We start from the raw sequence: 236,165 nt of genomic DNA, 5'->3' as shown, positions 1-236,165 counted from the left end.
TGTTCAGTTGCTCAGTCGTGTCCATCTCTTTCCCACCCCATGGACTGCAGCACACCAGGCTTCTCTGCTCTTCACTGTCTCCCAGAGTTTGCTCAAACTCATCTTTATCCTCTCCCTTTCTATGCCTTCCTTCTTATACACACTGCCATGACAAGATACCATAGACTGGGTGGCTTAAACCAGAGACTTTTTTTTTTCTCACAGTTCTGGAGGCTGAAAACATGAGATCAAGGGGCTAGCTTGGTCAAGCTCTGGTGAAGACCCTCTTCCTGGCTTGCAGATTGGCCAATTTCTCATTATGTGCCCGAGGCCTTTCTCCACGTATTCACATGGAGAGAGAGCAAGCAAGCTTGGCCTGGGTCTCTTCCTTTTCTAAATAAAGGCATTAATCCCATGACAAGGATCCCACTGGCAAGATCTTATCTAAATCTAATCACCTGTCAGAGACCTGGCCCTTACTACCAACACATCGAGGGTTGGGACTTCAATGTAAGAACCTGGTGGGCGACACAAACATCCAATCCATAGCAAATACTTGTGTGTTTTTCTTTAGCGGTGGAAGTTAAAACCGACCTGCCATCTGAAAGCACCAACTGGTCTTTCCCTGTATTGATGTGTTGCGTGCGTGTTCAGTCATGTCCGACTCTTTGAGACCCCATGGACTGTACCAGGCTCCTCTGTTCGTGGAATTTTCCTGGTAAGAATACTAGAGTGGGTTGCCATTTCCTACTCCAGGGGATCTTCCTGACCCAGGTATCAAACCCAAGTTGCCTGCAACTCCTGCATTGCAGGTGGATTCTTCACTGCTGAGCCGCCACATACTGTTAAACCTACTAATTTGAAAATACTCTTTGAACAACATATTGGTTGATTTCACTCTTCTACTTCTCGTTACTTTCATCTCTGGCACCTCCTTCTCCTCCACTGCCACAGGGCAGACCCTTTTTCATGCGATGAATGAGCATGCCTCTTGGAAACACCGGAGCTTTTTTTAAATAAAGATTTTAAAGTTTATTTTTAATTGAAAGATAAATGCTTTACAGAATTGTGCTGGTTTCTTTCTGCCAAACATCAACATGAATCAGCCATAGGTATACATATGTCCCCTCCCTCTTGAACCTCCTTCCCATCCCACCCCTCTAGGTCTTTCGAGAGCCTGGTTTGAGTTCCCTGAGTCAAACTGCAAATACCCATTGGCTATCTGTTTTACACATGGTAATGTATGTTTCCCAGTTACTCTCTACGTACATCCCACCCTCTCTTCTTCCCCGTGTCCATAAATCTGTTCTCTATGTCTATGTCTAAGTACAGGAGCTTTTTATTATTTATTTTTAATTATTATTATTATTTTTTGGCTACACTATGCAGCTTGCAGGATCTTTAGTTCCCTGACCAGGGACTGAACCAGGGCCCACGGCAGTGGAAGCATGGAGTCTTAACCATCGGACCGCCAGGGAATTCTGTGGAGCTTTTTAGAGCACAAGGTGACTGCCAGTCCTTGTGGGTCAGCCCACACTAGTTGAGGGACTCTCATCACCACTGTGTAATTTTAAGGAAGATGTAGGATGTCCCTCAACCTGGGTTTTCCCACTTCTCAAAGCTGGGGGGGGTTGAGGCCTGGCCACTCGCTGGGGTCCTCCTTGGCCCAGGGGAATTAGTACTGACCAAGAGAGAATGGCAACGACCAGACTCTTGTCCCCAGAAGCTGCTCCCCAGAAGAGGAGGCCACATCACCTTCCCCAGGAGCTGGGGGCAGGTGTGACTTCCCTGGGCCGTCACACCAGTGTCACTCTCACTTCTGGAGAAGAGGGCAGCCTTATGCGATGAATAATGAGAGGGCTTTAGAGGAACCAGGACTTGACTCTTTTCCAGCTGTGTGGCTTTGGGCAGGTCCCCTCACCTCTCGGGACTCAGAGTTCCCTGTTCTGTGAAAAGAGGGGATTTACTCTCTACTTCACATCAGAAAGGACTGGATCAGATAATGCTGCTAAAGCCCCTGCTGCAGTACAGAATGGGGGCACAGCGAATGCAAGTCCCTCCCTCTGTGCCTCTAGCGTGGCAGAGAGAGCCGAGGAGCCCACAGGGTCTGCCAGTGCAGCCTGCACACGGCAGTGTCCCCACTCACACAGCGGCACCATTGTTCCAGCCAGAGAGGCTGGACGTGAACGTGACTCTTGGGAGTGGGGAGGGGCAGGGCAGAGGCACAGAAGGGCTGTGAGCAGAAGAGTGCCACAGAAAGGTCTGCTCCTTACACAGGGCCTTGTGGCCTGTCAGCATCCTGAAAATCCCCACTCCGGTCAGGGCTGTGCCATCAACTCGAAAGTGTTCTTGGTAGAAAGGAATATTCCTCATGATGGAGTCCATCACCCAGTTTGTTTGTTTGTTTTGTAATTTGTATTATTATTTTTGGCTGTACCATGTGGCGTGCAGGATCTTCGTTTCCCCTACAGTGGAGGTGTAGAGTCTGAGCCACTGGACTGCCAGGGAAGTTCCCATCATCCAGCTCTGACATAGCCTCTTCTGTGGTCTCTGGGCTTCCCGGGGGGCTCAGTGGTAAAGAATCTGCCTGCCAATGCAAGAGACTCAGGTTCGGTCCCTGGGTAGGGAAGAGGCCCTGGAGAAGGAAATGGCAATCTGCTCCAGGATTCTTGCCTGAAAAATTCCATGGACAGAGGAGCCTGGTGGGCTACAGTCCATGCGGTCGCAGAGTCGGACATGAACTGAGCACACATGCACGCTTCCGGGGTCTCTATGTTTCCTTCCTATAGGGCAGCTTGAGCTCTCACCACCGCCTCCTTCTATTATTGCCCTCACACTTTGTGAAGTGCCTGGGGAAAAAAAGAAATCCAAGGACGCATCTCTATCAGTTTGCTAAAGCTGCTGTAACAAAGTACTATAGACGGAGCGGCTTAAACAACAGAAATTCATTTTCTCACAATTCTGAAGGCTAGAAGTTTAAGGTCAAGATGTCAGCAGGGCTGGTTTCTTTTTCTTCTTCTTCTTTTTGGTTATGCCACATGTGGCTTTTGGGATCTTAGTTCCTTGACCAGAAATGGAACGTGGGCCCTCACAGTGAAAGTGTAGAGTCCTAACCACTGGACTGCCAGGGAGTCCCCAGGGCTAGTTTCTTCTAAGACTTCTCTCCTTGACTCGCAGATGGCACCTTCTTCCTGGGTCTTCACGCCGTCTTCCCTCTGTGTGTGTCGGCGTCCACATTCCCTCTTCTTATAAGGACACCAGTGATTTGGATTAGGGCCCACCGTGATGACCTCATTTTTCCATAATTACCTCTTGTATCTCCAAATACAGTCCCTTTCTGAGATCCTGGGGAATAGGACTTCCTCTAATGATCTCCACTTCTCTGAGGAGGAAACTGAGTCACTCAGCGGTGAAGTCTCTTCTTGAAGCTAGAAGGTGCTGGAGGGGGGCAGTTTGGTTCCTAAGCAGGTTCTTATCACTGCACACCACTGCCTAGAAGTGGGTCAGCCTGGTCTTGTCCTTTCCCCATGAAGCCTTAACCAGTTTCCTTCCCCAGTGGGCCCTGCTCCCTGCCCTACCATGCCAGGAACTGCTGGGCTCAGGGAGAGGGTGACCAGGCCAGATTCTCTGCCACTGTCATTTCATCAATGATCACATTTCAATTTTCCCTCCGTCTCCAGCATGTCTTACCCTAGGGAGTGCTTCTCAGACCCCCTCTGCAATGAGAGAGAGGAAGGGGAGGAGAGAATGGGACTGACCCAGATCCCACCCCCATGGCCCGGCTTCCACATGGCTGAGCAGGAACTCCGGAGCAGTCACACACAAAGGAGGGCTTTGAGGGAGCTCTAGCCAGGCCCAGGCTGAGCCCCTCTCCCCCTTGGTGCGTCACTTGCCCCAATCTGGGCCTCCCTGTGAGCCTGATTTAAACGGAAACTGTGGGCCCTGAGAAGTTCCTTGTGACCCAGTAATCCCAGCCTGCTGACTGGACCACGCCCCCGGCAGAGGCAACCTCCAGGCTCCCGGAGGACACAGGCACCAGGTGTCCCAAGGAGGAGCTGCTAACTTGTCAGGTAAGTCAGTAGCAGGGGCCTGGCTGGGCCAGGAAGCTCAGGATTAGGGTGAGGAGTTTGTGGTGGGGAGACCACATTCCAGGTTGCCCCCAAAACTGAAACCAACTGGCCATTCTTCAGGTTGAGTCCGACCAACCTGATGGCAGATTTAGCAAATAAAAATACAGGATCCCAGTTAAATGTGAATTTCAGATGAACCACAAATACTTTTTTAGTGTAAGTGTTTGTGTTGTCAATCTTTGTAACCCCATGGACCATAGTCTGCCAGGTTCCTCTATCCATGGAATTTTTCAGACAAGAATACTGAAGTGGGTTGCCATTTCCTACTCCAGGGGACCTTTTCAACCCAGGGATTGAACCAGAGTCTCTTGCATCTCATGCATTGGCAGGTGGATTCTTTACCACTGTGCCACCTGGGAAGCCCTTTTTAGTATAAGTATGTCCCAAATATTGTACGGCACATACTTAAAACACTTCAGAACTTTTTTGTTCATCTGAAATTCATGTGTAATTGGACATTCTATATTTTATCTGGCAAGCCTAGATGGCAGGGAATAGCTTTGACATGAAGTGAGGGGTGGGTTTTTTTTTTTCCATGTATACAACTCATAAATCAATAGTTTAAAATCACAGTTACTAGTTTAGACATATTTTATTTTTAATTTTTTGACCATGCACAGCATGTCAGATCTTAGTTCCCCAACCAGAGATCAAACCCACATCCCCTTCATTGACAGCGCAGAGTCTTAATCACAGGACCATCAGAGAAGTCCCCTGGGCATATTTTATTTTATTTTTTAAAAACCTTTTTATTTTGTATTGGGGCATAGTCAACTAACAATGTTGTGATAGTTTTAGTTGAACAGGGAAGGAACTCAGCTATACATATACTCGTATCCATTCTCCCCCCAATTCCGCCCCCATCCCTGGGCATATGTTAAAAAGAGTTGCTGTACTGACTTTAACCCTTCATTTCTAAGACCCTTGATCTTGTGATGATCTGCTTAACTCTCTGGGGGTGTCTAGCTTCTGTCTCTCCCATCTGAGCCTCTCGCTCAGGGAGTTCTATTGGCCTTGCCATTTCTGTTCCAGGAAAACCGAAGTGAGAGCACAGTCGCACTTCAGTCTATCTTATATATCTTCCTGCATATTTGGAAGTCTATATCTCAGAAAGTTGACTTCGATTTTATTCCTGTTGGTGGATTACAGCCCCCCAGAACTTCCCTGTTCTGCTGGGGCTGTGGAGTGGGACAGGCAGGAGATGGAAGATCCTCAGATACTCCCTGGAATCTTCTAAGCCTCTCTCTGCAAGCTGGGGTAATGATCAGGGTGGTGCTAAGAAAGAGAAGGGGAACTATGTTTCAGAGCAAAACACTGTGCTAGGTACCCTACAGAACTTATATGATCTTCATTACTACTCTGTTTGGTAGGTGTGGCTATTATCCCTAATTTGCAGATGAGAAAACGGAGGCTCCAAAAGGTTTTATTTGCCTAAAGTTACATGGGTGATAAATAACAAAGGCTGATTCAAACCTGGGTCTCTCTGACTCTAAAGTGTGGTTTTCTGTGACACCTGCTGTCCTAAGAGTTTGCCTGGAGATGTCTTGGCTCTAGGTGTCAAAAAAAAGTCTTGGTGTCAGGCAGACATAGGTTCAAGTCCCACCTCTGCCACTAGTCAACAGTGAACAGGTGACAGAACTGACCGACGGGAACCTGGTCGGAGGCAGGAGTGGAATGGTGATGGGCCTGGGGATGTTTAGGTAGGAGAGGGGAAAATGTGAAAATAGAATTGTCTCCAAAAATACTCAACAGGATGTCATGTGGGCAAAGGATGAAATTTTTTCTGCTGGCCTCCCACTGCTTCTGTGTACATTATTTAATAAAATCTTCATAACCTTCCACCTCCCCTTTATAGGGGACAACCCCGATTCAGGTTAGATCACATCACTCGCAAGTGGAAGGACAGAATTTGAACCCAGATCTGACTTCTGCCACAACAGGCTGCCTCTTGGTGCTGATGGAAAGTAACAGCTTGGTCTTGAGTCCTGATCCCTGGCTATATCTGGCTGTGTGACCTTGGACAAATCACCTACTCTCCTGGGCCTGTTTCCTCTTATGTAAAATGGATATAATAATGCTGGCTCCCAGACAATGGATTTGAAAAGTGCACCAGAAGGCACTGAACACACATCCAGTTATGGTTATATAACTAGCTATCATCCCTTCAGAGAGTGAATTCACTGGAATGAGGCCATTCACTAGGATGGGGAGTTTCTCAGGTGCCCCCTGGGACTGGAAAAAGAGGGACACAAATGGGAAGAGGGATTGCCTTATCCCTCAGTGACCATGTAACCAAGAATGGAAGCCTATTCTAGTTTCTCCCTGGCTGGGCCATCTCATTTTAAGCACTGAAGTTTGAGGTATAGAGGGGTGTTTCCCAAAGTGTAGCTGAAGAACCACCTTATTCAGGGCCACTGGGGGTGCTGCTTTGTTTTTTTTGACTGTGCCACATGGCAGGTGGGATCTTTGTTTCCCAACCAAGGATTGAACCCGGGTCCCCTGAACTGGAAGCGTGAAGTCTTAACCACTGGATCATGAGGGAAGTCCCTGGGGCACTGCTTTAAAAAACAGATGTCTGGTCCCCAATTCAGAGTCAGGCACACGGCCGAGGCATCTGTATGCTCAGCAAATGCCTCATGTTACTCTGATGTACTCACAAGTCTGAGATTCATTGTTCTGAGACAATAACAGAAGAACTTCTCCATGTCTCCCCTAGAAAGAAGGCTGTCTTGAGAGGCCAGGACGGACGAAGTGGGCTCCTTCTTTGTCTGCAGCACTCCCAGTCTTCCAGAGACAGCATGTCAGAGGGGGTGAGTACCCCCGTGGCCCTGGGGCTCCCCTCTGTCCACCTTCCCTCCTTCCTTCTCTTCCTCCCTGTTTCTCCATTGTCTGCTCTCCTCAGGGTTATGGGCAGTCACCCCTCAAACCTCTCGGTGGTCCCTGACCCCCCCTGCAGGGAGGAAGTTCAACAGTGACCTTGGGCAAAAGCGCTAGCTTCGGGTCTGAGCAGACCCATTTGGCTGGCTTGCTCAGGCTGATAGGGGCTTCTCCCTCCTCAGGCAGGCACATTCCGCATGGTCCCTGAAGAGGAACAGGAGCTCCGTGCCCAGTTGGAGAGGCTTACTACCAAAGACCATGGACCTGTCTTTGGCCCATGCAGCCAGCTGCCCCGCCACACATTGCAGAAGGTGAGGAGGCCTGGGGGTGTGTGAAGGGACAGGTAGGGAGGCAACAAGGGGGAATATATTGATTTATTTATTTGGCTGTGCCAGGTTGGTTGTAGTGTGTGGGATCTTTAGTTGTGGTATGCAGGAGTTGTTAGTCATGGTATGTGAGATCCAGTGCCCTGACCAGGGATCGAACCTGGGTTCCTCTCATTGGGAGGACCAAGTCTCAGCCACTGGACCATCATGGTAGTCCCAACATAAGGGAATAGTGATAACATCCTCTCTCCTGTAGAAGGGGTCCAGTACCAGCCCTCCGGGTCATTCTGGACCTAAAGGAGTGACTTGTTCTAGGGGCTATTCTGAAAGTCAGGGCCATGGCAGCAATTGGGTCGACCAGATATCCAGGCCACCCTATTCTAAGACTATGGCATCTATAGCATTCCTTGAAACCAAGGCTGGGACATAAGGCTTCTGGACCAGGGATCATCCTGGACTTGGACGTGAGGAACCCTGATTTGCAATGGCCTTAGAGAGCATGGACACAACTGCTGCCCCCAACTGAATAGGAAAGGGCCCAAGTCCTAATATCACAATGACTTCCAACTTGTTGTGTGATCTTGAGCAAACTGCTTTACCTCTTTGGGTCTTGTCTTTGGTATCTATGAAAGAAGGTTGTCGGACCAGTTCAGAGATGATCAGACTGTGGCAGAGCTGGCCTGGGGTTGAGCTGGCCCTGGGCTCCTGGCTTCCATCTCTGCTCCCTAGGCATCTCAAGGGAAAGTTGCTTCGAGTTCCCCCAGACCTACATTCGCCCCTCATGCCATCCAAGGAAAGAACAGCCCCTGGCATGCTAAGGATTTCTCCAGGCTCATCCAAGGGGAGGAATGTGAGGGAGAGGGCAGGCTGCCATCTGACTGGTATCTTTAATTGTTTTTGTTAATTAATGGTATCTTTAATTTTGAGAAGATCAGAAATGAACCTGGGACGCAGCACAGTGAAGCAATTAACAGTTCAACCTGATCAGGAGTTTCAACTTCAACTCTTTTTACCTGGGTGATCTTGGGCAAGAATATCTTGACCTCTATGAGCTTCAATCTGCTCACCCTGAGAAATGAGGGATAAGAATACAACCTTCCTGTGATGGACTGTGGCCAAGATTTAAAAACATCATGTATTGGACTTCGGGGTCATCCAGGGGCTAAGACTGCCCTCCCAGTGCAGAGGAACGAGTTCTATTCCTGGTCAAGGGAACTAGGATTTCAGATGCCCCAGCTAGGAGTTCGAATGTGTGTGTGTCAGTCTCTCAGTCATGTCCAACTCTCTGCAACCCCATGGCTCCTGAGGGCTGCAACTAAGACCCAGAGCAGACAAATCAATACATTAAAAAAAAAAAAAAAAAGTATCTACAGGACTTCAGTTCAGTTCAGTCGCTCAGTCGTGTCCGACTCTTTGTGACCCCATGAATCGCAGCACGCCAGGCCTCCCTGTTCATCACCAATTCCTGGAGTTCACTCAAACTCGTGTCCATCGAGTCAGTGATGCCATCCAGCCATCTCATCCTCTGTCGTCCCCTTCTCCTCCTGCCCCCAATCCCTCCCACCATCAGAGTCTTTTCCAATGAGTCAACTCTTCGCATGAGGTGGCCAAAGTACTGGAGTTTCAGCTTTAGCATCATTCCTTCCAAAGAACACCCGGGACTTAGCAGTGTGCTAATTCAGGGCTCCAGTAAGCATAGGCTATTGTGGTTAGAAACATTTAGACCTTTGGCTGTCTCCTGCAAACAAACCCAGGATGAGCAGTTTGACCTAATTTTCTCCAAATCTAACGGGCAGTCTGAGGGGCTGCCAGTGCTGATGCTCTCGTGGGCAGAGGAGCGATGGCACTACCTGCCGTGCCCTCTGCCCGTCAGCCGGTCTGGCACCGGAAGGAGACTCCCAAACCGCGCCTACCTGACTGTGCCTGCGCCCCGCCCCTGCTCCAGGCCAAGGATGAGCTGAATGAGAAGGAGGAGACCCGGGAGGAGGCAGTGCGGGAGCTACAGGAGCTGGTGCAGGCGGAGGCGGCCTCGGGGCAGGAGCTGGCCGTGGCTGTGGCGGAGAGGGTGCAGGGAAAAGACAGCGCCTTCTTCCTGCGCTTCATCCGCGCGCGCAAGTTCGACGTGGGGCGCGCCTACGAGCTGCTCAGAGGTGAGGCCCCAGGAAGGTTGTGGGGGTTGGGGAGTGGGAGGGGAAGGTCATGAGGGTGGCATGGACCCTCATCCAGGCACTGAGGAGACTGGCCACTCCACCTCCCTCCCATGCTCTATGAAGTGACTGTATCTGAGCCTCCTTCTCCTCATCTGTAAAATGGGTTTGTGAACTGAATAGTCTCGAGATCCTTTTCAGTTCAGACAAATGCGTGAGTCTGGCAGGACCAGATTCCTGGAGATCCGGCCCCTCTTTCCACTCTCAAAGAGCAGAACTTAGCCACCCAAACTGGGAGCCCAAGATGCGAGAGCTTCCTCTCCAACCCCTGCTCCCTCCTCGTCCCCACCGGCCCCTCCTAGGCTTTGGCTCTGGAGTGCTGCATGGAAGGTGGGTATGGGCCTGATTCCTCGCAGGTACTCAAACCTCGCAAAGAGTGGAATCGAAGATGGTGCCTGCCCTGGGAGTGAGCCTGGAGGAGGGAACCTCCCTGGCCAGGACAGTGTCCTAAGGGAATCAAGTCTTTGGTGCTGTTGGAGGGAACGGTGTCTGAGCAGGCGCTCAGCAGCCTAATGATTCTCCTTCTTCTTAAAAAAAATTTTTTTCACTATTCCTTTTGGGTTTTTTTTGGCTGTGGGATCTTAGTCCCCCCCCCCCCCCCCCGCCCCCTAGATATCCACCAGTGCCCCCCTGCAGTGGGAGCCTAGAATCTTAACCACTGGACTGCCAGGAAAGTCCTCCTAACTCCTTCCTTCCTTCTACAAATGTTAATTCACTGCTGCTCTGTGCCAACGGCTGTTTCAGGCCAAAGGATGCAGCCGAGAGCAAGGCAGACAAGAACTGTCCGCCCTCGTGGGCCTGATAGTCTACTGGTAGAAATAACAAACCAGACGAACAAAAATACACAGAGAAAAACAAGAGGTGGATATAAAGGATTGAGGGGTCGAAGTTTCAGGTGAAATGATTAGGAAGGCTCTAGTGCAAAGGAAACTTTCAAAGAAAAACTAGAAAGAAGTGCGAAGCCCGAGGAGAGAGCAATAAGGCAGAGGGTACAGCAAGGACAAACACTAGGTGGTGGGTGCCTGGGGTGTTGGAGGAACAGCAAGGAGGTCAGTGGCTTTCCCTTGGCAAATGCCTCCCAAACTCCTCTCTGGGCCTGGCACCTCCAGGGTCTGGTGGAGGAGACAACCGCAGAGAAGAAGGCACCCACTCAGGATGGCTCAGGATGGGGTTGGTGGAAGTTCCGCTGAAATTAGAAGGGACCTCTGTGTCCTGCCTGGGGTTTGGATTTTATCTGGGGGTCATTTCCCAACCCCTGCTCAGCTAACCCTGTGCCCAACTGAAACACCCGTGCTTCTACTCGTGGGAAAGAGAAAAATAACCAGTAGCAGCTGTCCTATGATTTAGGATTATACCTTACGTTTGTACAGTTTACTAATGGCATTCTTACCTGGAAAAATTCATGCATTTTTTCTCACTTTTTATTTTGTATTAGGATATACCCAATTAACAGCATTGTGATAGTTTCAGGTGGTCAGCAGAGCAACTCAGCCATCCTTCCCCCCGAGCTCCTCTCCCATCCAGGCTGCCACACAACTTTGAGTACAGTTCCCTGTACTAGACTGTAGTGTACCTGGAATCTTGTTTGATTACCACAGCAACTTGGAGAGATAGGCTAGTATTATCCTCCTATCTTTTGGAGGGGAAACTTGGGGCACAGAGAGGTTGAGTACCCTGCCGGGTTATACATAGCATGTGGATGAGGAGCCAGGCAGAAGCCCGGGTCTTTGCATGCCCACCATGTGCCACCCCGGGAGGGGCTGGCTCCCTGAGGGGCCTCCTCTGCTCCCCCTCTGCCAGGCTACGTGAACTTCCGGCTGCAGTACCCAGAGCTCTTCGACAGCCTGTCCCTGGAGGCCATCCGCTGCACCGTTGAGGCTGGCTACCCTGGTGTCCTCTCCACTCGGGACAAGTATGGCCGAGTAGTCATGCTCTTCAATATCGAGAACTGGGACTCCGAAGAAATCACCTTTGATGAGGTCAGTGGGGGCTCGCCTGGTTCCCTGCCACCCTCTGGGTTGGGTTCCCTTCTCTAGATCTGGTCTCCATTGGAACCTCATTCCTGGCTCCCAAGGAGGCAAGGTTTGTGAGGGAATGTCTGGTAAACTCATGGCACCAAGCCCTTTCCAGGCAGGAAGAGAAGTCCGTGGATGTGCCGTGGCAGCTAGAAAACCCAGCAGCTTTGCAGGCAGGGCCCACTGGCCAGTACATGGCTGCCCCTGCATCCCTACCGAATGGGAGTGACAGTTGTGGGCCATGGGCTGGGACCAACCCTGCCAAATGCTGAAAGCTGAGAGCAACACAGAGAATAGGGCTTAGTGGACTGTGGATGGGAGAGATTCTGGAAAGCATGGGTTCCAATCTGTTAAGCGCCTGAGTTCTTTGCATTTGTGTATGTGTGTGATTTCACTTGCCAAGCCCTTAAGAGAGCTGTCATAGTTGGGGATATAGGGTTCATCTGGGGAGGATGTTGGCATGTGCCACCAAGCCTTAAAGAAAATGTACAAACTTATTTTAGAAAATGCCATCTAGTTGTCACAACAACATGTATTTAAAAGTTCATCTTTCCCCCCAGTGACTTGAGATGCCATCTTTATCATATTCTGCATCTTCATAGGTACTTGGATCTAATTCTGGACTTTCTACTCTGTACCATCGGTCTGTCTTTTCATGCTCCACACTACTTTAATTATATAGACAGTATCAGCTCAGTTTAGTTCAGTCACTCAGTCATGTCCAACTCTTTGTGACCCCATGGACTGCAGCATGCCAGGCCTCTCTGTCCATCACCAGCTCCAGGAGTTTGCTCAAACTCATGTCCATTGAGTCAGTGATGCCATCCAACCATCTTATCCTCTGTCGCCCCCTTCTTCTCCTGCCTTCAATTTTTCCCAGCATCAGGGTCTTTTCAAATGAGTCAGTTCTTCACATCAGGTGGCCAAAGTATTGGAGTTTCAGCTTCAACATCAGTCCTTTCAAAGAATATTTCGGACTGATTTCCTTTAGGATGGACTGGTTGGATCTCCTTGCAGTCCAAGAAACTCTCAAGAGTCTTCTCCAACACCATAGTTCAAAAGCATCAATTCTTTGGTGCTCAGCTTCTTTTTATAGTCCAACTTTCACATCCATACATGATTACTGGAAAAACCATAGCTTTGACTAGACAGACCTTTGTTGGCAAAGTAATGTCCCTGCTTTTAATATGCTGTCTAGGTTGGTCATAACTTTTCTTCCAAGAAGCAAGCATCTTTTAATTTCATGCCTGCAGTCATCATCTGCAGTGATTTTGGAGCCCCCCAAAATAAAGTCTGTCACTGTTTCCACTGTTTCCCCATCTATTTGCCATGAAGTGATGGGACCAGTGGATGAAGCACAAGCTGGAATCAAGATTCTGGGAGAAATATCAATAACTTCAGATATGCAGATGAAAGAGCCTCTTGATGAAAGTGAAAGAGGAGAGTGAAAAAGTTGGCTTGAAGTTCAACATTCAGAAAACTAAGATCATGGCATCTGGTCCCATCCCTTCATGGCAAATAGATGGGAAAACAGTGGAAACAGTGGCTGACTTTATTTTTTGGGGCTCCAAAATCACTGCAGATGGTGACTGCAGCCATGAAATTAAAAGACGCTTACTCCTTGGAAGAAAAGTTATGACCAACCTAGACAGCATATTAAAAAGCAAAGACATTACCTTACCAACAAAGATCCATCTAGTCAAGGCTATGGTTTTTCTAGTAGTCATGTATGGATGTGAAAGTTGGACTATAAAGAAAGCTGAGCACCAAAGAACTGATGCATTTGAGCTGTGGTGTTGGAGAAGACTCTTGAGAGTCCCTTGGACTGCAAGGAGATCCAATCAGTCCATCCTAAAGGAGATCAGTCCTGAATGTTCATTGGAAGGACTGATGTTGAAGCTGAAACTCCAATACTTTAGCCACCTGATGCAAAGAACTGACTCATTTGAAAAGACCCTGATGCTAGGAAGGATTGAAGGCAGGAGGAGAAGGGGATGACAGAGGATAAGATGGTTGGATGGCATCACTGACTCAATGGACGTGAGTTTGGGTAAACCCCGGGAGTTGGTTATGGACAGGGAGGCCTGGCATGCTGCAGTCCATGGGGTCACAAAGAGTTGGACACAACTGAGTGACTGAACTGAACTGAACTGAACTGATGGGACCAGATGCCATGATCTTAGTTTTCTGAATGTTGAGTTTTAAGCTAGCTTGTTCACTCTCCTCTTTCACGTTCGTCAAGAGGTTCTTTAATTCTTCTTCGCTTTCTGCCATAAGGGTGGTGTCATCTGCATATCTGAGGTTATTGATATTTCTCCTGGCAATCTTGATTCCAGCTTGTGCTTCATGCAGCCCAGCATTTCTCATGATGTATTCTGCATATAAGTTAAGTAAGAAGGGTGACAATATACAGCCTTGATGTACTCCTTTCCCTATTTGGAACCAGTCTGTTATTCCATGTCCAGTATGGAATGTTTAATATCTGTTGGGATTAGGTCTGTCCTTAATGCTTCTCTTTTTCAGGTCTTTTCTAGCTATTCTTGCATGTTTACCCTCCCTAAAACAATTAGAATTAACTTGTTTAGCTCTAGGAGAAATGTCAGGAGATTTTTATTGGAGTAACATTAACATAACAAACGAGGAGAATCAGTGTCAGTATGAAAGCAACATCCATGGCCAGTGGCACCATCCACAAAAAGGGGGTGCCTTCCCTTCTATGAATACATTTTGAGCTTCCAGAAGTTTTTCAGTTTTCAATCCTTACGCACATTTGTCGTTAAAGTATTTATTTTATTGTTTTTGCTATTAGTTGAACTTTCTCTGCCATTATATCTCCTAATTGGTTATTTTTTGCATCTATGAAGATTATTGCTTTTGTCTCTTAGTTTCATATCCTAGTATTTTTACTGAATTTTCCTGTTATTTATGTTAGTCATACACAGATTTCCTAAGAATGTTATCATAATATCTGTAATTAGAGGACATTTTTCTTTTCCTTTTCTAGTTCTTATGCCCCTGAATAAAACAAAAACAAAACAAACCAACAACAAAAAAACTTGAACGCATTGGTCAATACTTCTTTGGTGGGGGAAGTAAGCATGCTTATTGTGTTCCTGATCCTACTAGGAATGCCTGTAGTGTCTGCTACTGAATAAGATATTGGTTTTAGGACTGAAGCATACATGTATCTGTTAAGGAAGAGACTTACAAATATTTTTTTCTGATTACATAAGTGATACCACTCATTTTAGAAAATACAAAAAAAAAAAAAAATCACAAATTTAAAATCATCCAGAATTCTACCATCCAGAGATTTCTACCACTGACATTCTTCCAAGTCTATTTTTTGGAGAAACCTAGAAACATACATGCATGCAAATGCATACAGACGTACACATTTTTTCTTATAAACATGGATCGTATTCTACAATAATATACCATGAATGGATATCTTTCTGTATCATTAGTCTTATATATCACTGTTCCAGAATACCCCATGGTGTGAATATACCATAATTTCACCAGTCCCTTATTGCTGGACATGTAGGTTGTTCCACTGTTACAATGGTATAAGGATAGACACTGTGGCATCTAACCATGGATATGATGCTGAAGATTATTTGATTATTTTCTTGGGATACATTCAGAGAGGTGGACTGTCCCAGCTCCAAGCCTGTGACAGATTACCTCTAATTTGCTCACTGGTATAGCTCTCCCCTTAAGACCGCTCTTAAACTTTTCTTTCTTTTGGCTGGGCTGGGTCTTCATGGCTGTGCAGGCTTTTCTCTAGTTGCGGGGAGCGGGGGCTACTTTCCAGCTGCAGCGTGCAGGCCTCTCAGTGCAGGGGCTTCTCTTGCTGTGGAGCACGGGGTCTAGGCGCATGGGCTTCAGCAGTGTGGCTCCCGGGCTCTAGCGCTCAGCCTTAGTGGTCATGGCGCAAGAGCTTAGTTGCTTTGTGGCAAGTGGGATCTTCCCAGACCAGGGATCAAACCCGAGTCTCCTGCACTGGCAGATGGATTCTTTACCACTGAACCACTAGGGAAGCCCTCCTCTTAGGACCTTGAGTCTTAGCTGTCCTTATGGCTTGGACCTTACAGCCCATTCACTTTGTGCCCAAGATCTTGCAGGCATACTGCTTCATCCTGGAGAAGCTACTAGAGAATGAGGAGACTCAAATTAATGGCTTTTGCATCATTGAGAACTTCAAGGGCTTCACCATGCAGCAGGCTGCCGGACTTCGGCCTTCCGATCTCAGAAAGATGGTGGACATGCTCCAGGTGAGGCCTCAGAACTCTGTCCTGCAGGAGCCTGTCACGGGTCGGGAGACTGAGGCAGGGCCCGGTCTTCTGGTTTAATGGTGCTGGATAATCACAACCCCAACCACAAACACTTCACGGTGATCCACAGTTTGCCACGTATCCACATTCATCAGTTCATTTACTCTTTAAAAACATTCTCTCCCTGTTTCGCTGCTTCATTTTACAAACCTGGAAACCTAGGCTCAGAGATTTGAGTGACTTCTCAAGGTCACACAGCTATCAAGGGCAGAGGTGGGACTTGAACTACACCTTCTGACCTGGAATCCCATTCTCTGTCCCCTTTTGTCAGGCTGTCTCCCTCTGCATGTGACTTTATCCTGAGAAAGAGATAGCACTAATGCCCCATGACAACTCACTCCTATATACTGTTGTATCTGAAATCCTTTTTTAGAATGAAAACATTGACAGACTTTATTTTCTTGGGCTCCAAAATTGCTGCAGATGGTTACTGCAGCCATGAAATTAAAAGACGCTTGCCTCTTGGAAGAAAAGCTATGACCAACCTAGACAGCATATTAAACAGCAGAGACATTACTTTGCCAACAAAGGTCCATCTAGTCAAAGCTATGTTTTTTCCAATAATCATGTATGGATGTGAAAGTTTGACTGTGAAGAAAGCTGAGCACTGAAGAATTGATGCATTTGAACTGTGGTGCTGGAGAAGACTCTTGAGAGTTTCTTGGACTGCAAGGAGATCTAACCAGTCAATCCTAAAGGAAATTCATTGGAAGGACTGATGCTAAAGCTGAAGCTCCAATACTTTCGCCACCTGATGTGAAGAACTGACTTATTGGAAAAGACCCTGATACTGGGAAAGATTAAAGGCAAGAAGGGAAGGGGACGACAGAGGATGAGGTGGTTGGATGGCATCACCGACTTGATGGACACGAGTTTGAGCAAGCTCCAGGAGTTGGTGATGGACAGACAGGGAGGCCTGGCGTGCTGCAGTCCATGGGGTTGCAAAGAGTTGGACACGACTGAGTGACTGAACTGAACTAAACTGAATCTAATCTTAAATCTGCTTTGCCTTGGAAAGGAGAGATGGGAGGTAAGGGTCACGGGAGGGGATGGAGGACAATTGTTGTTCAGTCACTTAGTCATGTCCAGCTCTTTGTGACCCCATGGACTGCAGCTCACCAGGCCTCCCTGCTCCTCACCATCTCCCCGAGATCATCCAAACTCATGTCCATCGAGTCAGCGACACCATCCAGCTATCTCATCCTCTGTTGTCCCCTTCTCCTCCTGCCTTCAATCTCTCCCAGCATCAGGGTCTTTTCCAATGAGTCGGCTCTGCGCATCAGGGCAATAAGGCACGACAGACAATAGCGTCCCTCTGGTCTATCACAGCTTGTAGTCTACTCAGCAGGCAGGTGGATTTGAAAAAAACTCGGTCACCTAAAAGCCAAGCAAGGCTACCTTTCCATTTCCACTCCACCTAATGACAGAGTCTTGTGCATCAGCAGGAAGAGGGTTGGGCTGCTTCTGGGGCATCCTTCTGTCCTGTGTCATGGGGAAGGGGCAGTGTAGTGGGAAAGTGAGTGGGAACCTTTGAGGTCATGGGGCTGTGTGGTGGGGGTGCTGTCTGTCCCTGCAGGATTCCTTCCCAGCTCGGTTCAAAGCCATCCACTTCATCTACCAGCCCTGGTATTTCACCACCACCTACAACGTCGTCAAGCCCTTCTTGAAGAGCAAATTGCTCCAGAGGGTGAGTGCATAGCTGCACAGGGAAGGTGCCCACTGATCGTCTGGTGTGTGGGTGAGTGAGTGAATGGGCTTGTAGCAGGAAAGGGTTCAGGAGACAAGAGGGATGAGGGTGGGGGAGGAGGGAACCCCACCTCCTCGGGCTCTGTATGAAGATTTGGAACTAAGTGGATCCCATGGACAGCACAGCAAGGAGGACTTTTGAGAAGGACATCACCAGGCAGAGATGGCACGCGTGCCTTTGGCCTCCTGTTCCTCTTCTCCCCCAGCCTCATCCTAGCGTACCCCCTTGCTCAGACCCATTTCCTCTGCTTCCTTGCAGGTATTTGTCCATGGAGAAGACCTCTCCGGCTTCTACCAGGAGTTTGACGAGGACATCCTGCCCTCCGACTTTGGGGGTACACTGCCCAAGTATGATGGCAAAGCCGTAGCTGAGCAGCTCTTTGGTCCTCGGGACCAAACTGAGAACACAGCCTTCTGAGAACATCTCCTGCCATCTGACCTGTAGTTAGCATCCTTAGGCCTCTCCTCAACTGCCCTGGACCCAGAATGCTGTGAAAAGGGCTTCCTGGGGTGACTGTGGTTTCTCTGAACCTTCCTAAGTTTGGGCGAACTCAGATGTCATTCTCCTCCCAAGCTGGGGGCCAATAAAAAAAGCAGGGGAATTTCCTGAACATGAAAAAGTGAGGATAGTTCTATTTCTACTGCCCCTGAAGCTTTAGGACAGACTTGGTATGGGGTTGAGTTTCAAAGACTCTAATCAAGCTTCTGAATGATTTCCTTTGTAATAAGAGTTTTACTGTTTAGGATCTGTGAAAATAGGCAAGGAGTCTGGTTTTAAAGGTCTCTTCCTCCCTAAAAATACAAAAAAATAAAAGATAAAAGAGGAGTAAAGTAAAAGTGTTAGTTACTCAGCCCAAATGAGGAGGGATATGAGTCCAGAGGACCTGGCAAGTATAGTGACCTTAGTGGCTGGTAGGCAGGTGAAAGGTTTTCCGTGCTGAATTATGCGGTGGAAGCACCCTTGACGTGGCTCCATTTTGGGGTGGTTGGGTCCTCCTCCTCTGATGTATGCAGTGATGGTCAGGAGCTTGGACCTCCTTCCAGGGCGGCAGTTGTGTCCCCCTCCTTCTCTCTGTGGAGTCCCTCCACCAAAGCTGTCTGTTCCAGATCCCTTGCCTCCACGGATGGTTTTGCTTAGATTTACAGATAGTGTCTTCTCTGAGCACTCTCCAAGTCCTCAAGTTATATGGTGAAAGCTCTTCTTTGTCTGCAGTCTCACCCTACAGCAGTGAGCTTCTACTTTCAAGCTTTGCATATTTAGACAAGCATAAATGCTTTTCTTTCTGTGGAGCTGGCTTTCCTCAAAGCGTCTGGTGACTTCTGAGTGTGTGCTGGGCATGTTGCACCCTCCTGGGGGAAGTCTGGCTTCTTCTGGGCATGGGGCTCAGAGGCACTGACTGATTCTTCTCCCAAGGTCCTGCACTGACCTTCCCACTCAGACAGACCCTTGTTCCTGTTATCCAGCTTGTGGTGACGGGTGAGGGTCGACTGGCCTGGCTGTTCTCACTGAGGTGCCTCAGTGCTCATCCCAAGACTGCACTGCTCCTACTCCTTCTGAGCACGAAACACCCTGGTGTTGTGCACACTGTTTGGTGCAGAACCGTCACCTGTGGGTTCAATCCAGTGCCCTCTGCTTTCATGCCTTTGGAAATTCCTCTGAAGCCACTGAATTCTCTTTCTTGTTTTCCAGTGTGGCTATGTACATGTACACCTATATGTGACTGTGTGTATATATGCATTCATTCCTTGTATCTTTTCTTTCATTTCTGGGGTTTGTAGTGTATACTCATCACCCGAGTAACTTTCTCCTTTATCACTTTCACAGTCAACAATCTCTATTTTCTTAAATGATATACATATAACCTCAGAGCTGGAGGAAGAATCACAGGAAGTTATTATGGGTGGCTGACCAGTGAAGAGGGTTCCCTGGTGGTTCAGCGGTAAAGAATCTACCTGCAATGCAGGAGACCTAGATTTGATCCCTGGGTTGGGAGGATCCCCTGGAGAAGGGCATGGCAACCCACTCCAGTTTTCTTGCCTGGAGAATCCCATGAACAGAGGAGCCTTGGTGGGATACAGTCCCTGGGACTGCAAAGAGTCAGATATGACTGAAGTGACTGAGCAAGCATACACGACCAGTGAGGATTTCTCCCAAACCTTTCTTCAAATCCTTTAAAACCTGAAGCCTTTCCAAATCAAACTTTACATGGAACTCTAGTATTAAGCCTGAAAAGAGTGGAGCTGCGCTGATTGAAGAGGGCTCTGCAGCTTCATCCCCAAGAGATCTCGAATATCTGGAGCTAAGAAGGCTGTGTCCAGGGTGAGGACAGAAGCATACTGCGGGGGGCAAGTGATAGAATGGGGCTTGTATTTGCCAAGATAGAGGGCACTGGTGAGTCGACAGTACAGGTGTTGGTAGAGGCGGGGAGAGGATGAGGCTGAGCTGAAAAGATTAAAGGAATGAGCTTAGTTAAAGCTTTCAAGCTAAACTTATAACAATTGTTTTGCAGAAGACTTGTGTCCCAGATTTGAGGAAAACCCTGGCTGATTCCTCTTGGATGACTCCCTTCTTTCCCCTGGTCCCTTATTGCCAGAAGCCCTCCTCGCCCCACCCTAATTGTGGGCACTCTAACTTACAAAGGAGATCAGGATATGGAAACACTGCAGGCAGAGGTTCTTGGGGGCAGCTTTGGTTCTTCAGTTTAGTTCAGTTCAGTCGTTCAGCCGTGTCCGACTCTTTGTGATCCCATGGACTGCAGCACGCTAGCCTTCCCTGTCCATCACCAACTCCCGGAGCTTGTTCAAACTCATGTCCATCGAGTTGGTGATGCCATCCAACCACCTCATCCTTTGTCGTCCCCTTCTCCTCCTGCTTTCAGTCTTTCCCAGCATCAGGGTCTTTTCAAATGAGTCAGTTCCTCACATCAGGTGGCCAAAGTATTGGAGTTTCAGCTTCAGCATCAGCCTTTCCAATGAATATTCAGGACTGATTTCCTTTAGGATTGACTGGTTAGATCTCCTTGCAGTCCAAGGGAGTCTCAAGAGTCCTCCACAACACAGTTCAAAAGCATCAATTCTTCAATGCTCAGCTTTCTTTATGATGCAACTCTCCATACATGACATTTGTTTCTCACATCCATACATTTGGTTCTTACTCAAATCCAAATGGGATGCTGGAGTCCCTGCTAAAGTCAGCAGGGCTAGAGACTTAGCTTAAGAATGGTTTGACAAAAAAGCCGCTGGGGTTTTCTGAGGAAGTCGGTTCTGACTGTGGGCTGCCGCCGCCCCCTGCTGGCCGTGCCCTGATACTGCTCCTCCATGTCCATGGCTGTCCATGGCAGTCCTGGGCAGGGGCAGGCTGAGCCAGACCTTGCCAGGAAGGTGGTGCTGCCTTTGGGAGCAGGTGCCTGAAGACCATGAATGTTAATGTTAAAATCTGATGTGCTCAGTTTCCCAAAATCTGAGCTGCTGATTCCTACAAGTGACTACCACCCCCCTCATTCATGAGAAAATTAGAGGGACAATAAAATACTCTTGAAAGCCACCAAATATGGGAAAGGGGATAACAAAACCTGACTTTCATGACAACCATTTGCTGCTCAGAACACCTTCCTTCCGAGACATCTGGGATGAGGCAGGGATTCTGCACATGAAAGTAATTTGAGCCAAGCAAAAGTTGGGAGGGCTTCCCAGGTGGCTCAGTAGGTAAAGAATCCACCTGCCAATGCAGGAGTTGCAGGAAACTACAGGCTCCATCCCTGGGTCAGGAAGATCCTGTGGAGGAGGAAATGGCAACCCACCCCAGTATTCTTGCCTGGAGAATCCCATGGACAGAAGAGCCTGGCGGGCTACAGTCCACAGGGTCGCAAAGAGTTGGACGTGGCTGAACACAGCAAGACAGCGAAGTCGGGAGCTCACAGTGACGCATCATGTGGCCTTTTGGGGAAAGGCCTTTTTGCAGATGGAAGCATTTGTTAAGGTGAGGGTGGAGGTCTCAGTAATGAAATGGGCCATCAGCTTCAAAGAATCTCTGAGCAAGACCAGCCACTTCTTAGAGTCTCAGGTTTACCTAAGGGATGCTGCAGGAGGCTAATGCTGCCGGGTGTCCTGGCAAAGTCTTCCTGGAAGAGGGATGCCTGGCTCTTACGTTAACCTGGGAAAGCTGAGTCACCTTCAGGGTGAATTGGACCACCTTTTATACTTTCCATTGTGGGTGTGGCTCTGGTGTTGAGGTAGCTTAGCAGTACAGGGAGGGGAAGCTCACAGGATACCTGGGAGCCTTCCTGCTCAAAGTGCAGTCCCAGGAGGGGATGTTTGTTCCACTTGGGAGCTTGCTAGTGATGCAGAATCTTAGTTCCCCCCACCCCACATCTGTTGGATCACTGTCTGCATTTTAATAAGATCCTTAGGGGAATGCACATAACCAATCAGAGCTTCCAAGGCAGGGGTTTGCAACCTCCTTGCTGATTGATTCTCCTGGGAAGCTTGATAACTTGCTCAGTTGTGTCCAACTCTTTGCAACCCCATGGGTTGCATGGGCTGTAGCCCGCCAGGATCCTCTGTCCGTGAGCATTCTTGGATCTTGCTGATGTATGTCCCCCAAAACCAACTCTCCTCTCCCTACTTAGTTTGTCAAAGGTTTTGCAAGACCAAGGAAGGAAGAAGATTAAGTGCAAGGTCCTTGGGGTGGGGGAGCATGGACCACCACAACTCTCCTGGCTGGGCCAGTACTTGGCCCTGGGAGACCCTTAGCTTCGACTCAGACAGATATAAAGAAGAAAACACCACTATTATTCAACCAACCCAATATCATCTTAATTTAGGTCATGTTCACCTGGTCTTTTCAAAGAACACTATTAGAAAAGCTTGTGAATCATGTGTGACAACTATCACTTTGACATCTCTTCCTACATTCTGTCTACATGGTTCACTTTATAGAGCAAGTGTTTAAAATGCTGATTATCTCACTCTTCCCAGGCCTTGGCTGTCTTCCCAGACAGGATGGGCTTGTAAAGACACCTGTGGGCTGGTCATTTCTTTGGTATTTGCAAGGCCGGGTTAAAGTCAATTGTGATGAGAATTTGGTATTTTGCCCACTTCTTTCAGGCTCGTGCTTTGGTGAAGACATGGGAATAATCCTTTTATTTATTTTTTTAAAAAATTTATTTTAATGAATTAATTAGGCTGTGCCAGGTCTTCGTTGCAGCATGCAGGGTCTTCTAGTTGCAGTGTGTGGGAGCTAGTTCCCTGACCAGGGACTGAACCTGGGCCCCCTGCATAGGTAGCGTTGAGTCTTAGCCCACTGAACCACCAGGCAAGCCCAAGAAGAATCCTTTTATTCACAGATAGAAAATCTCCACTACAAATGACTGCACGGCCAGGTCACATTTTTAGTCTTTTATTTTTTTTTTTAAGTAAAGAAATTCCATTGAATCAAAGATAACAAAATTACAGCTTTTGTTTGTAATGATCTTTGTTTACCACCACACAGAATCAAAACAGAACCAAAAGTAATTTATGAGAACATAAAATGATCAAGGACACCACTGTTTAGTATAATTTCTTAATAAAGGTAAATAGCCTCATATTTAGAAAAAATTGCATTGCTAGTTGCAAATCTTAAACACCTCAGTGCTGGAGGATCCTATATCCTGCCCCCACCCCCACCCCCAAATCCAGCAGCACAGAGGCCTTCAGAACACAAACTCAAAAATACATTATTTTCAGGGCAGCATTTGAAGTTTCAGAAAATTAACAACAACAACAACAACAAAACAAACCAAGAAACCAAAATCAAACAAAACAGAAATTTAGGAATGTGTAAGTGATGGTTCTCAAAAATCAACCTGGAAGCACATCTTGCCAACAGAAAGTGGTTCATGGGAGTCTAACCAGGAAAGGGGGGAGATGCACACTGGCTCCCCCACCCCCACACCCCCCCAGCCCCTGGTGTCACTAAGGCAGCTGCAGTGGCAGAAATCAGAAGCTCAGGTACAGTGAAGGTCTTCCTGAGGCGGTGGGCAAGACCCAGATCGTCTGAGACCGGTGTGGAGGAGAGGGGACAGGAGTCTACAAGGACTTGTGCTTTAGGAAGACTAAAGAGGCCCCAAACAAAAACCAAAGGAAACCTAACTCCCATGCCTGCCCAGGAACTCGGTCCACCCCCCACAAACAGCCTGGGGAGGAGGTGACTGGCACTGGGACTGGGGCACAGCCGTCGTGCTAGGGGACTGTTGGCCGCGGCACGTGGGTGGCCTGGAAGGAGAATGCCCCACGGCAGTGAAGGGCATTTCTGCAGGTGCTATATAGGTGGTCGGTCCCTAACTTGCGGCAATGGATTTCTTGGCTAATGGGGACACCAGGAGGGAGGGAAGGCAAGTTATAGGCTTCGTTACTAATTGACAGGAGTTGACTTAAAAAGACAATCCAGCGGTTCAAAATTAACTTCAGCTTATTCATTAGAGATAGATGAATGTTTTATCCACATACATGCTGGGAAAAACATGGTTCAGAAAACATGATGTGTTGGGAAGGAGGGGCTGGCTCCTTCAAAAGGGGCAGCTGTCCACTGTCCTGGGGTCTGAGAACCGCCGCTGAGCCGGGCTCTGCAGCCAGCCTCTGAGGGCCACTTGCGCGGCAGGGGGTGCTTGGGGTACAGCGGCCGAGGCAGCAGCAGCAGAGAACACGCAAGAGGAAGCAGCTTTAGTTTTGGACAGCATTCCAGTTCTCACTGCCTGCTCCCCTTCAAATACAATTTGGCAAAAGCTATCTTAGTATATGAAGGGGGTTGGTGGTGGCTATTTTCTTCTGTATTTTTTTGGCCATGCTTGCAGTATGCAGGGTCTTAGCTCTCTGACCAGGAACTGAACCTTGCCCCTTGCACTGGGAGTGTGGAGTCTTGACGTGGACCACCAGGGAAGTTGTGGGGGTGCGGTGGGGTGGGGGACACTTTCCTCTGCTTTGATAACATGGGGAGAACACCTTTCCCTCAATTGCTTGGCCGCTAAATGCCACACACAGGCTTTTGCCACTTTTCATGGCTTTTGGAAGCATCCAACTAATCTTTGAACTACAGAGTGAGGCCAAGAAGGAAGAAAGACATCAGAGACCAGGTGTGTGGCCAGTTCCAGACTGCTCTTAATTGTCAAGGGGTGGGAGATGCCTAATGTAACATTCTCTGGTTTTGCTGTGGCTTTGATGCAGACTAATCTAGCAGGAGAATTTCAATTCTGCAGCCAAATAGCATTGTCCTACCAGGGGATATTCTAGAGGCAAGTTAAGGCTTTCTGGGCAAAGAAAAATGATTCCAGCTGATATTGTGAGCAGACGCTGCAGCAAAATGCTTAATATGATAACTGTCCTGTCCTACCTCGGAGGACAAAGACCAGAGTTCTTTGAACTCAAGGTGATGTTTCAGTGATCTTCAGCGCTAAGTCAGAATCAGTGCCATGGGAAAAGAAAAGCCCTTCAGAGCTCAGACATCTGCTAGCCTGGCAAACACAAACAAGAACACATGTATTGTTTCCTGGGCACTGGCAAAATGGATCATGAGCCACACAGTGACAAAGAGAGCTCTCATTCAGATGCCAGGCAGACAAACTCAACTATCCAGAAGTCTCAGCTCTAATGAAGGCTGCAGTTTGAGAATGGAAGTCTGAGCAGGAAGGATTCCTACCCTGGGAACGCTCGATGCTTGCCCAAGTCTCACAGAATGACGGGGATATTCTCTTTGTTCCAACGGTCGGCACCTGTCCCTGTCATAAGACCGCCCTCGGGACAGAAAGGCTACTGGGAGGACAATGGAGGCTCTGAAGAGAAGCCAGTTGGGGACACGGGGCTTTGGGCAAAATCAAGGTTCTTCACCAGTAAAGGCTGAATGCAGTAGCTCATCTCTCTCTCCAAGTCTCCTCAAGACAGGCCCGAAGCCTTGACTTATCTGTGTCCACTTACAAGGGCTGTAGAAGGCCAGTTGGGAATGTTCTGGCAAAGGACGTGTAAACAGATGAAGTGGACTTAGAGATGGTCTAAGGTAAGGTAACCGAGGCTTAGAGAGGGGAAGAGATGGCCCACAGACCAGTGTGAATTAGAGACAGGAGAAGAATCCAAGTGTCAGGACCCTGGTTACATTAACACCAAGTCAGGAAAGGATGCTCCTCTGGCAAGTATATTCCCATTCTAAGGTATGTGGGAAATGCTTGCAGGAGGTTCAAGGAATACAGTGACAACAAATAACTTTCTGTCTTCATTCTGCCCTGGAATCATTGGTACAGACTCACATCAGAGAAGGTAAGAGGTTTTCTTTAAGACTGTTAAACTCGCTACTGATATAAGTGCATCAGGAAGACCTGAGACCATTTTTCAAGTCAGATAATCCTAACTTGGTCTTCCCAGGTGGCTCAGTGGTAGAGACTTCACCTGCCAACGCAAGAGACACAGAAGACGGGGTTTTGATCCCGTGGAGGAGGAAATGGCAACCCACTCCAGTATTCTTGCCTGGGAAATCCCATGGACAGAGGGGCCTGGCAGGCTACAGTCCATGGGGTCGCAAAGAGTCAGACAGGACTGAGTGACTGAACATGCACAATCCTAACTTGACTGGGATGAGTTACTCACTGTTGTCTTCAAAACTGTTTACACAGGCAGGGAGAAAAACTTGGAAAAATGCTGCTAGAAGCCTGCTTGGTTTTTTAACATGTTCTTCCAGCAACAGAATTGTCTAGGCCATTGCAATTTATGTCCTTAACCTGATTTTAAAACATAATATTCAAACACTCTGAAAATTCAGCCTTGTGTTAGCCCCAAGAGGACCTCAGGAGCAAGAAGAGCTGCCACATTATCATCAGAAATGAACAGAAAAGCCAGGCAAGCGGGAGGGAGGAAAAAGCTGACCGACATATAAAGCGCTACTCCCTTGTTTATCAGGCTTGAATGCCTCTGTGCTCCCATTCAGGAACAAACAAGAATTTTCCTGTAAGACGGCCACAGTTACACTCTCATTTCCATGCATGAGAGCCTGAAGCTCGAACAAAAGGCCTCAGTTGATTTCATGTGAGCTAAAAAGTGCCATTCAGAGTCACACGCTAAAAAGACTTCAGCTGTGCATGGCCCCCCACGGTCGTGTGGGGTAAAATCCGGTTGTCCGGCAACAAAGGGAATGCTCTGAGCCCTGCCTCTCCTGCGTGGGTCAACAGAACTGCCGGGCACACCAGGCTCCAGGGACTCCTGTCCCTGTCTCTGCCAAGTGTGTGACAACCGGACTGTTTTATCCTCCTGAATGGAGCTGGTACCTGGCTGCTATATAGTTGGAACAGATTGAGGGGTGTGTCCTAAGGCAAACGAAAAGGAGACTCTTGCTTCCTGGGATGGTGGTTCAGCCCCGTTAGGTTATTGTTTCGTTTATCTGATTTCACAACAAGTCTTGAGTCAGGAAGGTAGGAGCGGGAAACGCGACTGTGAATTTTCTAGATTACAGCTGCGGTTGAGGGTTGGAGGGAAAAGTAATAGAGGGGAAGAGACGAGCTTCCAAATCGAGGGGCAGAAGATAACGCGCCGATCTGTGCTAAAAGCACGTGAATGAGACATGCACTTGAAAAATAACAACCTGGGGGGAAAGTCAAGACGATGAATCTGTGTGTGTGTGAGACAGAAACCGAAGCCAAGTCGAGACCAGAGAAGCCTCAGTCTCTTCAGATAACAGCGGTCTTTGATGTTACCGTTTAGGATCACCTGGTGATGGTCAGAAAACGAAACACGACTGTCACGTGACTAGGACCGATGCCCAAACTACAACCACCTGTGACCAAGAGGGTCCACACCCAGGCCCTCATATGGCTCCATTTACCCCTTAAATATCCACACAAAAATCCACTATTAATATTCCTGTCTGTCCTAGAGCAAAGTAGAGGAAGCAGGGGGGAAAATAATTTTTTTTTAAAGTATCTAGGTCATTTCAGTCATAATTCTGTTTAGTTTCAGATAGCAACGGCTGATTATTTCAAAGTGCAGGGGTTTTAGCTATTCAAGTACCGCAGGATTGAAGGAAAGGAGTACTTGAAACACAGTGTGAGCTTTTCATTTGAGAAGACACACTCTGGAAAGACCTATCCAATAGGCTACAGACATAAGTTATTCAATTAAAAATCTGGTTTCCAAAATCACACCCTCTTCAGTTGAAAAGTGATTTCTCCAAACTCAGATCCAACCTTTGAACTGTTTGGTATCAAAAGCCAGAGTTGGAGAGAACTGGGTTAAAAAAAAATAAAATGAGTACTTTAAAAAACAAAACCAAACCACTTTATATGAAATAAGGGACAGGAAAAAGAAAAAAAAAAAGAAGGCAAATGATGATATTGACATGCTTAGAATAGCTCCTGGGCTCCCCTGGAGAGGAGTTCTCTCAAACATCAGTAAACTGAGTTTGTCATTGAACTTTAGAACTGGTAGTGATCTCGGCAACCTGCCTGGTCCAGCCGCTCCTGCATTTTACAGGTAAAGAAAGAAAAGTTCAAAGGGACTTGTCCAGGGTCATACAGCCAGTGAGAGGCAGAGGCAGGCCTGAAGTCTCCACCACCAGCCCAGGCCCTCGCTGAAACTGCTCATGGCTATCACATCAGGGCAGGTGCACTGCTTCAGAGGCTCCGGGGAGCTACGAGATACCATGAGCTACCAAGACGTTTCTAATTTAGAGGTTCTGCACCACTGGGTTTCTCGGATTTGCCTGGTGATAAGGATCACCTGGGGCACTTGTCAAAAATTAAAATCCCAGGCCCCTTCCCAGCCCCACAGAAACACCTCCAAGGAGAGGGACGTGGGAGGCTGAATTTGTAATAAGCGCCTCAGGTAACTCTCATCGTTAGGAATGCGTAAGGGAGAAACTTGGCCTCTGACTCAACGGAATTTTGTCATGTAAGAGACCACACTCGGCAGGGGGCCTGCCCCCAAGCAGAACTGTAGCTACAGCATTGGCTCTATTTAGGGTCTAAGTCCAGGACACATACAACTGCCACAGCGTAACATCCATCCTTCCCTGCTCTTGGGGAAAATTTGATTGGCAAAGCAAAACTGCTGTTCAGACACGCTTTTTAATAGGGAAACTAGATGTAATTGGCTTGAAAGCAATCCGATGCTGACACCGGACAGCAGGGTGAGAACCCTGTCGCTTGTCACCATGGCTAACCAATGCAATGGACAAAACCAGTAACTAAGCACAAAAACAGCTTCAGGTTGCATGTGTGCCTGGCGGGTGGTCCCCGCTGATGGTGTGAGGTCAGATCCAGGTCGCTGAGGGAGATGGGAGACCTGAAAACAGCCGGTGAGGGATGAGAGTTCCAGAGGAGGGCGGCTGGAGCACGCCAGAGTCCGGGGGTTGCCTCACTCCAGGTCGGCCTCCACCAGCTCCGTGTCGGAGCATTGCGACTTGTTGCGTTCCCACTGGCAAATGGCATTGGCGTACTCCACCACCAGCTTATCCATCCACGTCAGGGGCTCAGGGAACAGCACCGACCCCTCAAAGAAGCCCAGGTGGCCCCCATGCAGGGGCAGCACAAACATGACGTTCTCCCGTTTCTCTGCAGGAGAAAGGTGGCTGAGTGAGTCACTGCGCTCTGACTGGCTCCGGGGCTGGAGGTGGGAGGGTGAGCTGGCCAGGGTGGCCCAGGCTTGCCCCAAGGGCGCAGGTGTCCCCCTCTAAGTGGGCATCTCCACCCCCTCCGCCTCGTTCACCAGCGGTAGGGGCGGGTGCTGACTTGGTGGGGGCAGGCAAGATGGCGAGATCAAGCAGGTTTGGGAATAGCAGCTTAGCTCTGCGGTAGAACGGGTACTGGCTTAGGTTTAGTTGCTCAGTTGTGTCCGACTCTTAGTGACCCCATGGACCATAGCCCAGCAGGCTCCTCTGTCCATGGGATTCTCCAGGCAAGAATACTGGAGTGGGTTGCCATCTAGGACATCCTTAGAACTCTAAGTGGTTCTCAAACTTGGCTGCCTATTAGAATCACCTAAATTTTTTTTTTTTTAATAAAGGTCCCTAGGTTGCACTCAGACCAGTGAGATTCTGATGTGAGGGCAGGGGTGGGATGGAACTGGGGGTTGGTAGGTGAAAGAGGGAGGACCCAGGCACTGGTGTTGCTAAAACTCCCAGGTGACTCAACTGTACAGCCAAGTATTGGGGTGGCCAAAAAATTTCATTCGGATTTTTCTGCACCAGCTTGAAAATCTGAACAAACTTTTTGGCCACCCCAAATCACCCAGGCAGTTGACTTAAAATGCAGGTTTGGCTTTAACAGGCCTGGATTTAAGGAGCTGAGACTCTGCGGTTCTCACAAGCTCCCAGGTGATGCTGATGCTACTGGTGGGGCCCAGACTTTGAGAACAGATTCCTAACACACTCTTATTGACCGAAGAACCAGATGAATTCAATGGAGCCAATGATTTTCCACTACAGAACTTTATCTTGCAAGACTAAAACATACAGCTTCAAGTTGTATTAAAAGCTGCCCAGGCTCTCAACCTCACGTGACAAATGGTCATCTGAGAATTACAAACCTGGAGCTTGACTTTATGAGTCCATGTTTAAGCTAGTCCCACAAGGGCTAGTAAAGCCATTGCTGAAGACGTGCAAAAACGGGCAGCCGGGTGCATTCAGGTACCACAAAGAGCATCCGTCTTCCCAGGGGGACGAGTGACAAGGGGCCCCTTGCTGGCTGCTCCAGGCCTCTGAGGCGCTTCCTGGCACCTGCATTTCTGGCTCTGCAGGGCTCTTTTCCTGTCTGATCCCTTTATTCTTCCCTTTTGGCTGCTGTTTCATCAGTTTCTGTATGACAGCACGAGTGCTGTGGGTGTTACTTTAGATGTGCAAAAGGAAGCCTGTGTCCTCCTGCTGCTGCCAACATGGCTGTTTTTGTGCAGGGAGCCTGTGGGTTTGACAGGCGGTCGACAGGCAACAGCTTCTATCACACAACATGCCTGCGACACATGCATTCGGTCTGAGTGGAGAACAGAGCTCTGTCCAGACATTGGTCCTTTGTCTGCTGCATTATCTACTCTTTAACTGGGGGTCATGAGAGAAGCAGATGTACCCCTTTCCCTCTGGTTAACACTGACATTTGTAAGAGGAAACAATCACAGAGGATGGGGCAGGGAGGTCTGGTCCGAGGGATCTGAATGACAGTGCACAGTAACTGTGGTTTGTGACCTATGTATTTCCTCTGCTTCCCTCTTTCTAGTTCTTTCTGTCACTCCTACCTAGCAAGACATGAGGTCGTGCCAGCCTGAAACACGATGGCATTCCCATGAGTGACCTTCTCTACTTTTTCAATGGCTTATATTTTTATCCTCAAAGTGGACAGGGAGGCTGTCTGTCACAAGAGGCAGCAGAACTGACTTTTTTTTTTTCCTTTTCAGGTCAAAGTTTTAAGTATAAATATCTCTTTAAGTCAAACTCTCAAACCTAATGGAGTCACATCCCTGAGGCAATAATTTCATAGGATACCAGGGGACTCCCCCAAACTCTGGGTTGTGGTTATAAATGAGGATCCTGTCTCTTGCACCAGGACAGAACATGAAAGGCTCAACACAGGCTCTACCACAGCCCCAGGCCTATCAGGCTAGACTAAATAAAAATACTGCCATAAGATGCTCTGGTATCCAGGAGATGTCAGCATGGTGAAGGTGATGTACTGTGGTAATTTGCTATGTGGTTGAGAGAGTGGCGGGAAGAAACACTTACCTGAAAGAGATTTTGGAATGGCTAGAAGACTTTCGTGCACTAAGGGGTCATCGGCTGCATTCACCAGCATGAGAGGTACGTAAATCTGAAACAAGGAAATAAAAGCAGGATTAAATGATCAATTCTCTTTTTTTAGTTCCCGTTGATCCAAGGCTGAAATATACTACTGGACATGTTTCTGAAGCAAAGGGAAGAGGGTCTGCTGAAGGATGGACTAAGGATGCCTGGTGCTCCCTGGCAGTGGCCGCTGGACTGCAGCCCTGGCAGGCACGCACAGGAGCCATGCGTGGTGTCCTAGGTGACCCACATGCTCTGATGGAGCATGGCTCAAGACTCTACAGGACTCGCCAGCAGGCAACATATTTCTGATCCTCTTCACAGTGTCTCAGGTTAGCCATATCTTTCAGAAAAACAACTTTACAGAGTTATGTACATGGTCATCCAATTTATGTTGTGGGGAGAAAGAAAGGAGTCTGCTTCACTGCAGACAAAGGAGCCTTTCTAGAAGAATCTAAGGTAGGAAAACAGGAGCAGGCTGGTAGATCTTGGGAGGCTCTTGGCAGCTGTGCGTTCAACATCCACTTTAGCAAAACACCCAGTAGTGTCCTTTTTCTTCTTAGCGGAGATGGTGCTGATGGGGGTGCTCAGATATTACTGAACAGCCATGCTCAGGAACTCTAACGACTGGCTGCCTCACCTGGAGGCCCCTGACATTGGCTCTGGACAGTTCCTCGTTTCCGTAATGGCTTAAATGAAGACGTGAAAAGCCTAGATGATGATGCTAAAGTATGCGGGGTGGCTGACATGACACGATGGCAGAGCTGCCGTTCACAATGGGCTGCTTTAGCTGGGGGAGTGGTGGGCCAGACTAACAGGTGGACATTGACAGGCATAGATGGGAAGTCCTGTGTTTGAGTAAAAAGAGCAGTTGATCAAAGACAGAAAGGGAGACACTGGTTTGGTGGTGATTCAGGTTAAAAAAGCATAGTGGTTATGATCGGCCACAAGCTTGATTTAATACAAAGTGTGTCGTTGCTGCTGACAACTCCGTTAATATAAACCAATCCACTTTGACCAAAGACATGCTTCTCTACCATTTGGATACAGAAAGACATCTGTTTTGCTCTGTGCTTGCCAGATCAGGGCAGGAATTTTGAGTTCAGTTCTGGGCACCACACTAATGAAAGACACAATGACCCAAAAGAGTCTAGGATTGTAAGAAATCTACATGGGCTTCCTATGAGGAACCACAGTAGGAACCAGGCTGGATGACACTATCAAAGGAGGACATATGGAAAAAAATGTATGTGGCAGTGACTATAAGGGCTTTCACACAGACTGGGGAGCAGCCTGGGCTAAGGGACCACTCTGGGGTTACTACTCAGAGGCCACAGAGGGGCAGGGCTTTGTTCGATAATAAACTCAAGTCAACAACTAGAGCGGATGGAGCCAGATGCCAGCTGAGCTTCCACCAGGGAAGCGGAGGAGGGAGGCTTGTTATACAGCGAGTGGAGCTGGGTGGAGTGATGCGAATTCTGAGATGCTGCTCTCTGAGTTGCGGCCACTCACCCTGTGCAGGTATCTCATGCAGCTTTCTTCCTCGTAATATTCCTTCAGGGAGTTGTAGCCGTGAAACTTCCTGGAACACACACACACATACAAGAAAAAGACAAAACAACACTTGGAATAAGACTGGAATGCTGAGTTGATATGTTACTGTGCCGGTTCCCACACTAACACATCATATCAGTAGGATACACACAGGTACCAGAGTTAGGGGTTAAGAACACCCAGCTATGGCATCTAGGTTCAAGTTCTGGTTCTGTCACTTACTATGTGACCTTACACAAAGGGCTTAACCTCTCTGAGCTTCTCTGTAAGTGAAAGTTGCTTAGTCATGTCTGACTCTCTTCGACCTCATGGACTGTATAGCCCATGGAATTCTCCAGGCCAGAATACTGGAGTGGGTAGCCTTTCCCTTCTCCAAGGGCTCTTCCCAACCCAGGGATCGAACCCAGGTCTCCTGCATTGGTTCTTTACCAGCTGAGCCACAAGGGAAGCCCTCTCCTCTGTAAAACGGAGCTAAAGAGAGCAGCTTCTCCCTAAACACTCTCTTTTGGACTTAAATTTAGAAGATGAATGAAATTTATGTAATATTTTTTTCCCTCATTAGTATAGTGTCTGAAAAGTAAAGTGTTAGTTCCTTAGACGTGTCCAACTTCTTGCGGCCCCAAAGACTGTAGCCTGCTAGGCTCCTCTGTCCATGGGATTCTCTAGGCAAGAATACTGAAGTGGGTAGCCATTCTCTTCTCCAGGAGATCTTACCAACTGAGGGATTAAACCCCAGTCTCCTGCATTGCAGGCATGTTCTTCACTGTCCGGGCCACAGCAGAAGCCCCAGCATAGCGTCTACACCACGGTAAAGCCGTGCACACCATGGTAAGTGAGCGTGGGTATAATTCATTCTTGTCTGTTGAAGATACCAGCAACTTCCATTTCCTCTGAGTAACTGGGCATATTCATGGGTATATTTCAAAGTTACTTGGTGTAAGAAGGCTACTAAAACCTCATAAGGAAGGTAAGTACAGAACCCATACCCTCAGGTTAATATCTAATTTGGATGAACTTTAGGCCACATCTGAAGGCATCAAATGATCATTAAACAAAAAGGATGATGTATTTAAAAGAGAATGATGAGGTCAGAGATCAGCTTTACCCTTCCAGGTGAGGCTAACCTCCCTCAATCAGAAACCACTGGTGCCGGGAAAGAAGACACTGTCAAAGGGGTGACCTCAGGTGCCTGGAGAGGGTGGGGCAGGGAAAGGGTCCCTGAGCGAAGTGGGTGAGGTTTGGTTTTACACTCAGAGAGAAGTGTCTTCATGCCCCTAAAGGAAGAGGCTCTGTCCATTTTTCTTGCAACACCCAGCTCTCTTGGTTTACTTCTGGTTTTTCTGCTTTGGATAGAGACATGGGCAGGTACAGGTACAGGAAATATTTCCATCTCCTTTTACTCCATTGCCACATGCCATTTATGTGACATCTGATCTCCATCCCAGAGTTGAGGGCTACGGACAACTAGGGCGCACACACCCCAGCTCTCCTGTTTACGCTCAGCTGGGCAAGGCAGGAATGCAGAATGAGTGCTCAGAGCATCTTCCTATTTTTTAAGAGACATTAGAAATTTGGATTTCTCTGTGAAATCTTCAGGGTGTTTTTTTTTGTTTTTTTTTTTTAAACTTTTTGGCTATGCTGCATGGCATGTGAGATCTTAGTTCCCTGAACAGGAATCAAACCCAAGGGGCCCCCTGTAGTGTAAGCCAGAATATTAACCCTGGACCATCAGTGAAGTCCTGAAATCTTCAGTTTTTAAACAGTGGGCATTAAAAAAAAAACAAACAACCTTAACACCAAAGTGTGCAGAGGAAACCCCTGGCGCCGGGCAGTGCTGGCCCGCCACCTCTCGCCTGGCACCCCACCCCGGGCCATGGGCACACCTCATCACGTTGTCATCAATCTGCATCAGAGATGTGGCTGTGTAGAGGCGGCTCAAGTCCGTGTCCTCCAGGCTCTGGGGTTTCTTCACATGGTCTCCAAAAAGAGCTTGCCTAGAAGGAGACGAACGGAATGAGAAGTAGATGTTAAATCAGCACGCTGTACGATGAAATAACTTACCGTTTTGTCACTTATACCTCTGTAAAGCTGAAAAGAAAGATGTTTTTTAAAGCACATGATAAGCAGCCACAGCTGAGCCTGCTTCCTGGCCCAGACGGAAGTCAGGAGAGAGTCTGTGACAAAGCGGACGTGGATAACTTACAAATAAATCCCTTCAGCCGTCGGAATGTCCCAGAGGATGAGCTTATTGACTTTTGAAGACCCGGAGAACAATGAATATCAAGACCTTATTTTCCTTGTGAGGGGCAGTTAGACAAACTAAGGACTAGGCTTCAGCCTAGATGACTATTTCAAAATTGGCCCTGCAGAGAGATCTCAGGATGGGCTCTGCAGCCTGGGGTGGGCTGTCAGCCAACCAAAGGCAGGGGTGGGGGGACCCCCAACTTTACACTGGTGTTGCCACTGCTCCCTTTGGCAGAACCCCTTTCCCTTTGTGAGCTCTTGGTGTCACTTAACAAGGAAGATAATGGTTAACCCATTCAGCACTTGGGCAAATCAACCACTTTCCAATGTGTTTTAGCTAAAAAGTGAATGTAGGGACTTCCCTGGTGGTCCAGTGGCCAAGACTCCACACTCCCAGTGGCAGGGGCCCAGATTCGATCCCTGGTCAGGGAATTAGATCCCATAGGCCAAAATGAGAAGATCCTGCATGCCGCAACTAAGACCCAGTGCAGCCAAATAAGTAAACAAGAATAAATATTAAATAATTTCCCCGTCAAACATTCATCTCAGTTTGTTTTTTATATAAAAAGCTAATGTATACTCTGAAGTGGAGGACAGAGGAACCTGGCGTGCTGCAGTCCATGAGGTGCAGAGAGTATGACATGACTTAGCGACTGAACAACAACGTATCAGAAGACTAATCATTTCTAGTTAAGAAAATGATCCATCTAGAGAGGATGAGCATAAAGATGAGCAGAGTGAGCACATTTCGATGTCCATTCCCAGCGAAAGCTGTCACTCACACAGCTAAAGGAAGACTGATTGAGTTTGTTTGGAGGTTTGGCTCCACAGTGGGAAAAATTCATTATAGAAACTAAATGTTCTGGTAGCCAGTCACCACCTCTTCCCAAGGAAAGGAACCAACTTCTTAAAAAAAAATTTTTTTTTTTAAAAAACAGTATTAGGAAGATCATATACTTAAAGGATAGAATTCCCAATTTAAAGTGTGTCCTGATAAAACTAGAAAAAAATTTTGAGAAAGGAAAGATGATGCTGGTGGGGAGAACAAAAATTCTAATGAAGGGTCCTGAAAATTTCGAGATGTTTGACTTTCTGTGGTAAGTTTTAAAAAAAATTTAAATACACTGAGAGCACATCCAAAGGACTCTCCCAATTTGTTAAGAATTACACGATGGCCTTTCTGGACTCATTAATTAATGGCAAGACTGGGCCGGCTGCAAAACAAATGTTCCCTGGGAGGAGCTCACCTTCCACCCCAGAGGCGTGGGAAGCCAGACAGAGGCCTTGGACTTGGGCTCTGATGGCCTGCTTTCACCCCTTGTGGATCCTCAGCAAACCCCTGGACCCATCCAAACCTCAACCGAGCCACACCTGACTCAGCCCGGCACACAACTGATGCTCACACACCAAGAGCTGAGCGGAAGGCCAGCCTGGGGCACGTGCGTGTCTGAGGGTCCCCGCCCACCCAGCACCACAGCCTGGGGACACACCTGGCTGCCCGGCTGCCCAGGGGCCTGTAAGCACTACCTAGCCCAGGCGCCATGGGAACCCCACCCACAGGAAGCCCAGTGGGGTGCCTGGCTGGCTGGACAGCACAGCATTTTCTTTTAACTGCTGAGAAAAAGAGAATAAGAAATTGATCATTCAGACAGATTGCTTTTCCTAGGATGGCCTCAGAACCCCCCTAAGATGGTACTCTTTGAGTGCCCATTTGTGTACCAGGCTCTGAGCGAATCAAAACATGCCCGAGCCCTCCCGTGCTTTCCTGTTTGATTCATGGATGCAGGATTCACACTGGGGGAGAAACAACAGAAAAACAACTAGTGGGAAGGAGCCGGCTTCACGGAGGCAGAGACCAGAGATGGACCTCAAAGGTGTGCGCTGGTTTGGACAAGCAGAGGTGATGGGAAGAGGGTCGGGAGAGGGCTGGGGGCACGGGGGGTCTCTGAGTGGCCCACTCCAGCTGGAGGGGGAGGGAGGCATGTGGGGGAAGGGGGAGAACCCATATGAATAAGGATAGTCAAAGTGATGAAATCATCACTAATATTCCTTGAGTGCTACTGCCAGCCAGGGGCTGCTCTTAGCACTTGTCAGGGGCTAACCCATCAAAGCACTCTGAGCAGGAGATGGGCAGGCAGGGTGTGGAGAATGTGGACACCATGCTTGGCCCCAGTGGTGGGATCCCTGTCCCACTTGTGCTTGATCAGAACCCCAGAGCCAGCAGAGAACGATTCTGGGTTCCCCCAAGCACAAAAGTCTCCTAAAGAGAAACATTCCTCCACAGTGACAAGCCACCCTCAGGATGGCCCTCATTTTTTTAAATAATTAACTTTGCATCTTTAAAATTAAAAATTAATTGGGGGGCTGCATGTGGAATCTTAGCTCCCTGACCAGGGATTGAACTGTGTCCCCAGCATCGGAAGCTCGATGGCTTAACCACTGGACCATCAGGGAAGTCCCAGGATGGCTCTCATTTGGGAAAGAATGGTATGGAAATTGTTTCTCTTCCTTCTTGAATTTTTTGAAAAATATGGAGCTTCCATGGTTAATTTGGGAGCTTGGGACGAATTTGTTTCTAACCAAATCACGAAGCAGCCAGCAGAGAATCTGTACCACCTCTGCCTTTTTTTTTTTCCCCCTAGAGAAAGAGGAATTTTGGTGTTTAGTGAAATAAGCTCAGAAAGGCACTGTCTGGGGGACTTCCCTGGTGGTCCAGTGGCTAAGACTCCACGTTCCCAATGCAGGGGGCCTGGGGTTCGATTCCCTGGTCAAGGAACTAGATCCCAAATGCTGCAACTAAAGATCCTGCAGGCTGCAACGAAGACCTGCTGCAGCCAAAAAAAACCCCACAAAGGTACTGTCTGTCTCCCGAGGGAGGGGAAGTTGCCTCACCGGTGCGAGAGAATGATCTTCTTCATGTTGTCAGCCATGAGGAAGTTGTAGAAACGCCGGCACTGGTCCCACTGCATGAAGGTCTCCTGGGCCCTGGAAGAGCCACAAGGGAAGAGTGAGAGGCTGGGGTTGCCGGGGGCAGGAGCCCCCCTGGAGGGGGCTGGCTCCCTCGGCGGGAACCTGGGCTTGAGCACGTGGTCCTCAGACTAAGGGCAGAGTTGCCCGAACACTAAGTAAATGAACGCTGCTCAGCGAGAGGCCCCAGCCCAAGTGGTCTCTGGGGCCACGGGCTTTGCTGGTGACACTCCTGACTCCCTCTTCCATCTCTTAGGTCTTTGTCATACACAGGACCTGCTTTGATTGTCATTTGAACAGTTTCTCTCCTTGGCTTTCTACCCTGCAAGCAAGTTCTTCTGGCTTAATAACAGGACTGTGCGTAGGGACGGGGTGTGTGGAGCAGGTAAGTGCGTGGCAAAACCTAAAAATGCTTCATTTTATCACTTTTGTGTAGAATATATAAGAATACAATAAACTAGCAAATAAAACTAAAAAAAGCAGACTCACAGAATAAACGAGTGGTTATCCGTGGGAGAGGGAAGGGGAATGGGCAATATGGGTGGAAGGCTTATTATGGGATTATACGAAATCGTGTGTGAAACTTTTAAAATTTATTTTTACTGCATATAGTTGCTTTACAATGTTGTGTTAGTTTCTGCAGTACAACAAGGTGAATCGGCTGTATGTACATATACATGCACAATTTTTTAGATTTCCTTCACATTTAGGTCACCACAAGAGCACTGAGTAGAGTTTCCTGTGCTATTAGAGTAGGTTCTCATTAGTTACCTGTTTTATACATAGTAGTGTGTATGTGTCAATTTCAATCTCCCAGTTCCTCCCACTGCCCCTTCCTCTTTCGGTGTCTGTAAGTTTGGATCTCTACATCTGTATCTCTATTTCTGCTTTGCAAATAAGGCCATCTCTACCACTTTCGTAGATTTCTACGAATAGGTGATATTCTATGATATTTGTTTTTCTCTTTCTGACTTACTTCAGTCTGTATGACAGTCTCTAGGTCCATCCACATCTCTGCAAATGGCACTTGAAATTTTTTAAATTGTAAAGCACTAGAGAATTTAAAGAATCATTCAACACAATTTTTAAAAAATGGAAAGGGAAAAAACCCCCCACTTCTTTTGTTGCCATTTGCAAGGCAAAGGAAAATCATATAAGTTGAGCTTGCTTTTGATTAGTCTTAGAATATTTAAGGGGCAAGGAATGGAGGGAGAAGTATCGAGGCCCTATGCCCCCTCTAGGCACGGCTGCGGGGGTGGTCTTGAGTCTTTCTGCCTCCAGAGCTAGTGTGTGGTCGGCAAAGCAAGGCCTTCTGATGTGGGGTGGGGGGATTGCTGCTGCTGCTGCTGCTGCTAACTCGCTTCAGTCGTGTCCGACTCTGTGCGACCCCATAGATGGCAGCCCACCAGGCTCCTCCGTCCCTGGGATTCTCCAGGCAAGAATACTGGAGTGGGTTGCCATTTCCTTCTCCAATGCATGCATGCATGCTAAGTCGCTTCAGTCGTGTCTGACTCTGTGCGACCCTATGGACTGTAGCCCACCAGGTTCCTCCGACCATAGGATTCTCTAGGCAAGAATACTGGAGTGGGTTGCCATTTCTTTCTCCAGGGGGGGTCGCTAGAAAGGTAATATCCCCACTTTCAGATCAGGAGACCAGGGACTCAGAGAGGTCCCACCAGAGCAGTCAGGTATGGCTGAGTGTGACCCAGGCTGGCGTGGCTCAAGTGTCCCTGCTCAGATCACCAACCTGTGTGGTGGGAGGAGACCGCAGGGCCAGCCTCCTGTGCTCGCCTCTGTGGCCAGGTTTCCCTGCCCACATGTCAGGTGAACAAACACCAAGGTGGTGACTCCCAGGCTGCCAGTCAGCCCTCCCCACTCTGGGCTTTCTTCCCTTGGGTGTGAACCCATACACAGCTGCCATGGCGTCCTTGCTAACCTCCATTCTGCAGATTTCTGGTCTCAAGGCCTGATTCCACCCTGGGAATGAATCTGGGTGTCACTATGCCCACAATAGTCTCATTTCCCAGATGGCCAGAGAGAGGACTCCTGAGAGAAAGGATGGTTCATAGGTATTAAAAAAACAAAAACAAGGATCATGTTGATGTATGACAGAAGCCAACGCGATGTTGTAAAGCAATTATCCTCTAATTAAAAATAAATAAATTTAATAAAAGCAAAAATATTGGTAATGGCATGACTAAAACAATTTACAAAAGAAGCTATGATTAAAATAAAAAATGTAATCAAAGAAATACAAATAAAACATTTTCAAATATATATATACATATATATGTGTGTGTGTGTGTAAATATATATATATAAACTCAGGAAGTTATGAAAGTTATTTCCCAAAAGCTGTCACACTTCAGTTCTGGCATAGCAAACACTCCCCATAACATCACAGTTGAAAAATAAGAGCTAGTGGGAAGTTAAAAGTGAAAGGGTTTGTGGGTTTAATGGCCTGTGACGTGCTCATAAAACACGGGCTAAAGCACACAGTGAAGACTAACATTGCTTTCAAAAGCCAAAAGGTCACTCCATAAACCCACGGGGGGCTGGAGGCGGCCCCTCGAACACTTCATGAGTAGAAAGGATGGGCCAGATCACCTCAGGCAGGACCCAAGCTACGGCAGGGCTGTGGGCACCTGCTTCTTGGTCTGTGAGGGTGTCACAGAAGGGTGTCACCCAGTCTGTGAACTGCAGCCTGCTGCCAGGGGGGGTCCCCCTTCTCTGACGTTGGACCCAAACAGCCCCTTCCTCAGAAAGCCAATAGTCTAGAAGTGAAGAAACAGTCTTGCCCTCGTCCCTTTCTCCCTTTGCTGACCTTCCAACTGTTTTTGTTAGTATTACTTCATATTAGAGGGACGACAGACATGGGGAAGGGAGGGGGCACTGATCATAAACCTGGGCTATGAGAAGATGCTTCAGTTCTGTGGGTTTCTCAGTTGAATAACCCCGGAGGTTCAGTTCAGTTCAGTTCAGTCGCTCAGCTGTGTCCAAGTCTTTGCAACTCCATGGACTGCAGCATGCCAGGCTTCCCTGTCCATAACTAACTCCTGGCGCTTGCTCAAACTCATGTCCATCGAGTTGGTGATGCCACCCAACCATCTCATCCCAACCCGAGAAACCACTCACTGAAAGGCTCTGGGGACTCATGGGGGCCTGGGGCTCAAGGAGGGACTGGAATAAAGATGCTGGGACCAATGCGTCACTCAGTGAACACTGGCCAACAGTGATTCTTGTATCTTTGGTTTATCATTCAGTATGTTTAAGGGATAACCTTTGAGTATAAAATTAAGGGACTGAACTTAATTTTTTATTAGTTTAATAAAGCATGCTGCTGCTGCTGCTAAGTCGCTTCAGTCGTGTCTGACTCTGTGTGACCCCATAGACGGCGGCCCACCAGGCTCCCCCATCCCTGGGATTCTCCAGGCAAGAACACTGGAGTGGGTGGCCATTTCCTTCTCCAATGCATGAAAGTGAAAAGTGAAAGTGAAGTCGCTCAGTCGTGTCCGACTCTTCGCGACCCCATGGACTGCAGCCCACCAGGCTCCTCCGTCCATGGGATTTTCCAGGCAAGAGCACTGGAGTGGGGTGCCATCGCCTTCTCCATAATAAAGCATAATCGAGATCAATGTATTACTAAAAAAAAAAACAAAACCCATTCATTTCATCTCTTTAAAAAAAGACCTGACTTCTTCAATACCAGCACCAACAACAAACTGAGACGAAATGAAAGAGAGGGGAACCTATAGACTAAAAGAGACTGAAGAGACAAATCGATAGATGCAGCGTGTGGACATAATGGGGATTCTGATTCAAAGAAACTGTTAAAAAACTTCTGTGAGACAGTCAAGGAGATCTGAACACTGACTACAAACAGGATGACATTAATATTCAGAATTAATCTTTTGGTGTGATGACGGTATTGTGATTATGTTTAAGAAAACGTTCTTCAAGAGAAAAATATTGTATATCAATGCATATATATGGAATCTAGAAAAATGATACTGATGAACCTATCTGCAAGACAGAAATAAGAGACGCAGACATAGGAAACAGGCTTGTGGACACAGCAGGGAAGAAGAGGGGCGGGGCGAATTGAGGGAGTAGCACTGAAACATACATGATCACACGCAAAACGGAGAGCTAGTGGGAAGCTGCCGGGCAGCTCAATCCGGTGCTCTAGAGGGGTGGTAGGAGGGAGGTTCAAGAGGGAAGGGACGTAGGTACACTTATGACTCTACCAGGTTTAGCTGTATGGCAGAAACCAACACAACCTTGTAAAGCAATTACACTCCAATTAAAAGTAAAAAGTTCTTAAGAGTCTTTTTAGTGCTACCAAGTGAAAGATTTACAAATGATATGACATAATGTCTGGGATTTGCTTCAAAATAATCCAGCTTACAGGGGAGTGATGTGTGGATGAGGTGCAGAGGAAATAAGAGTAGCCAAAAGTTAAGCACGCTTGAAGCTGGTAGTGGATATATACAGGGGTCCAATACCCCATCATTTTTATTTTGTATATATGTAAAATGTTCCATAATAATGAAGAAGGGGAAAGAGAAGAAGTCAGAAAATATAAAATCTTTTGGATTATGATCTCCTGAAAATTATCTACCCTGTGGAGGAGAGCTGAAGATTAAAGTCAGTTTTAACCATTAACCATGAAACTCATCAACTCTTTCTTAGGGTTGAGGAAAGATCAGCAGTGGTCTGGAACCACTACACACATGGCCCAACAAGAACCTCACTGGGAACTTCAGCTCCCACTGAAGCCAAGCTCCAATTTATATGCTATGTTTCTGCAGTGAGAGAAGGGAGGGGGCAGAACCAGGCTCCAGGGAATGGGGCTGGTGATGGGATGAAGGTCTAACAAGATGTCCAGGCCTCCCGGTGGGCATGAGTTAGCACAGAGACTTGGAACTATGGCCCATCTGACCCCACTGGGTAGTTCACCAAACTCTGCGGAAGCCACTTCACCTCTCCAAGCCTCCGTGTCCTTATCTGTCAAATTAGGAGGTTGAATTAGAGAAGCAATGTTCACACCAAGATTGTTCTATAGGTGAGGTATGTAGGCAGTTCCATCTCAGGCCTGACAGAGGTCGCCCTGGGAGCTTTGGTGGTGTTTTCATTGCTTCTGCTAGTGGTTGAAATTTGGCAGACAAGGGTGCATGTAGTGAGTGGAGAGCTGGCCAACTGGTGGTGTTAAGAATGGGTCTGAATTCTGGCCTCAGCTGAAGAGGTCTGGGGGATGGGCAGGCTCCTGGGCATGCATCTCATGAAGATAGAGAATGTCAGCCTGGGAAGCAGATGGCTCCAAGAAGTGCTTTACCCATCCATATATCTACCTATCTCAACCAATAAAGTTCTTTCAAGATGCCCCAATTTCTAATCAGGGGTTTCCCAGGTGGTTCAGTGGTAATGAATCTGCCTGGCAATGCAGGAGACATAAGAGACGTGGGTTCGATCCAGGGGTCAGGAATATCCCCTGGAGAAGGAAATGGCAACCTACTCCAGTATCCTTGCCTGGAAAATCCCATGGATAGAGGAACCTGGCGGGCTACAGTCCATGGAGTTGCAAAGAGTTGTACATGACTGAACAACAGGGCACGCAGCATATCTTCTTAACAGCGTTAAACCCGAGAGTCAGGTTGAGTCTGAACACACACATTTCCAGGGCTAGTTGGCAGCTGTTTGTGCTGAGGGAACGAGCTAGGTCTGCTGGATACAATGTAGTTTGGGGACATCTGTCATCCTCCTTTGCTGGTTCAGCACCTCATCAAGCGTGAGCTAGTTTAGCAGCAGCTAGACTCTGCTAACTACAGCAAGCGGGGGCTGGCTTCTGAGCCTAGAACAGGCTCTAGCTAGTGGGGAGGTGCGTTACGGGATGAGAAGCCAGAGGGAGAGGACGGATCACTGACGAGCAGTTCTGGAGACTCAACTAGGGGAGGGATTTACCAGAAGCATGAACTCCTGTGTGGCCCCTGCAGCAGCAGATGGGCCCTCCCCGCTTCACCTCCGTGTAAAGGAAGCATGGCTGCCATCATTCCAGTGTGGAAAAGGCTCACTGCCCGCAAGCCTCGGCAGGAAAAAAAAGGTTACGCTGGTTGAAAGTAAGGCACTGTCTCCTGGCGAGTAGATCTCATTAAAATGTTGAGCGGACCTGAGCCTGAGCGGCCCCAGCACACACAGGACGACCGTGTCTCTTTGATCTGCCTCCAGTTTTCCTGTGCGTAGGGTGTAGGATCTTAGCCTGGATCTCTTTGCTCCAGAGGATAAAGTTGCCTGTTTCTCTCCTCTTTGCAGATGACTGATGTGAAAATGATTATGAATATGAAGATCTCTAAGGCCTCAAAGAGAAGTGGTGTGGACCACGTCTGCAAGGTGCATAGAGCACCTCACAGATGTTGATTAGCTTCCTAGCTTAAACCCACACCTGGGATCCTCAATTGTGCGAGTCGTGTGCGTGGCCAACAGCAGATGGCGCTGTTGCAGTAAAATGAAACAAGGCTGTTAATTGACGATTCTGCGCGTTAAAAAACGGGGAAAACAAGGCTGTCCTACACTCTCCTTCCTGTCAAACCCAGTGCTCTCTGAACACGAAGTCAGTGTTCTAGTCACTTGACAACGCTTGGTTTAGGAAGGGACTCTGATTTTTACATACACTAGAAGCCTGGCCAAAAACTGGACCGCTAGTCAGACGAGAGTTGGTCTCCCCGGGATCCTGGGGCGGGCCCTCTGCTCATTGCTCTAAGATCCCAGTTACTGGCAAGGATGGGGCTTTGGGTAACTCTGGTTACATCATGGCTGAGAATCGGGAGTTGGGTATTTCTAGCCAAGTCAACACAAAGGAACATGTCCCGGTTCAAACCAGAGTGTAGAGGGGAATTTAAAGGGAGGATTCCCAACAGGAGGATGAGGAGACTAACCTAGCCTGCAATAGAGTTGGAGAGACCACTAAGGTCCCTGGGCCCAACGAGTGCTAAACGTGGCTAACACCTCAGGAGTCACCCGTGAAATGTGTCCAAAAGCAGATTCCTGGCCCCATACCCCAGACTCACGAATCAGGATCTCCAGGGCTGGGGCCTGAGAAAATGAATTTATTTTTATCATGCTCCTCCAAGTGATTAGTTCTCTAGACTGGTCTTTGTGATCCACTGATGTAGCTCACTTCTCATTTTACAATGCATAATGGCGATAATTGGTAGTTACTGACAACTTTCTACGTGCCTGGTACTGTTCCAAGTAGTTCATTCTCATGAACTCATTTGACCCTCACCAAGGCACCACAGGGTAGGTTCCAACTATTATCAGCCCCATACTGCAGGGGAGGATAACTGGGACCCAGGCCTCACCCCCAGAACTCAGCAAACGTTCCAGCAGGGCAGTGTTTCCTGTCTATTTTGGGGTACACTTAAATTCTCCATTTTGGCCAAGCTTTAAGGCTTGGGCAGAGGCTGAATTCTGAGCCAGCATTTGCCCTTTGGATTTGTTGATTTCAAATTCCAGTAATAGATATTTTTAGAAATAGTCCCTTATCCATTAGAAAATGACAAAATAGGTTTAAACGATACCGAGAGACACAGATGAGGCAGTAAGTAAGGATTATCTACAAGGACTGTGGTATTAGACTGAATCAATCGGGGCAGGGAGTTTGTTTTTTATTTTTTTGTGTGTGATTTTAGATTTCTTCATGAACCATTTATAATATAAAAGACATTATCATGAAGAGTGAGTATAGGAAAATATATGAACGCATTTAAAGAGTGTGGAGAGATGTGTGTGTATGTGAGTGTGTATGTGTGTGAGTGTATGTGTGTGGGTGTGTATATATGAATGTGCATGTTTGTGAGTGTGTATGTGTATGGGTGTGTGTACATGAATGTGTATGTATGTGTATGTGTGTGTGTGTATGTGTGAATGTGTGTGCGTGGTGACTCTGCAGTGATCGAGGACAACACTGATCTGGGCGGGGAGGTCAGAGCAGACAACAGTGTCCCCCAGGACTCATCCTGCGGGGCTCTGCTGTCGGGACTAAGGGGAGAAGTAAACCCCTACCCAGCAGGTCATCTCGTGTGATCCTGCGATGCTGAGAGAGATGACTATTTGACTGTGAGGGCACGGATTAAACAGTTTCTACAGATCCCTTCCAGATGCCATCTGAGACTCAACTCTTTGGCACGTAGGAGAGGTTGGGGTCATAAGGTGGTCCAGCTCTCAGACTCTGGTTTGCCAAGTCTCCTGTGTTTGCATAAACCCACAGTCCTACAAAACTCCTGGAACATGAAGAACGTAAGTCATCTCAGAGACTCCAAAGGGAAACAGCAGCTATTAGAGGAGGGAGCTTTGGCTTACTCTGTTACAGATGTGACCCCCAAATACAGCTGCATATCCCAGGCTGAAGGGGTCTGACAGGACTGCTCCAGTATACGATGTGGAAGCAAAGCAAGGTGAAACCAAGACCCAGAAACTTCTGCTTAGTCTGCCCTAGCATTTCCCCAGGTCTTCACGGGCCAGAGTCTGGTGTGCTGGGGACATCTCAATGAATGAAAGCTAACTGGAGGACCAGTGGCAGGAGGAGGTGGGAACACGTGGCCAGGATCACTCACCTCAGTGCACTGTAGCCCTGGCACACGCTGACGCAGCACAGAACCTTTTCTTGGTTGGCCTGGGTCTCCCCCAAGTATTTACACACGATGTTACCGCCCAAGCTGAAGCCCACGACCACCAGCTGGGTTAGGGGATATGTCTTCTTGATGTAGTTTACCATGGCTCCAAATTCCCAGGTGCAGCCTGTGGACAGAGAGGGAAGAGGACTTGGTTATTTCAGACGCAATAAAGTTTGGAGAAAATGTGAGCTGGGAGGGTTACTTAAGTGGGTGACAAGGCATTAAGAGAGAGAGACAGACAGACAGAAATGTAAGTATACAGCCCATCCTCTGTATTTGTGGGTTCTACACCTGCAGATTCAACCAAACACAGATCGAAAATATTGGGGAAAAAAATGCCAGAGTTCTAAAAAGCAAAACTTAAATTGGCCATATGTAAGCATAGCATTTACATGGTATTATCAGGTATTATAAGAGATACCAAGGGAACATTTCATGCAAAGATGGGCTCGATCAAGGAAAGAAATGGTATGGACCTAACAGAAGATATTAAGAAGAGGTGGCAAGAATACACAGAAGAACTGTACAAAAAAGATCTTCATGACCCAGATAATCGTGATGGTGTGATCACTCACCTAGAGCCAGACATCCTGGAATGTGAAGTCAAGTGGGCCTTAGAAAGCATCACTACGAACAAAGCTAGTGGAGGTGATGGAATTCCAGTTGACCTATTTCAAATCCTGAAAGATGATGCTGTGAAAGTGCTGCACTCAATATGCCAGCAAATTTGGAAAACTCAACAGTGGCCACAGGACTGGAAAAGGTCAGTTTTCATTCCAGTCCCAAAGAAAGGCAATGCCAAAGAATGCTCAAACTACCGCACAATTGCACTCATCTCACATGCTAGTAAAGTAATGCTCAAAATTTTCCAAGCCAGGCTTCAGCAATACGTGAACCGTGAACTCCCTGATGTTCAAGCTGCATTTAGATAAGGCAGAGGAACCAGAGATCAAATTGCCAACATCCACTGGATCATCGAAAAAGCAAGAGAGTTCCAAAAATAAACATCTATTTCTGCTCTACTGAATATGCCAAAGCCTTTGACTGTGTGATCACAATAAACTGTGGAAAATTCTGAAAGAGATGGGAATACCAGACCACCTGACCTGCCTCTTGAGAAACCTATATGCAGGTCAGGAAGCAGCAGTTAGAACTGGACATGGAACAACAGACTGGTTCCAAACAGGAAAAGGAGTATGTCAAGGCTGTATATTGTCACCCTGCTTATTTAACTTCTATGCAGAGTACATCATGAGAAACGCTGGACTGGAAGAAACACAAGCTGGAATCAAGATTGCCAGGAGAAATATCAATAACCTCAGATATGCAGATGACACCACCCTGACGGCAGAAAGTGAAGAGGAACTAAAAAGCCTCTTGATGAAAGTGAAAGAGGAGAGTGAAAAAGTTGGCTTAAAGCTCAACATTCAGAAAACGAAGATCATGGCATCTGGTCCCATCACTTCATGGGAAATAGATGGGGAAACAGTGGAAACAGTGTCAGACTTTATATTTTTGGGCTCCAAAATCACTGCAGATGGTGACTGCAGCCATGAGATTAAAAGACCCTTACTCCTTGGAAGAAAAGTTATGACCAACCTAGATAGCATATTCAAAAGCAGAGATATTACTTTGCCAACAAAGGTCCGTCTAGTCAAGGCTATGGTTTTTCCAGTATGGATGTGAGAGTTGGGCTGTGAAGAAAGCTGAGCGCCGAAGAATTGATGCTTTTGAACTGTGGTGTTGGAGAAGACTCTTGAGAGTCCCTTGGACTGCAAGGAGATCCAACCAGTCCATTCTAAAGGAGATCAGTCCTGGGTGTTCTTTGGAAAGAATGATGCTAAAGCTGAAACTCCAGTACTTTGGCCACCTCATGCGAAGAGTTGACTCATTGGAAAAGACCCTGATGCTGGGAGGGATTGGGGGCAGGAGGAGAAGGGGACGACAGAGGATGAGTTTGAGTGAACTCCAGGATATGGTGATGGACAGGGAGGCCTCAGTTCAGTTCAGTTGCTCAGTCATGTCCGACTCTTTGCAACTCCATGAATCGCAGCACGCCAGGCCTCCTTGTCCATCACCAACTCCTGGAAACCAGTCCCTAGTGACAAAAAGGTTGGGAACCACTGTTTTAAAGTACACAGGAGGATGTGCCTAGGTTTTATGCAAATACTATGCCATTTTATATAAGGAGCTTGAGCATCCGTGGATTTTGGTGTCCAAGAGGGTCCTGGAACCAGTTCCCTGACGATGCTTAGGGACGGCAGGTTTTTCGGGTGTGTGTGTAGACAGAGAAGCCAGACTTCTCTTTGGCTACTTGCAGAGAAGCCCGAGTGCCAAAGAATTGATGTTTTTGAACTGTGGTGCTGGAGGAGACTCTTGAGAGTCGCTTGGACAACAAGGAGATCAAACCAGTCAATCCTAGATGAAATCAGCCCTGAATATTCACTGGAAGGACTGATGCTGAAGCTGAAACTCTAATACTTTGCATACCTGATGCAAAGAGCTGAGTCATTGGAAAAGACCCTGATGCTGGGAAAGATGGAGAGCAAGAGGAGAAGGGGGCGACAGAGGATGAGATGGTTGGATGGCATCATAGATTCAATGGACATGAGTTTGAGCAAACTCCAGGAAGATAGTGAAGGACAGGGAAGCCTGGCGTGCTGCAGTTCATGGGGCTGCAAAGAGTCGAACATGACTTAGCAACTGAACAACAAGAGAAGCTCCCAGAGGCCCCTCAGTATGAGGAAACACAGCATAAGTAGCGCCCATGAGGGAAGGGACAATTTACCAAACGCACGTGCCATGCTCCTTCAGAGGTGGGCGCTGAGAAGCCCCTCCCATACTCACTGAAATCAAAACATACATTCAAGGTGTGCATGAGCACCTCGGTTCGCACACAGAGGAAAACAAAAGCAAGAGCAATACTCTTAGGGATCAGTGTCTTAGGCTACAAAACAGGATGCTATGCCCACGTGTACAATGATTCATGGTGTTAAGAAAAGTACCAAGTAGATGTTATTTACAGGATCGCCTTGCCAGCGGGGAGAAGGAAAGACAAACTTCAGTCCAGAGGAACGGCCAACATGTTCTGTGGGATCAGGGTAAAATGTTCTTGGTGACGTGGGGACAGCTGTCAAGGGAGGCAGACCCATTCAGAAACACAGAGGAGACTTCTGAATGGAGAGGGCACTTGGGCCCAGTGTGCCCAGGAGGGATGATACCAGCTGGTGGCCCCTAGAGAAGCTGGTGAAGTCAGGACTAAGTAAGATGATATAGGTAAAGGGCTTAGACAGGGTATTCTGTTAATTCTTTTTTCTTTTTGAAATATCATTTAAGGACACCCATGTTCATGACAGATTTATTCACAACCGCCAAAAGGTGGAAGCAACAAAAGTGTCCATCAACAGATGAATGAATAAACCAGATGTTATACATGTATTTGGTGGAAGATTATTCAGTCTTAAAAAGCAAGGAATGCACGGGGATGATCCAGAGAGATGATATGGGGTGGGAGGTGGGAGGGGGGTTCAGGATTGGGAACTCATGTACACTCGTGGCTGATTCATGTCAATCTATGGCAAAACCAATACAGTATTGTAAAGCAAAATAAAGTAAAAATAAAAATTTTTTTTAAAAAAGCAAGGAAATCATGACACATGTTGTGACAAAGACAAACCTTGAGGACGTTATGCTGAATGAAATACTGTTGTTTAGTCGCTCAGTTGTGTCCGACTGTTTTATGACCCCATAGATTGTAGCCTGCCAGGCTTCTCTGTCCATGGCATTTCCCAGGCAAGAATACTGGAGTGGGTTGCCATTTCCTCCTCCAGGGGATCTTCCAGGCCCAGGGATCAAACCCAAGTGTCCTGCATCAGCAGACAGATTCTGAGGAGCAGTTACAGCTAATTGTGTAGGTGCTTTAGGAGCTGCTGCTGCTGCTGCTAAGTCGCTTCAGTCGTGTCCGACTCTGTGCGACCCCAGAGACGGCAGCCCACCAGGCTCCCCCGTCCCTGGGATTCTCCTGGCAAGAACACTGGAGGGGGTTGCCATTTCCTTCTCCAATGCATGAAAGTGAAGTCGCTCAGTCGTGTCCGACTCTTCGCGACCCCACGGACTGCAGCCTACCAGGCTCCTCCATCCGTGGGATTTTCCAGGCAAGAGTACTGGAGTGGGTTGCCATTGCCTTCTCCATTTAGGAGCTGCGAGTTCATTTAATCCAAGCACTTCTGATGTGGATAAAAGGCCAGGCCTGCGTAATCCTGGACAAGCTGCTGGGTGTTTGTGCAGGGCTGCTCTCTCTCCCAGGCAGGGGAAAGGCAAAGGCACGGTGTCTGCCCACCTCCAGGATCAGCGTTTGGGTAGACACTAGGTCCTCCCAAGATCTCCACCCGATGTCAGTTACCAAACACCCTCAGTTCCTCAGTGTCTGGGAACCCCTTCCTGGGTGCGTTTACTGGACTGGCTGGAAAATTCGTTTGGGTTTTTCTGTAACAGCTTATGGAAAAACTTGATCGAACTTTTTGGCCAACCTGGTGTTAAGAGCAGCAATCTGTTTTTTGATACTAGGAAGATTTTAATGCGGTTCTACATATTTAATCCTTAAGGGATTAGCACCAATAACAAGATTGAGGTCTCTAATCTTGCTGCAATTTTAAGACACAGTGAAATATGAGACACTACTCTGGCCTTAGGACTTCCCTGTAGCTCAATTGTAAAGAATCTGCGTGCAATGCAGGAAACCCAGGTTCGATCTCTGGGTTAGGAAGATCCCCTGGAGGAGGGCATGGCCACTTCAGAATTCTTGCCTGGAGAACCCCATGGACAGAAGATCCTGGCGGGCTACAGTCTGTGGGGGTCACAGAGTCAGACACAACTGAGTGACTACCATTACCACTACCACCCTGGCCTTAGAGAGATGAGTCCCACAGGCCCATCTTTGAAAGGCCAACTGTGGAGGACAGGAAAGACCCTTTTCTTATACCTCCCACCCCTAAACAGAGACAAGGCTAAGACAGTCTGAATGCTACTATTTCGAAGCCATATTCCCCCAAAATGGACGGACATGACTCAGTAGGCTGGAATACAAGAACCAGACTTGGTGTTCTTTGTGGATGGAGACGTTGAGTCATCTGTGAACTCCATGCTAGGCACGTAGTGGGTGTGCCACAATGTGAACTGGGTAAGGAGGAAGTCTGAATCATTTGGAATGAGAGCACACAATAACACCTGGTGTGACTGTACGGGGGATCGGGGGAAAAAGAACCTAAATATCCTTCCCCCTAAATTTAACCCCCGAGTATGATCTGGTTAACCAGCAACACGGCCCTGCTGGCAGGCAGCTAGGAGCCTCGCAGTCCCTAGCATTTTCCTAGTGAAGGTGTGTGAGTCATTTCTTTGAGTTGTGGGCAAGCTACTGCCAAGTTGAGTCAGCCGGAGAAGAAAACAGCTGTAGAAATAAAGCGAGAGCCCTTTTGGCCCACCATGTTAACTGGCCTTGTCTTTATCTCTGAAACAAAGATTTTCGCGCATGAATGCTCTTGGCTTTGTTTCCTTGGGTACAGGGTGCTGAATACGGCCCTCTTCCAGCTGAAGGTTAAATATTTAGATCTCATCCTGAAAGTGCAAATGGGAAGCCCCCGAACACATCCCAAACTCTGGCCCCTCCCTGGGAGCTCTCCTGATGCTCGAGTCCTCTCAGCAGATGGTCTTGTCAGATGTTTTACTGAGATGCTTGACTTTCTGCATATTCACTGCCTTCGCTTCCTCATCCTCTGTCTCTCTTCACCCCGCCACCCCATGGCATCCTCCTGCAATTATTATACACAACTGTACCACAGGCAAAACAGCTCTGGGTTATCATCTGGAATGATGAATACGATTGAGAACAGTCTGCAGCAATTGAAACGGCAGGTAGGAGGAACTTATGGAAAAGTAGAAGTTTCTTAAAAATCACTATCTGCAGGCTCCTCTGCTGGTCCAGTGGTTAAGAGTTCGCCTGCCAATGCAGGGGACATGGGTTCAATCCCTGGTTCGGTAAAATCCCACATGCCCCAGGACAACTAAGCCCTTGTACCACAATGAAGAGTAGCCCCTGCTCACTGCAACAAGAGAAAGCCTGAGTGCAGTAACAAAGACCTAGCACAGTCAAGAATGAATAGATAAATCAATAACAATTTAAAAATATAACAGGAAATCACTGATCTGCAAGTCTTGGTGGCAAGGTGCATTGGATCATGGGTGATCTCTACAGCTTGCTGTATAGCAGGGTTTGCCTGAGAGAGACCTCAGAGTTTGTCTGTTATTCTGATGCAGTTATGAGGAAAGTTCTCTTTCACTCTCAAAAATGACCCAGTTGGGATGCTAAATTATACGGTCGCCCGAGGTACAGGGCCTCCCTCCCTTCTAAGATGGAAATACTGTACTCTAAGTAAGGCACAGCTTTCTGATCTTACATTGAGATTACAAAAGATAGTTTTAAGTACAAAAACAATTCCAGTATTAAACCCAAATGGACATTAATGAGCTCCTTCTCCGAGCAATAAAAAATGATGCTGTGATTTTAGCCACCTCTGCTCACCTTGATGCTAATGCAAGAAAGCCAAGTGTTTAGAAATAAGGGAAGAGCCCACTTCACTGTTAAAACTCACAGGAAAAGGCAATGTAAATAGTTTGAGACCATTTTCAACGCCAAAATGTCCTAGGTCGGTGTTTGGTCATAAGTTCTTAGGAGGTTCATGATTGTAAGAGACTTGGTCACCTTATGAGGGTTATTATTTTGATTCTCTTCATACGATATAGAAAAGACTGTTTTAAAAAAAAATCCCCTTTTTTTTTTTTTCTCTAATCAAGATCAAACTCATGGATCCTTTGTTGCTTGGCTCTTAACTTTCTGGTCATAACATTTCCAGGGTCAGTCTTAGAAATGGAGGTCAGAATAACCACAACTGGATCATTTTGGTTTTCAGTTTGTTTCCTTGGCTGGTGGACTTGATCCAGCTGTACTCTGCTCTGAATGTGAACACTGGACTATTGGGATACGGCCTTCAGCCAATGACAGAAGGATGGAGCAGAATACCTCCTGAATTTACTGGTCCCTTGCAGTGTCGCTGACAAAATTACTTATATTCCAAACACTGTCCAGGTTAGAAAACTAGTTGAGTCAATAAAGAGCAACCCCACATGTCCACGACTGCTGTGTTCCAATGAAAGACTAGGCTCTGTATGATAAACACACTTCAAAAAATATTCACGACTTCTAGGTGTTCCTTGATTTTCAAGTGTTAATCACTGATCTCATTCAGATGATAGGGTTATGAACCCAGTCTGATCCAGTCCTATTTAAATAAGAAATTTAAAAGATTGATAAATTTTACCCCTGTGGATTCTACTACTCATCCTAATGGCCTCACATTTTGTCTTTGGTCAGATCAGATAATGTCACTGAATTTAATTCTTCAAAAGGGAAATTCTGCTGGTTAAAAAAAAAAAAAATCTATGAACTATTCTGAGGCAAGGGATGAGGAATTATTTTTAAAGAATGAAAATAAATTTTAGAAAGTTAAAATATAGCTAAATAAACATACTCTACAATTGGGGCTTCCCAGGTGGAGTTAGTGATAAAGAACCCACCTGCCAATGCAGGAGACACAAGAGACTCGGGTTCAATCCCCAAGGTGGGAAGATCCCCTGGAAGAGGAAACGGCAACCCACTTCAGTATTCTTGCCTGAGAATCCCATGGACAGAGAGCCTGGCAGGCTCTCGTCCATAGGGTCACAAAGAGTTGGACATGACTGAAGTGACCTAGCAAGCACGCACTGCATGTACTACAGAACAAGCCAGTAACATGGAGGTGTGTGACTCCCTCATCCACCACCACCCCCTCCACCCCCCATCCCCAGCCCTGGCCCACCAGATTGGGCAAGGAGCCAATTCTGAAGTTTACGCCACTGGAGAAAGCAAGCACTGCATGCTTCAAAATAACCACTGGGGCCTTGCCATCCCCACATGTAGAAAGAGTCAGAATTCAGGCCAAATTCAAAACAGAAATTTATGCTCCGTAAGCACAGCTTCTCAAATTGGCCCTTGTGAGCATTCACAGGCGGTCAGCTGACCTAGAGGCTAGGCCTTTTAAAGGTTCCAGTGAACTTCCACCTTTTCTCCTCTACGAGGGCTCACAGAACACACAAACTTAGAGTGAAAGGCGGAAAAAGGCAGTAACATGGCCATGTAGTGGTATTTGCTGGACCCCACGCTGTGTGCCTTTATATTACTGCTGGCCTCTGCAACTGGGGAATGCAGACTCTGAAACACTGCCTTCTTCCGCAGGCCTCTCCTGAGCATCTCTGAGTGATCCACTAGGTGCGGGAGATTAACACAGCATGAAAATTAAACACAGAAGTCTGGCTCCCATCCTTAAAAAGTGTGCGGTTTGGTAAATGTTCTTTTTGGAAAAGCCCAGCCAGCAAGTGCAGCCCGACTGGGACTGTCTCCCAACCTCTTCCCTCGACGCTGAGCTGTTACTCACTAGACGGGGAGCTTCAGGAAAGCAGGGGGCTTAGACTACCATCTGTATTCTCATCTCGGGGTCTGGCCTCATGAAATGTCTGTAGGATGTGAGATTAAAAAAAAAAAATGGAGCTCAAACCCACCAGGCCTATTTCTGTGACTCCGAGAAGCTCTCGCTGTTCTTTTGCTTTAAATCTAAAATACATCCGACTGGAACTATTTCCTTACTCCTTAGAAGTATCGGCAGGATGTAGTTCCTTACACAGAAAGGCTGTGTGGGGAATTCCCTGGTGGTCCAGTGGTCCAGTGGTTAAGAATCCGCCTTCCAATGCAGGGAACGCAGGTTCGATCCCTGGTTGGGGAACTTAGATCCCACACGCCATGGAGCAACTGAGGCCTCTCACTCAGGAATCTGAGCGCCACAACTAGAGAGAAGCCCGCAGGCTGCAAGGAAGAGTCCATGTGCCACAGCTAAGACCTGACACAGCCAAAAATGAAATATATAAACAATTTTTTTTTTTTTAAAGAAAGGCTGTTTAGCCTGTTGTTCAAAAGCATGAACTCCAAGGGACTTCCCTGGCCGTCCTGTAGTTAAGACTTTGCCTTTCAATGTTCAGTTCAGGGGGTGCAGGTTTCCTGGTTGGGGAACTAAGATCCCACATGCCTTGTGGCCAAAAAATCAAAACATAAAACAGAAGCAATGTTGTAACAAACAAACAAAAAATATTTTAAAAAACCAAACACATAATGAAGCATAAAGCTTAAAAAAAAAAAGGCATGGACTCCAGGACTAGACAGCTTGAGTGGGAATCTTGGGTCACCCATTCACCAGTTTTGTGACCTGGAGCAAGTCACTCAACTTTGTTTTTTAAATTTTTATTGGAGTATCATTGATTTACCATGCTGTGTTAGTTTCTGCTGCACAGCAAGGTGAATGAGTTATATATATACACATATATCCACTCCTTTTTAGATTCTGTTCACATATAGGTCATTGCAGAGTACTGAGTAGAGTTCCCTGTCTCCTGAATTGCAGGCAGACTCTTTACCGTCTGAGCCACCTGGGAAGCCCCTCACTCTAATAAGCAGCGTCTCAAATAGGAAATGAACACTATGACAGAGGTGGCACTGAGCTGAGGTTAAGAACCACACAGTTTGAAGGCGGGTCCTGCCACTTTCTGCTTGTGTGACCCCAGGGAAGGTACTTAACCTCCTTTAGCCTGGCACGTGGGGAAACTAATGCCAACCTCCAAGGCGTCAGGAAGATCAAGGGAAGTAGCACCCGTGGATGCTCAGCGCGTGCCTGGCACTGTTAATGAGAGATAAATGATAACTGCTTCATGAGGGATTTTCCTTTAATGAATTTATGTTTTCAAAGGCAGCAGGAAGGATTCCTGTGATTCTAAGTCACAAGAACATACGGTTATCCATTTAGGAAATTCTGTTAGAGAGATCTAGGGCCAACAATTTCTAATCACATCAGCAAGGATGCCCAATAACAAGGGAATAGTGCTTATGTGGTTTCGAACAAAGTTGGTAGGTAAGCAGGAAAAGGCTTTTTGCAATTTTCTCAGAGAGATCTGAGGTGGGTGGGACACAGGAAAAAAAGAAGGGCTTATTGTTAATGCCCTCTTTAGTTTGTCTCTGGCTGAACTCACAATTTCGAAAGGCCAGAAGGGGATCTCCGTGACAGGAGGGCCTGCCATCTGCTCCAGAGTGACATGGTTTGCACAAGGGCAGGTCACACAACCACAAGACACACCTGTTTGAGACGTGCCCATCTGCACCTCACCTTCCATCCAGAAAAACTGTCATTTCACATTCCACCCCTCAGCCCTCACCCAGGCGATACGGACCTAGTGAGCACTTTCTAGGGGCCAGGCAGAGGCACCGGGGAGCCACAGCAGGAGAACAAAGACCTCTGGTGCTTGTGGAGGGGGACGGGGGACGGAGAGACAGGAAACAAACAGGCAGACAAGTACACGGTCTCACCAAATCATAAGGGCCTTGGCAGACGTGAACAGGGGGGTTAGATGAGAACGGTGGGTCGAGGGCAGTCTCGGAAGGGCTCTCCAGGAAGGTGCCATCTAGGTGGAGGCCTGAATGACAAGGAGCAACCCGGCGAGGGCTAGGGAAGGGCCTTCCGCACAGGACATGGGCAGCCTGAGGTCAGCGGGGCCCTTGGGCCAGTGCCCGGTGCCCGTATATGTTCTGGGTGGGCTGTGGCATGTCTCAGAGATCAGGCGCCTCCTTCACATCACATCCAGTCACCCCACACGGAGGAGGCTGACGTGAGTGGAAGCCAAATACAAGTGGAGGGAAGGAGATTTGAAAGAGGTTTAAGGAACCTTTCAGCCTGCTGCAGTGTATGGGACCCGATTCCGATCCTGAACTGAGCAAAATTATAATTAAAAAGGAAAAACAAAAACAAAGACATCAGCTGGGGAAACTGAACGGCTGTGAAGGATACTGTTTCAGGTGTGATGGTGGTTTACGTTTATGGCATGGACTGATTTGCGTCCCCCCCAAATTCCTATATAGAAGTCCTAGGCCCCAGGACCTCAGAATGTTTCTGTTTGGAGACAGAGCTTCTAGACAGAGGTAGTCAAGTAAAACTGGGGTCTTTTGGGTTAGCCCTAGCCCAACACGGTGGTGGCAGTGGTTCAGTTGCTCAGTCGTGTCTGTCTCTCTGTGACCCCACGGACTGTAGCTTGCCAGGCCCCTCTGTCCATCGAATTTTCCAGGCAAGAATACTAGAGTGGGTTGCTATTTCCCCCTCCAGCGGATCTTCCTGACACAGGGATCAAACCAGAGTCTCTTGCGTCTCCTGCACTAGCAGGCGGATTCTTCACCACTAGCGCCACTTGGGAAGCCCAGCTCGATCTGACTGGTATCCTGATAAGAAGAGGTTAGGATGCAGACAGAGATTTGGACACACAGAGAGAGAGAGAGCCATCTCTAAACCAAGGAGAGAGGCCTTGGCAAACCTGCCCACAGCTTGAACTTGGACTTCTACCTTCAGAACCACGGGAAAGTACGTTTCTGTAGTTAAGCCACCGGACGGTGGTGTTTTGTTTTGGTAGCCCTAGCAGATTAAAACAAAGAGTGCGTGAGCCTTAGCATCACACACTGAAACAGTCATAGATGATGTGATAGGCTGCCTGGGATTTGCTCCAAAATAATCTTTGAAGGGGGACACAGGAAGGGGTGGTTAACAGATGGAATAAGATTGGCCCAAAGCTAAGAAATTGTTGAGATTGAGTGATGGGTTTATCCTGAGTTCATCTTACTATGCTCTCTACTTTTCTATAGTTTGAACAACTGTATAATAAAATGTTGAAAGGAAAAGCTGAACAGGAAACAAGCAATGTGAAAGAGCTACATCTATGGCTCTCCACCCTGGGCGGCCTTGCATTCTTGGGGCCTGGCCCCTGGTGTTGGTATCTTTTAGAAGTTCCCCAGGGGAATTCTAATCTAGATAACCATGGACCTACACTAAGAGCCAGAAGTTCTTCATGGGAAAAATAAAGAAAGACTTCAAGGGAAGTCCCACATGCCTGGAAGAGAAAGTACTATGACAACAAACTTGTTAATTTATACAATAAAATTCCTATTCCAAAACTGTGATACAGGGGCTTCCCTGGGGGTCCAGTGGTTAAGACTCCATGCTTGCAGTGCAGGGGGTATGCGTTCGATCCCTGGTCGGGGAGCTGGGATCCCACGTGCCTCATGGCCAAAAAAAAAAACCAAACAGAAAACAGAAGCGATATTGTAACAAATTCAAAAAGACTTAAAAATGTGGTCCATATCAAAAAGCCTTTAAAAAAAATTGTAATACGGTATGCTAGAATTCATCAAAATCTACTTTCCCTCTCTGGGGGGAATGCACCTCCCCCACCATGCGAAGTCAGGCTTGCCCACGTGGTGTGCTTTGGGTGTCGCTTGGGCTGGAAGCTGCTCGGTGAACCTGGGCCATTGAGTGAGGACGCGGACGGGACACAGGACCCCTCAGCCAGCCCAGGATGGATTTGTTGTCTGAGGAGGAAATAAATCTTTGTTTTTAAACCACTGAGATTTGGGGGTTGTTTCCAAGCATAATCTCGTCCATCTGGACTGGAACAGAAATTCAACACAGAACTTGACAAAATAATTCTAAAGTTCAATGGAAAAAAAAATTAATAAACAAGCAGGAAAGTCTAAAGCACACACTGAAGTGATGAGTCAGGGTGAATCTTATCAGAAATTAAGTGATATCACAGAGCAACAGTAATTAAAAATGAATAATATTAGGTGTAGAGGGATTTTCCTGGTGGTCCAGTGGTTAAGACTCCCTGCTTATTCCTGTCCCACTCTATGCGACCGCATGGACTGTAGTCAGCCAGGCTCTGTTCAGGAATTCTCTAGGCAAGAATACTGGAGAAGAGTCTTGCCATTCCCTTCTCTAAGGGATCTTTCCGACCCAGGGATCAAACCTGGATCTCCTCCACTGCAGGCAGATTCTTTACCATCTGAGCCACCAGAGAAAAGCTAAAGTCGTATCAATAGCACTTTGTCGTTCAGTCGCTAAGCGTGTCTGACACTTTGCCACCCCATGGAGTGCAGCACGCCAGGCCTCCTGTCCTCCACTGTCTCCCGGAATGAACAGCGCCTATGGAAGCACTAATGGTTTCTCAAAGCCACCAAAGATGTTTCTGTTTGGATTTCAACAAAGCACTGGGGTTCTTGATTTTTGACCTAAGGTCACATTTGTTTGACCTTATTAACTGATGGTTAAACAATGCATCTGAACAGGTCAAAGATGTACCGATGAACAAAAGAACTAAATGACACAGCTAGAAAAATCGCCCATGTCTTCTAGGTCACCTGCCTTTCTGAAATACCACTAAGATACAATACACTACAGGAATTTACTTCTAAAATTCTGACGAAGCAAACAGTGACAACAGCAGAGAAGGAAACAGTTGAATTTTTATGAAAAATGTGGGGGCTGAGTTGGCCCTACAAGGACTCATCTAATCCCATGGCTCTTCCTTTCTGATGGCCCGCCTAGGTGTGTCATGCTCTTAAAAGCAGCTGTACCAGTAGCAGCTGTACTACTACTGGTTTGATTCCTGGGTTGGGAAGATCCCCTAGAGAGGGGAATGGCAAAACCCTCCTCCAGGATTCTTGCCTAGAGAATTCCACGAACAGAGCCTGGTGGACTACAGTCCATGCGGTCGCGTAGAGTTACTGTATGTTAGGCACATGCTGTTAACTGTATGTTAGGCACTCTAATCCCATGGCTCTTCCTTTTTGATGGCCACCCTAGGTGTGAAATGCTTGTAAAAGCAGCGGTACTACTGTTTCCCCTACAGCTCTTCCCTCTATGAGCTGCAACCATCCTCACCATTTTTTAAAAATATTTATTTATTTGGCTGTGCCACATCTTTAGTGGCCGAACGTGGGATCTAGCTCCCTGACCAGGGACTGAAACTGGGCCCCCTGCATTGGGAGCATGGAGTCTTAACCACTGGACCACCAGGGAAATCCCCCATCCTCACTTTGAGGAGCCAGTTCAAATGCTTTTTCTGGGAGAACACTTCCTTCCACGAATGACTCCTTGCCTACAGAAAAAGAGGCTGGTTTCCCCACACTGTGGTGGTGTGCCCACCAGACCCTCTCTAGTGGTTTACTCATCATACTGTACTGTAATTATTATTGATACTCCCATCTGCCCCTGGAGAACTTATTTATCTAGGCCACACAGAGCACTGCTAATCTCTCACTAGCATTAATGGATCTTCAAGTATCTGAGTAAGTCGAACATTTAATAAGCGGTTACTGTATGTTATGCACTCAATTGCCGGCTAAGTCCTTGGTAACCCACATTTAATTGTAAAATTGTAATCTTCACTTTGCCGGTGAAGAACCTGGAGTTGAGGTTAAGCAAACTCAAGGACACATGGCCAGCCAGTGGCAGGGCCGGGGTGGCCGCTCTGTGACCACATCCCACACTGAGCATCTCTTCTCTTCTCCTTTAACCACTAGACTTCCGGATATGGGTGTGAATGCCCCTAAGCTAATCTCCTGTCCCTGTGGCTCAGCACGCTGTGGGGCAGGGGCCTGGACCACACACACCCAGCTCTCCTCCGAGGATTCTGGAGGCTGGGGCGGCCAGATCCAGGCTCTTATCTTGCCTGTTTTACTTACTGCCTCTCTCTCTCTGCCTGAATTACCTAGCCTCTCTGGGCTTCAGTCTTTCCATCACAGTCTTACTAGCCGCCTCAAGGGCTGCTGCAGAAGTGGGAGGGATTCTGTCCAAGGGAAATGGATGGTTCCCTGTGTTGGGCACGTGATCAGCGTTCTCGCGGTATTTCTTGTCTTCTTGGCACTTCATGCTTTTAGCACTTCATGCTCCCATCCCAGATCCTATGGCCAAGCAAGCCATACATCCCCATTCTTTACTCATGAAGTTGAATTTGTATATTCAAGTACAAGATCTTATTTTTTTTTAAGATTTTTTTTTTTGGATGTGGTCCAGTTTTAAAGTCTTTATTGAATTTGTTATAATATTGTTTCTGTTTTATGTTTTGGCTTTTTGGCTGCAAGGCATGTAGGATCTTGGTTCCGTGACCAGGGACTGAAACTGCACCCCTGCATTGAAAGGTGAAGTATTAACCACTGGACCACCAGGGAAGTCCCAGACCTTATCATCATTCCCCACTGTTTTCATTTTTGTTAGATTCTGTTTCTATCTTTTGGACCCAAACCTGTCTCCCACTTACTCACTATTCCCCATGTGCCTGTTGTTCAGTTGCTAAGTCGTGTCCAATGCTGTGACCCCATGAACTGCAGCAGGCCAGGCTTCCCTGCCCTTCACTATCTCCCAGAGTTTGCTCACGTTCCTTGAGTCAGTGATGCAGCCATCTCATCCTCTGTCACCCCCTCTTCTGCTCCTGCCCTCAATCTTTCCCAGCATCAGGGTCCCATGTTCCTGTCTTATGTGTAAATCTGGGGTTTCACCTATATCTTCAAGCCACTAAACAAACTGTTGTACAGAAGAGAGTATGTAAAATGGGTGTCTTTAGGTGGGAGTGCACACCAAGGAGGAGCGGGATGGGGAGCCCCTAGGCAGGCACAGAGCAAGTGAACCTGCTCATGCTTCCCTACCTGCCCTTACATGCCACCAAATGCAGAATAAACTGGAAAAACCTTGCTGGAGGACAATCTGACAATATGTATAAACATGCATAAGAAATGCTGACTCCAAAATTCTACTCCTGGAAATTTACTCCCAAGAGGTCATTAAAGAGAAGAAAAAGATTCTATGTAAAAGTATTCATTGCTTCGTTATTTAAAAGGCTGAAAAACTTTAAATAACCTAAACGACTATAAAGAGGAATGGTTAAATAAACTATAACGGGGTAATCACAGCAAGGTGGCTCTTTAAAAAGATTAAATGACTATGCATCTTTATGTTAGTGAATATAAAATTATTTAAATTAAGTCACCATAGATATACACCCTATCACTGCACTCAAAAACTGTACACGTAGATCAAAGAATGGGAGGATGAAGAAACAGAAAATTAGTTATGGTGAGATTATAGATATAATTTTCATTTGTTTCCCATGAAAACACATTAAATTGATTTACTTATGAATACCCCACAGGTTGGTACATATATACAGACACATATTTTAAGAGTTTATTATTTATGAGTGTCACAGTTAATCTGAAGGGAGAGTTAAGTAAGATTCAAGAATGAGCAGTCTATAACACAGAGCCTTACCTAACATAGGACTTCAATTAAAGGCAAGAAGCATGTATCTAAATATGAGATTTAATTCCTGTCCTCAAGCAGCCTGAAAGCCACTGGGTTGTTAAGCTACCAGATTCCCTTCCCACTGGCATCCACCAGCCTCATCACAATGCTTGCCCGCCAGTCACAGGAGTCCTGAGGGATGAGTGAAGGGCATTAACTTACCAGCAGGGGGCGCTGTGCAAGACCTTCGCCTGTGAGTTTTAGCTCCTGCCCCTGAGATGGGATGAGAGGAGGGTGGTTCCAGGGCCCCCCTGAGCTGCTGTTGGGAGGCATAGCTTCTTAAATGCCCTGCTGTTACAACTGTGTGCCTCACCAGCTCTTGCACATGGGCACAAACTCTAAACTCAGAAAAGTAAGGCAGAGGCAGACGCAGCCCTACGCTTGCAGTGGGAACAGAAAAAATAAAAGGTTGGGGGGACTCCGCTTGGCCGTGGCCCCCGCTTACCGTAGGTGAACATGCGTGGCGAGGTCAGTTCAATGTTGGGTAAGGCGCCCAGGTGGTTCAGCACAGCGCACCGATAGCCGTTTTTCTGGGCATAGTCGACAAAGGTGCGGATGTACTGCTTCTCGCTGTGATTGGCAATTCCAGGGCAGATGACCATGGTAATGTCATCTGCAGGGTGGAGAAGGAGATTCCGAGACAGCCAATAAATACTGACGTGGTAAATGGACACAATTACATTTCACTGGCTTAGAAAACAGTAGGAGAGAATTTAACATTCATCTTTTCACTCTACTCTCTGAGACAGAGTAACTTTCCCTTCTGGCTGGAACTGTCTACTTCAGTGCTTCTCAAATTATTTATGGTGAAGGGTTAGTTTTTTAAAAGTTCCAATCCATAAGGGCAGATGCTTTTGAAAAATAAAATACAATAAAAATTAATTACTAGAAAAATAAAATGAAAAAATACAAATCTCAATTTTTTAGTACTAGACTCAACAGATATGAAATTCCTCTATCAAACCACTATACAAATTTCTGAGCATCACTCTTAGTTTCTATATGAAATTCTGTATGAATGAATCAATGAACAGAAAAAATAAAAAACTGTGTTTGCACAGACTTCTTTGATCCAACAATTTTACTTTCAGGTATTAATTCTACAAATATATGGTACATACACAAAGCAGTACATCTGCAGTAACGGCAGAAATCTGAACATAATGTATATGTCCAGAAACAGGGGTCTGGTTAAATAAGTTTTTGCATATCCAAATGAAGAAATATTATGTAGTCCTTAAAAATAATGAGACATTTTAATATACACTGCTAAGGCAAGCTCTCCAATAAGTATTAAGTGGAAAAGAGCAAGATGCAAAAACAGGCTATGCTATGCTACTATCATTTAGGGGTGGGGGAAGACATCTATATTTATAAATGCATCCACTAGCTCTGGAATCATACACATGAGTCCTAACAGTTGGTACCACTGGGGTGTGAGGGTGGGTGGGAGAGAAATTTACACGTTTACTGTATGTCCTTTAGTAACTTTTGAATTTTCTACCATGAGTTATGAACTACCTACTTGAAAATATGAAGACATATTTTTCTTTAAAAGAAAAGTGGTATTTAGGTCATTAAATTTAATCATAAATTTTCCTTTTAAAAGTTGAGACAATTTTTAAATTCTTATGCAATAATGTATAAAGAACATTAAAATTTTTAATAAATCTTGAAATTCCAATTTTTGGAATCCTGCCTTAAATTTTATGAATAAGTATGCTTATCAAAGGATTACTTAAGAATAACAAAATTATAAGCAAGCTAAATGTTCAAAAATAGAATGATTAAATTATGTCATGACCACATGGCAGACTATTAAGCAATCATTAAACTTTTGTTATTAAAGACATTTTAGACTTTTAATGATATGGAAATATACCTATAATGTGTAGTAACTGAAATTTTTCAGTTCTATTTTACATAGAACTGAAGGTAAATGGAACAAAATATTAACAATGGTATGCAGGGTGTAGGATTATTCATGATTATTTTCTCATTTTAAAAAAAGTTTCTAAACAATGGTATGCAGGGTGTAGGATTATTGATGATTATTTTCTCATTTTAAAAAAAGTTTCTATGTTATCTACATTTTTTAAAGTGAGTATTTATTCCTTTTGTTGTCAGAAAAAAAATCAAAAAAGGGGGGGAAAAAGGGTTGCTTTCCTTAAAGCATTTCTTGGATGCAAATACTGCTTTCCAGAACTACCTTCATCAATTCTTTCTGGGCACAGGGGTGATAGAAAGACAGAGACAAGTTGGAAAAAAAAAAACATAAAAGTTTTGTCTTTTTCAGCTTTCCACCTCTGTCCTAGAAGAGCAGACTGGTTAAATTAAATTTTGTGCTTCAACAGTAGAAGAAGTCAGAGCATTAGATACAAGGGGAAAAAATACTTAACTGGGTTTGGTAGAGAAGTAAATATTTAAAAGCTCAGCTACAAGACCATAAACACACTGTGAACGCCCAACTTATTCTTATTCATTCCTTCTGTGACTGTTTATTGGACTCTGGAGGATTCCAACAATCTAGCAGACAGATAATAAACAACTACACAAATAAGTTTAGAGATTGGCAGGTACCATGAAGAACCTGAGCAAGAAGCTGTGATGGATTTCCCGGGAAGGATCAGAGACCATCCCTATGAGGAGGTGACATTGGAGCGCAGAGCTAAGTGACAAGGAAGCAGTCATGTGAAAGTCTGGGACAAGTATTCCTGTCAGAGGGAACATAAGCTACGTTGTCACTAGCTACTCAGCAGTTCTAAGTGCTTTAAATAACTGAGAGCTATAATAATATACTTACTGGAATTTACCCCTAAATATTTACTGAGCTCCTATTAAAAAAAAAAAAACCAGGTGCATTTGAATACTATAGAAATCAAAATATTGTTCTCTTCTGGTAGAAACAACATTCAGAGGATGCTGCCATGTAACTCCACTTCCTCAAAAGTCCTCATTGTGAAGCTTTTTAATGCCTGTTTATTGTGCAGCCTGGACGGAACAATGAGAGTTTTATCAGCAGTAGAAACTGCGGTTTCTGAGAAATAGGTGTCCCAGACCCCTGAAAACCTGAGCAGAGGGTACCTGAGAGCCTTTGTTACCTGCTGTTGTCCAACAAAGACTAACTACACTGCATCTATAAGCTTTGGTTTCCTCATCAGTAAAGTAGGGATAATAAGGCACTGACTCTTCAGGGTGGTTGTGAAGATTAAATGAGATAATAGTATTTATGAAACACTGAGACTAGGCCAGCTTCTGTTGCCATTATCAAACCAGAGATCTGATCCTGGGCTCCAAGTTCTTACACAAACCTTTCTATTTCACAAGAGGACTAAAAAACTGTATTCAACAATGCTCTCTGCAGAGCCCTACAAGGCACTCGGCCAGCCTATGCTGGAGCCAGTCCTTGCAGGCGGTAGCTAAGTGAAGCACCTCAGCTGCTGTCCTGTGGGCCCCCTGGATGCGATGGTGACAGTCAGTGGCTTGAGCATTCATACCGAGCTCCCTCAGGGATTAATGTTCACTCCCTGAGTGCTGGCCCAATCCCACAACCTGAACTAGCTCACCTCCCACACAGTGCTCAGCCAAGGGCTCGAAGAGGTCAAAGGTCGAAGTGGCTCCATCAGACATGGTGATGAACTTCCGGTGCCCATATGGGTGTGGCGACCTCACCCTTCCCATCTTCCCATACAAGGCTGTTTGGATGTGTCCACTTTTCCCCCAGATCAATGGTGGGATGTATCTGAGAAAGAAGGAGAGGAGAGGTCAATTTTCCCACACTCTTGGAATAACGCTCTAAAAAACTCTTTCCCCTACCCCCAGCAAATTCTGTCCACTAAGCACAAACAGGATATTTTTTTCAACCTTACATCCAGGCCATGATTTACTCCTTTTCCCACTGATGCATCAGATTAGCTTTAGAAATCAACCAGGACATGCTTATATAGACAGGATTTCAAATTGAAGGTGTTAATTAATTCAACATGGGTTATTTCCATAATGTAGAACAGAAAGAAAGCAACTAGTACATTTTGAACACATGCTACTTGACAGGGTTAGCCTCGTTATCAACTGAGCTAATGTATATAAAATAGCTAGCAGGCGCCTACGCACACTAAATGCTCACTTCTTTGCCTTCCCCTAATAAGGCAGTCACAGCTGCAGGGGTGACCCCATGAACACAAACCTGCTGCCTTTATTAAACCGGCAAGGGCTGCAAAGCTCCTGAGAGTCTGTCGAGTGCCTTGTGCGTGTCTGTGTGTGTTGGGGGGGCAGCATTGTATGCTCCGGAGAATGTGCTGGAAGGGCAGAGCAATGTAAATATTTGTTGGATTAATGAAGGATAAAGTCTTGTTAGCACAAGCAAGGCACGACACCACCCTAACAACTGTCCTTCGTGAAAACACAGAGTGACTCTGGTCGTCAGAGGGGAAGTGCAAAAACCACAAACTAGTTAATTACTGGGAAAAACAAGGTGCTCCAAGTTACAATTAAGAAATGATTACAGTTCACAATCACAGTTTGCAAGATGATCCCATCTCCTGAAACTGCTATCTGTTTCTCTTCTTCGGCTTTGAGCCCCAGCTTGATGGTCAAGCAGGATTTGGTACTGACGTCAATCATCTCCGTAGCGTATCACAGTGGTGAGCACTTTGTTAAGAATTTACCTTAATGTTTGCCGATTCGAGACCACCTTTTTTATCAGACCAGATAATCTTAGATCCTCTCCTTAAACCAGATTTACTCTTTTATTTTTTCCTGGTAATTCATTAACTGTTAATTAATTCATCACAAGGTTTAAGAGAAGGGAAGTTATCACCTTAAGCAAGCCAGTTCCCAGACATGCTTCTTTTGTGGGGGCAGGGAGGACAAGAAAGAGTATTTTAAGACCTAAGGACATGAAATCACTTGCCAATGGCACACCACAGGTGCAAATCTCAGTGCAGAGGGCATGGCCTTTGGAAAGCAGGCAGAAGCATTTATAAGAGATGAGTGGATTATAACAGCACAGAAACCAAGCCTATAAAAATAATGTCAATTGGACAGTTGAATACTATACAAGATTTAGATAATAGAATTTATGAAGGGTTTCAGACTACTTAGGGGCTTCCCAGGTGACTCGGTGGTAAAGCATCCACCTGCAATGCAGGACACCTGGGTTCAAACCCTGGGCTGGGAAGATCACCTGAAGTAGGAAATAGCAACCCATTCCAGTATTCTTGCCTAGGAGAGAGATCCCGTGGACAGAGGAGACTGGCAGGGAGTTGCTAAATAGTCAGACATGACTAAGCAGCTAAACAATAAAAACCATAAGCAGCTAAACAATAAAAACCCTGTTGAAAAATGATGAGGATGACCGTCAGACTACTAAATTGGACGATAAATTGTGCATCGGGGTGGGAGAGTGGTCCAAGAAACTAAACTTCCAATTGCTCCTGGAGGAAAAGTTGGGAGAAAATTTTGTTTATAATGTAAATTAAAAATGGAAATGTTCTGAGGTTAAAAATGTCAGAAGAATAGGTTAAATTTCATCCACTTATTTTCTGATCTTGTTTGGAATAAAAAATCTTCTGATTTTGTTTGGAATACAATATAATCTTAGAGAAGATGACAAAAGAATAGAGTTTCCATTTGGCTAGTCACAGATTTCCTGTATAATCACGACACATGTGATGACCCTGAGGCCATGCTCCAGATTCGAGGTCCTGTCAGCACCTCTGAATCTTGGCATCTGCCTCCCTCAAGTGGCCTCTTGGCTTCTAGTCTTGTTCCCACGACTCTGGCATCCCCCGACCAGTGGAGTGATAACGAACACATAACCCTGGCCACAGTCCTCCATTGCGTGAGCCCCAGCAGCTTGGCTTAGGAGGCCCGCCACACTCTGGTGCCTGCCCACCTTTTCTGCCTAAGCTCCAAAAAACCTGAACCGCCAGCCCAGCTCCACCCAGGAGCTATTTTTATCCCAACTACCTTTGCTCAGGCTGATTCTTCTGCCTGGAATGCTCTCTCCTTCTCTCTTTTAAATAATTATTCATTTAAAAAATTTTATTTATTTATTTTTGGCTGCATTGGGTCTCAGTCGCCCCAAGCAGGCTCTTTGTCGCGGTGTTTGGGCTTCTCTCTAGTTGTGGTTTTTGTAGTAGTTGTGGCACGCGGGCTTAGCCGCCCTGTGGCGTGTGGGATCTTAGTTCCCTGACCAGGGATTGAACCCGCGTCTCCTGCATTGGAAATACCTCCTCTCTTTTTACATCCAGTTTTTTTCTCCTGCCCAGCTACTACCTGTCTCTCAAGAGTCACTTCCAATCAGATTGTTGGGGGAGGTGCCTCTTCTCTGTGCCCCCTGGCAAAGCACCCCGCGACATAACTCCATTCCGGCACTCCTGAGGCTTCATTAAAATACACTCTTTTCAAGAACACTCCTGCCTGCCACCTGCAGGAGCCAGGCTCATTCTCCCCTGTGTCTGTCCTCACGGCACTACACACACACTAAACATGTAGCGAGGACCTGCGGATGAAGAGTACAGACCCACTGGTGTGAAAACTGAAAGTCGCTCAGTCGTGTCCGACTCTTTGCAACCCCCTGGACTATACAGTCCATGGAATTCTCTAGGCCAGAATACTGCAGTGAGTAGCCTTTCCCTTCTCCAGGGGAATCTTCCCAACCCAGGAATCAAACCGGGGTCTCCTGCATTACAGGTGGATTCTTTACCAGCTAAGCCACAAGGGAAGCCCTCTGAAAAGATAAATATACGATTAAAATATCATATACATCATAATAACGTGAACTTGGCTGTGGCATGATTGGTTTGGCTGCTGATCTCTTTCAAGGCTACTTAGCACTGTTCTCAGACTGGGCTGGGATGAAATTCTCAAGTCGTGTGTGCGTATGTGCACGCGTGTGTGTGTATGAGAATAAGCGACTGCCTCAGGGTCATCTGGAATCTTCAGTGTAAAGTCAATTGTGCACAGAGGAGGTTTCATAATCTATCATTTTATGACACTACCACCTACTGATGAAACACTGTCTTTAATTAACTTCACGGTAACACAACACGAGGGCTTACAAAATTGAGTTTCTGCATAGCATTTACTGTAGTGGAGCTTTACTGTGTGTTTCCGTTTGTTTATATAACCAATCCACAGATCATAAGAAAAACATTAAGAAATGAAAAGCTAGAATAGGTGCCTCGTTACATGGTTTAGCTCAGTGAAGAAATCTGGACCGAAACAACGAACATTTGAAATGTGTATGAATATGGAAACATTTAAGAAATGCTGCTGAAATAATACATGGAGGAATATGTTTTACTCTAACTACCTATGGGACAGTTCATCCGAAAATACGGCTGCCAATAATTCTACCTATTCCTGTCCCCGAAAGCCACTCTTCCCATTAGGAGCTAGAAACATCTGCACACGCTGTGAGTCCAGGCAGGCCTGTGATTTGTTTGGACCGGTAAGATGTGATGGGAGGCCTGCTGCCCAGATCTGGGCCTGGCCCTTAAGGAATCTGGCAGCTGCTTCTTGTACCTCCTTGGAAGCCTGGTGCTATGTAATAAAGAGGGGCTTCCCTGGTGGCTCAGACAGTAAAGAATTCACCTGCAATTCAGGAGACACAGGTTCGATCCCTGGGTCAGGAGGGTCCCTGGAAGAAGGGAATGGCAACCCACTCCAGCATTCTTGGAGAATTCCATGGACGGAGGAGCCTGGCAGGCTACAGCCCACGGGGTCACAAAGAGTCAGATGTAACTAAGCGACTAAGCACAGCATATGCAATAAAGAAGCTTGGGCCTTGACTACACAGTGATGTGGGGAAATACGGAGGGGGCCGAAAGGATGAGAAATAAAACCTAGAGCTTGGGACTTCCCTGGTGGTCCAGTGGCTAAGAATCAACTTTCCAATGCAGTGGCCTTGGGTTCGATCCTCGGTTGGGCAACAGACATACCACGAGCCACAGGGCAACTAAGCCTGAGAGCCACAACTAGGATCCATGGAAGCCAGAAATAAATAAATATTTTAAAACACACACACACACACAAGAGCTGTGTGCATTTTAAATGTTACTGTATCACCAAACTGCCTCCCCAAAAAGAGAGACAAATTTACATTCCCATCAATTGTGTATGAAAGTACCTGTCGTCTTCACTCTCATCAATAATTGGTGTTCTCAATCTTTCATTTTGGCTACTCTGATGGGCAAAAAATGGATATTTCACTTCAATTTGTGTTTCTTAAGGTTGATCCAATCTATGGCCAAAAGTTTCTTATTTGAATTTGCATTTCCTTGATTCATATGCTTATTAGCAATTTGTATTTCTTTTCTGGGAACTGTCTATTCATATCCTTCATCCATTTTCTATCATACTTTTTTCATTTTTATCATCCCTACATTAAGTCATTATATATATTATATTTTGCAATGGTTTTCTCCCAGTCTATCCCATTTATATGTGTGTGTGTGTGAATTAACTTCACAAGCATGTGCTCAGCACCTACTGCAGTCATCATGAGGTGACTCTCACAGCCATGGCTTGGGATGAGCAGAGGCAGAAAGGAGAGCTGTAAGGCCCAAGCCCCACCATCCCCACCCACCGCCCCGCCCTTTATGGAGGGGGAGGAGAGCTAGTGTGGAAGTGGGAAAGGACTAGTCTGGGATCTTAACACCTGAAAACATCTCCTTTTTTCTTTTAACTACCATGTACTGTATTGCATATTTTAATTTTGTCTTTCACCTTATATAAATTTTGTGTGTTGTGGTTAAATCTGTTAATTTTCTCTGTTAAAACCTTTGTGTTTTGCATTTTGTTTAGAAAGAAACTATTCCAACACCCAATTATAAGTATATTCCCAATACTTCTTTCTGTTATTCCTATAGTTTTAAAAAATATATTACTCTTTTAAATCCACTTATTTTTGAAAATGATGTGAAGATTTCATTTTTTTTTTCCAGACAGTTAGCTAATTGTCTTTACACCATAAATGGCCCATCCTTTCCCTACTGTTTTTGACTGTCATTTTATATATATACCAAGTTCTCAATGAAATATTTGGATTTGTTTCTGCATTTTCTATTCTGGTTCATCGATTTCTTTGTCTATTCTTGTGCCAATATGGTATCCCTTTAATTATCATAGCTTTATGGAGTATTTGGAGAGTTGATAGTACAGGCCTACCTCACTCAACATTTTCTTGGCAGACTTTTGGCATTTTAGTTTCCAGATGAACTATAGGATTAGCTTGCTCTATGAAAAATTTAGGATTTTTAAATTGAAGACACACCAAACACATACTACTTTGGGAAGAATTGACATCTTTACAGTTTGACTTGCCTCATTCAAAAACACGGTGTATCTCTCCATTATTCAGGTATTTATTGTCTTATAGTAAAACTTTTACAGCTTGCTTCATGTTTCAATACTGAGTTTTCACTATACAAATTTGCATTCATATCTACATTTTTAAAAGTTACTGTCAAGAGTTAGCATCTGGGCATGTTTTCCTCCTGACTCCCAGGAAGCTGAAGTGATGTCTTCTACTTCTTAACTTATCTAGATGGTATTTTGTCCAATGTCGTGCTGTGGTCAGTGGTTAATGAATCCTGTTACTAAGAAAGAAGTTGGAAGACCACAATAAAATCTAGAGGCCAGTATGTCTTTATCTTCTGAACATACTTATAATCAACATCTGGCTATACTAACAGAATTGCCCAAAGGAAAAGCACTCAAGGGACAATTTAGACCTCCCTCCCACCCACATCCCTCCTGACAGGCACACACACAAACACACCACCTTTGGGCTGATGGAGTTCACACGAACAAGGACAGATGGTTGCTGGGCTGTTTATAAGACAGCTGGAAAAAAAGCTGACTAATGCTCATCTTTGCCCTAAATCTGTGGGTGACCGATTCTTCCTTATGGGACTTGGGTCCCTTGGATGCATTAATAGATCAAACCACTTTATAGCTATGGGACCTAGACTTAGCTATTATTCCCTTTGATTCTCTCCAGCACCTCTCTACCAAGTTGGCTCCAGGCTTGGCACACAATAGATGTTCAGGATATGTTGTCTGAGATTAACTCCCCCACCAAGTCTTTCCCAGTGAAACAAATGCCCATTAGCAGTTACTTCTTGGCATTTTATTTTTGTATCAAACAGGATACTTTGGTTAAAGCAACAACCCAGCCCCGACTAACTTAACTCCTCTTATGTTAGAGGGATGCTGGGATGTTCCCCCAAATGGACGAGAGGCCGGAGCAGGCTTGAAGAGTGCAGATCCAGGAAGGAAACCAGGGGGCTGCTCAAGCGATGTGCTTTTTACACAGTCAGCAGTATCACTCCCTGCAAAGAGCCGATGTCCCAGGAGGGAGATGCCTAGAAGCACGGAATTTCAGAATGGGTGGGCAGGGCACCTTGAATTACTACTTACGTGCATTGTGAGAGAAGAAAGTCCCCCAAAGGAAATGTGTGTGCCCTTGGAGAGGAGGAATGGACGCTGGGCGGCAGAAAAGTGACAAACATCATTTTCAAGGCTTTTAGCTGGACTTGTCTTTGCTTCAGGAGCTTTTTTTCAGGGACTTCCCTGGTGGTCAAGTGGTTAAGACTTTGCTTTCCAATGTAGGGGACATAGGTTCCATCCCTGGTTGGGGAACTAAGATCCCACATGCCATGGGGCAACTAAGCCCATGCGCCCCAACTACTTAGCCTGCCTGCTCTGGAGCCCACACACCACAAGAGATACAATCAAATAAATAATATTAAAAAGGAGGCTTTTTCAGTGCCCCTGACACCCCACAGCCCCCATCAAACCACAATGCTTCTTCTAGTTCTCCCAAAGTCTCCTCTTTCTTTTTGTTCCTGTTCCCCAAACCCGGTCCCAACTCAGTATTTTCCCATTATTTTCAAATGTATCTACTTTGAAGTATCTGCTTCACTTATGACATAGCATAGCTCAGAAACAGGCAACTTGCTCAAGTGTGTTTTTTCCCACACACACCTGTCTTTATAAAAGCAAGTATCATATATATATAAAGTTTGTGTTGTTTTCTTTAAAGGAGACATCAAGTAGAGTTTTTATGACTCCTGGTCAGTGATTTCACTGACCTTAAATTAATACATGTTACATAACCCGTCATTTTGCCCCCACTATCTTTTGCCGGGATTCCCTAGTAGCTCAGCTGGTAAAGAATCTGCCTGCAATGCAGGAGACCCCGGTTCAATTCCTGGGTGGGGAAGATATGTTGGAGAAGGGATAGGCTATCCACTCCAGTATTCTTGGGCTTCCCTTGTGATTCAGCTGGTAAAGAATCTGCCTGCAGTGCGGAAGACCTGGGTTCAATCCCTGGGTGGGGAAAATCCTCTGGAGAAAGGAATGGCTACCCACTCCAGTATTGTGGCTTAGAGAATTCCATGGACTGTATAGTCCATGGGGTCCCAAAGAGTTGGACACAACTGAGCGACTTTCACTTTCATCTTTTTGACATAAAATTCACACAACATAGGATTAAACATCTCAAAGTCTATAATTCAGTGGCATTCAGTACATTCACAACATTGTGGAATTATCACCTTTACCTAGTTTCAGAACATTTCACCATTCCATAAGGAAATGCTACACCCATTACATAATCACTTCCTCCCCTCCCCCTGCCCCTGGCAACCACTTATCTATCTGCTTTCTGTCCCTATGGATTTGTATAGTCTGGATATTTCACATAAATGGAACCATACAATATGTGATTTTTTGTCTTGTGACTTTTCACCTACATTATGTTTTCGAGGCTAATTCATGTTGTAGTATGTGTCAGCACTTCATTCTTTTTATGGCTAAATAGTATTTCATTGCATGGATATATCACACTTTGCTTATCCATTCATCTGTTGATGTATACTTGGATTATTTCCACCTTGTGTCTATCATGAACAGTGCTGATATGAATATTTGTGTACCAGTTTTTGACTGAATACCTGTTTCTAATTCTTTGGGGAAAAACCAAGGAGTGGTATTTCTGGGTCATCTGGTAATTGCATGCTTAACTTTCTGAGGAACCTCCAAACTGTTTTCCATGGCAACTAAAACACTTTTACATTCCCATCAGCAACATACAAGGGTTCCAATTTCTCCACATCCTTGCCAACACCTGTTATTTTCCATGAGAAAAATTATTACAGCCACCCTAGTGGGTATGAAGTGGCATCTCCTGTGGTCTGATTTGCATTTCCCTAATGATTAATGGCACTGAAAAGCCCTACCATTTTGACTCCAGGCTATTTCCTTCCACTCCATCTCTGCTTCTATCTCTATCTCTAATATTAATCATAATTTGGCTACTACCAGTAGAAAGAATCAAATCAGAGTAAAATTGGTAACAGTTAAAATGGCATGTGGTATAATTTAGTATTATGTTGGATACTACATTATGCTGAAGCTGAAACTCGAATACTTTGGCCACCTGATGTGAAGAGCTGACTCACTGGAAAAGATTCTGATGCTGGGAAAGACTGAGGGTAGGAGGGGGTGAAAGAGGATGAGATGGTTAGATAGCATCACCTACTCAATGGACATTAATTTGAGCAAACTCTGGGAGACAGTGGAGGACACAGAAGCCTGATGTGCTGTAGTTCACGGAGTCGCAGAGTGGGACATGACTTAGTGACTAAACAACAACAATTATTTCGCATTGTCTAAATTTTGACAAAAGAACCCATTTTCATAAAAGCATTTAGACTTGCAAAATTTAACCTAGAGAATTGGTCTTGATGAAAAGCCACAAGAGAGCTTTCTATAGAGGAAGCTATGGTCAGTAACACATAATATGAACAAAAAACTGAATCCAAGCTTTGTAGTAAAAGTTAAATGGAAAATAAACCTGACGGAGATAAAATTCAATTGTATTATATTTTTAAAAATCAACATGAAACCAAACTGGTTCAGTAGAATTTGTTCCTTAAGATAGTTTCTCTAAAATTCTTTCATGGTAACATAACTCTGATGAAAGTACTTGCATTTAAAATGTCCTTGCGTTCAACCACTGCTGAGTCTTCTCCCTGCGGGAGTACAGGTGGTTAGAACCCAACTAGAGGTCCTTCTTGCCAGCTCGATCCAGACAAGACCAGAACCACCAAAGTAGATGATATGAACTGAAAAGTAAGGAGGCAGTGAAGACAAGATCCCCAATGCAGGGTCCACTTGGGGGCCGTGGAGATCCATGGGAGTCATGGGAGAAGTCTTGCTTCTCCGCCGTCATAAGGAAGTAGGCGGGTCAGCGATTTCACAGAGAAAAAGGAAGCGGGAGGGAAGAGTCACCAGACTCTAATTATCTGCAAGAATGAGATACCTGTGGAGACAGAGGTCTGGAAGCTTACTAGAGCAAAGAAACATCACCAGGACTGAAACCCTCCATGACTTTAGGCACATTAAGGATCCTCCCCCCCAAGGCTTTTCCAAAGGAGTCAGGAATATCTGTGATTCCATCACCACATTTATTTCCTGCTTTCAACGCAGAACATTTCATTTACTTACAGCACTTCACAATTTGTCAAAATCTTTTCTGTACAGGATTTCACTTGCCTTTTAAAATTTTATTCTTAGGAATAATTGTAACTGTTTTTTTATTTATGTTATCACAGGGCTGTTTGTTATTTAAAAAAAAAGTTTTTTGTTTTTTTTTTTGGTCATGCGGTATGTGGGATTTTTTCTTCCCTGACCAGGGACTGAACACATGCCCCTTGCATTGAAAGCACCACAAGACTGCCAGGGAAGTCCCAAATGAAATAATTTTTAAAAATTAAAGTATAGTTGATTTACAATGTTGTGTTAGTTTCTGCTGTACAGCCAAGTGATTCAGTTACACACATATATATGTATTATTTTTCATATTGCTTTCCATTATGCTTTATTACAGGATATTGAATAGAGTTCCCTGTGCTGCACAGTCCGATCTTGTTTTCATTTGCCTTTGATACCAAGTTTGTGCAGTGGGTCGCTGTTGTCAACCATGGGGACCCTGATGTCCAGAGTTTAGCCATGGTCACTGTGCTAATCAAGGGCAGAGTCAGGACTTCGACTGAGACCTTGATCCACTGTGTCTAGTGCTGATCTGGATGATAAAACAGGCATGATGATGAAAAAGAGATATTTTCATTCCAGATACTCCTATGATTCTTTTAGTCATCCTTTAAAAATACTACAGTTATCGAGAACTAGTGCAAATGAACCTTAACATATCTTAGTCAACAGGCACTCTCTAGCTTTAAAAATACATCAAATTAGCATATGCGTATTCCAGAGTTGTCGGGTTTTAAGGCTATGGCCAATCAGGGGCTTCTTAGCAACATGGGGAGCCCTGGTAGCTACTCCTGATATAAATCCACTTATTGAGTCAGAAGCTGGCGACACCCAGGAGAAAGGACAAAGGCTCGGACCACATGCTGGGTCTTCGGAGAGTGCAAGTCATGGCAAAGGGGTCATTCCGAAGTGATCCCTCCTGTTTCAACTTTGCTCTCTCCTCCGCAGGCCATTCTGTTAGTGTAGTGGGGTCACATCTCACCAGTAGTCTGATTTTCAAATTAAACGTTCAAAGCACCAGCTAAAGTCAAATCACCTTCTGAATACCCTACAGGCAGGAAGACCCTGCTTGTCCATGAAGTCCAAGCAGCTCTCGTCCAGTGCCGGGTGGGTGGCTGGGACGGCATTAACTCAGATGGCCCTGGTGACCTGAGGTTAGGGTTGTGTTGTGAAACCAGGAAATCCCAAATGTTTAAACGCAAGGACATAGCACGATGCTCCTCCCTTGCAGGAGAAGCACACAGGCCCTGCCACTGCTGGTGGGGCTGTGAGGCTCCCAACCTACACAAGACGGGGCTGAGTGCGTCTGAGTAAAGATGTCTGCGGGACCAGCACAAAGGAAGAATGTGTGTGTGTGTGTATGTGTGTGTGTGTGTGTGTAAGTGTCTGTCGTTCTTGATATACAGAGCTGAATCTACACAAGTTGAGTTATTGGACTGGCCAAAAAGTTCGTTCAGTTTTAAGTAAAAATAAAGTACTTACTTTTTCATGTACACCAAGAACTGTATTGAACAACATATTCACTATCTGAATGAATTTTTTGGCCAACCCAATATATATGATACAGCTCCAACTGAAGAATAGAAAGCATATTGGAGTAATAATTTACATATTGCAAACAACATTTTTTTTTTAAAGTAGTAATTCTGTTTGAGCACACTCAGTTGCTAGGTCATGTCTGACTCTGTCAGCCCATGGACTGTAGCCTGCCAGGGGGCTACACTGTCCATGGGGTTCTCCAGGCAAGAATACTGGAGTGGGTTTCCATTTCTTCCTCCAGGGGATCTTCCCGACCCGGGGATAGAACCTGTATCTCCTGTATTGCAGGCAGATTCTCTACCACTGAGCCACCTGGGAAGCAGTAACTTAGTTTACTCCCTGCCTAAGTTCCAGACACTGAGCAGATCTGTCTGCAGGATTCTCCCAGGCATTCACGGTCACCTCGGGGATTCACCTAGAACTTGCTCTTTAGGTTTAAAGGGTCATCTGTGATGACCTAGAGGGGTGGGATGGGATGGGGGTAGGTGGGAGGTAGCTCAAGAGGGAAGGGATTATATGTATACATAAAGCTGATTCATTTTATTGTACAGCAGAAACTAGCACAGCATTTTAAAGCAATTATACTCCAATTAAAAAAAGAAAGGTCATTTGGTAAAATGAACGACACCTTCTCAAGGGTTGGTGACTTTTGAATGTCAGCATCTGTGAACACAGCACTTGGCTGGAGGCCCAACCCGTCCACGGCCCTGACTGCGTTCCCAACCCAGCAACTCACTCCACAGACTCCAGTCTGCCCTCAGCTTCGCTCTCCTTCTGCAGAGCCCAATCCCGGGGAATGCCTCAGTGGCAGGGGCAGAAAGGGAGGGGTCATGGTGCCTTGGGAGACCCTCCCAAGGGATGAGCTCCCCTCACATCAGGCCCACAGGGCACTGCCTCACAGCTGCTCCTGTTTCTCTCTTGGGAACCTCTCATTCGAGTGGCTGATAATGTCCTTCCTTGGTCCTGAGCCGAGATGCCAGCCAGGGGTTGGGGCAGGTGCTGGGGCCCTTCGCTCAGCCTCTGCAGAGAGTGCTCTTTTCAACAGGCCCTCAGAGCACAGCCTCAGGTAAAGAAAAACAAATTTTCCATTTCAGCAAAAATATTTGACCACTGAGAAGAGAGATGACCTTTACTCTGACCAGGAGATTTGTTTGGAGAGTGAGCACATGGACCAGAAATGGCTCTAGGAGCGCGTGGCTGGTACTTGGGACCCAACCAGAGACGTCATCGAAACTGAGCCAGCCGCGCCCTACTTTTTTTTTTTTTGGCTCTTACATGTTGAGTCAATACAGTTCAGAGATTAGCGAGACACAGTGCCTGACCTTAGAAAGCTCACATCCCGGGGGTGGAAGCACATGAGGGAAACATAGACAACTACTCACAGAGAGGAGGCGTGGGCACCGGGGTCAGAAAGGCAGGATGGGGGATGTTTGGGCAGACTGAGTCACATGACTGAGAAGTACCAATTTAACTCAGTACCTGATGGGGAGTGTTAAGGACTGAATGTTTGTGTCCCCCTCCCCCGCAACATTCACATACTGAAGCCCTACCTGGCTCTCCTACCACCTGTGTTGGTATTTGGAAGTGGAATGTTTGGGATGTAACTGGGCTTAGACAAAGTCATGAGGGTGGAGCCCCTATGATGGGATTGGTGTCCTTATAAGCAGAGGATGAGAGACCAGAGCTTGCTCTCTTTCTCTCTGCCATGCAAAGACACAGTAAGAAGGGGTCACCTGCAAGCCAGGAAGAGAGCCCTGGAAACAAACCAGGAAACAAACCTGCTGGCACCTTGATCACAAGCCTTCCAGCCCCTAGAACTTTGAAAAGTAACTATCTGTTGTTAAAGCATCCAAGTCTATGGTATTATGTTACAGCAGCCTGAACTAAGACATGGAGTCTGTTTCCAGAGAGTGGGCAAGTTTCTGAGCTTCCAACCGCTGGTCAAGGACTGGGCTGGTCATGTCTTGCAGTGTTTACAACATCTCTGAGTGATGGTATCGCCCCCGCTTTACAGATGAGAAAAATAGAGTCTTGACCTGCTTGGCATCAGGAAGTCAGGATTAGAGCACAGACCTCTGCCTTCTGTCCAGAGCTGTTCTTACCATGCCACACTGCAGACGCATCAACTCCCCCAGTTCAGTTCAGTTCAGTTCAGTTGCTCAGTTGTGTCCGACTCTTTGCAACCCCATAAATCACAGCACGCTAGGCCTCCCTGTCCATCACCAACTCCCAGAGTTCACCCAGACTCATGTGCATCGAGTCAGTGATGCCATCCAACCATCTCATTCTCTGTTATCCCCTTTTCCTCCTGCCCCCAATCCCTCCCAGCATCAGGGCCTTTTCCAATGAGTCAACTCTTCGCATGAGGTGGCCAAAGTACTGGAGTTTCAGCCTCAGCATCAGTCCTTCCAATGAACACCCAGGACTGATCTCCTTTAGAATGGACTGGTTGGATCTCCTTGCAGTCCAAGGGACTCTCAAGAGTCTTCTCCAACACCACAGTTCAAAAGCATCAATTCTTCAGCGCTCAGCTTTCTTCACAGCCCAACTCTCACATTCATACATGACCACAGGAAAAACCATAGCCTTGACTAGACAAACCTTTGTTGGCAAAGTAATGTCTCTGCTTTTGAATATGCTATCTAGGTTGGTCATAACCTTCCTTCCAAGGAGAAAGCGTCTTTTAATTTCATGGCTGCAATCTGCAGTGATTTTGGAGCCCAAAAATATAACGTCTGACACTGTTTCCACTGTTTCCCCATCTATTTCCCATGAAGTGATGGGACCAGATGCCATGATCTTCGTTTTCTGAATGTTGAGCTTTCTCAACTCCCTCAACTACGAGTTAAAACACCAAACAGTTTTGTGTCAGCTCTTTTCTCTCTGATCAACTGGCAGAATGTTAGGTTAAATCATGTTTTTCCAATCTGATAATTGAATTTGTTGGGACTTCTCTTTGGTGTTCTAAGCACACATTAAACAAAAGAAATTTCTTTGATTTTACATGTTTTTCACAACTGTAACCAACTACGTCAGGTTAGTGAAGCTTTTATTTTTTTTCCTGCAGGAGATTCATCTGTGGGGTAATTAACTTGAATACTTACATGGATTATTTCAAGATGGGGCCAGAGTGTTAATAAACTCATACTGAATATCTCCCCGAAGATAGTGAGACCCAGGAGAGGGATGGTAGAGCAAGAGGCTGGAGGTACTTCTGGAAAGGTGAGAGGTGTCTGGTTTGGGCAATCATTTTTACCTGCTTTAATTGAGTGAGGATAAATTAATCAAGACAAGGATCACTGGGGCAGGTGTGGGTGGGGTGGGGGGAGGACATGGGGAGTGAAGATTGTGGCAGCTCCAGATGTCAGAACATTGACGTCAGACCTTTGTGTGTAAGCGCCTGTGTGTGTGCACAAGCCTGTGTCCACACAGAGGAGGGGGGAAGGGGCAGAGCCCTTTAGAGTTTAGGGGAACATCCTACAGACACTTGCTCTGGATCCTGAACTACCAGAGCCTCTCCTTCACAGACCCTGAACACAGAACTGCTGCTGCTCCTACCGCAGAGCCCTTGGGTCCCCCCTCTCTTTCTGCATCCAGCCTGGCTGGCCCAAAGCCAGCAGGTCTTCTGTGCTCTCCCCACACTGGACCTCACCCTTTTCTGCTAGGACACAGCCCCGTGGAGGGCCCTTCTTTGCAGGAGGCCCAGACGTGGAGGAGACCCTGCCCCATGTGACACCAGTCCTGCTGGGGACGCGAGGCTGAGGCTGGGAAGGGACTTCATCACTGGCTTTGGAAATCAACATCTTGGGCGTTTTATCCCAAAATGGCACATTCAGCTTCCCCAAGCCCCATTAATAGGCTCATCAGCAGTATGCTTGGAACACAGCATTTTCCCCCACTGGAAGCGAATTCCTCTTCACAGCTGTCACACGCTACATTTTTGAAACGGTTGTTGCTCTGTTCCTGAATTACAGGATGGTGCGCAGAAAAATTTCAGTGCAGAGAGGGCTGTTTTTGCCTGAAGTGACCAAAAGTGGCTGAAGAAAACAGAGAAATCGGCTTCCGTTCCTAGGCCTGGTTTCTAAATATATACAGGACCTTGGCACATCTCTGGACCATTATGTACCTTGTGCAAGCCACGAGGAACGCATGTTAGCAGGAAGGAGCACACGAGTGACAATGTGTGTGCATGTCCGCTCAGTCGCTCAGTCTTGTCCAGCTCTTCGCGACCCCATGGACCGTAGCCCACCAGGTTCCTCTGTTCACGGGATTTTCTAGGCAAGAACACTGGAGTGGGTTGCCATTTCCTCCTCCAGGGACTCTTCCCAACCCAGGGATTGAACCCGAGTCTCTGCGTTGCAGATGGATTCTTTACCACCGGGCCACTGGGGAAGCTCATGAGTGACCAAAAAACCACTTAAAAAGAAACCACCCATTTTTTTACTCTGAGGAAAAATAAACTCAATTTTAAAGTCCAAATAAAACCAATTAAAACCCCTCTGAACTGTACTCACATGTTAAATGTCTCTGGTCCCATTATCTTCCTGCACATTTAGCTCTGGTCACCAGCCTCTGTACATAGAAGGGAGGAAGCTCAGCCCTCTCTCCTCATGTATATCTCGACCTGGTTTGGACACTGTGCTCTAAGTGGGCTTGTAGTTTATCAGGAGGCTTGGGGGTTCCACCAACAAATATCACCTATTAAATAACTAGTCCTGCAAAGACCTAGTCAAATATTAGTTACTTTCCTGGTGGCTCAAATGGAAAAGAATCTGCCTGCAATGCAGGAGACCTGGGTTCAATCCCTAGGTTGGGAAGATCCCCTAGAGGAGGGCATGGCAACCTATTCCAGTATTCTTTCCTGGAGAATCCCATGGACAGACAAGCCTGGCGGGCTACAGTCCACGGGGCCGCAAAGAGTCGGACACGACTGAGCAACTAACACTTCCACTTTTCTGCTGGGAGACTACATCACAGCTCCTGGAGTCTGGCACCCAAGATGCTAAACTGTTCCCCCACCTCACCTTTCTTATTACTAAATCGTGGATTTGAAAAAAACTGCCTCTGGGAATTCCCTGGCGATCCAGTGGTTAGGACTCCACACTTTCACTACTGAGGGCCCAGGTTCAACCTCTGGTGGGGGAACTAAGATCACATAACCCATGTGACGTGGCCAAAAGGGAAAAATGAATAAATAGCTCTGGAAAAGCCGCCTCTGCTGACCACACTGGACCTGTAGTGACACGCAGCACACGGAACACTTTCCTTTTTCCCCTGACTTCCCCGGTCACCCGTCATCTGTCTGAAGGACAGGCACAGAGACAGCAATAGTCTGCTCTTCGCCCAACCTCTTTGTTCACATCTCAGGCCAAGGTCACCTCAAAATTTACGCCAGGGCTAGACAGGAAGGAAGATAAGAGCTGAAATGTCACATTATATCTGCTACTATTCCTAGTGTGGGGGGAACTGGAATACCGAAACGTGAGATTCCTGGATTATCTACATGGAGTGCCCTTTTAGGAGCACTTTAATCAAGAGATTACTGTAAGAATTAAAAGTATCAGCATTCAACACAGCATGTATTTTGCCTTTCCTTGATATGTAGAAAATAATTCAAAAAATGGCAAACTGACATTAGAAGAAGACAGGTTCTTAAACTAGTTAATTAAAAATATGCTTTTTTTTTGGTCAGCAATATACATATATCACTGTTACTACCCTACACTCAAAATCTGGCTCCGTTCTTGTTCCCAGGAAGTTCACAGACATGAAAAGGAGATAATAAGGAAAGTGTATGAAGCTCTTTAGGGCTTTAGGAAACAAGAACAAATGCGCTTGCATGGGAAAGCTCAGCATCACAAATATGCCAGTTCTCCCTAAACTATCTATAAATGTCATAGACACACAGTAAAAATAGCAGGATTTGTATATTTGGAATTAAGCATTCTAAAGTTCATATGGGAAGAAAGAACCAGCTGTAATAGTCAAGGTGACAAGGCACTAGTACCAACCCCTCTGCCACAGCAAAACGTATCTAAAAGCTACAAATCTGCTAATGATGTATATTCAGGATTATCAACAGAGTGGAACAGACTGGAAATATGCCTAAATGCATCCAGGAAATTTAGTAGGAGAGGAAGGTGGCACTTCAACAAATGGGGTAAAGATGGCTTGTTCAATAAGTGGCTATGGGCAAAGGGTAGCCATCTAGAAAAAAATTAAGTTGGAGTCACCCTTCATATCAGGACAAATCCCAGAGAGATCAAACACTTTAAAATAGGAAATGAAAGAATACATGTGCCCAAAGAAAGATTAGTGAAAGAAAAGAAACTGTTAGTTTCTCAGTCATGTCCAACTCTTTGCAACCCCCCAGACTGTAGCCCACCAGGTTCCTCTGTTCATGGGATTTCCCAGGCAAGAATACTGGAGTGGGTTGCCCATGCCTTTCTCCAAGGGATCTTCCTGACCCAGGGATCAAACTCGGGTCTCCTGCATTGCAGGCAGATGCCTTATCATCTGAGCCACCAGGGAAACCCCAGAGAAAGTTTGGCAGTTTTTAAAATCATCACAATGAAGAAGATCTTTCAAAGGAAAACAGAAATCCCAGAAGCCAAAAGAAACGATCCAAAGATTTGACTATGCAAATATTAAGAAAAAAAATCTGCATGGCAAATACCACCATGGGCAAAGTCACAAAAACAAATGGCAGACTGAGAACAAATATTTGCAGCCCATACCACAAAGGGCTAATCTCCATCATACATAAAGGATCCATTACAGAACTAGGTTCCATTACCCCACCCAAAGATCTCTGGGCTAAAGTAATACAGAGAAAACTAACAGGAGTTAAAAAATATACTTTAAGTGATATTATAGGAGACAGAGGTGTCCCTTCCCCTCAGAAATAAAAGGATGCATGGTTAGACTACAGAAGGAAAACATTTATACATTCTAAAAGAAAAGGAAGAAAAAATATATTTTTTCAAAACAGGAGCCTGTCTAGGAGATTTGATAATTGAAAAAGGTATGATCATCAACTGTCTTCTAGATTGAGGAATTTATACCAAAGGTAACTACAATCACACGTTAAGAACTTGTTTCCACTGTTTTGTATTCTATTTGCAGATTTTTTTAAATGTTATAAGTACCATTGGTATAACCATTATTGGTATCACCAATAATTTGAAAATAAAAATCTTGCCCAAGTAAAAACAAAACAAAAATCATCTTTTCAGATGATTCTGAAGAAACCAATGACCACTGGAAGACTGGGCAGTGGCTACCAATAGAAGGTCAACAGGAAAGGAAATAAAAATAGTTCTTAGATGTAAAAAAAATGCACAGCCTCTTTGACAGGAGGAATACAAATTAAAACACACAGTGAGAAAACACTTTTTGACTCATCAGATTGGCAGTACTAATGGAACACTGAGCAGCTGAGACCTACACGGAGGAAGTTCTTCCTACATTCATATGGAAGAAGCTCTCGGTGGTATTTCATGAAGAAAAACCAAGTGTAGAAGCGTATATAGCGTACTACTAGTTGTGCAATAAGAGGAAAAGAAGTGTGTGTCTGTGTAACTGTTTTTGCATAAAATATGTCTGGATGAATTGAGCAAGTATTACTGACATATATACAGTACCGTGTGTAAGCAGAGAGCTAGAGGGGAGTGCCATAGAGCCCAGGGAATGCAGCTTGGTGTTTTCTGTGATGACCTAGAGGGGTGGGCATCAGGGGTTGGGAAGGAGGCACAAGAGGGAGGGGATATATGAATGCTTAGAGCTGATCCACATTGCTGTGCAGCAGAAACTATTACTAATATAACATTGTAAAGCAACTATGCTCCAATTTAAAAATAAATTTTAAAAATATGTCTGGAAAAACAGTCAAGAAACTGGAAACATCGGTTGAAGGTAACTGGATGATGTCTGTGGGAGTCTCTTCATGGGGATGTAACCTGTCTTTTAAAAACAAATATACGCTACCCAGGAGTTAACGATGTTTATGATGCGTGTGACTATTATAAATTTACCCTGATGAACCTCAGAGCCTACCGATGGCCAGGCAAACACTGAAGGACAGAGCGAGGTCATGGACGCTCCTGGGTGATGAGAGAACGACCGGGAAATGCAGACACTGCTTCTTGAGCAGAAATGTAAAAGGAAGGAAATGATGCAGCTGCCCTGGAGCTTTCTGTAAGAGGAACGCGGTTCCAAAAAGCTGAAAGAGGCCACTGTTGAGGGCTGTGGTTTAGCCCTGATGAAATGGCAGCTCTTTCCTATGACATGAGAACAGAAAAATATTTCCTCAGCTAGTCAACAACTCCACCCTTGTGAAAACTCACGGCAACTTAGGCACTGAACCTTCATTCTTGCCCGCGTGACAAGAGAGCATCACAAAACTGTACAGATAAGCATATTATAGAAAGTTCTGCTAAAGCAAAGCACATCTCTCTTTACACATGAAGGACAGATTCAAAAGACAGTGGCTGGCATCACTGCCTATCCTTATTATTAGCAAATGAACTACAAACGACTTTCAAAACTATGGAGGATGAAATGTATACTCACAGTCCCTTCATTTTATTTTCATATCAATTTGAAACAGAAGAAACCAAAAGTTAAAAAAAAATCTATATCCTCACAACCCTTACAGAACAAGAACTATTTCTATTTTTTTCATTTCCTTTCTACCTGTATCTGTTTGAAGAGTATTTATATAATTATAATATTGGTCTCTTGATATATAATTTTATTAATATCTTCTGCTTTCTTCACTTAATCCCTGTTTGTACATATAGTTATAACACTAAGTTTTGAATGGCTGCATACAGTTTTAATCTGTTTATTAGCTGTAGTTTAGGGAGCAAACATTTATCTTGTACCTTCTATGGGCATATTTACATAATACAATTTATCCTTCACAGCAACATTTATTATCAGGACCTCTCCTTGTAGTCCAGGAAACAGGGTCCAAAGATACAGTAGGCAGCAGACCTTGCATTTGAACTCTATGTCTCTTAACCTGATACCCCACGTTCTTAACCGTGCATTATAGTGCTTCTGCTTCCACTGGGGATGCCTTTTAAAAAACTATTTATTTATTTGGCTACGTCAGGTCTTAGTTGCAGTATGGCGGGGGTAGGGGGGTTGTCTTTGATCTTCATTGTCGCATGTGGGATCTAGTTCCCTGACCACTGGACAAAGATATCAGGCATCACCAGTGTTGCTTTATCCTGGAGACACTGTTCAAGGAGCTCTCTGCCCCCACACCCCTTTGAAAGGGCCTCCATCCTGTGAGGCCTCTTGGCCTCTTTCCTGCAGTAGGGATGCGATGGCTACTCTGCCTTCGTATACTTCCTTCTTTTGGTGGAGGTCAGCTTCTACTAACAGCTTCTATTAACCTAGTCAACCCTAAAGGAAATCAACCCTGAATATTCAGTGGAAGGACTGATGCTGAAGCTCCAATACTTTGGCTACCTGATACAAAGAGCCAACTCACTGGAAAAGACCTTGATGCTGGGAAAGACTGAGGGCAGGAAGAGAAGGGGGCGACAGAGGATGAGATGGTTGGATGGCATCACCGATTCAATGGATGTGAGTTTGAGCAAATTCCAGGAGACAGTTGAGGACAGGGTAGCTGGCGTCTGTAGTCCATCAGGTCAAAAAGAGTTGGATGCAATTTAGAGACTGAACAACAATAGCTTTGACTAGTTTCTTGCAAAAAAGTAAGTTGGGGAGAAAAAAAAAAACCTTTTGAGACCAACTCACCATATCTGAAAATGACTTAAAAAAAAAAAATTATTTGACTGTGCTGGGTCTTAGTTGCAGCGTGTGGGATCTAGTTTCCTGACCAGGGATTGAACCTGGGCCCTTTGCTTTGGCAGCACAGGGTCTTAGCCGCAGGACCACCAGGGAAGTCCCTGAAAATGTCTTATCTTCACCTTCACAGTAGGTTTAGTTTGGCAGGTATGGAAGTCTAAGTTAAAAGCCATTTTATTAACACCTCAGGAGTTTGAAGCCTCGATCCTCTGTCCTCTAGCTTCTGATCCGCCACTGAGAGCTGGCATCATGCTGATGCCTGGTCCTTACGTGCGTCCTGTTTCTTTTGTCGTTGCTCAGTCGCTCAGTCATTTCTGACTCTTTGTGACCCCATGGACTGCAGCACGCCAGGCTGCCCTGTCCTTCACTGTCTCCCAGAGTTTGTTCAAACTCATGTCCACTGAGTCGATGATGCCATCCAACCATCTCATTCTCTGTCGCCCCCTTCTCCTCCTGTCCTCAATCTTTCCCAGCATCAGAGTCTTTTCCAATGAGTGGGCTCTTTGAATCAGGAGGCCAAAGTATCTAATTCTTTACTCTCTGCAAATTTTGGGGATCTTGCTTTAGTGGTTCAAAATTTTACAAAGAACCTTGATTAGGTCTGTTTCTCTGAGCTAGAATTTTAGAGGTTCTTTCAATTAAGAGTTTTTAGGTCCTTCCCTGGCAGCTCAGATGGTAAAGCATCTGCCTACAATGCAGGTAGACCCAGGTTCGATCCCTGGGTCAGGAAGATTCCTCGGAGAAGGAAACGGCAACCCACTCCAGTATTCATGCCTGGAAAATCCCATGGATTTTGGGAGCCTGGTGGGCTACAACCATGGGGTCGCAAAGAGTCGGACACAACTGAGTGACTTCACTTCATACTTATAGGATATTGGGATATTTCTTTGATAATTTCTTCCCCTCCACTTTCTCTCGCCTCTTTCTGGAACTACTATTATTTGGATATTAGATTTCTTGGACTGATCCTCTAATATCTCTTCCACTTTCCATCTTTTGTCTTCTTATTCTACCTTCTGGGAGAGATCTTCCTTTAATCTTCCCTAATTCCTTTATTAATCTTCATTTGTGCTCCCAAAGCTCTTCCTGTTCCCTGATGTTGCAATTCTTCCTGCCACAAGGATGTACATTTTCTCTTCCCTCTGCGTATGCTCATTACAGGTTTTCTCAAGTTTACTTTGGTTCCTTCCCATTGTGTTTCCTCCCTAGCCTTTCATCTGCTTGCTTTATATCTTTGGCTTTCATGTTCAAGATTTTCTTCGAATGTCCAGGGACTCTTGGTTGTGTCTGCTCCTGTGGCAGGAAAACTGATGCCCAGCTATCTCTTTACTTAAGCAGGGCCTGTCAATCTGTGGGTGCCAGCTCCTTTGTTAGAGGACCCCCAGATAAAGGTCTTTTGGACTTATCTCTTGGGCAGGTCAGTTTCCCCAGAGGGCAGTCCTCCCAACTCCTTGGGGAACCTAGGCACGGCTGGGACTTTCTGTGGGCAGACGCTATGACCTGGCACCTCACTCCCGCTCTCAGTCTGCCAGTCTCCCAACAGGCAGAGGCAGGGTGCTCACTTGGTTGCGTGGGATAGGAGGAGATTGGGGGACTCTCCATCAGTCTTCGTGGTTTCAGACATATTTCACACCCCAACCTCAGAGGTGCCTCTAGTTCCTGAGCTTTCAAATCAGCCTGACTCTTGTGGAGTTCCCAGTCTGCAGGCTTGGGCTTCAGCTTTCTCTGCTTCTCTGACTTAGTGTCCACCACTGGTCTGTCTCCTTTCCACTCATCTGCCCCCATCCCACCTCCTAGTCTTTACGTTCTTAAAAATTCGTGCCGTGTTTTCCTTTGCTGTCATTTTAGTGGGGATTCGAGAAGAGGTGAAGGTAAATATGTGTTCAATCTGCCACTTTTAATCAAGCCTTTCAGCATTTCTCTTTGTTTATCTTATTTTTAAATATTTATTTGGCTGTGTTGGGTCTTAGTTGTGGCAGGTGGGACAGGTGGGCTCAGTTGCCCTGAGGCATGGGGGAATCTTAGTTCTCAGGCCAGGGATGGAACCCACGTCCCTTGCATTGAAAGGTAGACTCTTAATCACTGGACCACCAGGGAAGTTCTCTCTTTGTTTAAATGATTTCTTTGTGTTAGATTCATAGCAGTGAAATTAATATTTTTGCTCCTTTATTTGTGATCTGTGTATTCTTGTTTTCACTCAGTAAATATTTGTGGAGCACCTACTATGTGTTGGACACAATACTGGGCAGTCATGACACATGGCAGAGAGAAAACAACAAGAACCAGGTTGTCAGAGAGGGTCCAATCTCATTCCTGATAGCTCCGCAACTTTGCTCAAGTCAATTACCTTGTTGAGTTGCACTTACTTATGAGTTAAAAATTGGAGGACAGAGGTAGAGAATAACAACACTCACAGCAATATATGCTTATTGACTTCTTACACATGCTAAACAGACTATAAACCATTTCACATGCTGTTTCTCATACTGAACCTATGAGACAAGTGCTAGTTAACAAATGAGGAAACAGAGATTCAGCAAGGGGAAGTGGCCCAGCCAGGCGGGGGAAGAGCTGGCATGAGAACCCAGGTGGTCTTGCCACAGAGCTGGGCTCCAGAGCTCCATGAGCAATAGCTGTTAACTTCTCCCTCTGCCTGGCACCGCAGCACCCACCTTCCTGATCTTGGGGAAGACCTTCATCCAGTTTGGCTTTCTCCTCTAGCTTCCCAGGATTAACCTAGTGGCTCAGATGGTAAAGAATGTGCCTGCAATGTGGGAGACCCAGGCTCAGTACCTGGATGGGGAAGATCCCCTGACACAGGAAATGGCAACCCACTCCAGTATTCTTGCCTGGAGAATCCCATGGACAGAGGAGCCTGGTGGGCTGCAGTCCATGGGGTCGAAAAGAGTCGGAGACAACTCTTTTCACTTTTTAGCTTTCACTTGAAAGCTAAAAAGTGAAAGAGTGACTTTACTTTCACTTTTAGCTTCCTATTTCCCCCTTCCTCTCTCAGCTTTGGTTACCACACTTGTTTTGTTGTTGTTGTTTCTCCTGCAGTTTCTATGAACTGACTTCATTTCTGACTCTACTACTGAAAACTCAGCCTCGCGCTATGTGGCCTGTTCTAAATGGGAAGGAAACCCAAAACAGAGGAGATATATGTGTATGTATAGCTGACTCACCTTGCTGTGCACCAGAAACCAACACAACATTGTAAAGCACCTATGTTGTTCAGTCGCTAAATCCTGTACGACTCTTTTGGGACCCCATGGACTGTAGCCTGCTAGGCTCCTCTGCCCATGGGATTTCCCAGGCAAGGATACTGGAGTGGGTTGCCATTTCCTCTTCCAGGTCAATTCCAGACCCAGGAATTGAACCTGAATCTCCTGCATTGGCAGGCAGATTCTTTACTGCTGAGCCACCAGGGAAACCCAAAAGCAACTATACTCCAATTAAAAACAAACAAACAAAAAAAACCAACCCCAAAGAAAGAAAACTCATCCTCAAATCTCCCTGCTTCTTTCTGGCTGAGCCCCAAGGTCTTTGGTCAGCCCTCCCTTTTCCTGCCTTTTTGTGGCTTCTGACATGGTCTGCTTCAAAGTCTTCCTTCTCTGGCTTCTATGACACCTGGGGCTCCCGGTTCTCCTCAAGAACTGCCCATCTCTGGTTCATTCACTGGCTCTTCCTCCCACCCTCACCTGCCACACCCATCAGTCCTCAGCTCTCTCCCCATCTGCCTTTCTCTCCCCATCTGCCTTTCTCTCCCCATCTGCCTTTCTCTCCCCTGTTGATAGCTGCTCTGAACTTTGCATGCCTGGCCTTAAAGTGTTAGTTGCTTAGTCGTGTCCGACTCTTTAAGACCCCATGGAGTGTAGCCCGCCAAGTTTCTCTGTCCATGGGATTCTCCAGGCAAGAATACTGGAGTGGGTTGCCATTCCCTTCTCCAGAGGATCTTTCCAACCCAGAGATCGAACCCACATCTCCAGCACTGCAGGTGGACACTTAACCATCTGAACCACTTGGCCTTAAGCTCACACCTAAATTTCATTGCCCAGGCATGTCGCATAGACTGTCCCAAACTAAACGACCTTCCCTGAGAAAGCAGCTTCCCCATTGGACTCCTTTATTTCTGTCAATGGCTCTATTCTTCTCTCAACTGCTCAGTAATCTTGGCATTTTCTGTTACTCAGCCCTTCCCTCCAACCACTCAAGGCTATTCCATGATCTACCAGCACCTATTGATTCTACCTTGAAAGGCCTCTGGAGCTTGTCCCATCCTTCCCTTTGCTCCCTCCACTAGCGCTCATGGGATCAAGTACAAACACTTCCTTTCTGGGAATCTGAGACTCCTTTCTCCCCTGGTGACCTGGGGCTGTCTGCTGTAATCAGACAGCTCTCGTCACACTGGATCATGGCATAGGGATCCAGCAAGGAGCTTGCCAGGAAGCAGATATGGAGATAAGGCCAGTGACGGGGCCAAAGCACATTAGCAAACAAAATCCAGGGCACAGAGAACAAAGGGCAGAGACAGCAGCAGGTCCAAATGCTAAACAAAGAGCATCAAAGAAATGTTTGCGAATCGCAAGACAGATGGTCCAAGTCTAGCCAAATAAAGATCCTGGAACATGGGCAACAGGAGAAGAGAGGCTGTGGGGGCAGGGCAAAAGTGACAATGAGGAAACAGGCCAAGTCGGTGGCGCATCCATCATCTCCTTACACGGGCAGGCTGGCTGGAAGGCCAACAGGACCAAGGAACAAATGTGGGTGGGTGAAGAGCGTTGGCCTGGGGAGCAAAGGCAGTCTTCTACCGGAAGTACCTGCTTAAATGATGGATTTCACTGGCTCATGATCATGCCCACCGCTCTGTCTTCTTTCCAAACCAACTCGTGTTTCAGGATCCCACAAAACTTCATCCAACCCGCCACAGCACCATCTCCTTCTTCCTCTACACTCCTTAATCACTTATCTGAATTACTCATTCTGACCCTTAATCACCTGGGTTCCTACCAAAACGACCTATACGTGTCAGAGTGCACTGACTCTATGCAAAGCAGTGGCCATAGAGAATACCGAAAATGTTAAGATGGCTTCTGCCCTTAAGCCTCTCAGAACACAGCTGAGGGTGAAGAGAGATACACACAGGAAAAGATATCATTTATAGTCCTGCTGATAAGTAGGAGCCAAAGAGACAGAAGAAGGGTAAAGGTTAGAGAATGCTGGAAGAGCCAGGATGTGAGGAGGCCCTGAGAGATGAAGAGGATTTTGATAGACAGAGGAGACAGAAATACAAGCAGAAGGATTCTGCGTGTAAGGGAAGGGGTGAGTGTGGTGTGCACGCAAAAGAACAGACTGGAAGAGCATGTTATTCTATATTAATTGACTAACTTAAAAAATATATACATATATATATAAATCTTTGTGTATCCACTGAGAAGAAGAATTGTCCTTTATGGAAATACTAAGGAAGGAAAAGTCTGCATTGTTATGGCTTGGTGGATTTCAAGTTTAAAATATTCCCGGGTGGTCCAGTCATTAAGACTCAGCTCTTTCACTTCTGGGCACTAAGGTCCATCCCTGGTCAGGGAACTAAGATCCCACTTGCCTTGGAGCAACTAAGTCCAGGAGCTGCAACTACTTAAGCCCACACGCCCTACAGCCCGTGCTCCACAGCAGGAGAGGCCGGAGTGCCACAACTGGAGAGCAGCCCCTGCTCGCCACAGCTAGAGAAAGCCGACACAGCAACGAAGACCCAGGGCAGCCAAAAATAAATCAATCAATAAAACTGTTTTTAAAATCTTAAAAAAAAAAAAGGAATTACTGTCCAAGCTTTTGCTATCTGGCTGAAAATGCCAGTGTTGGAGAATTTGGTACCACCGTTCAACAAGGAAGTGGGGTTGGTTGGCAATGGCTTTAGTATCCAGTGCAAAAGATGGAAAACACACAACCTGCCACCTCTCATGGACCTCTCCCTTCCTGGGAGGGATCAACTGCTGACCTCCGGGTGAGAAGGTTTCCCAAATGCTCCGGCTTACAGACTCTTACCGGCCACGTCACAAGTTAAGCCGTCCAACTTGCACCCACGCAGACTGGGTCCTCACTCTATGATTAGAGACGGCACAGGGTGGAGACTTAGGCTGGTTCACAAGCTGCCAGGAGGGCTGACTCATTTCCGAGGCTCATGGGGACATGGTACCACTGGGAGTCACCTTGGGCAGAGGACGCACTCCCAGAAGGACATGGCCCTTGGGCGATGGCGCCGCTCAGTCTGGCAGACCGTCACTTGGGAGTGGTGACAGGGTTGCCATCTTATCCAACCATCTGAAACATCGATTAGTCAAGGACTACAGTTTTCTGTAGGAGTAAAAGCTTCACTTTCCAGAATTTCACAGAGGGATAGGTTTCCTTAAAAACCCTGGAAGATGGTTACCTTGAATTAATATTATACCACTTAGCAGATTCTGATCCTAAAACCCCGTCCCCCCAACAGACTCCATTTGCACAGAAGGCATCCTCGAGGTGGCTGAAGAGGACTGGGCTTCCAAAATTGGTTGCTTCACTTGCTGCTGCTTTGTATGAAGATGAAGTAAAATGGCAGTCAGTTCTTTACCCTCCACACCATTGAATGTTGATGAGGGCAGTTAGAGTTTAGAAACCATATTTATTAACCCTCCAGAGGAGGCTTCCCTGGAGGTGGCTCAGATAGTAAAGAAACTGCCTGCAATAAGGACACCCTGGTTCGATCCCTAACTTGAACCCTCTAGAACATGTTTTTAAGATTTTTTAAAGTCTTTATTTAATTTGTTACAATATTGCTTCTGTTTTATGTCTTGGTTTTTGGGCCACAAGGCATGTGGCATCTTAGCTCTCCAACCAGGGATCGAACCCACACCCCTTGCATTGGAAGGTGAAGTCTTAACCACTGGACCACCAGGGAAGTCCCTAGAACACACGTTCAAAATCAAGTTGCTGTCTTAATTATACTTTATTAATAAAGCGTACGTAGTATCGAGTGCACTGTCGCAGTGAGGGGAGCTGTGCCAGGGAACTGGCAGAGAAAAGGAATAGTTTGAGATCAAAATTCGTAAGCAATAAATTTACAGGATCAATAGAACAAGAAAAACTGACAAAAGTTGGCTACGCTTGGAAATTTCACAGTTTCTACAAAATGAAGCCTGTTCCTGCTCCTGATGTTGGACCTGTTTTCAGTCAACTATATATTGAGAAGGACCACAAAAGTGGATCTAATCCCAGGCAAATCCTATAGAGGAAATTAGGTTTAAAGTAGTTTAAATAAAATTAAGGCTGACTGATGGACAAAGATTGACCCTGGAGCCTAGTCTGGGAAAAAACTGAAAGAGAAAGTGACTTGGCAATGCAGCCAGCCTTGCACAAAGCAGAGGCCCACCAGCCCATCCAGATGTGCTGGGTCTGACACCATGTGATAGAATCAGCTGTAGCATGTGCTTCTTTTCCCTTTTTGAAGGCATGGTAGGGCCCCGAAGGATAAACTCAAGCATGATGAACAGGGGAACAGGTAGGTAATACATTCTTAGAAACTGAAAATGAATGCTTTTAGGGAGTGGATGGCACATAGATGTTCTTTCCATCTGAACCAAATCAAGAGTTTCAAATATTCTAGATTCTGAACCTTTTAGAGCTTTCAGCAATTCCTCCACGAAGGCACAGAGTCTCTAACAAGAGGCTACAACCTGTCCCGAGGTTAGAGGAAGGCAGACGAATCTCTCCACGGTCTCACAGTTTTCTCGTCTTAAGTCAACACAAGAGGCCTCGGAGGCGGCAGCACTTTCCTCCTGGTCTCTTGGATAACTGAGCTGCTAGGGCAGAGACAGTACAGGTGGGCAACATCCAAGGGTTAAATTACACCTGACCTCTGGCTAACTAAACACTTACCCCTAATCACACCCACTTACGAAAACCTCACTATCTGGTCACAGAAGACAGTGACAAACAGATAGTGACCGACGCATCCCTGTTTATCTGGTACTTTCCCAGGTTTTAGTGGGAAAGTTCCATACTCTGGGAACCCTATCAAGTCCCAGGAAAATCGGGATGTTTGGTCAGCCTAATGACAGGACAGTAACCCAGCTTTAGCAATTCAACTTTCTCACCTTGACAGCTTGGGTTTGAGCCACTGTCATCAAAAACACAAGCCATTTTAAGATGAAGGCCCCTGAAAAGGCGACCTCACGGGAGCTAACCACCAATTATCAGTCTCAACAGAGATGTTTTCTGAGTCTTTCATCTTTCAAGGACTCTCTTGCAATGTAAGTTTCTCAACAAATGTGCTCTGAAGGTCTGGTGCGTACATAATAAGCTCATCATAGCACGCCAGATCCACTTATCAATTGTTAATGGTTTACCACAAGCATCTAAGGAAATATTTGCACAGTTCTTAAAATGGGTAAAATCAGGTCAATAGAATTAAGGCTCCTGGCAATTAGGAGATTATCCTATAAAAAGGACAAAGCTTGAGTGTGCAGCCAAGAAGGAAAGGATCTAAATCTGATTTGGAATGTCTCTGTGAACAAGAAGGAATTAAGAATTTAAGTCCAAGATAATGAAATTCTTTTCATCTTTAACTCACTATAAATAAGCCATGCTGGCTCCGGAATTTCTACCCAGGAGGGGCCCAGGGATGGCAATGTGACCGGAAGGGAACGTGTGGAGCTGCTTTTGCATGATTTCCTTTAAGACTGAGAAAACACCAATTGTTCACATCCAAGATTCTTGTCCTAGCTTCCCCTGTGACACCACCACTAAGAAGAGACGGTAAAATAAAACGGAGGCAAGGCAGGAGATGGAAAGGGGAGTAGGAGTTTACACACTGAGTCCTTTGCTCTTTAGATCTGGAAAATAATTTCGTATATTGCAATATCAGACTGATCTGAATTTAGTGCTTTTCTGTTGAGTACTTGTAACTTTTTACTATGTCCTTGGTATACTAGGAGAGATATATATACACACACAGATATATACATGTGTGAATGGCTTCCTTGGTGGTTCAGTGGTAAAGAATCCATCTGAGAAAAAAAAAAAAAGAATCCATCTGACAATGCAGGATGCAGGTTCAATCCCTAGGTTGGGAAGATCCCCTGGAGTGGGAAATGGCAACCCACTCCAGTTCTTGCCTGGAGAATCCCATGGATGGCTACAGTCCACGTGGTCGAAAAAGAGTTGAACATGACTTATCAACTAAACAACAGCAACTATATATATATATAATATATATATATGGTATTTTTATGTATAGAAAAAGGCCTTTATTGGGGATAAATAAAAGAAAAGTGAGTATTACTGATAGAAAGGGAGTGTGAATGCCTGCATAGAGAAGGAACTGGTATTGCTTCTGAGAAGAAATAATTAAGCACAGGTGTGCAGAAACCAATAAAATTTTTTGTTTCTGTTTTCTGGCCATACCATGTGTCATATGGGATTTTAGTTCCTAGACCAGGGATGCAACCCATGCCCTGCAGGAAGAACAGAGTCTTAACTACTGGACTGCCAGGAAAGTCCCTAAAAATTTTTTTTCCCCACAATGAAATGGCTTTAAAATAAATGATCTTTTGAAAATACCTCCCAACAACAGAGCCTCAGAGAAGTAAATCTTCCGATGTTCATTAACCCAGACTAATGAATGACCACTGGCAGGAAACTAAAGGTAGGGGCTAATTACGGTGAGAACAACATTTCCATGGGATTCTTGTTTGGAGTCTACTCTCGTGAATGAGGAGAGAAATAGAAAAGAAAAAAAAAAAAACACAGAAGACGAACCCACTACAATCCATGGAAAGGTCACAGGGTTTCTGCTGTTGTTAGATGAGTGTCTGAAGCAGCTTCAAAGAGGAAGTGCTCAGAAAGGGCACCACTGGCAGAGATGAGTCAGCTAGTATTTTTGGCTTGGTGCTGGAATGGGTGTGACCCTCTACTCCAAGTTTCAGGTGTCTCTCAAACCCATGGAGAGTAATAAAATCCAGATTTTATTAATACAGGCAGCAGTGGGTTACAGAAGGAAGCTATTACCTTTTCTGCCTCTGGGGAAGAAAGGACCCACAAGCATATGGTTGATTATTTGACCTCCCTGTGTCCCTTCACTGGACTGTGCAGGGCTTCACAGATGCCTCTTGCATCTCATAAAAACACCTTGGTCATCTGTTTTTAGGCTTGTCTACTAGCTAAGTGCTCCATCACAGTCTTCTTAGGAGCCTTCATCTTCAGCTCTACCACGATCCATACTGACGAGCCCACTAATGAGTGAAAAAGTAGAAGCCTGGATTCTCAGAGGGAATGTATGCATTTTAATAACAGCTTACAGAGACAGGGCGCCTGCTTCCTGTCTTCACTTTCTAAACCAGGGCTGGTGATGGGAACTACAAGGCGAGGGCGGAGGCTGCAAACCGCCTTTCTGGATATACCTGGGTGTGCCCTGACTTAAGACCAAACAACCAATCCATCCTCTTTCAGAGACAGCACAGTGACTTCCTAATAAGCAAAACTTGGTCAGAGCTGAGAAAGTGTTAGTCACTTAGTCGTGCCCAACTCTGCAACCCCATGGACTGCAGCCCACCAGGTTCCTCTGTCCAGGGGATTTTCCAGGCTAGGATACTGGAGCGGGTTGCCACTTCCTTCTCCAGGGGATCTGCCCAACCCAGGGACTGAACCTGGGTCTCCTGCACTGCAGGCAGATTCTTTACTGACTGAACTACGAGAGAAGCCCTAAGCTCGGAGCTGAAGGTACACCTGATTCCCTGAAGCGCCCCTGAGCAGCACTGATTACTTAAGCTGGAGTGGGAAACCAAACCAAACCAAAATGGGAACATCCCTCAACTACACCTGTCTATGGAAAACAAGTGGCAAGGTCAACAAGCAGCATTATATTTAAGACTTGGAATGGCTTGGAATCCTGTTCTGTCTGGTCAAGAATATGGATCCTGATTTGGGGTACATATATTCCACTGGTAAAGAAAAGAGACAGGTACGAACCTCTACAGAACAAGACTGTTGTTGTTTATCACTAAGTCATGTCCAACCCATTGCCCATTTCTTTTTCGACCCCATGGACCGTAGCCCACCAGGCTCCTCTGTCCATGGGATTCTCCAGGCAAGAATACTGGAGTGGGTTGCCATTCCCTTCTCCAGGGGATCTTCCTCTACCCATGGATCAAACTCACATCTCCTGCATTGGCAGGCAGATTCTTTCCCTCTGAGCCACCAGGGAAGCCCTACAGAAAAAGACGAAATATGCTGAATGGACACAGAAGCTACATGCTGGGGAAACTCGGGCAGGAAGAAGCAAAGGAGGTGTCTGGAGTGTACTCTCTCCTCATTCACGAGAGTAGACTCCAAACAAGAATCCCATGGAAAAGTTGTTCTCATTCTGACTGAAGAGGAGCTGGGGGTAGTCAGGCAAAGTTTCTCAGAATAGAAGCTATTTAAGTTTTTTCTTTTTTTCTGACATACTCAAAAAATAAAAATGTATTTATTTGGTTGCACCAGTTCTTAGTTGCAGCGTGTGGGATCTAGTTCCCCAAACAGGGAATTTGGCCCCCTGAATTTGGAGCTCAGAGTCTTAGCCACTGGACCACCAGGGAAGTCATGCTAGTTAAGTTTTTCTTGCAGGGTAAGAAGGCATCTTGGTGGAGAGAAAGAAGAGATTTGGGGGAGCCAGGGACGAGTGCCTAAGGGGCAGGCACTTAATGGGCAATGCAAAATGCCATGGGTGGTGAGGCTGGGATAGGCTAGGGTCACAGTGTTGCACTCTGGGTGCTGGCCTGCTTAAAGAACCCAACTCAAGTGGTAGAGTGACAAAGTGGGTCAGAGGCAAGAGGTGACTTGGGACATTCCTGTAAAGCACAGGGGAGTGGCAGTTACCTAGGTAAATATATATGCAAAAGGCCCTGAGCTGTATACTTAGGGTTTGTGTATTTTACTATACGTAAATGATAGCTCAACAAAGTCCTTAAAAAAGCAAAGGTCCAAGGGGTCCAGCGTCCCCTTGTCCTAGAGCAAAGGGGGTGAGAATGGTTAGGAGTGGGCAGATACACAAGAAAACCCTTCTCTTTGGGTTCCTGTCCTTACCTGGTCGCTAGGGCTCCCAACCCAGGGTCCTTCTAAGAAACTCTTTCAATGCTTGGTGATGACGCAGTGGTCCCAGACTCAGAGGATGTTGGTGTTGAAAGGGTACCGCAGGAGAACGGCCAGTTTCATTTTACTCATTTATTTTTACTTATCTTTTTGGCTTAACTAACAGAAATTATTTCTCACAATTTTAGATGATGAAAGACCAGGATCAAGGTGTCAGCCAATTTGATTCCTGGTGAGAGCGCCTTTCCTGGCCTATGGAAGGCCGCATTCTTGCTGTGTCTTTATATGATACGGACAGACCACTGGTGCTCTTCCTTTTCCTATAAGGGCACTAATCTTATCATAAAAGTCCCACCCATACAACCTTATCTAGACCATATTGTCTCCAAATATGATCATATAAGGAGTTAGGTCCTCAATATATGAATTTTGGGGGGACACAATTCAGTCCATAGCACAACTCATTTTCCAAGCCACACTGGGATGCTTCAATCCGAGTTAGGATGGGAGAAAGGGCAGGAAACACAGCTAGAATGATGGGGTCAATTGGCCCTGTTTTTTCTCATGCATTACAATTAAAGAACTACCATCAGAAACATTCAGCCTTTTCTTCACAGCTTAAAACTAGAGATATATGTAAAGCAGAACTCTAGAATGTTTATCTCTTCACACCCTCTGTGACTTCTAGTCATTGAGTCATTCACCCCAACAAAGAGCTGGGGCATTAGAAGTCTATGTAGTGTGTGCCACATGTATAAATTTTAAAAAAATTGATGCTTTCTTGGATAGTACTGTCTGGTCATACCTTCATGATGAGAAGGGGCTTTGTAAGACTGCTTCATTTCACACACAAGGAAACCAAGGACCAGAGGGCCTGTCACGTGGTCCAGGGGTCCACCTTGTTTAGAAGAAGATCTCAGTTTGCATCCTAATCCACATTTCAGATGAAGGCTTTTTCTCTGCACCACTGTGGCCAATAGCCATTAGGAAACTTGAACAGTTGACAGAATTCTGAAGCTGCTAAAAATCAAATGTTAGAAGATATGTAGTAGTGTGGATAAATGTCCATGGCATACTGTTTTGTTTTTTGTTTGTTTTTAAATTTTTGGGCCGCGCCATGTGGCCTATGGAATCTAAGTTCTCCTGCCGGGGATCGAACCCTCGGCTCCTGTGTTGGAAGGGCAGATTCTTAACCACTGGACCGCCAGAGAAGTCCCCATGGTATGCTAAGTGTTAAAGCAGGTTACCAAATGCTACATATGCCCCTGATTTTGTTGGGGGAAATGATCTGCAGCAGCAGAAACCCAGCAGGCGTGATGACCAACGGAGTAGTGATGTATATCCCCAAGGAGGAGACTCACAGATGATTTTTGTGTTTCACCTTATTCTCTGTTTAAAAAAAAACAAACATGCTTTAAATTTTTGATTTGAGAAAAAAATGGAGATCTGTATCACCATCTAAATTTTCTCATAATCCTGATTCGAGCTTTTTAGTCTGCCTGTTTCACTGAAATCGAACACTTTTTGAGAACAAAAATTGAACCACTAGGTAAATATTGACCTGTTGCTAAGTGAACAAGAAACTTATCACCTCACCTTAGAAAAGTTTCCCTCGAGACATTGAAAAATTCATTTCTGATGTATCTTTGGGTAGGTGATCTCAAGATAGACTTAAAAACTGACTGTAATGCTGAAAAGAGGGGGGAAAAAAATCCCTGTTCTCCTAACATGTTTTCACTGTTCACCTTTCACCGACTTTTTTTTTTCCTGTACCAGAACATCAAAAGGCTATGTCCGTGATTTCACACGTAAGTCATGATTAACTGGCTGCTTTCCGTCAGGGTTACTGAATAACCCCATCAGCTTGTTTTAAATCAGTTAAGTGAAATTTTTAGCCGAGACAGTTGTTTGTGAAGGCCGTAGACAGGCTTCCTGTAGGAAAAAAAAATCTTCAAAGTCCTGGGAGAAGCACTTTTACCCATAACAGATAAGCTTCCTGAGCTCGGCTTCAAATACACGGAAGGCTGTTGCCAGAAAGGCCACACAGAGAAAAAACATCAAGGCCACCAGCTTCCGACAATGATTAAAATAGCAAGAGGGTCATGCAGAAATCGGAAGGCCACTCCAGGGCTAGCCCAGCTAAAGACTTTTGTCTCAGACTGGCCCCTTACTGCTCTCTGCTTCCCGTCCCTCGCCTGCACCCCGAGAAAGGTCACTGTTCCCCCTCCCTGTGGACAAGAAAGGAGCCAGCTCTGGGGTCACAGACTGGGGCCCAGGCTCCCCCTCTACTGCTCCTCATCTCCCCATCCTTAAAACGAGAGGAAAACAAGTCCAATCTTGAAGTTCGATAGGTTCATCAAGAAAGTGTACAGGAAGAAGAAAAAGCAAAGAGAAACTGTTGGACTTATGTCTCCAGGCTGTATTTCAAAGGAAACCAAGAAACCAGGTTAGGAAAAACCTTGCCAAAAATCAGTTTGTTTTTTTTTTAATGCTTTGAACAATTAGTGTGAAATCAAACCTAGGAGACTCAGGAGACTCGGATTTGATCCCTGGCTCGAGAAGATCCCCTGGAGTAGGAAATGGCTACCCACTCCAGTGCTCTTGCCTCATGGACAGAGGAGCCTGGTGGGCTAGAGTCCATGGGGTTTTAAAAGCGTCAGACACGACTGAGCGACTGACTAGCTGAAACTTTACGTGATGTTTTCCAAAGAGCCTAGAGGGGAGAAGCTTTCCCAGGGCTTCCTCTAATTACTCAGGAACTGATGCTGGGTGGAAATTTGTACTCATCAGCCTATAATCTCGTAGGGCTTTTAACACCTTGGTTTTTCAAAAGCTCTCTACAAACAGAGACCCAGGAACTGGATCCAGCTGCATCCCACCCCATCTGAAAGTAGGGGGTGCAAATGTTCCTTGCCAGTTCAGATGAGTGAATTATCTAAATTAAACATGGAAGAAAAACGCTGGATGATTTTGAAAACACACCAATGCTGTGCACACTCCTCAGAGAGGAGAGTTTCCATGGCAAACACTGCTTACTAAGAACACCACGCCCTTGATCATAGTTGTGGAGCCCACTATGACGTGGAATCCCCTCAGCAGGGACGGGTCCAAGTTCACCGCGATTTATATTGTACATGGCAGGTCACAAGTGTTAGGCAATATAACTGAGCTATAAGTCTCTTTCAACTTGATTACAGCTTTTTAAGGTCACGGCATTACGACTAACAAGCAAACTGTACACAGACACCCAAAATACCCATAGCCCACAGCTCTTTACTCTTGGCTGTGGAAATGAACTAGACTACCGAAGGGGACAAAGCAAGAGCCCAGACTCTCAGGTGTCTCTGCTGCCCATCTGCTCTTTGAAGAGAATCATTCAGGAACGTCCCTGGTGGTCCAGTGGCTAAGACTCCGTGCTCCCAATACAGAGGGCCCAGGTTTGATTCCTGGTCAGGGAACTAGATTCCACGTGCCTCAATGAAGATCCTGTCAAATCCGTCTCCTGGAAATAAATAGCATGTGTGGTGTAGAACAGAGATTCTGTCTCTTTCACAACTACTGTTTCACTTCTGTCAGAAGCTGTGCTCACCCCTGTCACCTCCAAAACACAGAGCTGGGGCTTCTTCAGGGAAATCTGGTTCACTTGGAATGAAAAGACGCTTACTCCTTGGAAGGAAAGTTATGACCAACCTAGACAGCATATTAAAAAGCAGAAACATTACTTTGTCAATAAAGGTCCATCTAGTCAAGGTTATGGTTTTTCCAGTGGTCATGTATGGATGTGAGAGTTGGACTATAAAGAAAGCTGAACACCGAAGAATTGATGCTTTTGAACTGTGGTGTTGGAGAAGACTCTTGAGAATCCCTTGGACTGCAAGGAGATCCAACCAGTCTATCCTAAAGGAGATCAGTCCTGGGTGTTCATTGGAAGGACTGATGTTGAAGCTGAAACTCCAATACTTTGGCCACCTGATGCAAAGAGCTGACTCATTGGAAAAGACCCTGATGCTGGGAAAGATAGAGAGCAGGAGGAGAAGGGGACGACAGAGGATGAGATGGTTGGATGGCATCACCGACTCAATGGACATGGGTTTGGGTGGACTCCGGGAGTTGGTGATGGACAGGGAGGCCTGGAGTGCTGCAGTTCATGGGGTCGTAAAGAGTCGGACACGACTGAGAGACTGAACTGAACTGAACTGGAATGAAAACCTTCTCTTAGAGTGGATTCTCTTAGCTAATGTATATTTTTCAATAGGGTAGACCAAAGGTACCCAAGAAACCTATGCTTTTTTTTTCTCATTAATTATTTGGGGTCAGGAAGACTTCCATCTTAGAACTGGCCTCAGGTGGTAAAGAATCTGCCTGTAATGCAGGAGACCCGGGTTCGATTTCTGGGTTGGGAAGATCCCCTGGAGAAGGAAGGGGCAACACACTCCAGTATTCTTGCCTGGAAAATTCCACAGACAGAGGACCCTAGTGGGCTACAGTCAATGGGGTCACACAGAGTCGGACATGACTGAGTCCGCACACACGCAAAATACTGTCCAAGTTTTCTGCATCCACCTAAAAACGACAACAGTTTTCTGCAAAGTCCTTGACATGGTTGATGACACCACACTGTGGAAGAAAGGATGACTTCGGGCAACAAAGATCTGAGTCGTCCCCTACCCACCAGGATTCAAGCGCCAGACTCCTACAGAGATGGTGGCTATTTTACCATCAGTGACACTACTTCACATAGATGCCTTGAGGACCCATGGGGAGAAGGTTCTTCTTTGAACAGTGTAATGACAGACAGATCAGCAGGCAGGGGTACAGGTGGGTTTGAGGGCTACTCACTCTTTGGTCAGGAGAGGACAGGACTTGAGCAGGAAGCGCGAGAGCCCCGAGTCCTGGAAGTAGAGGTCGGGCGGAGCTGTGGGGCTCTTCAGGTTCAAACACCGGACAATCACGTACAGCACGGCAGCCACCGCGGCCAGCTTCACCCCGTCAAATACAGCCGGGAGCTCGGAGGTCTCCATCATGGCGTTCATCTTGATCTGGGGAGCAGGGGCACAGGTGGGTTTAGAAGCATGTGTAGAGGGAAGACCTCACCACACAGAGACAAAGTCAGTGGGGGAACGGCGACAATCCAGAAGGGCCCACAGAACCCACCCTGACTGACTCCTATCAGTGCCCTTATAGCCGCTAATGAACTGGCAACAACCCAGGTCACAAAAATCCTGAGCACTGATAAACTGGGCTGGATGTTGGCTTTCAAACTGTGGTGCCAAAGAAGACTCTTGAGAGTTCCGTGGACTACAAGGAAATCAAACCAGTCAATCCTAAAGGAAATCAACCCTGAATGTTCATTGGAAGGACTGATGCTAAAGCTGAAGCTCCAATTCTTTGGCTGACTCACTGAAAAAGACCCTGATGCTGGGAAAGATTGAGGGCAGGAGGAGAAGGGGGTGACAGAGGATGAAATGGTTGGATGGTGTCACAGACTCAATGGACATGAGTTTGAGCAAACTCTGGGAGATAGTGAAGGATAGGGAAGCCTGGGTTCTGCAGTCCATGGGGTCGCAAAGAGTCAGACACAACTTAGCAACTGAAAACAACAAATGAACATTTATTTCTGAGATGGGCAAACTGGAAAATCCTGAGAATAGCGTCCTGCTGAGTGTAGGAGAGGACTTCCCTGGTGGCCCAGTGGTTAGGAATCCACCTTCCAACATAGGCAGTGCAGGTCTGACCTCCCTGGTCTAGGAACTAGGATCCCACATGCAGTGTGGCAGGACCAAAAGTTTAAAAAAGAAATAAATAAAACCTGATGAGAGCAGGAGAAAGAAGTCCAGCTGGAAAGGCACAAGAGGGACCAGGAGACTAGCTCTGATTTCTGTTACCAGGCAGCTTTGACTTTCCTCAGACTTCACCTGCACCTGGTGCCCCGGCCGTGCATCAGGTGTCGTGTTTACAGCCTTGGACAGATGTGAGATGGGACTGCGTGGCCACCAGGTGTGGCTGTCATGCCTGTGGGCCCCACCTTTGTTTTCAGAGCAGGAAGAACCTGATTCAGCCACCTGCTCCCTTGAAGGCAGTCCTGGCGCTGGAGTCAAGTTCAGACTAAGCTGAGCTCCCAGAGGTCTTTACTCCTGGGAGGCGCAGGCGGTATGAAATAGAACTCGGTCACCTTTTCCCCCTACTGAAGGCAACTGCCTACAGTCATTAGTCTCCAAAACTGGGCTAAAAGTGGACCACCATTCAACTGCTAGACCAAAATTAAAAACTGGAGTATGGAAAATATACACTCATATCTAGTTTTTCATCTTTCCAGGTAGCTTTATCTTATACACAAAACACATACACACACACTCACATATATCCCTCCAAACTTTAAAAAAAACAAACATCAACAACAATAACAAAAATCCAGTCTTTTCCTCGCTGCACTGCAGGAAATCAGAACATCAGCTGTTACCTTCAAAATCAGGGAAAACCACAAGCTAACAAAAAGAAGAAAATGGTAACTCCTGGCAGCCAAGGTCGCTATGGCAACAGCTTCCCCTGGAATGGTTTCAAGTAGCCTCTGCTGAAAACACCAGGACAAGCCCAGTGGCCAGCAGTACAGAGAAAAGAGGCAGGACGAAACGATCTCTCAAAAATGCGTTTGGGGCAGAACCAAACGAACTCATCTGAGACCCATGGTCAGGCCAGAGAGGTCTTGGAAGCCCTTTGCTAAAATGAAGGCGATTGTGGCAAATACAGGGCAGACCATCTCTGGCAGGGGCTTCCAACTGAGTGAGGAAAGGCAATCAAAGATCCCACAAATATCTTATGATATCACTCATATGTGGGATCTAATTTTTTAAAAGAAACAGATAAACTTATTTACAAAACAGAAGCAGACTTACAGATACTGAAAACAAACTGATGGTTACCAAAGGGGAAATGTGAGTGGGGGAGGGATAAATCAGGAACTTGGGATACACACACACACACACACACACACACACACACACACACACACACTACTATATATAAGATAACCAACAAGGATCTACTTTATAGCTCAGGGAACACGACTCAACATTCTGTGACAACCTATATGAGAAAAGAATCTAAAAAATAATGAATGTATGTATATGTATAATGGAATCACTTTGCTGTACACGGGAAACCAACACAATGCTGTAAATCAACTATAGTCCAGTTGGAAAAAAAAAAAAAAAAGAACCCAGTTCCTTAACTCACCATCAGGGCAAGAAAATAATTTTTTTTAATTTATTTGGCATGGTTTAGAATCAAGGCTGAACCTCAGAATATACTTTTCAGCTGCATCAACCTTTGACCTTTTATGAGCTGACGGTTTCCTTAAAACTTAACTTCTGGGGTCATGTCTCTCAAAGGCTGTTCCCCAAACCTTTAAAACAAGGATTCTTTTAACTTGGGATCCGTAGGTCCCCTATGGGTTTCTGGGAACTTCCTGAAATTATGTGTGAAAGTGTGTGTGTTTGTACAGTTTTCTGGGAAGAGGGCTTGCAGATATGATCAGATTCTCCAGGAGGCCTGTGACCTAAGCAAGCACACAGCACCACACTCAAAGATGCTCTAGTGGTCCCACCTGTGTCCTTGTCCTCATATGTCCAAAACCCGGCCACCTGCCAGTTGAACCAACTCGAAACAAATATCCAAGATGACACAGCTTGCTATTTACTGAAGTACAGTTGATTGAAATAGTGTTGTCTTAATTTTCATAGAGACTTTTAAGTGTAGTGATTAGGGGGCTGAAACCAAAACCTAGGAGGATTTCTAGTTTTTCTGGCAGGATGCTGGTGATATGAAACTGAAATAGACATCCTCCTTGTCCTCTTAATTGCAAAGAAAGGAGAAGGCGCACTGAGTGGCTTGACCAGTTTTCTGGCTGATCTAGAGTAGACACATTGAATTAAAAACATAAAATAAGTCCCTCCACCCCCACTTTCACTCACCACTTATGAATGTTGGGAAGGTAGGGAGAAGAAGCAAAAATAAGAGTTTCGCCAATACGTACCTACGTCACCAGTTCTTCTCTGCTGCGAATACAAATTGATCTTGAAGAAGAGTTGAACAGCTGGGCTGGTCAGGTCAGATGTCTTATTCGATTTAACCTAAAAGCTGAAAAGATTGGATAGTGACATTTTACAGGTTGAGAAAGAAGCAATTTAATTGAAATATAAGCATAGTCTAAGTTTTTTGCATTTAAATTCGTTAGAAAAAAAAACCCAAAACGATTTCTTTAATTAACATATGTGACGCACTCTTGGCCAGACCTGCTGGGGGAAATCTTGGTGAACCCACAGACCGGCGGGCTCTGTGGTTTCCAGGACGAGTTATCTGCTGCGTTCACAACTCTGGCTAATGTAAACTCATGCTGCTTTTGTCCTTTATCTCATAACATCATTTCCAGAGATACCCAACGACGACAAGGATCATCTCTGTGTGACTGATGAAATAACTTAGCCGGGTTTAGGTCGAGATAGCAGGCAGCTGACTTGTTTCATCTCTTCCAAATATACAGAAATGACAGAAAAAATAGGAGCTGAGAAAAGTAAAAGGGCACAGATGGGCTCAAAAATGCAGTTCCAGAAATGGAACAGAACTGAAAGTAATGAGTGGGGAGCCATAGCACCTGCCAGATCTGGGGCTTACTGCGGGCTGGAGGCTGGCTGTGCTGGGCCATTCAGGGCTGAAAGCGCTCACTGTGAGATGGGGAACCAGAGCTGGGCCCTCTGGGCTAAAGACCCATGGCTTCCAAAGCAGCAGAGGAAACAAAAAGAGAAACGGGGAGGGGGAGAGACAGCAGTGTTTACAGAGCTCCCCTTATATTTCATGTAAAACGCGTCCTGATGCTTTTAAGAGTACCTCTGAGGTAGGTACTATTATTATTCCATTTTACAGATGAGAGGACTCTTGAGAGTCCCTTGGACTGCAAGGAGATCCAATCAGTCAATCCTAAAGGAAATCAACCCTGAATATTCATTGGAAGACTGATGCTGAAGCTGAAGCTCCAATACTTTGGCCACCTGATGGGAAGAGCTGACTCACTGGAAAAGACCCTGATGCTGGGAAAGACTGAAGGCAGGAGGAGAAGGGGGCAACAGAGGAGGAGATGGTTGGGTGGCTTCACCGACTCAATGGACATGAGTTTGAGCAAGCTCTGGGAGATGGTAAAAGACAGGGAAGCCTGGCGTGCCACAGTCCATGAGGTTACAGAGTCGGACATGACTGAGCGACTGAACAACGACAACCGATGAGGAAACTGAGCCATGGAAAACTTGAGTGACTTGCTCAAGGTCACACAGGTAGCAGGTAGAGAAACTAAGATACATATCAGGCTTCAAAGAGCGTGTTTTCAACCACCACGCTGTGCTACTTGAAAAGAGGAAAAGTAAAAAAAAGAGAAACAAGAACGAAAGTGGATGGTAGAGGAAAACACAAATGAGACACTAAGCTTGCAAAAAATCATGAAGCTGTAACATAGTAGAGCTGGGATTCAAGCCCAGTTTTTTTCTGATTCCATCAAACCGAAATGATTTAAAAAGAAAATGAAAGCCAGTTGGAGGGGAGATTCAATTAACCTTCACAGTAGCCTTGCTCAAATTCAAATATTTATTATTTTTTCCTATTCTGAGACAAATTAGACACAGAGGACCAGGCTTTGTTGGGGGGGCAGGGGCAGGGTACTAAGGAGCATGTCTCCAGCCACATCACAAGCCACCTGACCTTTCCAGGGCTTGGCTGTCCACTAAAAAACAAGGGATGTGCCAGATCAGAGACCTTAAACTGGCAACCCATGGGATGGCACTGCATTTGGTTGGCATGTTTTTTTAATTGAATTTATTAGCTGCTAAGTTGGTCCCATCACTTCATGGGAAATAGATGGGGAAACAGTGGAAGCAGTGTCATACTTTATTTTGGGGGGCTCTAAAATCACTGCAGATGGTGACTGCAGCCATGAAATTAAAAGACGCTTACTCCTTGGAAGAAAAGTTATGACCAACCCAGATAGCATATTCAAAAGCAGAAACATTACTTTGCCAACAAAGGTCCGTCTAGTCAAGGCTATGGTTTTTCCAGTGGTCATGTATGGATGTGAGAGTTGGACTGTGAAGAAGGCAGAACACTGAAGAATTGGTGCTTCTGAACTGTGGTGCTGGAGAAGACTCTTGAGAGTCCCTTGGACTGCAAGGAGATCCAATCAGTCCATCCTAAAGGAGATCAGCCCTGGGTGTTCTTTGGAAGGAATGATGCTAAAGTTGAAACTCCAGTACTTTGGCCACCTCATGCAAAGAGTTGACTCATTGGAAAAGACTCTGATGCTAGGAGGGATTGGGGGCAGGAGGAGAAGGGTACAACAGAGGATGAGATGGCTGGATGGCATCACAGACTCGGTGGATGTGAGTTTGAGTGAACTTTGGGAGTTGGTGATGGACAGGGAGGCCTGGCGTGCTGCGATTCATGGGGTCACTAAGAGTCGGATACGACTAAGCGACTGAACTGAACTGAACAAAGTTATAAACACCATGAGTTTGCAGATAAAAATCTGAATCTCTGGTTTCTCTTGAGAAGAAAAAAAAAAATCCAAAGGTTTGGGAAACTGATGCAGCATTCTCACATGGCAGCAATGAGTGGAGTTGAGTGGGGCTGACCCTCTAGACAGAGTGTGCTCTCTCCAGGTGGCCACCGTTCCCACATGGTCCTCAACAATGATCTTTGACCTCCTTAATCACTGATGGTACCTGAATGGTTGCTATAGGCATCCGAATATGCAACCCTTGAGGAAAGGGTTGTTGTTGTTTAGTAACTGAGTCATGTCCAGTTCTTTGCGATGCTAAGGACTGTAGCCCTCACCAGGCTCCTCTGTCCATGGGATTCTCTAGGCAAGAATATTGGAGTAGGTTGCCATTTCCTTCTCCAGGAGATCTTCCTCATCCAAGGATTAAACTCTCATTTCTTGCACTAGCAGGCAGATTCTTTATCATTGAGCCACCAGGGAAGACCAAGGTCCCTACTAGCCCTGAATAAGTCTATGTTGATTGAATATTCAAAACATACACTATCAGTATATGTATAAATGATAAGTTAATACAAAAGAATTATGGAAAGGCATATTTTTTTTAATTTATTTATTTGGCTGTACTGGGTTTTAGTTGTGGCATGTGTTTTTGTTTTTTTTTTTAATGTAGGATCTTTAGTTAAGACAAAAGAACACTTAGCTGGGACAAGTGAACTGTTAGTTGTAGTATGTGGGATCTAGTTCCCTTATCGGGGATTGAACCCGAGCCTCCTGCATCAGGAGCACAGAGTCTTAAGTCGTTTGACCACCAGGGAAGCCTCCTGCAGTTTTACTCTTTCCACAAAGTATTTGAGATAGCTTCAAATGAATACTGGATGCACGTGCACAGAGAAAGATTCAGAAATGCAGTTAACTGCTGAGTGCTTCCCAGTAAGTCCCAGGACTTCCCTGTCATGTCAGTCCAGTGGTTAAGACTCCATGCTTCTAAAGCAGGGGACATAGGTTCAATCCCTGGTCAGGGAACTAAGATCCCATATGCCCTGTGGAGTGCCCGGAAGAAAAAAGAACAAAAGAAGTCTCTGCTTTCTTCGGAACAGAAACCTAGAAAATGTGCCTAGCTAGAAAAAAACAATTACAGATTCCAACTTATGTTGTAGGTAGGAGAGTCCAGGTGACTAAATGTGGGCCTGTTCTGAAGGGGCTGGTCTGCTTTCTGGGGAGATGCCTAGAAAGGCAGGACATTTACTGTTCTGCCTTTTTCCCTCCCTGCCTCCCTGGAATGCAGGCAAGAGGGCTGCAACTCCGACAGCCATCCTGGGCCATGAAGGGACCATGAGGTCACTCCAGGAGCCACACTGAGAGGACAGCAGAGGAGAAAGACAGAGGCCGGGGTCCCTGATGATTCCATGGAGCCACCACATCAGACTTAGACTGCCTACCTCAGGATTTCTTTTCTGTGAGAAAATAAACCCTTGCACGTTTCAACCACTGTTATTTCTAGACTCTCTCAGTCTGTAATTTCTAATTGCACAGGAGGAATTACTGTCTCCCTAAATCTTCATGGATGTTACCCTGGCTGGGTTATTATTAAAACATAGGCAAACTTTTCTCTCTCTTTTCCAAAATTCATAATGACTACAATTTCTTTTATTACCAAAAATAGCTTCAAAATGGCAATGAACAAAATCTAAAAAGAAAAGAAATCCTGAACAAGGAAAATACCTACGTCAAGATATATAAAACTGAGCATGTGACTAAGTCTAGACTGTATCTGAGCTTTCTGACTGCCAGGGGGAAAAGGGAAACCTAGCTAGACTTGAGAGTCTCCAAAATGCACATATGTTACACTCTTATCTCCCAGGAAGACACTCAGAGAAAAGAGGGATTTTTCTGGCACAAATTTATTAAAAAAAAAAAAAATTCTTCAAGACTTTACATAAGGGGACCTTGAGTAATGTGACAGGCAATGCCCTCCTACAAGATTTTTTAATAGCAAATGCAGTAGAGAATTAATTTCCTCAACCCTTGAAAAACACCAAGGGTTTAAAATTGGATTTAATTTCTGAAGGCAATCCTATGAGAGGTTTCTAATTATTATGGTCCAAATGCGGAGCCTTGAGCTGAAGCTCTGAGAACCAGGGTGGTTCTACTGTACATGGCTAGGGCCACCTTCCTTGAACTTCAGTGGACTTAAAGACCTGAGGACCTACGTACGGTGTGCCTGGAACTGTGCTAAGCATTGTGTAGAACCACAATCAAATAGAATTCTCATTTTAGCTGGGGGGTAAAGAAGTCTGCATTTGGGCTACACTGACTTTAGAAACTTGGGGACAAGAATAAGTAGTCCAGGAAAAAAAAAATACGTGGGGAAAGGACTTATGGCGCAGCTAGAATTAGAACTGGGCCTTAGTGAAGTGTAGATTTAGAAGAAGTGTGTGTGTAAGTCTGTGTGAGGGAGATTCTTTATGTGTGTGCATACGTACATGTGCACTGTATACATTAAACCAGGAATTAACTGGCAGTTGTGGACTAACTCTTTGATATTCATGTTCATTTCTCTCACTGCATTTTATTTTATGGTCTTCTTTCTAAGTTCGACCTGCCACTAAAAATTAATATTCTGCACTTGTCTCAGCCATATCAAACTTAGCTTCTAGTGAACTTTTGGTGGCTTCCCCGATGGCTCAGGGGGTAAAGAATTGGTCCGCAATGCAGCAGACACAGGAGACACGGGTTCGATCTCTGGGTTGGGAGAATCCCCTGGAGGAGGAAATGGCAACCTACTCCAGTATTCTTGCCTGGGAAATCCCATGGACAGAGGAGCCTGGTGGGCTGCAGCCCATGGGCTCGCAAAGAGTAGGACACGACTAAACACATACGTACTTTTTGTGTGTCCCCTGTCCCTTTCTGGGCAAGTGAAATTCAGTTACCATGGACCTCTGGCAGCCTAGGGCTGAGTAAGCATTAGACGGAAAGCAGACATTTTCCCTTCCCCACCCCACCTACGGGTGCACCTGATCAGTGCTCCCTTCACTCCAAGCCCCACATTTCTCTGCTCCCACCACAGTCTTTTTTTTTTTTTTTTCTATTTTTTTTTGGCTGCGCCACACATCATCTGGGATCTTAGTTTCTTGACCAGGGATGGAGCCCATGCCCCCTGCAGTGGAAGCTTGGTGTCCTAACCACTGGACTGTTAGGGAGGTCCCCTAACACAGTCTTTTTATGAGTGGGATTTTGGTGCTGTAAATGATAGTTAAAATTCCATCTGTCGTCTTGACATTTAAAAAGTAATCCAAGGTGTTGCCGAAGGCTCAACAGGAAAAGAACTTTCAGTATCGTCTTTGGTCTCTAAGACACGCTGGGGCACCTCCATCACCACCGGTGCGAGGGCCTCTGCTTCTCACTGCTCCCCCATGACGAAGGGCGTTATTTTCAGATGGAGGCACAGATTCCAGGAGAGATGTCCCAGTCTGGGACCTGGGTCTTTGTGCTTGCTCTGCCCCTTCTTCTTAGCTGGTGACCTTGAAGAAGTCACTTAACCTTGCTGGGCCCTAAAGAACTCATTTGTAAAAGGAGAGGACTAGATTAGAAGTTGATGATGCCAACAGTCTCTCTCAGCTCAAAATTTCTGAGATTCTGAGGGACAGAGTCGCAGTCCTTGGCTTCAGAGCACAGGAAACACTCTCTCTGTGCTCGGTAACAGGAGACAGCCCTGTTTTCAGTCTACTTTGTGGACCATTAAACAATGAAACTCATAAGAACTAACAACCCTCAGGGCCTCTGTTCTTCCTGCAAAAAAGTTAAACAGTAATATATTTTCAGCTGTGCCATTTACGCCAATAATTCCATCCTATTCATTCCAACTCCATGAGTGGGGTTTCAGCCTTGGAATACTAACGTTTACTGAAAACCTAAAACTTACACTGAAGAAAAGGAGAAAAGCACCAAGCAGAGACCGCACACGTAGAAGACTCAATGGCTGGTAATAATGGGGTGAACACCGTTGCCCCAAAATCCACAGCCACCAGGAAACTGTGAATGCGACCTTATTTGAATATAGGGTCTTTGCAGATATGATCAAGTTAAGGTGCAGTCACACTGGTTCAAGTGACCCTTAACCCCACAACTGGTGTCCATGAAAGAAGAGTGGCATCTGGACACAGGACACAGAGGACAGGCCACGTGAATGAAGATGGATGTAGACACGAGGGTCATGCCTCTCTGAACCAAGGACACCAAGGATTGCCAGCAATCCCCAGAGGCTAGGGGAGGGGCAGAGGGAACAGATTTCTCTCAGAGCTCTCAAGAAAAACCTGGCCGGCTCTCAGAACCTTGCAACAGGGAAGTGGTTGTCCAGTGGTTAGGGCTCCATGCTTCCAATGCAGTGGCCACAGGTTCGATTCCTGGTCAGGGAACTAAGATCCCACTTGCTGCATGGGGCTAAAAAAATAAAAACTCATTTAAAAAAAGAACCTTGCTGACACCTGATTTAAGACATCAAACCCCCAGAACTGTGACAGAACAGGTCCAAAGCACCTCTCATGACTCAGCTGTTCCACACCCTTGTCCTGAAGAGGTGGACGAGAACCATTGCCACATTCTTTCCAAAGTCACCCAGACAAGTTCTAACTGATACAAACCATAATAAAAACACGATACTCCCAGGCTACTTGCATAACACACGACAAATTGTACTCTGGGCCCAAGTGTTCACTGGCTTGGCCTCATTGCCTCTGAGATTCAGCTGTTAGGACCATCCTTTCCTCTTCTGTTCTAGGGAAGTGAAGTGAGGGAGCCCAGAGACGAAATATCACAGGCTGGGAATGGAGGGCTCCCTTTTCCTTGCCATCCAAAGGACCTGATGAGCAAACTTCAACACAGACATGGGTCCCGCGTCAAATACACCTCAAGGAGAACGAAACCAAACTCTTAAAGGATTTCTCTCTTTCAAATCCAGTCTGGTTGAAGCAGATAATGCTTAGGTTCATTCCCTGGAGTAAGGTGACCCAGTGTCAAACCCTGACCCTCCCAGGTCTGGTGTTTGTCTTTGGGCCACATTTCTTCCCTCCTGTGGGCCTTGTCTGCAAACCAAAGCTGTTAATTTTAAATCAGTCCCTGACACACAGTAAGTTAAGTGTCAGTCGTGTCCAACTCTTTGCAACCTCATGGACTGTAGCCCACCAGGCTCCTCTGTCCATGGGATTTCCCAAGCAAGAATACTGGAGTGAGTTGCCATTTCCTTCTCCAGGGGATTTTGCAGACCCAGGGATTGAACCTGGGTCTCCTGCATGGGCAGGTAGATTCTGAACTACCAAATGAACCACCAGGAAAGTCAGTATACAGTAAATGAACCCCAAATATTAGCTACCCCATCACCACCATTAAACTCTCCTCTATCTCGCCTTAGTAAATGCTAATCTGACAGGTAGCAAGTACCACGAAAGATGCTCTTTTCCCAACTGACACAGAGGCCTCATCAACAATGAAATAACTAGTGGATCCACTGCCTGGGCTCTTCCAACAAGTTTCAAATTAATCCCAGGACACAATTTCAATTCTTCTAAGGCAGAATCGTGTTACACATTTAATAAATCGCTGGATAGTAAATGTTCATCACCAAGGTTCATGAACAGTTCCAAGGTGCATTTTCATTTATGCTGAAAGGGTCTAGCAGTCCACAGCCTGGACCTCTGCTTCTGACACATACGCCCTCTCTCCTGCCAAGGGACCTCTCCTTTCCCACAGAGACCATTCCTCCAACTGCACCTCCTTCCTGCCTGTAAATCTACTCTTGCTCGGCTTTCATAGCAAACCTCTTCAACGCCTTGAAATAAAACCCCACGCCAGCACAGTAAGCCTGGGGCAGGCTTGCTTCCTCCAAAAGGCCCTGTGAGTAGTATATGAGAAGGCAAGGGCCATATCACATGGTGGTCAGGTCATTCTAATCTGTCCACCTTTTGGTGACAACTTAGAAAAAAGTTGTTCAGTCGCTATGTTCAGTCCAACTCTTTGTGACCCCAAGGACTGGAGCCCGCCAGGCTCCTCTGTCCATGGGATTTCCCAGGCAAGAATAGTGGAGTGCATTGCCATTTCCTTCTCCAGGGGATCTTCCTGGATCAGGGATTAAACTGTGTCTCCTGCATTGGCAGGCAGATTCTTTACCACTGAGCCACCTGGGAAGCCCTTAGATAAAAGTAGTCAACTCTAAATGGAGGCAATATGACATATTTGAGGAAAAAGCAGGGAGGAAAAGGGCCAGTTTCTCCCTACTTTATCTGCCATTTAACTAAGGAAATTGGGGCTGTTGTACACACCACACACAATCACACAGAAGGGGGGAAACATGCGCAGAGCAGATTTGCTGGGACAAAGCCTGGCCACCCCTTGGGAGCTGTTTCTCTGCACTTGTTAAGTGCTCAGTGACTCAGGCCTGAGACGGAAGGTTCTGAAGTGTGTCCTAGTCAACCCAGAGGTGTGCACGCTTGATAACCCGAGCTGCTTTCGGCCCCATTCTGATCTCACAGTGAGATTTCAATTCTCTGGGTCAGTGCCTCGGCCAGCAGCTCAGAGAATTGCCTCTCAGCACAGCCAGGCTGTTCCAATCCTGTGTGTCCTCCTCCCAGGGAGAGTTCTGTGGGCTGAGTCTTCAGGGTAACCCGGTTTTGAAATTCCGCCTCTCACCACTGCCACCACCTCAAGCCTCAAATTGATGGAGAACCCTGGCAATGACAGGGGTAACTGTATTTTCCAGATATGCCAAGACGCATTGATTAATTAATTGATTGATTTCTGAACACTAAGCATTGAGTACCCAGGCCCTTTCCTTCAGCATATCAAACCAGGGACCAGCTCTGGCGGCCTGGGACCAGGTTATGGTGCTGGGGTGTGGGTGGTGGCAGGAAGATCCAATTGCTAGTTCCTCACAAATCAGGTCCTATGAGGGGAAGGGAATGCTCTGAGTCACATGCAATTTGGCAAAGAGAAGGGGATTTCCAAATGATTAAATACATTTAGGCTAACCTCACTCTCAGTTGCGTTCAAAATGGAGAGCTTGAAATTGCCTTTTTGTGAAAACTCACCCAAAGTGATGTTTCGTTTAACCATATACTTCCACAAAGTCATAAGCTCATGCATTCATCCTGCTGCAATTTCAGAAGGTGTCCTACAAGTGTCTAGTAAGAGCAAAGTCATCCTATGAGAGAAAGTGTGAACCTTGTGCTTAAGTATCAGGAGTGACTACTAACCCATAGGTTTCACAAAAGAAAGTACGTCAAGGCTGTATATTGTCACCCTGTTTATTTAACTTCTATGCAGAGTACATCATGAGAAACGCTGGACTGGAAGAAGCACAAGCTGGAATCAAGATTGCCGGGAGAAATATCAATAACCTCAGATATGCAGATGACACCACCCTTATGGCAGAAAGTGAAGAGGAACTAAAAAGTCTCTTGATCAAAGTGAAAGAGGAGAGTGAAAAAGTTGGCTTAAAACTCAACATTCAGAAAACAAAGATCACGGCATCCGGTCCCATCACTTCATGGGAAATAGATGGGGAAACAGTGGAAACAGTGTCAGACTTTATTCTGGGGGGCTCCAAAATCACTGCAGATGGTGACTGCAGCCATGAAATTAAAAGACGCTTACTCCTTGGAAGAAAAGTTATGACCAACCCAGATAGCATATTCAAAAGCTGAGACATTACTTTGCCAACAAAGGTCCATCTAGTCAAGGCTATGGTTTTTCCAGTGGTCATGTATGGATGTGAGCTTTGGACTGTGAAGAAGGCAGAACACTGAAGAATTGGTGCTTCTGAACTGTGGTGCTGGAGAAGACTCTTGAGAGTCCCTTGGACTGCAAGGAGATCCAACCAGTCCATTCTGAAGGAGATCAGCCCTGGGATTTCTTTGGAAGGAATGATGCTAAAGCTGAAACTCCAGTACTGTGGCCACCTCATGCGAAGAGTTGACTCATTGGAAAAGACTTTGATGCTGGGAGGGATTGGGGGCAGGAGGAAAAGGGGACGATAGAGGATGAGATGGCTGGATGGCATCACTGACTCAGTGGACGTGAATCTGAGTGAACTCAGGTAGTTGGTGATGGACAGGGAGGCCTGGTGTACTGCGATTCATGGGGTCGCAAAGAGTCGGACATGACTGAGCGACTGAACTGAACTGAACTGAACTGAAACCAAAAATAGCTGGAGACTGTGTCACCAGTTAAGCAGGCACATTGATTAGAGCCCTTTTACATGCATTTACTAAAGTACCGAAAGGGAGCTGGCCTCTCCCATTAGCAAATAGCCTTCCTCAAAGAGTAGAACTTTCTATTGGAAGACAATGAGTAAAGCACTTAATGAAATTACAGAAAAATTGTTTTCTCTACAGTCAAGAAATCATTCAATGCCAACCTGAGGACAAACCCAAAATTCAAACCCAGGGGTCTCCTCTACGGAGATCCAATAGTTTTCTAATATGACAGGCATTTTAATGGAGAGATTTGGTAACTCCAACACTGTATTTAAAAACATATACTGTGGGACATCATTGGTGGTCCAGTGGTTAAGAATCTCCCTGCCAATGCAAGGGACACAGGTTCGATCCCTGGTCCAGGAAGATCCCTCATGCCATGGGGCAACTAAGCCCATATGCCACAACAACTAAAGCCCAAGAGTCTTAGAGACCGTGACAAGAGAAGTCACTGCAATGAGAAGCCTCACATTGCAACTAGAGAAAACCCATGCACAGCAACATAGAGCCAGTGCAGTTTAAATAAATAAATAATTTTTAAAACACTTAAAAAAAAAACAACATATACCGTAATTCAAGTCTGTAATATCAAAAGAAAACCTCAGTTTATCAGAAACCAACAAACCCAACTGCCTAGTACACTGGAATTTTTTTAAAGATTTTTTTGAAGTGAACCATTTTTAAAGTCTTTATTGCATTTGTTGTAACACTGCTTTTATTTTATGTTTTGGCCAGGAAGCATGTAGGATCTTAGCTCCCTGACCTGGGATCGACCCCTGCTTTGGAGGGTGAAGTCTTAACCACTGGACCACCAGGGAAGTCCCTGGAATTTTTAAGAGATAGGTGCAACTGAAGAGAAGGGCATCTCCAGATTTATTAAACAGAAGAAACTTCCATGGCATGTGATGGGAACGGCAAAGATCCCACCCAGCAAACAAGCTTCTAGATGGAGGAAACTAGGGATGGGGTGGGAGGGCAAGACCTAGTGCCTGGCAAAGCCCTTGGCTGAACAGTGACTGACCCTGGGGCTTCCCTGGTGGTCCAGTGGTTAAGAATCTGCCCCTGCAATGCAGGGAACGTGGGTTTGTTCCCTGGTCAGGGGACTAAGACCCCACATGCTACGGAACAGGTAAACCTGCATGCCACAATTGGAGAACCTGTGTGCTGCCAAAGAAAGATCCCACATGCTGCAACTAAGACCCAACGCAGCCAAATAAATAAATATTTATTTAAAAAGAAACTCTAGGTTCTAACTTATTTAAAAAAAGAAGAAGAAGAATCATTGACCCCAGGGAACTCACTAAAACAGAGAAGAAAGTTTCACCCAGGCCTGCAATACAAAGCACTTACAGCCACCTTCAGTTAATGAGAAAATAAAAATAATCGGGAGTCCCCATTCCTGAGCATTCTGTCCCAAAGGCCCCAGAGCCAGATTGGTGCACAGTACTTGGCTAAGACACACACTTTGAACCTGTAATAGGAACATGACGACACCGTGCGGCCCTTTATAATCCTCACGCTTGCCTGTCACCACGCAGGCAGCAAGAAGTAGGTCTGTGAGGAGAACCAACCCACAGGTCAAGCCCCTTGCCCCTCCCCTAGGATGAGACACTTCTGCCCACTCGCATGGCCACAGGGCCAGGCTGGGCTCATCCACTCCTGGCCTCTCCCAGCTCTGGGCTCTGATGATGAATTCTGCCCATTGTTGTTGCTCAGTCGCTCAGTCTTTGCGACTCCAAGGACTGCAGCACGCCAGGCTTCCCCGTCCTTCACCATCTCCCAGAGTTTGCTCAAACTCATGTCCATTGAGTTGGTGATGCCATCCAACCATGTCACCCTTGATCGCCCCTTCTCCTCCTGCCCTCAATCTTTCCCAGCATCAGGGTATTTTCCAATGAGTCACTTCTTCGCATTAGCTGGCCAAAGTACTGGAGCTTCAGCTTCAGCATCAGTCCTTCCAATGAATATTCAGGGTTGATTTCCTTTAGGATTGACTGGTTTGATCTCCTTGCTGTCCAAGGGACTCTCAAGAGTCTTCTCCAACACCACAGTTCAAAAGCATCAATTCTTTGGTGCTCAGCTTTCTGCCAGTAGTGAGAACAGTAGCTCCCCCCAGGGCTTGGCCTAGAAAGCAAGAAAGGTTCTGGGCTCCCTGTCCTTCCAAGAGGGAGAGAAGGTTCTAGGGGCAAGGGTATGCAGTATAAGGCATGCTTTACTTACTTCTGTTTTATTAATATATACCTCGGCCTCTGGGACTAGACACAGGATCTCCTGCAGGCTTGGAGCAGTATGCTTAAAGATCACATGGATTCCACAGAGACAAGTGCCCAAGTCCCTGAAGACAAAATCCACCAGCTAAATGGAGACCCATAGGAAGCACTGACTCACACTCAGGCCTTTAGGCTAAAAATGAAGGACAGGGTATCTCGAGACAGTCACCCTTCTGGGGCTGCACAAGCCTCCAGGGAGCCCCTACCCAGCCTCTGCCATCGGTTCTGCTGTTTCTGAGAGCTAAATAGAGCTTCGGCCCCAGAGTCCAGGTCACAGCTCAAGTGGAAGGACCCAGATGTGCTGGATTCTGGCTCTCAGAAGAGGAAGGGGATCCCATCCCATTGGCGTCTCCAAATGACAAAAGATTTTTTTTCCCTTCCATTTATTCTTTATTGAGATATATTGGACATATAGCACTGCGTACGTTTAAGGTGTACAGCATAATGACTTGATTTACATCATGAAATGATGATTGCGATAAGTTCAGTGAAGCTCCATCACCTCATACAGAAACAAAAATTAAGAAATAGGAAAAAAAAAAAAAAAAAAACTTTTTCTTTGTGATGAGAACTTTTAGAATTTACTCCCTGAACAACTTTCATATATCATGTTGTATATTACACCCCTAGTGTTTTTAATCTTATGACCTTTGTTTGTACCTTTGCCTTTCTTCAGTCAATTTCCCCTCCTCCTGCCACCTGCCTCTGGTAAGCACACATCTGATCTCTTTTTCCACGAGTCTGCCCATACATTCTTGAAGTAAAACTGACCTGTAACACTATATCACTTCCTGTTATACAACCAAGTGATTCAATATGTCCATACTTTAAAAAAATGATCACCTTAAATCTAGTTATGATATACCACCACATGAGATATTAAACAGTCATTCACTAGGTTCCCCACATCGTACATTTCACACCAGTGATTCATTTATCTTGCAACTGGAAGTTGGTACTCTTAAATCTCCCTCACCCATTTCTTTCTTCCTCCCACCCGCCTCCCTTCTAGCAACCACCTGTTTGTTCTCTTTATCTCTGTTTCTGTTTTGTTTCTTCATTTATTTTGTTTTTTAGATTCCACATGTGAGTGAAATCATATAGTGTTTTGTTTTTGGCTGACTTATTTCACTTAGCATATTTCACCCCTCTGGGTCCATCCATGTTGTTGCAAATGGCAAGATTTCATTTTTTTATTATGGCTGAGTAATATTCCACTGTGCATATATACTATATCTTCTTAATCCATTCATCTATTGGTGGGCACTTAGACTACATCCATATTTTTGTTGTTTAGTCACTAAGTTGTGTCTGACTCTTGTGACCCCATGGACTGTAGCCTGCCAGGCTCCTCTGTCCACGGGATTTCCCAGGCAAGAATACTGGAGTGGGTTGCCATTTCCTTCTCCACGGGATCTTCTTGACCCAGAGACTGAACTTGAGTCTCCTGCATTGGCAGCTGGATTCTTCACCACTGAGCCAGCAGGGAAATCCAATTGTAAATAATGCTGCAAGGAACATCGGTGTGCATATATCTTTTCTAATTAGTGTTTTTGTTTTCCTCTGATATATACCCAGAAATGGAAATGCTGGATCATATGGTAGGTCTATTTGTAGTTTTTTGAGGCAACTCCAACTGTTTTCCACAGTGGCTGCACCAGTTCACACTCCCACCAACAGGGCGTGAGGATCCCCCTTTCTCCACATCCTCCCCAACATTTATTTGTTCTCTTTTTGATAACAGCCATTTTGACAGGTGCGAGGTGATGTCTCATTGGGATTCTGATTTGCATATATCTGATGATTAGCAATGCTGAGTGTCTTTTCATGTGCTTGTTGGCCATCTGCATATCTTCTTCGAAAAAAACATCTATTCAGAACCTTTGTCCAGTCTAAAAAATTCAGTTCAAATGACACAGATTTTAGAGTCATAGGCCTTGGGTTTGAGTTTAGGTTGTTCCAAGTGACTTTGAGTGAACTGCTTACATTTCATGAAAGTTCACTTTTTCTTCTATCAAGTAGGGGAGGGGAGATTACCTTACAGACTATGGAGGGAGAGAAGCTGGTGAAATTATGTTGGTTAAGAAAATGCTTTGTAGTTATAAAATACCGATACTCTCAAGACATGGTTCGCAAAATGCTTAGAGCTTTTTACAGGAAATCGGCCTTATTATATATTTCAAGATTATAAGAATGTAAAGAAACAGCTCGAGGACTTTCGTGGTGGCACAGTGGATAAGACTCCGCCTGCCAATGTAAGGGATACAGGTTCGATCCCTGGTCTGGGAAGATTTCATATGCTGTGCAGCAGCTAAACCCGGGCACCACAACTACTGAAGCCCATGCTCCTAGAGCCTGTGCCCTGCAACGAGAAGCCACCACAAAGGGAAGCCCACGCAAGGAGGGGCGCCACTGTCAAAAATAAATAAATACAATTGTTTAAAGAAAGAAAGAGCTAGGGAGTTCTCAACATATGAGGAACAGGCGAGTTGGTCCCTAGGCAGTCTTCAGCTTGACTTCGTCAGATCTTTCTACCAAGGACACTGAAAATCTAGAAGAATAAAAATTCAGAGGTTCTGACATGAAAAGGGCAGCTCTCTGGGTTGATATATTTTGGGGTCTTAGCTAAACAGAAACAGGAGGCTCACATCCTCAAAAGTTCCTGTCCCCTCGTCCATCCAGCACAAACATCCCACTGTTGTTCTGCACTTTCCTCCCAGTCCTCCCACTAAGCAAGTGAGAGTTCTCTGCCTTCTTTAAAGCCTGAAGGCAAGTCTCCACTGTTATTCCTAGTCGCCCAGCAGCCTTCCTCCTTCGGGTTTTGGTTGAAGTTTGCCTGTTCAGGCAGGCATTTGATCTGAGTCCATCTCCACCTCCACCCAAGGCAGGTGAGCCTCCCAGGGAGCAGAGACTCAGCCACGAGCTCGGTTTACAGGCAGTTTTCCTCTGCTGGGCTTTCCCTGTGCCTGTGTGATGCCAAACATTAGTTTCCTGGAAGGTAAGTTAGATTTCACTGGAAATGAGGGAAATGTTTCTCCATTATTGGGAAAGTGATCCCATTTCCCCAAAATTGATTTACTTGTATAAGCTGGATACACCCTCAAGGATAAAGCAGTGGTTTGTAAAAGTAGGGGCTTCCTGGGTGGCTCAGACGGTAAAGAATCTGCCTGCAATGCAGGAGACCAGGCTTCAATCCCTGGGCCGGGGAGATCCTCCTGGAGAATGGAATGGCAACCCACTCCAGTATTCTTGTCTGAGAAGTCCCACGGATAGAAGAGACTGGCAGGCTACAGTCCGTGGGGTTGCAAAGAGTTGGACACTACTGAGCGACTAACAATTTCACTTTTCACTTTGTAAAAAGTAGGGGACAGACACCCCACCCCCACCACCCAAAGGGTCAATATCACTGGGGGAGCTATTTGCAAAACTACATCCCACTTCTGACATTACACTCTGCTCCCCACAGGTACCAAAGGCATCAGCTTCATTCTAAGCCCTATGGGGACTATGAAAGAAGTACCAATACATGGCATCCAGGAAATAATGAGCAAACAGTGCAAACCCATATATAATGAAGAATGAAATCCTAAAGTTCCAACTATGAATACTGGAGGAACTCAAAGGAGGCAAGAAGAAGGAGGAGGGGGACTCAGATGGAGAGAGCCATCCAGGGAAGGGAGGGGACAGAAAAGAGGGAAAGGAGGGGTGGGTGCAGACCTCAAGCTGGGCTCAGGAGTGGAGCCAAGGCCTGAACACGCTGGACAACCAGGAAATTGGCAGGCAGGGCAGGAGGAATGGGGCTGGGAGCAGTGGGAGTGGGTCACTGTGGAAGAAGCTTCAGGGCTTTACTTCCAGGGGGAGTTCCAGACAACAGCTTGGAAGATGGTACCCTGGTGGAGCCCAGTGGGCTGGCCCACTGGGGGACGGATGTGCCTCGGTAGATATGAGAAGCCCTTGTTTGGGTGGGTGTAACCCGACCCGTAGGATGTTGGACAAGCATTGTCATTCACCTCATGTACATCACCCCAAGCTGCCGTGACATCGCAGTAGTTTTTGGACAATCTGCTGAAGTATACAGGAGTCTTCAGTTGAGGACCATCCCTCCAGGCCCTCAAAAACGCCCCATTTCCTACCTTTGTGTTTTGCACATACTTCTTCATGACTAGAAAATCAGCAAGCCTCACTGTCACATAAAAGTGATGATTCATGTCCCTTTGATCTCTGCTGGGGATTCTGGTCCATGCCCTGCTAATTCAATCCTCAGTGTACAATTCTATACAAGTTTCAATTCAGAGTGTGGAGCATGGGAGCGAGGGAGGGGGCAGCACTCTGTAAATATTTATTAATGGATTGAACCTGGGGAAAAGGGCTAATGCATCACCTTTCTGGTCCTTGAGCAGAATTTTTCCATGAGATTATTACGTTAGGTTGAGATATAGGCCAGTATGAGTAACTTCCATACCACAGGGGCTTCCCTAGTGGTTCGGTGGTAAAGAATCTGCCTGCAGTGAGGAGACATGGGTTCCATCCCTTGGTGGGGAAGATCCCTTGAAGAAGGGAATGGCAACTATTCCAGTGTTCTTGCCTGGGAAATCCCATGGACAGAGAAGCCTGGTGGGCTACAGTCCATGGGGTCGCAACGAGTCAGACAGGACTTCACTGCTGGGCACACAGGCATGCACGCCATGCTACAGTGGGTCAAGGGAAAAAGCTCAGTGTGATGTGGGCTGTCAGGAGCTTTTGGATATTTGAAAGAACACACTTAAGTTCAGGCAAATAATTATCCATTTAAGTGAAAGTTTTCCATTTTCGTCACTCAGACATGCTAATGTCCAACGCCATGCTTCTCTTTATGTTTATCCCTGTTTATCTAAAGGTTCAGAGAATTATAAATCTACTTCAGAAACTGCTCATAAATAAGGAAAAAAAGAGAACTCAAAGCAAAACAAACAAACAGGCTGTTCTTTGTAGCAGAAGAAAGGAAAGATGCCCAAAGAGAAGGTAGGCAGAAAATTACTCATTAATTGTTGGCATTCAGATAAATACTGAAATACCGTTAGAAGACTCATGGCTCCTGTTTCTTACTCCAAAACATCCAATGCGACAAAACTGTCTATGTCTTTTGCCAACTGACATAAGCTTATTTGAGCTAGAAAATTTAAATCTGAATACAATTAATCCTAAGGTTAATTCCATTCCTACACTGAGAGGTTAATGGAATTTTAAAAAATAGGGATCTTTTTTTCTTTAGGCTGTTCCCTACGGCATGTGGGATCTTAGTTCTCTGACCAGGAATCTCTGACCACTCCCCCTGCATTAGGAGTGCATGGTCTTAACCGCTGGACCACCAGGGAAGTCCCCAAGATCATTTTTAATACCTAAGAAAAATGGAAAAATGCTTCCTTAAACATCTGTGACATTCGGAACAGGTTTGTGTAAATAGGTCAGAATAAGTCCTGTTACAAAGATTTCTGCTTCATGGAGATGCTCCCATAGGTGTGTAGGGGTGGCGGGGTAGTGAGGCTGCTCACAGTAGGGTGACAGGCTTTGGGGGCAGACGGATTTGTCCAGAATCACAGTCCTACCACTAACTGGTTGTATGACTTTGGGCAAGTTTCTTAACCTCTTTGCACCTCAGTTTCCTTACCCATTAAAATGGGGGTGATAGAGTGTCCTGCTGTTACCACAAAAACGTTAGATGCAAACACGATGACTTGGCAATGGTGTGTCCACCAGATGTGGCAAAAGAGGGAATCGATTTACCCAACTGGACTAGAGGGTCCCAGGGCAGAGCCCAAAGTGTGGGTCTCTTCAAGCTTGATTAGTCCAGGTCCTGAACTTGCCTGTGGGTAATCACCAGCAACCCCAATTTAACCATCTCATGCAGGTGATGAGCAGATCACAGACATTCTACACATTCCCACACCCATTCCTGACCAGTAGCTTGTCTATCAGCTCCCCCAGAGAGTTTATAAAGTTTATGATTCACAGATTAGGGGTCGAAGACCCTCACTCTGAAATCCAGTAAGTACTCTCTGGCTAATTCTAACTAACAAGTCACTGTCTCTTCAAAAGGAAGGAGCAGAACCAGATGAAAACAAAATTCCTATTTGTGTATCTCTACAGTTAATCAAATGCTTGTGAGCTAAATATTAATACATTACATTGGTTAATCCTCAAACAAGTCACAAAGTGCACCGGTGTCGACAGTGGAGACCTAGATGGAATTTATTGTTTACAGAGTGCGTCCTCAGACATTACCTCACTTGGCGCTTACGACAGTTCTGTGAGTTATTACTAATGCCAGGGAGGAGGAGTCTGAGGCCTGGAGACCCACCCTGGGCCAGGCCTGGGAAGGGCTCTAGGAATACAGAGAAACAAGCCACCTGTCTGTCTTGGAGAGCTTTCACAGAGCTGGATGCATCCTGATCCCCTGGCTCCACTGACAGCAGCTCTGCACGTCCTCTCCCATTCAAAGAGGGCCTTCTGGAAATCTGCATTCCCCTCACAGGCTCTGTGGTGGCAAAGTCAAGATTTCTCTCACAATTTCAGGGTAACATCCAGCTTTCTATGCAGAGGCAATAAATAGTGATGGGTGACATTAATGACAGACCAAGTGAAAGGGACTGACTTTTCTAAATTGGGAAAAAAGTATGCTTGACTATCATCTCCTTGGCATTTTCCATCATCTTACTATTTAGAAGGGCACATTTTTCAATGTCATTGACAAGAGTGAGTGAACACTTTATTTACATGATCAGAATAGAAACGGGAATTGCAGCTGGGGAATTCAGAATCTGAGAAGCTGAAGTCTACAGTCCAGGACACACAGGAAGCTATAGCTCAGAGGAGCTGGAAGCTCAGCAAGCACTCATGGAAATCCACCTCTGGGCCAAACAAGAGGCCAACAGTGGGGCAGAGGGTGTCCAGTCCCCAGAGAGGAGCCTGGATGGTAGAGGCTCACCGAAGAGAGGGCTCAGTAAATGTTTATCGAAAGACGCCAGAGCAGGGACGACCCTGAAGATCTAGTGGTTAAGACTCCGAGCTTTGAAGGGAGGGGTGAGGGTTTGATCCCCGGCTGGGGAACTAAGATCCCACATGCTCTGTGATGTGGCCAAAAATAAAAAAAGACTTCAGTGCAATCACGTCATCCTGGGAATACTGTGCTTTCCTGACTTTTTTGAGAGCAGTAATGTCATAGCTGCTGGACAAAAGTGAACATACTGGAGAAAAGTGAACAGGATGCCAAACAACACATGCAGAGATTTGCTAAAATGCATTGCTCCTCGTTAAGTGAACAACGCAAGGAACAGACTTAAAGGGTATTTCTAAAGTGTTCAACAAAAGCACATGGAAAGGAGCCATGCATGACACAAACATGACTGGAAACCTCTGTCATGAGGTTAGATTTCCACTGGGGTATTTCAAACTCAGAGGCCACATGGCCCCCTCTATGGGAAAAAAAATAGTCCTGACTTTGATTAGACTCTTATATTAAATTGCTTTTTTTTCTTTTTTAAATGCAGGGACCCCAGAAGAAAGGAGCTCTAATTTATTTATTTATTGGACACACTGAGTAGCATGTGGGAATCTTAGTTCCTCGACCAAGGATAGAACTTGAACCCTCTGTCTTGGGAGCCCAGAGTTTTAATCACTGGACCGCCAGAGAAGTCTTTACATTAAATTATTTTATTCAATTATTATTTCCTATACTATTTCTTAAAATATATAAACATAAAACCAGACATAAATTTACCTTAGCACTTTTCCAATTATGGAGACTAAAATGAATGTACAAATAAATACAAATAAAATTACCCAAAGAGTATAATTCAGATTGACTACACTTGACTACACTACTTTCCTCTGCTGGAACCCCTGTGTCAGCCTTCATTTGCACACTTGGCTTCACCTGACACTATCTTTTCTCCACTAAGTTTGTCTCTGTGTTTTTCTCACAGTAGGTTAACCTGGCTCTAACTTATCAGAAATTTACACACAAATGGCACCGAGGGACCTCCCCGGTGGTCCAGTGGCTGATTTTGATTGTTTGGTTGTTTAGTTGCTAAGTCGTGTCCGACTCTTGTGGCCCCATGGACTGTAGCCTGCCAGGCTCCTCTGCCCATAGGTTTCTCCAGGCAAGAATACTAGAGTGGGTTGCCATTTCCTTCTCCAGGTCCAGTGGTTAAGAGTCCAGTTAAGACCTGGTGCAGCCAAATAAATAAATAAAAATAGAAATTTAAAAAAAATTTTAAAAAGTAATAAGAGGTACTAGGGTGGCCTGGCTGGACCCTAATATAATATGATCATCCCAGTGATCCAGGCATACCTTTAAAATATTACCAATTATCATTAACATGAACTCTAAAAGTCTAAGTGTTCTTAATTTAAGGAGAACTCAAAGAAAATCAAGGACATATCCTTGGTCTTGGATTGGGAAATATCTGTAACCCAGAAGGAATGCCACGGTACTGACTGCTGGAGGAGAGCAGAGGGTACCATGGGGACGCAAATAAAAAGTCACATTGCATCTCAGAAACAATATGAGCCACCCCCTGACATATTACATCAAGAATTTAATATGTGTAAGCATATGCTTCGAAAGACATCACATCAAAGGGCCTCATTCCAAGCTGTGGAGGTCCCACCCTGGCTTCCCCCACGCCTCATCCTTAAGAACTACAACATGGCACTTTATTACTGTGTTTTTGTTTTTGTTTTTTTTTGCCACAGCTTGCAGGATCTTAGTTCTCCAACCAGGGATTGAACCCAGGCCCTTGGCAGTGGGAGCACAGAGCCCAAAGCAGTGAACTACCAGAGAACATACGGAAGGCATGAACGTACCCTGACTCCCATGAGTCAGCTCGCGTCACTCTGACGGCACCATCGCATATTGACACTGTGTGGTCTGTATCCCCTCAAAGAAACTGGGCACAAAACTCCACTAAATGATGCCACAGCTAGGTTAGCTTAAGCAAATGGCCTTGTTTCCCAGCAGAAGAAAAGCTGGCGCTGTTTAAGGACACTGAAAAAGTGGAACCTTCCTTGAATAGAATCCTCTACTTCAGACCCTCTCAAACGCCATGATTCAATTTCAATTAGCAAAACTGTTTCAAACAATTATTTATGTATTTAAACTTTTGGCTGCACTGCGTCTTTGCTGCTGTGCGCAGGCTACTCTCGAGGGGAGCTTGGGCTTCTCACTGTGGTGGCTTCTCTCACTGTGGCTCATGGGCTTAGCTGCCCCATGACATCTGGGATCTTCCGGGACCAGCAACTGACCAGTGTCCCCTGTACTGGCTTTCCTGGTGGCTCAGACGGTAAAGAATCTGACTACAGCGCAGGAGACCCAGGTTCTATCCCTAGGTCGGGAAGATACCCTGGAGGCGAAAATGGCAACCCACTCCAGTATTCTCACCGGGAGAATCCCATGGACAGAGGAGCCTGGTGGGCTACAGTCCATGGGGTCGCAAAGAGTTGGACACAATTGAGCAACTAATACACACCGCTGCACTGGCAGGCGGATTCTTACCCACTAGGCCACCAGAGAAGCCCTCCACCTTTTTAATCAATCTAAATATGTTCTGTTTAGAAGGCTGCTCTTTATTCTGGGAGGTGGACCCTCCCCCATTTTTGGTGTTAAAATGTCTTTTCTTAAATGATGGTGATGATGGAAGAGTACAGAGCTTTTTTTATTTCCCTATTTGAAAAGCAAAATTTGGCAATCCTGTGTTGGACTTCCTGATTTTTTTTTAACTGCTGTCACTGACATGACTAAGTAAACGGTACACAAATTCATGCCGAGAGTGACTATGCAGAAATGGGGTGGTTTTTCAAAGCTTCTAACTATTCTACCTCCAGAAGCTGACAGATAACATCACCCCCTCTCATATTACATCACACAGCAGCTATGGCACAACTGATTGAGAACGTGGACGCCTAGCAAGGAGCAAAGACCAGAATGCAACAATTCTCCGTTAGACTGGCTGACTGACATTATGAAGATTCAAAGCAAGGTCAAGGTGACTCTAAATTAGATTTGGAGGGAAATAAAAACAAGATGAAGATTAAGGCACATTTTAAAGAAAAGGGAAAAATAAAGCAGCAGGCAAGATGGAAGCCACTAAGGACCATAAGACCATGTTTAAATCAGTGTGGTTATAAAAACATAATTGCAGCCAGAGAAAATTCAAACACAAAGACCCCCTAAAACTCTCTTTAGAGTAATCATCAACAGCCTAGCAAGGCCATGTGAGTCTGAGGCCTTGGAGATGACAAAGTGATATGGAGAATGGGAAAGACTTCTGAGGAGAGAAAAAAATTATATTCCCAAATATTGTTTGGGAAGGATGCTTCACAGAGGCACAGGTGTGAGAGCTGGTTTTTCCTGGGGTGAGAGAAAGGAAGGGCTGGGGCTTAACAAAGCTGACCAGACAGGAAGTTGTGTCAAGAAAGGAGGGTTCCCCTTCTGATGCCTAAGGCGAACACAGAGCTGGGGCTGGGGTGTGGGAGACGGATTAGATGTGGTAGAGATGCCGAAAGGCCGATCAGGAAGGCCCAGAGCTTTCCCTGGAGACCACAGAAAGCACAGCAAGCTTTCCCAGGTGATTCCAGCACATTCTGCCCAGAGGGCAGGCCAAGGGCCTAAGGGCCAATGCTCATTTTTCAGTGTTCCCCACTCTCCCTTCATAGGAGGACCTTCAGGAGAGGCCCTCCCCCTCACCTAGCCTCCTCTAAGGCTCAGAGCTATAGGACAGAGAGAAGAAAAATATTTGCCCTCAAACATCCACAGAAATGCCTTAGGATCTCCATGTGAAGCTGTTGCCTAAGTAAGAATGGTTCTTAGCAGCCTTGGAAACAGAATTGAATATTTAAAATAGATCACCTTTGTGAAAAAGGATACTGAAGCTCTTCCCGTACTGAAAGAAACACTAAGTGGAAAAAGGCAGAGTTCCAAATAGCATGTATCGTCTGCTACCATTTGTGTAAAAGGGAAAGATAATCATAATGGATTTGCTAATAGATGTTATAAAATATCTTGGCTGTGCCCGGAACACCTCTGGAGGATGAAAAAACCAGTAACAGTGGTGCCTCTAAGGGATAAAGCCAGGTGGCGGCAGTCAGGGACGGACAGAGATGTAGTTCCTGCCTCACTTTTGTGCCTTTCGAATGTTTTCTTTCATCACGTAGATGCGTTACCTACTAAATTTTTTTTTGCATTAAAAACACTGAAAAATCTAAAATAATAATAATTTAAAAAAACACCAGAATAGTCTTTCTGCAGCAAAACCAAACACCCTTGTTAATCTGGACAGCTGTCTTCCCGGCACACACCAGATGCTCAGTTTGTTGAACTTAATGAACCTCCGCTTAAAAGGAAACAAAAGAAAATCAGAAACCAGGCAAACCCAAGGGTATCAGTTCTAATTCTTTAATAAGCTCTTTACCTGGCTGTTACTTAACTACTGCAAAAGATCAGAAAACAGGTCCTTGGGTCATATGCTCTGCACCCAGCTGGGTCCAGTGCGCCAGCCTCATGGGTAACAATAGGTCTGGTGGCCTGTCCACACCAGCCCTTTTATAAATAGAAAACGTATAATCCAAAAACATGATGCCTTGGAACCAAGACCACAAAAACAAACGTGCAGATAGGAAAAATGATCCTGAAGGGAGATGTCAGCACCTGCAGAGTATCAGTACAGAAATAGCAGCTTGTGGGTTAAAAAACGTCAAGCACCAGCCAAAAAGGCTAGAACATGCAGAGCCGCTATGAAATCCTCATGCCGGAGCACAAGAATAGGTGGCCTGAACGCCCTGTGCTCTGTTTCTAGGGACAGTACAGCCCAAGATGATACAGGAAGGCTGAGACACCCTTGCCCCAGTCATCTATACTCCTGAATTGGTCAAAAAGTACTCAAAACCCACATTGCAAAAAAAAAAAAAAATCTGACTGTTATAAGCAGAAGGTTGTAGCAGAAATTCTGCCACACGAATTCCATTGTATTAGAAGGCTCTCTCTCCTAGGGCTTTTCAAAGAGCCAGGTTTCAGGCAAAGAATAAGACAGACTTCACCACAATCTTCCCTAGGACCAAAGAAATTATTTTGAGGTGTGGACAGGAGCTTGGGACAAGGGTTGTGGGGAACCACTGTACTCTCCATGGTCCCTGCCAGAGATTCCCAGAAAAAAGCGGAAATGGAAGAAGGGAATGGCAACCCTCTCCAGTATTCTTGCCTGGAGAATCCATGGGCAGAGGAGACTGGAGGGCTACAGCCGCCCATGGGGTCGCAGAGTTAGACATGACCCAAAAACTCAGACACACACACACACACAAGAAACAACAGCAAATGAGAAGCCCTTTCACCCAGATGTTATGAGAAAAGAAAGCAAGAGAGAAAAGGGCCTATATTAATACACAAAGAAATTACAATAATTATTCTAAGATGGCTGAGGTCCAGAATGTCCTAAACAAAATAACTCAAACAAAAACCCAAACTCAGAATCAACTGTAAGGAAGGTGCCAATCAATGAGCAATGATCATCTTTGATTCATTCTAGAAAACATGTAAAAACAGAGAAGGGAAAAACCAAAAGTGACCAGATTCCTGCAAGAAATAAAGATGACAGGTTATCTTCCGATGAAAAGGGAACTGGCTGGCAGATTGAGAGTAGATATTTATCAGACCTGTGAAGCTGATAAAGTAAGTAAAGGTGAAAGCAAAGAAAAAGAAAGGGGATTTCCCTAACTAACACAAGAGGAAAAGAACCATTCCACTGCATGTGCCATCTGGTTTATTTCAAGCTCAAGAAAAGAACAGGGAAAACGCAGTGAAATTAGTGAAAGAGCTAGATTACCAGCAAGAATCAGTCATACACTTGTGCTTCTGCCAGGGAAGGCAGGCGCTGCTGGTGCTCTCCCTGCTCCCATGACTAAGTAACTTACTTAAATGCATTTGACACACGATCCCTGAACTTCCGAAAAGCACTTAATACAGTGGCTCATGAAATCTTAATCTAAAAATGTTCACCCATTTATAATCACGCTGCGTCACACTGACAACTGGGACGAAGGGCCGAGCAGAGGGGAGAGATATTTGGAAGAATGCCGTGGAGACTGATATCATCAGGGACTTTGTTTATCACTTTGAGGGGTTTTTCTCCCTCTTTTAACAAGAACGAGATTTGGAGTCTGAAAAAGAGTATAATTACAAGGAGAGGACTAACGGAGACAATGAATTACCTGATTCAATAAAAGACAGAAAAATAAGCAATAAATAAGAAATAAAATGTGATGTGACTTGGAAAACCCCACAGACATCTGTGGTACAATGAAATCTGGAATATGTTTAATGAACGGGGTGAGTGGAGGCAGAGGAAAAAATCAGTGCCTGATAGAAAATACTGGGGGGTAAGTATGAAGAAAATAAGGATTAAAAAGACAATAGAAGACCATATTTAGCAAATCCATAATGCTTACTGTGTGCCAGGCACTGCTCTAACTGCTTCTGATATCAAAACCTCAAAACAACCTCTAATCTAAGTACCACTATTTTTCCTGTTTCAGAGGTGAACAAGCAGAGGTACGGGCTTCCCTGGTGGATCACCTGCCAATGCAGGAGATGTGGGTTCGATCCCTAGGTTGAGAAAATCCCCTGGAAAAGGAAATGGCAACAACCCACTCCAGTATTCTTGCCTGGAAAATTCCGTGGACAGAGGAGCCTGGCATGCTACGGTTCGTGGGGTCACAAAGAGTCGAGCGAACAACAAACAGGGGCACAGAGAAGTTAAGTGACTTGCCCAAGGTGACAGCCAGTAAAAAGCAAGGCTAGGGTTCAAATCCAGGCACCTTGGCCTCAGAATCTGTGCCCTTAACGTCTCTGCACCCCACCCCTAGAATTTCAACTCAGAAGAGTGAGAAAAGCAGCTAGGAGTGAAATACAAGTCATGCACTCGCTAGACCCAGGGTCAACAGATCAACCTTCAGTCATGGTTCTGCGATGACCAGTCAGTCCTGAGACCTCCCCAAGCTTTCATTCCCTCACCTGTGCATTGGGAAGGCTGATTAAATGAGCTCTACCTAAGGTGTCTTCAGCTCTAAAATTCCACAAGTCCATGCTGACAATCAGCAGTGTTTGGACTGGTCTGCTTTCTGACTGGGTTAGTCAAAGGCCAATTCACCCTAAAACAGGCAGCACACTTGCTATTAAGGTTCCTCCTCTGTCTCCTGACCTTCAGAAGATTATTATGTCCTCTCCATTCAGGCAAATGAAAGAGGGTAGTGAAAGGGAGGCTGTATGGTCTCTTCTGGACTCTGCTTTGTGTGGTTGCAGTGAAATGGCCCTCAAAAAGCTCTGGGCCAGGTCACATTAACTCTACTAAATCTACTGTCCCTCCCACCCACCATCTCTCAAGAGTCTGATCTTGGAGCCTGCCTTTGGATCCAACTACTGGAATGCAGGTGAAACTGACACACTGGAGGTGAAGCGACCAGAGAAGAATCAGGAAGATTAAGAGAGTTCAAAGGAAGGAGTTTCGTGATGTCTAAATAAACCTTATCTTCCGGCTATGGTCTGTTCTCTTTGCTAACATCCACTCTTGAGAGTGAGACCACCAGTTCATTAGGAATGAATTCAACATCCTCTTTCAAACTAGTGAGCCCCCAGCAGTATTCTGGAGGCAGGCCTTCAAAGTCAGAGTGGATCTACGCATGAAGAAGGGCCTTTACAGGTCGGTGGCACAGTCCTCCCTTGCGAGTCCGGTCCAAGCATCCTTGGCAGGTGGCTGTCACTTGGCCTCTGCCTGGTCACTTCCAAGGTCGACATGCCGGCTGCCCCGCCTAGCAGGGCCTGTGCTGCTGGACAGCTCTCACTGTGGGGAAAGACCACGAAGCGCCTAGAACAGTGCCTGGCAAGGAGCCGAGCTCAGTAAGTGCGCCTCCAAGTGGGTCAAAAGCTGCCTCCTTACAACGTGAACCCATCAGTCAGGAGTGTGCCCCTGGAGCCCCCAAACGCAGAGACCCTTCGTATATTCGGGCTGTAATCAGATTCCTCGGCCCTCTCCTTACAGATGCGGATGCCAGATCTCCATCACAAAGCCTGGCAGAGCCCCCTCGCCAGACCCCCCCAAGTGCGCACTGATGGACCAGTGGCCGGTAGGGAGGCCGCAGTCGGGGATGTCCCCAACCTCGGTATCTGAAGCTTCAAGGGACAAAGGGCTTTCAGGAAGGCGTATCCCACCCTATGTGATCCAGGCTGCCTCCCTCCCCGCCGGCCCTAGGGACCCCCGCAGCGCCAGGTAACAGGCTCTCTGAGGAACCGGGGCTCTCAGGCAGCTGCGCGATGGGCCGAGCCAGGACAAGGGATCTCGAGGCTCAGAGGTTTGACCCAACTGATCGCGAGCTCGATCGCGGCAAAGCGGAGCTCGCTCGGCCGTAGCTTTACCTGCTCTTGGTTGACTACAGCGGCCCAGCTCGCCCCCGGTCGCGCTCCCGCAGTTCCGCGGCGGCCGCCGGCGGTCATGGAAATGCAGCCGGAACCCCTGGCCAGTGCAGCTCCCGCCGCTACCGGCCCCGCCCAAGCAACTACCGCCACGCCCCTGACGACTGCTTCTGCCACGCCCCTAACCGGGGAAACACGCCTGTTCATTGGACAGCCCAGCGGCTGCTCTGCTAGCCCCGCGCTCACATTGCACTCGGAGGGCAGCCCATTGGTCAGCGGACCTGCTCCTCAGAGCGGAGGCGGAGCCCTTAGCTAAGAACTCCAAGACAATTGGTTATTTTTGACGTCTTTAGCCCATGGGCCAAGGAACTATAGGATAAAGCCAGCGCGGAGGGGGCAGGGAAAAGAGAGGAAGGCTAAAAGATGGGTCTTGTATGTTGCTGATTGAGGCGGGGTGCAAAAAGGGACGCAATTGTGACCACAAGCTGGTTTGCTGGGCGGGGTAGAATCAAGTGTCGTCTGGGTTTGAGAGGAGGAAGGCACGCTGGGTCCGAAGGCTTCAGGCCGACCAGTGGACTCACTTGTAGTCCAGGACACCAGGGCAAAATTTGGGGTCGTGTCCCACGAGAAAGGAGGCAGGATAGTCACCAAGCCACAAGGGGAGGAAAGGATGAGGAGGCAGCCGTCTCTGGCCTCTTCTAGCTAGGGAAGTGTGATTGGGACGTGCGGGGCAGTGTGGATTTCAGTTATTGTCCCACTGTTCTTTCTGTCCTTAAGACGACCCTCGCCGAGTTGAAGGCAGCCTGGAAGAATGTGGCCTTTTGAATCATAACTAGAACTCTGTTGGTATGTGCAGGTTACATGGCCTTGAGCAAGTCATTTAACCTTTCGGCTTAGGTCCAGATTTTTTGCTTTGGCAACTGAAATGAACAGTATTTGATGAGAAGATTTAATAACTCTCCACTCCCCAACCCCCTGCGCTTCCCTGGTAGCTCAGTGGTAAAGAATTTGCCTGCCAACACAGGAGGTCCTGATTCGATCCCTGAGTCAGGAAGATCCCCTGGAGAAGGAAATGGCAGCCCACTCCAGTATTCTTGCCTGGGAAATCCATGGACAAAGGAACCTGGAGGGCTACTCACCAGGGGTTGCAGAAGATTTGGACTTGAGTTAGTGACTAAACTTCAACAGCAAAACACTAACAGTGCCTGGCACTGAGCAGGCAGGCATTCAGGCAAGACTAGTTCCCCACTCACTGACACATCGGTCTATGGAATTAGAACCAGCTCTAACATTCTATGAGTCTGAAACTGCTTTTGCATTGGCATGTGCTTTTACCAAGAATAGAACACTTGACTGACTTGAAAGGCAACTATTCTAGGGCAGACAGGGCCACCCTACCAAAGCATCATAGAGCTGGAAGAAAGAGAGCACAGGGTGAGATGGGAATGGTGATTTAGCCAGAGATGGGCAGTGGTATTTGTATCAATGTTAAATTTTTTCCGACACATTTCAGGATTAGGACAAGGAAAAATGGAGCTTTCTTTTTCCTATTCACCCATCCAAGCATGCAATGGCTCATGTTTCATCCTTTTGAAGGCTAATCAGCACTGGACCCAAAACTGCTGCATAAAATCTGTCAGGAATTCCTGAAGCCCCTTGCCTATTCTGAAGGTGTGGAAGTCCTAAAATGTGAACAGAAATAAACCTTCAAGCCTGAAGTTAGCCCCAGATCTTTGGGTCTGCCTTTGAGAGAATTCACATATAGGTTGAAGGAAGAGAAAAAAAATCTTTCACTGATGCTCTATTTTTCATTCTGTTGTCATGCTACCTAAAAAAGTGTTTTAACCCCAACATTTATTTATTCCTCTATATTCTTTTCATTTTGGGAAAGAAAAACTCAAAGGATTATAGTGAGGGACCACCCCCCCCCTCATAGTTCTAACTCTTTATGTTAATTGTTTGTGCCTCCAGCAACCTGGATGTCCATCAATAGATGAATGGATAAAGAAGCTATGGTACATATTTACAATGGACTATTACTCAGCCATAAAAAGGGGCACATTAGAGTCAGTTCTAATGAGGTGGATGAATCTCGCTAGAGGCTATAATAGGCTAGAGCCTATTATACAGAGTGAAGTAAGTCCAAAAGAGAAAAACAAATATCATATATTGACACATACATATGGAATCTAGAAAGATGGTACTGATGAACTTATTTGCAGGTTAGCAATAGAGATGCAAACGTAGAGAACAGAGAACAGACTTGTGGGGAGGAGAGGGCGGGATGAATGGAGAGAGTAGCATGGAAACATATACACCATTGTACGTAAAATAGATAGCCAGTGGGAATTTGTTGTATGATACAGGGAGATCAAACAAGTACTCTGTGACAACCTAGAGGGGCGGGATGGGGTGGGAGGTGGGAGGGAGGTTCAAGAGTGAGGGGGCATATGTATACCTATGGCTGACCCATGTTAATGTATGGCAGAAACCAACACAATACTGTAAAGCAATTATCCTCTAATTAAAAATAAAATAAAAAATTTAAAACTTTGTGCTTGCAGGAAAGGAGCTTTAGACCTGTGGCCAGTTGGATATGTGTATGTGTTCATGTGTATGTGCACGTATGTGTGTGTGTGTGTGCACTTGGTTCTGTTCCACAGTTTTCCAGTTGTTGTGTCTTTAAATAGTACTGCTTGGTGGCCATACATATGTCTGTACATGTGCTGGGGGAACAGGTTTGCTCCTGCTGGTGTTTGCTGAAGGAGATTGAGATGTTTCGTTAGGCTCTGGAAGGCATGAAGTGGCTCCCAAGATCTGGGAAGACTTTTCCAGCTTGGTTTAGAGCCACAGATTGCAGCTGTTGGGAGTAGATTGCAGATAGACTTATCATTGTGCAAATGGATTTTTCCACACAGGTCAGGAACAAAGCTTCAGCCAAGAGTTCCAGAAAGGGATGTCCATCCAGTTCAGGAATTCTAAAGCACACTTGTGTCACTGAAGCTCCAAGGGAGGTGCAGAATGAGCCCAGGCAGAGAAGAACAAGGGAAAGGACATGACCATCTTTTCCTTTGCAGCTCTGGCTGGTTTAAGTAATGATCCATTACCATTTGCAACAAATAGGACTGCTTTCTTATTGGTCTCTGGTTTCTGTTTCCTCTGCTCAGCTTTGGCTCTTGCCATATTCTGTCGATTTCCCTCTAAAAAGCTTTTCTGTGGGAAGCCAATTAGGGGAAGAGAATGGACTCAGTTTTGCCTTTAAGTTTAGTAGCCTGCTGGGATTGAGAATCTGGGATGGCTTGGTTTGCGGTATCCATTGGTTAGTACGTGGCTATGAGATGCATTTCTGAAAGCATGAGAGTACCTTGTTATAAAGGGAATGACGGAGAGGGTGTGCACCCACTCACATTCCAGAATGACTAAAGCTCCATCACTTTACTGAAGGCAAGCTGACTCTAAACTCACCTGGGGTCTCTCAGCAGGATTTGTGACCAAGTCGCTGAGGTCTTCAGAGAGATCTAAGGCATCAGAGGTCAGAGCAGGTAGTGAGCTCTATTCATTCTCTTATGGCAGTCAGTGATTCACTCAGTCTGTCGTTTTCATCATCCTGTATCCTTAGTAAATGATTGAGAGCAGTGGGATTTGGCATCTATTCCCCTGGGACTTGAATCCTGGCTCCTCCTTTCCCAGGTTTGTGACCTTGGGCAAGTTCTGCACCTCTGTGTGTCCACTTTTTTTTCCATAAAATTCAGATGATGGTATTTGTGCTTCCTTCATGGGGTGCTGTGAGGAGCAAACAAGTTAATAGATGTAAAGTGCATCAAACAGTGCCTGTCACATATTTAGCTCTTAATAAATGTGTGCCTTATTTATTTATTAGCCCAGAGTCTTAACCACTGAACTGCTAGAGAAGTTCCTGCCATAGTTATTATAGGAACTCACTTAAGAACATTTCTCTAAGTGCTAACTCATTTTTCAAGTTCTGTCCCTCAAAAGTAGTGGTCACAGAATTCAGGAGCCATGAAGTGATGGGGAAACAGTGGAAACAGTGGCTGACTTTTTATTTTGGGGGGGCTCCAAAATCACTGCAGATGGTGATTGTAGCCATGAAATTAAAAGACGCTTAATCACTGGAAGGAAAGTTCAGTTCAGTTCAGTCGCTCAGTCGTGTCCAACTCTTCGCAACGCCATGAATCGCAGCACGCCAGGCCTCCCTGTCCATCACCAACTACCTGAGTTCACTCAGACTCACATCCATCCAGCCATCTCATCCTCTGTCAGCCCCTTCTCCTCCTACCCCCAATCCCTCCCAGCATCAAAGTCTTTTCCAATGAGTCAACTCTTCGCATGAGGTAGCCACAGTACTGGAGTTTCAGCTTTAGCATCATTGCTTCCAAAGAAATCCCAAGGCTGATCTCCTTCAGAATGGACTGGTTGGATCTCCTTGCAGTCCAAGGGACTCTCAAAAGTCTTCTCCAACACCACAGTTCAAAAGCATCAATTCTTCGGCGCTCTGCCTTCTTCACAGTCCAACTCTCACATCCATACATGACCACAGGAAAAACCATAGCCTTGACTAGATGGACCTTAGTCGGCAAAGTAATGTCTCTGCTTTTGAATATGCTATCTAGGTTGGTCATAACTTTTCTTCCAAGGAGTAAGCGTCTTTTAATTTCATGGCTGCAGTCACCATCTGCAGTGATTTGGAGCCCCAAAAAATAAAGTCTGACACTGTTTCCACTGTTTCCCCATCTATTTCCCATGAAGTGATGGGACCAGATGCCATGATCTTCGTTTTCTGAATGTTGAGTTTTAAGCCAACTTTTTCACTCTCCTCTTTCACTTTCATCAAGAGGCTTTTTAGTTCCTCTTCACTTTCTGCCATAAGGGTGGTGTCATCTGCATATCTGAGGTTATTGATATTTCTCCCGGCAATCTTGATTCCAGCTTGTGTTTCTTCCAGTCCAGCATTTCTCATGATGTACTCTGCATAGAGAAGTTCGATAAGCAGGGTGACAATATACAGCCTTGACTTACTCCTTTTCCTATTTGGAACCAGTCAGTTTTTCCATGTCCAGTTCTAAGTGTTGCTTCCTGACCTGCATACAGATTTCTCAAGAGGCAGGTCAGGTGGTCTGGTATTCCCATCTCTTTCAGAATTTTCCACAGTTTATTGCGATCCACACAGTCAAAGGCTTTGGCATAGTCAATAAAGCAGAAATAGATGTTTTCTGGAACTCTCTTGCTTCGGATATTGGCAATTTGATCTCCGGTTCCTCTGCCTTTTCTAAAACCAGCTTGAACATCAGGAAGTTCAGGGTTCACATATTGCTGAAGGAAAGTTATGACCAACCTAAACAACATATTAAAAAGCAAAGACATTACTTTGCCAACAAAGGTCCATCTAGTCAAGGCTATGGTTTTTCCAGTAGTCATGTATGGATGTGAGAGTTGGACTATAAAGAAAGCTGAGCACCAAAGAATTGATGCTTTTGAACTGTGGTGTTGGAAAAGACTCTTGAGAGTCCCTTGGACTGCAAGGAGATCCAACCAGTCCATCCTAAAGGAGATCAGTCCTAGGTGTTCGTTGAAAGGACTGATGCTAAAGCTGAAACTCCAATACTTTGGCCACCTGATGCAAAGAGCTGACTCATTGGAAAGGACCCTGATACTGGGAAAGATTGAGGGCAGAAGGAGAAGGGAATGATAGAGGATGAGATGGTTGGATGGCATCACCGACTCAATGGACATGGGTTTGGGTAGACTCAGGCAGTTGGTGATGGACAGGGAGGCCTGGTGTGCTGCGGTTCATGGGGTTGCAAAGAGTCGGACATGACTGAGCAACTGAACTGAACTGAACTGAGACTTTTTTTTTTTTGTAAGTCTTTACTGAATTTGCTACAATATTGCTTCTGTTTTATATTTGTTGGATTTTTTGGCCATCAAGCATATGGGATCCCAGCTCACTGACCAAGAATTGAATCCATACTCCCCAAGTAGGAAGGTCAAATCTTAGCCACTGGACCACAAAGGAAGTCCCGAATAGACTTTATTTTAAAAAATAGTTTTGGGGACTTCTCTCATGGTCTAGTGGCTAAGACTCTGAGCTCCCAATGCAGGAGACCCAAGTTCAATCCCTGGTCAGGGAACAAGATCTCACATGCTGCAACTAAGACCTAGTGCAGCCAAATAAATAAAAATAAAAAATAATTTTGGATTCACAGCAAAATTGGACAGACAGTACAGAAAATTCTCATTTACCCATCACCCTAACACATGCAGGGTTGGTTTGTTGTTGTTTTTTTGCTAGTTTTATCTACCACCTGCCACATGGTAAGAGAAGGTTTTCCTTCAGACTCTCCTTACCAGAGAAGGTTCAGAGGACTGAGTTAAGGCGGGGGGGGGGGGGGGGGGGCGGGGGGGGGTTCATCTTTCTTTCCATTATGGTTTATCACAGGACATTTTTTAAAAGACTTATTTAATACTTATTTTGGCTGTGGTGGGTCTTTGTTGCTGCATGAAGTCAAGCAGGAGCTACTCTTTGTTGTGGTGTGCAGGCTTCTCATTGCAGTGGCTCCTCTTGTTTCAGAGCACAGGCTCTAGGCACTGAGGCTTCAGTAGTTGCAGCTCGTGGGCTCAGTAGCTGTGGCTGGAGGGTTCTAGAATGCTGGCTCAGTAGTTGCGTAGGCTTAGCTCCTCCACGGCATATGGGATCTTCCAAGACCAGGGATTGAACCAGTGTCCCTTGCATTGCAAGACAGATTCTTAACCACTGGACCTTCAGGGAAGCCCTATCATAGGATATCTAAAATAGTTCCCCATGCTACACAATAGGATCTTATTGTTTATTCATTCTATATATAATAGTTTATATCTGCTAATCCCAACTCCTAACCCAACCTTCTCCTCCCCTCCTCCCCCTTAGCAATCACAAGTCTGTTCTCTGTGTCTATGAGTCTGTTTCTGTTTTGTAAATAAGTTCATCTGTGGCATATCTTAGAATCCATGTATAAGTGACATGTATCTGTCTTTCTCGTTCTGACCTACTTTGCTTGGTATGATGATCTACAGGTCCAGCCATGTTGCTGGCATTATTTCATTCTTTTCATGGCTGAGTGATAGTCCGTATACATGTGCCCCATCGTCTTTATCCATTTCTCTGTTGACGGATATTTAGATTGTTTCCATTTCTGGGCTATTGTGAACTATGTCTTGTCTATTGGGCTGCTATGAACATAGAGGTGCATCTATCTTTTCAAATTATAGTTTCGTTTGGATATATGCCCTGGTGACTTAGATGGTAAAGCATCTGCCTGCAATGCAGAAGACCTGGGTTCAATCCCTGGGTCAGGAAGATCCCTTGGGGAAGGATATGGCAACCTACTCCAGTACTCTTGCCTGGAAAATTCCATGGATGGAGAAGCCTGGTAGGCTACAGTCCATGGGGTCGCAGAGTCAGACACGACTGAGTGACTTCACTTTCTTTCACTTTGGATGTATGCCCAGGAGTGTGATTGCCGGATCATTGCTGTTGCTGCTGTTTAGTCGCTAAGTTGTGTCCAGCTGTTGTGATGGACATGTTGGATGGAACCCATGTCTCCTGCATTGCCAGGCAGATTCTTTACTGCTGAGCCACCAGGGAAGCCCTTGCTGGATCATATGGTAATTCTATCTTTAGTTTTTTGAGGAATTTCGATACTGCTTTCCATAGCGGTTGCACCAGTTTACATCCGCACCATGAGTTAACATTTTTGAGACTAGATCTCATCAGCATAATCCCTCTGAGGGAAAGGTGAAAGCTTGTGGCTGCAACCTGGGTGTTCCTGAGATTCCCCTCAAGGCCTGAGGTAGCTCAGGCTCTAAGGACTCCAACACTGTCACTTTATTTTCCCACCCAGTGCTGCCTGTGTGTAAAGTCTGGGTAATGTGTTTAGAATGCCCCAGGGCCAGGCCTCCTGGCTAGCTTCTGATTGATAACCCAGATGAAGTTTGTTTAGAAGATCTAAGTTCCCACACTCAATAGTTCCATGAGGACAAACTATGGTGAAATTCAACGGTTTAGCCTTTTCTGTTATCAGTAAAGCTTCCTGCTGGCTGGTTGAACAAGAACCCTGTCTGTGATTTGGACTGCTTCCTTAAACTTACTTGTGAAGCTGTCTGTGGTCAAATCACAGGGTGCTTTTATGTCCAGGACAATCTTGGTTTTATGCCTGCTGTCCCAGTAGAATTTTAACCGTGTTGTTATCCCCCAAATCTTGGCTTTCTCTGCCCACTGAAGCCAAATTCAACAATTACAGAGACAGAGTTTGGAGGAAAAAGAAAGGTGGCCTCAACTCTCAGCCAGTGGAGAGGAGTATGCAGCAGGCTAGGGTCTCGAGAACTGTGCTCCCTGCCCCAAGGGAACCAAGGGACTTTCTATAGCCTGGGGCTCTGGTCTTTAGATAGATGATGAGGCTCAAAGTAATGAAGGTTTGCATTTTTTTGTTCTTGCTTTGTTTCAAAACTCTTATCTGGCATCAGGTAGCCCAGAAATCGAGTCTGGCAGTCCAGTGTAGCCTAGTAATTGGGTCTGTTTGTCTCTGGATTTTTGTACTGTGGCTTTCTGGCTAAAAATGCAAAAAGATAAAAAAAAAACTACAAAAGGTGGTCCCAGGTAAAGGTGAGCACCAGGTACAGGATGCAATTAGCGCAGAGTTAAAGGATAACAGATGCAGAATGTCAGTCATGCTGAGTTAAATGCAGGATGTAAATTACATAGTGTCAGGTTAGTTTTGAGAAAAGCAAATTTAGTTACAGACCACAGATTAGGAATAGTTAAAGTGAAAACTAAGAATGATCAAGCCTGCTCACTGTTCTCTTTATCTTCTTTGTTCTCAGAAAGGGAAAGAAAAGAAAGAAAAACTCATTCCCACTTTTTCCTTTTCACTGCAACTGTGTCCCCTGTTCACTCTCAAATGGTCTCAATTTGAATGATAAATAGTGTGGTGACACTTGTACTTACATACGTAGGACCCAGGACTGTAAATGTTTATGTAACACACACACACACACACACGCACACAGATAAAAAGCTGTTTCAGCGTTATAATCAGATACATAATCAGAGTGATTAATACAGGTGATTGGCTAAAGATGACTCCTTAGTCCCTGTGCATTCCTTTTCTTGACGTCATCCTTAATTACAGTAATAAAAATTGAGTTGTTCATGCTGCTAACTCCAAAGGAGTCAGTAAAACTTGTGCATTAAGTAAGTGCTTTACAAGCCTTTCCTGAATAATTTCATGTTCTTGAGCTATTTTTAAGCTGTTTACATCCTGCCAGAGATCCCTATATGGTTTCACCATATATTGGATTTAATAACAGAGCAAATATTTTTACCGAGCAAGACATTTAGTATTACAGAAAGAGAATCAGAGAGCCCAGTCCTGTGTAGGCCAAAGGGGAAATACTTGGAGAGCTCACTAAAAAGGACTGAGTAGTGAGTGATAAAGTATAATCGATATCATGAGCAATTATTCCACAGAGGGGACAATTACTTCTGATTTTGATTCTTAGAGATATGAACTGGGGCTTGAAGGTCTGTGGGCTGAGGTCAGGGTGAGGGTGTCATGGCACTCGGGGAGTGGGGAGGACACGGGGACAGAGGCCTCTAAGTGGAAGAATGCAATTTGATTTTTCCAGAGCAGAGTCCAAGTGGAAAATCAATAGGAGAGAAGGTGAAGAGAGAGAACGGGCCAGGGACAGAGGCTGGTTACTCTTTCATCGAAGTTGATGGCTTCATCTTCTCTGCCTGAGGATTTGGTTATCCTAGTTCAGCGCAAGTCACACCTCAGGCATCCTAAACTCCAGGCACCTGCATGTCGCCTTGATCATGTTGACCCTGTCTCTCTGTCTTTTTAAAACTTATTATTTTGTATTGGTGTATTTCCAGTTAACAATACTGTGATTGTTCCAGGTGAACAGTGAAGGGACTCAGCCATACATATACATATACCCATTCTCCCCCAAACTCCCCTCCCATCCAGGCTGCCACATACACGGAGCAGAGTTCCCTGTGCTGCACAGTAGGTCCTTGTTTGTTATCCATTTTAGATACAGCAGTGAGTACATGTGTGGGGATCGAACCTAGGTGACCTGCATTGGGAACATGGCGTCTTAGCCACTGGACCACCAGGGAAGTCCCTGAACATTTTTTAGATAAGAAGCTTTAAAAAAAGAAGAAGAAGAAGAAAACTAACACTCAATGCCCTGGCAAAGAAACTGATTCTATGGGTTCATATTTTTAAGTTTGTATTTCCATTGAGAGAGAGAGACAGGAGAGAGCAGGCGCGTGGTCACAGAGGTCAAGCGGGGAGGGGGTGGTCTCGCAGTGCCCACTGCCCTAGTTCTAGCTCTGCCCCTGCTGCTCCACTGGACGGGCTCTGACAGGGTCACTATTGCCCCCATTTACTGCCACGTCTTGCAGTCAGCTTTCAGACACCCTTTCTCGACTTCTTGGTAGCCTGGGACTCTGGTGGTAGGCACCCCTGTTTTCCCTACATTCCCTGTTAGCGTGTATTGTGGACTCTTCTTCCCGTGTCTGACTCTTCAGCCACAGTTCTGTCCTCAGCCTTCTGTTTTTCTCTCCCATATACTCTTTCCAAGTGTTTCATCCTCTTCTAGTAGCTTAAGTGGCTGCCAGGCTGTCTTTCAAAATGCACTCCTAATCAACTGATTCCCTTGTTAAAATAAAACCCAGGAATGGCTTCCATTACCTGAGTGATAACATTCAAACTCTTCCTGGAGGCACAGGAGGTTTTTCTCAGCATCTCTTCGCACCTCCACCTCCTAACCACCTTCCATCCCAAGCCTTTCCTCCTCCCATTCCCCTTCATAGCTCCATGTCACCCAGTTACATCATCACTGTATCTGGAATGTGCCATGCTATTTCTTGCTCCCACACCTTTGACCTCAGCTGGAAGACCTATCTATACCCTTCTCCACCTGGAAAACCTTATTCATCCTTTGGGACACTGCTTGGAGGTCACTTCATTCATAAAGCCTTCTCTCACCTTCCTGTGGAGTTCATGCATTCATTCAATCATTCATTCATTCATTAAAAAAAAATTTATGTTCAAGACCCTGAACTAAGTTTGAGTGCTGAGGTCAAGAATCCTCACAGTTCACACTTTATATCATAGTTCTTATCTCATCAATACTATTGACCTATTTACATTAATAGCTACTTCTATAGACACACCTTGAGGGCAAGAATGATGACTTATTCATCTTTGAACCCCAATGATAGAAGGTACTAAATATGTTTGTTCAATTGAATTAAAGGAGAATGATTACTGAGAAAAGCCCTTTGGGGTTGACCATTCAAATGCTTTTGATAATCTTTGGATGTCTGCATGGTCAAATTTAGGGTCAGGGATGGAGAGAATGAGTTCCTCCTCCCCAGGGGTTAAGGAGAACCTAGGAATTGATCCAGCTGTAGCCACATGCTTGAGAAGTACATTCATGAGAAAGGGTAGGAAATAGGATGGCAGCAAGATTGAGTGATGAGGGTGTTCAGAGGACTTTAAAAGACATAGGGAAAGCCCATGGGAAATAGACTTCAGATGCTGGTGAGGGACTTCCCTAGGGGTCCAGAGTTTATGACTCCACCTTCTAATGCAGGGATACAAGTTTGATTCCTGGTTGGGAAACTAAGGTCTCCCATGCTTCGCAGTGAGGCCAAAAATTAAAAAAAAAAAGATGCTTTTGAGTGGGGTCAATGACAGAAGCCATCCTAAAGGAGATCAGTCCTGGGTGTTCACTGGGAGGACTGATGCTGAAGCTGAAACTCCAATACTTTGGCCACCTGATTGCGAAGAGATGACTCATTGGAAAGGACCCTGATGCTGGGAAAGATTGAGGGCAGGAGGAGAAGGGGACGACAGAGCATGAGATGGCTGGATGGCATCATCGACTTGATGGAAATGGGTTTGGGTGGAGTCCGGGAGTTGGTGATGGACAGGGAGGCCTGGTGTGCTGTGGTTCGTGGGGTCGCAAAGAGTCGGACACGACTGAGCGACTGAAATGAACTGAACTGAATGACAGAAGCACAGAGTCAAAGGGGGGAAAGGAAAGCAGACTAGATGGATCTTGCACAGGCCTGGAGATAACCCTTGGTCTAAGGTGGAAGGGAAGGAAGAAATCAATAGAAAAAGAACAAGTAATAGCAATTGCTTGTAATACCTCCCTTGTACCAGGTCCTTTACATTTTAATTTCACTTAATCCCCACACACTCTTCATTTTCAGATGAGGAGCATGGCTCAAAGCAGCAATCCCCAGTCTTTTTGGCACCAGAGACTGGTTTCATGGAAAATATTTTTTCCATGGACTGGGGGTGGGAGCAATGGTTTCAGGATGATTCAAGCACATCACCTTTATTGTTCACTCTATTATTATTACATTAGCTCCATCTCAGATCACCAGGTATTAGATCCTGGAGGTTGGGGATGCCTGGCTCAAAGCATCTCAGTGACTCTCCCCTCTGGCTACATCAGAATCACCTAAACTGTGACTCTAGGTATTCCAGCTTCTCTGACTTCATTTGATCTGGGATAAGACACTGGCGTCTAAATTTTTTAAGCTCCTCAAGTGACTCTAATGTATAGTCAGAGTGGAGTACCATGTAAGGAATTTGCTGGAGATGGTTCACTTGCTGGGATGGAATTTGACTCTGATCAGCCTGATTCCAAAGCCAGAATGCTTTCCCCTAGGGCAGCGATTCTCATTGTGAGGCCCCTGAATCTCTTCTAGAAAGTGGGGGCCCTACTTACCTGTTAACCTACTAAATCAGAGACTCTGGGGGTGGAGGCTTAGCGATCTGGTAAAGCCAGCCCTCTCGTAGCTCTGGTGCACAATCCAATGGGAGAACCACTGCTTACTTGCCTGAGTGGTAAGTTGCTCAGTTGTGTCTGACTCTTTGTGACCCCATGGACTATAACCTGCCAGGCTCCTCTGTCCATGGGGATTCTCCAGGCAAGAACACTGGAGTGGGTTGCCATGCCCTTCTCCTGCGAAATCTTCCCGACCCAGGGATCGAACCCACATCTCTTATATCTCCTACATTGGCAGACAGGTTCTTTAACACTGAGCCATCAGGGAAGCCCCCAAAGCCTTGCTACTCAAAGCAAAGTTGTGACCTACACGTGCACAGCATCAGCAGCTTCTGGGAATGTGTTAGAAATGTGGGGCCTCAGGTCCTACCCCAGACCCACTGATCCAGTCTCTGGTTTTGGCATGTTCCCGTCTTTTTTGCATGTGCTCTATTTTTATTTATTTACCTTATTAGTCACTTCTTTATCTAAAGTTATTTTTGGGTCTTCGTTGCTGCTCACGGGCTTTCTTTAGTTGCTATGCTCAGGCTTTTCAGCGTGACAGCTTCTCTGGTTGTGGAGCATGGGCTCTAGGGCATGCAGCCTTCAGTAGCGGCAGCATTTGGGCTCAGTAGTTATGGCACCTGGGCTTAGTTGCCCCACGGCATTGCGGAGTGTGGAATCTTCCCATATCAGGGATAGAACACCAACCCTGTATCCCCTGCATTGGTGGGCAGAATCTTAACCACTGAACCACCAAGGAAGCCCCTGTGTGTGCTTTAAAATTTGAGATCAGTAGATCCCAAACCTGGTTGACAGTCAGAATTAAATAGGGAGTTTTGTTTCTTTGTTTTTTTAAAGTATAAATTCCCTAGGTATCCCAAGTTTCTAGTTCATTAGGTCTGAGGTCATACCTAGCTCCTTTTTTTAAAGCTCCCCATAAGTGTGATGATCAGTTAAATTTGATGACCACTCTCCTCTACAATGCTGCCTTCCTGAAGAAAAGAAAAATTTCTGAGTATACTCCTTGTTCCCAGGTACCTCAGAAGATGTTTTCCTCACAACGAGGTTGCCAGATTTAGCAGATGAAATTATAGAATGCCCAGTTCAACTTGAATTTCAGATAAAGAGTAAATACACTTTTAGTATGTGTGTCCCAAATATTGCATGTATTATGTAATTAAAATTATTTTCAATAGTAAAAAATTTTAATTTAGTGAATTTACTAGGAAAAAATTTTAATTTGATAAATTTAAATTCAGTCAAAATTGTTTAGAAATTATTGTTTACCTGAAGTTCAGATTGAATTGGGCATTCTGTATTTTGTTCGACAACCCTACTCACAACAGTAGCAGAGTTTCAGGAAAAAATTTGGCATAACTTTAGGGAGGGGAGGAAGAGACAGAGTCCGCCAGAACATCAACAAGAAGTGGATGAATGAATGGCTGGATGTCAGAAACCCCATCATCAGTTATCTCAGTTTGCTTAAGCTAAGATATGCCTGAGGCTGCAGTGAGAAACAGCTGTCACATAGCCACAGCTCACAACCACACAGATTTCTTTCTTGTTCATGTTGCGTGTCCATAGACGTCAGCTGCATCTCCTTTTCATTCTGTGATCAAGTCTCATGGGAACCTTCTCATGGGGATATTTGTGGTTTCACAAAAAAGGAGAAAAAGGGAGTGGTTGGCCAGGTAGTTATTTGTAAAGCTACAGTGATCAAATATCCCACTTTGCCCAGATGGGGGGTTTCTTGGAACACAGAGCTTCAGTGCCAAAACCACAATGGTTCTGGGCAAATTGAAATAGTTAGTCACCCTGGTAAAGCTTCTGTTTGAAAGTGGCACATTTACTGGTGTTCACATTCCACTGGCCAAAAAAGGTCACATGACCAAGTTTGTCATCAATAGGGTGAACGTTCACAAAGCCTCCAGTAGCCAGGGACCCATAGAGGAGGGAATGACTATTCTGAACATTAATATAGTCTACCACAGAAAGCAAGTTGAAAACCTCACAAGCTCCAGGAGGACATACACTCTCTCTAAGAAGAACCTCCAAGATGGCAGAGGCAAGAACTATGAAGGACAATGGCCTGATGAATCCCCACTTCCCCTGAGAGCAGGACTAAGAGCTAATCAAGAAACATTCCCTCTACCTAGGGTTCCATGTCAGCCCAGCAGAATTTCAAGATTTCTATAGACCAGTGACTACCACGTCACCCATTCTTTCCTTTCTAAATGAAATACTTACTGGGAGTGTCCAAGCTCTGTTCTCCGTTTGTCCATTGGGAGTATAGAGGGATGATAACTTGTCTTTTATGGTCTGGATCTCCCCATCAATTGGAGCTACATCTAGACCTGATGTATCGGGTTGGCCCAAAAGTTCATTTGAGTTTTTATGGGAAAACCTAAATGAACTTTTTGGCCAACCACAATAGCAACACTCATGAAATCCTTGATTCAAAGTCTGGTGCCTTGTTTAGATGGGAATTTAGGTTGTTGCCTGTGAGAGGAATGAATTTACTTTGCAAAAAAACAGGGAAATAAATATCTGTGACCAAAGGGGATACTGGGGTAGATTGTATTATTATCCAAAATGTCTGTTGCTCCTCTATGGCTACTCCCTTTGGGGTCCCTGTCTACTTGAGGGTTGTATTTTCATCCCCACTGACCTTAGGCTTGGGCACGTGACTTTCTTTGGCCAATAAAATGTGAGTAGAACCGCCAGATGTTGCTTCTGAGCAAGAGTTTGAAGAGCCTGCTCATGGCCCACCATTTTCTTTTTTCCTTCTGCCACTAAGCTAGTGATATTCCAGGTAGAAACTGCTTTTTCAGCCTAGATCCCACAGCAAAGTTGCAGCCAACTCTCAACATATATGTAGTATGTTTGTAGTATTAAGTCAATGAGATCTAGGTGATGTTTGTTACCACAGCATAACCAGGCCAATCCTGCCTGATACAAGAGGGAATGAACAAGATTATGTAAGTATCATTCTATTTTTATAAAGTTTGCAAACAGGCAAAACTAAACAGTATAATATTTAGGAATAAACCTGGAGTGGCAAAATTATAAAGAAAAGAAGAGTATAATTAACACCAAATTCATGAGAGTGGTGACCTTGGGTTGATGTAAGGGAGACGGACATGATTGGAGAGTTCCAGACTCTTCATATATTTACTCTTCTGTGTGTGGATTAGGCAATTTAAAGAAAAAGAAAGGGAAAGCTTGGCAGATTATGTTTTCCAAAGATGGACACAATAATTCCTGTTTAAGTAAATATTCTTTTAGAACTCACTACTCTCCCTGTCTTGAACCCGGGCAACTGTTTGACTGCCTCAGTCAATATGATATGGCAGAAAAAGGCCATGTAACTTCTTTTATTTATTTATTGCCATACCCTGTGGGGCATGTGGGATCTTCGTTCCTCAACCAGGGACCAAACCTGTGCCCCATGCAGTGGAAGCATGGAGTCTTAACCACTGGAAAACCCAGGGAAGTCCTGAGGCTCTGTAACTTCTAAGGCTGGATTATGAAAGCAGCACGCACTGTACTTTGCCTTCTTGGACACTTTCTCTTGCATCCCAGCTACAGGCTAGTTTGAGGAAACCCACACTAGTCCATGTGGAGAGACGATGTGTAGGTGTTTGGGCTGACAGCTCAGCTGAGGTTCCAGACAACAGTCAGCATCAAACAACCAGATGTGAGTAAAAATGCCTCCAGATGATCCCAGCCCCCAACCATCACAGCCTTTAAGTCTTCCCAGGTAAGACTCCAGACATCAGGGAGCATAGATAAGCCACCCCTGTTAGATCCTGTCTCATTTTCTGACCCAGAGTTCATAAAACATAATAATGCTTGTTTTGGGGACATTGAGTTTGTTATGTAACAGCAGATAACTTAGAACAGTTTTCTAAAAATACGCATTTTAAAACTGTTCCAGGGATCTACTATTTAAAAATCTCTCCACAGGCCCTTTTAAGTGAGTTTGCGGATATTAGATGGTAGGTGGTCCACAGAAGGACATGGAGGGGTCCTGACAGGAAAGGTCCTGCAGGGGAAGAAGTCTAGGCTCATAGTCTTTGCAAAAGAAATTCTCCCTTATTCCTTGGTAAAGGAAGTAGTTTATTCAGTATTTATGGCAAGAGTTCCACTGAACCCTGGTTCTTTCACTCACTCAATCATTCATTCACAAATTCATTCATTCATTCATCAAACAATTGCTGGTCAGTTCCTAATGGCTCAGCTGGTAAAGAACCTGCCTTGCAAGGCAGGAGACCCGGGTCCAATCTCTGGGTTGGGAAGACCCCATGGAGAAGGGAATGGCAACCCACTCTATTATTCTTGCCAGGAGAATTCCATGGACAGAGGAGCCTGGCAGGCTACTGTCTATGAGATCGTAAAGAGTCGGACATGACTAAGCAACTAACACTTTTTAGTGAGCTTCAGGCTTGAATGTGGAGCTCAGTAAGTCAGGGTCCCTGGTCCAGAAAGGAAGGCCAGGAATCCAGATACCTGTAGCACTCTTTTTCTTTCTTTAATCCTGTAGGCTTATATTTAGGTTCTAGTTTTGGGGCATGGAGGATACATACTCATAATAAAATTATAGAGAAAAGCATGGGAATGATTAATGTAAAATCAGGATAGGAGTACCTCTAGGAGGATGCCAGACTGATAAGTGCCCCCTGGGCAGGGCCTCCAGGGGGCTTCTAAGGTTGTGATAATGCTCTGTTTCTTAAGCACCAAGTGAGTTCATTTTATTAATATCTTTTAAGCTTTATATATATGTGTATATATATCTCATATCCTCTCATGTGTGATATATTTATCAGTAAAAATTTGTAAAGAGTGTTCATCACTAAGAGGTTTATGAAGTACATATTTGGAAACAAAATCAAGTTTTGTGTCAGCAGTCCAGTTAACATAAAATATCCACTTAATGAAATGTGAACAAGCCATTAAAATAATAACATAATCTTACCTTATTGAAATGAAATCATATCCGTGATATATTAAATGAGCAAGCTAACTTAGGACTTCCTTGGCAGTCCAGTGGATAACATTCTGAACTTCAGGGCAGGGGGTATGGGTTTGATCCCTGGTCAGGAAATCAAGATCCCACAAGCCGACCAGAAACTTAAACTATATATGCCAAGTGTCTACTGACAGATGAATGAGTCAACAAGATTTGGTATATAAAGGAACATTATTCAACCTTAAAAAGAAGGAAACTCCGACACGCACTATAATAGATAAACCTGGAAGATACTCTGCTCCGTGAAATAAACCAGTCACAGAAGAACAAATACTGTAAGACTCCATTCTCATGAGATATTTAGAGAAGTCAAATTCATAGACAGAAAGAAGAATGGTGGTGCCAGAGGCTGGGGTTTGTGGTGGAGGGGATTGGGGAGTTAATGTTTAATGTGTCCGGAATTTTAGTTGGAGAAGATGAGAAAGTTCTAGAGATAAACGGTGGTAATAGTTGCACAACAATGTGACTGTGCGGTTAAAAATGGTTAAAATGGTAAATTTTATGTTTATTTTATCATGAAAAGAAATGGCTATATGTTAATATATAATACAATAACCTCTGTGTGTGTTCTTGTAAGACAGAGAAAGAGAGGGAAAGAGAGGGAACATGTATAGGGGAAAATCTGACAGGAATTATATCAATATGTCTACAGTGGTTATCTTTTGGTGTTCAGGTTCAGATTATCTTTATTTTCTCGCTTATACTTCATGCTTTTCTATATACTATAGTTTTTTTACTCCGAGTTAATTTTGTATGTGTAGTCAGAACACAATAAACCTGATTTAAAAGAAAGAAATTCCATGTTCTATCAAAAGTGGCAATTGTTGGCAAGACAATCTTGAGGAAAAGGGCAAAGCAGAAGGTATAACCCTCCCAGATTTCAAACAATACTACAAAGCTGTAGTAATCAAAAGAGCATGGTATTGGCACAAAAACAGATGTATGGACCGTTGGAACAGAATAGAGAGCCCAGAAATAAAGAAAATATGGTCAATTAATCTTCAACAAAGGAGGCAAGAATATACAAAGGAGAAAAGACAATCTCTTCAGCAAGTGGTGGTAGGAAAGTTGGACAGCCACATGTAAACCAATGAATTTAGAACACATCCTCACACCATGTACAAAGATAAACTCAAAATGACTTAAATACAAGACATGACACCATAAAACTCTTAGAGATGAATATAGGTAAAACATTCTTGGGCGTAAGTCACACCAATATTTCTTGGTCAGTCTCCCAAGGCAATAGAAATAAAAGCAATAATGGACAAAAGGGACCTAATCAAACTTACAAGCCTTTGTACATTCAAAGGAAACCAAAAATGAAACAAAAAGAACCTACAGGCTGGGAGAAAGTATTTGCAAATGATGTGAATTGCATTTGCATCATTTGTATCATGGTATTTGCATCATTAAGCTCTTACAAGAAGAGCTTAATTTTCAAAAATACACTAAGAGCTCACACAACTCAATAACAACAAAAGACCTCCCCCAAACAACCCAACTGAAAAATGGGCAGAATATCTAAATAGAAGTTTCTCCAAAGAAGATATCCAGATGACCAACAGGCACATGAAAAGATGCTCAATATTGCTTTTTACTTTAGAAATGAAAATAAAAACTACAGTGAGGTACCACCTCACACCAATCAGAATGGCTATAATTTAAATACTGGAAAGGGTGTGGAGAAAAGGGAATCCTCCTACTCTGTTGGTGGCAGTGTAAATTGGCAAAGCCACTATGGAAAACAGTATCAGTTCAGTTCAGTTCAGTCGCTCAGTCGTGTCCGACTCTTTGCGACCCCATGAATCGCAGCACGCCAGGCCTCCCTGTCCATCACCAACTACCTGAGTTCACTCAGATTAACGTCCATTGAGTCAGTGATACCATCCAGCCATCTCATCCTCTGTCGGCCCCTTCTCCTCCTGCCCCCGATCCCTCCCAGCATCAGAATCTTTTCCAATGAGTCAACTCTTCGCATGAGGTGGCCACAGTACTGGAGTTTCAGCTTTAGCATCATTCCTTCCAAAGAAATCCCAGGGCTGATCTCCTTCAGAATGGACTGGTTGGATCTCCTTGCAGTTCAAGGGACTCTCAAGAGTCTTCTCCAACACCACAGTTCAAAAGCATCAATTCTTCGGCACTCTGCCTTCTTCACAGTCTAACTCTCAAATCCATACATGACCACAGGAAAAACCATAGCCTTGACTAGATGGACCTTAGGCGGCAAAGTAATGTCTCTGCTTTTGAATATGCTATCTAGGTTGGTCATAACTTTTCTTCTAAGGAGTAAGCGTCTTTTAATTTCATGGCTGCAGTCACCATCTGCAGTGATTTTAGAGCCCAAAAAAATAAAGTCTGACACTTTCCACTGTTTCCCCATCTGTTTGCCATGAAGTGATGGGACCAGATGCCATGATGCCATGATCTTCGTTTTCTGAATGTTGAGCTTTAAGCCAACTTTTTCGCTCTCCTCTTTCACTTTGATCAAGAGGCTTTTTAGTTCCTCTTCACTTTCTCCCATAAGGGTGGTGTCATCTGCATATCTGAGGTTATTGATATTTCTCCCGGCAATCTTGATTCCAGCTTGTGTTTCTTCCAGTCCAGCGGTTCTCATGATGTACTCTGCAGATAAGTTAAATAAGCAGGGTGACAATATACAGCCTTGACGCATTCCTTTTCCTATTTGGAACCAGTCTGTTGTTCTATGTCCAGTTCTAAGTGTTGCTTACTGACCTGCATACAGATTTCTCAAGAGGCAGGTCAGGTGGTCTGGTATTCCCATCTCTTTCAGAATTTTCCACAGTTTATTGTGATCCACACAGTCAAAGGCTTTGGCATAGTCAATAAAGCAGAAGTAGATGTTTTTCTGGAACTCTCTTGCTTTTTCCATGATCCAGTGGATGTTGGCAATTTGATCTCTGGTTCCTCTGCCTTTTCTAAAACCAGCTTGAACATCAGGAAGTTCACGGTTCACGTATTGCTGAAGCCTGGCTTGGAGAATTTTGAGCATTACTTTACTAGCATGTGAGATGAATGCAATTGTTCGGTAGTTTGAGCATAGAGGTTCTTAAAAAAACTGGAAATAGTGTTGTTATATGATCCAGCACTCCCAGTCCTGGGCATATATCTGGGCAAAATTATAATTCAAAAAGATAATGCATTCTTATGTTCCTAGCAGCACTAATCACAATAGCCAAGACATGGAAGCAACCTAAACGTCCATGGACAGATGAGGGGGTAAAGAAGATGTGGTGCATACGGAATGCTACTCAGCCACAAAAAGAACGAAACAATGCCAGTGGAGAGACTGAAAGCAGTCAGTCAGAAAGAGAAAGGCAAACACCATATGATATCACTTACACGTTCACAAATGAATTTATCTTACAAAATAGAAACAGACTCACAGATACAGAGACTAGACTGGCTGCCGAGGGGGAGTGGGAGTGGGGGAGGGATGGAGTGGGAGTTTGGAATGAGCAGATACAAGCTGGTATATGTAGGATGGATACCCAACAAGGTCCTCTGGTATAGCACAGGGGGTTGTATGCAGTATCTTGTGATAAATCATAATGGAAAAGAGTATGAAAATGGATGTAAACATGTATATAATTGAATTACTTTGCTGTACAGCAGAAATTAATACATCATAAATCAACTAACTTCAATTCAATAAATTATTTAAAAGAAGCAGCAATTGTGATTGATTAAAGAGATGACAGAGTCAAACAGGAAGATAAAAAAATTAAAAGGAAATTATTCTTCTCCAATAGAAGTGACTCATTCGAGCAACAGTAGAAATCAATAAGGTGAGATGAGCCAGCTTTAGATTCCCTCTCTGACATATTCATGCCTATTTCACAATAAAGCATCTGAAACTACGCTTATCCTCTCTTTCCCAGCTTTAGAACCAACCCCCGTTATCCATTCCTAAATTTCTTTTCTTTAAGATCAAGTCCTGATCTTTCTCCAGACATACCCCTAGTGCACACCATCCCCAAGTGACTGACCTTAGTATTTCGGAATGAACAAGAACTCTGGGACCCTAAACCCCCTTCTTCATCACACCCGGTGCTTTTTCCCAGATCTTAGCCTGGCCACAGGATTCTGGTTGTCTTTCCTTTCAGTCATGGGGTCCAGAGGTTTCTCTCTTTCTAAGAGAGAGGCTGTGTCCTCCAGAATTCATGTCTTAAAAGCGTCCTCAAGGGGCTTCCCTGGTGGCTCAGTGGTAAAAGGATCCACCTGCCAGTGCAGGAGACACGAGTTCAATCCCATGCACCACGGAACTGCTAAGCCCATGTGCCATCTCTACTGAGCTTGCGCCCCAGAGCCCGTGCTCTGCAACGAGAGAAGCCACCATAATGAGAAGCGCAGGCACCACAACTAGAGAAAGCCCAAGCAGCAGCAAAGACCCAGAACAACAAATAAATGAATAAAATTATTTTTTTTAAAGCGTCCTCAAATTTTGGTGCTTTCTGTGAGCCTCAGCCTTCCTAGCTCTGCATTCCAGCTCCTCTTGGCTGGGTCTACTCTTCCTTCACCTCAAGCTCAGTCATGTCCCCCTCACCCCATGTAGCTTTGGCCTTAGGACCTGGTGGAGCTTAGAATTGTCTTGCAGAGACAGCCTTTTCATAAACTAATGGGATGGACTGGCTTCCAGAAAAGCCATTTGACCCTTTGAAAGAAGATTCTGAAAATATTTTGTAGCCTTTGGAACTCTGACTTTACAATTCCATTTCTGAGACTCTATCTTAAGGAAATACTCCAAAATGAAAGGACAGAAATTAATGCAGAAATAGGAATCAAGTAATTTAAGTCAGCAAAATAGCAGATGTAGCCTAGATGTCTAAGAGCAGAAGATTGATCAAATGAAGCAAATTACAGCCAGTGTATACTGTGGACAGTTATGCAGCCATGAATAAATTTGTGGAATATCATTAATGTGATGGGGAAAATACTGAATCAAAATTATGTATTTGGTATGATTTCAAGTGAAAGATAAAAGTCATAGAATCAAAATAGAAAAGAAATATGCCAAAATATTAATAGTTTGCCTCTGGGTGGTAAGATTCCAGGTACATTTTTTTCTCCCTGTTTGTCTTTATACTTAGACTTTTCAAGTATTCCATGGGAGTACAAATCACTTTTATAACCTGTAGGAAAAAACTCCAAAAGACTTTCCACACACAGGAAAAGAAATAACTAAATTACACTCAGACTTGGTGTTCTAGTCTGAATGGCTAGGTTCTCAAGTATTGAGCTGGCCAAAAAGTTTGTTCAGGCTTTTCCATAACATCGTATAACAAATCCAAACTAACTTTTGGGCCAACCTCTTATATGAGGGTGGTCCACCGAGAATCTAACTTGGGCTTTGTCTTTCTGCTGGTGTCTTGTGAGGGGCTCCTGTTTATGCTGGGTGGGCGCAGATAAGCTGATCTGTGCTCTGCCTGATGGAGATGGAATATGGAGGACAGGGCAGAACACATCCTTTGTTCTGGGGAGCTGGTGTTGGCAGACAGGCCTGGGCTGGTTCTCAGGAACTCAGGGAAGCAGGCACAAGGGTTGCTATTCACAGAGAGGCAGCTGTCTGAGCCTGAGTCCCTCTGTGAATGGGAAAGGCCTGAAAGAACCAGGAATCAGGAGCCAAGGCCTTGGGCGCTTGTGAGGCCCCCCAGGCTCGTGGAGCAAGGCGTGCTCCTGATGGCCCAGCTGGCATGGGCAGGGATGGTGGAGTGAGATTTTCCTGCAGCACCAGTGACTAGGAGGAAGATGGCAGCTCTGTAGCAGGAGACTCAAGCTCCCCATTTCTCAGTGAGACTGGTGGCCGATTCCCTCCTGTGATGGCAGCCTGTCCCCCTACCTGATTTCTGGGGAGTCGCCCACTCCCCCGCCCCACCCCAGTGCTCACTGTCTTTGCACTGGTGTCTGTAACTCCTGTCCATCTTGCATCTCACAGGCTGGCCAGTCATACTTCTTAACCCATCATTTCATTAAAGTCAAATTCTTCAACTCTTAGGGTTCGAGGTTTTTTCCCCCTATAACTCTTTTTTAAAACTGTGTTTTCCCCTTTAACTCTATTTTTTTTTTAATGTGTTAACTCAGTTATTTTATTTTTTAAAGTTTTTTATTTTATTTACTATTTATTTGGCTTCACCAGGTTTTAGTTACAGCACATCTTTAACTGTAGCTTGCAAACTTTTAGTTGTGGCCTGTGGGATCTAGTTCACTGACCAGGGATCAAACCCGGGGCCAGCGCACTGGGAGTGCAGAGTCTTAGCCAGTGGACCACCAGGGAAGTCTCCACTTTAATAGCTCTATAAACCATTGCCTGCCCAGCATGGTGACAACAGACCCAAGGTTTCCTCTTCAAGTTGTAAGTACGATCATCTGATCAGTCTTATGAATTTTGGTTAGATTTGTGGGTCAGAGAACTGGAATAGGAAGTATTCTGGAGACAGGGGTACCTCCAGGGGCAAATAATAGCCAGTTTGGGGCTTCTCCAGTTTTGGGGGTGGCAGGTGGTCAGAACTGTGCCAGCTTGCTCTAGCAATAGTACACATTTTACTGAGGCTGGTGGTGGATACCTGGTCTGGGTACAGAGCAGTACCCCTCTTCCTGAACGCCCTGGCACATGGGCATTGCCAGTGCTGACCTGGAGTCTCACATGAGACTGCGGAGGTGTGGGCGGGTACTGGGGCGAAAGGAGCCCCGCTGAACATGGAAGGGGAGCCTGAGGAAGGTGCTGGAGAGGAAAGAAAATTTCCATTTGGCTTTTCCAGCTTCTTGCCGCGTCCCTAGAGCAGAGCTACTTGGCGGCTCTCCTAGTGCCTGATCCCTAGTCTTCCTTCATGAATTTTTCATTTCAGGCAAAGAGCCCTTATCTCTTACCCGGGCTGCTACAGGAGCCTGCTTTCCCAGCAGCTGGAGACACAGCAGATGAAGAATTGCATTAAGGCAGAATTATCTGTCTCTGGAGAGAGGAAGGGCACTCTGTGCTCCTGGAGGGACAGCTCCTATCCCGTATTACTGTAGGTTTCCATCCTTCACAAGAAGGCTGGGCTACTGTTTTACTGAGATACTATCGAGGGCAGAGAGAAGCCCACCAGGCTCCTCTGTCCATGGGATTTCCCAGGCAAGGATACTGGAGTGGATTGCCATTTCTTTCTCCAGGGGATCTTCCCGACCCAGGGATCAAACCTCTGTCTCCTGCACTGGCCACCGGGAAACCCATGGGTTGAACTGAGTTGCCCTCAAAGATATGTTGAAATCCTAACCCCCAGTACTTCAGACTGTGACTTGATTTGGAAATAGAGTTGTTGCAGTTGTAATTAGTTAACATGAGACAGAGACACATGCGGGGAGAAGGCCATGAAAAGATGGAGTAGAGCCCGGAGTGGTACAATATACGACAAGGATTCCTGCAAACCCCCGGAAACTAGGGAAAGACCAGGAAGGATTCTCCTGTACAGGTTTTGGGTGGAGTGTGGCCCTGCTGATAACCTTGATTTTGGACTTCAAGCCTCCAGAACTGAGACAATACGTTTCTATTATTTGAAGCCACCCAGTATGTGGTGCTTTGTTATAGCAGCCTGGCTGATACACACTCTCAGACTAAACTCTGGGAACCAGACCCCAGAATTCCTGCCCAACTGGTACCAAGACCTCCATTCATCCTCTTGCCAAGGATGTATAATATTAGCATCAATGCATAATGTTAGCACCTGAAAATGGAAGTGGGAAAGAAAATAGAGTTGTAGGCCTAGGGTCACTGATGCACAGGGCCTGTGAGCTGAAGGGAACCTAGCTAGACCTGGCAAGCTAGAGTTCTAACACAGTGCCCTCTGAGACAATTTTTCTTTTGTTATTCTTCATCTTTTACAGCTGTCTTGGAAAGCCCCAGTGGATATCGCAGCTTACAGCATAGCAGAGAGAAACGACAATTGTTGAAGAGGAAGCAGTGCCACCCTGAGGCCAGGGTGGGAACTGCAGCAGGAATCATTCCGTGATCCCAAGGGGACCTGCCTCTGAGAGCGTCATGCACCATATCCGCCCCGCCCTCCCCGATTCCACAGCCACAGTTCCTTTAGAGGCTTTATTTTTTATTTTCTTACCAAAAATATCAGTTTCCTCATGGAAGCTCCCCAGAGAATTCTTAGCTGTTTACTAATGGTGAGAAGTCAGTCCTCTAAGCTCCCAAGGAATGCAGTCCCTAACTCCCCATGGCCTCTTTGTAACCCCTGCTTCTCCTCACCCCCTGAAACCTCCACCATGCCGCAAAGTGCTCGTGTCATTTAGAGATGAACCCTTGAGAAGCGTTATCCTGGGGCAGCCTCTCAAGCAGAGCTCACATGCTTTCCTGTGTGCAGAGCTCACATGCTTTCCTGTGTGCGTGCTCCGTCGCTCAGTCGTGTCCGACTCTGCAACCCCATGGACTGTAGCCCGCCAGGCTCCTCTGTCCATGCGATTTCCCAGGCAAGAATACTGGAGTGGGTTGCCATTTCCTCCTCTAGGGGATTTTCCTGACCCAGGGATGGAACCTGTATCTCTGTGCCTCCTGCGATGGTAGGCAAGTTCTTTACCACTGAGCCACCTGGGAAGCCCCCATATGCTTTCAGAGGGAGTTAAATAGATCTTTTCCGCTTTTCACTGAACATTATCTTAAATTGTATCAGTTATAGGTTAAACTGAATTGAAAGTGTGAAAAAGACAAATGCTTGCTTGCTCTCTCTCTGGGCATTGCCCCCACATCAACCCTGACCGGTAGAGATTGTTATCATCTTCATGTTCATAGACAGGGAACTTGAGGCCCCGGGAGATGAATGACTTGCTCAAGGTCATGCAGGAATAAGGAATATTGCTGGATCTCTCATCTCTTTTATTTCCCCCATTCTATCTTCTGCAAGCATCTCCAAAGGGATTAAACATTCAAACCCTTGCCACAAGCTCTGCTCTAGGGCATGGTGTTCTCTTTACTGTTAGTATTTAAACTGTTTTCTACTACATTATTCAAGTTGCAAAATCAATATATATCTATTGTAACTAAATAAATATCTCTACCACCACCTCCTAAGGTGAACAATATTAAGAGTTTGGTGAGTTTTTTTCCTATTATTTTCCCTAAGGAAATACAAATGCAAATTTGTAAAAATGCAGATACGAGTAACCCATTTCCATTTACAACATTTTAATCAAAAGCAAAAATCACCTTGTACAACTGGCTTACAATGTATTTTTCACTTAACAATATACCATGACCAATTTTTTACAAATAATATTGACCCTTCTTGTTCCTAATAGCAGTCCAAAATTTCATAGTACAAAATGCTCCATAAATTATTCAATCACCCCCCTGTTGGTGGACATCTAGGTTGTTTCTTGTGATTATTGCTATTGTCAATAATCTGGAAATAAATATCTCTGTGAATGTCTTCTTAGAAACCAGTGCTTTACTTTTGTGGGATGTATTCCTAAAAGTAGGAATGTAGGATCAAAGTGTTTGCCCATTAAAACTGGGAACAAACAATTTCCAACAATAGGAGGTTGATTAGCACACATCCCACAGGAGGAAACATTCCTTACGAATAACAGCAAATTGCTATTGGTTTTGAAAAGTGCTTGAAGCTATTTAGAGAAAAGTCATGTTATGTAGTACTACCCTATTTTGTAAAAATATGTGCACAGAATAAAAGACTTTGAGAAAGAATACTGAAATATTATCAGTGGTCATTTCTGAGTGGTGGGGTCAGAAGCGATCTTTATTTTCTTATCTTGCCTTGTCTATATTTTCTAAAATTTCCCCAAGGAAATATGTAGTAATGTGTTAGGCCCCCTCAGGTTGCAGGGAAGCAAAGAAGAGACCAGCTCAGGTGTCTGACCTGGCAAAGGTGAGGTTATTTTAAGGTTTCACCAGAAAGGTGAGGATGCCAGGTGTCTAGGAGGATGGTAGATTATTCAGGATGGCGGTGGCTCTAGTGGCCCCCTGGGAGGAGTGGGGTACTAGCTTCTGCTAGTGGAGGTGCTGGCCTTGCTCCAAGGGGTGCCCTTAAGTGCATCTTGGTCCAGGCATCTTGCCTTGGCTTCTGCTTCACCCTGGAGTCTCAGCCACTGTTGCTGCTCCCGATGCCTGGCTCCATGCTCCTCTCTGCTTGAAGGATCTGCTTCTGTTCCTCCCATGGCTTCTGCTTATGGACCTCCTAGTCTCAGCTCCTCTACCACTCCCTGTCCCCCTTCTCTGAGAGTCTTGCACTCTCCATAAACCCTTTAGGAAACATGATCTGGGACTTCCTTGGTGGACTAGTGGTTAGGACTCTGCTTTCCACTGCAGGAGATGCAGGTTCGATCCCTGCTGCCGGAAGTAAGATCCCACGTGCTGCGGGGCAGCTAAGCCCAAGCACCATAACTAGAGACGCATGCGCACTGCAACAAGGACCCAGCACGGGGCTTCCCTGGTGGCTCGTGGGTAAAGAAGCCATCTGCCACTGCAGGACACACAGGTTCAGTCCCTGACCTGGGAAGATCCCATATGCCACGGAACAGCTAAGCTTGGGCGCCACGACTCTTGAGCCCGTGCTCTAGAGACCGTGCTTGGCAACAAGAGAGGCCACCGCGGTGAGGTGAGGCCTGCGCACCGCAACTGAGGAGCAGCCCCCGCTCCTGCGACTAGAGAGAAACCCGAGCACAGCGACGATGACCCGAAAACCAAAGCCAGATAAATAAGATCGCTAAAAAAAAAAAAGACCCGGCACAGCTGAAAAAGAAAAACAAAAACGATCTGACTGGGTGGCCAGTATAGGGAGCACCCGTTGGGCATAGCTCTAGCACCTGTCCAGGTCAGATTGCACTGGTCAGCCTTTGTCAGAGATCCCCGGCCAGGTCAGCTGTCACAACGGTGGGGGGATTAGGCTGCATGTCACTTTTCTGTGACAACTAGAATGGCCGTGTTCATTTTCTAAGGCTGCTGAGTCAAATTGCCACAAACTTAAATAACAGAAAGGTGTTGTTTCACAGTTCTGGATGTGGGGTCAGTCTGAGATCAGTGTCAGCAGGACTGGTCTCTCATGATGGCTGTGAGCGAGAATCTTGTGCATGCTCGCATTTTGGTGGTTTGCTGGCAATCTTTGGAGCTCCTGATCTTACGGCATCACCACGATCATAGCCTCCATCTTTACACCGTGTTCTCCCTGTGTGTGTCTGTGTCCAAATTCCTCCTTTTTATACGCACACCAGTTATATTGGATTAGGGATTAGGAGGCATTTACATCAAACAGAGCTGCTTTAGCCACGGTGAAATTCTAAGACCTAGCTGGCAGCCGGTTTGGTACTAATTTAGAATTTACTTCATCTCTATGTCCTGCAAACAGGCTATTCCTTTAATATGTAATCATAAATGTATGTCAGTGGATAGCTTTGTTATTAAATACAATTAAAACCAGCCTGGTGGTACAGTGGCATGAGAGTCTATCTGGCCAAGGCAGGGGACACAGGTTTCATCCCAAATCCCAGAAGATTCCACGTGCCAGGGAGCAACTAAGCCCATGAGCCGCAACAACTGAGCCAGCAAGCTCCAACTTCTGAAGCCTGTGCTCCACAACAGGAGAGGCCACAGCAATGAGAAGCCTGCACACGTCAGCGAGAGCAGCCCCCACACCCCGCAACTAGAGAAAAGCCCAAAGCAGCAATGCAGACTGAAGACCCAGGGCAGCCAAAATAAATAAATAAAAATTAAAATGATAAAAACTAGCCTTATGATTTCTGAGGTTTTTAAAAATTTTCTTTCTTTCTTCTCCTTTTATTTTTCAACCTTGGCTGCACCAGGGCTTAGTCACAGAATGTGGGATCTAGTTCCCAGACCAGGGATCAAACCCAGGCCCCCTGCATTGGAAGCATAGAGTCTCAGCTGCAAGACCACCAGGGAAATCCCACAATTTCTCAGGTTTAATCTCCTCCTAAACCATACCAAACCTCTGACAAAAAGTCCTTGGCCTATAGCAGGCTCAGGGGCCCCAGAAGGGAGTTAGGCCACAACACTCCTGTCTCTCTGAACACTAAACTAGGGACCAGCTCTGAGCAATCTAGTTGAATAACATTGTGGGGGAAATCTGTTTCCATCCTCTGGCCCAGGAAGCTAGCCTCCATTTATGGTCTTGTTCCCATGGGAAAATGCATTCCAAATTCCAAACAACTGATCTGCACAGGAACTTTCACTCTGGAGGTTAGGGACTGCCGGAATGTGTTTTCTCACAGCTTAGTTTTCCGGTAGCTTCCCACGAGTCCTGTCCCCCAGCCCCTTCCTCACCTCCCATCTCCCTTATACACACTCAACCCTCAAATGGTATTTCTTCTGTGAAGTCTCAGCCAGTTTCCTCTCTCTCCCTCCCTTGAACCCCAGAACCTTTGGACCTGGGCTGCAGTGCCTCTCTTGCTTTGCCTGAGTTCTAGGGAACTGTGTGCAAGGTTCCTGACCTCTAACAGGATCCTAAGATCCTTGAGGGCAAAACTGTATGTTTCTCATCTTTGTATCCTTCTGGGATGACTTCTCTGGTGGCTTGGTGGTAAAGAATCCGCCTGCCAATGCAGGAGATGTAGGTTCAATCCTTGGGTCAGGCAGATCCCCTGGAGAAGGAAAAGGCAACCCACTCCAGTATTCTTGCCTGGGAAACCCCATGGACAGAGGAGCCTGGTGGGCTACAGTCCAGTCCCTGGGGTCACTTAGCGGCTAAACAATAACAATAATCCTTCCAGGAAGAGCATGAGGGAGACAGCATTTGCAAAGCAGCTACTGTATGACAGACTCTGAAACAACGCTTCTTGCAGGCTTTCTTTTACTTATTACCCTGCCCCCAACCCAAGACTGGACACATTCTAGACACTCAGTGTGTAATTCTTAAATGGATTGAATCCCTTCTATGAAAACCTTCCTGCAGGTTTCTTTCCCTGTCTTTTCCTGGCCCCTGGGGCCTGCTGTCCCAAGCTCCCAGACTCATCAGTGTTAGTCAAGCTGCTCCTGCCTCCCTCAGGGCTGAGGGGATTGGCCAGGTGGCAGGATTTGCTCCCAAGGGAACCGTCATCTGGCATCTGTGGGAAAGCCAGCCCCCTCCTGTCCCCACCCCCCAGCAGATGGGACCCACTGAATGTGCTGGCTCCCCTGCTCCAGGGAGAATGGGAACACGTTGGCTCCCTGGGACTCACAACGTGAGAACAGGTGCGCTGAGGAGAAATCTCAGTCTGAAAACCCAGGTGCACACAAGGTTTAGCTTTGTTTTCCATGAATTAAGCACTCTGCCAAACTGCTGTTGTTCAGTGGGTAAGTCGTGTCTGACCCCATGGACTGCACCACGCCAGGCTTCCCTGTCCTTCACTATCTTTCCAGGTTTGCTGAAACTCATGTCCATTGAGTCGATGATGCCATCCAACCATCTCATCCTCTGTCCCCTTCTCCTCCTGCCTTCAATCTTCCCAAGCATCAGGGTTTTTTCCAATGAGTTGGCTCTTGTGGCCAAACCTGCTAAACTGGGGGGAACTTAATTCCAGCTCTTCTTAGAGATGAGTTCCTTGCTCCCCGCTCCCACCCCAGGGTTGATTTCAGTCCCCACATCTTAGGCTGTGCTGAGCTGTCTCTCACTGGACGTGTGCCCATGTGGTTACTGCTGAGATGTCCACAACCATGCCCCTTGGTCTTTCGAATTGCAAATTCCATCTCAGCTAGCCCTCTACCAAGACACACTCTCCAGCCAACCCACCAGGAGTCACATGTGAGGTTTCCGGGGTCTGCCAGAGAGTCAGGTCTGGTCTGCGCTGCTCCTAGGACCCCTGACCTCCCCGTCCTCCCAGGCCCATCTGCCTTCCCCTCCCTCCCAGATATTTTTGTCTCCTCCAGGAAATCTTCTCTGTCTTGGGGCCTTAAATCAGACCCATTGAACCACTCCAGGAAGCGAGTTTGTATTTAGTGGGTGACTTCTGTTTACTGCTGCAGCTCTGCCCAGAGATAAGGAGACCACACTTTTTGGAGGAATGGAAAAACTAACAATACAGGGAGGAAGAAAAACTCCTACATGAATACATCAAAACGCTTATCCCAATCTTATCAATTGCCTCTAACCCCAGCTCTTCTCTCAGGAGTGAACATACCTTGATTTGGGGCACCAGGAAGAGCTCAGGCAGGGTGGACTGCCACCTTCAGAGGGACTCCAAGTCCAGCTGCTATTTGTCCACAGCCATGCTGCTCGCTCTCCTTGCCACCCTGATGGTGCGGAGAAGAACCCAGGGCTTCATCCCAGTGGTCAGCACGCTGGGATCTGATTGTGGGAGCCCCGAATAAGAGTGAAGAAACCCTTCAGCCTAGGCAAAATAAGAAAGAAGGGATTAATTTCTAGGAGAGGAGTAAGCAGGAAGTCTTTGTGGAGGAGGTGGCATTCAGCGTGACTTAGATGTGACTGGAAGCAGGGGAGACAAGAGTGGCCTGGCTGGGGGGCTGGTGAGGGTGGAGGGAAATGGACGGTGCGTTGCACCTTGTCTATTTGCTTCAAAAGCAACAGCTTTTCAATTTTTGAGCTAAAACACTGACCCAGTGAAAAGACGTCTGAGGAGATAGAGTCAGAGCAAAACCACAGGGTTATGGAGAAGGTGCTGGAAATCTTGGGTCCTGTTGCTGAGCCGTTCGAGCAGACTCAAGAGCCACACCGCCAGGGCTCCAACCCTGGCTGTGCTACTCACCAGCTACACATCCTTCAGTAAATTACAAACCCCCTCTGGCCCATGGATTCCTCAGCTGCGATGTGTAGGTGATAAAAATCCTCATCAAGTGGCTGGGCAGATGAACTAGATGTGTAAGAAGCTAATACGTGTGAATTTACCTGTATATGTATTAATGAATTAATACGGGTAAGAAAGCATTTAGACTAGTACTCAGCATATAGCAATGGCTCATTGGGCATCAGCCATGTTCCTGTTTGTAATGATGGAGATGATGAAGATAATGGCATGATGGTGGCTCCCCCACCAACTAAACACCGTAGGGGGCCTTAGGCCTTAGTCCCCTTCCAGCCCCACCCCCTCACTGTTAGTCTCCAGCTGAGCTTCTGGTTCCAAGTAGGGGAAGACACTTGTGCCCTTTGAGATTCAAGGTTTCTAATTCTGTGACCATCTGACTGCTGTCCCATCTAGGCTTCTCTGCTACTCAGGGGTGGGGCCTAGGAGAGGTGGCCCGCTGATGGAGAAGAGGTCCCCCCGGGTCATCAGAGCAGGTTGAGGGAAGAGTTATTCCCCCGGCTCCACGTCTCACTTGGTTCGGCTCTCTCCTTAGCCATCTCCTAAGACATCTACATGTAAGCCCCGACAGAGGCACAGGCTTACCCAGGTCTTGCAGCCAATGAATGGCCGATGTTGAATTCAAACTCAGTCTGTCTGGCTTTTAACTAGTGCACTAAAGCCGCTGCAATAAATCAGATATCAAAGAAGTTTCTAGGAGTCTTGATGCCTTTAGTGGCTCTATGCAGGCAAATGCTGATGAGCCAAGATAGAATGACCACAAGGATATGTATAGTTGCTCAGTCGTGTCCAACCCTTTGAGACTCCATGGACTGTAGCCCTTCAGGTTCATCTGGCCATGGGATTTCCCAAACAAGAATACTGGGGTAGATAGCCATTCCCTTCTCCAGGGGATATTCCTGACCCAGGGATGGAACCCGGGCCTCCTGCTTTGCAGGTGGATTCTTTACAATCTGAGCCGACAGGGAAGTCCCATCATAAAGTATGTAATAAACAAACTATAAGAAAGTAGAATTTAAGCCAAAATTCAGAAGAAAAGCAATCTTTTCTATCCCTTTCAAAACACCCCAAAACTTTGTTGGCTTAAAACCACAAAACTCATATTTGCTCAAGATTCTGCAACATGGGCAGGTGTTGGTAGGGACAGCTCATCTCTGGTCTGCGTGCCATCATCTGGGGCCGCTTGACTGAGGCTGGAGGAGGCCGGACTCACTAGGTTGGAAGTTGATGTCGGCTGTTGAATGGGCCCCAGCTGGGGCTGTCAGCCCAGGGGACCACCTCTTCATAGCCTCCCCACACAGCTAAGTGGAGCTTCCCGCAGCATGCCATCTGGGTTCTGAGTGGGAAAACCTTCAAAAGGACAGGCCAGGTGTTCAGGCACTTTTTCAGTCTCTGCTAGCATCTTTTTGCTAATGCCCCATCAGCCAAAATTTGTTACATGTCCAACCCTGAGTCAGGGTAGGAGGTGCTATGGTGGTGGTTTAGTGGATAAGGCGTGTCTGACTCTGCGAGCCCAGGGACTATAGTCCAGCAGGGTCATCTGTCCACTGGATTTCCCAGGCAAGAGTACTGGCATGGGTTGCCATTTCCTTCTCCACGGGATCTTCTTGACCCAGAGACTGAACTCGAGTCTCCTGCATTGGCAGGCAAATTCTTTACCAGTTGAGCCACCAGGGAAGCTCCAGGGGGTGCTATACACAGGCAAATACTAGAAAGTATGGCTTATTGGGAGCTGCCAAAGTGGCAGTCAGCCTCCACTTTTTTTTTTCCAAATCTTCCCCCTTTGTGTCCGTGACACCTTCTCTTCCAGGCTCAAACGTTGCTCTGGCCGGTAGCCTCTCTCAGCTCAGCCTTTGCTCTCCCCTCATTTAATCACCCTTTTTCAGCCAACACACCACTTGCATCACAGCTGCTATTTCCAAACAGCTTCCTTCAGCCCTGCTTTTCCCTCAGGATACTACCCTGTCTCCTTCCTTCACTCTCAAAATCCTTCAAAGAGCTGTTGACCTAAAGCCCATTTGCCGAATTTATTGAATTTTTTAATTTGCCCATTTAAAAGAATAATGTTTTTATTGTTTTCAATGACTGTACCAATATGCATTTCTTCTGAATGTATAAATATTGGGTTGGCCAAAAAGTTCATTTAGGCTTTTCCATAAGATCTTACAGAAAAATCTGAATGAACTTTTTGGCCAACCCTGATAAATCTATTCAAAATATACTCCTCTGGACTATAAGTTTTTAAAAAAGAATATATGCATAAGAAACCTAAACCACTTTGTGACACTTAGCTTTCAACAAAGCGATGTTCCATAAAAAATATTCTTTAAGAAGAGGAAGATGGATTTGGGTAGACAGTCACCAGTCTCTGCCACTTTCCTTAACCATCTGAATTGGCCTTTTCCAGTAACTTCCTCACCAGGCCCTCTGCTCCTTCTCTTCTTAATCACCTGTTCATCCTGCAGCCAGACGGATCTTTCTAAAGTTTAGACCTGAACTCCTCACTCTCCCACTTAAAAATCTCTTCACCACTTCTCACTGTTCACAGGATAAATCCAAACACTTAGAATAACAGTTTATGGGGACCTCCCTGGTGGTCCAGTGGCTAAGCCTCCACGCTCCCAATGCAGGGGGCCCGGGTTCAATCCCTGGTCAGGGAACTCGATCCCACATGCCACAACTAAAGATCCTGCATGCTGCAACGAAGACTGAAGATCCCACATGCTACAACTAAGACCCGGCACAGACAAAAATTAAAAAAAAAAAAAAAAAAGATTTATAGACTCACAGTCACCTACCTTGCTTTTCCAACCTCATTCCCTATTATTCTCTCTTCTCTTCCACCAACTCCAAAGTCGGCCTCACCTTTCTAAGCTCATGGAATGTTCTTTACTTAATTTATTTATTTTTAAAGATTTATTTATTTATGGCTGCGCTGGGTCTTTGTTTGGAGAAGGAAATGGCAACTCACTCCAGTACTCTTGCCTAGAAAATCCCATGGACGGAGGTGCCTGGTGCAGGCTACTGTCCATGGGGTTGCATTGCTGTGCAGGCTTTCTCTAATTGCAGCAAGCAAGGGCTCCTCTCTAGATGTGGTGTGCAGGCCTCTCATTGTGGTGGCTTCTCTTGTTGTTGGAGAAGGAAATGGCAACCCACTCCAGTATTCTTGCCTGGAGAATCCCAAGAACGGAGGAGCCTGGTAGGCTATAGTCCACAGGGTTGCAAAGAGTCGGACACGACTGAGCGACTTCACTTTCACTTTCTCTTGTTGTGGAGCAGGGGCAGACAGATTCTTAACTACTGCACCACCAGCAAAGCCCTCAGGGCATGTTCTCTAGCATTTGCCTTATATTTTGAGCACACTGCTCCATTTGTTGGTAATGTCTTTCCTGCTTGCTTTACTCCACTCATGTGTTAAGACCCCAGTCAAACAGCCCTCACTCTGTGAGGTCTGCTCTGAGTCTCATTCCTAGAGAGGATTAATCACTGCTGTTTATACCTTAACTACATTTGGTATAAACTTATAGGAGAGAATGTTTCAAACCACAGTCTTTTGTGTCTTTGCTGTTACTTTGTAAGCTTAATGGGGCGAAGAATTTTTTTTTCAGAGTCTTGCACACAGTAAGTGTGAAATAAATGTGAAAAAATTCCCATGGGCACCCATCATGGGGCAGACATTCACATTTATACTCTCGTTTTCTTTTAAAGACTTAAAATTTGTCCCACAGTATAGATGTTCAAAATGGACTTGAGGGAAAAATAAATCATTTGTGTATTTGCTTTTATATGCACAAGATACTTTTGGAAATATTCATAATGGAAAAAGATACATGTACCCAAGTGTTTATTGCAGCACTATTTATAATAGCTAGGACATGGAAGCAACATAGATGCCCATTGATAGATGAGTGGATAAAGAAGTTATGGGACATATATACAATAGAATATTCAGTTCAGTTCAGTTCAGTTGCTCAGTCGTGTCTGACTCTTTGAGACCCCACGAATCGCAGCACGCCAGGCCTCCCTGTCCATCACCAACTCTCAGAGTTCACTCAAACTCACGTCCATCGAGTCAGTGATGCCATCCAGCCATCTCATCTTCTGTCGTCCCCTTCTCCTCCTGCCCTCAATCCCTCCCAGCATCAGAGTCTTTTCCAATGAGTCAACTCTTTGCATGAGGTGCCCAAAGTACTGGAGTTTCAGCTTCAGCGTCAGTCCTTCCAATGAACACCCAGGACTGATCTCCTTTAGAATGGATTGGTTGGATCTCCCTGCAGTCCAAGGGACTCTCAAGAGTCTTCTCCAGCACCACAGTTCAAAATCATCAATTCTTCAGTGCTCAGCTTTCTTCACAGTCCAACTCTCGCATCCATACACGACCACTGGAAAAACCATAGCCTTGACTAGACGGACCTTTGTTGGCAAAGTAATGTCTCTGCTTTTGAATGTGCTATCTAGGTTGGTCATAACTTTCCTTCCAAGGAGTAAGCATCTTTTAATTTCATGGCTGCAATCACCATCTGCAGTGATTTTGGAGCCCCCCAAAATAAAGTCTGACACTGTTTCCACTGTTTCCCCATCTATTTCACAATAGAATATTACTCCAGCCATAAAAGGAATGCATGTGAGTCCGTTCTAGTGAGGTGGATAAACCTAGAGCCTATTATACAGACTGAAGTAAGTCAGAAAGAGAAAAACAAGTGTTGTATATTAACACATACATATGGAATCTAGAAAGATGGTACTGATGAACCTATTTGCAGGGAGCAATGGAGATGCAGACACAGAGAGCCAGTTTGTGGACACAGTAGGGGAGGAGAAGGAGGGTTGAATTGAAAGAGGAACATGGAAACATATGTAAAATAGACAGCCAGTGGGAATTTGCTGCATGATCCAGGGAGCCCAAACCTGGTGCTCTGTGACAACCTAGATGGGCGGAATGGGGTTGGAGTTGGGAGAGAGGTTCAAGAGGGAAGGGGCATATGTATACCGATGGCTGAATCACGGTGATGTATGGCAGGAACTAACACAATATTATAAAGCAATTATCCTCCAATTAAAAATAAATAATTTTATCAAAAAAAGCTATCATAGTCTATCAAATCTAAAGTAACATCAGCTTCAAGATGCTCTATTGTTTCATGTACAGGAAAGAAATGAAAAAGACTGCTAACTGGAGATCCAAAAGAAACAGCACAGTTAATGCCTTATTTGGAAGAAGAACAAAGTTGGAGGCTGACACTCCCGAACTTCACGAGTTATTGCAAGCTGTAGTAATCAAGACAGTGTGATACAGGTGAAAGAAGAGAAAAATAGATCAATGGAATGGAATAGAATAGAATAGAGAACCCAGAAATGGATTCCCAGTTATTCCAAATGGTTCTGGAACAGCTGGACACCACATGACAAAAAAAAAAAAAAACAGAAGAAGAATCTGGACACAGATCTTAGATCTTTCACAAAAATTAACTCAAAGTGGGTCATAGACCTAAATGCAAAATGCAAGCTTATAAAATTCCTAGAAAATGCCATGGAAGAAAATCTAGATGATCTTGGATATGGCAGTGATCTTTTAGATATAACATCAAAGCAGCAATTCACGAAAGAAATCATTAAACTTAAAAACTTAAGCTCTGTGAAAGAACTGTTACGAAGATGAGAAGAGGCACAAGCTAGGAGAACATTTTTACAAAAGACATTTCTGCTAAAGGACTGTTATTCACAATATGTAAAGAACCGTTAAATCTCAACAATAAGAAAATGAATAAGCTAATCTTTAAAATGGGCCAAAGACCTGAAAAGATACTTCCCTAAATAACATATACATAAGGCAAATAAGGATATGAAGAGATGCTCCACATTATATGCCACTGGTGTGGTTTAGTCACTAAGTCACGTCTGACCCTTTCAACCCCATGGACCATAGCCCTTCAGGCTCCTCTGTCCATGAATTTCCCAGGCAAGAATACTGGAGCGGGCCACCATTTCCTTCTCCAATCACATGTCATTAGTGAAATGCAAATTAAACGACAGTGAAAAATCATTACATGCCTAGGAGGATGGCTGAAATCTGGAACACTGACAACACCCAATGCTAGTGAAGATGCGAAGCAAAAGGATCGCTCATTCACTGCTGGTGGGAATATGGGAAAGCTGCACAGCCACTCTGGAAGACGTTTTGGCGGTTTCTCATAAAACCAAACGCACTCTTACTCTGTGACGCAGCAGTGCTCCTTGGTATTTACTCAAATGAGCCGAACATTTGTATCCACACAAAAAACCTATACACAGATGTTTATAGTAGTTTGATTCATAATTTCCCAAACTTGGAAGCAACTAAGATGTTTCTCAGTAGGCGAGTGGATAAATGAATTGTGATACATCCAAACAGTGGAATAATATTCAGTGCTAAAAAGAAATGAGCTAACTATCCCTTCCCCGTTGGTAACCGTAAGTTCCTTCTCTAATTCTGTGAGTTTGTCTCGGATCTGCAAATTCATTTGTACTATTTCTTTCTAGATTCTGCTTATATGCCATAGTTAGGGCGTTTGGGATTGACATGTACACACTGCTACATTTGTTTATTTATTTAAAACTTTTTATTTTCCAGTGGGGTATAGCTGATTAACAATGTTGTGATAGTTTCAGGTGAACAGCAAAGGGACTCAGGCATCCATTCTCCTTAAAACTCCCTTCCCATTGAGGCCGTCACATAACATTGCACATTGCTGTATTTAAAATGAATAATCAACAGGGACCTAACATACAACACAAGGAATGCTGCTAACTGTTACGTAACAACCTAAATGGGAAAAGAATTTGAAAAAGAATAGATACATGTATATGTAAAACTGAATCACTTTGCCATCTACCCTAAACGATTACAACATTGCTAATCAACTATACTCCAATATAAAATAAAAAGTTAAAAAAAAAGAAAGAAATGAGCTATTGAAAGGTTGTTGCTATGAGCCATGAATGATACTGGGATTCTTGGCCTCCGGAGGAGAGGAATTCGATCCCGAGCCAGTGATGAGGCTTGATTGCTCAGAGATTTTGTGTGATAAAGTTCTATTAAAGTATAAAAGAGATAGAGAAAGCCTCTGACATAGACAACAGAAAGGGCAGAAAGAAGTGTTCCCTTGCTAGTTTTCAGCAAGAAATTATATGCCTATTAGCAGGCTGCTAATTAGAGAAAGGAAATGTCTCAAAACTCAGAGAGTGGCACCAGGCCCCTCACCCACAACATGCATTTTGAGATAACACTGGCATAAGATGAGTCATCCCAGGCCATAAAATGATTGACATGAATCTTTAAGAAAGGCAGATTTCCAAGCAAATACATAGTCTCATTAACATAGCTTAAGAGAACATTTCCATGAGTAAAACATACTGGCTTGTTGAGCCATTAGCTCAACAAGCTGAGATAATAGCTAAGTTCTGAGACTTAGGCGGAACCAACTTGAAGAAAATCAGAGTCTAAGGTAAATACATAGTTCATTAACATAGCTTAAGGAAAACATTTCCATAAGAAAAACCGAATTGGTTAACTCAAGGTTTGAGAAAAGTTAAGTTCAGGTGGAAACAGGTGTCATCATGGCAACACAGAATTTAAAAAGAAACCTCCTTTTAATTTTGTGTAGAGAAGGGGAAAAAATCTGATGCTTGTAATTTGTCTCCTCCTGCCTCTTAAGAGAGAGATTGAAAAATAACGTCTGACACTTGCAGCCTATTTCCTCTGTTTGTTTGGGAACCCCTAGCCTTCCTGCCTGTTACCTTCTCACTATCAAGCCATGAAAAGACATGCAGGAAGCTTAAATGCGTATTAAATGCAAGTGAAAGAAGCCAGCCTTAAAGACTACATATTGCGTGGTCCCAACTATATGACACCCTGAAAGTGGCTGTGAATAGATCAGTAGTCTCCAGGGGCTCAGGGGACTAAGCGATAAGCGGAGCACAGAGGGTTTTTAGAAGAGTGACACTATTTTGTATGATACTCTCCTGGTGGGTATAAGTCACCGTATGTCTGTTAAGACCAATGGGATGTGTAACACCAAGAGTGAGCCCTAGTGTAAACTCTAGACCTATTGTTGTTCAGTCGCCAAGTCGTGTCTGACTCTCTGTGACCCCATGAACTGTAACACACTAGGCTTCCCAGCCTTTCATTAATCTCCCTGAGTTTGCTCAAATTCATGTCCATGGAGTCAGTGATATGATCTTGGTCCATTTCCTAGGCAAACCATTCAACATCTCAGTAATCCAAGTCTGTGCCCCAAGCACTAATGCTGGAGAAACTGGAGTTGCATAAGTCTATGAAGACCCGTAAGATTTTCTAGAACTAACAGCCACAAAAGATGTTCTTTTCACTATGGGGGACTGGAATGCAAAGGAAACTATAGACCTGTTAGGGGAAGCACACTGATTGAAACCTCCCACCCTGGCCAGGCACCATAGTAACCATTTGCTTGATTTGTTTTAAGACAGGAGGTCCTGGTAAGGAGCAGGGAACTAATATGCCTCCACCAACCAGAAGAGTTCAGGAAAGATCAAAAGGAGACACCACCTGTCCGACCACCTCCCAGAATCCTTCTCTCTGGCATCCATCTTGGCTGAACAAGGTGTGCACCACCAGGAAGGACTCTGAGTCAGAATGATTGGCTAAGGACAACCCGGAAACTAATCCCATCACCATAAAACCCGAGACTGCGAGCCATGTGATAGAGGTGTTCTCCTGGGTTCCATTACCCTCCTGCTCTCCACCCGGGTGCCCTTTCCCAATAAAATCTCTTGCTTTGTCAGCACATGTGTCTCCTCAGACAATTCATTTCTGAGTGTTAGACAAGAGCCCAGTTTCAGGCCCTGGAAGGGGTCCCCCTTCCTGCAGCAGACCTAGGATAATAATATTGTGTCAGTGTAGGTTCACTGATTGTAACCCATGTAAGACACTGGAATGTTGACAGTGGGAAAGGCCTTACTTGTGTGGGGACAAGGGATTAAGGGTAACTCTCCGCACTCTGCCACAGTTTTGTTGTGAATCTAAAACTGCTTCAAAAATGACCTATTTAGAAATAGAGTATCAGTGAACTATTTAGCACGATGCCATGGCAATAGTCCTGCATGACACGTGGTTGGTCACATCAGCCCTTCATTGCTTTGAAATTCTTTCTGTCTGGCAACTTCCTTTGCCTTGAGCGGTGTTGTCTGGCAAGGCTCTCACGTGAGTCTTCATATGTTGCAGCTCTTCGCCTATGTTGGGTATCTTCCTTTCTTAGGTCTTCAAAGTGGACCAAGTGTGGACCAGCAGCATCAACATCACCAGGGGACTTGTTAGAAAGGTTGCATCTTGGACCCATGCCAGGCTTGGTCAGTCAGAATCTGCACTTCATCCAGATCCCAGGGGCTTCAGGTACCCTTTGCAGCGGGAGCAGCAGTGCCACCGAAAAGCGCTCTGGGCCTGCTCTGCAACAATATAAGGACTTGTGATCATTTCTCCCACAGAGTATATATCTGCGTCACTAATAGCAATTTTGCACCTCACCGTTGTTTTTGTGACTTTCTGCATCCAGAGTGGCCTTTCATTTCAATGCTGAATCATACTTTTCTGGTGGATAAGATGGTAAAGAATCTACCTGCAGTGAGAGATACCCAGGTTCGATCCCTGGGTTGGGAAAATCCCCTAGAGAAAGGAATGGCAACCCACTCCAGTATTCTTGCCTGGAGAAGTCCATGGACAGAGGAGCCTGGCGGACTACAGTCCATGCGGTTGCAAAGAGTTGGACACGAATGAGCAGCTATAATCCTTATGAAGACATTTTAAATATCAATTAAACTCAGCACATGCACACAAATCTGTTGAAGTGGTAACTATACAAAAGCCATAGCTAAGTTTGCACATGTGTCAGCACCCATGTGACGAGAGCCACCTGGCTCACAGTTATTGTAAGATACAGCCTGATTTCGAAGATGTTAAAACATAGGGGCAATATGTATTTTAAAAGTCAAAGAAATATGATAAAATTGGTTGCTTCTGGTAAAGGAACTAGGAGAATGGAGAATGAATGGGAGGGAGACTTTGCATTGTATACCCATTTGCATCTCTTGAATTTGGAGTCTTGCAAATTTATAACATTTCATATTATTTAGATACATATATACACATATATATATTTATTTATATTTTCACTGATAAACTTGGCTCCAACCTTTTATTTATTTATTTATTCTTAGTTTTTGTCTGCCATGTGCAGCTTGTGGGATCTTAGTTCCCTAACCAAGTATCAAACCTGTGTCCCTTGCATTGGGAGAAGGGAGTCTTAACCACTGGACCACCAGCAAAGTCCCTGGCTCTGACCTTTTAAAAAATTTTGTGTATTTATTTTTTGGCTGTGCTGGGTCTTGATTGCTGCAAACAGGATTTTCTCTAGCTGCGGCACGTGGGAGCTCCTCTCTAGCTGCGATGTGCGGACTTATTGCGGTGGCTTGTCTTCTGCAGATCTTGGACTGTAGGGTGTGGAGGCGTCAGTCACAGCACCAAGTGGGCTCAGTAACTGTGGTGCACAGGCTTAGTTGCTCTGTGGCATGTGGAATCATCCTGGATCAGGGGTTGAACCTGTGTCCCCTTCACTGGCAGGCAGAATTCTTTACCACTGGGCAACCAGGGAAGTCCAAACTTGGCTCCAGTCTTAACAAAATTTGCTTTGTGATTCCAGGACCCAAGACCCAAATCTCAGAGTCACCTTTGGACTCCTCAGTAGTGGTCAACATTGTTGTAACCTAAGATCGAGTTGCTTTTTTGGAAGGCTTCCTCTCACATACCAATAGTTCATTTTGACGTTATAGTAAAAAACAGACAGCAGAGAACAAAACCTCTCAAACTTCTAAGTCCCTTATCCACATTTTTTTTTCTGTTTTGATTGTGTGGGAATACATGGAGTGAGGGAGGAGGTTTACATTTATCTTTGTTAACTAGGACACTGTTGGTGTCAGCTCATTTTCCTAAAACTTTGGTTTTCAAATGCTAATGTACATCAGAGCCGCCTACAGGGCTTATTAAAACAGAGATATCTGGACTCCATCACCAGAGCTGACCCAGTCAATCAACCAAGAATCTGAGTTTCTAACAAGTTCCCAAGTGATGCTGATGATGCTAGTCTGAGGACCTCGTATCTACCATTTGGTCTAGCTAACCTGTTCTTTTGTCTGTTTTTAAAAATATTTCTTAATTTATTTGGCTGTGCCAGGTCTTAGTTGTGGTGCTTGGTGTCTTCATTGCAGCTTTCAGAATCTTTAGTGTGGCATTTGAACTCTTAGTTGCAGCATGTGGGATCTAGTTCCCTGACCAGGGTTCGAACCCAGGCCCCCTGTGTCGGGAGCATGAAGTCTTCACCACTGGACCACCAGGGAAGTCCCTAGCCTGTTGTTTTGAATCCTGATACGATTCTTCATGTTAGCTGTCTCTCCCAGCCTGCTTTCTGTATCTTCATCTAAGTCATTGATAAAAGGTTGAACTGGGTGGGACTGCGGTCCCAGCCTTGCAACAAGAAGCTTCAGGATGACGGGGATACACTCATCAGCCCTTGTAGGAGACGGATTTCTATCGGTGGGAAAGCCAATGGCCATACTTCCTCAGCCTGTAAGTCTCCATCCTGCCCTGGAAACAGCCCAGGGAACCTTGTGAAAGCCTTGTTGAAATTCAGGCAGGGAGAGTGTTCATTTTTGTTCATCCTTTTGAGGGTTGTTGTTATGCCCTAATTCAAGGCGGTGTGATCTTGGGCCTTGCCTTCTTCCTCCATCTCATTTGGGTGGGGCAGGCAGGGAAAGCTCAGGTGCATACGTCTGAGTAAGTCATTCTGCTTGCTATCGCTGGTCCCTGGGAGACCCTCTCCAGACCAATGGTCCCACATAGGACCCTTTTGTTTTATTTAATGGGTTAGTCCCTGTGCTAATCAGACCAAGGCTGTGCTGTAGTAATGAACACCTCCAATACCAGAAGCTTAAAGCAACAAAGGTTTTGGTGTTCAGTTGCTAAGTTGTGTCCAACTCTTTGCCACCCCGTGGACTACAGCATGCCAGGCTTCCCTGTCCTTCACTATCTCCCAGAGTTTGCTCAAATTCCTGTCCATTGAGTCCATGATGCCATCCAACCATCTCATCCTCTGCTGCCCTCTTCTCCTTTTGCCTTCAATCTTTCCCAGCATCAGGGTCTTTTCCAATCCAGAAAAATATCCACTTCTCCTTCACTGATTACATGAAAGCCTTTAACTGTGTGGATAACAACAACAAAAGTTTATTTCTGAGACTTCCTTGGTGGTCCAGCGGTTAAGAACCTGCCTGCCAATGCAGGGGGATGTGGGTTTGATCCCTGGTCCAGGAAGACTCCACATGCCACAGGGCAACTAAGCCCATGCCCACAGCTACCAAGCCTGTGCTCTAGAGCCCGGGAGCCACAGCAAGGGGAGCCGCTGCCATGAGAAGGAGAGCAGCCCCCGCTCGCCACAGGCAGGGAGAGCCCTCACACAGCCTTGAAGACCTGGCACAGCCAAACAATAGTACATAAATAATTTAAAAAAAATTCTCACTAAAAGTAACTGTTCCAAGCAGGTTGGCAGAGAAGGGGCAGGGGAGGGAGTCAGGTCCTTATCTCCACTCTGGGGTCCAAGTTGAAGGGTGTTTCCTCTTAACATGTGTGTTCCTGAGAATTTGCAGTGGGAAAAAAGAGTACTGGATGGCCTCCCACCAGAAATGAAATGCTCTGCTCTAGAATCAGCACATATCACTTCCACTCACAACTCCTGGGACACAACTAATCCTACGATGTTGCCCAGCTCTGGAGGTGATGGGCAGAGAAGTGCAATCCTCCCACGTGCTTGGGGGTAAAGGAGCGCAGGCTATGAGTGAGGTGTAGGGGAATCTGTGACATTTGCTTTTATCTTCCCTCTTCACTCCCCCCACCACTCCCTTTCCTTCTGCCCCATTAATAGGGTTCTAATGTGTTCGATGTGCATCCTTTTATTTGTGTGTGTTCTTGCAAAACATATCATGTTTTATGGGCATCTGCTTTTAATTCACATAGATGCTATTGTGCTATAGGCTTTATTCTATTTCTCTTTTTTTCACCCAGCACTCTGTTTTTACTATGCATCCATATTGTTAAATATGCCTCGAATTCATGACTGCTGATGGACGCTTGTACCACATCTCCCAGAGGTGTGCACCTAGATTGACTTTAGCTCTTTGCTATTATGATGCAAGCATGAACAGCCTTACTTAGAGAATAATAAGAGAATTTCTTTGGGAAATTTACCTAGAAGAATTGCTGGTTATGGAGTATGTCATTCAACTAAGTGGGCTTCCCAGGTGGCTCAGTGGGTAAAGAATCTGCCTGCCAATGTAGGAGACATAAGAGATGTGAGTTCAATCCCTGGGCCAGGAAGATCCCCTGGAGAAGGGAATGGCAACCCACTCCAGTATTCTTGCCTGGAGAATCCCATGGACAGAGGAGTCTGAGGGGCTACAGTCCATGGGGTCACAAAGAGCTGTACACAACTGAAGCGACTTAGCACACACAGAGATCCTTTTTAGATTTAAAATATCAGGCATTTTGGAGTCTAGAGTATTCTCCCTAAGTAACCTTTCAGGGAGAACTTTCTCAAAAATGGAAACAAGGTCTGTCTGGCATAACCTCTTCCTCACAAGCCCACACTGGAGCTTTGTCCAGTTCACCAGCCTGCAGTACTTAGACTCTGCCTGTTCTTCTTTTGGAAAATTAGAAAATTAGAACGTTTGCCTATTTCCAGTTGGGTGGAGCCTCGCCCATTCTTAAAAATTCCTCAAAGATTACAAACATTGGTGGGGCCTTGGAACATAACCAAAGTAGCTCTTGTTGATGTTAGAGGATTTTCAAAATTTTCTTTTCCTGTATGCAAGACAGGAAAAAAGACACAGCTGTGTATAACGGACTTTTGGACTCAGAGAGAGAGGGAGAGGGCGGGATGATTTGGGAGAATGGCATTCTATCATGTATACTATCATGTAAGAATTGAATCGCCAGTCTATGTCTGACGCAGGATACAGCATGCTTGGGGCTGGTGCATGGGGATCACCCACAGAGATGTTATGGGGAGGGAGGTGGGAGGGGGTTTCATGTTTGGGAACACATGTAAGAATTAAAGATTTTAAAATTTAATAAAAAAAAAAAAAAACTCTGTAAAAAAAAAAAAAAAAAAAAAATAAGCCTCACCTCATTCTGTGTTTTATTTTCCCCTGTATTCTCTCCTTGTGATATTCTATCATCGTTTGAAAAATGTTTGCTTGACTTTAAACTTAATATCAGGTTTTAACTCTTCTTACACACCCCCTACATCAAACTAATATGTAGGGTTAGCCAAAAAGTTCATTTGAGTTTTCCCAGAAGGTGTTACAGAAAAATCCGAACGAACCTTTTGGGCAAACCAATAGAATTCCACTACAGTTGTGTGATCTTGAGCAAACTGCCTATACTTTTTCCACCTCAGTTTGCCTCCTATTGGCAGATATTCTACTGGGCTTCCCTGGTGGCTCAGACGGTAAAGAATCTCCTGCTATGCAGGAGACCTGAGTTCAATCCCTGGGTCAGGAAGATTCCCTGGAGAAAGGAATGGCTACCCACTTTAGTAGTGTTGCCTGGAGAATTCCACCAACAGAGCAGCCTGATGGAAGCCAGCACGCCAGGCTTCCCTGTTCTTCACCATCTCCCAGAGTTTGCTCAAACTCATGTCCACTGAGTCGATGATGCCATCCAACCATCCATCCTCTGTCATCTCCTTCTGCTCTTGCCCTCAGTCTTTCCCAGCATCAGGGTCTTTTCCAATGGACTAATAATTTTTTCCTTTTTTGGCTTGCGTGAGTTTGTATAACTGACACTCCTAGCAGAATGGATCCTAGTTAGTATAGGCACGACCTTACCCTACCTTGTATCATTGACTCTTACATTTTAGTATCTCCCATTCCTTATCCTTGTGGTCCTCACAAGATGCTAGCTAAGTTGTTTTAAGGCAACTTTAAAATGCCTTCTGCAACTCCTTATACAAGTACTCAACTGGTATTGATGGAATTAAACAGAACTTTTAGTTTTTTTTCTTCTATGGATTAATGTCATCCCCTCCCTTTCCCATAGAACTATAGCTTTTGGAGAATGGAGACACTGTTTTCTACTTTTTTCTTCTAAGTATTTTTTTTTTAATATGGATAATTTTTTAAAATCTTTATTGAAATTTGTTACAATATTGCTTCTGTTTTTTGTTTTGTGTTTTTGGCCTTGAAGCATGTGGGATCTTAGCTCCCCAACCAAGGATGGAGCCCGCACCCTTTGCTTTGGAAGGCAGATTCTTAACCGCTGGACCACCAGGGAAGTCTCTGTTTTCCACTTTTTATAAGTTACTGAAAGGTGGTCTGCAAACAGCTCGCGTGTGCATGCTCAGTTGCTCAATTGTATCTGACTCCTTGTGACCCCATGGACTATAGCCCGCCAGGCTCGTCTGTCTGTGGAATTTTCCAGGCAAGAATACTGGAGTGGATTGCCATTTCCTACTCCAGGGGAATCTTCTCAGCCCAGGGATCGAACCCTAGTCTCCTGTGTCTCCTGCACTGGCAGGTGGATTCTTTACCACTGAGCCACTCGAGGAGCCCCTGCTCACAGTAAGAACTCACAAAACACGGGATTGGGATGGTGGTAACAACTGCATCAGGAGATGAGCCCGCTAATCTCATGCCCTGAGACATTCTGAAACTCACTGTGCCTGCTGGCACCACTGACGCACAGCGAGTCACACAGATGACACGGTCACATGGCAACAGAGACCCTTCTGCCTGAAAGCTGAGAGTCCACGTGACTCCTCCCAGGACCTCCCCCTCCCCAGGGAATTTCAGTCAGCCCTGGCTAAAGAGGAGGCAGCTTCTGGAACCGAGCCCTGGGAAGTAAGAGCCTAAATATGGACAGCAGTGGCTACAGCAACAATCTGTTTTTAACTCAAGGGCCAGAAAGGCCTGGCTTTGATTAGTGGCTCCTATCCTGAGAAGCTCCTGAAATTATAGCAAGGGGGCTGGGTGCATACACAGTACACACGTACACCAGCAAATATGCTGTTTGTTAGCGGACAAGTAACATGCTTAATCTACTTATGTAACTGCAACTTCTCAAAAACATTTGAGAAGCACATTTGCCGTCATAACCATGTGAGGAGGTAGGGGTGGATGTGTGAGTGTGTGATACCATCAGGGAAGTGTTCTGACTTGCAAGAGAGTCCCTGGAATCCAAGAGTCTCTGCTGGCATGGTTGAGGGGGGACGAGAAAGCACTGGGCCCAGTTAGCCACTAGAGGGCGAAGAAGAGCAGGACATATCAAATTTGGGCATCACCTTCCCTTCACTGACGCGGAAGCTGAAACTCCAATACGTTGGCCGCCTGATGTGAAGAACTGACTCATTGGAAAAGCCCTGATGCTGGGAAAGATTGAAGGCAGGAGGAGAAGGGGACGACAGATGATGAGATGGTTGGATGGCATCACCGACTCAATGGACATGAGTTTGAGCAAACTCTGGGAGATAGTGAAGGACAGGGAAGCCTGGTGTGCTGCAGTCTATGGGGTTACAAAGAGTCAGACAAGACTGAGTGACTGAACTTCTCTTCTCTTCTCTTCATTGGATCCCAAAGACCAGAGGTGGGGACTCTTCAACAGGTAGAGATCAAGGCACGTAGCCAGCAGTGAATGAGTGGGAAAAGAATTGCACCAACCAGTACTGTGCTTAAGGCATTTCATGGCTTCTGCTTCCAAGAAAGGCCAGGGAAGTTCCGCCTCTGTACTTAAGGTCCTGCAGCCTTAGGGATGTCTCTCAGCTTCGTTACAATTTTAAACTGGCCGTCTTTGTCCTAGCCAGTTTTCCAGTTCTTGTTGTTGTTTAGTAGCTAAGTGGTGTCCGACTCTTTGCAGCCCCATGGACTGCAGCACACCATGTTTCCTTGTCCCTCACCATCTCTCTGAGTTTGCCCAAGTTCATGTCCATTGAATCGGTGATGCCACCCAGCCACCTCATCCTTTGTCACCCTCTTCTCCTTCTGCCTTCAATCTTTCCCAGCATCAGATTTTTTTTTCCAGTGAGTCGGCTGTCTGCATCAGGTGGCCAAAGTGTTGGAGTTTCAGCTTCAGCATCAGTCCTTCCAATGAATATTCTGGGTTGATTTCCTTTAAGATTGACTTGTTTGATTTCCTTGCTGTCCAAGGGACTCTTAAGAGTCTTCTCCAGCACCACAGTTCGACGGCATCAATTCTTTAGCCAAATCTGTGTGGGTTCCAGGTCACTGGAGGTGGGTTCCTTAGGCAGTGAAAAGTGAAAGTGTAAATCACTTAGTCGTGTCCGACTCTTTGTGACCCCATACAGTCCATGGAATTCTCCAGGTCAAAATACTGGAGTGGGTAGCCATTCCCTTCTCCAGGGGATCTTCCCAACCCGGGGATTGAACCCAGATCTCCCACATTGCGGGTGAATTATTTACCAGCCAGCCGCTAGGGAAGCCCAAGAATGCTGGAGTAGGTAGCCTATCCCTTCTCCAGGGGATCTTCCTGACCCAGAAATTGAACTGGGGTCTCCTGCATTGCAGGTGGATTCTTTACCAGCTGAGCTACCAGGGAATCCCTAGGCAGTGAGGGGATGAGCTAAGTGGGGAAGGAGTGAGAAGGCAGCTATTTTTATCCACAATGGCCTTGTTGTCTTGCCTGAAGGCAGCATTATGAGACCTGCTTCAGGTCAAGAGCACCGTCAGTTTTTCCAGGTAAGTGGGTGTCCAAGAAGTGCCCACAGAGTTGCCTCCAGGAAAATGAGTCATTTATTCGGAAACTAGCAAAAAAAAAAGAACTTACTTGCCAAGACTGTGGAGACAATTTACCCAGGAAGTGGAAGTAAGTCTTTTTCTCTTGCTGCCCTGATGTTGTCACTGGCAAGGCCACTCAGCTGCAGAAGCCAAAAATAGGATTCCTGACCCTTAAAAATCCTTTTGGGCAACAGACTATGGCCCAGAATGGTCAACAGATAAACCAGGATAGTTAACACACCAAGGGTATTCCTCTGTGCTTTGAAAGGTCAAAGAAAACTTTCTCCCTTCTTTTAAAATCCTCAATCCCACACCCCTTCTAAGTCAGCAGAACCCATTGCCTGCTTCCTGAATGAGCAGCTACAGAGCCTCTGCTGGGTCAAGAAGCATCTATTAAGTGCTCTGCATATAACAGACAAAGTAATTAAACATATAAGCATTTGCACAGTAAAGGAAATCATAAACAAACAAAACGACAGGCTATGGACTGGGAGAAAATATGGGCAAACAGTGTGATCAACAAGGGCTTAGTTTCCAAACAAAAGCTCATATAGCTCAATATCAAAAAAACTCAAACAACCCAATCAAAAAATGGACAGAGATCTAAATAGACATTTCTTCAAAGAAGACAGATAGACGGCCAAAAAGCACATGAGAAAGATGCTCAGCGTCACTGATTATCAGAGAAAGGCAAATCAGAACCACAATAAGGTTATCACCTCACACCAGTCAAAAAGTTTCCAAATGAGAATTCCCTGGTGGTCCAGTGATTAGGGCCCTGAACTTTCACTGCCAAGGGCACAGGTTCAGTACCTGGTTGGGGAATTAAGATCCTACAAGCCCCATGGAACAATGCAAAAAAAAAAGTCTCCAAGTAACAAACTCTAGAGAGGGTGTGGAGAAAAGAGAAACTTCCTACACTGTCGGTGAGAATATAAACTGATGTAGCTACTGTGGAGTTTCCTTAAAAAAAAACAAACTAAAAATAGATTTACCGTATAACCCAGGCAATCCCACTCCTGAACATTTATCCGGAAAACAGGAAAAACTCTAATTTGAAAAGGTGCACGCACACCAGTGTTCATAGCAGCACCACTGAAAATAGCCGAGATATGGAACAACCTAAATGTCCATCCAGAGATGAATACATAAAGAAGATGTATATACAGTGGAATGTTACTCAGCCGTAAAAAAGAATGACATATTGGCATTTTCAGCAACATGGATGAACTGAGAGATTATCACACTAAGTAAAACATTTGTCAAAAACATAAGATGTCACTTATACGTGGAATCAAAAAAAGGATACAAATGAACTTATTTACAAAACAGAAATAAATTCTGACACAGAAAACAAACATACGGTTACCAAAGGGGAAAATGGGGAGGGAGAAATAAATTAGGAGTTTGGTATTAGTTGACTAGTTATAAAATAGATAAACAACAAAGTCCTACTGTGTGGGATAGGAAACTATATTCAGTATCTTGTAATAACCTATAATGGAAAAGAATCTGAAAAAGAATATATATATAATTGAATCACTTAGCTGACCTGAAACTAGCACAATATTGTAAATCAAGAATGAAAGTGTGGAAGTGTTAGTCACTCAGTGGTGTCTGACTCTTTGTGACCCCATGAACTGTAGCCCATCAGGCTTCTCTGACCATGGGATTTCCCAGGCAAGAATACCGGACTGGGTTGCCATTTCCTCCTCCAGGGCATCTTCCTGACCCAGGAATCTAACCCTCCATTGCAGGCAGATTCTTTACCATCTGATTAATCTCTTCAGTTAAATCAAGCATACTTGAATTAAAAAAATAAGTAAGGTCTATGGATTGTTTCGTTAAGAAAATAAAGGGTCTAGTTAAATCCTGAGCTTCCTTCCCTCCCTCCCTTCCTTCTTTCATCCACCCCTTCCCTCCTTCCTCCCTTTCTTCCTAGCTTACTCTCTTTTTCTCTTCTTCCACATACCAGAAAATTCACCCTTTTAGAATGTACAATTGAATAGCTTTTAATGTACTCACAGAGTTTTGCCAGTAATCACCACTATATGATTCTGGAATCTTTTCATCATCCCCAAAAGAAACCCTGTAACCATGAGCAATCACTCTTAGCTTCTCTCTATCCTCAGCTCCTGGGAACTGCTAATCTGCTTTCTATGTCTATACATTTATTTTTCTTTTCTCTTTTAAAAACTATGTATTTGTCCTGAAAATACAGGACATGGAAACAACCTAGATGTCCATCAGCAGATGAATGGATAAGGAAGCTTTGGTACATATACACAATGGAGTATTACTCAGCCGTTAAAAAGAATTCATTTGAATCAGTTCTGATGAGATGGATGAAACTGGAGCCGATTATACAGAGTGAAGTAAGCCAGAAAGAAAAACACCAATACAGTATACTAACACATATATATGGAATTTAGAAAGATGGCAATGACGACCCTGTATGCAAGACAGGAAAAAAGACACAGCTGTGTATAACGGACTTTTGGACTCAGAGAGAGAGGGAGAGGGCGGGATGATTTGGGAGAATGGCATTCTATCATGTATACTATCATGTAAGAATTGAATCGCCAGTCTATGTCTGACGCAGGATACAACATGATTGGGGCTGGTGCATGGGGATCACCCACAGAGATGTTATGGGGAGGGAGGTGGGAGGGGGTTTCATGTTTGGGAACACATGTAAGAATTAAAGATTTTAAAATTTAATTAAAAAAAAAAAAAAGGGAATAAACAACATGGAAAAGTTAAAAAAAAAAAAAAAAAACTATGTATTTGGTTACACTGGGTCTTAGTTGTGACACTTGGCATCTTTTTCAGTTGCGGCATATGGGAAGCATGCAAACTCTTTGTTGAAGCATGTGGGATCTAGTTCCTTGACCAAGAATTGAACTCAGACCCTTAGCATTGGGACTGTGGAGTTTTAGCCCCTGGACCACTGGGAAAGTCCTCACCAATTGAAAAGTCTTAACACCCTTGTCGAAAATCAATTGCCCTTAAATATGTGGGGTGACATCTAGACTTTCAGTTCTAGTCCCTTGATTGATGTCTATCCTTATTCCAGAACCAAGTAAGTCTTAATGAGTATAACTTTGTAGTAAGTTTTGAAATTGGGAGGTGGGTCCTCTAAGTTTGATTTTTTTTTCAAGATTGTTTTAGCTATTCTGGATCTCTTGTATTTCCCTATGAATTTTAAGATCAGCTTGTCAACTTCGGCAAACAGGCAGCTGGAATTTAGATAGGGATTGAATTGAACCTCTACATTAATTAGGAAGTATTGCCGTTAAAAAGATCTATTTATTTACTTTATTTCTGGCTGTGCTACATCACCAACTTCCTCTAGTTTCAGTGGGTGAAGGCTACTCTCTAGCTACAGTGGGCGGGCCTCTCACTGTGGTGGCGTCTCTCATTGCAGAGCATGGGCTCTAGTGCACAGTATCTGTGGTGCGCAGGTTTAGCTGCCCCGAGACGTGTGAGATCTGCCCTGACTGGAGATTGAACCCATGTTCTCTGAATTTGAAGGCAGATTCTTAACTACTGGACCACTAGGGAAGTCCCTGGAAGTTGATACCTTTTGACCACCTTCACTCATTTCCCCCACCTCCAGCTGCTGGCAACCACTGATCTACTTGCTGAGTTCAGCTTTTTTTAGAGTCCACGTGGAAGTGAGCTCATAGAGAATTTGTCGTTCTCTATCTGGCTTATTTCACTTAGCTTCATGCCCTTAAGTTTCCTCCATGCTGCTACAAATTGCAAGATTTCCTTCTTCTTCATGGTCTAATAATCTTCCATGGTGTATATATAAACCATGTTTTTCTTTTTCATTCGTCTGTTGATAGACACTTAGGTTGTCTCCATGTCTTGGCTATTGTGAATAGTGCTCCAGTGAACTTGGATCACAATAAACTGTGGAAAATTCTGAAAGAGATGGGAATACCAGACCACCTGACCTGCCTCTTGAGAAATCTGTATGCAGGTCAGGAAACAACAGTTAGAACTGGACATGGAAAAACTGACTGGTTCCAAATAGGAAAAGGAGTACGTCAAGGCTGTATATTGTCACCCTGCTTATTTAACTTCTATGCAGAGTACATCATGAGAAACGCTGGACTGGAAGAAACACAAGCTGGAATCAAGATTGCCGGGAAAAATATCAATAACCTCAGATATGCAGATGACACCACCCTTATGGCAGAAAGTGAAGAGGAACTAAAAAGTCTCTTGATGAAAGTGAAAGAGGAGAGCGAAAAAGTTGGCCTAAAGCTCAACATTCAGAAAACGAAGATCATGGCATCTGGTCCCATCACTTCATGGGAAATAGATGGGGAAACAGTGGAAACAGTGTCAGACTTTATTTTTTGGGGCTCCAAATCACTGTAGATGGTGACTGCAGCCATGAAATTAAAAGACGCTTACTTCTTGGAAGAAAAGTTATGACCAACCTAGATAGCATATTCAAAAGCAGAGACATTACTTTGCTGACTAAGGTCCTTCTAGTCAAGGCTATGGTTTTTCCAGTGGTCATGTATGGATGTGATAGTTGGACTGTGAAGAAGGCTGAGCACCGAAGAATTGATGCTTTTGAACTGTGGTGTTGGAGAAGATTCTTGAGAGTCCCTTGGACTGCAAGGAGATCCAACCAGTCCATTCTGAAGGAGATCAGCCCTGGGATTTCTTTGGAGGGAATGATGCTAAAGCTGAAACTCCAGTACTTTGGCCACCTCATCAGAAGAGTTGACTCATTGGAAAAGACTCTGATGCTGGGAGGGATTGGGGGCAGGAGGAGAAGGGGACGACCGAGGATAAGATAGCTGGATGGCATCACGGACTCGATGGACGTGAGTCTGAGTGAACTTCGGGAGTTGGTGATGAACAGGGAGGCCTGGCGTGCTGCAATTCATGGGGTCTCAAAGAGTCGGACACGACTGAGCGACTGAACTGAACTTGGAAGTGCAGATATCTCTTTGAGATAGTGATTTCATCTCCTTTGGATAAACACCTAGAAGTGGGATTGATGGTTTATAAGATAGTTTTACTTTAAATTTTTTGAGGAACCTTCATATTATTTTCCATAGTGGCTGCACCAATTTATATTCATGACAGTGCCCTGGTGTCTCATCCTCTAAGGACACCAATCCTATCAAACTAGGGCCCCACCCTTATGATTTCTTTTAACCTTAATTACTTCCTTAGCAGCCCTGTCTCTAAATACAGCCACACTGAGGGGTAGAGCTTTAACATATGAGTTTGGGAGACACAAACATTCAGTCCATAATATCACTCATTTCTTTTTACTTTTTTTTTTTTACATATGACTTTACTTTTTACATATGAATACTAATGGGCTAGTGTTTAGTCACTCAGTCGTGTCTGACTCTTTGTGACCCCATGGACTGTAGCCCACCAGGCTCCTCTGTCCTTGGGGATTCTCCAGGCAAGATACTGGAGTGGGTTGCCATGCCCTTCTCCAGGGGATCTTCCCAGTCCAGGGATCGAACCCAGGTCTCCTGCATTGCAGGTGGATTCTTTACTGTCTGAGCCACCAGAGAAGCCTGATATGGCTACTAGAATATTTAAAATGACACGTTGCTGACATTTATATTTCTAATGACAGCACTCGTCTAGGTGCTGGCTTTAAAAAATGAAAACCAGTTGTAGTGGGCTAAATAGTGACACCTGAACCTCCCCTCCCCAAATAGGTCTGAAAGGTTGGGCAAGGTTGGGCATGTTGAGGCATGCCCCAGAAAAGTGCCGCAGACAAGTCCCGGAGGCGGGCCGACAACCAAGCTGTCCAATCAGGTGCCAACACGGAGCCCTGGGACACCAATCACCGCTGAGCCCGCGCTTTCTTCCTTATATGGGAGCCCGGCCCTGGCTATAAAACCCTTCCCCACCCCTCATACCTCGCAGACTCCCTTGGCTTCCTTGCTCACCTGCCCCCGGGAGTTCTGCCCGAGAGCGACTGCCCAATAAAGGCCCTGATCAACGGTCCATAGGGGTGGCTCTTTCTTCCCGCGGCATTTCTTACAAGGTCCATGTCCAAAATCTGTGAATGTGACACTACCTCGGAAAAAAAGGACTTCACAGAGGCAATTAAGTTAAGGATCTTGAGAGGAGGAGGCCTGGAATATCTATTTCCAATGACAGGTGTCCTTAGAAGAGACACACAGAGGAGAAGACACCAAGGTTCAGGGGAACCAGTGTGACCCATGGACACAGAGGATGGGACGATGCAGCTACAAGCCAGGGGGATCTGGAGCCCCAGAAGCGGAAAACACAAGGAAAGATCTCCTCTAGCGCCTTCGGAGGGAGCTCAGGCTTGCTGACACCTTGACTTCTGACTTTCAGTTACCAGATATGTGAGAGGACACATTCTGTTGTTTTCCTAAGCTATTTCTTACTTCAAGGGATCTTCCTGACCCAGGGATCAACCCCACATCTCCAAACCCACGCCTCTTAGATCTCCAGCATTGACAGGAGGGTTCTTTACCACTAGTGCCTCCGGGGAAGCCCTTAAGCCATCAAGATTATGGTTTTTTTTTTTTTTTTTTTTTTTTTACTGTAGTGCTAGGAAGCCAATATCTCAATAAATATCAATTACAGTATTAGGACAAAAAATTTGTGATTGGATCCATAAAGAAATAAATGTAATTTCTTTGTTCTTTGTGTTGCTTGAAGGAGATGTTCTAAGAATCCAAGTCAAATGGGCTTGTGTTTATGCCTGCTCAGTCGCTCAGTCACATCTGATTCTTTGCAACCCTTTGGACTGTAGCCCTGCCGGGCTCCTCTGTCCATGGGATTTTTCTGGCAAGAATACTGGAGTGGGTTGCCATTTCCTCCTCCAGGGGATCTTCCCCACCCAGGGATCAAACCTGCGTCTCCTGAATTGACAGGCGGGTTCTTTAGCACTGAGCCGCCTGGGAAGCCCTGCTGGCTCTGTGATAATCAGCCTGCAACACAGGAAATGCTGGTTCAACCTCTGGGTCCATAGAGTCAAAAGAGTTGGATGCGACTGAGCAGGCATGAATGCACTTTTCCATATGGGTATTATACCTCAATCTTATTTTATGTTTTAAGATTTATTTTTAATGTGGCCTATGTTTTACAATATTGTTTCTGTGTTATGTTTTTGACTTTTGGGCCGTGAGGCATGTTGGATCTTTGCTCCCCAACCAGGGATCAAACCCACATCCCCTACATTGGAAGGTGAAATCTTAACCACTGGACCACCAGTGAAGCCCCTATACCTCAATTTTAAATGAAACAAATAGTTTACAATGTTGTTCAGAGCAGATTGCCCCAATATATGCCAGCCACTCTGTCATACTGATTGAATTAAAGTTACTTGAGAAAGAGCAGGTGCAGGGACACTCTGACCCTCTGCTCTATCCCCCTGAAGGCAGGAAATAAACCTCCCACAGGAAAGGTACCCTCCCACACTAGACATCCTTACTGCCAGAGATAAGGAATTTGGAGCCCAGAGGAGCTGTGTAAACAAACTCTAGTTTCTAATTAGTACCTAAGCCTAAGTTTCTTTGTCTTGTCAGTTCTTCACAAATGTATAGTTTCTTCATCCAAAAGACTTAAAAACTGCTATGAACTCCCATACACACAAGATTAAAATTTGACTTTCTCCTGTTGATCTGTCTCATGTCAATTTAGATATTAGACCAGCCAGAAGGACCTAGAGAAGTATCGGGAAATGTCTTCCTCCCCAGCATTTTATATATAAATCCTGACTTTTTTTATACCTTTTTTTTTTTTTTTTTTTTGCTTTCCCTAGAACTTTAAAAAATTGCTTCTCTGCCTTTTTTTTAAATTGAAATTGCTTCCCCAATTTTTTTTTTTTAAATTGACGGAGAGCAAAGATTATCCTTTTTCTTAAACACTCCCTGTTGGTTGAAATCTACTTTCTCCTTGAAAGCATTCTTCATGTAACTCTTTGACTTCTTACTCTAATTGAGGCACTAATTCACAGATCTGTGGACAACTATCATTCTGGGATTTTTTTCCCCTGTCCCATTGTTCATTTCTTTTACCTGAATTCATTTTGCTACAGTTTGTCCTTGATTTTTTTTTCTTTCCAGAAAAGACACACAGAAGTCAATGTTCTTTTTTTTTTTTTTTTAGCTGCAGGACAAATGAGATCTTAGTTCTCTGATCAGGGATTGAACCTGCGCCCCCTGCATTGGAAGCTCAGAGTCCTAACCACAGACAGCCAGGGAAGTACCTAAAGTCAATGTTCTAAGTCCCATATGTGAAGAAAATGGTTATTTGATCTTTTGGCTGGGCATACAACTACAGAATCAAAACCACATTCCCTGAGGATTTGGAAGGCATTGTTTCAATCTTCTAGAATCCAATATTGCTGAGACGTCTGAGGCTAGTTGGATATTTGTTCTTTTGCAGGTGACCTGTTTTTCCCTCTCTGGAAACTTAGAATTTTTTTCATTATCCTTAGAGTGCTCTAATATCATCTAGGAGTTTTGCTGGTGTTTTGTGTTGTTCCTTTGTTTATCTTGCTTGACACATGAGTCTTTTCAATCAGAAAGAGTCATGCCTTTCTTCAATTTGTGAATGTATTTTTCTATTATTTCCATCCTGTTTCTTTCCTTTCTTTCTCCTGTTTCTCTAGAACTTTCAGATGGTTGGCTCTCTTGTCTCTTATTATTTTTTTCTTTTTTAAAAAATTCCTTTATCTGCTAGTCCTTCAAGTGCTGGAATTTCCCCCGGGGACCAGCCAGTGTCTCTGTCACTAGCCTCTTCCTCTCCGAGTGATCATACCTACTCCCACAACCTAACTTCTCTCCTATATTTTGAGGCCTGTCCAAACCATAATTCGTTTATCCACAAGTCTCAGGTGTTTAGACCCAAATTTCCTTCTACCTGCTCAGCCCACACAGTATTTCACAGATAACTTAAAATCTTAATGAAAATCACTTTCTTCCTACCTGGAAAGAAAAACACACACTCCTGTGTGTTTCCTCTACATGCGATTCTCCACTCCTGACCCTTGTGGTCACCATGTGTGTGTGTATGTATTGGGAGGGGTTCCTACATGAAACAATTCTGTGACCCAGCCAGATGTCCCACAGTTAACTCAATTCTGACACCATCTACCTGAAGATAACATCAGATCCACAACTTAAGCTCCCCTCCTCCTTTTAAGACACAGTGCAGTTCAGTTCAGTAGTTCAGTCGAGTCTGACTCTTTGTGAGTATACCCACGTATTGCAGCAAGCCAGGCTTCCCTGTCCATCACCAACTCCTGGAGTTCACTCAAACTCATGTCCATTGAATCGGTGAAGCCATCCAGCCATCTCATCCCCTGTCATCCCCTTCTCCCTCTGCCTTCAATCTTTCCCAGCCTCAGGGTCTTTTCCAGTGAGTCAGTTCTTCACACCAGGTGGCCAAAGTATTGGAGCTTCAGCTTCAGCATCAGTCCTTCCAATGAATACTCAGGACTGATTTCCTTTAGGATGGACTGGTTGGATCTCCTTGCAGTCCAAGGGACTCTCAAGAGTCTTCTCCAACACCACAGTTTAAAAGGATCAGTTCTTCAATGCTCAGCTTTCTTTATGGTCCAACTTTCACACCCATACATGACTACTGGGAAAACCATAGCTTTGAATACACAGAGCTTTGTTGGCAAAGTAATGTCTCTGCTTTTTAATATGCTGTCTAAGTTGGTCATAGCTTTTCTTCCAAGCAGCAAATGTCTTTTAATTTCAAGGCTGCATTCACCATCTGCAGTGATTTTGGAGCCCCCCCAAAATAAAGTCTCTCACTGATTTCATTGTTTCTTGACTTATTTGCCATGAAGTGATGGGACCAGATGCCATGATCTTAGTTTTCTGAATGTTGAGTTTTAAGCCAGCTTTTTCACTCTCCTCTTTCACTTTCATCAAGAGGTTCTTTAATTCTTCTTTGCTTTCTGTCATAAGGTCAATATCTGAGTTTATTGATATTTCTCCTGGCAATCTTGATTCCAGCTTGTGCTTTATCCAGCCTGGCATTTTCTATGACGTACTCTGCATATAAGTTAAATAAGCAGGGTGACAATACACAGCCTTTACGTACTCCTTTTCCTATTTGGAACCAGTCTGTTGTTCCATGTCTGGTTCTAACTGTTGCTTCTTGACCTGCATACAGATTTCTCAGGAGGTAGGTAAGGTGGTCTGGTATTCCCAGCTCTTAAAGAATTTTCAGACACACTCATTGCCAATCACAAGTTCAGGTTGTCACCTGTGCCTCTGACCCACCAGCTATAAATAAGAGGGTTCTCACCACCCTGTCCTCGAGTTTGATTCATTTGCTAGAGCAGCTCAAAGAAGTCAGGAAAACAGTTTTCTTATTAGTTATTGGCTTATCACAAAGGGAAAAGGAACAGCCAGGCTTCCCTGGTGGCGCAGTGGTAAAGAATCTGCCTGCCAACACAGGAGACGCAAGAGACATGGGTTCAATCTCTGGGTTGGGAAGATCCCCTGGAGGAGGAAATGATAACCCACTCCAGTATTCTTGCCTGGGAAATTTCATGAACCTGGGGAGCTGGTTGGCTACAGTCCATGGGGTCACAAAAGAGTTAGACACGACTGAGCGACTGAACAAAAACACAAAGGAGCAGCCAGTTGATGAGACACACAAGGCGAGGTGCAGGAGGGCCCTGGACACAGGAGTTTCTGATCCTGTGGAGTCCAGAGTGTGCCACCATCCTGGCATGTGGATGCGCTCTTGTTCATCAGTCCATCCTTCTGGGATTTTCCTTCTGGGTTTTTTGGGAGGCTTTATTACATAGACACCAATTGCTTATATCACTAGCTATGGGCGACTGAATACATTCTGTAGTCCCTCCCGCCTCTGCTGGGGTTGGGAGTGGGGCTGAAAGTTCCAACCCTTGTCTCTGATCAAGGGTTGGTTCCCCGCCAACCAGCCCATCTTTGGGGCTTTCCGAAAGTCTCCTTGTCAATATGAACTCTGATGTGATAGAGAGGGGCTTGTTATGAATAACAAAATACATCTTTATGGCTCTTACTACTTAGGAAACCCTAGGAGTTTTAGGAGCCCTGTGCCAGAAAAAGGGGAAGACCAAATAAATATTCTTATAAATCACAACATTGTACTGTCCTTTGCCAGCTCTCTTTATGTCCTCTGTCCACTGTCCACGCCCATACCTGCCTTTCCGTGCCTCGGGGTCTGGCTCGGTTCCTGCCCTAGTTTTTTACAGTCACCTCTGCCAAAGCTCCCTTTCTCCATCCCACTGTTTCCACTGTCCTCACTTCTGTGGAAATGAGACAAAAGATGGGGAGGAAGGAGTAAGAAGAGCAAGAAGTAGGAGGGAAAGAAAGATTAGAGGCTGGAGGCTGAGTCACTCCTGAAGGGGGAAGGCTACTGATGCACCTTTGATCCTTACACTTGTTTTCGAAATTTTATTTATTTATTTTTGGCTATGCTGGGTCTGCATCGCTGCGTGGGCTTTCCTCTAGTTGTGGCAAGCAGGGCAACTCTCTAATTGCAGTGCATAAGCTTCTCACTGTGGTGGCTTCTCTTGTTGCAGACGAGCATGGGCTCTCAGGTATGTGGGCTTCAGTAGTTGTGGCACTTGGGCTTAGTAGTTGCAGTTTCCCAGCTCTGGAGCACAGGTTCAATAGTTGTGGTGCACAAGCTTAGCTGTTCCGTGACATGCAGAATCTTCCCAGGTCAGGAATAGAAGCACCTTTGTCTCCTGCATTGGCAGGCGAATTCTTTACCACTGAGCCACGAGGGAAGTGCCAGTACACTTGTTTTTATACGGCTGGAATTAGGATAAAATCATGCTCACAGATAGCCTTAACTGGGTAGAGAAGTCAGCAAAGGGTGACAGACGTGCTGAGGGGTGAATATGGAAGGGGAACAGAGGGAGGTATGGGAGAGGAGGTTCTGGAAAAGGGGAGAGAGTTCCCCACTTTACCACCTGCTGGGCTTTTTACAGTAAGGAAGGTTAAGGAGGGGCAGCCTCTCCTTCTTCACAGTCCTCCCTCCCCCACCCCCACCACATCCCACATCCCGCATCCCACATTCCTAGTGTGACAAGGACTGCCTGAGACCAGGGACCTTCTTCTCAGCAGCCCTGAGGGTAGTGAGGATGCTCAGACCCAGGAGTACAGGAAAATCTGGACTGGCTCTGGTTGGAGAGGAATGGGATGGGGAGACAGATTTCTTTCAATGAAAGGGCTGATAAGTTTGAAATTTCTAAGGCAGGCTGGAAACCTGAGGTGCAGAACTTTTTCTTCCCCAGGAAACCTCAGATTTTGCTCTTATGAGAAAAATTGAACCGACTGAACGAAGCTGATGAACATTATGAAGGATCATCTTCTTTACTAAAAGTCAACTGATTATAATTAATCCTATCTGTCAATATAGGGTTGGCCAAAATTTGTTTTGGTTTTCCCATGAGATATTATGGAAACGAACTTTCTTGACAACTTGTAGCTTCACAGCAACTCCTAGACTCATGTTTGATTAAATATCAGACACTATACCCTATCAGTTCAGTTCAGTCGCTCAGTCGTGTCCAACACTTTTCGACCCCATGAATCGCAGCATTCCAGGCCTCCCTGTCCATCAAAACTCCCTGAGTTCACTCAGATTCACGTCCATCGAGTCTGTGATGCCATCCAGCCATCTCATCCTTGGTCGTCGCCTTCTCTTCCTGGCCCCAATCCCTCCCAGCATCAGAGTCTTTTCCAGTGAGTCAACTCTTCACATGAGGTGGCCAAAGTACTGGAGTTTCAGCTTTAGCATCATTCCCTCCAAAGAATCCCAGGGCTGATCTCCTTTAGAACGGACTGGTTGGATCTCCTTGCAGTCCAGGAGACTCTCAAGAGTCTTCTCCAACACCACACTTCAAAAGCATCAATTCTTTGGCGCTCAGCCTTCTTCACAGTCCAACTCTCACATCCAAATATGACCACAGGAAAAACCATAGCCTTGACTAGACGGACCTTAGTCAGCAAAGTAATGTCTCTGCTTTTGAATATGCTATCTGGGTTGGTCATAACTTTTCTTCCAAGGAGTAAGCATCTTTTAATTTCATGGCTGCAGTCACCATCTGTGGTGATTTTGGAGCCCAATAAAATAAAGTCTGACACTGTTTCCACTGTTTCCCCATCTATTTCCCATGAAGTGATGGGACCAGATGCCATGATCTTCGTTTTCTGAATATTGAGATTCAAGCCAACTTTTTCACTCTCCTCTTTCACTTTGATCAAGAGGCTTTTTAGTTCCACTTCACTTTCTGCCATAAGGGTGGTATCTTCTGCATATCTGAGGTTATTGATAGTTCTCCCGGCAATCTTGATTCCAGCTTGTGCTTCTTCCTGCCCAGTGTTTCACATGGTGTACTCTGCATAGAAGTTAAATAAGCAGGGTGACAACATATAGCCTTGACGTACTCCTTTTCCTATTTGGGACCAGTCTGTTGTTCCATGTCCAGTTCTAAGTGTTGCTTCCTGACCTGCATACAGATTTCTCAAGAGGCAGGTCAGGTGGTCTGGTATTCCCGTCTCTTTCAGAATTTTCCACAGTTTATTGTGATCCACACAGTCAAAGGCTTTGGCATAGTCAATAAAGCAGAAACAGATGTTTTTCTGGAACTCTCTTGCTTTTTCCATGATCCAGCTGATGTTGGCAATTTGATCTCTGGTTCCTCTGCCTTTTCTAAAACCAGCTTGAACATCAGGAAGTTCACGGTTCACGTATTGCTGAAGCCTGGCTTGGAGAATTTTGAGCATTACTTTACTAGCATGTGAGATGAGTGCAATTGTGCGGTAGTTTGAGCATTCTTTGGCATTGCCTTTCTTGGGGATTGGAATGAAAACTGACCTTTTCCAGTCCTGTGGCCACTGCTGAGTTTTCCAAATTTGCTGGCATATTGAGTGCAGCACTCTCACAGCATCATCATTCAGGATTTGAAATAGCTCCACTGGAATTCCATCACCTCCACTGGCTTTATTCGTAGTGATGCTTTCTAAGGCCCACTTAACTTCACATTCCAGGATGTCTGGCTCTAGATGAGTGATCACACCATCGTGATTATCTGGGTCGTGAAGATCTTTTTTGTACAGTTCTTCTGTGTATTCTTGCCACCTCTTCTTAATATCTTCTGCTTCTGTTAGATCCATAGCATTTCTGTCCTTTATTGAGCCCATCTTTGCATGAAATGTTCCCTTGGTATCTCTAATTTTCTTGCAGAGATCTCTAGTCTTTCCCATTCTGTTCTTTTCCTCTATTTCTTTGCATTGATCGCTGAAGAAGGCTTTCTTATCTCTCCTTGCTATTCTTTGGAACTCTGCATTCAGATGCTTATATCTTTCCTTTTCTCCTTTGCTTTTCACTTCTCTTCTTTTCACAGGTATTTGCAAGGCCTCCCCAGAGAGCCATTTTGCTTTTTTGCATTTCTTTTCCATGAGGATGGTCTTGATTCCTGTCTCCTGTACAATGTCACGAACCTCATTCCATTGTTCATCAGGCACTCTATCTATCAGATCTAGTCCCTTAAATCTATTTCTCACTTCCACTGTATAATCATAAGGGATTTGATTTAGGTCATACCTGAATGGTCTAGCGATTTTCCCTACTTTCTTCAGTTTAAGTCTGAATTTGGCAATAAGGAGTTCATGATCTGAGCCACAGTCAGCTCCTTATAGAGAATAAGGAAGATGAAGAGTTATGCAGTGTCAGCAGCCCTGACCCTTATCGAGACCAGGCTATCTTTCTGCATACCTATCTGTATACACAGGTCTTAGATGATTTACATCATTTTCTGGCTAGGAGGCCTGTTAACATTATATGACCCTTTTTTCCGATAAAGGTTAGTCAACCAGAAAACTTATTTTCTCTAAAAGTGATTTTTCTAAAGTCAGGTGCCACTCTCCGAAAGCACTAGATACAGTTGCATTCCTATAGGGCAAAGGTGTAGTGGGCTATAACAAGGAAAGAATTTATTAACTCAAGGTTTAATGTTGTTAATATCAAGGTCACTACTTATATTTCTATAAATCAACTATATTAATCAATGCACTCCCAGGCACACAACGAATAAGAGATATGAAAACTTGCCAGCAAGCATTGGCTCAACAATGAAACCCTTCACCAATACCATTCCAATAATTTTAACTCCTCAAAAGGCTTTATATTTTTAGAATGTATTAGGCCTCCCGTGCCTCTCGCGGTTGGGAGGCTGTGAACAATCACATGCGTAGTTGTATAAGTCCGGATAAACCTGTCAGGCAAGTTAGAAAGCCATCAGAGGGGTTTGAATTGAAACACTCCTATTATGCCCAGGGGACTTATTAACTAGAGCCCTAAGTTGATTTTCTCCAGAGAAAGGTGGTCGGGGATAGCTCCCTGTTAATGTCAAAGAGTTTAGTGAGTCACATAAAATAGTAAGACAGATAGATTTTGGATTTTGGGGTAGCTCAAGCAGGTCCAGGGGGTCTCCCGAGTCCTGATCTGCCTTGCCCATCAGGTCTCTTCCGCATGACCTCGTCATGGGTGGGATCTCCCATGGTGGCTCCCAGCATAAGTTGGTCATAACTTTCCTTCCAAGGACTAAGCATCTTTTAATTTCATGGCTGCAGTCACCATCTGTGGTGATTTTGGAGCCCAATAAAATAAAGTCTGACACTGTTTCCACTGTTTCCCCATCTATTTCCCATGAAGTGATGGGACCAGATGCCATGATCTTCGTTTTCTGAATATTGAGATTCAAGCCAACTTTTTCACTCTCCTCTTTCACTTTGACCAAGAGGCTTTTTAGTTCCTCTTCACTTTCTGCCATAAGGGTGGTATCTTCTGCATATCTGAGGTTATTGATAGTTCTCCTGGCAATCTTGATTCCAGCTTGTGCTTCTTTCTGCCCAGTGTTTCACATGGTGTACTCTGCATAGAAGTTAAATAAGCAGGGTGACAACATATAGCCTTGACGTACTCCTTTTCCTATTTGGAACCAGTCTGTTGTTCCATGTCCAGTTCTAAGTGTTGCTTCCTGACCTGCATACAGATTTCTCAAGAGGCAGGTCAGGTGGTCTGGTATTCCCGTCTCTTTCAGAATTTTCCACAGTTTATTGTGATCCACACAGTCAAAGGCTTTGGCATAGTCAATAAAGCAGAAACAGATGTTTTTCTGGAACTCTCTTGCTTTTTCCATGATCCAGCTGATGTTGGCAATTTGATCTCTGGTTCCTCTGCCTTTTCTAAAACCAGCTTGAACATCAGGAAGTTCACGGTTCACGTATTGCTGAAGCCTGGCTTGGAGAATTTTGAGCATTACTTTACTAGCATGTGAGATGAGTGCAATTGTGCGGTAGTTTGAGCATTCTTTGGCATTGCCTTTCTTTGGGATTGGAATGAAAACTGACCTTTTCCAGTCCTGTGGCCACTGCTGAGTTTTCCAAATTTGCTGGCATATTGAGTGCAGCACTCTCACAGCATCATCATTCAGGATTTGAAATAGCTCCACTGGAATTCCATCACCTCCACTGGCTTTATTCGTAGTGATGCTTTCTAAGGTCCACTTGACTTCACATTCCAGGATGTCTGGCTCTAGATGAATGATCACACCATCGTGATTATCTGGGTTGTGACGCTCTCTTTGTACAGTTCTTCTGTGTATTCTTGCCACCTCTTCTTAATATCTTCTGCTTCTGTTAGATCCATAGCATTTCTGTCCTTTATTGAGCCCATCTTTGCATGAAATGTTCCCTTGGTATCTCTAATTTTCTTGCAGAGATCTCTAGACTTTCTTTCTGTTGTTTTCTTCTATTTCTTTGCATGATCCCTGAGGAAGGCTTTCTTATCTCTCCTTGCTATTCTTTGGAACTCTGCATTCAGATGCTTATATCTTTCCTTTTCTCCTTTGCTTTTCACTTCTCTTCTTTTCACAGCTATTTGCAAGGCCTCCCCAGACAGCCATTTTGCTTTTTTGCATTTCTTTTCCATGAGGATGGTCTTGATCCCTGTCTCCTGTACAATGTCACGAACCTCAGTGAATAGTTCATCAGGACTCTATCTATCAGATCTAGTCCCTTAAATCTATTTCTCACTTCCACTGTATAATCATAAGGGATTTGATTTAGGTCATACCTGAATGGTCTAGCGGTTTTCCCTATTTTCTTCAATTTCAGTCTGAATTTGGCAATAAGGAGTTCATGATCTGAGCCACAGTCAGCTCCTGGTCTTGTTTGTGCTGACTGTATAGAGCTTCTCCAACTTTGGCTGCAAAGAATATAATCAATCTGATTTCGGTGTCAACCATCTGGTGATGTCCATGTGTACTGTAGAGTCTTCTCTTGTGTTGTTGGAATAGGGTGTTTGCTATGACTGGTGCGTTTTCTTGCCAAAACTCTATTAGCCTTTGCCCTGCTTCATTCCATACTCCAATGTGAAATTTGCCTGTTACTCTAGGTGTTTCTTGACTTCCTACTTTTGCATTAGAGTCCCCTATAATGAAAAGGTCATTTTTTTGGGGTGTTAGTTCTAAAAGGTCTTGTAGGTCTTCATAGAACCGTTCAACTTCAGCTTCTTCAGTGTTACTGGTTGGAGCATAGGCTTTGATTACCGTGATACTGAATGATTTGCCTTGGAAATGAACAAAGATCATTGTGTCCTTTTTGAGATTGCATCCAAGTACTGCATTTTGGACTCTCTTGTTGACCATGATGGCTACTCCATTTCTTCTAAGGGATTCCTGCCCACAGTAGTAGATATAATGGTCATCTGAGGTAAATTCACCCATTCCAGTCCATTTTAGTTCGCTGATTCCTAGAATGTCAACGTTCACTCTTGTCATCTCCTGTTTGACCATTTCCAATTTGCCTTGATTCATGGACCTGACATTCCAGGTTCCTATGCGATATTGCTCTTTACAGCATCGGACCTTGCTTCTGTCACCAGTCACATCCACAACTGGGTATTGTTTTTTGCTTTGGCTCCATCCCTTCATTCTTTCTGGAGTTATTTCTCCACTGATCTCCAGTAGCATATTGGGTACCTACTGACCTGGGGAGTTCCTCTTTCAGTATTCTATCATTCTGCCTTTTCATACTGTTCATGGGGTTCTCAAGGCAAGAATACTGAAGTGGTTTGCCACTTCCTTCTCCAGTGGACCACATTATGTCAGACCTCTCCATCATGACCCATTCATCTTGGGTGGCCCCACACGGCATGGGTTAGTTTCATTGAGTTAGACAAGGCTGTGGTCCGTGTGGTCAGACTGGCTAGCTTTCTGTGATTATGGTTTCAGTGTGTCTGCCCTTTGATACCGTCTCTCAACACCTACCGTCTTACTTGGGTTTCTCTTACCTTGGATGAAGGGGACCTCCTCATGACTGCCCCTCCTGACCTTGAACTTGGAGTAGCTCCTCTCAGCCCTCCTGCGCCCACGCAGCTGCCCCTTCTTGGACTTGGGGTTGGCTTAAACCTCAACATTCAGAAAACTAAAATCATGGCATCTGGTCCCATCACTTCATGGCGAATAGATGGGGAAACAATGGAAACAGTGAGAGACATTATTTTGGGGGGCTCCAAAATCATTGTACATGGTGACTGCAGCCTTAAAATTAAAAGACGCTTGCTGCTTGGAAGAAAGCTATGACCAACCTAGACAGCATATTAAAAAGCAGAGAATTAGACTGGCAACAAAGGTCTGTGTAGTCAAAGCTATGATTTTTCCAGTAGTCATGTATGGATGTGAGAGTTGGACCACAAAGAAAGTTGAGCATTGAAGATTTGATGCTTTTGAACTGTGGTGTTGGAGAAGACTCTTGAGAGTCCCTTGGACTGCAAGGAGATCCAACCAGTCCATCCTAAAGGAAATCAGTCTTGAGTAGGCCTGAGGCTGAAGCTGAAACGCCAATACTTTGCCACCTGATGTGAAGAACTGACTCATTGGAAAAGACCCCGATGTTGGGAAAGATTGAAGGCAGGAGAAAGGGATGACAGAGGATGAGATGGTTGGATGGCATTACCAACTCAATGGACATGAGTTTAATTAAGCTCCAGGAGTTGGTGATGGAAAGGGAAGCCTAGTGTGCTACAGTCCTTGGGGTTGCAAAGAATTGAACACAACTGAGTGACTGAACTGAACTGAGATGGGAAGGGCCAACAGGAAAGCCATGACACCATCTTGGGGTAACACTACTGGGTTAGCTGGCTTCCACCAGGTCACGATGCAGTAACGTGCCCCCACATCTTGGCGGCTTAGAACAGCCACGGCATGTCTCTCACTCATGTTATATATTCATGGCTGCAGTTCTGTCCACGTGACTGTTTATTCCAGGACACATGCTGAAGGAGGATCTCCTATCTGGAATCTGGTATTCCCACGGCAAAAAGAAAGTGAGATTGCTGCAGGAAACACTGCAGGCTTCTACCTGGAGATGGCATATCACTCACACTCCTACCTCATGTTGTTGTTCAGTCGCTCAGTCATGTCTGACTCTTTTCGACTCCATGGACTGCAGCACGCCAGGCTTCCTTGTCCTTCACTTTCTACAGGAGTTTGCTCAAACTCGTGTCCATAGGGTCAGTGATGCCAATCCATCCTCTCATCCTTGTTGCCCCCTTCTCCTGCTCTCAGTCTTTCCCAGCATCAGAGTCTTTTCCCCTGAGTTGGCTCTTTGCATCAGTTGGCCAGAGTTGGCTTCAGCTTTAGCATCAGTCCTTCCAATGAATATTCAGGGTTGATTTCCTTTAGGATTGACTAAAGGAAATGATCTCCTTGATCTCCTTGGAGTCCAAGGGACTCTCAAGAGTCTTCTCCAGCACCACAATTCAAAAACATCAATTCTTCGGTGTTTAGCCTTCTTTATGGCCCAACTCTCACATCTATCCATGGACTACTAGAAAAACTATAGCTTTGACTATATGGACTTTTGTCAGCAAAGTGATGTCTCTGCCTTTTAATACACTGTCTAGGTTTGTCATAGCTTTTCTTTCAAGGAGCAAGCGTCCTATCTCACAGGCAGTGCTAAATGACAGGGCCAGGGACCTCCCTGGTGGTTCAGTGGCTAAGGCTCCAGACTCCCGATGCAGGATGCTTGGGTTCAGTCCCTGATCAGGGAATGAGATCCCAGATGCTGCAACTAAGACCCAGCAGAGTCAAATAAATCCATATTAAAAAACATATTTTAGGAAATTCTGACCAGTAATTGTAACAACTTTAACGTTTAAATAAAAATTTCCAGAAAAAAAAAGTCACAGGGCTAAGTCTGACAACAGGGTGGGGACCATGAATCTCACGGTGGACATAAACAATCTTTTCACAGGAAGGGAGGGCAGTGGATAATGGGAACCACAGCACAGTATATAAGCCGCCATCTGCCTGATTCTTAGACTTCCAGCTGGCTTCTTAAACAGCATCGTTTAACTAACATGACTGACAGAGAAGAAAGTCATTTTATACCGAGTTCACTGGAGGGAGCAAAGTAATAAAACCAGGTCTTACCTACCCGGGTTCTTGGACTGTTTAATCAATAGAAATTGATAAGAAGTCTGGTGAGAAATTCAAGCAAGGGTTTGCTGGGACTTGGGCTGCAGCACCAGGGGCTGAAAAGAGGCAACACGTGCCCTTGCTTGCTCCCTGAGGGAAAGGGGGCAAACAGGTTCCTCAAATGGGGTGAGGACAGGGGCGGGTGGATGGGTTTGGCCGGAGGGGTAGCTTAGGTGGTCTGCCCACCCCCAGAGTGGTGCTGTGTGCAGGGGTCATGCACAGTGCCCTGGCACCCTGCTTTTGCTACCAGCATGTCACAAAATGGCAATTAGGTTTTGGCATCTTTGTATCTGGGTTTCCCTGGTGGCTTAGCAGTAGAGAATCTGCCTACAATGCAGGAGACGTGGGTTTGATCTCTAGGTTGGGAAGATCCCCTGGAGAAGGGCAGGGCAACTCATTCCAGCATTCTTGCCCAGAGAATCCCATGGACAGAGGAGTCTGGTGGGCTGCAGTCCAGGGGCCGTAAACAGTCAGACACGCCCGAAGGACCTGAGCAGGCACACATTTTTGTATTTTGTTGTTCATAATTGCCCTGACTTCGTGCAGTTATTTTTAGCCTTTTATAGTTCCTTTGTGTCTGTGCTTGAGGAAATGTTTGTTGAGGTACAAGCCCTGCAGTCAAGGGTCTCAGGTCCCAGGTCCCAGCCTAGCTCAAGGCACTGGGTGACAAGGTCAGCACTTGGGCAGAGGACTCTCTTTCCAGTTCCTGACATCCTGGCCAGGATCTCCAGCCCTCCTGTGGCCTCTGGGCTTTCCCTCTGACCCCCAGGGGTCAGGGCTCCGGGGTTATGGGTTCAGCCTGTCTGGGACCTTGGTGGTAGGAATTTTTGGGGTGTTTTTTTCCTAATAAACAAAGCAAGGGGTCAGATGGGATGAGCTGGCTTTACTGTTTGAAACCTCCGGAAGTGCTGTGGTTTGGGCTGCCATAAACATCTAGATGCAGGAGGCGGTGTGGGCAGACACAGACCCAGAGGAAAGCCACGCTCTCCAGAGGCCACAGGCCCCGATTTCTCTATGTATTGTCCCCCTCCCCTCACTTTACCCCTTGTTTTGGTAAAAGAGTCAAATTGTTAGAATAGTAGAATTTCAGATCAGAAGTTGAATTATATAATTATAAAAGGCAAGGTTGGAAGGGGTGCTGGATAACATTTGGGTGCAGTCTATTGGAAAAAAAAGAGAGACTTCCCTGGTGGTCCAGTGGTTAAGAAGCTGCCTTCCAATACAGGGAACCCCCACACCCTATGGGGTACAGGGTAGACTCATCCATGGATCCCAGTACAGGATTTCCAGGCAACAGGGTGCACAGTGAAGGGCCAGGCAGCAGGGCAGAGGTCTTCAAGCTCTGAGATTCTTTTCGTTTATCTAGTGGTGGGGAAAGACACCTTCTGATTTGTGACACCAGCCTTTCAAGACTGTGTCAGTTCAGCAGAAAAGCATTTTGGGATGTCCTGCAAATAATCTATGACCCACACACCAAGCAAACAAATCAGTTGCATGTAACTCTTGGGTCTGCAGGTCTGGGGTTCCTGGCAAAGAAATAGGAGATGTGTCAATGGAGTATGACTGGGGGAGGTGAGACTCTGAGGCTTGGCTTCTATTTCCTTTGTCCAGTCTCTTTCTTTGGAAAAATCTGGTGAGATTCCACCCCAGTAGGAGAATACTTATGGGTGGGAACGGAATGCAGGAAGTGCCAAATTAAATAAAATTCGACAGGTTGTGTTAATAGTAACAAAGCCTATCTTTACTGAGCTCTTACTATTAACATATGCCAAACACTCCTCTATGCTCTAAGTGTACTTACCTAACAAAACACCCCTAAGGTAGATACTGCTATGAAAATACTAGGGGCACAGAGAGAGTCAGGAACTTATCCCAGGTCACAGAGCTAGAAGGCAGTGAGAGCTGGGATTTGAACCCTGGCAGTGGGGCCCCAGAACCCACACTCAACCTACATCACATTGCCTTTAGCAATGATTATCACTATTGAAAGAGCACTTACCTTGACGGGGGGTAGGCTAGGGGTGGGGGGTGGTTTGGGCTGGCATTCGGCTAGCGCCTTAGAGTTGCCTTATTTCATTTACTCCAGAACAACTGCTTCAGGTATGAGGTAATATTTCTACCTACTGCATGAAGAAACAGACTCTGAGAGACCGAACGCCTTGCCCAGGATCCCAACACTAATTGGTAGTCCCAGCACTAATTCCAACATCGGCTTGATCCCCAGATCCCTCCTCCCTCAGGTTCTTTGTTTTTTGCCACACTATGGGCCGTGTGGGATCTTAGTTCCCCAGCCAGGGATTGATCCCTTGCCCTCTGTGTTGGAAGCACAGAGTCTTAACCGTTGGGCTGCCAGGAAAGTCCCCTAAACCCTGATAGTTTCTTAAATATTGATAATTGCTGAAAGTGGATAATACATCCAAAGAGTTTGATTTTACTATTCACTTTACTTGTGTGTATTTGAAAATTCCCTTAAGAACCCCCCTCCAGAAAAACAAAACCAACTATGAACTTAGCCACCGTGTTGTCCTAATTCCACCGGTTCCTGTGTGTTTCCTTGATGGGGCGGGAAGAGGAAGAGATGAAGTTTAGATACGGGTCGGCAGAATTTCTTTCCCAACCAAGTGCGTGTGTTAGTTGCTCAATCATGTCTGACCCTTTGTGACCCCATGGACTGTAGCCCACCAGGTTCCTCTGTCCATGGAATCCTCTAGGCAAGAATACTAGAGCGGGTTGCCATTTCCTTCTCCAGGGGAATCTTCCTGACTGAGGGATAGAAGCCGTATCCCCTGCTTGGCAGGTGGATTCTTTACCACTGAGCCACCAGGAAAGCACAGGCAGTATTACCTAAGGTTAGCTATGATGCTGTTTGCTAGGTGGTGGGAGCTCCAGTCCAGCATGTGCTGGGTCACAGAGCCCTTTGGGCCTTATGTTGAGACTGGGGAAGGCTCTGCAGCTTTTGAAAGGATGAGGTGGCCCAGGCTTCTGTTCCCAGAGGACATCCTTTCCCAGGGAGTCAGGCCTTTACCTAGAACTTCCATTGACCAGAGAACTGGGGACAAGTGCCTCAAGATCATAGAACATCTGGCCACAGGGAGGTGGTCCAAGGAACTATTCTAGCACGAGCCGGGGCTGGGCTGCTCTCTGAGGGCCTTGTGGGTCGATGCGGAGCCTCAGCTCACACTGCCCAGGGACAGAGGACAAGTTCTGATGGGTACCCGCCTGAGGCCATCTGACTCAGGGCCTCTCCTCTTGCCTAGAGCTGGCTCATCTCCTTAGCAGGCCAGGCGGGCCAGGCAGGAAATATTGCCTCCAGCTGTGTTCGGTTGTATGTGACTTTGTTCTTGGGGGAGGATGCGGCTGAAATTCAGGGAATTTCCGAAAGGACAGGCTAGGTCTGAAGGAGGCTGGTGTTTAAGGATTATGAGAGGCTCAGGGTTGAGCTGGAGAGGGGATGAGGTCCTCCGCTCTTCACTGAACTGGGAGCCTCTTGTGGCTGCCAGAGTTCCATTTATCCCTCTTTTCCCCCAGGATTTCGCAGTGCTTGGGGGTCGCATAGAGTCGGATATGACTGAAGCGACTTAGCAGCAGCAGCATCTCAATAATTCTGCTTGCTCGGTAGATGCATTGATGCTTTTCAGACCTCAGTTGAAAATGTCAAGTTCCTGACCCTGGTCAGTGAGTCCAAACTAGAATGATCATCCTCTCGTGGATCCTCTTTCCCCAAACTTGGGTTTTGTACATTATGTTTCCTGAAGTGGTTATGTTACTGAGGTGCGGGGTCCGGCTGCTTGCTGCTCAAAAGCCAATAAACAGGCCTGGTTGGTGGAGAGAAAAATTTGCTTTATTTTAGATGCTGGCGACTGGTGGGGGGAGTGTGGATGTCTGTCCAAAGGCCAACTGCCAAGCAGGAGGTGAGAGCTTTTATAAGCTGAGGGAGGGGGCTGCATGCAGAAACAACAGAGTCAGCTCTGACAGTCATCTTCAGATTGGTTATCGGTAGACTGACCAGCATCATCTTGATTGTTTTAGGTACAGTTAATCTTCAGTTCCAGGGTCGGTTTGCTTCCGTTTCTTTGAGGCCGTTCCTTGGAACTGTGGCAGCTTATGTCACGGCTACAGTCTGGCTATCGTAGTTACCTTCTTCCACCCTGTGGGGGTTTCAGTATCTATAAGACAGCTCATAGGACATGGCTCAGAATATTATTTATAGTCCTTGAGGAGAAACGAAAGGTCCTTGACTGCATTTGATGAGTACATTATTATTATTTGGTCTCCTTTGTTTTCCTTCGTTTCTGCATGTTCTCATTTCTCTGATTAAACTCGTTCTTTAAAGTTTTCCACAGACAAAAGGCAGGCAGAGTACATGGAGGAAGGACCACAGAGTCCTGCTGTGTTTCAGTTACGTGTAAAAAGAAGAAAAGGAAGAAAGCAAGCTCTGCTCTCACACGCTGCAAAGCAGCAGCTGCAACATATAGCCAGGGCTTTCTCTTGTCAGACTTGAATTTTTAACTTTTTTTTTTAATTGCCTGCACTATGTGGCATGTGGGATCTTAGTTACCCAACCAGGAATCGTACCCGTGTCCCCTGCATTGAAGTGTAGAGTCTTAACCATGAGGGAAGTCTCATTAGACTTGATTTTAAGTCACTAAATACATTGCCTCCTCAATCTTTACAGTCACCCTGTATGGTAATTGCTATTCCTTTATTATCTTTCCTAGGGATAGATCCAAGTTTGTGAGGCCCTGATACTTATACAATTGGTGGGCCCTCTTTTAAAACAAATTAGATTACAGTTATGTAAATATAAGTACAAAATCAGGCCCAGAGCCTTGACAGGTGGCATATGACAAGTGGCAGAAACCAACAGAATATTGTAAAGCAATTATCTTCCAATTAAAAATAAATATATAATTTTTTAATTACTGAAAAAAAGTTAAAACGTTAAGGTATTAGTTTTTTGACTGCGCTGTGCCTTCACGGCGGTGTGCGGGTTGCCCTAGCGGTGGTGGGCGGGCTTAGCTGCCCCGAGGCAGGCGGGCTCTTAGTTCCTGAGCCATGTTTGCTGCTTGCAAAGGTAGATTCTTAACTGCTGGGCAACCAGGGAAGTCCTCAAGGTATTGTTTCTTTCCTTTTTGAAAGGCTTCCATATTTTCTGAAGTTCTAATAAGGAGCACGTAAGTCCTATGAAAAGAAATTTTGTTCTATTGACTGCCCAAGCAGGAAAGAGCCTGACGAATGTGCAGCCATGCCCTGGTGTGGGTTAGAGTCGAAGCGAGGGCAGAGGGCACGGGATCAGGCCACCTGTACCCACTGCCTTGGTCTTGCCCAGGAGTGGGAATGGAGCATCCTGACTCAGTTTGCACATTTGGACCCAGAGGGAAGAGGTAAACTGACACCAGTGAGCTGTGAGCAAGTGCTCTGGGTGACCTCTGGCTATTCCTGTGCTGCCCAGGGAGGACTACTTCAGACCCGGTACTCTCACATGGGGGCTTCCCTGGTGGCACAGACAGTAAAGAATCTGCCTACAATGCAGAAGACTCAGGTTTGCTCCTTGGGTTAGGAAGATCCCCTGGAGAAGAGAATGGCTACCCCATTCCAGTATTCTTGCCTGGAGAATTCCATGGACAGAAGAGCCTGGTGGGCTACAGCCCATGGGGTTGCAAAGAGTCGGACATGAATGAGGAACCAACACTTTCACTTTCACTTTGAGTTTCCCTGGTGGCCCAGATGGTAAAGAAGCTTCCTGCAAAGAAGGAGACATGGGTTTGATCCCTGGGTTGGGACAATCCCCTGGAGAAGGGAACAGCTACCCACTCCAGGATTCTTGCCTGGAGAATTCCATGGATAGAGGAGCCTGGCAGGCCCATGGGGTCTCAAAGAGTTGGACACGACTGAGTGAACACTTTCACTTTTTTCACTCTCATTTGGAGGAAGGAAGGAGTGGAATGAAGTCGCTCAGTCGTGTCCAACTCTTCGTGACCCCGTAGACTGTAGCCTACAGGCTCCTCCGTCCATGGGATTTTCCAGGCAAGAGTACCAGAGGGGGTTGCAATTTCTTTCTCCAGGGGATCTTCCCCCTGACCCAGGGATCAAACTTGGGTCTCCTGCATTGCAGGCAGACGCTTTACGAGGATGAGGGTCCAGTTCCCCAAAGACAGACTGCTGGTTTGGACTCCACAGCTGGATATGCCGGATTCATTCTGAATTCATATCTTTGCCATCACTGATCCTCCTCCTTGGAAGGCCTTCTCCTTTTTTACTTTGCTTCAAGGCTTAATACGTGATCCACTCGGTCATATGACTCTGCAGTATAGACTTCCACCACTCACCCAACCTTTGGTTCTTTCTGTCTTGAAAGGCCTCTTTTCCCTTTCTCTCTCGTAAAACAACAGCAGCTGATAGAGCTATGGATCAGGCACTTCCTATGGACAATTTCAGTGCGTTCTGTGGATTATCCCATTTACATGGACATGTGTGCTCTGCTCAGTTGTGTCCGACTCTTTGCCTCCCATGGACTGTAGCCCGCCAGGCTCTTCTGTCCTGGGTTCTCCAGGCAAGAGTACTTGGAGTGGGTTGTCATTTCCACCTCCAGGAGATCTTCCTGACCCAGGCATTGAACCAGAGTCTCTTGTGTCTCTTGTATTAGCAAGCAGATTCTTTACTACTGTGCCACCTGAGATGCTATCTCATTTAATCTCCTAAACAAGCTAAGCAGTGGCTTTTATCAAATCTATTTTTCCAGACAAGGAAGCAGAGGCTGAAAGTCGTGCAGTATCTGACTTGAGGTCACATAACTGGAAAGTGGCAAAGCCAAAACTCCAAGAAAAGACATGGGTCTGTACTTAACTTCTTACCTGACCTATCTTCTGATTAAACTAGAAGCTCTAAGAGGTGCGGGCAATTATGACTCCACTGCCGGGGGTGTGCGTTTAATCCCTGGTTGGGGAACTAAGATCCCACATGGTGCATAGCATGGCTGAAAAAAAAAATTAAAAAAAGAAAAATAATGTTAAAAAAGAGATGCCTTAGACCTCTTGATGTCTTCATGGCATGGCTGAATGGCTAGTACAGAGTGGACATACAGTGTCAGTGGAGAAGTGTGGGAGGAACTGGGGACATTATGAAAAGATTCATCTTCAGCTGATGCCGAGTTCCAGATTGGGAGGAGAAATCACAGATAGAAGTGTCTGCAAATGAGCCTCTGGGCTGGACCTGGTCTGGCAGGAGGCTAGATTCTGAATCCAGTCTCTCTGCCATGAGACCTTAGCCCAAAGTCCTGCCTTGATCAGCTAAGGACTGAGCATCCTGTCTTCTGAAGGCTGAACTTGAAAGCCACGTTAGCATGGAAGGGTCTGATTTTCATTTGGTTCTGGTGTCTCCAAAGATCTTAATAGTTTTCCTAGTTTCTGCAAAGGTTCCAAGGCCCTCTGGGATTCCAGTCCAAGATACACCATCCATCACTTTGAGCTTCGATCACTTTGAGTCGCGAGACCTTGGCAGGTCCCTTCTGGACCACACGGTCTCACCTGTGACTGCCTGCACCCTTCCTCGTTCAGTGGCGAGAGTCAGTACACCTGCATGTGTGTGTGTGTGTGTGTGTGTGTGTGTGTGTGTGTGTGTGCGCGTGTGTGCTTTGTAACCCCCAGGGATCTCACTCACATCCTGCTGGCATTTCATGCGCGTTAACTCACTCTGTCCTTGAGGCAATCCAGGGAGGTATTCACTGCTACCCTTGGGTTTTGTTTATCTAATTCAACTTCTGTTTGTTAAAGTCATTGAAATAATTCAGAACTTTAAAGCTCCAAAACATACACTTCTAAAAAGTCTCCCTCCCTCCCCTGGTCTTCAGCCACCCAATTTCCTTTCCTGGCAGCAACCCAAACAGCCCATTTTTTTGTTTATCCTTCCAGACATACTTCTTGCACACACAAGGAGACGTGTATAAATATTATGTCCTGCTCCTCCGCCTTCTCCAGTGGTGGCCATTGGAGACTATCCACCCAGTCTGTACCTCATCTATTTACTTAGCAATACAGCCTCCCCAATATTAATACTTTTTTAAAGTTATTTTTTTATGTGGACCATTTTAAAAGTCTTCATTGAATTTGTTACAATATTGTTTCTGTTTTATGTTTTGGTTTTGTGGCCACTAGACATGTGGGATCTTAGTTCCCCAACCAGGGATGGAACCTGTACCCCTAGCATTACAAGGGGAAATATTAATCAGTGGACCACCAGGGAACTCCCTCTCCACATTATTTTTAAACCCACGAGGTTCCTGGGGTTATGGAGCCTGGATGGCAAATCAGGTCTTTTAGGATGCAAAGCCTGTAAGGCGCTGACTCTGGGAGGGCGCATCCGAAAGCCCTGTTCCTATTCAGGACTTTCCCTCAATGGGCCCAGGCAGCTCTGATCGACACACCTCTGGGTGCCAAGAGAGCTGGGAAAAAACCAGCCAATGGCTTGGCCTGGCAGAAGGTTCCAGGACCTGGAGGAAAAAAGGGTTTTGTTCTCCGCCCCCTGAAGACTGGCAGGAGCTGGCCTGTCCGGGGGCCATGCTGTCTTTCTCTCTGCTGTCTATAAGAGCAGGAAAAAAAAAAAAAAGTTTTCTCTTCCTGCCAAGACCCGATGGCAGTTCAGCGGGTCTTGTGCTGGTCTCTCCGAGGGCCCGGCTCCCACGCCTCACCTCCTTTTGATGGATGTGCTGGCTGTGGGCAGCCTCGGGGGTCCCTGCCAAGGCCGGGGGGGGCCTGGCCTCCCTGGGAATGTACATCTGCTCCACGTCTGGACCTAATTGCTGTGCTGGGAAGGAACTCTCCATGCTCGTGTCCAGACAGCCAGCCTTCTGGGATTGGAGTGGAGGTAGGAGGCCAGGGAGAGCTGGCCAGCCCAGGCTGAGGAGGAAATGTCATTGGGAGTTAAGTGTGTTTTTCTGCTTTTTCCTACAAAGAGCCCTGTTTGTACCCTCTCTGTCACCCGCTGACCCCAACCCCAACCCCAACCCCCCAGGCTCTCTGCTCCTCCACAGCACTGGGTCTGGAAGGTCTGCCAGCGGCTTCCTTCCGGTGCACTTGATTCCCAGGGAGCCTGCGCCCCATTTCCAAGCTCACTGGAGGAGGGAGGGAAAGAGGCCGGACGGGAGCCTGGGAGCTGCCCACGGGGGATGGCTCTGATGACGTTTCTTCCCAGGAGCGCCAGGTCCCAGGCCAGGATCTACTCTCTCTGTCCTCAGAAGCTAGGCTTACGGACAAAGCGCCCAGCAACCGTGTCCCTGAGCAGGCCAGCAGGCGGAGATTTCTCTGAGCTTCCTCCTCCCAACTGTGAAATGGGCGCAATAGCGAGATCTGAAGACGGCGGCGAGTGGGCCCAGACGAAGCCGGGAGGGGGCAGGCTACAGCCCGAGTCTCTACAGGCGAAGTTTGGCTGGAAAAGCAGAAACAGAGGGACCTGCTGGGGCTGGCCGGAGGGGAGAGGGCTTTGGTTTGGCTGCGGTCCATGCTTGCCCCTGGGGGAAGTGGGCCCCTAGACTAGCATTAGGGAGGTGTACCTCTGGGCATCTTCAGCAGTGAACCTGTCGTTTGAAGGATGACAAAGAGGGGCATCCAGTGTTCAGAGTGCAGAGCCTGCCCCCTGAGAACTGAGCAGCAAGATGTGGTCTGAGCCCCCACTCAAAGGGGCTGCTGGTGGCAGCTCAGGGAGGTAATGCAGGCTGGAGTTCTCAGTAGCAGCAGTGCGGAAAATGGGCAAGAAAGAGCCTGTTGATGGCTCTTTCCTGGTGGTCCAGTAGGTTAAGACTCCAAGCTTCCACTGCAGGGGCCGTGGGTTCCATCCCTGGTCGGGGAACTAAGATCCTGCATGCCAAGTGGTGTGGCCAAAAATAATAATAATAATAATAATATTTAAAAAGAAAGGAAGAAAAAAAAAGAGTCTAGGTGGGGATGGCAGGACAACGGGTGTGCACCAGTTCTTTGGAAAGTGCTGGGGAAGCCATTTGGGAACTGCCACTCTTGGGACACAAGAGCCAAGTGCCAGTGATAACTCTGAAGGGGGAGGGCCTTGGGAGACCCCCTCCTTCCACATTCATCAGGGAGGTCTGGTAACTCATGGGCAAGTGTGCTAAGTTGCTCAGTTGAGTCCAGCTCTTTGTGACCCACTGGACTGTAACTCTCCAGGCTCCACTGTCCATGGGATTCTTTAGGTGAGAATACTGGAGCGGGTTGCCATGCCCTCCTCCAGGGGATCTTCCTGACCTCAGATCGAACCCATATCTCTTATGTCTCCTGCATTGAAAGGCAGATTCTTTACCATTAACACCACCCGGGAAGCCCAACTCAAGGGCATCCACTTGCTAGTTCAAGGAAGAAATGGGTCTCAGGGCTCTGCCAAGATCTCTGGCATTGAAAAGGTTTAAAGTTGCCACTGGAAGGCCTTACGGAGAGAGACATGGAGAGTGTGGTGTGCAATTCCAGCAGTTTGTCCAGCCTCTGAGAGCCAGTGGTCTATGTCAGAATGTGTCAGGGGGCCCCTATCACGGTATGCCTCATTAGCCTTGGATGAGCTTGCTTCCCTGCTGGGCTTCAAGCCCCTTTTGGTCACCTTTATGCCGCTTTGGCATTCACACCAGGCCTGGCAGATGCTAAGTACTCATGGTGAAGATGGAGAATTTAGTGAATCATCTGTAATTTTCCAGGGCCACTTTGCAAGGCTGGATAAGTAATCTGGATTAACTGTGGCTGGTAATGTGAGGTCCAACTGCTTTTATGTATCCCTCCCTACTTTATTTCCTTCCCCTCCCATCCCAGAGAAAAGAGGTCTTTTAGTATAATAATGTAGCAAAGTCAAGTTTACAGGTAATGAGAAAGGTCTGCCTGAGCAGCTGATTCTCATCTTGATGCATCTGATGAGGGCTCGAGAGGGCTGCTGGGCCCTGGCACATTACGTAGTGGGTGCCAGTTGAGTGCATGCATGCTCAGTTGCTCAGTTATGTCTGACTCTTTGCAACCCCATAGACTGTAGCCCACCAGGCTCCTCTGTCCATGGGATTCTCTAGGCAAGAATACTGGAGTGGGTTGCCATTTCTTCCTCCAGGGGATCTTCCCGATCCAGAGACTGAACTCGCTTCGCCTGCAGCTCCTGCATTGGCAGATGGACTCTTGACCTCTGCGCCACCTGGGAATAATCTGGGTCTCAGGCCCACAATGCGGGAGACTCAGGTTCAGTCCCTGGGTTGGGAAGATCCTCTGGAGAAGGAAATGGCAACCCACTCCAGTACTCTTGCCTGGAAAATCCCATGGACAGAAGAGCGTGGTAGGCTACAGTCCATGGGGTCGCAAAGAGTCGGACACGACTAAGCGACTTCACTTCACTTCAGGTACCCCACCATAAAAGACAGCAGAGCCAAGGTTCCATTTGTTGACTAAAAAGATGCACGAGAGTTGCAAGTTAAGTTTTATTTGGAGCCAAATGAGGCCTGCAGCCCGGGAGACAGCACCTCAGATAGTTCTGAGAGACTGCTCCAAAGGAGCAGTTGGAGAAGGTCATTATACAAGATTTCGGTGAAGGGAGAGTTCAATGCAATCAAACGCTTACTTTACAAAAGATTTTCTACTAGTCATGAGGAGCAGAGGTCACCATGAAGGGATTTAGTGCTTTTCCAGATATGAGGAGATGCAAGGATTGGGATCATGAAGTCAGTTCTTGAAAATATCTATCTAAAGACTTGTTCCACCAGTTTCCCTGGAGCACAGACTGCCTCACTCTCCAACCTGAATTCCCTTCAGGGAGTGTCAAAGGTCAGCAGCTTCAGCAGCACAGGATCCCACCTCCCCAGAGGCAGATGGCAAAGGCCCTTGTGTTGTTGTCGCTGTTCAGTCACTCAGTTGTGTCCAACTCTTTGTGACCCCATGGGCTATAGCATGCCAGGCTTCCCTGTCCTTCACTATTTCCTGGAGTTTGCTTGAATTCATTCATGTCCATTGAGTTGGTGATGCTATCTAACCATCACATCCAGTGCTGCCCTCTTCCTCTTTTGCCTTCAATCTTTCCCAGCATCAGGGTCTTTTCCAATGAGTTGCTTCTTCACATCAAGTGGCCTAAGTACTGGAGCTTCAGCTTCAGCATCAGTCCTTCCAATGAATATTCAGGGTCGATTTCTTTTAGGATTGACTGGTGGTAAGTGCCAGTTTGTAGTTGACACATTCCAGTTTGGAGTATTCAGAAGTCCATGGGCCTCTCATGTCTTAATGCTGCCTTAGGGCCAGCAGGTACTCAAAACCTTTTCATTTTCTGCTGCCCCTTCTTCTCCTTCAAGCATCCAGGGAATCTGGGCTTGTTGTAGAGAAGAACCAGTTCTGACTCTATGTTGGAACTGTTTCTTTGACTTGCTTTCATTGCTGTTGTTGTTGTTGTTCAGACCCTAAGTCATGTCCAGCTCTTTGGGACCCTGTGGACTGCAGCACACCAGGCTTCCCTGTTCTTCACTATCTTCGGGAGTTTGCTCAAACTCAGTCTATTGAGTTGGTGATGCTATCTAACCATCTCATCCTCTGCCACTTTCTTCTCCTGGGTGAAGAGGAGAATTTTGCCCAGCCTCAGGGTCTTTGCCAATGAGTGGGCTCTTCACATTATGTGGCTAAAGTACTGGGTTCTTTTCATTGCTGTTATTGCTGTTATTATAATCATTCATAATGGCTTTCCTCAAAGGACCCAGCCCTTCTGCCTAACTGTTAAAGTGCCTTTGTTCAGCTCATAGAGAGATAATGGGACCCTGCCCACCTGTGAATGGCCACAAAGGAGAGATTAACTCACCCCTTCCAAAGTCTGGCCCTTCCTGGAGATGTTTTGCAAGACTGAGGGCCCTTTTCACTTTACTTCCTCACTGCCCCTCCCTCTCTATCCTGCCTTTTGACTTTAGTTCCTCTTCACATCTCTCTCTGGTTCTATAAAAGAACATGGCATCCAGCCGCCTCAGTCTGGCATCTTCTCGGTCAGCTGGCTTTCTGAATGAAGTGGTATTCCTTGCCTCTACACCTCATCTCGGACCCACTGGCCTGGCTTGCAGCAAGCAGAGCTTGGACTGAGGTGAGGGAGTGTGTGTTTGCAGAGCCCTGCAGTTGAAAGCACACAGGTTTGGCTTTCTTCCTGCGGCTGCATTTTCACGCCTTGGGTTGCCACCTTAGAGCTGGTGATTTTCACATCTATCTGTATGGATCAACTAGCTCCCAGGGGCTTTACTGCCAACTTCCCCAATGCCTTAGGACATCCCAGCTTTATATTCTCAAACACAAAGATCACCTGAAGAACAACCTCCCCCCAACCACACCAGACAGCAGAGTGAAGGAAGAGGAGGAGGGCCACCCTCGGAGACTAAGAATGCAGTTGCCCTTTTACAAGTTTCCTTTCAAAGCCCCAGCCAGGTCTTTGTGAGTGTAGCTGAGAATGGCCCTTTAAGGAGACCGTTCTTGCTGGGACCCTTTCTCACTCCTGGCAGCCCAAGGGGCTGGGGGCAGGGTGGTGTGAAGTGCTAACTCCGTCTCTGAGGGCCATTAGGACACTGCTTTGTCCTTCCTAAGGGTTGTACTGCTGTGTACTGTGCTCTGTCACTCAGTCGTGTCCGATTCTTTGCGACCCCGCAGACTGTAAGCCCACCAGGTTCCTCTGTCCGTGGAATTTTACAAGCAAGAATACTGGAGTGGATTGCCGTTTCCTCCAGGGTCTCTTCCCAACCCAGGGATCTGACCTGTGTCTCTTGGCTCTCTTCCGTTGGCAGGTGGATTCTTTACCACTTGGGAAGCTATTTCTGAGAATGAGTGTTTGGCCTTGTGAAGCCTGGGGGCATCTGAGTCAGCAGTGATGGGCTGGATTAGTGGGAAAATGAAGAGGTCTGCAAGTTACCTTGCTGGTGAGACCTTGATGGGGTAGGACTTGGTAGGCCAAAGCTTTCCCAGCCAAAGGTCATCACACAAGCTGTCTAGTCCCCAGGGCGTTAATCAAGGTTCTAGATTCTAAAAAGTCAAATAGACTCTAGAATCTAAATTCTAGAAAGACAAATAGCTTAGACCTGTGGATATGCTGGGAAAGGAGTGGATTCTGGCTCCAGGCAGAAGTCTCAGCGAGCTCCTTGACTGAGGTTAGCAGATACTGGGGAAGTGAGAATGGGAAGTGTGCAAGGCCAGGAATTGCCATGCCCCCTAAAGGTCCTGGGGGGAGGATTTAATGCCTTAGGATCACGAGGTTGTCAGTGCTAGGTAAGGGCTTCAGGGGCTCCAGGTCTTGTTGAGAACTGTAGGATAAAACAAGATTCATTTCAAACCATTGCTGAGAAGGAAAAAACTCCTCCTCTACACTCTCATGTTCGTTCTGAGGGTCTGTGAATTAAACTAACAAAAGACAGTTTAACAAGAATTTACTTACACACAGGTGATCAATGATGAGCAACCCAAAAGGGGAGTTAGAATTAGGGGTCTGAGTATCTAACTTAGTAGGTGAAAGGAAAGAGGAAGAAAAGAATCCTATGGAAGGAATAGGTTTCTCTAGGAGAACTAAGGGGACATAAGAATATTTGCAAAGATATTTCTCTAAAAAGGTATGAGTGGTCTTTCTGTCACCTACAGGACCCTAAAACTTCTATAGAGAGGGGTTTACTGTAGTTTACTTTTTGTCTCTTCCTGGGAGCAGAGCCACCCCAAAGAGGGCATTTATGACAATCCTCAAGTCTCAAAGTTTTCTGCTTTTAGTCATACAGGGAAGCTCTGAGAAGGCTTCTTTCCACATCAATTGAGTTCCAGATGTCTTCAGCTTAAAATAATCCTTATTCCAACTCTGAGGTGCTGAATGGGCCCTCATGCCACATAGCTTGGCAATTGCTCAGTAAATATTTTTCAATGAATGAATGAATGAACACAGTAGAGATTAGGTAGGGAGGATGTTGATGTATGGCTACACATTTCACACCAAGGATTGGAGCAGGAGATGTAGTCCAATTCCTCTCTGGAGAGAAGTTTGCCCCACAGCCAAGCTGACCTCCCTCTGGACTCAGGGGCATTTTTGGAATATGTCAAAGACTGGGTAGACCAACTTGTTCACCTGGCAGTTTTACAAAAGTGCATGTGACCTCTGCTAGGACTTGGGAATTGAGTTCAAAGGGGCGTTGGGGCCAGAGCTGCAGTGTAGTAGGTTTGGAGCAAGCAATCAGAAATTTTAAGTCTGCTGGTCAGTTCACTGAGGGTTAAATAACACAACCAAGTAAATCTTAAAGATCTCATTGGCTTTATTAAACAATTTGTGAATTGGGCAGCCTTCCACTTAGCAAGTAGAAAGGAGCTCCACCAAGCTGGAAAAAATGAAAGATTTCTAAAGACAGAGAGGGGGCAGAAAAAGGAAATTATGAGCAAAAAAAAAAAAAGTATTGTTTCAGGCAGGTCGCCCACCTAAGGGGAACGGAAGGGACCTACGAGGCAGAATATCTCATTAGTGCTGACCAGGTAATTTCAAGTTGGTTAAAGATTACATTCCTGCGGGAGGCTGTAATTGCAGTTGGGTTAGGTATTAAGTCTTGGTTTGCTAAGGAGGGGTTTTAACATAAGTAATTCCATTTTGAAACTTTTATTTTTATTGTTGTCTCTTTTTTCTTTTTAACAAGAGGGTCGACTATTTCTTGGGAGAAATGGCAAAATGACTGTCTGACAAGTTCTCCTGGGGCTGCTGGCTTGAAAAGGAGGCAGTAGTATGAGAAAGGAGACAGGGCTGGGATCTCTGCATAGACAAGGCACCCATATCCTTAGAGGGAGACCCTTCCAGCTGGAGCATGAGAGAGTGTTGGGTGGGCGAGTAGGGGGGGTGGGGTTAGTCCATGACAAACGCTCCTGGGCCTGTGGTTTACTAACGATCCTTCGACCCTGCCCAACCTGGGACTCTGGCTTCATTCCTCCCTGGGTTCGATTTCTAAGAAAGGACTTGATGTTCTTCCCGGAAATGGCCTTGCTCTGGACTCAGGCAGGAGATGGCTTGTCCAGATGTCCAGCTGGCCCCATTAAAAAGGCTTTGAACAGAGCCCTACAAAAATAGGTCTTTCTAAGCCATTTCTTCAGTGTCCCCTTTATGCTCTGCAGATCAAATCCCCGACCCAGGTGTGGTGGTATTTCTTTTCCACACCAGATGCTGACTCTGAGGACTGCTCTGGGCCATCGAGGCAACCTCTCGGCATGCCACTAACCTCCTGGGAAGGAGAAAAAAAGCAGACTTTGAATGAAGAAGATTAATGTGCCTGGTTAGCAGCTTTGGTTGAGGCACCAGGCAGGTAAGATGGGAAGCTGGGGCTCAAATCCAGGTCCCGGGTCTAAATCTCTCTGTGCAACACCCAACTGTCTCTCAGAGGAGCAGACAAACCAGGTGGGGAGGCATCTCAGGGTGCCAGGAACTATGAACAGGAGACCATTGGCTGTTCTGAGCATCAGGGCTTCAGGAGTTCAGAGAAGGAGAATTAGTGAGGCTGGAGGGAGTCGCCAGGGAAATTAGTGAGGATAGTGTTCAAAGGTGAGGAAAATCATATAAAGGAACCTCAGAATTTGGCCCACCTTTTGGTTTCAGCGAGAAAACACTTCTACATTTTTAAACTGAAAGCATGTTTATTCCTCAGTGCCGGCCCTTGGCTCTTGGCCTTTGGCTGAAAAACAAAAGGAGGCTGTTCAGTCCCTGGGCTGGGATGTTTGCTCACAGATCATGATGTGCGCTTGGAGCATCTGGTCTGGGAAAGGAGGTGTGTCTCTAAGGAGCGTGAGCATGGGACTGCCTTGCCATTCTGCTCCAGCCCCGCCTGCATTCACAGATGCTGGAGGGCAGAAGAATGGCTAGGCTAGACAAACTTCCTTTCCTTCCTCTCCACATCAATGGAGTTGGGCAGTGTTGACAAACACATAATCATAAACCAGCATCTTAGAGATAGTGAAGATCTGAGAGATCACCTGTCCTCACTGTGCCTCTCATTTACCCTCCTCCTGACTCATGCCCTTTGCTTGAATCCCTCCAGCCACAGGGACCCACCCCTGCAACAACAGCAATCTGTTTCCAAATACAAACATAGCAGCTATCACTGGAGAGCATTGTTTTCTTTTTGAGCACTTTATGGATGCTTCAGGCTCTTCTTATATCCTCCCTGCTCTAGAACCAGCCATTTCTCCAAAGCACTTTCATCCCTTTTGTTGGAGAATGGTATTAGAGACAAAGGTCTGAGCACTAAGGTGCTCATTGCTACTGGGGTGTCACTGTTTCTAGGCCCTCTCAGCAGACAGAGCTAGGAAATAAACATAGTATAACTCTTTGGAGAAGGAAATGGCAACCCACTCTAGTATTCTTGCCTGGAAAATCCCATGGACAGAAGAGCCTGGCGGGCTACATTCAATGGGGTCGTGGAAGAGTCGGACATGACTTAGCAACTAAACTACAACAACATTATACCTCTTGTATACACACGTATCTATAATTATTTCTGCACTATTCCTCCGTATCTAGGTTAAGTTGAACTTGAAGTCATACTAGTATCTCTGATTAATCTAGTACTGTGTGGATTATTCCAACCTCCTTCCTTGTTTATCTACAACTTCTTTCTCCAACAGTGAGAAATCTGAGTCCTACCATCAACCATCCATTTACTCACTTGTTTAAGCCCCAGTATACATGCACACAGGGGGCTTCCCAGGTGGCTTAGTGGTAAAGAATCCGCCTGCCAATGCAGAAGATGCTGGTTTGATCCCTGGGTCTGGAGGATCCCCTGGAGGAGGAAATGGCAACCCACTCCAGTATTCTTGCCTGGGAAATCCCATGAACAGAGGCACTTACAGGCTACAGTCCTTGGGTAGCAAAGAGCTGGACATGACTGAACCACTGAACAACTGAGCACATGTTAGCCTGAAACTCCATGAAAAACAACTTTACTGCCTTTCCTGACTAGCTTTTGGGGATTATGCAGAATTCTGTTTGTCCTTAGCCTTATAGTTTCCAGTCAAAACACTGGTTTCCTAAGCTACTTCTGTCAGTTCCTCTCCACTCCCCTTCCTGCCTCCCCCACCAACTACTTGCACTGAGGTCTGTCATACATTTGCAATCAAGTTAGACTCTTCTGTCACAGTCTGGGGTCCCGCAGCCATCCTGGCTGATTTTAAAGTATTTGTCATCCTGGCTGATTTTTCAGTATTTGTCTATGTTCATAAAGTTCACTCTTTGTGTTGTGAAGTCTGTGGATTTGGCTAAATTGGGTATCATCACGTATCTAGCACTCCAGTGTTATACAGAATATTCCATCACCCAAAAATTCCCCCAAGCTTGCCCTTTGCGGTTAACCACTCCTGCTTCCCCAAACCCCTGGCAACCACTCATCCATTCTTCATCCCTATAGTTTTACTTTTCCCAGAATGTTATGTGAATGAAATCAGAAAACATGTAGTTTTTTGGGTCTTTTTCCTCTATTTTAGCAAAATGCTTTTAAGATTCATCCATGTTGCCATATGAATCACTATCTCAGTAATTTTTTCACAGATAAGTATGCCGTCATATGGTTACACTACAATTTGCCAATTCATTGATTAAAAGACATCTTTGTTGCTTTCAGTTTTAAAAAATTTTTATTTATTTATTTTGTCTGTGTTGGGTCTTCATTGCTGTGCCTGGGCTTTCTCTAGCTGCAGGAAGCGAGGGCTACTCTTCATTGTGGTGCATGAGCTTCTTATTGAGATGGTTTCTCTAGTTGCAGAGCATGGGCTCTAGGGCATGTGGGCTTCAGAAGCTGTGGTTAGTTGCCCTGGGCGTGTGAAATCTTCCTGGACCAGGGATCGAACCCATGTCCCCTGCAGTAACAGGTGGATTTTTAACCACTGGGCCACCAGGGAAGTCCTCCAGTTTTTGATGACTATGAATGAGGCTGCTGTAAACATCTGTATTTCCATGTTAACATACGTTTTAATTCACTTGGATACACATCTAGAGTGTAACTGCCTGTGTGTCATAAGTCTATGTTTAATTTTATAGGAAACCACCAAACTGTCTTCCAAAATGTCTGTACCATCTTCCATCCTCATGGGCAGTGAATGAGGGTTCCTATTGCTCTGCATTGCTGTCAATAAGTATTTGGGGTGATCAAGTTTGTTTTGGTCTTTTTTCTTTTTTGGATTTTGGCTATTCTATAGGTCTGCAGTGATATTAAATGGTTGTTTGCATTTTTATTTTCTTAGTGAAAAATTACTTTGAGCATCTCTTCCTATGCTTATTTGCCATCCACTTATCATCTCTGTTGGTCTTCCCTGATAGTTCAGTTGGTAAAGAATCTGCCTGCAATGCAGGAGATCCCAGTTCGATTCCTGGGTTAGGAAGATCCATGGGAGAAGGAATAGGCTATTCACTCCAGTATTCTTGGGCTTCCCTTGTGGCTCAGATTCAGGTAAAGAACCTGCCTGAGGCCTGGGTTTGATCCCTGGGTTGGGAAGATCCCCTGGAGAAGGGAAAGGCTACCCATTCCAGTATTCTGGCCTAGAGAATTCCATGGACTGTATAGGCCATGGGGTCACAAAGAGTCGGACACAACTGAGAGACTTTCACTATCTTCTTTGTGAGTTTAGATCTTTTGCCTATTTAACAAACTGGATTGTATATTTTCTTATTTTTGAGTTTTAAGAGTTCTTTATTCTGGATACATGTTCTTTATAAGATATGTGATTTGCAGACGTTTTCTTAGTGTGTGGCTTGTCTTTATTTCTCTTAACAATGTTATTGCAGAGCAAACAGTTTTCTTTCATGAAGTCCAGTTTGTCGATTTTTCTTTCACGGATCCTGCTTTTAGTACAGTATTTCAAGTTCATCACCCAAACAGAAGTTACACAGAATTTCTTCTAGAAGTTCTATAGATTTCTGGTATAGAGTTATTTCTATGATCCTTTTGGAGTTAAGTTTTATATAAGATTAAAGTTTAATTTTTTTTTTTTTTTTGGCATGCAGTCATCTGATTCTTCCAGTACCCTTAGTCGAAAAACCTATCCTTTGCCAGGTATCGTCCTGGCACCTTCAAAATTCAGTTTATCAAATTGGTGTATATATTGGGGTTAATTTCTGAGCTCTCTGTTCTGTCCCTTTCTCAGAGCTTTTGCTTCGTCAGATCCTTGTAAAGCTGGCTTCTTATTCAGGATCCGTGTGAAAGTCACCTTTTTAAAGAGGTTTTTCTGGGTCACCCGATCTAAACTTGTCCTCCTTTATTCAAATCATGTCATATTGTTGTGCTGTCTCTGTAGTACTAAGACCTGAAACTGTCTAGTACTGGGTAAGAAAGTGTTCAGGCCAAGGAGACACCATCCCACTGAACTCCAAAAGGGGCAGATCATAAAAGAAAACCCCCTTCCTCTCTAGCCCTCTCTCACTCGTTAAATCCTCTGTCAGCTCCAGATCCCAAGACCCAGGTCTTCTGTCTCTCTCCTCAGTGAGTGGAGCCAGTGGTTCCCATTCTCATTCTGCATTAGCTTTAACTGGGGGAACTTTAAGAATACTTATTCCCAGGCTCCACCCCAGGGATTCTAATATAATTATGTGGAAATGCGGCCTGGTCACCTGTATTTTTTTAAATCTTCCGAGTTGATGGCAGTGTGCAGCCACCATTTCCAGCTTGAATGCTGACCACAGTTGGTACTCAATATAACAGCTTGTTGAATGACTCAATGATGAAATGTAACTTAAGTTGGTAACTCTGTATTTGTACCAGGTGGGTGGCAGAAAGTCAGTGAGGGTGATCAGGAGCTTCAGTTCTGCTGGAGTTTGTGGCATTTACCAGCAAGGATGCTGAACTCACAGCCCTCTCTATCTGCTATCTGAGGTGGGATTTCATTTTTCTTTTATTTTTTGGCTGTGCTGTAAAGCTTGTGGGATTTTAGTTTCCTGATCAGGAATTGAACTCAGGCCCTCACAGTGTAAGCACTGAGTCCTACACTAGGGGACCACTAGGGGATTCCCTTAGGTGGGATTTCTGAAGAGCTGTATTTCCTTTTTATTGAGATATAATTCAGAGAACATAAAATTCACCCTTTAAAAATGTACAGTGGTTTTAGTATACTCTCTAAGTTGTACAACCATTACTGACTGCTAATTTCAGAACATCTTCATCACCCCTAGAAGAAACCTTGTACCCGTGAACTGCCTTTCAGTTAGCATAATGTTTCCAAGGTTCATCCATGTTGCAGCAATGGTCAGTACTTCATTCATTTTTATGGCTGAATAATGGTTCATTGAGTGGATATACCAGTTGGTTTATCTATTCATCAGTTGATGGACATTTGAATTGTTTTCAACTGTGAGCTGTTGATAATGAGTCAGGAACATTCATGCGTAAGTTTTTGTATGAACTTGTTTTCAGTTCTTTTGGATATGTGCCTAGGAGTAGAATTGCTGGGTTCTATGATAACTCTATGTTAAACTTTTTGGGAAACTGCCAAACTGTGGCGGTACCATCTGATGAGCCCATCAATAATATGTGAGGGTTCCAATCTCTCTATATCCTCACTAGCATTTATTATCATCTGACTTTTTGATTATAGCCATCGTAGTGGGTATGTGAAGTGGTATCTCATATGTTTTTTTTTTTTTTTTTCAATAATTGTTTACTTATTTAGCTGCACTGGGTCTTAGTTGCAGTACATGGGATCTCTGAAGCAGCAGGTGAGATCTAGTTCCCTGACCAGGGATCAAACCCAGGCCCCTGCATTGACAGTGAGGAGTCTTAGCCACTGGACCCACCAGGGAAGTCCCTCACGTGGTTTTGATTTTGATTTCCGTTTTTCTGATGACTTAAAGCATCTTTTCATGTATTTCTTCCATTTGTTTATCTTCTTTGGAGAAATATCCATTCAAATTCTTTTCCCATTTAAAAATTGATTTGTCCTTCTGTTGTTGAATTCTGAATTATTTATATATTCATGATATTCAGTTCAGCTCAGTTCAGTTGCTCAGTCATGTCCGACTCTTTGCGACCCCATGAATCGCAGCACGCCAGGCCTCCCTATCCATCACCAACTCCCGGAGTTCACTCAGGCTCATGCCCATCGAGTCCGTGATGCCATCCAGCCATCTCATCCTCTGTCGTCCCCTTCTCCTCCTGCCCCCAATCCCTCCCAGCATCAAAGTCTTTTCCAATGAGTCAACTCTTCACATGAGATGGCTAAAGTACTGGAGTTTCAGCTTTAGCATCATTCCTTCCAAAGAAATCCCAGGGCTGATCTCCTTTAGAATGGACTGGTTGGATCACCTTGCAGTCCAAGGGACTCTCGAGAGTCTTCTCCAACACCACACTTCAGAAGCATCAATTCTTTGGCGCTCAGCCTTCTTCACAGTCCAACTCTCACATCCATACATGACCACTGGAAAAACCATAGCCTTGACCAGATGGACCTTAGTCGGCAAAGTAATGTCTCTGCTTTTGAATATGCTATCTGGGTTGGTCATAACTTTTCTTCCAAGGAGTAAGCGTCTTTCAATTTCATGGCTGCAATCACCATCTACAGTGATTTTGGAGCCCAAAAAAATAAAGTCTGACACTGTTTCCACTGTTTCCCTATCTATTTCCCATGAAGTGATGGGACCAGATGCCATGATTTTCATTTTCTGAATGTTGAGCTTTAAGCCAACTTTTTCACTCTCCTCTTTTACTTTCATCAAGAGGGTTTTTAGTTCCTCTTCACTTTCTGCCATAAGGGTGGTGTCATCTGCATGATATTAGATCCTTACAAATGACTTGTGTTTATTTCTTCTGATTCTGTGAGTTGAAAAGACCTTTTTGAAAGTGTCTTTTGAAGTATAAAAGTTTTCAAATGTTGATGCAGTCCAGTGGATCTATTTTTTCCTTTAGTTGCTTCTGTTTTAGGTGTCATGTCTAAAAATCCACTGCCTGATCCAAGGTCATAAAGACTTGTGCCTGTTTTGTTCTACAAGTTTTATAGTTTTAACTCTTACACTTAGTTCTTTGATCTCTTTTGAGTTAGTCTTTTGTATAAAGTACATGGGAGTTCAACTTTATTCTTTTATGTCTATCCAGTTGTTCCAGCCGGAGAGGGCAATAGCACCCCGCTCCAGCACTCTTGCCTGGAAAATTCCATGGACAGAGGAGCCTGGTAGGCTGCTGCAGTCCATGGGGTTGTGAAGAGTCGGACAGGACTGATCGACTTCACTTTCACTTTTCACTTTCATGCATTGGAGAAGGAAATGGCAACCCACTCCAGTATTCTTGCCTGGAGAACCCCAGGGACGGTGGAGCCTGATGGGCTGCCGTCTATGGGGTTGCACAGAGTCGGACACGACTGAAGCGACTTAGCAGCAGCAGCAGCAGTTGTTCTGGCACAATTTGGTGAAAAGACTACTCTTTTTTGAGCTGTACCACATGTCTTGTGGGATTCCAGTCTCGTGACCAGGGATCAAACCCAGGCCTATGGTAGTGAAAGTGCTGAGTCCTAACAACTGGACCACCAGGGATATTCCCAGACTATTCTTTTTCTATTGAATTATCTTGCCACTCATTGAAAATCAATTGACCATAGATGTATGACTTTATTTCTGGACTCTCAGTTCTATTCCATTGATCTATGTATCTTTCCTTATGCCAGTACCACATGGTGTTTTCTTTTTTAAATTAAAAAAATATATATTTGGCAGTTCCAGATATTAGTTGAGGCATGTGGGCTCTTAGTTGCAGCTTTTGGGATCCAGTTCCCTGAGAAGCCCCCACCTCGCCTCCCCTGTTGGGAGTGTGGAGTCTTAGCCACTGGACCACCAGAAAAGTTCCCACACAGTCTTGATTACAGTTATGTTGGAGCAGGTTTTAAAATTGTGAAGTATGAGTCTTACAACTTTGTTTTTCCCCTACTAAGATTGCTTTGATCATTCTAGGTCCCTTCTGTTTCTACCTGAATTCTAGTATCAGCTTGTCAATTTCTGCAAATAAAGACAGTTGGAATTTTGATAGGAGTTGTGTTCAACTTGTCAATCAGTTTGGAGAGTATCGCTATCTTAACAAATTTTAACAATATGTCTCCCAACTCATGAACAAAAATGTTTCCATTTATTTAAGTCTTCTTTCATTTCTTTCAATGTCTGTTAGTGTTCAGTATACAAGTCTTCTACTTCTTCTGTTAAATTTATTTGTAAGTATTTTATTCTTTTTGATGCTACTGTGAATGAAATTTTTTTCTTAATTATTAATCCATTTTTGAATTGTTCCCTAGTGGCTCAGTGGTAAAGAATCCCCCTGCCAATGCAGGAGACTTGGGTTTGATCCCTGAGTTGGGAGGACCCCCTGGAGAAATAGCAACCCATTCCATGGACAGAGAAGCCTGGAGGGCTACATTCCATACCTTGCAAAAGAGCCCGACACAACTTAGTGACTACGCAACAACAAAATCATGAAGGGTACTGAATTTTTACCAAATGCTTTTTCTGTGGCTACCGAGTAGATCATGCATGTGTATCGTTTTTCTTTCTGAGTAGTTTTAAGAAGGGTCTCCTGCCAGTAGTTAAGTTTGACTCTAGTCTGAACCTAGGTATCAACATAGCTGGTAGGGGAGATATCCTGCTGCTCTCTCTCTTTTTTTTTTTTGTGGCTAGTCGGATGAGAACACTATTATTAAAAAATTTTTACCCATGTAAATAAGCAATACCTGCACATGATAAAAAAATAATTATTTAGGAAAAATTCAACCATGACAAGCAAGTCTGTTTTGACCCCGACACTTCAGTTTCTGCCCCCTTAAACAACCACCATGTTCATTTCATTTCCTGGAACACTGAGGTGTTTTCCTGCTACAAGGAAGGGCAGAGGTGAACAGTTGCCTCACAAACTTTATAGCATGAAAATCCTGAAGTATTTTCTGCCTGGCCCTTTACAGAAAAATATGCTGATTCTTCTTCTTTTTTTTTTTAAAAGTCTCTGACCATTTCAAAGGATGATGCTATGATATGCTATGCTATCTTTGTATACAAGTCATTTTATGCGTGAGAGTTTCGGCAGAATGAATTCCTTTATGGGGAATTGCTAGGTCTTCCGGTCTCTCAGCCTTTGTCATGCTGATAGATATTACCACACAGCTCTCTGGGTAAGTTGAACCAATTTACAGTCTCTCCAACAATGCATGCTTGAGCCTGTTTCCGGGAGCCTCGCACTCACAGTGCGCTACTAATTTGATGCTTGCCAATCTAATGCAAATGGTACCCATACTTGTAATCTGGGTTTTTCTTACAATGAATAAGGTTTAGCATCTTTTCTTAAGCCTAAAAAGTAAAAACAAAAACCAAAGCAAAGCCAAAAAGCAAAGAATAGACAACTCCTTCTGAGCCCTTTACTGCTCAGACGACTCGGAACTCAATGCCTGGTCACTCGCACCCTGCGGGATACAGGGCGTGGCTCGGACTGAAGCGGGCGGCCGCTGACTCCCGGTTCCTCCCAGCCCCTCCCCAGTCCGCGGAGCCCCGCCCCGAGTCCGCCTCTGGCGGGCCTGGGCGGAGCACGTGGCCCGGTGGGAGGTGCAGCGCTGCCTGATTTATTCCCGTCCAGGAGAAGGAGTGCGAGCGCTCGGGTCTGAACCGCCCCAGCGCCGGGTCCCGCGCCCGCGTCCCCCCACCATGCCGTGTCCCCGTCTGCTGGCCGCGCTGTGCGGCGCGCTCTTCTGCGCCTCCGGACTCTTCGCCTTCTCCGGTGAGTTGATCGCGCCGCCCTCGCGCCCTCGCCCCTCCTCTCCGCGCCGCTCGGAAGTTCGCCGCCGCGCCCTCCCTCTGCCTCCGCTGTTTACAAACTTGGTCCAAGACCCGGGGCTGAGCCAAGGGGCTACCTCTCCGGCTGCTCCCGGGCGGGCGGCGGGGATGCTCTCGGCCTCTCCAGCTGGGGGTGGGGTTTGGTCGGTGCTAGAGGCGTGAGCGTTGGGCGGGGGCTCGGGACACTGGGTGACAGCCCAGCCTCCCCCAGGAAAAGTGGCTTACACAGAACAAAGGAATCCGCTGTGTCGGGCCTCTGTTTTCCCATCTGTAAAATGAGGCCACGTCCCTCGTAGCTCAGACGGGAAAGAATCTGTCCGCAATGCGGGAGACCCAGGTTCAATCTCTGGGTAGGGAAGATCCCCTGGAAGAGGAAATGGCAACCCAGTCCAGTACTCTTGCCCGGAGAATCCCATGGACAGAGGATCCTGGCGGGTTACAGTCCATGGGGTCTCAAAGAGTCGGACACGAGTGAGCGACTAACATAGTGCTCTTGCGCTCCTTCCACCAGGAAGTTTCTAGGACTCTTGCATTGATAAATCTTTTCCAGCCAACTTTACGTGGAAACTCCCTCCCAGGCCATGCCGGCGGCTGGTCTGTTCATTGGGATTTTATCCTCCGTTTAAAAATAGATATTTGGTCAGATAAGCGAGGGACTGGCTAGGGAGCCAGAGGAGTGGATAGGCTTGGGGCTGGGTGGGGGGTGGGGGGAACCCAGGATGGGGAGAGGAGCTTAGGGAGGGATTCGGAAAAGGGCTCGACCGGAGATGGCGGCTCCTGACTCCCCTCTCTCCCTATGGCCTTGGCCTGCCGCTTTATCTTTCTTGGCCCTCCTCCCCTGCCTAGGACGCATCCTGCTGAGAGCTGGGCCTCCAGCAGGCTGGTGATGGGGATGGGCGATGCCCTACACCGCGGGCAGAGGAAAGGGTGCCCATGAGGTGAGCGGGATATGGCAAAGACTTCAGGCACCACCTCCATCCTTCCTTCCTAGAAATAGGATTGATCAAATTCATTGGGGTGGGAGAGTCATGGCTGAGCCCCTGCTCTGCCATCCGGTGCCGATCTGACCACCGCGCCCCCCCCCCCCCAACTGGAGTGGGAGCCACTTGAAGTCTCTTGGAGACACAGAGAGATGGCTGGGTCTTAAACGTCCCCTTGCCTCGCCTCCCCTGGCCCCACAGCCTGGGCCCTGGCAAAATGTCCCTGGGGAGATCTCCCAGAGAAGGCAGGACCCTGAAATCCCAAAGGTGGTTTTGGAGACCCAGCTTAAGCAGGAAGGGGGAAGCCCCACAGCTGCGATGCGTGTCAGGCGCCTGTCAGGTAGGGAACACCTTCCCCTTTCTCTTTCCACTCTCCCCTGCTTTGCCCTGGAGCTCTGCAGGATGAGGGCCCTTGGGAGGGGGACAGAGGGGAGTCGGATTTTGCCAGGAGGAGCCCAAAGCTCTGGCCATTCTCAAGTCTCTGCCTGCTGCCTGTCAGGTCAGGGAGGGGATTAACCTGCTATTTAAAGCCAATGACTAATGGCTCATTGGGAGCCGCCTTAAGCTCCTGAGGCCCCCACTGCTCATTAACGGTGTTCCCTTCCCTGGAGCCCCCACCCAGCTCTCCAGGGCTTTGGGATTTCAGAGGGGCCCTCCAGCCTGGGATGGCGTGACTCTGCAGGGAGGAAAAAAGGTTTCTCATGTCTCACCCCAAGTAATGCGTAGGGGTGTGGGGTCTGGGGCAGCCCTTCTGGGATGCAAAGATCAACTAGAAGATGTTCTGAAGGTCTGGCTGACCTAATGGGCTGAAGTGCACCCGAGTCAAAGCACTGGGGACAGGCTAACACTTGTCACCTGGGCCCCCAGATAGAAGCTGTGAAGTCCTCTCCAGCCCTCTTCCTACCTCTCGTTGTTGTCCATTGTTTCTCAAATCCACCTTCCTGCTTACCTCTCAGCCTGACTTCGTCTTTTACCAGGAGGCCTGTGGCGGCATCCTTGATGCTTTCCTGGTCTCCTCTCTCACCTGCTCAGTCACATTTCCACGCAGAGCCAGAGGGATCTTTGTGTATTTCTGAGCCACTTCTCCACCCTGGCAGCCCATCCATGTCTCAGCACATGGCCTTGACATTCTCCCTCACCAGCTAGGAAATGGCTTCCCCACTCCTACCTCATGCTTGCGAACCTGAGTTTTTCCTGGCGGCCAGTGGTGGGGATGCTGAAGGAGGGTTAAGAACTCTTGTTCTGCAGGATGAAGAGTCTCCACTTGTCCTTCGTAAGGTGCCCCCCGCCTCAACCTCCCTTTTCAGTGATGTCTTTCTTCCTGATCTGCAGTATACCATGTGTTCTGGGCTTCTGCTTCTTTTTGGAAAGTTCTTTCCTCATTCCCCTGCCTGGCACCTTCCCACTGTGACTTATAGCCAGCTCAAATGTCCCCACCTCTGAACCTTCCAGCTTTCTGGCAGAAACCATCCTCCCTTGGCCCCTCACACAGGCTCCTTCAGAGCTCATAGTGCCTCATTACCTGGTGACTTGTAGGTCACCACCTCTTTCCTCTGACTTCTTTTTTATTTTTTTTTAAATAGGTATTTGCTCATTTGGCTCTACCCAGTCTTAGTTGGAGAAGTAAATGGCAACCCACTCCAGTGTTCTTGCCTGGAGAATCCCAGGGATGGCAGAGCCTGGTGGGCTGCCGTCTGTGGGGTCGCAAAGACTGTCTGACACGACTGAA

At 45.6% G+C, this 236,165-nt stretch overlaps 3 protein-coding genes across 5 annotated transcripts in view; 2 read left to right on the top strand and 1 right to left on the bottom strand.

The window, feature by feature from the left end:
• The first annotated feature begins 6,907 nt into the window (after window positions 1–6,907).
• RLBP1 (retinaldehyde binding protein 1) lies at window positions 6,908–18,035 on the top strand. The gene is made up of 7 exons (XM_068991545.1): window positions 6,908–6,919; window positions 7,169–7,297; window positions 9,258–9,462; window positions 11,320–11,498; window positions 15,653–15,811; window positions 17,448–17,558; window positions 17,877–18,035. Exons 1-7 carry the CDS (start codon window positions 6,908–6,910, stop codon window positions 18,033–18,035), a joined length of 954 nt encoding a protein of 317 aa, XP_068847646.1.
• A 10,407-nt stretch (window positions 18,036–28,442) lies between these two features.
• On the bottom strand, window positions 28,443–136,743 carry ABHD2 (abhydrolase domain containing 2, acylglycerol lipase). The gene is made up of 11 exons (XM_068991145.1): window positions 136,666–136,743; window positions 108,206–108,309; window positions 105,013–105,212; window positions 66,711–66,886; window positions 63,590–63,757; window positions 46,775–46,958; window positions 38,088–38,180; window positions 34,835–34,945; window positions 32,910–32,979; window positions 31,341–31,425; window positions 28,443–29,184 (listed from the first exon to the last, which is right to left on the bottom strand). Exons 3-11 carry the CDS (start codon window positions 105,204–105,206, stop codon window positions 28,988–28,990), a joined length of 1,278 nt encoding a protein of 425 aa, XP_068847246.1. The 5' UTR covers window positions 105,207–105,212; window positions 108,206–108,309; window positions 136,666–136,743; the 3' UTR covers window positions 28,443–28,987.
• A 96,479-nt stretch (window positions 136,744–233,222) lies between these two features.
• The window catches only part of MFGE8 (milk fat globule EGF and factor V/VIII domain containing), a 15,096-nt gene continuing 12,153 nt past the window's right edge, over window positions 233,223–236,165 (top strand). For all 3 annotated transcript variants that reach the window (XM_068991116.1, XM_068991115.1, XM_068991114.1), the window contains exon 1: window positions 233,223–233,400. In XM_068991116.1, the coding sequence (XP_068847217.1) occupies window positions 233,328–233,400 (73 nt within the window). In that variant the 5' untranslated portion in view covers window positions 233,223–233,327. The remainder of the gene's footprint in view (window positions 233,401–236,165) is intronic.

The sequence above is a fragment of the Capricornis sumatraensis genome, chromosome 19 (assembly GCF_032405125.1).
Source record: "Capricornis sumatraensis isolate serow.1 chromosome 19, serow.2, whole genome shotgun sequence".
NCBI lineage: Eukaryota > Metazoa > Chordata > Mammalia > Artiodactyla > Bovidae > Capricornis > Capricornis sumatraensis.
This window is presented reverse-complemented; position numbering and strand designations above follow the sequence as displayed.

Bases quoted from the DNA above. Each gene is read 5' to 3' on its own strand.
- RLBP1 (XM_068991545.1), top strand. The intron at 9,463-11,319 runs GTGAGGCCCCAG...CCCCTCTGCCAG, and splicing joins CGCCTACGAGCTGCTCAGAG to GCTACGTGAACTTCCGGCTG. The intron at 17,559-17,876 runs GTGAGTGCATAG...GCTTCCTTGCAG, and splicing joins AGAGCAAATTGCTCCAGAGG to GTATTTGTCCATGGAGAAGA.
- ABHD2 (XM_068991145.1), bottom strand. From the start codon at position 105,206: ATGAACGCCATGATGGAGACCTCCGAGCTCCCGGCTGTATTTGACGGG. The intron at 46,959-63,589 runs GTAAGCGGGGGC...CTCTGTCCACAG, and splicing joins GCCACGCATGTTCACCTACG to GCTGCACCTGGGAATTTGGA. The intron at 34,946-38,087 runs GTGAGGCAACTT...GTCTCCTTCTAG, and splicing joins AAGATCATTCTCTCGCACCG to GCAAGCTCTTTTTGGAGACC.